This window comes from Pelmatolapia mariae, linkage group LG23 (genome assembly GCF_036321145.2).
Source record: "Pelmatolapia mariae isolate MD_Pm_ZW linkage group LG23, Pm_UMD_F_2, whole genome shotgun sequence".
Classification (NCBI taxonomy): domain Eukaryota; kingdom Metazoa; phylum Chordata; class Actinopteri; order Cichliformes; family Cichlidae; genus Pelmatolapia; species Pelmatolapia mariae.
This window is the reverse complement of record NC_086246.1, coordinates 45,538,596-45,812,500: the sequence shown is the minus strand read 5'-3', so window position 1 is coordinate 45,812,500 and position 273,905 is coordinate 45,538,596. Positions and strand designations below refer to the sequence as shown.

Sequence of the window (273,905 nt, the reverse complement as noted above, 5' to 3'; positions counted from 1 at the left end):
CCCCCGAAAAAAAGAGAAAAAAATCAAGTGTGCGCGTAAATATAACTGTCCAAATGTCAGAATTTAGGAAGATTAAAAAGAATAGGCCAAAGGAAAAGCAGTTATTTATTATTTGGCTGGTTTAAATTATAAATTAAGACAACAGAAAAGTAGAAAAGATTAGCCTAGTAGAACATACAAAGCAAGATTTAAAGTCAAAATTTAAACTCAAGCCAAGGAAACCTAATCATTATCATTGTTAAGTGTGGAGTTATCAGAAGTATAGTGACAGCAGCGAGAGAATTGTTATGACTATAAATCAGACATACGGGTTGACATTAAATGGCATTTTCCCGTTTATAGAAGCAAGCAGACCATACACAAATTTAGAACAGAAACCAGAGTTTATTTATTTTTGTTCTTAATATTTAGTCCTACAGTCATATTAACTTGGGTCACAGCTGCCCGTGGATCATGAGGGCTCTTACAATTAAAGACTATAAATCATATGTCCCTTTATTGTTCTCTAAATATATTAACAATGTCGCGAGGTTCCCCTTAAGCATCCACACATCTCCAAGTGTATAATGGCGGTCAATTAAATCAAAGTGAATCAGTAATCTCATAACTGTGGCCCTTAATAAGGCCTGCACATCCGCACTTCTTTGCCGCGTAGTTCAGATCATTCGAGCCAAACAGCGTCACCTAACGGCACAAACTCAGAGCTGCTGTTCGGGCCTGCATGCTTATTATCTCCGGCCTACGTCCACAGCACATTGCAAACCGCAAAAAAACGACATATTACCCCGTGACATCAATATAACAGGAATAGAGCCATGAATAGAAACGGTAGGATGCATCAAAACTATTGATTTCTGCAGATGTAGTGACTGTGAAATTGCAGGAGTAACTGATAGGCCTGATATTTTGTGTTTATTTGTTCTTACATTACAAAGCACGCACAAAGAATTTGAAGATCGTTAGTGTCACTCTAATGGAGATGCATAATATTAGTTACTTATGGCATCAAAATCCTTGTTGCATAATTGGTGGTACTGAATAATATCCATGCACAGGCCTACATGATGCTGCAGAATTGTCTGCAGGGCATTTCATTCGTTTTGTTCTCTGCAGCATTGGAGAAAAACGTGATTGATCTTCGTGAAAATGCTTTGAAAATTAGAGGCTTCAAACCGAAATAGGAGCGCATGAAACTGCGTAATCTCTTTAGCAGAATGACCCGCAGTCACCATATTTTAGAGCAGCAGTGTCTTCGTTTCCAACGTAAGTAAGCTGTAAAACCATATCTAGAATGCGCAATCAACTAATATCAAAGGACTCTAATATTTTATAGAGACAGGAGAAGAACGGTTGTATCTTGTTACATATTTTTGTGTTTTTTTGTCTGCAGTAGAAAAGCGTTTCCATTAATACGAAGTAATGAAAAACATATGCACGTGTAAATGCCAAATACATCCCTTAGAGGCGATTATACTGAAGGGTTGCAAATGTACGCACAGTTTAACTGAAATTTGTTGAGATTATTTTAGTTTTTTTTTATTTTAAATTACATCGACGAGCAGGACATGTAGGACAACTGGAGAAAAAAAATAATTAAACGTTTGTCCTTTTCTTAGCACAATGTGAGGTTTATTTGTCCTTTTAATGAAGAGTTGATATCTTTGGGCAATAAAAAATGAGTGCTTTAGAAAGTAGAGATTTAAAAATCGTTTTCAAATACAGTAAAATTACACAGGTCAGGCAAATCGAATAGTGGCGCAATCACCGGTAAAAGACAATCGAATTCACCAAGGGAGTAGCAACGTCTAGCTCAACATGTGTTTGTCGTGTCAGTTCCTCTTATTTTAATTTTTGCACAAACCTACATTTGGAAAGAATTGCCTGGATAACATACTAAATATATTTATTGACTAAAAGAAAAAAAATCAATTTATTAATCGGTTAACAATGTCATATTTGTATGGCACGTTTAATGGTGCTCACAAAACTGGAGATTTATTTTCTTCTTTATATGAATCTCATCTGTTTAATTTACAGACTGAAAAGTTTAATGAAATGTTTAATGTCAGTTTTCTTACACTCATAATTCACGATTTCCTAAACTGCATCCAACTTCCCCTTAAAATCATTCATTCCTGTCAAATTTGTATGGCTGTCATCATGCATGACCACACTGAACTCTGTTGGGTTCAATCGTTAATAAGTGACCGATTCAAGTGGCCACTTCTGGGAATTGTAATGGCCGCTCTTCAAAGAGGCCTGACCTGACACTGAAACAGCGGTGTCAAAGGTCACACATGAAGACCAACAGGAAGCCAATGTCCTTCAGTCTGTCATGCCCCTAAATTAGCACCTAAGTACTGCAGTTAATTGTCATGAGTTGTTTTGGGGTTGGTGGAAAGCTCTGATTCTCCAAAAGGGTTTAAAACATTCATATCTAAATTAATAATGAATTTGGCAGTTTTAAAAGTAATGCCTTGTGAGTTTTCCCACAAATTTGAATTGTTCCGATTATAAGTATTGGCATCATTATGTCTGGGGAAAAAGAAATGATGGGCATGAAAAGCTCTGAAATTTCCACTTTGACTTTTGTCCAACTGAAAAAGACAGATAAATAAATAAAAAAGGTTCAGCGCAGTGAGCTCCTCTAGTTTTGAACTGATCACATTATTTGCAACATTGAATAGTTTGTGATATTTTATAATATATTTTTGTTTTCTCAGTTATGGACGTTTGCTGTGGTGATGGGAGAATTATTCACTGATAGTGAAATCCATGCTAGGAAGCGTGTTTGTTTGTTTGTATAGCAGCACATGACAAAAGCAATTATTTTAACACCATGTAATTCTTAATTAGCAATTTGGAGACTGACCCACTTACATCCTGGGTCAGTTGAGATCTGGTGGCCAACCTTTCAGTATCTGTGAGAGGCATTTAGAGGTCCTTGCATTGGGCTGACATACCTACACACAGCCCTGAAGCGATCAACTGACCTAAAGCAAAATCAATTTCATCGCACTGATAAAATCAATCACTCAACTCATGAAACACACTTATAACACAACAGCATAGGCGGTACGTGAGCTTCATCGCTGCAACATCAACAAACCCCACGTTCATGAATGCAACACAGAAGCGATCAGATCATTAAAAAAAGAAAAAGAAAAAAACAGAAAAAGAAAAAAAAAACATACTGTGCAAATGCTAAACTTACACAACGCGACTATGTCAAAGAAACTGATAACCAGAAAAGTAATTCAACTTACATTTCATCACCTGCTTCTGGTTCTTGATCCTTAGGCTGAGGGAGAGATGTTGATGCTTTCTCCACCATGTGAAAACAGAAGAACGGTCTTGCTGCTTTCCTGGTTTAATTGGGAACAGGCTGGAGTTTATGCTAATGAGCGCTGACATCAGTTCTAGTAGCCCCCCACTCCATAAAGGAGGAGAGCAAAAGGGCCAAAGTCGCGCCTCTTTTCCCAGGCAATTCCGTCGGTCAAGTTCAAGCACAGCGGTTGTCATTTAGAAAATGTGACTGCGCAGATAAAAATTAGGGGAGGGGGGTAGAGAGAGAAATGTGAATCTTGGATTGCAACAAAACCCCTTATAATAAAAGAAAACACAACAACAACAACAATAACAAACCCACTAGATTCAGCAACGTGACTTCCTGGTAGATTTATTTAATTTTTTTCCTAAATGAAAAAAACTATACATTTTTGCCTGTTTGACATTTTTCCTAGTGTACCAACAAATTTGAGTGATAATGTTTCACAATGAGCATGTGAGTTTGGACATTTCTTTCCAAGAGTAAGAAGGTGCGTCCAGGTAACTCTTGATATTCTTCGGATTTATGGAATTTATACCGAGTACATGATGTAGTAGTAGAGTAGAGTAGTGGATGAGAAAACTGAGCTGCTGAAGGTTCATCTTTGGTTAATTTAGTGTAACTGTCGTTTCCTCTGGCAAAGAGAGGTTAAAAAATACTTCAAGCACCAGCTTTCTCGTGTTTTTTTTTTTTTTTTGCGTGTACTTGTTCATCACTCATCTGTGCATGCGGGCGAGTGGATGATCCATGGGATCATCTATGCTGCCGGAAACACAAGCACTCGGTGAAACAGAATTAGCGTCGTACATTTGCGTAATTACAATCTAAAGTGTGCAATCATTCATGTCGCCCAAATCCAGAAATTGTGTGAGGAGACGCCAGCGCAACAGCTTAACGCATCGCAGCAGAATCAAGCTGAGCCTATTCTCCCGTGTTTGTCTCTGAATCTGAAAACAGACGGCCATGATAGGTCAGTGAATACGCAGATGTAAGGCCAATACTTATCTCAAAGGCTTCATTTGTGGGTGAGACACAACAGGTGTGGGACTACAGTTTGTTTTTATTATAGCATGTAAGCTTTTACAAAGAGCACTCATTAAATGGTTTTGGTCAGTAATTTCTCTTAGATTTTCTTTTTCTTCCTCCAATCAGCCTCCTTCACAGACACGTTTTGCCAAATAACGGCAGGAAAAAGAGGCACAGGTGTGCATAATAATATTAATGATCTGAGTTATATTTGGTCCTGAGCTGGTGCATGTTGGTAGTCTCGCTGCTGCATTCAAGCACAGAGCCATTTTGAATGCAACATCTGTGCTTCTCCTGTTGCAGCGATACTAAGTTCCTTGAGGCTGGTTCAAAGAAATGCATTTTTTTCTTATTAATGGAGAGTGATCAGAAATGTACATGATAAATAAAAGCTATTTGATCACTCTGAAAGGAAATAACCAACCAGACTGTTATATTTGACACCTATGACAGTGTTTGGCTTGTATACACTGTAGAAACTGATGTGGGATCAGGTTTTTTAAAAAGATAATGCCTCAGCAGTGAATCGCCTTAACAGATGCAGTGTAACCTTCCTTATAATATATGCCTGGTAATTAACAATCATGACTCTCACTACTCTTTTAAATAAATCCATGTGACAAAGCAGATCTGGCCCTCCGTAGCTGGTTCCCACACAGCAGAGGAGGCAGCAGTTAGGAAAAGAGACAAAAAGGAAAAGAGCGGGGAAAATGAAGGGAGACGAGAGAGGTGGTGGGGGGAGTGTTTCCTTTGACGGGGCACCATTGCAACATTTGCATATATTCAAATCAGGTGATGAATGTCATGCATGAGGGTGAACAAAGACAAGCCAATGGGAGGGCTGCGTCTCTGCTGCAGGCTCAGAAGCAGCCGCCGGTATCCCAGCAGCACCCTGGGAGAAACACGGGGAAGTGGTGTGGGAACCAAGAGGCCCCCCGATCTGAGCAGAGGGAGGGGAGCCACTTGTAGTCTGTGGTGAATTTGCATTTTATTTGTGTCCATTTTCCTCAGTAATTTCTGCCCCAGCACTTCAACCACAGATGGCTAACACAGGAAGAAGGATTTGCATTTGTGTCAAAGATGATAATGATGGACGTGTTTTCCACCCAGACAGAGACATTCCTTCTCTTGGTCTGAATTACATTTTAATGTCTCAAAAAATATACAAAATATTTAAGAAATTACTATTTCCTTTTGTTTGTGATCAATGCCAGATGTAGGCATCGGAAAAGTCAGAGTTTGCACAATGTCAGGATGATCTATGAATGTTGTGCTATCCACAAAAGACAAAGCCAGAAATGACTCAGTGTGTATTTCATAACCCAGCAGCATCAAGAGATGGCTTAACAAATACCTCTATGTCTTAAAAGCTGATATGCAAAAGTGAAATTCTAATTAAAACTCTCACTAATCTCACAAACGCATTGCCTGAAGGTGGAGGCTGGAGGTGGATCATAAACATCAGTCACGCATGCAGAGCTTGATATTGAGTTAAACCACTAATTTCACTTGATTTATGTTTGCAGATGCTTGCCTGATGGTTCATACATGCCCACGAGAGATGCTGTTGCTTCACTGCACAAAGCTCCATTTGATCAAATTCACAGCCCCCATTGAAGCGCCATGCTCTCGCACCCAAATTCACAGGGCGAAGGATCAGGCACATCTTCAGTAGAAGGGCTGCCACCAATTAGCAGAAAGTGGAAATTCAATCAGCTTCAGGAGACCAGCCAAATAACATGAACACACATGCTAAACACAGATTTAAATGCTGTGAATGGGTCTCAGAAAAAGATCTTTAGAGGGCATGCTGCTGGAAATACTTGGCACTGTTGGAGGCTTTAGATGGGATGAGCTGACATTATAATGCATGTTCAGGCCACGCGTGGATGTGTTTCTGGGTGTACGATCATTTGGAACTTCAGTGACAAACTATACCACCCATGAAGGATGCACCGAGCTGTTTCCTGCACTGTCTCAGGTCCCAAACAACTCATTGTTTACTGTATTCCGATGCCTGCAGATTGTGTTAAAACACTGTCAAATTGCAAAGACATACAGTTTTTCTTCAGGTTTGAAGATAACTGTGTTGGTATCATAAAGTTTCTTTTACCCATCAAAATGGGAAAATAATACTTTAATATCATGATAGCATCAGAAAGTGTGCTCTCTTCTTCTTTACTCATTCCCTGGTGTTTAGTGTTTTAATACCAAATCAGAGAGTAACAGGAGCATATCTGAGACTTTAAGCTTCACAATCTGCATAATGTTTGTTTTTATCCAATGAAATGCTAAGATGCATGGTGGTAGAAGCATGAAACCTGGAGATTATCATTAGAAGGATCACACAGAGGCATTAAGGGGCACTGAAGAATAACAAGAAAAGATGAAGGGTACAATTTTACATTTAATTAGAGATGAGAAGTAAAAGCAAAACCTCTTTACAAGTTTCCTTATTGCTTGTCATTTTTATACTGCAGAATATGTATTAATTAACAGACATTTTCACACTATTATTTTTTGTATGTTCCAATCGTAAAACTGGGGGAAATGATGCAATCATTTTCAATCATATTTTCAATCATATTTTTACTATCACAGTGGCATTTTTTTTCTCTATCAGGGGACTAAGAGCCAATAAAAGCAATGTTATTCTGATGCCTTCATAAAAATCGGAAATGTTCACGTGAACGAGTATGGCTGTTGTGCTATTTTGATTTCAGTAAAGTTGCGAAAGTGAAATACTGTGCCCAAAGTGCTTATAAACAAAATCCAAAAAATTCATATTTTAATATTTGTAATTGAAAATGTTAAAGAGGTAAAAAGGAAGGGGCAGGAGTACGAGTAGTATAAATTGTATTTTTGTGTACCTATACTGTTCTTCTTTCTCAAGTGTTCTCACCTTTCAGTTCTTATACCGATTGCCCGCAGTAGGTTGAGAAACATATTTAACTACAGTACTTTAATCACACTGATGTGGCTCGGCTGCAACTTGTTTTTTTTTACCTAGGTGTTCAGGCTCAGTGACTCTTTAGATAAAAAGAAAATCTTTCAACATTAGCAATTTGAATGTGTGACTATGAAAACAGTGGTTTATTTTCTCTGAAAGTTAACCAATTAAGAAAAAATAAATAAAAATTAGTAGAAAATACACTTTTACCTCCAGATTGACTTTCACCTCAGAGGCATATGGGGATTCATATTTTAGATTTATGATTCTTTCCCGCAGCACCTGAAGGCATCTCCCGTCTCCACGACTGCATCCGGGACATTTAACAGCTCCACATGTCAGCAGGTTCAGTTCAGATGCCAAAGACTTTCTTGCATGATAAGAAGCTGCTTTAGTTACTCTCGTTTTAACGACGCCGTTTGGAAGAAGAGATGGTAACTCCATTTATAGTCTTATATATAAAAAAGCTTCTTACAGAGTGCTGGGTAGCCCACTGACGAGCTCTTTTTAGGTGTTCCGGAGGCAGTTAGAGCTAGTTTGCTAATGCTAACCAGCTGTACTGACAGGTGGTGGACCTCCAGTTAAATTTAGCACGATAGCCATTTGCTCAGTTTCATTCATTTTGCAGCGGCTTCCATCGTATCGTGTTCTTAGTGCTGTTGAACGTAACCTCTTCCTGCTATTATCTCTTTAATGTCCTACGTGAGTTAGCGTCTGCCACAGACTGTTATATGTAAACAAACCGTGATGTAGCCAGCTCTACAAACTTTGCTGCGGAGTCCTTATTGTTGTAGACAAGGCGCTCTTGCTCTCTACATCATTATATACAAAATGACGTTATGCACTCAAGTGCGTGTGTTTAATTTGACAGGCGCTGATGGGAGTTCAGCTTGTGGTCAGCTTACTGGCCGCCTGCATAATGCAGAGGATGGCTCCACATTGCTCATTTGCACGCTGGCTCCTCTGCAACGGCAGGTACTGTCAGGTATATAATCAGGTTTTACGTTATTCACACAGTGCACTAAACTGCTTTAACACATGTGCTTGTTGTTTGTTCCAGTTTGTTGCGATTCAAACACCCTTCAGAGGGAGAGCTGTGTGCCCTGGCAGGAAAGCAGATGCCCAAACAAAACAGGAGAGACAGGTGGGAAATGGAGGGCTGTGCTTCATGCTGCAGGACCACTGCGTGCTATAGCATGAAGTTATAGTTATAGTGTGCTTCTCATCTATCCTTTTCCGTTTCTTCATGCTTCAGGCTTGCATTGTTATTTTTTTTCCCCATCCTTTATTTGCTCATAGGCGGCAGAATGGGGAGAATAAACCGCTCACTGTGCCCAAAGACATTGACCTTCACCTGGAGAAAGCACCAGTCAACGTCATTGACGCTCTCGGTAAAACAAATACTTCTTCGTCCACATCACAGTAATGTTGTGCAAGAGTAAATATTACTTGAAGCCCAGCTTTGACTGTTAAGTCCCACCGGTGGTTTGCAGCATATTACACTGCATGGAAACTTTATTGAAATTCTCATTTTGATTGTGTTTTTGGTTTTTTTTTTGTTCTTGTTTCTACTTTCAGTGCTGCGCTTTTTCCTGGAGTACCAGTGGCTTGTAGATTTTGCAGTCTATGCAACCGGAGTTTTCCTCTTCACTGAGTGTTACTATAGTGTGGTAGATGCCAGCAAAGAGGTTAATATTGGAGCCATCTGGTGTGTCCTGACTGTTCTCTTCTGTCTGTATCCTTGAAATGTAAAACAGACACACTCTCCAGATTAGAAAGAATATATCTGGACCCAGATTAGTTTGTGATGTTTTCCTGAATCAAGATCCTGATATGTCCACCACATTCTTGGCAGCTGTTATACCATAAAGATGAGTTGGTAAATATCTATAGTACTGAATGAACCTAAAATCATAATAATCTCTTTCTACAGCTAATGTTTAATCTCTAATTAGGAATACAAGCACTACTAGTGTTAAACTAATATAAAAACATTAAAAATGTCTTACAAATTGGAAGTCTTATCCATGTTTAACTAAAGGTAAATATCACTAAAATATATAATATATATATATAGCTCTTTTTTTTCTTTTTTTTTTTCTTTTTTTTTTTTTACACCTCTCATTTGGTTTCCTTTACCATCTGACCCACAGAAAGACCCTTCACACCCTAATGAGCCACTACTTCCGCTCTGAGGAGGGTGGTGAGCGCTCAGTGTGCCTTGCCTTTGGTTTTCTGTGTCTGCTTGTGGCCATGTTAGTGTTGGTTGTCAGAGAGGACTACCTGGAGTTCGGCCTAGAGCCGGGTTTTTCCAGCCTCTTTGACAACTTGGAAATCTTTGTCAAAGAGCAGGGCTACGCTGACTGGTCGTACGTATCTCCATGAAAAGATTACTTCTGGTTGAAATATTGACCTGTTGTCCTTAAAGAAATGCTTGTTGCTGTAAAATTGATTGACTTTAAATCTCATACGAGTTGAGTCATCTTTCAGTTGGCACAGGAATGAGCCAGACTGTATTTGATATCTGTGCTGGAAGTAGCCCTCCTTAAATATTGGTGTCACTTACTGTTAGTGGTTGCTTTAAACTCAGAATCCCAGTGACTAAGCTGACAGTGAAGCTTGGTTTGGCTGCTGTCTGTGCCTACATCGGAGCTCTCTTGGCCTTCCCTGGACTGCGGCTGGCTCAAACTCACCTAGATGCGGTACAGATGAACTCAGACCGTCCTCTCATCCAGTAAGAATTGTTATATGAAAAACAGCATGTGCTTCATGTCTTTTATTGTTACAGCTCTACTCTGCTCTTACAGTTGTGTCCCTAATGTTTCCTGACAGGATTCTGCTGCATATGGGTTTTCTGTCTCCAGTCATTGTGTTGGTTTTGTGGGTGAAACCCATTGCAAGAGACTTCCTGGCCAATGCACCTATGGGAAAGACTTCTGTTACTCTGTGAGTGCTCATTTCTGATTGATTGGCTACGAGAAGCTAGAACTAACAATCAGGAAATAGAAGAATTCTTCTAGGCAGCGCTTAGTGGACACCTGGCTAATCTCTGACAACTTCACTCTTTGCAGAGTATCCAGTGAAGCATTTGACAGCATGCGTCTTTGGATCATCGTGGTGTCGTGTGTGCTGCGGCTGGGTCTCACCCGTTATCACCTCCAGGCCTACCTCAACCTAGCTCAAAAATGGGTAGAGCAGATGAAAAAGGAGGCAGGACGTATTGCTGCAATTGACATCCAACGAAAGGTCAAATGCAGTTTTAAACTTTCTCAGTATTGCATGCTTTTATCGTATAAACAGACAAATTGAGAGTTTTTAATAAAAAAACAACTTTAAAAAAACTGTTTAAATATTTAAGGATAATTCTTAATAAAAACTTAATAAGTGCCTGTGTCGAGTAAAGTTTCTGTGCCCTCTTCCAGGTTACACGTGTGTTTTGCTACCTGACAGTAGTTAGTCTTCAGTATCTGATTCCAATTCTGCTCATCCTATTCTCAACACTGTCACTTAAGGCACTGGGTAAGTAAAATGCTCACTGAAACTCACATCTTGATATTTGAACTTTTTCTCAACCATGCACATGTAGACTTTCACAGGCCTGAAGTTCTCTGGAAATTAGTCAGACATTAATCCATTTTTAAATTGACTGCTCCTTATGTCAGATTGTGCCAATTTGCTAAGAGCACTAGTGAGCGAGGGCCGTGTGTGCTGGATCCTGAAGCTCCATCCAGGCAGTTTTGTCGCATAAACCAAAGTGAATGTTTCTGATAGTTTCAGCATGTCTGAAGTGGATAGTTTGTATCCATAAATACTGGCAGCCAAATATTTTTGATGAACAAGAGGTTCACGGATTTCTCTTAAAGTTAACTTCAAAAATACCAGCAGTCCTGGAGTCATGCTATAGAGTGGAGCATTTTTGCATTCATAGATAATCATTGGCATTGGACAAGAAGGCACTAATGGAATTGGAATTAATTAGCTATTAGCTTTTATGTCACTTGTTATTTTATGTGGTAAAAGTGACGGTGCTTGATATAAATGGAAAGCTGCAAATTTTGCCTCGGTTGTCACATTTGATCTTGTTCCTTATAACGATAAAAATGAGGTTTAATTGGAAATTAGTTCGCATCAGAGTGCAATCAATGAAAAATTAGCCAGCCAAAAACCAGATCCAAAAATAGACTTTTGTAGGTGACAATTCAGCTCACAGCGTGAGCAGGCCACCATACACCACCAGGCTGAATGCGGCGGCTCAGGTTAGACACCGACCTGCAGCCTTTTCCTGTGTGTCTTCCCCCACTATCTTTCCCTCCTGTCTATTATTAATTTTTACCCTAATAAAGTAGAAAAGCCCCCCCCCCCTGAAATAAATTAGACTTTTACTATATTCCGCCCTGGAAATGTACAATTTAATTTGTGTGCTACGAGTAAGTGGACTAATTTTAGCTGGTTCTAGTCAGGAAATGGCAAACCTACTGCTGCCAGTCGCTAGGGATAAGAATTTTAGTATTGGAAGTTTTCTGGTTTCCATCAATCAGGTTTTGGCTGCATGCAGATAACTGTTCCACGTGGAGAGCAAAAAAGAAAAGAATTTGTTGATGAGTTAGGTCATTATTGCCAATCATCTGACAAAGATTACCTTTTCATTAGGTTAGGTTTATTAATCAGGAATTGTAAGCAAGCGACTGATAAAAATGACAGATTTTTTTTTGGCCTGGATATTCCCAAAAACTGTCTGTTGTCCCCAGAAGCAAAATTAGCAAAGTAGCTTGATTCCAAGGCTGTCTGACCAGCAAGCTGGGCATTTATTGGACAGGTTAAGCAGTCTGAATGTTAGTGAAACATAACAACCAGTTATTTGTTGCAGGGGACTTCTCCTGGAGTACAGGTGCCCAGGATACCCCTGGTGTGACACCAGCAATCATCATGCCCACAGCTGCACCTGTCCTGTCTGGAGCTCTAGATGAAGATGAAGAAGGGATGGAGGACATGGAGGAAGACATCCAAGCTACAGTAGCTCGACTGTCAGAGACTTTCACAGCGCTGCGATCTGTCCTCACACCGCTTTTCTACAGAGGGTTTTTTGCCTTTCTCACCTGGTGGGTGGCTGCCTGCCAGGTCATAAGCTCTCTGTTTGGCATCTACTTCCATCAGTACCTTATGCAAAACTAACTAAGGAAAATGGAGTGCCATACTTCTATACATCCAGCAATCAGCTCACATTATGCTGTTGCACAGGATGCCTGCAGACAGCAGAGGGGACATTTCATTAAAATAGAACTACAGCTGGATTGCACCATCTTTCTGGTTGTAACTGATCAAGGTTGGATGCTGTCTGTTGCAATATTTACTACTTTTTGACCTTGTAACTTTTTGAGACCAGCAGGACTCTGGCATTAGTAACACACAAATATACAGAAAGAAACTGAGTGGGGTCTGCATCACAAACCGCCTTAACATGTATCACAATGCTAATTCTAAATTGGCTCAGTAAAATCTGGGTTTAATTGGCCCAGAAGGTGGCACCATATACCGATACTGATGATAGCTGTGATAATTCAAATGAAGAAAATTATATTGCATTAAAAAAATATGTCAGCGCAGGTGTTATTACAGCCTTATAGTGCAGTGTTTCTACACACTGGTTAACGCAAAAGTAGTTGTCAGACATTGGGGCAGTCCCTGCTGGTGGGGTGCAGAGCCACTGCAGGTGGGGCGCATACGACAAAGTGAAAAATATGAAGTGAAACTTAACGCCATTTTTTTTTTTTTTTTTTTTTTTTTTTTGTACTATTTGCGTTAGAAGGGTCAACAGTACAGTCTTTTTAGGTGTGTAGCGTCTATTACGCACACTACTGGTGTTGTGAGATTCTGGTAGCGTTTAGTCTAACTTGATATGCAGTAGTAACCACCTTTCATCCACCTTGTTCACACTGCTGCCAAACCAAACTTTGTTATCCACAAAAATTAAGGATACGTTTGACTGAGTTTATAGTCAGTTGATATCACATTATTCTTACAGTGAATTTAATGCAGGCCGTGATAGTCTTGTGATGAAATATGACAGTGTTCACATTCAGGTTCAAAACATTCATCAGCAAGTTAATTTGGATATTGCATTGATAAAACCTGGAATTCTGCAGGAATTGCCTCTAGATTTTGAAAGATCAACAAAAACAAATCTGATCTATTTATCTGACCAAAATAGTGCATTTGCTTTAACTGTTAATAACTGGTGCCTGTAACCGTATGCTTACTTGACATGCAGCTATAATTGCCTCACCCTGGATGAGAGTAAGACAAACTGGTATACGAATTGTTTATTAAAACTTTTGTTTTAAATGCAAAGTGCTCAGTAATTGTCAGAATACTGAAGAAATACAGAGTCCCAGTTTTTATTTTGTTTTCTCTTTTCCCAGAAAGACTTGTTAAAGTCTGTTTTCCTGAAAGGTAACCCTGCCTGAAGCAGGTTAATCATGCAGTGTTGGTTACCATTGTTATTTACTGAGGCTAAAATTGAACCAGCTTTGTGATGATGTTAAACCAGAGTTAATCCCAAATGCTGCTGGATTACCTACGGAGCTCTCTTTGTGATACAGACCCCAGTGTTATCTCATAACTTCTTTAATAGAACATTTTTCTGCAACTTCTCACATGTATCTATGCCAGTGTTACTGAGTTTTGGTTTTTTTTTTGTTTGTTTATTTTTTTTAAAATTTCAAAGGAACACTGTTAAATGCTGCATTTATGATATTTGGAGGTACCAGGACAAGTATGAATATTTTAATGCCTGAGTAATAAGACATATTTTTGTGAGGGACTCTTTGCAGTCCTTAAAGAACCGATTCACGAGTGCTACGTTTTTTTTGTTTTTGTTTTGTTTTTTTTTTTTGATTTTGAGTTTTATTTTTTGGGGAGGATTTTATTTTGGGTTTTGTGTTGTTTTGATTTTGTGTGTACGTGTGCATCCGTGTCTTTTTCTGCTTTTTCCTGTTTTTCTGTGTGGGCGTAATTTTCAGATCGAGCCTACTGAGTGTAATGCAGCGTGGCTGTGTATTCGTGTTTGAAAGCCAAACACCGAGGAGCTGTTGCTCTTTATCTTGAAGTGCCTGGGAGCTCAGGGATTTTGAGTGTTTTGAAATCTCCTTCCTCCCTGTTCATGTGTATTTAGAACAAGCTGATATTCTGCAGTGAACACTGCAGGTACATTTGTTTTACCCATTAATTTTCAAACACTACCCACGAACAACATGCTAGTTGCAGTGTCTTTATCGCCTCCTTTACTTCGTAGGTTTTGTTGTTGCTGCCAATCAGCCATGTATATGTCGGCCTAATCAAAACCTTCTCTGAATCAGTCTTCATCAGTGTGTTTTATTTATTTTATTTATGATACATTGATTAACTCTGTGGATGGTTTTGATCATTAGTATGTTTCCTTTAGATGGCGTATTTGAATGCTCTGATATCATTATACTGTGAAGTTGATATGAAATGTTCCTTTAGGAGATTTTCTGAATGCATGTTGTGCAACACTTTGGCTGTAACCTGATTTTTTTTTTTTTTTTTCTTCCATGTGTGGTCCTAATAAAATGATTTGCTGTTTTCATGTCATTTTGACTTTCTCCTTTAATTCCTCCTTCCACCACGGAGCGTGGGAGATGTTACAGATAGAACATTTCCTTTTAAAGAACTGGTACTCCATTGACAAAAGACATGGATGACAATGGAGCGTCTAGTCGCTGTGCAGGGTGCTGATCTCTGACCCCAACCTCCTGAGAAGATCGTTCTTTAATCACTGGTAATTATTATGAACCTAATGCCCTCTGGACTCTGGGAAGAAATGTTTGCGGTGGATGAGCTTGGCTGTAGCAACAAAATAATCCAGTTAATGGACATATTTTATGCAGTGAACTGCTTTTATAATCTGTTTGACAGTTCAGTTTAAATCATTCACATGTATTTTGTGACATCAAAACCTTCAAAATCACATGGCAGTCAATTGTCACGTCAGCTTTTTCCAATAATGAGGAGAGAGTGGCTCCTTGTTTAAAAGCTGACATAATTTAAATTCTTCCTCCAGTCAAACGTTGTGAGCATCCTTCAGTAAAAGAAGCGACATGCTCCTCACCTCACTGTCTTTTTATATGGACAACTGAAAGACATTAACAGTCGCAAAGCCACTGAGAAGCAAACAAATTTGAGAGCACACCAGTTAGCAAATCCTACATCTCAGTATGAGTGCAGAAAAATTTCTAGGACAATGTTTTTGTTGCTGTGGAACATCGGTTTAATTTGAGTCATGTAAGCAGTATCTTCATCTACGATGAGCGGTCAAGCTCATCCTTCTCTCTGGTGGGCCTGTAAGAATGCCTGGCCTCATGAACTGAATGGTGATATTACTTTTACGCATCTGTGCTGGAGGCCTCGGGCCCCTTCAGTCTGCTCTATGGACTGCAACAAGGCAAGTCAGACAGCCATGGCCGGCTGTGGTTGCTATAGAGGCTAGAATGTATGTCTGTGTGTGTGTGTATATACATAGGACCCAGACATGCCTTACAGACTGGGCCTGGTCTAGTCTCATCAGATCAGACATGACCCCAGTGAAAGTCTCGTCATTTAAGGTGGAGAGACGACAGCTCAATACTGTGTGTGCGTCTGTGTGTGTGCCCACTGTGGAAAGGCAGGTAAATTCTCCATAGAGGCAGCATAGGAACATTTTGGCATGGTTACTATGAAACAACACTGTAAAATGTAATATTGTGTTTAATTAAAAATATTAAATAGGCTGAGCTCAATTTTTATCAATTTGTTATTAGAACTCAATTTAAATAACTTACCAGTACTTTTTATGCAAAAATGCTGATAAACTCGATTAATTTGAGCTGTCCTAACTTAGAAAAACTAAGTAAGCTGGAAGTTTTGCTTCTCTGGGCGGAAGGATGAAAGATGTGTTTTGAAAATGCCACGTGACTACCGTCCTCCTCCCTCCCGGATCAGTCCGCATGTTCATGGCGCCAGCATTTGTTATGGAATATATTGAGCAAACCTGGAGATATTATTGTTGTCATTGCTGTGGATCTTTACCTGATACACTGACTTGGTGAGTAAATGTTTACTCTTATTCAAACTGATTTTGTGGCTTCTCTTAGTTTAGCACCAGGTTTATAATCTTGCTAGCTAGTTAGTGTTAGCCTAGCGTTGCTGCTGCCGCTGTGCTCATGTTACTTAAAAATTAACACCACAGCCTTAAAAACCTTACATAAAACTATGTCGGTGAATTTTTTTGTTGATTGTTTGAAATAAATAAGTGAGATAAGAGCCCAGACAAAATTCTTTGGGAGGTGCAGCCGTTAGGGGTGGGGTGGGTGTGGGGGGTGGATAACGGAGCTCTCCGAAAACGTGGAAGCACTTTTGCAAATATGTGATATTTTGATAAATCAAGTAGATATTTGAGCATTACTCAGCTACATTCTCGCCTGAAAATATCTTAAAAGGTTATTTTGTGACCCAGAAAGGGTAGTCTGGGGAAAAGGAGGATCGCATTTGTCGGCCATGGTTGTCGGAGCCTGTGCGCACTTGTAAGCGCGGCAATGGCGGAGGAGCGTGGCTAAAAAACTTATTACTTTTTCTGGGTCACAAAATAAACTTTTAAGATATTTTCAGGCGAGAATGTAGCTGTGTGAATTTCAAATATCTGCTCGATTTATCAAGACATCACATATTTGCAAAAATGCTCCGACGTTTTCGGAGACGTCTATTTTTTCATGCTTTGTGGCAGCTTTAGAACATCTGTGGCATCTATTAATGCCAAATCTAGCCTTTATTTAACAAAATAAGCAAACTCTATGTTACAATGATTGCACAACCATTAAGGATCAAATCAGTTTCTGAAAAATGTTCTGTTTTTTCTCCCTCTGCTTGCTTCTTACTGTCTTTGAGGCTCGGGACCAGCACTCCTGTTGTTGGACAGAAAGACATCAACTCAGTGGTAAGTATTTTGGTTTTCCAATATATTAGCAACTGTCAGTGACATTTATATTAATCAGGCTGAACTTTAATCATACTTTAGATCAGCCTGTTTTACTTATTGTTTTGTTTGTGCTTTGGTTTGGGGAAGTTGTTTCTTTACTGATCTTTTCCTGTCTTCTGTTATTAGACTTGAGATATGACTGCACTGTGCTGTTGCTGTGACTCCAGTTAATTCTACAAGACATGCTGTGTAAGTAAACAAACAACAACAGTTTGGTCTGCATTTCTTCAAACTTAGTTTAGAGGGTCTACACTGTATATAGTGAAGTCTGCAAGTTTTCTAACAGCAAAATTTGTTTTGTGCCCAAATCATTTTGCACATCATTAGAATGAAAGTTATTGCCCATGTTTGCATAGCCCTTTTTAAAATGATGCTTTCATGACAATATTGTGTGTTGCGTGGTGGTCACGGCTATCTAGACTGACAATTTGGGACATTGAATGTCACCTCTCCGGCGGGGAGGGAGCCTGAGATTGTCTAAATTGGAGTCTGTTTTATACCAAATGCAGAAAAAAATGTTTTAAGAAAGAAATTAAGTTCATGTTCCAAAAAATATGATTGTTTGCTTGCAGGACACCAGGAGAGATGAGTCCTTCATCACAGATGGTGTGGTCAGTGAAGGTGGTCACCTGCAGGTTCAAGCTCATTGCATCTCCAACCCACATCCACTGCCACTGTACTTAAGGGAAGTTAAAGACTTTCTTCTGCACCTACATTTGGATCACCTCGATCCATGACAGTCATTCAGGCAGTAATACCTGGACTGGAAACAAGCCATCCTTAAAATATTACAACATTCCAGCTCATGTGTTGGAATGAAAAACGAATGTGTTGTTTAAATTAGAGACTGCACTTGTGACAGAACAACAAATATTTTATTTTGATTATATAAGTGAGTACAAAACAAACTTGTGGTAGGCCTAAACTTATTTTCAGAATAATTACATCTGAGACTTTGTTTCATTGTAAGATTATAACAGTGATGGCAACATAATTTTTATTCAGCAGAACAGTGTCCAGTATGTTGGCTGTTGTACTTTGTTGTGTTTGAAAATAAAAGTTGTGCTCATTTTAACATCATTACAAAAAGTGTTGTTAATTATTTTTAGTCATAATCAGGTTACCACAAATTGTTTTTTCATTTAGTTGAACTTGAAATGTTTGTCAGTAGGTAAACAATTAGTATTGTACAGTCAGAAATATCAAGTTATTCTTAATACTGCAGACTTGCAATGTATAAGTTGTCCTAACAGTCATCCTAAGTAAGCTTTACTTAGTTTTTTTGAGGCAACGAGTTTCCATAATTTTTTTGAGTTCTGGGAACTAACACGGCTGTGTACATTTTGAGTACAGTGTACTCAAAATGAGTAAGTTGCCCTAACTTGGTCATCTTACGCAAACTTGATCCAATTTTTTTGAGTTCTAGGAACAAATGAGCTTGTACAGAGTACTCAAAATAAATACGTTGTCCTAACTTAGTCATTTTTAGCTAAGCTTTACTCAATTTTTTTGAGGCAACGAGTTTCCATAATTTTTTTGAGTTCTGGGAACTAATTAGATTTTACAGTGAACCAGCTATGGAAATGACCCTATTTGTGCCCCTTTTTTCTTGTTTGGAAGACATAAAGGTTTCCAGGCTTTTGCGTGGTCTATTTTTGTTCCTCTCGTTTGGTGGGTGCATGGTGAGCTGCCTGACAGGGCCCTGACATGATAATGAGGGAGTGTGTGTGTGTATTCAAAAGATGGAATGTAGGTGAATAAAATGAAATAAATGGACACATGAAAGCTACACAGTGAAAGGCATTTTACCTGCTTTCAGAATTAATGTACATAAAAACAGAGGGAAATGATTCCCTTTTATGCCATTAATTTATTATTTATTAATTAATTAATTATGACATTTTTTCATCTGAGAAAAATGATAAACTGAATGTCCTAAAATAAAATAAAAAACTCAGACTGGGGCAAACACACAAAGTAAACAGTCTTTATTTTAAAATGATTCACAAAAAATGTCAAAAAATGCCTCTGTTTTGTTAGTGAAGCATCCAGCAAATATGTATATATATATGTATTTAAAAAATCAACCAGAAACATCAGAATACTGACAACTTGGCTTTTCATGTTTCATGCTAATATTAACCCACAAAAATCCACATATGAAAAGAGAGATAAATCGACAGTGGAACTTATATTTCAAAACCTCCACAAGCTGCTTAATTTAGGAGCTTAATTTAATGAGCCAATTAACCGATTTATTAGATAAAGAATTACCTGTTAAGGGCTGGTCTTCACTGCTCTGCACTTTAACCAGTCTCAGTCAGATTAAAAGTGTGAAATAAGACGACCCCTTGTGGACAGTGAATGAAAATTATCTCCTTTTTAAAATTTTTTTTTATTTTTTTGTCATTTGAAGATCAGAAACTGAAAACGCAAAACTAAAAGACATAGAGGTATCCAGTGCACAAGATTAAAAAGTAAATGTATACATAAATGAAACCCGGATAATAAACAGACAAATGAATGGATATTTGGACTCATCTAGTACAGCTTGTCTCGTGTTTTAACACATCATAAACGCAGGAATATCTACACTAAACACTTACTACACAAAGCCCTTCAGGAAGAGTAAGCACATGATTGCTGCTTTTTAGAAAAAATCGACCAAATAAAGACAAATACATCATTTTTGGGCTGTTGCAGTATTTGTGTGCAATGCAGAGGGACAATAATTAAACACTTTGGTCTTAGCAGACTGCTGTGAGTGTTTCTGACAACATAAAATAATCACATTACAACAATACTAAAGATTAAAAAAACATTAAAAAAAACCACTTGATAAAGAAAACCATTTTTACATCCCAAAGAGCTCATCGACCTAATCTCTGACACAGACTGATGCCCAGAATCTTAAAAGGGTGGGTTCACATTTTTTCAACTCTTTTTTTTTTAGACGATACTGCTGCAAAATGTCCCTCCAGTTCTGCAAATATCTTCTTTTGTTGTGAATCATTTGTATGAGATGGGGGGCCAAGACACAGGAAGACAATCTGAGGCTACAGCAGTCTGATTTAAGTTGGGATATTTTCAGAGCGAAACTTCCTTTTTCTTTGTTTCTCTACAAAGGATGCTTTTGCTTTAACATGAGAAGGTGCTTTGTAAAGCAACAGCAATAAAACACTGTCTGGACAAAACAAATAATTCAGACAGAAGAAACCTCCTGTTAGCTGAATTTTATGTGTTGTTAAAGAAAAAATAGACAGTGGCTTTCATACCTAGATTTCTCTCATTAAAATTCCATTACGAAGGTATTTCCACATTTGAAAGGAGAAAAAGGAAACTGTGATAACTAAAAAAAACTTTTATTTTAAGAATGTATCCAATTAAATGCCCTGTTGTGTAACCTTATCACATAAAACCCCAGTCAAGCTACTTTTTTAGTACCTCCTAATTTTTTTTTTTTTTTTTTTGGCTTTGAAAGCTGAATATGTATGGACGTTTTTTTTTTTTTTCATATGTGCACTTCAGAGAAATTCAGTTGGTCCCACACTGCTGCTGTAGCCAACTTCAACAAAGTCACAAGAAAACAATCACATTTCCAACTTGTACTTTTGATTCACATTAGCTCCACACAGAAAACTAACCCTAACCAAACAAAAAGCAAAAGTCTGTATGCATCTATCTCCTCATGGGATCAAGCAAGTGATGCAGAGAAGAATTCTCCACTGCCCAGGAGAGACCAGCTCTGTTTGAGGAGACAAAGAGAGGCATACGTCGACCCTTTATGGTTTTGTCTGAAGACAGATGTTGACTGAGAGTGGGTTGTAGAGCGGAGCAGCTGGCTATCTCTGCCAGCCGTCGCTCATCTCTAACTGCCGGAGCGACTGCCCTCCTTCCTCTTGGTCTTGTGGGTAGCTGGTTTTGGCAAACTCTTTTGTGCCATTGGCTGGATGGGTATCTGGAGGGGTATGACGAGCTGAATCGGGGTTGCTCATTGGAGAATGCTGCCTGAGGTGGTGCAGAGGAGGGGAGGTAGGTGAGGCCATGTGCTCAGGAGAGCTACGCTCCGATTTGATGCTGAGGTTGAGGGACGGCAGATGCGGAGAGGTTGGAGTGCAGGACTGAGAGGAGAAAGAGCATCCCCCGCTGGACCCTCTGAAAACAACAAGAGGGAGGAGGAAATGAATTTGGATTGAAACACGTCATCGGTCCTGGAGTTACAGCTAAGGGGCGCTAGAAGTAGCTTGAAGATAATTTAAAGACAGTCAAAACTGCTTGTGAACATGGCATTTAAGAGTCAACTATCACTAATGGTTCAAAATTATATATACAGTGGATTTGCTGTATTATGTCTAGAACAATATATGATATGCTCACACAGGATTTATATGAGGCCCATGAGGCTCCTGAGGTGGCTGCGCCGCTTGCCAGGGGTTTACTGTTCCTCGTTGTAAACTGACTGAGTGATAAAAACCAGGCTGGCTGTACTCTGCAAAGAAAGAATAGATATACATAGATTTGGAGAGGACAGGGGGGGGGAAACAGGAGAAATGATACATTTTAATAAAATGGTTTCATTTTAAGACAAGATACACTTCACAGCAAGGCTGGTTTGACATTGTGGGAAATACCCTTTGTAGTTTTTATCGATGAGCACAAGATAAGAAGACTGTAACCTCCCATCACTCATGTCTGTACACTAGAGATGAAGTTAGAGTCAGAAGATGTTCTGCTTAATTTGGAACAGTGTAAAAAAACCCTAACAAAATTTCCCTTTCTTTTTCTTCTTCTTATTTATTTAATTATTTATTTTTGCCTTCTGTGGAACTATTTCCTGGCTGGGTTTAGCAAGAAAGGCAATGTTTTCTCATGATAAATTCACCAGAAAACCACCTGAAACTCTCCAAGCTCCTGGTCCTGCACAAACTCCAAACCTTTTTTTACACAGATCAGAATGAGAAAAGGTCTGTGCACTAATAATGAGGTTCTAGAGTGAACTGCACCACAGTGAGTCAGTATCCTTGCTTTGCAGTTGTTATCCTAAGCTATGCTGAGAGAGTATATGTGTGGTAGGTTTAGTTTTACCATACAGACATGAGAGTGGCATTAACAATCTGATATAACCTGTTAACATGTCAAGCTATTGCTGTATGACTACTTTGTTAGTTGCCATATATTTTTCATATATTTCTTTTTTCTTTCTTTCTATAGTAACAGAACACAGATGACATACCAGAGGCTCCAGGGGAGGGGAGACCATATCCTCCCAAACTGTGACTCAGCAGCCCTGCCTTCCCCATAGCCACCATGGAGCTGCTGCTGTGCAGGCCCTGGTATAAAAGACCCCTCTGATGATCAGAGAAAGGGAAACAGTCATACTGGAAATCTTGAGTTTGTACTGATGTAGTGAAGTCAGTGTATGAACACTATGAAACTTGTGAACATTATAATTGTGAGAGGTGTGAATGAGTCAAAAAACCTGTGAAGTTTCTTGTCCAAGTTTGCAGAACTATTTATGTGTTTTGGTATTTAATTAAGAACTTTAGTTTTTAGAAGCAGTACGACATCTATTAGAGGCACTGACACCTATTTGTTTTGATCACACTGGATAGCACAGCTACTTACAGCGGAGTTGTGGTTAGCACGTGTGGCCCCCATGGCCTGATTAGCACCATCTGCCCGCAGGTTTTCAGTGCCCACGTTCAGAGGAGGAGGGCTTTTCATGTCCAGAGCTCGATTGAGGTTGCCATGGGAAAACACAGAGTAGCCGATACCTAAACAGTGAAAAAAAGGAGCAGGAAGTGAAAAGCGATCTAAGCCCGTTCCACTACTGTCATTTATTCTTTGTGATACAATCATCACCTCCCTCTGTTGCGGTATACAAGTGTGATTTTGAAAAAAAGAACTTCTTCTTTTCCTTTAACCTTTGAATGAGCATCAAGCCTTCGTGAGACACCAGGCAGGTCTGAATACTTATAATATGTGCAACTGTACTGAATATACTGTAACTCATGTGACAGAATCCATTGCGAACGCAATGTAAACCAACAATCACTGTCAAATCTTAGATAAAACAGAGCATTTCATTTAGAATCACTAAAAATGTCAGTGATCAGTATTTAATGACATCCCAGTGCATCCAAATAGTTAGAGACTGTATGATGGCTGACATGATAGGCAGGTGTGATGCATTCTGAATAGAAACCACAGAGCTGGTTGTAGCTGCAGTTACACTGGTGGAGGGCCAGTTTCACATAACAGACCGACTGCGCACACACACACACACACATACACACACAAACACACACACTTCCTGTGAGTTCACAGCCAGCTGCACAGATGGTTGACAGTACACATGAATTTTACAGAAAGCATTTAACAAGAAGTTAGAAGAGTGGCTCATGGATTTTCATGTGAAAAGCTATGACTCTGTTTAAAGGTAGAATAATACTGGTAGATTATTTGTAGTGGTAGATTACATTTTAAAAAATCATTTAGACTTTGGTTTCATCATGGAAGTGTTAAAAAAACACAAATAACTCACAAATGAGCCTGAATGAGCCTGACAAAGGCCCAAAATTCGTCAAAAGCGATACATAGATGCAATAGAAACTGACTAAATTTTTCAAACACAAGACATACACAAATAGATACTACCCTTAGTAGTTATGATGATTCTGGTATAGGACTTAATGAGACTAACCCGAGTGTGGAGACATGAATGCAGTGTGTGCGTGGGGTGCAGCAGGATTGGCCGAGCTGGATCTGGAGTTTAGAGATTTAAAGCTCGGGGGTCTGTGGGAGGCCATGCTGGATCCGGACGAATTGGGAAAACCATTCTCGCAACCTGCAGACACGAGAAACTGTGCCTCTGGCGAGAGCAGAGAGGGACCCTGAAGAGCGAAACACATAACGTGTAATTTTGACAACAGTATGGATTAAAGATCAGTTAATTAAAGATGATTTTATAAAACAGAATTCTAATTAGAAGTCAGTTTGTCTGTGTTTGGTCTGCGCGTGTTGAATGTAAGTACGGAGTAAGGAGTAAGTATGTGGTCACTAACATAGAAGCGCTGGCGAGCCACAGAGAGATCCATGCCCTCACTTAGAGGATACTTGTCTGTCGCCACCTGCATGCTCTCCTCACTGTCAAGCTCTGAGCCATCAAGTCCGAGTCCTTTCCTACGCAGGGTCTGATGCAGAAGAGAAAGTGCACATGGAAAATTACTGGCAACAATAGCACAATGGTTTCGAACCACAACAATGTCACGAGAAAGGGTTTTCACTCAAAATACAACACCTGTTTTTCCAATTATTTTTTTTTTACAATATTCTTCCAGAGACTTTTTATCTAATAATTGCATGTTCTGTTAAAAATTGGTTTACGTTCCAGATCAGCTGCGTATGAGAAGCTTTCACATACTTCTTTTTAAAAAGCTCCTAAAATAGTACCTCCAGTATGTCCGTGTTGGTGCGACTCTCGTGTGGCTCGCTGTACTCGGTGTATTTTAGCAGAACTTTATCCATGTCTGTGCTGGCGTACTGGAACAGACGGTTCGTGCTGTTGAAGATGATGAGAGCGATCTCGCAGTCACAGAGCACGCTCAGCTCGTAAGCTTTCTTCATCAGGCCAAATTTACGTTTGGTGAAGGTCACCTATGACAGAAGACAAACAGGTTTGCATTTTTAACTCCCTCCAGTTAACTTTGCAAAGTCGTGACAATGACGAATTAAGGAAGTTGGATAATTAAAAATAAAATAAAATAAAATAAAATAAAATAAAATAAAATAAAATAAAATAAAATAAAATAAAATAAAATTAAATTAAATTTAATTAAATTATTTATCCCAGAGAGACTTTACAGTGCAGAACACGTTCAATCACCAGACACTTCATTCAGATACACAAACCTTATCACCACAACACTTTCAGTCGAAAAGATCAGATATGAGAAATAAATTGTGTTTATCAGCATTCTGAAAACAGTTAAATAAGAGCGCTGGCTGTGTACACAAACTCACTATGCATATCATGTGTTTTTCCTAACACAGCTAAAACTTTAAATAATATTTAGGGCGTTTCATGGAATTGTAGTATTTGAACAGATATTAATGCATGAATAGGCTATAAATATGATGCAAGCATTTTTGTTCATGCCGCAGTATTGTACAAATGATAATATCTGTCTGTGGTATTGCAGAGCGGTGTAACTCCTGTGCCATAAGTTGATGTAAGTACTATGTTGTATATGTAATCGGTGCTGTCAGATTGATTTTGCACCAAACCGATAAACAGTTCCTCTTCTGTTTAATGGTGTGTTTTCTTATTAGTTCTTAAACTTTTAATAATATTTCCTCAATCTAGTGTCGACTGTCGGCACGCCCACATCCTTTTTTTTGTTCAGTGTGAAAGATTGTCTTTTTGTCAAATAAAAAAATCTCACTTTAACTGGTGTTAAGGCTTTTGATAAATTCACAGCTTTAGGTTATTGTATCACTTACGTCTAAAATATTTGCTATTACCACCGTTGGGTAGAAAATAATGAATGCTAGTGATGTTGTAAACTGCACGATTTTAATGTTTAATGTTTCACACTAGTATAAATATCATAATTTGATATTTCATTAATAGTCATCCTTGCATGCCTTTGCATTTGCATTTCAATCAGTGAACCTATCGTGATATGTTTTAAATATTTGCAGTGCAATGCTGGACAACAAACAACCACAGCGTCGGCTACAAAATATGCACATTTGCATGAAACATGTACCGCTATTTTTGCAACTCAGTGCTTGCAGCTTAAGTGACGCTTAATTACGGAGTCTAAAACATATCTGGAAGAGGAAAATGTTAAAAATTTGCCTGATACATTTCCTGAGATATCAGCAGGATGTCTTTAAATGTCTTGGATTGATATACAATTTTTACACTAAAGAAAAGGCCCACACGTTCACACTGTAGTAATATTTGACACTTAAAAAACAAGAAAATGTATTCTGATTGTTCAAATAATCTGGATTAAGTTTTTATTCTTCCTGCCGTTAACTATAATTCTAGTAGGACTGGTTAATATTTACTGAGAAATTTTTTTTTAAACACCATATGTATGTGTGTGTGAGTGTGTGTGTGTGTGTGTGTGGAACATGAAACGATGTGTGCTCACCTGTCTATTTCTCTGGTCAAGAATACGAGAAATTTGTATTTTCTTTCTTCCCATTTTCTCTTCTCTTCTTAGTCTGACACCTGTCAAAGAAAGTGAAAATCAGTCATATAGTAGAATAAAACAGCATACTTAAACATTTGCAGTGATGTGTGACCTAAAATGACCTAAAACATTAAAAGAACCTTTACTCTCGAAGGTCACAAAAAAATTTACCTCGATACTTAAGCTTGCATTTGTAAGCAGATGAACTAATTATTAATTACTGTAACGAATTTGAGGTGATATGATCACATATTATAATAAGAATAGAATAAATGTTCAGTCATTAATACAATTCTGATGGGAAAATGTCATCCCTTTACTTTAAGTGACTCAAGTCCTTTCCCCTCAGTAGGGTGAGGGTGTTTATTTTTACCACCATGAAGCGATGCGGTCTAAAGTTAGCGTGGCTCTTGTGGGGCTAGCAGTCCACACAGAATGACACCCTGACAGTCTGGGTTACCCCCGGGCCAACAGCACAGTGCTTGACTGCACCAAGCGGCCCCAAGAGACAGGGTTAAAAATACAGTCCATAGCTCTTTTTAAAGGTTCAGCAGGCAATAGCTGAAACCAAACAGTAGAAGGAAAACGGTGTGTTCTTGAAAGATGGCTAATGCTAAAAGCCACCCACTCTTCTCTCATGCACAGCCAGGTCAGAAAAAAACAAAACAGGATTTTCAGGGGCAGATAGCAAAGATGTGGCTGGCTTGAGAATGTCCATTTTTGAAACTCACACCCGTGGTTTTTCTGTTTTTGTTGGGCTTGAAAACAATGCTCCCATCCCTGCTGTATAGAAACAAAAACAAAGCTGAAAAACGTGGAACTGAATGTTTAATTTCACTGACGCTTTAAGAGATGGCTTTGCTGAAAATACAACATTAAATCAAATGTATCCATAAATTTGCTCCCTGTATGAGCTGTCTCTCCGTTTGATGCTCACTATCAGTAAAACAACTGTGTTAAGTGGTGGTCTGCCTCTTATGACTGGGCCATACAGTATTTCTCCAAAGCCCAGAGGAGTTTTCACTGGTTTTCCCCCCTAATTCTAGACGTCGTGACTTCTCTATATTTAGTTGCTTGCCCCTCCTGATGGTGCCTGAGCGGATATGAAGCCCGTGTTCCCACGACCCCTAAAGTGCCCGCTGTCCTTCAACATAAGCTTGGCACACAGAAATTTCGGGCATGTCTGGAAGAGTCCACCTCGTTGCCCTTACAATTACCTTATAAAGTCTTGCGTTATTTGCTTCGTTGAATATGTTGCAGAGCCAAGACAAACCTCAAAAGTAACAGCTGCAGACAAACTCATCCTTGCCAATGTCTGTATGGTAAAACAAAGTGCACAACAGAAAAATAGAACCACAAAACCAGCATTGGTCTGTCTAACTAAGAACTCAACTACCACAAAGAATTCACACCAGGCCAAGCTGTTCTGGTTTTTTTTGGACCAGAAGTGAGACAATTTCACCTCATATCAAGGCATGTTAATGTAGAGAAGAGAGGGAAGTGGGACATATGTTCTAAAAAAGGCTGAAAGATGTTTATCACAGGGTTTTACCGAAGGTTCCGCTCCTCTCAAATATAACCAAATGTCAACTATTAGAGCTGCTGACAGCTCTGTTAAAACCTATGGCTAGCTGGGTATATATAGCTGCCCCTCCAGCAAACCGGCGTGGAGTTAGCTATAGAAAATCTATGTGGTTTGGTAGGTTTGTCAAAGGCCTAAAGGCCGAGACGGGCAGGAAAAGCCTGGCTGTGCCTCACAGCTAAATCTGGATACTTTCCCATTTGACAACTGCCATTTGAGGTCTGCACATTCACAGAAACAAAAAAACAGCATGCACCTACTGCCTGTGACATTTCATCTCCATGGTCAACTACTGAACATCTCGGAGAAAAGGTGGACATGAAACGGGATGAGCAAATCTTCCTTTTTGTCTCATTTGCCATCAAATGGACATGAATGAAAAACAGAATCGCCGTCTATCCTGTCATCGTCCAATAGTTCAGCACATGCACACCTTCCCCAGAGCCTCAGGCTTCTAGGGAAGGACAGTGCCTTTGGCAGATACCTTCCCAAAGGTGAGACAGTGGAAAACACTGAGCACAGACACATACAAGGGCAGCAGGAGCTTTGCTTTATGACATACCCCGGGATCGTCTGACTAATCACCGGGGAACTACCTGGGACAACAGTGCACATGTACAGAAAACCCTGCGCATCAAGGTAATTTTAATTGGTCTTATTAGCACTGCTGATGTTGCTCATTAACAATATGTATTGCGCGACATGTTTTCTTGCTGCAGTGAACTGTATGCATGAATGAGAAGGGGGAAAAAGTAGGGCATTTGTAGAGTATTGGGGGTTCTGCTTCAATGGTTTCCTTTCCATGAGTCATTCAGAGCATGGTGGCTTCAAATGTTTCAAAAACATGGTAAACACTTGTAAGCATATTAGCCAGGGAGGTTAATGGTTTCTTCTATGGTGAAAAAGCAGATTGCCCTGCTCTCTACGCAGTACTGAATGTTAAATATGACAAGATATATAATGGTAGTGTTAAAATACTGATAGTTAAAGATGGTTTGAGAAAAAGGTTTTGCTTTTGCTCTAAACTATTTTTTTCATGTTTTGCTCTGCGAATGCATTAGTTACACAATTATGGTGATCACAAGAGAAGCAACACCTAGAATGTCTACCGTACTATATGGGTATAATGTGCTTTAACTGTTGCAAGCAGTGTGTGAATCAAATCTAACAGGGTTGTTGTTTTCACTGTTTTAGTCATTTTATCAGCTTGTGAATGTCATATCAAAGGCCAGTGTTATGTGGGCCGATGTCTGTCTTCACCCATTCCCTCTCTGTATGTATTAGAGCATATACATACATCCTTCTGAACTAAAGTTAAAAAAGGTGAAGGCCAAATCTTGAAAAATTTGAAGTCTTAGTGACAGCCTCACTTATTCAAATCAAAACAGAAGCATACTCATAAAATAAAGGCCCCAGGGGAACACTTTGCTTCTTAGTCTTTATAGTTCTCGACAAAGCTTTGCATAGCTAGCATGGTAACCAAAAGAGGTCTTTTTATTATTTTTATCTTGTAGTATACCTAGCTGTATATGTCTCTGTTTGCCACCTTTGGGGTCAAATGGTTCATGTGCTCATCGGGCCTTTGCAGTGCAATAGCGAGGAAATATTTGTCTAATTTTAACTGGGGATAATTGAATTGCCTTGATATTTTTTCATAGAGCCAGAGTAGCAATGTTGCATGCAGGCATGTGCTGAACATTTGATCTTTCCATAAATAGAGAAAAAAGGGTTTTTTTTTAGGTCATCCAAAAGGTTAGAAAGTCTGACATCCTCTCAAACTATCTGTGAAGATGAGCCACACCTCGCACTAAAAGAGGAAAACCTCTTTGAGGGCATTAAAAATGGAAAAAGATAAATGTCCAATACAAAGGAATGTCAGAAGATTAAAGACATCAGAATCAATAATGCTTGCTTTAAATTAGACTAAGGACAACAGGTAAAGGGATGAAAGAGCTATCTATCTGTCTGTCTAGATATCTATCTATAGCTGTTTCTAATAAGAGCAAAGTTAGTCGAAATTCTTCTTAAAAGTTGAACCAGTCTACTTAGAATGGACTCATGGGAGTCATGGGATGTGCTTGTTTTCAAAGGACTCTGATTCATTTTTCACAGTGAGCAAGCCAAGCAAGAATTAAGTAATAATAATAATAATTATTATTATTATAATGATAATAATAATCATGAAAGTTAAAAAGAAGTAGAAATACATTGCTTAAACCCGTTTATGGGCAATTATTCCCAATAACTTGCTGACGTCATTTCAAATAGACAGTTTAAGAATAGCCTGTCTGTCCCCGAGTTGCCAAGCACTCCTGTCTATTATAGCCTCATCTCAATAACACAGCAACAGGTACTTTACTCACAGCTGTGTCATGCAATGCTCTACACAGGAAACCCCAGGAAGCTTCGCTCATTTGCCTTAAAAACCGAAATAAGAAGATAAAAAAGAAACTCAACACGTGCTTAAAAATAAAAATAGAGCATCTGATCTCACCTGTTCCTCGATCTTCTTTTTCTCTGTTTACTTCTTAGTTTCACCCACTCGATCAGGACCAGTCAAACAGGAATAGTTGCTGATAGGAAACATAAATGACTAAATGAGCGTCGAGAGTCTTGTTGTGCGTTCTGGTCTTGTGCAGATGCAGAAATATTCACCTGATGCAGAAGCTGCGGATGATTCGGGAGCGCTGCTTTCCAACAGCTGGCTGCTGCAGCCCGCCTCTCTCTCTGTTTGTGTGTGTCACCGCACACCGCCTCCTCGGCCATGCTATTGGACACACTCTTCCACCTCCCCTCGCGTATAAACGCATTCGTCACTATAAGGTGTCAGCAAAAGTTGCGTAAAGTCCTTTATGGACTTTATGCCTTCAAGATTTGCATTATGAAGCAATTTAGTTCTAATGTTATCTTTTAAAATGTATCTTTGTACAATTTAATTACAGGAAGGGTGGGGGAGGTGACAATGGACAGTGGAAAATGTTGTTTTGTGATTAATAATTTGCATATATATATATATATATATATATATATATATATATATATATATATATATAGTTAAAGGGCATTTTTGCTTGTGATTCATTCACGTACCACAAAATATTACAAGGTTTTTGCAGGACATTACTCAAAAACAAAAATATATTAATTTTTAAATAAAATTTTATAAACTAAATTTAAGGGATGACTTGAATTAATCTCTTTAATGGGATTCTGCAAAACTTAAATTGAGGGGTGAGTCACATGAATTTGATATACTGTGCAAATGGGAGTGCTATGGCTGACTTTAAAGTACATCAACTCTGAAAATGTGACAATGATAAGATTTATTTACTTTTAAACAAAGTTACAAGCATTTGAACGCAAAGCAGAAGGAAGCAGAAGAGCATGGAGCATAGCTGAGGTGTATGGCGGTTCTTCCCCAATTACAATGCAAGGCACAACATTAGGTGTGAGATTCTGTTACTAAATGTACTGCACACAATAGGAATAGGCATATGTTATGTTTCTACAGTAGATATGGTAGGTATTTGTTATGATATTTGCTATTATTTTGTTAAAAAAATCCCCTTAAATGTAAATCCTGCTTTGCCTTAAAAAGTAGAAGATACTTTGTGCTTTTTAAAATCAGCCCCTAGCAGAGTCAGTGAACCTAAAGAATTACAGTCTGATCCAAAAGTCATTCAGCATCAATGAGAATAGAGCAAAACTATTCTGAGGAACACTCTTCTAGAGTTCACGGTCATTTTGATAAAAATAACTAAACATTTTGGCCTCTTTGGTTCGAAGGAATTTCTCGTTTTTTTAGTAATGACATAACAATTTTATTGTGACTGATGAATTAAAGACTTCGTTATTGGAGGTTGACTATGGTGTTTCGCTGCTGTTATGGGAAAAGGAAACATCAGTAAATATTAACTGTTTATCGGGATACACATATCTCTTTGCATTAAAGTCAATTTGCACCGTACCAACTGAAACGCTGCTTTATGCTCAGCAAACCTGAACACTGGCCACAGGCCATTGCTCAATACCAGAGTCTGTGGTGGCCTGTCATTAGTTAAACCTTTACACATTTCTCTGCCATAGAAACAGTGACAACCTAATCACACATTTACACCAATAATAGCCTAAACACAACATAATTGCAATAGCCAATTCTAAAACTACAAAATGAGTTATTTAAGATTAAGAGTCTTTTTAGTGTTTGTGCCTGTTTGTCCGTACATCAAGTAATTTAAAAATCAAGCATTCAGGCAGTAAATATGTATAAATAGGTGTGGAAATAAAAAGTAAATACAAAATACTGGATGAAAAGTCAAAATTTGGAACGACGAGGGCATAGTTAACATTATCAGCGCTCAAAGCAATGTCTGCTTTCAAGTTGAGAGCAGCTCAGAGTGATTTCCTCATTTTAGTCTAGCCTGAATATTTGAGGCACAAGGAGCTATGCAAAAATAAACAAATCACTTAAAAAAGGCAAAGAAAGCGGAAAAGGACAGAAAATAAATGTAACTTACGTTGTTTTATTTCCTGTTTCCTACCCAGATAAAACTCAACACCCTTCTTTATGATGCTGTACATCAAGAGCTTGGAAACTATTGGCCTAAAAACATACAACCGATGTTAAAAATACTTCTTTAATTACAGCAGCACGTCATGATTTAATAGCAATGCTATAAGATTTTTCTTGAGGCTTCATTTGAATTTTGATGCGCTTAACCACAAGATCTAATTACTTAACTCAGCAATATTCTGGAAGCAAATGTCTGTGAATACTGGCTCAAAAACATCAGAAGAGGCCTCATATTGACAGGCATTAACTACACTGATATACCCTTTCGCACATCTCTGAATATTAGTCAATAGTCTCAAATGTTCCCACTTTCTCCATATCATCAGTAAATGATAGATCCCGGTGACACCTAACTGTGACATCTAATACTTATTTATAACTAGCAAACACTGAAACTAACTTTATCCGTGCTGTTATTTTGTAAATGCTTTACTCATAAGTTGTTCATTCCCCTTTGCCAAATCAACCATGGCACATAAAATCGTTCAGTCAGAATTCCATAAGTGCCATGTGCACTGTAGCCCATGCAGAGATGATGTTATTGGATATATGTTCATCAGCTAACCTGGGTAGTATTGATAGAAAGTAAATGGGGTGTAAAAAGGAGAGGAAAATGACAGAGAATGATCAAAGCAAAGAAAAAAACTAACAGAAAGCAGACATGCTGTCAGCTTAATAGGTCTATTTAGAGTTAATAACTGAATCACTGCATGAGCTGCATTATTAACTATTTTGGGGTTGTTACACAATGTACTAAATATAATATGGTGGCAATTTATTAGCACAGATCATCTCTGTAAGTGCGGATAACAACTCTATTTTCTCTCACGCAAAGACAAACACATCAACACAGACATGGAGATGCAGTGACACAAGCACACATGCACAGTCTGAGATCCCAAGAGATAGCTTAAACTGTGCATCTGATGCAATACTCAGTAACATCCCTGCAGGCTACCACAGTCTTCACCTCCAGGATTCATTTGTGTGGGGCCCAATCGTGCTAACGGCGAATACAACAAATCCCCATCTGTAAATAAAGCAAGCTGATCACCTGCAGCAAAGGGGAAATTATATCTTTGCTATGCGCTGTGTTTGTGAAAGTGCATTCTTCTTTTAAACACAGCGAGAGCTTTGCCGTCGGTGTAGGCACTGAAGGTGGAATCTGAACTGTGTTCACATTCACACAGTCAGAATTACTGATAAATGTCTAAGACAAGAGAAGTTGAGAGAAGCAGCAGAAAGATAAAGGTGCCTTTGCCCTTTGAGAACTTTCCGTATCAAGTCCATTTTTTTTCATTTTCCTGAAACTTCTCACTTCTGCTTTCGACAAGATCAGCCGCGACCCTTTTAGAGCATGTGGTGAGGCTGTCGAATTCAGAAATAGCCTTCATGGTCAGTCTACATGTGTGAGAGCAATTGTTCACATTGAGTACCTTTATAGCTACAGTCTTATCTGCATCTCAACAGAATAAGGGTTACACCTTTACCTCCCCACCACTCCCCACCAACCCCCAACCTCTAACAGAACAATAAGGCCTCTGTAACTCAAGTCACGGACTTAAAAGTATGTCAGGGTGCTTGTGGTCCAGCAGCGTGTGAATGAAGTGTGTGAATATTCAATATTAATTCGATCAAATTCTGGAGATGTAATTTATTTTTATACAAGGCAAAAAAAGTGGGCGTAAAAGTGGAAAGGCAGATGAGAGTTTAGGCACATCTCTGTCAAGCTGTGCATACTTCCAAAGCTACTTGTGAAAAGTTAATTAGATTCATCCTCTGCAGAGCTGAACTAAGAGTGGCAAGAATATTTTGCATTAAACAGAGGTTATCTAAGGTGGTTATCCTTTTTCAAATTCCCCCAAACCTGCCATGGTCTCATTTAGCATGCCCAGGAATAACTTTAGACAAGTTTTTTTTTCCTCCTTCATTTGTTTTAATATTATTATTTGTATAATTTATTTTAACTTACTGCATATCTTTTTATTTTATTTCTGTGTCTTGTTTATGACAATCAATTGCCTGTTTAAAAGACATACAGTAATCCTTTAATCACTTTATGAGGACAGGAGGCTTCAGCAGAAGTAGGTTAATCTAAAAAGAGACACAGCCCTGTTATCATCATATCTACACTGCCTACATTTAAATATCAAGAAATAAACTTGATTAGAATATTTATTTATTTATTTTTAAAAAGCATACATTTTTGTGCACACCTTAAGTTTAAAACCTGTTTTAATGGTTAATAATGGGATAACAGGAAATATGTCTTTACTCTCTCGGGGTGTTTTGTCTTTATTTAGTGAGCTCGGCGTCTCCCTTGAGCACGTCGAGGCATTGTTTCTGTTGATCCAAGAGGGAAAAAAAGTCCATTGTTGTTGCGAACTTTTTAATCTGGGGATTTAAAGCCCATCACATGCTCAGACCGGACTGCGGAGCACTCCACGAAACACAACAGGCAAACTATTGCCGAAGTGCAAAGAAAGGCGTTTTTTATCCTCACACCGCAATGCAAGCGCACTTTTCTGGACTTTAGGATCGCTGGGGGATTGTGTTTAAGAGCTAAGAACCGAGAAACCCTTTTCCCCCTTTTCCAGGAGAAATCTGACCACCAACGTTTAAAGATAAACATGACGCAAAAGTACAGCCAGCGGTCTTTAATTGTTCTGTCTTTACTGGGGATTTTATCGGCCATCATGTCGGTTTTATCGGTGATTTTGATTTTCCAGCTGCAGTCACAGCAGACGGCGGTGAAGGAATCACCCCCGTCCACCTCCTCGGTCATACCCGCTCATGTCTGGGCCGTCCTGCTGCCAGTGGCCACAGTGCTCTCCGCTCTGTCCCTCACTCTCAACTTGAGCTCTGTGGTTGTGTGTCTCCTCCACAGCTATTTTTCAACCGAGGTCTGCAGAGGAGAACAGGATACAGAAAGGTATTTGTTCTTGCGCGTTAAGGCATTTCTTTTCGACCACCTGTTAGACAGCACCTGCAGCTGTGGTAGCACTCAAAGACACTGTGCTCATTTCCATTTTTTTTCTTCCTAATCTCGATCCGTTTTTTTCAAACAGGCAGTTCCGGTCAGTTGTGACACACCTTTGACAGTTAAGAAAACCACTATTTACCCAGAAAGGCGACCTCTGAAGCAGCACTGCGCGTTTTTTGCCCCCTCACCCCTAGGCCTTGTTAAAGTAGTCGAGTACTGCTCGCAAAGCAAGGTTCAGAGTTCAAGGTTCTTTATTCGTCACATGCATAGTTATACAAGTATAACACACAGTGAAATGTAACCTGACACGCTCCTCGACTTCGGCAAAAGGGGGGGGGGGGGGAACATTATATATAATATATACATTAGGTGAAAGTTCAGTAGTAGCATGTTTGCAGCAAGCAGGTGAATTCTGTACATTAAGTGAATTAAATAATAGACAATCTCACTATTTTACAAAATACACATTATGAACATATTTAAAATTAAAGGAATTTGAAATGTACATTGTGCCGGTGGGTTTAGAGTGTCTAGAAGAGAGTCCTGTCTCTGATTTGTTACTAAATAAATGGCAATAAGAGTAAAAAACGAAAAACAAAAAAACCCTTAAATGCATGCCAAATAAATCCAATACTATACAACACACCATGACTAAACTTCATTTTCCTCTTTGTTTTTTGCAGGGTGTAAGAGATCTCAGTTTAACTTTGTCCAAGGTTTTGAGGCTGCAGTTTATTTCAGCTTTTACTTTCATTCTCCTTTACACATGCAAAGTGTAAAACTAACATGACGACATATATTTTAATAAGACGCAAAGCACTACACTTACTCTAAGTATGGAATTAAGATCAGCTGCTTCAAAAAGCTTAACATTTCAGGTGCGGTAACTTATTATGAGACTGCTGCTTTGCACAACATCCTATATGGGTTCCTATTTTGAGGATAGTGCACTGTCGAGGTGCTCATGTCACACTTCTCCTTGTGCCCACATGTTTTTCAATTGTTAACCCTGCAAACCACAGTCCTATCTTGAATAGTAAATGTACCAATTAGGTTTCGTGCAAAGAAAACATAGTTTCAAAAGGATAAAATGGGTGTCCTGTGCAAGAGTGCAGAGGCCCACATTGCAGTGCTGTTGGTCCCCCACCCACCCCCACCTCTCTAACCCTTTATGAATCCCAGCTAAACAATGGATTTCCTCTCATTATGTACCCAACACACAGCCTCTAGCTGGCCCTTTCCCACGTCGGTTTACAAATCTAACGGCATACCACAGCACCTCCCTACTGACAATGGAGACATTCCTAGAAATTTTGAATCCATGGCACAAATGACCAAGCATTTATAAAAATAAACAATAAACAAATAGCCCTAAACATGCAAGACAAAAAGTTATTACTTTATTATATAGCAAAGAAAATGAAGATATCAAAAACAAAACAAAATATATTGTTGTTATTTTAAGTAATGCAATGTACTTGTGCACTAAACAGATCTGATTTCTTTCAACAGAGCAGATTGGTTCCTTCTGGACAGCAGAGCTGTACGACATGTGGCTATTGGACTCTTCTGTCTGGGGGTTTCCGTCTATTTAATAGGTAAGCCTGAGCAAAAAAAAAAAAGTATCTGTATTTTTGTATAAGCATATGTTGTACCATCTGGCAAAATGTTAAACAGAACAAACACATAAAAAAAGAACTAATTTTAAAAACATTGGCTGTGCAGTGGACTTTCAACAGCAGTGGCAAAACAGCAGTGCTGCTCTCTCCCTGAACCGACCAGTGAGTCCAAGAGAACAATGCATTCTTTGAGCAGCCATGACTTAAGTGTTTTTAATGCTGGACCTAGCAGCGCTGGTATGCTCTGTTCCACTGAGAGGCTTGTACGGGGGGTGGCGGGGGTGTCAGTGTAGGCAGCCACTCTATTGTGATGAGGAGGTGTTGCCCTTCTGAACCCACTTCAGCCACAGTCAACAGGTAGCAGGGCAAGACTTTAAAGGCAACTCCACCAACTTAGGAAGTCGCATCACATCCCAGAGCTGTGCTTTTCTCCCACCTCCTTCAGCATGCCTGAGTCCATTGTCCTTTTCCTGCAGACAAACATAGGAAACTGTAATATAAACTGTAACACTTATTGTGTTCTGCTTTAAGTTATTTGGCCCAGTAGAGGTGCAACTTGTTAGCTGATTACAGAGAAAAGCACTTGGTGTTTCTGCACATACAAATTCTAATTTTTTTCCCTGCTACTCTCTTTCTTGGCAGCCATGTCCATTTTTATGCTCCTAATATTTGAGATGGAGACTGGAATCGCAAGTGCTTGTGTACTTTCCTCTGGGATCCTGATCCTGCTGGTGGCTGTAATACACGCTCTTGTTAAAGCTTCCCATACTGGGAAGCACTATCACAGCGACCATCTTGACACCCTGTATCGTAACGACCACGGAAGTAGCAGCGCACCAGTTTCTCGGCCCTGCGAGTTGAAAATTGGAGTGGACAAACCGCGGATCCTTCGCAGCCAGTCTCACCTCCAGCATCAGATCGCCTTCACTCAATGTGGCGACCCGAGACAGCGAGAACAATATCTGCAGCAGCAGTACTCCCCTACAGGAGGTTCACAGGGCCACTCTAGTGAAAAAGATGCTTACAGCAGTGGTGGCAGCTATCCCCGAATGCACAGGACACTGTCTACTGAATCTGGTTTGCTACAGGCCCAGGTTAAACCCTGGAATGGGGTCAACAATGAGATGAGGAGTGTCCTTGCACGAAAGTCAGGGATTTGTGCAAAAGACTCTACTCTCGTGTGACATAAAATACGATTAGCAGTTTGTATCAGTGGCTAGAAAAGACTAATGACCTACAAGTACTATATGGGGACAACAGTAAGTGAAATTTCAGTGCAGATGTAAGACTGTCAACATTCGACAAGTTTATCCAGAATGACCGCAGACAAAAGAAGAAAGAAGAAGGAAGAAAAAAAAAAAAAGTATCTTTAGCAACTTTTTTCTCCATTTCTCCAACACAGGTTACAAAAGTATTATTAACCTGGTGGGGAAAAAAAATGTAGTGCTTCACGTTAATGAATTTGATCTAAATTTCTAAATTATGCACACCAATGCCATCCATATATCAAGCTGATGAATTTATTGCTCATATTATAATCATGTAAATATTTTATTCTGCTGTATATAGCTGCTTTTTGCCAAATATGTGCACAATGTGCAGAGGTGTTTTGTTATGTGCTTTGTAAAATTATTTCACATAAATATTAAATAAATTGATTCTAGAAGTATATATAATTCAAATAAGAACTTTTTGAACACACAAGCCTGTTATCTGAAAAGCTAATTTTGCTCATTTCAGATACTAATAATGTAACGTCTGAAGGAACTACTAACCTTGGACACCTCTGTCTGTCATGAGGAAGTGGATGGGGCATGTGGAGCAGTGACAATGGGGCTGGGACAGGGACTCACATCATTTAAGCTGCATGCAGTTGTCAGTGTGGGAGGGAAAAAAGGTGGAAAATAAAATAAAAAACAACACAGACAAATCAAACAGAAAGTATGACGCTTCTAGTAACTACAAAGTATTCAGAAATGTCTGGATTACGATTTTGAAGTTACAGGAGAAACAAACTTTAATGAAAAGCAATATATTAAATGATATATTACATTAGATGAAGGATACAATAAAATAAATAAAAATAAAAAAATAAATAAAAACAAAAACAAATGATGAACGGTATGATGTAGTGCAAAAACATAACGTAAATTGTAAATGGACTGGCACTTGCATAGTACCTTACAGTTCAATTTGAACACTGAAAGTGCTTTCTACTCCAAGTCTCATCACCCAACCACACACATATTCATACAGTGCTTTTATTTTTACTTAAGTGCTTTTAACTAACACACTGTAGGAGCCGTGGATGGATCCACCACCTTTCCATTTTGTAGCTAATCATCTGACACCAGCTCTACCACCAGAGCCATGGTCACCCCAAATACGTAAAAAGAATGATCCTTTAGATATTGAGGGAGTAAAAATGTGAACATATAAAGACCCACAAGTATATTTTTTATAGCCTTAAGGACGTTGGAGAGCTTATCAAAAAAGTAATATTCTATAATTTTTGTGGCTTTACGTATTTACATTAAGTACTGATAACAATAATTGTTCAGTGACTATCTCGCATTTTAAAAAATGTGAGAAGTGCATACTGACATAAGCATAAGACAAAGCAAAAAACTTTGTTATATTACCTAGATATTTGAGTGATAAAGATGATAAAAAGCATATTATACAGATCTGCATTTTAGCAAAGGTGTGTATGATAATGGCTGTCATAACTAGTCAAGCTTTCCTGTCCCTTATAGGCTCTGCATTTGAATAAAAGTTTCTGAATTTGAAACAAAAAAATAGATTGAGTCAGGTTATGTCCATGTAACATGTTTCTAGAGGTAAAGCACAACTAAAAAATGAGAGGGAAAACTGCTACTAACGAGAAGATTAAAGCCACTTTGTAGCATTCAGTGTGATCAAAACAACGTTGTGCTTTTTCACCACCATGTCTCAGTGAACACATTCACTGCCGCCTCCTACCTGCGCCCTTGAGAATTATTAATCTGTTCCTTCATGCTGATGGCTTGACGGAGAAGACTGTCAATGTTTTTGAAATATAAGCTGCTGTTGTTCATGCTCTTCACGGCACTGCAAAAGCCAGCAGATCAATACAAGTGTTAACAGTCAGGGCAGGTGGATGGTGAGCTACTTTTATGAAAGCTTTTAAATATGTGTGATCTCACCTGCATGCGTACTCTACAGTGTAGATGGCTCCTTGACTTTGTTCCTCCCAGCTCTGCATATCTGTCTGTGCGAGAAATGAAACCCATTAAAAATTCAGTAGAAGGAGAGAGAGAGTGAGAGAGAGAGCGAGCGAGTAATGACATTATGATACATGTGAGGTTTGTGTTTCATTACAGTAAACTCCCAGAAAGTTGGTTCTGTCAGCTCTCTGGGATTTTCTTACCTGGGTTATTGAGCATACATCAAAACATTATGGGAAACTGTTCATATCATCAACATGTTTTTCCAGGAAAAAGAGCAGAACAAAGGATATGTTTTACCAACAACACAAAATAAATATTACTCAGTTTTAACTGAAGCAATGCCAGTTACATTTTTTCCATGAATCTAAGTATGTATCCAAGTCATGAACAAAACAAGTCTGAGACACAGTGCTTGTTTTTAAATGCATTTAAAATTAAAAGAAAAATATGTTCTACTGTTATTTCTGATCGCACACAACACAGCAACACCTAGGCCAAGAATTTATATAGGGTATTTTAAAGGTTCACCTAGCTTTAAAATAGTTTATTTGGATTATTATGTTATTATATTAGAATTATATCAATGAAATAACACAGTCTTTTGATGTATAATTTTCTTTTTTTCCCCAGCTTCTCCCTTTAAGGGTTGGCATAGATGATCACCTGCCTCCATTGCACCATATCGCTACCATACTCCTGTCACACCAACCCCCTGCATGTCCTCCTTCACGACATCCACGAACCACCTCTGAGGTCTTCCTCTTTTACTTCTTTCCATATTCAATACCCATTGTTCAGTATATTCACTCTCTATCCGCTACACACATCCATCCATTTCATCCTTGCTTCCTGAATTGCTCAACCTGAGTTGTTTCTCGGATCTACTCATTTCTAATCCTCTCAGTAAAAATCTTAATATCTGCCTTTTTGTCACTGCCACCATATCCAAACCATACAACATAGTAGTACTTAGTACCCTTTCACTTTTGCTGCTATTCTTTGCCACAAATCATCCATGACACTCATCTCAACCCTCTTCTACAACTCTCTTGTGCACTGTCCATTGCTTTGGATAGTTGGCCCGAGGTATTTACACTCAGCCACCTTCACTACCTTTACTCTTTGCAGCTTTACTTTTTACATATATGAAAACATTCTTTAATTTGTTATTTACGGGACAATATATTTTGCAATGCAAGTCACTGTGACAGGCTTTCTTCATTATCAAAGTGGGTGACAGTTTCACAGAAAGGCCTCTGAGGCTTCAGTAAAAAAGGGTAGATAGTAAATTTGGAAATGAATATTTAATTGTGCAGGTGCAAATAAAAGAGGGGTCCAACCTGTAATAACCTGGTATACCTAATAAAGTGTCTGGTGAGGGTATATACCTAAAGAATATCACTTATCCCAAAGAATACGTTTCAAAATCGGGTGTTATTCAGCCTTTAATGACTAAATACAAATGCCATTTTTTTTTCTTCCTGAGAAAAGAACGTAAACACCCCGACATCTGATCTGTTGACGTCGTCAGTTAGGTTTTTCAGTAAAGACTGCCGCTTGTTTCCAAACATAAAGTTTCCTGGCAGAGGTCGTTTCCCCTTCATTCACTTAGATGTGTTACAAGCAGAGTCAATGCGATGTCACCGAGAGGATAAACGATACCTTGTGCTGGACTAGTTCTGGCAACGACCTCCTGACGTGCTCCTGCAGCCTGTAGAGAGCCACCGACGGCTCGTTAGCCAGGACGTACATGCTCTCCGTGAACTTGTCAGTCACTGTAGTGTAAACGAAGTGAAGACAATTGCATAAAACACATGGCATGTGTTTGAAAGCTAAAACAAAATGATGAAAACAGCCAAAATCATAGCACTGCGACTCTATACTGGAAATGCATTAGCTTAGTGGCTAGGTGAAGCTAACAGCTTCGAGGGGGCAGCAGTGGATCAAGGCAACAATGAGCTATGCTGCACGCGAGTTTATTTTTTGCTAATTTATTTATTTTTACCCCTTCTGACTTTCAGTTGCATCTCCTGGTCCTCCATAATGCAGTCTGGTTTTTACTGTCAGAACTACAACTCAGCTGTACGCGAGTGGTGTCACCTGATTCCCACCTCTTCCGTATTATTGTTGTAGTGTGTCACACGACAATATTCCGGATAGAAATATGGGCTGTGAAAAAATAAAGAAAACATTTCTCCCTTGAAATTGTGCCAGATGCGGTGATACGTTACACGGGCTGAATCAAACGTGTTTTCAGTGCCCGTTTTGAAAATAACGGGATTATTAAGTAGCTAATCAGCTGAACGACGGCTAATGTACTATCGGAACACATCGAAGACTAGCAGGATCCATTATGTGATATGAACTTATTTACTTTCAGTTTTCCTTAAAGGAAGTTAGCGCAATTAGACTGGAAGGCTAAATGTGGTGAGTGGCTTTACGAACTGCCTAATTTTTAAAAAACTTTTTCTGCATGGCTAAACCAGATTATTTGTTTTTATTGCAGCGATCATGGAGGGCAGAGGTGATGATGAGGCTGCAGATGGCCAACGTGTTCAGCCATCTAACGCTAATGCATGTCCCTCCCTATCAGGAGATGAAAAAGCCAATGGTACTTTATCCTGCTCTGTGTAACAGCTGAATTCGCCTGATTTCTAGGTTCTTGCTATAATCAGTTGAACAGTAAATGTCTTGCTTCCACTCACATGGCTGTGGTTCATCTGATTATATCTCTAGAGAGCATGGAGGTGGATGATGATTTGTTCAAACACTCCACCACTCTCACCAACAAACAGCGTGGGAATGAGGTTACAGTACGCCCGGCAACATTAGACTGTAAGATCTGATAAAGATACTCAGGTGTTAGGGAAACATTTGTACTTATTTTATTTTTTACCATGTTCATTTATTGAGATTTTTCTACCCCCATCAGCTCTGTCCATACATCAGCTGGCAGCTCAAGGTGAGGTTTCACAAGTAGCTGCACACCTGAGCAAAGGTGAGAAATCTCTAACAAGCTTTTTTTTTTTATTACCAGTATAAAACTAAACAAATATCCTACCTGAGGACTCCAATCCTTTTTTCTTTCTTTCTTTTTGTTTTGTCTCACAGACAGCTCATTGCTTAGCAGTCAGGATGAGCGAGGCTTTACACCCCTCATGTGGGCAGCAGCATTTGGAGAGAAAGCAGTGGTGGACTTTCTCTTGGAAAAGGTTAGAAATAAGGCGTGCGAATAGTTACTTAAGAACACAAAAGTTATAAGTTACTGAAGGGCAGCTGGGCGGCCCAATGGTGTGGTGTTAGTGCTGTTGCTTCACAGCAAGAGGGTCCTGGAGTATTTTTGCAAGGCGTTTGTATATTCTCCATATGTCTGCGTGGGTTTTTTCTGGGTACTCCAGCTTCCCTCCCAGGCCAAAAACATGCATGTTTGGTTAATTAATGACTCTAGATTGGCCATATATAGGATGTATTTCTCGCTGCAACAGACTGATGACATGTGAATAAGAAGATGAATGAGAGGCAGTGGTTTTAAAAAAAAAAACTTTTATTAATTAGAAAGAAAATGAACTTATTCTAAAATGTGTCCGTTAGAAGCCAAATTATCATACTGATGATAAAAAGTGTTAACAAAAATGGTCACTGTTTTCAAATCTCAAAATGAATCATATTGTCTTTCAGCCTTACCTCTCTAACTTTGTTAAAGACAAAATTAGAGGGTGAAGACTTATATAGTTTAGACATGTGCAGAGGAGGGATAGTGGATATATTGGACAACGATGTTGAATATGGAGCTGCCAGGCAGGAAGAAAAGACGACCACCTCAGAGGAGGTTCATGGATGTAGTGAGGGACAACATGCAGAGGGATGGCCGTTAGGGACAGGTTAAGATTTCCTTAAAGGGAACAGCCAAAAGAAGAAATGGTATCGTGCTTTATTGTTAATGCATTTTTTTTCCTTCCAGGGTGCAGACCCCAAAACAATTGCGAGGGAGCGAGAAAGCGCCCTGACACTGGCCAGCTCTGGAGGATATGTGGACATCGTTGAAGCCCTCCTCAGACATGGAGTGGACATTAACACTTATGACTGGGTATAGTTATGAATTTATGTCTTTCCATCATAAAATCCATCATTTTTAAGGAGCAAGAAATCTAAATACAAATGCTCTGACTATATTTTTAACATTTTTATTTTACTGCACACTGTATATTATTCTCAGAATGGTGGAACTCCTCTTCTTTATGCTGTACGAGGGAACCATATCAAATGTGTAGAGGCATTGCTAGGTACAGTGCATGTCTTTAAGTTATTATATATTCTAGAAATTTTTTTTAAATTGCGTCACTAATTTCCTGTCGCTCTTTAATTTAGCCAGAGGAGCAGATATGACCATAGAGTCTGACTCTGGGTACAGTCCAATGGCGCTGGCAGTTGCCCTTGGGCATAAGAAAAGTAGGTATACAATGCACATTTTCTTTTTTGAAAAACTAAGATAAAAATGTATTGCTAAGGTAAGATTTTTACTTCCTTTCTCCTATAGTCCAGAAAGTGTTGGAGGACCACATCTTGAAACTCTACAAGCCATCAACATGACACTTATTAAAATACATTAATGGAGTTGCCAGTGTGACAGTCAGCTGATCTTAAACCTTCGTTAGTTTTCACAAAAATGTCTGTCACAAGCTAAGGTCATAACGGATCATTGCATACACAAACATTTACCAGATAAACAGCGATTTTTAACCTGTTTATTCCATTTATATGCATTGCAATGTTCAAAACGTTTTACAAACAAGGACTGAAATGTGACAGTTGTGCAGCTGAATTATTTTGCTTGGCTGAAGAATGACCAAAAAAAAAAAATTCTAATAAATTATTTTCATACTGGAATGGCGCTTTAATTTTGAAGGCACAGTAAAGGTATAAAAAGCAGATTACAAGTGCACAATCAAAATGTGCAAAGGGTCACTGTATGACAGGTCATCGAAGCTTTCATACCAAAAAAGGCCACATTCACAAGAGTTCATGAGGTGGCAACACAGATGACATGTTTCCCAAGTGCCACCACACCATCCTACATCCTGTACTTTCACTCAGGGGTCACTTCCTCTCTCTCATGAGAGGACTGAAAAATGGTCAGGAGGCTTTTTCCCCCAGGACATCCAAGGAATAAACAATAATTCTCCCAAAAAAGTCAGCACTATTCTCAAACATTATTTTTACTTTGTCCACTACAGGGGCCTCCTGTATGGGAAAGCTGTGGGTGTGGAGTTAAGAACAAGATAAGCGTATTAATGACGAAAAGCATGTCCAGGAAAATATTATCCAATGCTTTTTATGAAGCAGGAAACGCACCATGCTCCTGTAGTGACAGGTACAGCTTTGAGCTGTTGTTGGCATGCACCAAGACTGATGTTTTATAACAGAATTACGTTTAATTAAAGGAACACCATCAACTACTTGATAGATTAAGCTGAGCTTAAATATTTTTAATGGCATACAGTATCAGTGGCTGTGAACAATATTTTTTGCACAAATTAAATAGTTAAATATAACATTTATAGCTACTTCAGCAGTAACTGCTAATTTGGAGTATAGAAAAGAACAATGGCTCCCCACTTTACTGATAATTTAAGGAAAAGATTGGTCTAAGTTGTGCAGCAGAAGCCCCATATGCAATCAAATCTCCTTGTGAAAATTCAGTATAGTGAGAAAAAGGATATCTGAAGAGAGTTGTTATCCTCTGGGTAAAAATGGCTGAGCACTGTGAAGTCTTTATCTTTTAGGCAACCTGCAGAAAGCACAAGTGGAAAAGTAATTTACATTATCTCATTATTCCTGCTTGAATTTGAAGTGAAACATTTTAATCAGGAAGTCTTTTTTTTTTATATTATCTTCAGGATTTACCTTCCAGTCTGCACGTTTTTGCCGAGAATCCTCCCTGGAATTGGACCTTTAACTCTGACACTCTGACAGAGTTGGGGAACTCCAGGGACACCCACTGACATTCACCCTGTCAGAAAAATAATACTCATAATGACACTGAGATGTGTACAGAATAACATCCATTTGCCTGTGAAAAACAGGATGCCGAGAATAACTGTCTCTGTCGCCAAGAGTATGGGAACTTAGTCGTTCTTTAATCAGATCCCCACTAACTGTGGCCACAGCAACAACTATCCTTCCTGGGGTCCACAATGCTGTACGTGTAAGCAGATTATAATTATTAATAACCTTTATTTAACCAGAAAAAAAATAACTTGAGATCTGAATCTTTTTTACAAGAGTGTCTTGGTGTCTTTTTTTTTTTTTTACTATAAATTCAACATGCTTTGGGCTTTTTCCTACACAAAACACAACATGTATTGACAAAGTGGGCATTTAATCATTTTATAGACAAAAGCATTTAAATAAGAAATATAAGAACATAGAAAGTTGGGAAATTCATCAAAAGTCAAGATAAAAATGATCATTTTGTAATTATGTTAAGTGTGCTGAATTGGAAATAATGCTGTGCAACACAAAATTTGGTATCGATCGGTTACCAAGTAAGTATAGGACCAGTACTGCTGATACCAATTACAATACACATAATCTATAAAGACAGGTTATGTAGGGGAGAGCAGTGTGTGTCATAATTTATAAGATGAATCATCATCAAGTTGCCAAATTCTGAACAAGTTTTAATGATCACTAAATCACTGGGATTTTTACTTACCACAATAATGAGTTAACACAATAAAACACAATGTTCATGATTTTGACCAAGAAGCCAGATTGTTTGAAAGAAGTACAAGAGCCCATTTATGTCCACTGTAAACAAACCATCACTGAACAGAGGTGGTGGCTTATGACACCAGCTGTCAGTCATCTGCAATATAGCCTTGAGATCCCTTCTCACATGAAAGGGTGGGGAAAGGTCTCACAGTGGTTTCACCCAAAACTTCTGGCGGTAATGACCCATGCCTTTTTTTTCGCACCTTTGCTCATGTGATGATGCACATGAATAACAGTGGGTCAACGACCACCTCCTAAGGGACAACTACTACTAGGATTTAAATACCAGGGACTCTCCACCCTTTCATTTTAAAACTAAAGAAAGCTCTTGATGAGAGGTGAAATGTCTTCAATAAACTTAAAGTCCGATTGCTTTCTTTTTTAACTCCAAAAACAAATATGATCTGGATGACTGAGAATCTACACACATACTATTAGTTAAAAAATTAGCATATCTCAGCATGGTGTGCAGTGTATCAAAATGTTGGGGAAACTGAACAAGTGGAGGACAAAATAAGAAGCCACAGACCTAAAGAGCCATTTATGGCAGGCCAAAAGTATCTGAAAGTCAAATCTTCAATAGGAAAAAAATCCAGCAAAGACCTCGACCTTCCAGTCTGCATGGACCTGAGAGATCCATTTGCTTTTCGCCTAACCCTTATCAGAAAGAGAAAAAAAATCCTTGGCAACGGGTCTTCTAAGCAATGAATTTAAAATGTATGACAAAAGTCAGGAGAGAGTTACTACAGTGAGTGTCTACACTCATCCATGCTGTGTGCAATCCTCCCAGTGGATTTGGGGTCTTGTTAAACTTGATGGAATTATAAACACAAAAACGTATCGTCAGATCAGATTTTGATCCACCCTGCATTTCTCTGCATGACAATGATCCCCAAAAAACACTACTACACAACTTTGGATATCCTTGAAACCTGGAGAATTCCTGGAAAACTAAAAAACTTCAATCAGAGAGTGCAGGCTGTTTTTGCCTGCATTTGTATTTATGTTTGCACATATTTTAATAAATCCCTGCCCCTTGTCCCCCCATTTTCCAAGCAAAATATAAACAACTGGGGATAGCTTATCAATTTTAACCAGTATCATACCACTGTGCAGATCATGTAGTACAGTTAGTTAGTTGTAGTACAGTTACTAACTGTACTACATGATGAGTACTAGATGACCCGTGCAAGATCTGGTAAAATGTTTTGCCCTCTTTGTTAAATTGGTCTGATCTTGTTCTTCTTCTTATTATTATCATTATCAATAATAATAATAATAATAATAATGTTATTATAATTATAAAACTATAAGGGTAGACAGACATACACTCAGAAACACAAAGGCATAAAACATGAATAAAATGAATGAAAGACCAGAGATAAAACGCATAATAGAATCACTTAAAAGCAAGTCTATAAACATAATTTTCTCAGGCAGGTCATTCTAAAGTCGAAATGGCCCTGATGGCAAAAAACAGTCACCTTTTCAATTTAAATCTTGATTTTCAAAGCAGCCTGTAGGGCCCCACCTGAGGATCACAAGCTGCGAGCAGGCTTATATGGGGTCAATAGCTCTGCTATGTAGCTTGAGGACAGACCCAGGAAAGCTTGGAAAGTAATCAGTAAAATCTTAAAATTCTGAGCATGTTGAAGGTGAGAGTTTAACTTTTCATTAATGCCAGGGGAGAGAATTGCAGAAGTCCAGTCTTGAGAAAATAATCATGTGACATAAACCCATATTTTGAGCTCTGGCTCAGAGAAGATGGCAGTTATGTGGATAGTGTTCACATATGGCTGCTTCTTTGCATGATCAAGCTTTAACCTGTATTTGTGGATTACATGATGAAGTTGTTTGCACAGTGATTTCTGAGCCCATACAGTTATTTCCATGACAGAATCATGTCTGCATTTAATGCAACGCCACCTGAGAGCCCAAAGACCAAGGGCATCCAATAATGATTTTTGGCCTTATACTCCTTGACATTTTCCCTGATTCTCGGAATTTTTCGATGACATTATGTACTGTAGATGATGACCATATATTCACACTAGTCTCTGAAATTAATTGTTCCACAACATATAGATGATTATTTGTCCATCTTTACTTCTGAGAAACGTCCTCTCTAAGATGCTGTTTTTATAGCTAGCCATGTTAGTGACCTGTTGCCAATTAACTAGTTTCATGTTCTTTTTTTTTTTTTTTTTTTTGAAGTACCACTTACATTTGGCCCAGCTTTTTAGAGACATGTTGCTGTCACCAAATTAAAAATGAGCTATTATTCTTAATGAAACAGTAAAATAGGGTTTCGGTTTAAACATCTGGTGTTTTTCTGTTCTATAGAAAATAAGATATAGAACTGTGAACTTTGCAAAGCATTGCATTTTGTTTGTATCTACATCTTACACAGTCTTCCAGCAACTCAAAACTAAAGGGCAGACTAAACTAACCTTTCTTTAGGTTTCTGGTAACAGTTTTAGCAATAAGTTGTGAGGAACGGGTTTATTGCTATATTTATATTTACCTGGTCTGAGTTCCAGCATGTCTCCTCATTGCAGTCAAACATGTACTTCTTTCCATACTGCTTAACATCTCTGTTTAGCACTGAACTCACTCTGAAATGAGAATAGAAACACAACATTCACGACTCAAGGATCGATAACAGACTGCCGTCCAAACACGTACAACAGCCAAGTACATTATCTATGCACTGGTGAGTACATTTCTCTCATTTCATTCTCTGGTTTTGCTTTTTCTCTACCTGCTTTGTGTTTCGCTGCAAAGCAACGAGGAAGCCATGTCAAAACTTCAAATCACAACGTGCCGTAAAGCGCTGGAACCTCGCTGTGTTGTTTTTACGACTGTGACGTTCTGGCATGACCGCTTTTCTTTCCTGCCACCAGGTGGAAGTCTCGCTCCGTCAAAAATATTTAGACGACAGTCTTTCGCTATACGGAGCTGGAGGTTAAGTCTCTTAATCTTCATCTGAGGTCCCGGGAGCTCATAATTAATAATTAAACGCAGAAAAAAATAAAGTTGATCCCGGTCTTCGTGGCCTGTGAGAGGCTGCACTGCTCTTCATCTTCTTTTTTGTCCCCCCAGGTCTCGTTGCTGTCCTCCCAGGCGAGACGCAAAAGGTCAGAGAAATGAGAATCGATTGGGACGGGGGGCATTGATCAGCAAACCGAGTTCAACCTTCAGATGAGGCATAGATGCTAAAAATGGCCTACACTTAAATATAGAGCTGCCGCCAGTATTAACCCGGGGTTGAGATTTTTCTCCCAAGGACGTCAGGAAACGGGCAAAGATGTTACATGTGTGTTAAGATGAAGGTGTGTTTGGGTGATGGGATAATCCTATAAAAGAACCAATATCGGCCTCTCAGTGCTTTTATTAGCGAGCATATCCCCACATCTCAGTTTCATAACCTGGGAACCAATAACACAGGAGAGCAAATCTCCCTCTCCCCCCTCTTTGTGTGTGTGTGTGAGTGTGTGTGTGAGTGAGTGTGAGTGAAGGAGGGAGCCTGTTTTTGGCACATGGTCCATTGCAGATGGAGAACTCCTGCTGAGGTTTTGTCACAGTGCCCCCCCCCCTTCACAGCACATAATCAATAGGTCTAAAATACAAAAACTGATGAAACCCAGCCTCCGTGAAAATTGTGCAGGGGGCTGGGGAGAGGGACTGTATTATAAGGTTTGGACCCCCTCCTCCACCACTACCACCACCCTTACCCTCTGCACAACCAGCAGCATGCTCGCTCACACTTTGACTTTGTGAGCCTTACGTTACAGCCCTGGTTTGTGCTGCAGCTCCTGCAGCACCCTGTCGAGTATTTGAGATTGAGAATAAATTGTGATTTCAAGCTGCAGTAATATATTTCCCATCCATATATGAATGTGCAATATATCTTTGGAGTTTTTGTAAAGCTGTTAATCAGAAACACTGCCTGAATTAATTTGGCAGGTGCTCATATTTTTCCACATCAAAACTAATTTTCTGGCCCGTAGCCATTCTGGAAGCCCACCTGGCCGGCAGTCGCTCGCTGGGTGAGTGATGAGATGGCATTGACCCATAAACTTGTGCCCACGTTGGCTGCTAATAATGCCAAGGTGGACTGCAAGTGGCCAGTCATCCTCAGAACCCGCAGGAGCTCTTTTTGTATCCATTAAAAAGCATAGTTAGAGACTGTGACATTGCCAGGAAGTCAGTGTGCCCAGACAGAATTCTCAAACACCCACAACCTGTCATTTCTACACTTAAGGTATTATACAAATAAGAAAAGTATACCTGTAGGCTTATTTGTTTGTTTAACATTCTCCCCCCTTTTTCTTTTTACTATAAGCTAAACTGAGTGGCTCCTGGTTACAGTCACATTTAACGGATGGACATATGTTAGATCCCTTCATCTAACTATCAACATAAAAGCTTAATGAATATAATGAAAAAGTGCATTTGTTCCCACCTGACAGTGACTGTGGCCTAGAGGTGGGGTGAAAAAGGGGAGACCTGTTATTGTTGTCGCAGCTGTTCTGACTGCTTATCTCTAAAAATATTCATTGATTTTTTTTCCCCCCGCTTGTGGATAATCAGCTTTTGTTCGTGTCTCCGTTCTAACATCTCAGTATTTTTTTTTTCACAGTGAAACATTTCTGGCCCCTGAACTTATAGGATTATCTTCACCTCATGTCACTGATACGACTTAAATCCTTGTGTTCCCTCCCTCAGCCATCCTTGCTTTCTCTTTCACCTCAGCGGCTGATGTTGCTCTCTGACTTTTTGTCGCCTCTGTTTCTGGGTTATGTCCCACGAGGCAGGATTAGTGGCTAGCAAACTAACTTTGGGCTTAACCCTGGCTGGCTTTGTGGTCTCACTGCAGTGACTCACTTTTCACTCTGTGTGTATCACCATGGTAACTTAGGCAGCTCCCATAACCTGCAGGCTATCAGATCCAACTATGTAAAAGTCTGACTCCTCACCCATCAGTGATACTAGAGAATAGCACTGATATTTTTCAAGGTTTCTGGTGACAGAGAAACACAGATTTTAAAAAGGTTCCTTTTGCATTAAAATACCAAAGTATACATCTATTAACAAAACACCTTTATGTTGTTATTATCCCCCCCCCCCGTTTCTCTCCCGTTAATGCTTCTTTGGGTGAACACAAGGTCGTTCACACGAGCAGAAAATCTTCCCTTAGCCTCAATATGACCAGTAAATATTAGTTTTTCAGTTGTGCTTGAAAGCTGAAGCAGAGACATGTTTTTTTCATTGGAAATGATGAACATTTAGGCTACACTATCTGCAGTTCGCCTCCAGCAGTCTTGTCTAGGTTTCGCAATAGAATCGGCTTAAACCTCGATACATATATTGCTCATTTTTTATTCATTATAATAGTTTGATCTTGTTGAGAAAAGATCATCGGCATTTGGGGGGGGGAAAAATCCATTGCTTTACCATATTTACCATGTTTGCCATTTCAGTACAATTTCTTAACTCAACAATGTTAGTGAAAAATAAGATTTTCTTGTAGTGTTCACCTGCCGAAAAACAGTGTGTCACTTGGGTGATTTAACACTAAAGACAAACTAATAAACTTTAGGGTTCATTAAACGACCCACTCACCGGTGCTGCATTTTGCCAGCAGTAAAGCGGACATGATTTTGAATGACTTTTGTGAAATAAGTTTAAACTGTGAATAAGAATGATGGATATCAGACGTCATAACACCCTGTCAAGTGATAGGGTTGAATAGGTGGTCGACCGTTTTGAGGTAAATAAACTGATACTCTAGGAGGTAAAAGAATCACTATGGTCTATTCCAGACTTTATGAGCTGTGGGCACTCGCGCAGATTGTCTTAATGAGTTGGATGATTAATGCTTGTGCTGCTGTCAGCCGAGGGACACAGCATCCGTGCTGGGGCAGAATTTGCAGTGTATGGAGCTCTGCCTGTTTGGTTCAGATGACCGTCTGCACTGATGGACCTTCTGGACTTCTGCTTAGAAAGTTAAAATTTTCTGGGGAGATGGGATAATCAGCTGGTCAGAAAACTCCTTGTGTATACTGAAGATGTTTTAAACGTATCAGGAACTTCAAAAGGATCTACTCAATTTCTCTTTTCAGTTCAGCAGTTGATGACACCTGTAGTTGATGATTTAAGAAGCTCAGCTGCCTAAAAGCTGAAGAAACCAGGCAGAGTATGTTGGAAATTAGAGTGACACGATGGTGCTTAGTGCTCGTAAATCATTTAGTTTAGGGAGACAACATTTGGCATTCTTTGGGGTCCAGCTAATTTTAATAAAGCAGAAAATGGGCAGAAGCGTGAGGCACATCTGTCGACTGCTGCAGCAATTAACAGGATCTTGAGTCATGGTGCTGTTTTCTGGCAGGGCTTCTCACTCATCTCCATGCTGAAATTTTCTGCTCCAGTTTGAGCGAGGTTCTCTAATTAAGTCATTAAAAAGCAGAGCATTTGCACAATATGCTCCGCTGCCTTCATTACAAAGCACAATCAGCTGTGATTTATTCAATCACACTATGAGGCAGTATTGAATTTCATTCGGGGTTGGAGATGAGTTCGTATAAACACATGGAGAGAGCTCACTTTCTTCTTTGTCTTGTGTTACTCTTCCAGGCAGTGTACAGGTGGCCATTCATGTTTTCACAGCTTAAAATTGCTGAGAGATTGCGAGATGGCTGGAGCATAGTTGAGTTCTGGTATCACAAGAGATTTAAAACACTTTACTAGCAGTACTGTAAAGAGAATGTAATGTAATTTCATATTTGAGGACACAAGCAATACAAAGTGACAAGCAAGTAAACACCATACACTTCAGATTACTCAGAAAATGTTTGCTTAAGGCAAGATATAGCAACATAATATTCATACTGCCTGAAGACAAAACACTATAATACAGGTGTATAGCTCGTATATTGTATAGCTGGGCACCACTGTGCTTTCTTCCTCCCAGGCCATCTAACCCGTTTCTAACCCATGATAGGCGGGATTTATGAAGTGTGACTTCTTCTGCTTCACACATCAGCAGTCAGAATCCCTGTTTGCTCGTGATGTGGTTGGAAGACCACGGGACATGCCTTGCTCGTTCCTACTCCGGTCTCACCAAAACCACAACCGCACAATTGGTCTCTTGTATCTGAGCAAGGAGATGGGCCTGTATAATGGCTGGAGCACTATCTGGCAGTGTGAAGAGAGGCAATAGAGTGTATCATTTCATGGTGAGGTCATGGGGATTTGTCCTGAGGAATAGCTGGGGCTCTTATAGTTCAGGGAATTTCACTTGAATGTACAGGTTCACGTTATAGTGTGAAAACAGAACAAGAAAAGTGAAATTAGGTGGATTTGAAAGCTGTGAGACTCTGTTGTTTTTGGAAGGTGCTGGTGTATTTTGCAATTACACACCGTCTACAAAGCACTGACATTTAAGACTGTACAATTGGTGCTTGTTTTCTGTTCTTTGAAGTCAAACACATGGCTGTTTTCACCTCTCCTTGGCTCAAGCTGTCTAGACAAGGAGGAGAACTAATCCTCATACTCTGTATTCCAGCGGGCTTGCCCCACTGCATACAAGACCCAACCTCCCATCCTCTTAATCTCTTTGTCTCACTTTATTCACAGCAACACACCTTGTGAGCATGAGCAGCCAAGCATCAGAGCGGTACTTCACAGTCCTCCTCCCCGTTCTCTCAAGGTAAGAGGAGGCAATGTACTACATCATCAGAGATCACTCTGCACTATTTGTCAGCTGTTGTTGTCATCATTGGAGGTTGGTATGAAGCAATGGTATTTGAGTTCTTAAGTACTTGGTGTCAGATAAAGCTAAAAACTTGCAAGTACAGATCCTTTAGCTTTATTTGCCTACTGGTGCTGACAGTGATGTTCTGCAGCTATAGTAATCTAAGTTTACCACCTTGAGAAGCTTAATCAGTCTCTGTGGATAATGAATAGCAATATACTTGCCTTGGCAACAGCCTGATGTAGATGCCTTTCATTTCTGCCGCAACTGCTTTTTCCTAGAAATTATTTTATAGTGGATGGAAAGTATCAAAAAGAGGTCACAGGGGGAAACATGGAAACAGTGTGTGTGATTAAAAAGAGAGAAACAGAATCACAGTCACAACATCACAACATCACAATAACAAAAAAAAGTAAAGGCTGTTTTACAGCTGCTGCAAATCCCCTGAGGCTGGGTGTTCGAGCAGCGGTATATTCAGCAGTAGCTCACTTCATGACAGGGAGAATCAGTGCTACTTTGCTGTGTTGGTTATACTGTGACAATCCTGAAGTAATGTTGTACACACTGACATCGTCGTATGCAAAATTATTATCTTAAATGTTATGCTAATGTCTTAAAAAAAAGAAAAAAGAGTACACCTACAAAGACTCTCAGGAATTTATTTTGTGAAGTAAGAAGGCCCACACTCTATTGTGCTCACTCCTGTCCTGCAGCTTTAATAACAGGTATTAGTATTACAATCAGATGTGCACGTCGAAAAGCTTTGCTTTACCCAGCTGGGCTGTTCCATTCTGCACTGTGAAATCTTTTGGGTTTTATTGCACATTAAGGGTGGGCGATATAGCCTCAAAATTACATGACAATATTTCAAGGAAATTTGCAATAGTAAGACGGTGAGTAAAAAAAATATTGAAGAGTGTTTTATCAGTGGTTGCAGCTTACAGACAGCAGCATTTATTAGTGCAAATGAAATGAAAGGCATTTTCCATCCCTCTTTTCCAATGAGCTGCTGTCATTGATGACAGACTACCTAATTCAAAGTGTGAATCTATTGCACTGGGTGCCAGCAGCAGCAGCATTATAGTGCAATGGCAGTGACACAGCATAAGTCAAATGTCAGCACAAAAGTAGCCAATGTTTTTTTTTAAAATAAAAGCATGATATAACTGTGTAACACTTTAGCTAACAATGACCAAAGTAACTTCGGCTTGTAGCTCTTCAGGAGCTGCACAATATTGTCTCACAATAAAGCTGAAATGGAATATTTTCTACCTGGGATCTTGTATCATTGATTTCCTTCCACTGTTTGCTCTTCTTGTTATATGAAGCGCATCTAGTGAGTGCTCCAGCAATGTTTGGATAAATTGTTTGCTGGTTTACACATGATCAGCTGGTAGCATCTCATTGCAACTCTTCATACCTGGTTGTACTCAAAGGTGTGTTTTGCCTCAAGTGGTGAAACAAATTTGTTGTTTCTACCTATAGTGCTAACAGGGCTCTATTTCCAGGAATAGAGCCCTTTTAACAAACTCTGAGTTTAAAAATAAACCCTGAGTTGGTTAACTCTAAGATTGGCAATTCTGAGCTTTTGTTTCCAGAACAGCAGAATAAGTTTAATCAGTTCACAGTTTGTTAAGCACGTATGTATAAGAGAAAGGAAGCGGTCATCAGTGGCACTCTGATACCACGATTCACCATGGCAGCAGATATTTAAAGAGCAGAGGCAACATTTTAATCCAGTGGACCCAGGAATATGAACTGAAACAATGAATATGAAGGAGGAAAAGTAATTATAATTAGCTTGGTCCACTCTGTCACCATCATTGACAGAATAAGTTTGATTTAAAAAATACATTCAATTTCTGTTTTTCAGTTTTATTTATATAAAGTAAATCACGACAACAGTTGCCTCAAGATGCTTTATATTGTAAGGTAAAGGGCGCTACTTAACCAGTAATGATAAATATGTTGGGAGACATGTCATAACTTTTATAGGTTTTAAATATTTCAGTATAGTTTCTGGAGAATCATTTTGAATAAATAATACAAACTGCGAGGAAATTTCAACATAAAATGATCAGAACACAGATTGTCTGGAGGCTGCATTTCAAAACTCTCTTTAAATAAACATATAGTTCTTTTTAGAGTCATAAAGTCATTTCAGCTTTATCTTCATTTAAAGAGTCAAAGCTGTGTTAAATTTTTCCATCAGTGCAACTGATTGCAACATATAATTAATTATTGATCAGTGTGTTGTGTGTCAAAAACTTTATATAGAGAAGTTTGATTTAAACAGTGTTTGCTAAAATAATAAATACCCAGAAGCAAGCTAGTATCTAACTGGGATTTAATCTAAGGAGCTTGGAAAGAAAAGCATCTGGACATCTTTAAGTTGCTTGAAGATGTTTCACCTCTCATCCGAGAAGCTTCTTCAGTTCTGAACTGAAGACTACGATGACTACGATGACCTGGATGACTGAGAACCTTCACAGACAACTGGGATTTATGTTTTTGTAAACTGTACATTTCTGAAGATGTATTTGCTTTGCTATGCTTTTTGATAGCAATATTATAAAAGGAAACAGATCACTTTACGGATCCCTTTCTGCCTCCCCAGTCGAGCCCCCATGTCTGTCTGGCTTCCCTGTGCTGTCTGTTTTCTCTTTTTTGTCAAGTTTGTATACGTTAGTCACAGTCTCTTTGTCACTTCCTATTTTATTTTGATAGTCACTCATCTTAGGTGCATTATTTTTAGTTTTTCTTTCCTTGTCTCCTTGGTCAGATTCTGTTCAGCTGTGTTCCCCAGGTGTGCCTAACTTCCCTCTTCTGTGTAAACTGTCTGCATCTCCCTCTGAGTTTTTGTTGTGTGTGTAGCTTCACACTTCATGCTGTGTGTAACTTCTATTTGTCATCACCTGTTTACCAGACAATTCCTACCCAGTTCTGTTATTGTTTTTGTCACCTTTTTGCCAGCCCATAAATGCTGTGATTTTGAGTTCAATCCATCTGTTGAGTCCTGCATCTAGTTCCACTCTCCGCCAGCCACACACCTTAGTTCATGATGTAACCAATGAAAATTATGTTATTGTGGGCGGTATGATATGGAACAGCCACACTGCTTATTACTTAACTCTTTCTTCACTGTTGTCTTCAAACAACCAAGGCAACTATACACTACTAGGGATGGGTATCGTTTAGGTTTTATCCGATACCGGTGCCAAACCGGTACTTTTGAAACGGTGCTGGTGCTTAAAGAGTGCTCAAACCAGTGCTTAAAGAATGGAGAACACAAACTTTGTCCAAAAACCTCTTATGTTTTTATTTTTAGCAGTCTCTTTTATTCTGCAAAATGATAACCAAGTTAGGCTTTTCTGTTGATACAACATACCTCCTTTGGTTGGAACCGGTGCTACACTGGCAGGGCTAGGGCCAGGACTCTCCTTTTCGGGTTCTTGGGGAATGTTGCTAACTCCGGGTCCGATAACAGGCACCACACCCGCAGTAGATGTGCTCGGTGTGAGGTCTTGCAGCAAGCTATCAAATACGGTGCATTTCTCGGCTTTTAGAAAAACGCTATGCGTCGTCAGGTGTTTCATCAGATTCGAGGTGTTACCTCCTTTGCACAGTATCACTTTAAAGCACTTGTTGCAGGCTGCTGAGTTTGCATCTTTTGCTGTGAAGTACAGCCACTCTTTGACCGCTTCGCCTTGGGCATTTTTAACCTGTAGCTCTGCTCTCAAAGAACGTACATACCTGGGCCCGCCTATTATCCTTGGAAAGGTAAAATGATTGGCTAGAATCCAAAGTGTATGACATCTCAGGAAAAAAAAAAGCACCGAAATAAAGCACCGAAACTGCTTTTCGGTCTGGTTACTACCGTTTAAGTCAGAACTACCCAACAGATAAGCATTTATTTTTTAATAGACATCAAATATATTACATTTCATTTTATACCCTTCTAATTTGTCATAATTTGTCCGACAGTTTTTTACTACATTCTTCTGTCCTCTTATTTTTGGTTGAAGCACGAGTTCACTGTTCACATAACAGATGAGTAAATGATAGGAGCACAAAAAAAAGACTTACAGTAAACTGAGAGAATATTAACTAGCCCACTTGAGGACCTTCAATCGAACAAAGGTTAGATACATGAGCTGAAAAAACAAAGCAAAAAACATTCAGGCAGATGTGACTGCACTCCTACACCATCAGGACCACATAGTTTAACCCTGTTAAATTGTTTCCACAACAATTAAGAAAAATTGCACCTTCAATTAGGAGCTCTCCTTGTCATTACAGCTTGTTGTTTCCTCCTGAAGGTGACAGACAACAGCAGCAAAGACATGCTGGGTGCTGTGAGGGAGTTGTGCGTAGGCGTGTGTACAGTTGATAATGTCGAGGTGTTGGGCTGACAGATGTGTGTTTATGTCAGGTAAATTGTTATGCCATGCAGTCAGGGGCTATACAAATGTTTGTGTGAGAGTGTGTGTGTGTGTGTGTGTGAGTTGATGGGGTTATATGTTTTGCTTGCACAGCACTGTTCGCATGTTGGTGTGTTTGCGTATGTTAAAGTGTTTAGCTGCTGTCAGATGGGCTTCGTCTTTAATCTGTGCAGACAGCTTTGTAATTGGAGCACTGCATGAAGAACAGCTCATAGTGTGAAAGATCAAGAAATAATTGAGGGGGAGGATGGGTGCATGTGCAGGGGTGTATGGCAGGGTGGTTGGTTGGGGTTGAGAGCCCAGGGACTGGTGGCAGTATTCCCGGGGCTGAGGGGGTTCTTGGTTTGTCACCGGGGCAACAGCATCATTGTCTGGGTCAATTCACTCGATCCCCACCTGTGTGCCCCCTCAATCTGGTCAAAACCAATTGAGTGCTTGTATGAATGGATTCCAAAGGCAGCAGTAAGAGCCTGCCCAATTTTCATTTCAATGCATTTCAGACACATTACAGTTTCACTTTCAATTCTCCCCCATCACAGGGCCCCAACATAATGCGGTCCTCTCCTCTGGTTCCAGCCTCCTCCCCCAAGTACACCCACTGCACAGGAGCACAGGAGATGAACTCACCAGACAGGTGCCATACTGCTCACCAGAATGACAATTTGCCTTTTGGAAATCAGCCTCTGGCTCCATTGTGTTCCCTGAAATTGAGTTAGCCCATCAGCAGACACTCAACAGCTCCCTCCTGTCCCCTCCCCCTCCCTCCCTCCACCTCCCTTTCTCTCTGTTTCTGTCAGTCCCTTTAATGTTAAAGCTAGCTGAGGAGAGTGCTTTCATCGGAACGTCTTCACAATAGAAGCATATTTTAAATTGGAAAAGTATTGCATATTATGCAACTGCTAGGGAGCTGTCTAGCATAAAAGTTGTAATAAAAAACTGGTCCGTATGCAGGTGAGCGGCAGCAGGTATTCATTTCATCTGCACAAATTGTATCACTGCAGTCATATTGCTTATTTTTATGTGACATAAAATAGGAAGGTAGGCCTAAAAATGCAATACTTCTATCAAGCAAAAAAGAGAAGACACCGTTTTTAAGATAATAAAGTCCCAGCACTCCTGTGTCATGAAAAGAATACCCTATAGTACTTTTTTTTTTTTTTTCGCCTGTCCCGTTTGGTTCTTTTGCCATCAGAATACCCTATAGTACTTTAAAACAAGCACCTAGTTCCTATATTCATTAGAGCCCAATATCAGCAACTCTGGAGACATTATAGATAATCAGGGCAGGCAGTATGTAGAAAGATATTGGCTGACTAACAGGGTCCTTGGTCAAGCCTAATTAGCTGCTGTATCCAAAATCAAATCTGTTATCCATCAGGAGAAATGGTTTAGAGCTTCATCCATCTCTGGTGTTCCTGCAGAACATGCAGTCAGACGTTTTAATTAATCTGTATTGCACAGGTAGCAGAACTAACCTAGTTACTGTTGCAATAAGGCTTAGGTGGTGCGGTAATGGTAGGAAGGCGAAACTGAAAATGCAAAGATGTGCTCCATTCACTTAATTGGATGGTCATATGTAACTGTTGTGAAGCTGAATTATTTGCAACCACTAAGAGCTTTTATATTATTTGTGGTACCTCGTAAAGCACTTGTCTCTTGCCAAACAGTGACAACAAACAACGTGAAGTTAATGTGGCTAATAGATGTCACATTAAAGGCTTTGTAAATTGTTTTATTAAGACAGGTCATTTTTTTAACTGAATTTTTCTGCTGTCATTCATTACCAGGGAGAACAGAGAATTTATTTGGTTGTTTAATCTGTGATCACACTAATGCACACCTCATTTACAGAATATACTGATAAGCCACGGTCTTTGTGACAGTACTGAGACAGTTATTTTTGAGGAAACAGAATGCTTGCTTTGGTTTCGATCACCTTAGGTAATGTATAACTAAAGAGTTGGTTGCTTTAACTGGCTGTACTGCTAGATAGCAGATATTTTTCTCTTCAGCTAATACAAGTGTTTATATATTTGGATTATTTATTTAAATAGTCTGGCAACAGTATCACCTGGCAAGCATTTTATTGTACTATCAGACGATGTAAATTCTTACATCACTACCTGCAACAACTACTTGCCGTAAAGCATATAGAAATTTGCATTATGAGTTAAGTATTGTTATTGTAGGCGCTAAAATAATATATCAGGTGACAAAGAATAATGCAAATTTTATGCAAATGCTTTAACGGCAGTCTGCTAGAGGACAGAAGGGAATTTGGGCTGTAAAGAAAGATTAATTAAACCTACACAGTCTTGACTGGAAAATTGTCAAGGTTGTTTTTTTAGAAAAGATAGAAAACAGGTCATAGTACCAGACCGTTCTTTAGGTTTCTATGAATACAAGCATGCACTATTTAATAATAAAATTCTACTATTGATCTAGTGTTAGGTGGCCATGCAGGATTTTTGATTTTGTGTACTTCTGTTCCTCTTTGTAAGTGATGTGGGGTTTTTTTCTTTTTTTTTAATTAAAGCCAAGTTTCTAAATGATGTTGGAAGAGGATTTATACGTTCTGACCACAAAAAGGTTTGGACTGAAAAGCTGTCTTATAGAAAGTGAGTGTGAGTGCTTGTCTTCTGCTCTTACCATTGTGCCTGTGTGCATGTGTTTGTGTGCGGTGCCTCTGCTTTGTGTTGAGTCCAGATGGCTTTGTGCTTTCCTTAAGGGGGTGGTGTCAAGAGCGCTTGCTTTGTTTCTCAGGAAAAAAAAAAAAATCTGAACATTGACCCTTATTGACAGATCTAACGGACAAAAACATCTGTGAAAACCGTGTGTGCAAATGTTCCTATGTCAGTTTGTTCTTACTCTTACATACACATTTAGAACTGCCTCATGCAGAACATGCATGTGAACAAATGATGAAGACCTGGAAGTAGTCAAAAAAATTACACAGCTTTAAACTCAATACTACTACTAAAAATTATAATACTAATAATAAATGAATACTAAAAATAGTAATAATACTAATACTACTAATACTACTACTATATTATTAGTGGTATTATCAATTTTATTATTATTATTATTATTATTATTATTATTATTATTATTTCTTACTTGTGATTATTTACAGTTTTCCCAAGATAATTTGAATTGAACACATAAGATATTAAATTATATAAAAAGGGCTAACTAGTGTAGACTTTAAACTTTGTAAAACATATTGTTATAGGCATTATTATTATTCCCACAAATGCTGGAGGATCTGGATGTTTATTGTTGCAGTGAGTTTCTTATCTCAAGGTAGTCTCCACCTGTCTTCTCTCTTTTTTATATTGTCAAGGATTTTTGTTTTACTTGAGCCATCATGAGTGCAAAGGATATTCAGAATCCCTGTTGTTTCACTGTTATTTTTTAACCATCTTGACTCCTGTGAAACACTTTTGAAAGGTGCATATTTTCTGGCCTCCTCGGACACTATTGCTTTAGTTTCTTCAGGCTTCATTCTGTCTTTCTCTCTGTGTTTTTCTCTTAGTGATACAGGCTTCTCTCTTACAACACCTCTTTCTCCACTTCACCTAAAGGCAAATATTTTTGCTTGTATAGAGAAATCTGGGTGTGGGCATATGCAGACTGCAGATAGTGAGCATGAGCTGGTTGATATAGAATGATTTTGATTCACTAACATGTGCACAGTAGTACAAACAAAACTGACTGGTACACTGGTGCACATTTCATGATTCTGATTTTGCAGACACACTTACAAACATTTTTGCACACATATTAGTGAGTCAATCCCAATTTTTTGTTTAGATCACACATCTTTACCTGTTTGCTCCTATTCCTAACATAATAAAGCAGTTTTGTTGACGCTTTACGAACTTCATGAGGGTTCTCCATTTCTTTTAAGGCAGCATTTGCCCCCACAAGGGAAACCTTCTGTCATTGGGAGCTTTACCTGTGACACATGTTACTGTCTAAGACATTGTTATAGTATATATATAACCCCTTGGGAGTATTTTCAAATTTGAATACTGCTGATTTGTTTACATTTCAACTTTTTCTTCCAGTATACAGAACCTGGAATCTCAATGCAGTTAATGGGGAATGGTCTTGACCAAAGTAATACATCAATGTCAAGTAGGTCTGAGATCAGTATAAATAAGTTCCCATAACTCCATTAAATGAAAATAAACGGCTGTATTTGCCAGCCAAAGCCCACTTACCTTATGGTGGATGCAGATGGTGGATACATGGAAAAAAAAGGAAATAACTGTATATATATTATTTCTACACGAAATAGCAAAAATATGCTTTGTCCACAAAAAAGGGATGGAAATTACAGATGGATTTTGAACTTCAGAACTCCACATTCTTTACTCATAAATAAGATTATAAAGAGAAATCAGGTTTACAATTTCATTTCTCGAGAGGCTGAGCATCATGCTGTAGTTCAGAGAAAAGCATTATGAAAAAAAGCGGGTTATGAATCTGTTTTCAAATTGAGGCCACCTCACCAACACTTAAACTCTTTTAAGGTGGAAAAAACAGAGTGAATGAAAGAACCATTCAGCTTTCTTGCCATTTCCACTCTTTTTTTCTTATACTGTGCGTCACATTAAACACCTTCAGCAAAATGCTGTAAAATAATAACTGTTACTGCAGGCAATGTAATCTGTTGATGTTCAGTGAACATTGTCAAGTAATAGAAGCTTAAAGGGACGTAATGGCCATTTCTCTTTGCAGCTTTTTGGCTCAGTGTCACCCACCTCTTCTCCATATCACCTTGGCCATAGGCTATTTTCCTCTGTACAGGCTGTAAAAACCTTACAAGGGCTAGCAACCTGAATGACATTCACTTAAATGAGACAGTACAAATCGCTTTTGAGGACAACAGTCTTCATACGAGTGTACTCGTGCTTGTCCTTGTCTGGGTTGATTTCAATTTCCACCTGTCATTATGCTGTTTCATCAAATTTCTTTTTTGTAATGCTGAACAACACCTTGAAAATATGTTATGTCCTTCCAAAAACAGCTATCTATTTTCTGTAATAAACTAAAGATTGAATATTAACAACTCTTTGTGCATGGTAGGCAAAGTGTGATACAAAACCAATGTTGACAGACAAATTATTCAGGGATATTTTTGTTAGATAATATACACAGAAAATGAGAAAATAGAGTTCTATTTTGCTGAAATCAGCCTTGAGCATTTGTCATAAGTCCTAGTCATAGAGTGAATATTACAAATGGATATAGCCATTGTGACATTACCCACTGGTTAATGAAGTCTTTTGTGTGGCTTTGAGCTCAACTTTTCTTGGTTTTTGAAATGACACATCATGAGTGAGGGACACTGAAAAGGATGCTGCATGCCCATATTGAAACTACTTATCAATTGCAAGGTAAGACTAGCCTGATCTTGCCCTCCTTTAGTGTCCTTTTTACTCTAATATATAGTATCATGATATTGTATCACACAGGCCTAGAGTCAGGAACTCCCTAGCAACCTCCAGTCTGTAGAGAAAAATGTGTATTCTCCAATCAGTTGGCAAATAGTCACTAGAGGTTGTTGGCTGCCACTCAGTGAAATCAGTTACTAGCATATTGCTACAGTTACACATAGTTTATGTACGACACCAACTTGTCTACGAACATCAGCTAATGTCAGCTAATTCCACAGTGGAATTTGAAAATCTGTAGAAGAAACATGAAACACACAGTAAAAGTTGGGCCTTACCACTGCAAACAGCATGTTTCAAGAAGTTTCAAACACTTTACTTTGAAGAGAAACAGTTTCCTTTCTTGTTTGCATCATACTTTTCACCCTTTCACTTCTGCTTCTGCAAACTGTAGGTGAATGTGGCAACCTGCAAGTAAGCAAAGCAGTCACAGGGAGGTTTTCAGTGCACCATGTTGTGATCTATTTCCTCTAGGGATTGGCAGGAACTATAAACAGTCAGAAAATACACATTTTTCCTGGCAACTAAAGATTGCAAGGGGATTGCCAACTGGTATTTTGACATGTGTTACTGGAAATTACATTATTAAATAAAAGTAAAGCAAAGAAGAAGAGTCTTACATTTGAGAAGCTAAAACAATTAAATGTTTTTGTATTTGACTTGATGAATAACTTCTACACATTAGTTTTCATTTTCTCTTTTTATCTGGTGTTGGTTGAATTTAGACTTGTCTGTCATACAAAAATTGTTCACTGTACTAGCATGTGTGGAACTTTGTACTGCAGGGCTGTTTCTATAGCAGCAGGGGTTAAAGAGGGCATGGAAAAGCACTCTAAGCTTTCTTTGTTGGTTTTTTCTCTATTTATTTCTCTTCATCTAAGTTGTTCCCTTCCTCACAGAATGTGAGGCTCAGCTTGTTTGTGGCCCTAGAAATAACATATTCTAAGATGAATTGTATCTGTGCATTTGATATTCACAGTACGTCTTATTTAGAATTTTGAAATTATGTTTTATGAATAAAATGTTGAAGAGATACATACAGAACATGTGAATTTGTTCAAATTCTGCTCAGGGTTGTTTCATGAAAAGTAAATTAGATGTAATACTGGCAGTAATAATACTTGTAATGCTAAAGTGATCAAAAAAGAACACTTTGGTTAATGAAATACACCCTGCTAGAGCTTATGTGTCTTTTTGTATTTCTACAAAAAGAAACCTAACCCAACTTATGTAATTATATTTTTTTAAATTATTATAACTTAATGCTGTGATCACATAAAAAATGTGACTCATAGTCACTCAAATGCCCTTATTACCAGCTCTTTGGGTTCTTTTCTGTCCTTTAGTCTGTTATATAATTTTTTATACGCGTAAAAGTCCACTCTAAATTGAGCGTCTCTGTCCTGCATAAAAATGTTGCCAAACTGCCTAAAATGCTATATTTATAGTCCAGACTAGAGCAGGGCGATATGACCAAAAATATTTATCACGATATATATTTGAAAATTTGCGATAACGATATAACTGACAATATAATTGACGCGAGACAAAATACAACTCCACAACTTTACTAGCGCAAAAAAACTCCATCCATTTATTTTACTTAAACAAGCAGCTGTTTTTTATGTGCATTAAAGCTATATAAAAATTTAACAGTGCAAATGCAAATTCCTTGCTGAAAGTTTAACCAAAAGGCATTTCTAGTAGAAATGGGCTGACATATCCTGAGCATAACCATGTATAATATCCACTGAAGTTAAAAAAAGGTGCTTTGCTACATTAAATTGCAGTGTGCCAAATAAAAAAGTCAAACACATATTTTTCGGACCATAAGGTGCACGGGATTATAAGGCACATTAAGCGAAACAAAGCAGTCAGATAAATCAAACTATTCAACTCATACTTCTTGCTTCCTCCACTTCTGTACCATTGATTCATTAATGCTGTATTCTATCACAGCTGCTCTATTCCCGCGTTGTTGCAGTATATTATTGACTAACCTCATATTGTGGATGGATTATCTCAGTTGTTAGGACCAAACTTTACAGGATGCTGTAAAGTTTGGTCCGTTTACAGCATCCTGCCATGCGATTGCATTTGTCTCTAACCATCAGGAACCTTCACGTTAACTTTTATCGAGTGGAAAAGTGTTAGGTTCATCCTCCAGCTTCACTGTTTATGTTATGCTAACATAGCTGTGTCGCTAGCGATCACGTAGCACATCATTATAAGCCAGCTAGCCCAGCTTCAGTAACCTTACAAACGTCACTGCTGTTTAGTTTCCTGTCTTCATTTATTTTGGAAGTGATAGCAGAGCTGTACATTTGAATGTTTTCAGAAATCTCTCAGTCAGAACATGCTATATCATGCTTAGGTAACTTCCTGAGCTAACTTCCTTCTAGCTTCTAACTCCGTTAAGTGTAATAAATTCTGTTCTCATGGATGCCTGGATGTTAAACTTCATAGTTACACCTGGTAAAGCAGCAATGCTGATAGTTTTATTAATGACAGTTTTCATAAAGATGAAAGAATTTAGACCGTTTTTAACTCTCAGTGATGCTGCAGTGTTCGTTTGACTTTGGGACCTGAAGGGGACGGAGTTTAGGACCCAGATTACTCCCAGATTTACGAGCGCCTTAGTCCGGCAAATACGGCAATAACGACAGCCCGCTTGCATGATCTACAACAAAATGTGCTTTGTTGTGTATCTGACGGACAAACACCAAACCAGTTCCACATCACTGAAGTGGCACCATTTTTACAAACTAATTCTGGTTCATCCGTTTCACTCAACGATCCGCTTTCTCTCTTCTCATTCTCCGTTGCTGCTATGCTTTTTCGGCCATGTGCGTATGAAAACAAAGGCACTGCGCATGCGCGTGTTACCCATATTATATCGCGATATTTCATTTTCTTATCGTTGCCTAACATTGTACCGGTATTACCGTGAACGGTATAATATGGCCCAGCCCTAGTCCAGACTTTTCTTGTGTTACTTATTTATGTTCCAATTTAAAACACTGACACAAATGAACAGCCCTTTCAGTTAATCCAGATGGAGCAAACTGACAGTCTTCATGCACTCCCTGCATTTTAAGATTTCACTTATTTTCAACTCAATTTATATACAGCGCCAATCACAGCAACATCGCCTCAAAGTTTTTAATAATGTAAGGTTAAGATCCTACAATAATACAGATAAACCCCAACAATCAGATGACCCCCTTATGAGCAATCCCTTTGGCGACAGTGGGAAGGAAAAACTCCTTTTTAACAGGAAGAAACCTCAGACAGAACCAGGCTCAGGGAGAAGCTCTGGGAAAAACTCCCAGTGAGTAGAGCCTACATTTCTTTTTCCTATTAACAAAGCGCTATATAAGAATCAGTCCATTTACCATTTCCCATGCTCCAGCCAGCACACCTGTTTTTTCTGTTTTGTTTTTATCAGTCTAATCACCTGCCTGCATATAAGGTCCGGCTCTATCAATCTTCACCAGATTGTGTCCTGCGTGGCTGCAATTCTTCCAGACTCACTTACCTGATTCCATCAAACCGATCCATGTCTTCTGGAAATCTCAGGTCAAGAACTCATCTCTTGGATCTACCTATGTAAGACCTACCTGTCTCTACCTTTTCCAAAAACATGACCAGTGGCTTTGCCCGCTGTTTACTTCAAGTGTCTCCAAAGTGAGAATACCTACCTGCATTCAGAAACTGCCTCTGAAATCTCTAGACACCTCAACCCTTGTGTCAGCCAAGTCTAACTCTTGTCTCCTCTCTTTCCCAGGGTTGCTGCTGCAAATTGTCCCACCTACCAACTCTCCCTGTTGCACAATCCATTCGTGAATTTCCTCCTTGTGTTAATAAAACTGCTGACTCCTGGGTGCTGCTTTAGACTGAAACTGGTTTCACCTATTGAGACTACGACATGGCATCTCAGTGTTTATTGCAAATCTAAACATATTGCAATATAAAAACAAACAAAATAATAAATGACCTCTAAATGAAGTTATGCATTTTCTAAATTAATAGAACTCAACACCAATGGTGCATCATGCTGTTAAAGTCACCAATATAGCTTGAGTTTGCCATTTAGCAAATTTTTTGCTGAATTAATAAATTATAGCATTACCTGACATTTTCCATGTTCAATAGTAATGATTTTGTTACTCTGTGGTCTTTTAGTAGAAAAAGCAATGGAAAATGTCATCAGTCAAAATGCACTGAAAATGTGCTTTGTTATCAAATCGAATGAGATACAGTATCCAGACACCGTCATCCTAGCTGTGCTTGTCTTTTATCTTCCTCGAAGGCACAGCATTACTTTAGATGTCTGTTAGAAATTCAGTGTATTAAAGCGCTTGACTTACAAGGGTTTGATCATGAATGTATATATGCAGTTTGATGTGAGTAGTGTATATGGTGCAGTGTCTCTTTTCTTGGTCCAAAGCATGCATATCACATTGTTGAGATCAGCGGTTGTGTTTCCAGCAATGATTAGTCATGACACTGCCTCTGATACTGTCTGCTCACAGACTCATTTATAAATTCTTATATGTTTTGACAGGTACGAAATATGTTTGGACAGCTGAAACACATCAGACTGTATATTCTAGTGTCAAACACCATTTTAGTAACTGTTCTGAAATCTGCAGTGTTAAGACTGGCTGCGTGGTAGGTATATGTGTTTCAACAGAGGATAATGAGCGACAGATACAAAGTGAGAGCGAGGAAATAAAAGACAAGAGAAAGCAGATTTTATACATCCTTAATTGTCTTCCTCTGCCAACATCAAACAGAACAGTATGTGGTGTGTGGCATCTTGAAAGAGACTTCATCCATAATTTTGAATGCAGCTCCACAATGTGCTGTGTACTTGCATAAATAAAAAAAAATACACATAACATGCAGAGGAAACATGATAGGAAGACAGAGAAGGAAAAGTTATGAGGCACTGCTGAAGAGTGGCCTCAACTGCTCACAGCTAGCAGAGCAGAACAAACCGTCACCAAAAGGTAAACTAATGATGAATGGAAGTGGTCGATCTTATTTTCTAACCTTAAACTGTACTCTAAAATTTAGTGAAGGAACATTATGCAGCACTGTATGATGCAATAACTCAGATATGGCATTGCTCCATTCTCACTTACCCAATGGAAATTCTTTTTTCAAAGAAATAATTTGTTTAATTACCCCCAGCGGTGGAGCCAATTAAGAATATAAACTCAATTAAGTCTTAAGTGTGAATTTTTACTTGGAAGTCAGATAATGAAGTGAAACAGACAGGAGCCTCTGTGATAAGTACAGTCATTCATAAAGAGGATTGTTTACGTGTGTAATTACTCTCCATGGCTTTTCTACCATGACAGACTTGCCTTGAACAGACTTTTTCTATGTGTAAACCTTCTGTGAATGTGTTGGTGAGTGAAAGTGACTTTCAGATCCATGTTACTGATGATGGCTGGACCTCTGAACCTGCTGTCATTGAGTTTGAAAAGTCTGCCAAGATCTGCTGAGATTTTATAGATGTATTAAGTAGCTGATTTTCAACAACTCTTTTATTTATAAATTATACAAATCGATGCTACCACATTGCTGCAGCTAGAGACAATATTTCCCTGCCAATAACGGAGAATTTGTTTTTCCGCTTGTGCAAGACTAATGGACGTCTGGCAACTTCCCTCTTGGGTTGCTGCCAGTGTGGTTATATAGATGATAATAATGAGCCTCTTTTAATTTGGTACCATGTCTTTTTTTTTAACTTCTTATTTAGTACTACTGCAATAAAAAAAAGCAGTTGGTGTATTGAACAGAATATTTCATTCTTGGACTATATTGTCCCAAATGTCCATAGTCATTTTAGTTACAGAAAGGTAGTGAGATGTAAATTAATTGCTCCCACTTTTGTAAAAAGACATCTCTTAGCAAGAAAGTGATTCTCTCCATCATAAATATTTCCATCTCTGAGTCCACCCATTGTTTAAGATTTGGAGTTCTTTGTAATTGCTTTGGGGTTTTTTCTTTCCGTTAGCAGTAATGAGTTTTAACAACGTTCTCTTTTTATTACCCCAAGGTACAATATCATGACATCTTGGGAATTTCATTTCATCAACGGTTTTGGTGCACATTGACATGACAGCATCTCACAGTTGCTGCAGATTCGTCAGCTACACAGCCATTGTGCGAATCTCTCATTGCACCACATCCCAAAGGTGCTCTATTTTATTGAGATTTTATGGCTGTAGAGGCCATTTGAATACAGAGAACCAATTGTAAAGTTCAGAAAACCAGTTTGAGATTATTTGAGCTTTGTGATAAAGTGCATTGTCCTGTTGGAAGCAGCCATCAGGAAATGGGTACACTTGTCGTAAAAGGATGAACATTTTCAGAAGCAATCCTCAGCTGGGCTGTGGCATATAAATGATCCTTAGTTTGTACGAATGGGCCTAAAGTGTACCCAGAAAATATTCCTCATACCATTATACCACCAGCAACCTGAACCGTTGAGATGAGGCAAGATGTATCCATTCTTTTATGTTGTTTACACCAAATTCTTACCATACCATCTAAATGTTACAGCACAAATTGGGACTCGTGAGACCAGACAGTGTTTTTCTGGTACTATGTTATTGAGTTTTGGTGAGCCAGTGTAGACTATAGCCTTAGTTTCCTGTTCTTGGCTGTTGCTCCAAATGAGTCTTCTGCTGCTGTAGCCCATCTGCTCCAAAGTTCGATGTGTTGTGCATTCAGAGATGCTCTTCTACATACTTTGGTTATAACAAGTTACTTTTGCCTTCCTATCAGTTTGAAGTAGTCTGGCCATTCTCCTCTGACCTCTGGTATCAACAAGCCATTAATTTTCTGATTGATTCTCTTTAAGCCCTAGAGATAGTTTAGTTGGGAAATGCTAGTAGATTATTCTCAGAGAAGTCTATTTGATCTTTCTTCTCCATTCTGATGCTCGGTTTGAACTTTAATAGGTTTTCTTGACCATGTCTACATGCCTAAATGCACTGAATTTCTCTTATGTGATTGGTTGATTAGATATCTGTGTTACCAGTAGTTGAAAAGGTACATCTAACAAAGTACCCAGTGAGTGTGTCCACACTGTCTCCAGTATGGCTGCTGTGACTAGAATTGTTTAATTTTCATGTAAAAATGTAATTTAAAAATAAAAAAATACAAAAATTTGATAAAAAAAATAAAAAATTCCAGCCAAATTCTCTCCACTTGCATGAGCTAGTACATGTGAGTGTATTACCAACATGGAGTGACAATCTTCTTCAGCTATTTCTTTATTTAGTTCTTTTTCCATTTTCTTTTGACACATCTAGTTTTATTTGCACATGTATCTGTTTCTGTAGATACTGGTGTAATTTAGAGATGGTTTTCATATTAGTGTGTTTATGTGGTTCAATCAAAATGTGTACCATCTTTAATTGACAGCAGTTTATCTACAAGAAAAAATCTAAAAGGCAGTTTATTTAAAAACTAATTTTAATATATTGTATTAGGTAAACATGTCTAAATATAAAGATGAAAGAGAAATCAATTTAAGACTGAAAGCAAGCCAGCCTCCCTTCAACATCTACTACAAGTAGGAAAACAGGAAAATATAACTTCTAAACGATCACATTTTGAAAACCTAAAGTTAACCACTACTACCAGTTTAAAAAAATGTTACATTAAAAACTCATGGTAAGTGCCGTCTGTAAGGATATGTAGAGCTTTTCACCTGGAAAACTCTGAAGTCCTTGTTTTATTACCTGCCACTTTCTATACTGTTTATAACCTGAAGGGTGTAAAAAAATTGGTTATAATATTGGTTGTATTATATTAATTTGGTGTGTTTTTAATTAATATCTGATGTTCAGATAAAAGCCCCGAGACTTAAACTGTGATGTAAAGACATAAAATAATAAAATAATCTTAACCTCATTCTAATTCTCCCTGACAAGCACCTCATGCCAGACGGCTCTCCTGATTACTAGGCGATGCCAAAATGAGGTGTAACACAGTGCGAGGAGAGGGCTCTGCATGCAAGATTAAAGCTATGTTGATTTTGTCAGCAAGCAGAGGTTGTCTGGAGTTTAACAAATCAGGGAAATTCACACTCACACTCACAAGACTGGGGCTTTTTCAGGACAGGGCAATAAAGAATAATTTTGTTTCCCAATGGACCTGCAGTGTGGATTCCCCTCTGCCATTACTGTATCACTTCCTCTTTGCCTTTTACCTCCCTTTCGCCCCCTCTACTTCTCCAAACCAAGTCCCCTGGCACATAGCCTCTTACTCATCTTCTGTCTTGTTTTTTATGCCATTTCTTTTCTCTTCACCTACTATTCTTAGCCAGAGGCATTTTGTTTTTTCTCCTTTTTGCCCTCTCAGCCTCCCTCGAGCCTTCTGTCTCCTTATCTGTCTCTGTCCATCTAGTCTTTTGAGTCACAAATAAAATTTTCTGTCTTCCATAGATGGTAGAGGAAGGAAAAACCAGTCTCAATAAGGTGATGGGCCGACACATGCCACCAGAACACTAATTCATTGTGGCATTGATTCTCCAAGTGGTTCGGACTCTACTGGAAGGATGGAAGACTATTCTCCCAAATATATGCCCTTACTTGGTGTTTTGATGATGGCAATGATTCAGTTCAGTGACTGCACCTGCCTTATGGATGACGTATTGTAATCCCAAAAGAAAGTGACCCTATTAGTTGTCTTTTTATAGGATAAAGGAAGGACTTTGCACTAATTTTGCAGTGATCCTTCCTTCTTATACAGCAGTCACAATGGCAAAGTGCACCCAACTACTTTGTTGCAGAGTTGCCGTGGAAGTGATGGTCTAGTTTTCACCAAACTCTTCTTTTGTGTATATCTACGACCATGAAAGCATAGGATTGGTTAATGCTTTATCATGTCACTGTAGAGCCAAAAAATATATATAATAATGAGATCAGCCTATATAGAAGTAATCCCTGTGATCAACAACCTGAGCTTTCAGTTTGCTTTAACTATGTTGCAGAGAATTTCTACGCTCTGCATGATGTCATAGAGACCAGACCAGTTTGCAAATAGAGAAACCCCACCTACCTTCAGATCTTTTTTTTGCCAGTGGCAGATAGTCATTGTAAAGTTAGCTTGAGGAGGCTTAAAAGAGTCCAAGAATAGAGTGGAAAATGAGCAAAATCCCACACTTTACCACTGTTATTACCTGAAGCAGATTTAAAAGTGTGTTCAAATGTATAGGACATTTGGTCACCCAGGGACAATATAACAATGCTATCAGAATGACATTTATTACTCCAGGCACACAGTAATGATATATATCATCCTCCCTTTCATAATACTCTTGCAACCAGCAGTGTCAGTAACAGAAATGTTATTCCCAACACACTCACACCTTTATATATAAGACACATAGGATCAAGATCAGGAAGTTTCAAAGGCTATTTGTAAGGAAACCGACAGGCGAACAAAAGCCTTGTGAAGATAACGCACAAAAAGGAAAATGTCACTTCTGAGAATGTGGGGGAGCACATGTATGTAAATAGAGTGTATTTACATACTGGGCATGTTTGTACATGTGTGTGAATGCAAGGAAGAAAAAAGACGCCACAGCCTAACTGAAAAGACATTTTAGCCACAGACAAAAAGCACATCTGAAGCGTATTAAGATTTCTCCTTAAAGCAGAGATGTTTTGCAAAGTGAGTTTCTTTAAAAATGTCATCTCCTGCTTAGATAAATGGTTTAGACCTTCTTTGCTGCCTATTGAGCCGTCATAGTTCCATTGTGTTGTAAAAAGAAGAGTATACTCAGCTCTATATAAAAAAAACTTGCTCCCAGCAAATGTCTGCAAATCCTGATATTTATTCTTCAGCAAGATCATTACAGAGGAACTGGAGGCAACCATATGGACACAAATGCTGCTCAGCTCAGTCCATTATTTAAATACAGATCTTGGTAGACACCACCAGTAGGCTTTCTCCATCTGCTGGCACAAACACATACCTAGGATGCAAGGCAGTAACTTGAACAAAATGAGTTATGGAAAATGTCCCTGTTCAGATGGTTTATTTTAAGTTGAGTTTTATTTCAATACTGAAAGTAAAAGTAAGACATCATATTGGGAGCTGATAGACAATGACAGGTAATACTGTTGAAATCCAGAACAGTCAGCTTTATGAGAAATGTCTCGAACAGACAGTTGTATCTGAAAGTCAGCAAAATTGTTGCAAATTTCCCCTGAAACCGTTTTAACACACATCCAAGCAGTTCATAGTCTCATGATTCTGTTTGAATCATTAACCCGTATGAATGCTTAGAAATTACATGATTTGTTTTTGCAAAACAAATGTGAGCAAATGTTTTAGCTTTTAAAATTCAACATTTACACAGATGTATATGATAGCTGACATTATACATTACTGTAGCAACACGATCACAGTTTCTTTTACGACATCACCATAATGAAGGCACTAAACAGCAGCTTGGCTGCTCTTTTGTTTCATTTGACTCCAGAAGACAAGAGAAAGATCAACATGAAAAAGAAGCAAATTCATATTGCCCCCGGCGTGCTTTTCCATGCTAAAATATGCATCAGAGGCTGTGATTATTATGCCTGCCTCTTTCTATGGAAACTAGTGGAGCAAGATTATTTGGTTCTAGATAAAATGCAGCTGAGGATGCCTAATATAAGAGTAGTTCTGCTGCTGTATAAAGTTTTTTATAAGTTAAGGTAGATGAGTATGTGAAATTCTTGATGGTTTATGACATAGTTGATTGTTTATTTTTCACTATTCAAGTAGCCATCACATCACAGATATATAACATTTTGTGGTTGGCAGTGTGGCTATTAGGGAATTTATGTAGTACAATGTAAGGCACTCAACATGCTTAAATTAGCAGCAGGAATTGCAGGAGGTTGGAGAAAAGAAAAAAAGGTGTCATGCAAGAAAAGTGTAAAAAGAGGGCTGGAGTTAAATGATATGCACGAGATAATTAGAGATTGTGAAGTGACGAGATGAAAAGAACCAAGTGCCTCAATATTCCAAATACATGAGGGACCCTGCAGGTGGACACCAGGCCTTTAGGCTGAAATATATACACTCATTTTCTTGCCACCAATTGTACAAATTGTTCTCTGCGCTGGTCTATCTACACATGCTGTCTTTTCAGATAAAGCCAAGCCAAGGGAGCCGGAACGGCATGCTGTGTTTGGAGGCTTGATTATGCAGAGTGGCAGACTGAGAGAGGCGTTTGGAAACGCTTCAGCAGACAGATCACTGCTGGGCCTCTACGCGGTGTGTGTTTGCTGTCCAGTAGCCGAGCTTCACAGATAGTACTGCTTCCCTGTTGACTGGCAACTCTTTAAAGGCCCCCCTGGACTGAATGAGCTCTGTGGGAAGAATGAGAGGAAAATGGGTGAAGAGACCACTCAGGACAAACAAATTTAGAAGAAACAGGGAAAAGTGTACCTTTAGAGAAAGGGATAACTACAAGAACTTATTACAGATGCTGTATGAATTGTATTGTAATGAATTTTGAGAAGCCCAGAAACATGTTTGATTTTACTTCTCATTGGGGTCCGATGTATTACTTTCAGTGTAGTGAGCAATATTAAATACTGCCGACTGTGACTTCCGTACCTCAGCCGTTTATCAGATTGTTTCTGTCATCGCTTTCCTGCCCTCCACCTCATCAGAGACACTGGAGTGTCCGTAGATGAGACTTCTGCAGTGAAAAAACAGTTGGAGGCATCGTCTCTCTGGTTCCCTGCACTGACACTTGCGATTTGTAGAAGTCACACACTACAGTGATTGCAAATAATGATGAGCTGGTGAAGAAAGGCTGAGGGAGAGATGAGGTGGTGATTGCTGTTGCTCTGTGTAAGTCAATAATGGAGAATATATGTCATCTGCCATTATGTATCTTACAGTGCCCCCGTAACCCATATGCTAATTAATGCTGATTTATGCCTCATTATGTTGATTTATAACATGGCTACCAGAGTGCTGTTGACTGACTGCAGGAAAAAACCCCAGTTTGAAACATGTTAGCATCACTCTCGCGTGGTCTTCGGGATGGCTCGGTGAAGCTGTGTCTCGTTGTTTTAAAAAAAAATCTCACTTAGAATAATTTTTTGAGCGATCATGATAAATCTATGTCATAAAAATTTTTTATACTGCACCATTAAAGGGCCAAAACTGTAGCTCTGTGTGATTCAGTCCATTAACTGCAAATCATGTACACTTTGCATTACTGATGGCCATTTTCCAAACCATAACTTTGATTTCCTACGTTCGAGTCACTCATTCATTTGCCTCATTTCAATAAAATACATACATCAACTTGCTGAGACTTGAAGCTTACTCGAAATAGGCAATCCATCATAGCTTTTACTGTATACATGGCAACTCATTTAAAATTTTTAAAATATGGAGTGGCGGTGCTTTTATAGCAGCCTATGACATTCAAGTTTTCATTGTTACCTAGCCAAAGCATTTTGTACTAATTAGCTATGTTAGAAAAAAAAAATCTCCGACCAAAACATGAGATGGAAGGCTGTTATTTTTTCTTTCTACTAAACTCTACACAAAGTAGCAGTACAAAAAGCCAGAAACACAAAACTGATCTACTATCACTTCATAAAAAGTCATAGCAAACAAGTTTTAACCAAAAGTTGCTCATTTTCACATTTGTCAGACATGTAGCAACATTAGCATTATTTTGACTTATAGTTCAGGCCAAGTGATGGAAATAATTCCAGAATTCACTCTCATTTTAGCTTTGTTTATGTCCCGAGGACAAGAGATATATGAAATATGTTAATGACAGAGCTGAGTTTGATCAGAAACAATAAAACTGTGGACCATAAATCAAAACCAGAGGAATGGAAGATGTTTAACAACATTGCAGAGCTGAGAAAAACTGAAGGATACCATTATTTGTATCTTCAACAGAGCATAATATTACACTTTATTATTTGATTGATTATTAATATGTAAATTTAAATCAGAGGAGCTTTAAGGAACTATTTTTTATGACCAAGTTTTATGCAAGTTGGCACGATGGGGTCCATTAATCTATATTGCATGGATGAAAAAATCTAAGGCCTCCAAATATCAAAAAATCAATGGCAATAATGTGAAATACACTGGCCACTTCATTAGATACACCTTACTAGTATTGGGTCCAATGAGTCCACTTGCTTTAATTCTTTGTTTCATAGATTCAACAAGATGCTGGAAACATTCTTTTGAGATTACCGTCGATATTGATGTGATAGCATCATACGGTTCCTACAGATTTGCTACCCATCATGTGAATCTCCCATTCCACCATATCCTAAAGGTGCTCTGTTGGACTGAGCTCTGGTGACTGTGGAGCTCATTTGAGTACAGAGAGCTCATTATCATGTTAAAGAAACCAGTTTTAGGTGATCTGAGCTTATCCTCCTGGAAGCATCCATCACAAGATGACTACAGCATGATCGTCAAGAGATGAACATCATCAGCAACAGTCCTCAAGTAGGTTGTATAAATGATCCTCAGTTGGTACTAAGGGGCCCAAAGTGTACCCAGAATATTTTCCCCCTACCATTACACCACCACCACCAACCTGAACTTTTAATACAAGGCAGGTTGGATCCATAGTTTCATGATGTTTACCCCAGACTCTCACACTACCATCCAAATATTGTAGCAGACCAGAAAACATCTGTGATTATCCAATTTTAATGAACCCATGCAAATGTTATCCTCAGTTTCCTGATTTTAGCAGACAGGAGTGACACCTGGTATGGTCTTCTGCTGCTGTAGCCCATATGCTTCAAGATTTGATGTTTGTGTATTTAGAAATGTACTTCTGCATACCTTGTTTAGAACATATTCTGATCTCTGACATCAACAAGGCATTTCCCCCCCACAGAACTGGTGATCACTGGATGTTTTCTGCTTTGTGGACCATTCTCTGTAAACCCCAGAGATGGTGGTGCAAGAAAATCCCAACAGATCAGCAGTTTCTGAAATACTCGGATCTGCTCGTCTGACACACCAACGATGCCACGTTCATAGCCACTTAAATCATCTCTCTTCCCTATTCTATTCTTGATATGAACTTCAACAGTTCTCTTGGACATTTCTATTGGACATGCTTAAATGCACTGATTTGCTGGTGCGTGATTGGCTGATTGGTGTTTGCACTAACAAGGTGTACCTAATGAAGTGGCTGGTAAGTTTCTAGATAATGGGCTAAAATATGGAAAATTATCAGTAAGTGCTTGTGAACACTTCACTAAATGCTAGAAAATGCTGATTGATTATACATATATTCAATTCTACCTTCTATTTCAGGCAGCAGGTTCAGAGTGGCCAAGTATACTGATATTTGTAAAGAAACTATAAAACTGGCATTTGACCTACCTACTGTTTTTGTGCATGCTCCCTGGATTTAAAGCTTGTGTTTCATCTCAGCCTTCTGGACCATGGCAGACACATTTACTTCAGGCTTTTTCACCAAACAGTCATCTCTACAGTCAGTCAGTCAGTTTTCAAAACCGTACAGCATGTCGGCAGTGCAGAAGTTCTGCTCCCTTTTTGGTTGCTTGCTTGGATGACATGGCACCTTTTCAAGAGGAAGTGATAGCATAGGTTCTAGATGTACAAAGAAATGAAGAAGACTAAAGATATTGTGTTCTCTAGAGAAGAAAAAGTCACTGGTATCAGTGCTGATGGTGCTGTTGAAGCTTAGTGGCTCCCATATAAGTTTGTAATTCGGTCCCAGGATACAGTCTTTGGTCAAATCATGCAGTTGTTTGAAATTGTTTCTGAAGCAGTGTGCCAGAATGTCAGTAAAGAAAACAGAGTTTTGGCCACACTTGACTGAGCCTTTTACTTAGAAGCACTCACATGATGAGGGAAATGCATTCTTGATCATTTTGTTTTAATGGAAATGTTACAATTATGCATCATCAATATGCTGTTAGGCCTCATTGACAAAGGTTTAGAATAATATCAGCTCACCCCACTGTAATGCAAAATATGAAGAAAATCTGTATGGCAGTGTCTCGTGTTTGAGTTAATTTTATTTGTAGTATAATATTTATATACACGATGTGATTTTCTTTGATCACACTCCTTTGATCAGAAGGGGGAGAACTGTCAGCAGATTGGAGAAGGGCTGGCGGTAGAAACACAGCTAAAATATGATTTCACAAATAATGCTGTTCAAATGGAGTTCACATGCCTTACTTTTTGAATTTGACAAAAACAAATCTGGTAAACTGGTTTGCTGATGAAACATCCCAAAACATAACATTTCCATAATTCACAACTGTCAAAAAAAGGTTAGGACGCAAATGGAGGAAGTTAAAGGCTGATTGACTTAAACAAAAAAGCTTTAATGCTGAAGTAAATCCAATTTAAACAAAGTCTAAACATGAAAACAGAACTCTATAAATACTAAAGGCAAAAGAAATTACAGTGCTGAACATAAGGAGAAAAAACAGGAAACGAGACGAAGGTCCAGTCCACAGTTAAAAGTTTAGCCTTACTGCCTGATTCTGGCCTCCAGGCAAAGGCATTTTAACTTAATATCTCATGGTCATGATGTCCTTCTTATAAAAGCCTATTTCATGAACATAACATACAGGAACACACTCAAAGTCGATACATTGCGCAATTGTCATTCGCGACCTCCATGACCATATCTGTGTGACAAGACAATCCCAAGGGCCAAAACTAAAACAGCTATACCAAAAGCTGATATCATGAAACAGACACTAGAAAAGAATATTTCAGTATGTCGTGCACATGGATGGCATGTTGCCTGGGTCCAGACATTTGAATCAGTCCACTCCACTGAGTTGTCTGATTCATATGGGACGGGGAGATAAAAGGTGAATGTAGTCACTGTGACCTCACCCGTTGGTCTGTGTACTTCAGTTTTAAAGCTTAGGTTTCTTTAGATTTAATCTCAGTATCTTGATTTTTTTGAAGAAGAAAAACAGCAAGGAATAGGTCTGATGGGAACCCAGAAACAGATGGAGGACAAAGCATACCCTTCTATATCGTCTATTTTACCCTCAGTGTGACCATTATTTATAGAATAAAAAATATCCTGTAATGAAGAAGGCTTGAAATTACCAACTGAGACCATAAACTCATTAGGAAAATGTTTACTGAGGTAATAAATCAAGAAGTAGAAGAAAAGTAGGGCCTTTGCTCATAGGTTTCTATACAAGTCGACGTATTTTTGCAAGCAGAGGAGTTGGCCCCTGCTGGTTATGATATTTGCAGGTTTAATGCTGAAGGGGCAGTCTTCATGGACCACATGCTGCTATGTTTAATCTGATTTTTTTGGATTTGAGTTGTAAACTGATAGGGCTTATACACTTTGTGTTTACTGTATTTTTACTATAGCCAGCAATGCCAGCTGTTAGTAAAGAGACAAAAGCAGATATTGAACAAACAAAAATTGAGTAATATACAAGGTCAGTAAAAATAAAACCTGTGTAGGATGGCTCAGATATGTTTGTTTTAACCCTGCAGTGAAATTTGAAACTGTACATAATGGTTTTTAATCCCAGTTCTTATTGATTTTAGTATGTTGACACTTTGCCTTTATTATGTCCTCCCTGCCATGACCCTACAAAAACAGATACTGATAAAATACATTAGCAGGAAAATGCTAGATTCTGGCTGCAAAAAAGCACATGCATTCTTTGTGTTATGCCTATACTGGCAACATCATTAAACATCAAACCAAACCTTTCTTGCTCCCTGCCTTCCATCAGGGTCAGTCAGAGAGTCTCTGATTGGCTGTCTGTTTATAATAGGCTAAGCAAAGCCCAGCTAACAGCCTCTTGTCTCCTCCCCTCTCACCTTCATTTATTATAGATCACCTGCCCCCACCTGCATGGCTTCATTACTCCCTCATTTACAGCTTCTCTGGTCTGCTGACTCTTCTTTTTTTCCTCGGTGCCTAACAGCTCTCCTGGTGCTGCTGTTTCAAACCCCGCCAGCATCACCCCTCTCTTTGTCTGTCTTCCCTCTCCTCGTCCTATCCCTTTCTCTCGACCATCCTGAGTTCTCATTTTCATCCATTAGGTAATTTAAACCATCATGCAGGCAGTCGTTCGCAATGATGGCAAATGACTGAGTGCAGTTTGCTGATAGCCTTTTAGTGCTAGTGTCATTCATTTCTGGGTCAGTAAGTTGCAGGACCTGGATTGGCACCAATGGTGACCCTGACATATGACACACACAAATATCCCTCTCTATTTGTCAGACACACATGCACTGTTACTCCCTCCCTCTATTTAGCCGCTTACCGATGAGCCTATCTAGAAAGCTGTCTAATGACTTGACAAAGCCAAATAAACAAAGCAGAACAAAGATTTATTGGCAGCTGGGCCTGGGAACCTTTTGCTGCCTTCTTATTTCTCTATTCTCTAGTATTGATTTGATTGGCATTTACTAACCTTGCTATACCGGATTTTTACCTGCGTGTGCTCCCTTTATTTGTATGTTTAGGCTCGAGTTGCTTTCTCTCTTACCTTGTTTGGCCCTCAGGAGACAAGCTATCCTGAAAAAACAAAACAAACAAGCACAAACGTAAAATAAGCTTAAGGCCAAATCACTATTGCTACCTGTGTACTGTTGCTAGTCTGTGTATGTGTGTGTGTATTTTGAGTTAAAGGAAGAATAAGGTTTTAGAAATCTTGAAATGTTTGAATTTGTTGATGGAAAATTATTTAATGTGGAATGCACTCAGCATCAAGTCTTTTCATGCTCTCTCTTACATATACAGATGCCTTGAAACACAATAAAACCCACTGCTGCCTCCTCCACTTTTCACTTGGTTGTTTACTCAGGCTGGATGTGCATCACTTTCAGCTTTCTTTAAATGAAGGCAGCTGGTGGGAGTTTGTGTATTACAATTCTAAAGATTAACATCAGTTTGTCAGGAAGCTTATGTAACTTATTAAATTTGTTTTCCATCACTATGACCATTTAAATGTGAGGATTTCTCTGAGTAATTGGGAGCAGGAAAATGCCAAGGTTGGCTGCGCAAAACGTTTGTGTTCTGTTAAACAAGTTTAAACTCAATGCAACAAAACCATTGGGGATTAATTGTGATTTGTTACCACGCTAGCTGTGGGACACTAAAATGTTGTTACAGCAGGGAGAACACAACCTGCTGACCTTGGTAATTCCCTAATTTGGTCTGTGCAGTCACCAACTTTACTTGGACACACAGGTGTTAAAACTATGGCCCATAGGCCAAAATCAGCCTCCCAAATGAGTCAATCTAGACCATTTATGCAACAGTATTTTTGCACTTAACACTGTATTTTGTATAGAGAGACGCTGTGTTGCAAGATGCTTAGAATGAATAATGAGAGCAGCTGTCTGACCTAATACATTTATGGTAAGAAATTTACATTCATCATGGGCATTAATGTCTTAGTAATTTGGGGCTTCAAAAGATTTCTTTAAACTTTTCTTTTTCTAGGATGGAATGATTGTACAGCATACATCTTTAGTGACTAGTGACAAGTAGGGGCTTCTTTCTTGGTGAGCACCCTCTCAGTTCATGGTGATAAAAACTGGCTTCACTGTGGACAGTGGTGCTGGTATTCCAGCAGTTTCCAATTTATGACAGGCTTCAACCTTGGGGGTTCCTGGGTTCTTGAACATCAGAACCAAATTTCCCCTCATCTAAAGGTAACAGTTTGGGCCATCTTCCAGACCTTGGCAAAGTGGTAACACACCCAAATAACTTGTACTCATGTATAATTGTTGAAGTTATGATTCTGGAATTATTATTTAGAAATCACTCCAACAGACCCAATTTGTGTAAAATGTAGAATCTCCTTAGAACTTCACTTAGGCCCTTGGACTTGCCTGTCGTTCGTAGTATTGGTCAATCCAATGAGTGCTGTCAAACAAATCCTTTTTATGGTGGCAAAGTGAAATTACCAGTTGCAGTCAATAAGGATCATGAAAAAGAGGTTAACAGGCCTTTGGTCAGATGTGTGCTGTAAAGTCATTCCAACTTGGAAAAAGAACAGTTCAAAGAAATCATTAAAAGCCCAGAATTACCACCACATTCATGCTCCTGATGACTGTATATACATTTTTGATCACAACTGTAGATTATTCTGGCCTAAGTGTATAGTAGACTGAATGTGGAAAATCTGAGACATTGAAACTGCATGATTTTCTTATGACATCTCATTCTTTTCTGAATGTAGTTCTTGACACCAAAATAAAGGACATTTGTTTTATTGTGTTTTACTGGTTTTAATAAAATTATGTTAGTCTGACTCACTTGAAATCACATGTCTATGATCTAAAATGAACACGTTCAGGATGGATTGGCTTATCTTGTACAGATATTTACGATACCCTGATGTGGTCACGGGACCGAACAGACTCAAGCGCAGACCGGGTTTCTTTCAAAATGAAAGTCAACAGTTTATTGGTGTTGTATTGTATGTTGCATTGGTGTCACCCCTAAGAATTGTGCTGTATTGGACATGCCTTTTTCAGACCATAAATTAGTTGTATTCAATGCTAGTTTCCCACTATACAAAAATAAACAAAACTGCTGAATTACTTTTAGAAATATTAGGGGCATTGATCTATCAGCTCTTTCCCATGGCATTAATAATTTACCTACCATTGATGCCTCAGCTTCCATAGACGACCTGGTATCTCACTATAACAATGAACTTATCAACCTCTTAGATACCTTGGCTCCCCAAAAAACTCAAACTGTTTCTTTCTCTCGCTCTGCGCCATGGTACTCATCTGAACTTCGCCAACTTAAAGCTACTGGACGCCTATCTGCATTTTTTGTCCTTCTCAGCTATCATCCTCTCTATCCAATTTTGAACTTCCCACAATAACTCAGCTATCTTCCATAATTACTAACTTAAAGTCATCATCATGTAAACTTGATCCACTGCCGACAAATCTTGTTAAACTCTCATTCCCATCTCTTGCCCCACTGATTGCTAATATCGTACACTCCTCTCTTATATCTGGTTCTGTTCCTTCTTCTCTTAAAACTGCAATAATAACTCCAATACTGAAAAAGAATGGTTCAGATCCCTCCAATATAAATAATTTCAGGCCAATTTCAAATCTCCCTTTCCTAGCAAAAATTCTTGAAAAGATAGTGGCTGCACAGGTTCATCATCATCTCATTGGAAATAACTTGTACGAACAGTTTCAGTCCGGCTTCCGTTCATGTCACAGTACAGAAACAGCCCTAGTAAAAATCACCAATGATCTTTTGCTTGCAGCTGATTCTGGACTTATAGCCATCCTCATTCTCGTTGACCTTACAGCAGCTTTTGATACTATCTCCCACTGCATCCTCCTTCACAGATTAGCATCTATTGCCATTATTGGTACAGTACTCGCCTGGTTTACTTCTTATATCTCTGGCCGCTCACAGTTTGTTCAATTACTCCCTCACAGATCAGTATCTACTCCAGTTAATTCCGGTGTACCCCAAGGCTCTGTCCTGGGTCCTTTACTTTTGAATCATCTATCTCCTACCCCTAGGTAATATTTTTAGGAAGCATAACATCCAGTTTCACTGCTACGCAGATGACACCCAGCTCTACCTATCCTCCAAACCCACAGCTACTCTCCCACCCACATCCATTTCTGACTGTTTAAGTGAAATCAAGGTCTGGTTTACTCACAACTTTCTTAAACTTAATGGCAATAAAACAGAATTCATTTTAATAGGCACCAGATCAAAACTGACTACAGTTCCAACCAGTCTTTCGTTATCAATTGATAACTCTGTTGTCACACCCTCCTCTCACGTTAAGAGTCTTGGTGTCATCCTTGATAGCACTCTTTCCTTCACAGCACATATAAATAATATCACTCGGTCTTCCTACTTTCATCTCCGTAATATTAACCGTCTTCATCCCTCACTCACACCACACAGTACCGCCATACTTGTCAATGCTCTTGTCACATCTCGTCTGGATTACTGTAATTCTCTTCTCTATGGTTTACCTCATAAATCCCTCCATAAACTGCAGTTGGTTCAAAATACAGCTGCTCGTATTATTTCCAGAACTAGATCCACTGAACATATAACACCTGTTCTTAAACAGCTCCATTGGCTCCCAATTCACCTCTGTGTCAATTTCAAGATCCTGCTTCTCACTTTCAAAGTGCTTCATAACCTAGCTCCTCCACATCTATCCGATATTCTCCATACATACTTAACCCTTCGTACACTCCGCTCTTCTTCTGCTTCCCTTCTGTCAGTTCCACCTGACTACCATGGGACTCAGAGCCTTTAATTGTTCTGCCCCGAGACTTTGGAATGCACTTCCACTTGCTCTACGGACCACACACTGTCTCACCACTTTTAAATCACTACTCAAAACTCATCTGTTTAGAATTTCATACACCTGATCTGTCTTAGGCCATTTTTACCTTGCTCAGTTTTTATATTTGCTTTTATACTTTTATGACTGTTTATGTCTAAATTTTATCTACCATGTTTGCTATATATACACATTTCTTATGTTTTTTATGGTATTGTTTACATGTTACTGTAAGGTGACCTTGAGGGTCTGAAAGGCACCTATAAATAAAATGTATTATTATTATTATTATTATTTATTTTTTATATTTTATTATTATTATTATTATTATTTATTTATTTATTTTTTTTTTATGTGCAGGGGTCGGGGCTTCCAGGGATCCGTGGGGAGGAAGGGAAAAGGTCCCCACACACACGCAACACTCATCTTCAGTCACCTCGCCACTCAGCCACTCTCAGTTAATCCAGGGACAGGAAAATGGAACAGGTCCAGAGGAATCTAAATACAGGGGAACATGATCAGAAGCAAGCTAGAGATTCGCACAGGATAAACAGGTTTGCCGGAGCTGTGCTAACACGGGTTACTCAACAATCCAGCAACAAGAGGCACTGAATCACCATCTTAAATAGTGGCCAGGTTATCAGGGAGATCAGCAGCAGGTGAGTAATCAGGCCAGGTGGGTGGGCAAAAGGCGGAGCCCGAGATGAGCTCCGCCCAGGCGGACCGAGGACAGAAGAGAGGACATCTGGCACCATAAAGTTGACTTTTGTGGTTTTTCATGAATTGTTTGGAAAAATATTTGATGTGACCATACTGGCAGTCTAACCAGGGTGCAGGGTTTCTAAAACAACAGTTGATGGGATGAACTAAAGCCTCCCAGCAACCTGCATTTAATAAGTGGTTAAAAAAAAAAAATGAATGGATGGATTTGATGTTCCCATCATGAATTAAAACAACTTTAATGAATCATTAACTTAATGTCCAGTGCCACCTTCAGATGAAGATGTCCTTTTGGATTTGCTTTTATTTTTCTTCAATTTCTTCTGTGTTCAGAGCTGGTTGTTACAATGCTAACACTTTGGCTTCACATGTTGAGCATGGTACACATTATACTAGTTACCATGCAGTATGATTTGTATCCTAATGTCACAATGGCCACAGGCCGATAGCTAAACTGGACTCAAACGCAGATAACCACAACAGAGACGGCTCTTACGTTTTACAGTGTTTATTTATTAGGTCAACAGGTGAATTCGTGGCAAAGTGTTGCTAATGGTGTGGCCGTGGGTCAGTGGGGTGAACGGGGAATTGGCAGGTAGCGACGGGGACGGAGCGGGTGCGTCTGGGAAGAAAGGAGAACGGGGTAAAGAAGGCGGCAGGCGCAGGGTATTTAGCGGAGGTGGTTATGACTGATAATGCTTACGGATAATTAGGGTGAACTTGGCTTTGAGGGAGAGGCGGTGAGAATCCAGGTGAGTAGTTGCAAAGGCTGGCTGACCTGAGTTCCGCTGTGTCCGAGGTGGTGATAGGTGGCCGGAGGGCAGGCAGGTGAGGTCCTTTGTATTGTTCCAGAATGCAAGGATAATCCGGGGCGAGCTGGGGTTGAAGGCAGTGGCAAAGAAGGTCCAGGAAAATTGTAGCACAGGAAATCAGAATAAACGACAAAACCAATAGCAAGCGCGTGGGGAAAAAAAACCTTAGAGCCGAAACCAACGTGAGACCGTTGACGAACTGGCAGCGAAGGAGAGTTTGAGTGGAGCTTAAATCCTCAACCTGATTACCCAGAATCAGCCTCAGGTGTGCAGGACTGCAGGAGAGCTAATGGCTCCGCCCGGGGGGGACGACCAAGGAACTCAGGTGCCTGATGGAACTTTCCAGTCAAACCTCCAGATCCTGACACCTAATGTTAGTTTTTTTGTTTTTAAGCAAAAACTCCTATGTACTTCATTGCAATACTATTAATGTTGATTTGTGAAATTAAGGGCATAGTGAGTAATGACATAAAAGATGGTTTTGGTTGGGGGGGGGGGGTGGGGGTGTTGTGGATTGTTGCCTTTATATATTATATAATATAAATGCTACAGTTTATTTTGTATAGGTAGCATGGCCAGGTTTATCTTATAAAGGGGATTTTAATCTCATTGGGACTTAATGTTAAATATATGTAAAATGGTAGCTGTTAGTGTTAGCTGTAGTAAAGCTGACTGAATGCAAAAAGAGATATAGAGTGTAACAGACCTGTGATTTATAGCCAGATGGAGTCACTGATGCATTCAAGTAACTGTTTTAAAGATGAGGGTAGCTCACTGGGTAATCTTGCACTCTGGGTCAGAGTTTAAACACACATTTGTTGTGTCTGATTGAGACTACAGAGAGGACAGATTATTTAAGATGGGAAAACAACAATGAGCACAAAGCTTCAACAGCAGAAGTCTGTCTGGGCGTCTGCATGTCTGCTGACCTTTTTCCTGATTTCCTCTCCCTCAGTGGCAGAAAAACAAGCTTCAATCAGTTTGTTTTAATTGCTAAACAAATATACGTTCTGTTAATTAAAACTGAAATACGATGGCTTTTCTTTGTGTTGACTTCACTCAAGATACTCACCCACATACAGTACCGTGAGATGTTTTCAACGAGCTTCTGGGGATGGAAAATGCAGTGTTGTTGTCATTAAAACTGATTTGTGCTTCTTGATTGTTACGCCTCTCAGAGTTAAGTCTGTGTGCAAACAAAAGCCCAGTTCCTGTCAAAGACTAGGGGGTAAACTTTATCCCAGAATCCTCTCAGGGACGAACGCATTTCTCTGCTCTGTCTAATTATTCCTTTGGGTTTCAGGGGTGGCTGGACAATGTTTTAAGAAGCCAGTTCTCCAGGGATTAATTTCTCTCATGCTTTGCCTAATTAAGGTATTAACAAAATGTAATAAACTCTTGCCAGAGGATGCTTCAAAGCAGTGCATTGCTCATTGCTTCAGTTGCCCCATCAAATATGTATTTAATCTAAGTATAATGTAGTGGCTACAGAAGATAAACACATTTACCCACAGCTATAAAGCCTAGGGATCGATATAAACCATTTCTTTGTTTACTCTCTTGTTTGTAGTTTGATTGCCTTCAGGGAAAAGAGAAGCAGGAAAAGCAGAGAGGCAAAGATTAAAACAAAAAACAGGGAGTAAGAAAGCACTGTCTCTGTAGTCTTTGTCATCATCTCAATCATCACCACCATCATCAGAACTCTTCAAAGGATCTTGCCCTTTTGAAAAGTCTGGATATGAGGAGATCTGATAAGCATGGGCTCAGGGTGGTGCTGCAGTCCTTTTGGTGTCAAACTCACTGGAGAGTCTGCCTGGCTTCAACCATTCTTTAAAGCTGAGGACAGTCTCAAGCACTTAGCCAGCATTAGCTGAAGAGCAGTGCTTTGAACAGGACAAAGATTTCAGCCATCCCCACAGTACAGCCATTATGCCATCAGCAACCTGTCTGTAAACATCAGATGATTTGCTCTAAGTGATGAGTTGTTTAAGTCTTTTTCTGCCAGTGATCATTAAAGTTGCTTCTCATGTTTTTTCATCAACTCTGAAATCCAATGATATTCCCAATATGCCTGCAAATAAAATCTGCCGTATGCCTGTTTAAATGTAAGTTGAGAGCAAATAAAAATAATTTCAAGAAAAAGAATGATATTGATTGTAAGGCTCATTTTATAGTGAGCAAGCTAACTTTGATGCACAGAAACAAGGCTTATGAAATTCATGAGGTATCTTACAGTTTGTGATCCCTATTTGAATTATGAAAATTACATCATCATAATCAAAAATATTTTTTAATTCTAATTTGAGCATTTCTCTCACAGTCACTTTATAACTTCCTAATTCTTGATTAACTGTCTTTTTCTGGTCTCTCCTTCAAACCTGCAGCATTACAATTGGCCAAAAGAAGATAATACATGATATACTTTCCAAAGTCTCACTCTTGGCTTTTATTTTATAATATATTTTATGATATGCTTTATGATACTGCTCAATTTTTAATTACTCAGGGGGCTAGCTCCCAAATATATAACACTTGTGGTTATTGGATAAGTCTTGTCTGCATCTTTATGTTCTCTGGCCTTTTTGTTGCTCCCTTGGCTAGGACTAACACTTGTGTTGAGGCAAGTTGTAGTTTCATGGCCCTTTCCTCTAAAGCAGCCATCCAAAAGACCTGGAGGCATTTGAACCTGCTGACAGCTCCACAGAATTTCAAGTTATACTTTGTCAACAAAGTATTTACATAATGGCAAACAGCAGCTGGGGTCAGCCTGAAGTATTTTTAAGTACCATCGAAGAATTGCTTTTCTTATTACCTTTACTCTGTCTTCTTATGCTTCTGCTATAATTAATAATTTAATGCCTATTTTTTTTTTCTTTTAAATGTGTGCTGAAAGTACTATGGAGATGGTTTAGACCACATTTAACCATTGACCTTCTGATTTGGGAGATAGCCAACTCTTCCTCCTGAGGCACAGCTACCCAATGATGAAAAATAAAATAACTAAGAAATGGTAAAAGTAATGTGTAATCGTAAAAATAGAATTTAACAATAAATCAAAGATTTCTTTTGCTTATGTTCGTTCACACTTAACATTAACTATAGGAACAGACAGCTGTAATGGTCTGCTGTAAAAGGAAAGACCTTATTTTTGGCTGTGTCTGATGAGATTAAATATAAAGTCTGTTTCATGATTTATTGATCATCGTGTGATGATTTTAAGAGCTGAACTTCAAGGTGTCTTTTTTGGGAGATGTGCGACTAGAATGGGAGAAAAAAAGTGAGCCATGGAGAAACCTTTTAAAGATTTTCTTTTTCTTGTTTTGTTGTAAAAAGATATTGATTTAAGTCTTCCCAACTTAGAAAAACATTTTAAAGCAAAGACGATAGACATCATTTCGCTATGCATTTCATATTTGTGGCATGACAATGATTTATAAGTGCCAGCTCTTTGGCGAGCAGACATGCAATCATGCTTTGGTAATGCCAATGATTTAATATTATGTCATTAAATCTAAGCAGCAGCCTAAACCATACCCCCGCCATGCATCCTTTCCACAGATGCAACCAGCAAACAGTGTATTGATTAGCACGAGGATAGCAGGATAAACAAAATGTAATTTGTGACATTTATATGTATCGTACTTATTACACAAGACAGACTCAAACAGACTCAAACTTTATCTCATTCTTGTGTTTCAGTAAAAGCAACCGTCATTCAATACTTACTACCTTCAGGTCCAACATGAGCTGCTCACGTTCACTTGAGAAGGCAGAGTGAAGGCAGACACAGGGCACAAGTATAAACGGAAACAAAGTCCCTCCAGTTGTGGGGATTTAACGCAGTGCTATTCACACTTTATGCCACTCAAAAGCTTCAGCACCACGGACAGCTCCTTTAGTCTAGAAGCTGTGTGGTCTCCATTAGCGACCCTTTTTACAGTAGCCAAGAATACTGGAGGCATATGGTAAAAACGCACTCTGCCTATAGAAAAAAAATATATATACATGTAAAATCAACAGAAATGCAAGCTGCCCCAGTTATGCGTAAATTATACAACTCTGTTGAGCAATGCCTTAATCTTCCTGCCCGCACGGGTCTCACGGGGGATCATTATTCTTTAACAAAGCAGTGGGTCTTTCAAACTGCCCGTGAATGTATACAAGCGCCACTTTTGCAAACTCTTTCAAATGACCGTTTTTATTTTTATTATTTCACAAGCACCACAGTAATTATGCTAATGTTAAACTCCCACCGCGCAGACTTTATACAGTGCAGGGTAGAAAGCCAGTAAGCCTCGCTATATGTCCATGTCAGATTCGCTCTTATGTGAAAAATGTTGATTCAACGTTTGCCGCTTAGGCCTGCCAACTAAATCCTTGGCAATTTGGGCATTAATCCAATTTGATAGCCTAAGCTCGCTCCATTGCAAGTAAATCTCAGGTTGAGGTCACTGCTACGCTGCCAAACAAGGTAATTCTTTCCCTAAGGTCATTAATTACAGCGCTCAGACAAAGGCCAAACGGGATTGTGGGGGCCTACAGCAGGACAGAGATGCCAAATCACGTCTTAAACTAAACCCTCTCCCTCCCCGCCTGTCATAAATTCCTTGAACAGATAATGACTAATGGATTTGTGATTGTTGTGTGCCTGGGTTTATTACAAGCTACCACACGTCTTGTCAGGCGGTCTACATGCATTACATTAGATGGTTTTCAAGAGATGCTCGAAGTACAAACTTGTGATCTTTATATCAACCTTAACACTAAAGGCTCCCCCTCCTCTGCCCCCCCCCCCCCCCAACACTCTTACACACACTCACACATCATCCTCCTCCCCTTCGTTCCGCACACCCCACCACCAGCACCCCCCAATCTTCGTTCATCCCTCTCTCCTGCTATTTGAATAGAGAGCCTGCGGAGCACTCTTTTGTTCAGTAGCGCTCAGCTGCTGGAGAGGTGAGCACCACTCTGGCTGGCGCTCATCCACTCATCGCGGCTGCTGATTCGACAAGTCCCCGAAAGACGCAAGGACACGTTTCTGCATCCAGGCGCACTGCACACGAAACGACACAGACCCTGTCTCCCTGTCTGACAGAAATTCCTCGGACTCGCGGGGCTTTTACGCGTCTCTTGGATGGTTCAGCTTCCCTGACTGTGGCGCTACCACCTGCACTGTATCACACAGACGCTCCTCTAAAGCTGCGGCATCGCTCTACATTCCTGTAGACGGGACCTGACTTGATCTGAAAGGTGAAGGCGAGTAGTCTTGTGTGTTGTTGTATATCTATTTATTTATGCAACTGGCTGACTGTATTATAAAATTAAGTCAATTTAACATTATTTTAATTCCACGAAACGAAAAGGGTGTTTCACGAATTTTGTTCACTTAAAGTCGATCATCATTTGGAAATGTCCTTGTCGGTACTATTCAAAGACAAAGATATGTGGCCGTTATCAAAAAGAAATGTGCTTTATATCGCAAAAGTGTGTAGTCTTTGCAAGCATGCGATTCACTGCTTGAAGCTAGTTACTGCCTCCATAAGGGTATTTTTCAATAAATCTTTTTAGGTTTTGCTGTGTTGGTGATTTAGTTTGAATAAGACTCCAAAATGCACTTTGACAAAAGTTAAGCGATTTTGCTGTTTTCTGTCTGTTTGAATTATGTCGTAATTGTCCAATTATGCAGCATCTGTTGAAAAGTAATAAATGTAGCAAAGCGTCGTTCCCTCTTGTTTTCTCCTTTGAGGCTGCTTATGTTCAAAAGGATGTTTGACAGCGCCGGTTACTGTACGATTTGGATCTGTATGACCATGAGCTCACTTCTTTGTAGTGAAAATCCCATTTTCTTCTCCTTTGGTAAGCCTTCAGGTGAGGCAGATGGGGACAGAGGGAGCTTTTGGAGTGGGTGTAAGTCGATAGGCAGCGCAGGCAGGGCTGTCAGCGCTGTCAGCGAAGCAAAGGAGGGAAACCTGAGACATTATCTTGGATGGCACTTGTACTCCACCTAAAGGGTCTCTCAATTATTTCTATTGAAGAAAGGCTGGCATCTAGCAGAAGGAGCTCTAGGTCACAAACTCATTGAAAAGGAGGAGGTCCGAGCCTAGCCTGCATGCCACAGTTCAGTCCTGTGTGGCAACATGGCTTTCATTTGACTGTGTAGCAGTGAGGAGTGTTTTTTGTGGATGAAAAAGAAAGTTTTGTTTCATTTTTCATGTTTGTCAGAGAATGGCAATGGAGCTGGAGTGGAGTTGCTCATGACCCCCTGGGAAATTAAGCAGAAATTCAGCCAAACTGTTTGTGAAATGATTACTAGCCTCCCTCTCTCCCTTTTCTCACTCTCCCTGGGTTCCTATTCTGTCTTATAATTGTGTGTCTCAGGTATTTGCATACATGTGCACACATTCACTCAGCCAGCCAACCAAGAATTTGTCTAAGCAGTCTTCAGCCAAACAGATTATGCACCGTTTTTCTCTGATATTCCATCCTTCCAAATCTCCTGCAATTACACAAATCTTTTGAATCTGTGTTTGGGCTTAACATTGGCAATGTGATCCTTGATGCTCCAGGTCTACAAACTGACCAGCCTCATTTTCATTCTGTGACTGATTGTAGATAAAACATTCTCCTCTCACTGGTTGGGCAGCCATGTGTAGGTCTTTGTCTATCTCATATTGTGTGTGTGTGTGTGTGTGTGTGTGTGCGTGGTGTTGGTGGTGGTGGTCTATTGTTTGTACATTTATGGCCACCTATGCTTCAAGTTCCTGAATTTTGTTGTTGGATGATGTGGGCATCATCAGCTCCTGTTGCACTATTAGTATCTGGCTGCACATTAAACTGCTGTTTAAGTCCCTCTGCTTCTTTCTGCCTTGTGCACTCATGCATATTGCAGAAGGTTTCTGTGTTTGTCTTTGTCTCTCTTTCTCTTGCCCTGCACTGTTTGGACTCTCACTCATCACTCTTGCACTGGATCGCAGGCTCTACTGTTAGCGCTATTGTTCTCAGAAGAGGTATTCTTTTTCTGTGGCATTGCCAGTTCACTGCCCCCATTTTCACATTTTCTGTGTGATGAGGCATTACAATGGATGAACAATATTCCTTTAGAGAGTGGTTCATCGCTTCTTAGTGGCTCCTCTCCAACTGTGGTCAAGGCCAAAAGCAGTTCGGAAATGTTGTCATCACATCTCATGAGCATGGACAGAAAAGCAAGACAGAACGAAAGAGGAAAGAAAGAAAGAAAGAAAGAAAGAAAGAAAGAAAGAAAGAAAGAAAGAAAGAAAGAGAATGAAGAAGGGATGTAACAGACTGTGGGAGTTTTACAGCATTATCTGCTCTTTGCATGAGGTTGCGTTGTCACATATTTCAATAATGTGTCTTTTCTGGCTGGCTGCGCTCAGCTTAGTGCAGACACTTGTAGCGGAAGACGTGAATGGGCCAGAATTCAATTTTGCACTTGAGTAGTGTCCAAGCAAGTAAATTGGAAACTGTGAATTTTTACAGAGATTTCGCAAATGTAAGACATTAATATTCCTACAATGAACCTTCTGCTATGCTTAAAACAAACAAAGCCGCCCTGGCACAGGATGAAACAAGGGAAAGCTGCCAAGCAACTGCACAATATCAGTACAGAAGATCTCTGGGCTTGAGTTAGGCTGTTTGACTGGCAAAGGCCTCCAGCTTGAAATCCTGTAGTTGGAAGAGTGTGGTGCTATGAATCAGCTGTGATCCTGCTGTGTGTAATTTTACAGTGGGAAGGAACATTTATTAATATGTTTTTCTTTTGTGTGTTTTCGATAAAGGTTCAGAGCTGTAGGCTCACGACGTATGTTACAAATGGGTGTAGTTTTTTTCCCCCCATGGTGGGAGAAGGGCCAGGAGGGATACTGGAAGACTCCTGCAGTGAGAGACTAATTTACACACTTACAGTAGATAACCTGGATCCAATTAGGCAGTGAAAACACCAACAGCAGCCTACGCACATATTCAATTCTGTTTGTATAAATGATCATGAGAGTGTGCGCTTGCTATTGTCTGTTCAAGTTACACGTGTGTCGCAGCAGAACCCTGAGCACACACGACCATAGATCACATTTTAGGCCAGGATCCACTTGGCACCTCTGTTCCCCCAGCCCCAGGGTCATTTCATTGGTTTAATGAATGCTGTACCTTTGCTCGCTGGACGACGTCAGTCTCCTTGATAGACAGCTCTGGGTCCCTCCATTCCTCCAACCTGACACCACCAAGCAGATGGAGCGGAGCCTAAGTGGGCTGCTGCTAGCTTTGCCTTGGCTAATAATATAATAGCCTGGCATTAACCATGTTGAACTAGCCACTGTGCGTAGCGCCAAGCAAATGAGCAGCGCAGCTGGGCCATCATGGCAAGTGGCAGAGCAGACAAAGCCCAGGAGGCACAGAGGCAGAAAAAAAGGTAGTTTAGCACAATCCCTCCAGACGCAGCTTGTGAATATTCATCAGTCAACCCCTCCATCCCCACCTCCCCAAATCCAGCGCTCTCACCAAATGTATTATTCAAAAGAAGCATTTTCACTATTAAATACTATAAATAAGTAATGACATCTGGTAACAGTTTTTGTCTGCTGAATTAATGACAGGAGCACAGTAGAGTATCTTCCAGTGATTGGAGAAATTATTCCTGAAGATGGATTTCTTTTGAGCTACCTTTCCCCTTTGTCTTTCCAGTTCAGTGTGTTGCCTCCTTTGTTAAACTCATTTGGCACATCAGTAAATCTGAATTGGTCCATATCTCTATCATTCACCTTCTAAAACACCCAAGAGGAGAAGCAAATACTACGAAGCTACTTATTTTACCATTATGTCTGCGTTTCCTTGCCTGAGCTAATCTTCGGAAAATGAAAAGCTCCCTGTTGGCTCTTTATGTGGTTTCAGCACTGGACAGCGCCTGAAGAATTGCCTGTTTTGTCTACCTCATTGTTTTTCTTTCCTGCCTAACAAAAACTCAACAGGGTTCCCACATCTTCACGCACATAGTGTACAACTGAAAGACGTCTTACTGAAGGATATCAGCTATAAAATGCTGGAATTATTGTTGTACAGACTGTATCTCTCAGACTCTGATGAGATGGTAAACAGGGAGTGCTTGGAAAGCCTACAGATGGTCAATGTTTTCCACTCATGTGTGCTCCATTTCCCAAAGGAGAAACACACATTTTTGTTGTATGTGACTAAGTGTTCAATTTTAATCTGTAGCGGTACAGAGGACTCCCCTGGATCTGCTCGTTGATTTCCAGACAGGAAGATCATAACTAAAGCTTGAGAAACACAAGACATAAGTGGGGAGAACAATAAGAAGGAAGTCTTGTTACCAAGAATGATTTCTGTCTGTCTTCCTCTACTTTAGCCTGCCGCCTGGATTCTACACAGCGGGGCTATTTATGACGCCGAGGCACCAGTATGATACTTATAAAGCCCTCCTCGCTAATCACAAATCTAGCTCTGGGGTTCCTGAAACCAATCACAGGGATTTATGGGAGAGAATTGGAAAGTAGTAAAATTAATTTTATTCAGAACCTTTGCACCCAGGTTAAGCTTATCCATGCACACTGCTGCCAGGTGGGGAGCACATTATTTTAGTTCTGCAGCTGTTGATATTGGTTAGCACTTTTGAGCCACAGAAAATAAGACACAATGTGATTTTCCCTGCTTTGTGTTATTCAGGCAAATGTTGAATGGCAAATGTTGAAAAACCATTATGTTCAGTAGTCCTTAATGCATGATTTCTGGAAAATTTTTTGGCTTCAGAAGGTTTCTTGTTGGTTTATTTTGTCATTTTAAACATAATAATAAATCAGTTCCACTTTTTATTCTGTACCCCATCCAGGAAAAAATAGGTTTCTGTAACCCTCCTGTCTGTCTCCCTGGAGGCAAAGAACTGTGAATCATATTTTATTCTTAAAGGTTTTTATTGTTGTGGTAATATTGGCTTTTACTCTTGTTCTCAGTTCTTCTGATGAAGCAGCGCTGCTCATTTTAATGAATCCAGACGCTCTCACAAATTAGATTAAAATAGATTAAAATATAACCGTCTTGGACTATGACAATCACATAAAAGTCACTCTAAAAATATAGTCTAAACTTTAATATGTAAATCTACTCTGACAGAAAGACCAAACCAAGCCTTCTTATGTTGTATTTTATAGGGTGTGATCAAAAATTCAGAGAACAGGTCCATAAAAGTCAAAAGCCTTACCTGATTTAAAGTTGTCCGATTTGAGATTCAAGGTCATCTTTTTCAGGCATGTCCAGGGAGCCTTGAGTGTGGCTGCTATCATTAGCGTCTTACTGGAAGTCCTGTTCTGAGCACTTGCACTGTGCACTCTGCAATTTCTCTACAGACCTCCACAGAGATTAAACGTCATCTTCTGCTTCAAACTAACCCACATTTTGTGTGGAGGATCATGCTGGTAATGAGACCTGGGTTTCCATCCATGAACAAGCAGTTCTAAGTGAAAGACTCTATGCTTTCCAAGCCAGAGGGCATGTGTGTCATGTGTGACATGACAACCTCTCTGTTTTTCAACCGTTGTCATAGTGTTTATCATGAATTATCATGATAACACTGTTAACATGGAGTTCTGATCTAATGTTTTGAGGTGTCTGAGGGAGAATGTTCAACTTAAAAATAAAAAATGTCTCTTTCTAGAGAATGTCCTGGTCCTGCCCTGGTCCCAGATAGTTATTAACCTAATGTGTTTTGCACTTGTGGGGAAAACCAGAGATTAAACCATTTAAGAAAAGCATAAGAAGTGCTCCAAACAGAGAGCACTTTTGCCTCACAGCAAAAAGATCCTTGATTCCAATGTGTTAATCACTGAATTGCTTCAAAAGAAATTTTTGAAGATATGTGAAGGGCTACATTCAAGGTCACATTTAAATCAGGTAATCGCCTTCAAAAAGTATTTTCATTAACTTCATATGTTATGTCATATAAGTAAGATGAGACAGAAAAACCCTGCTGACACAAATATGTTTATAAGATTTGTATGTATATACACACTTGATCTTATCTATGTTTCAAACCAATAACGTTCTTCTCACAAGCTCTGGCCACCAAAGTTAACTTCAGGTTGGTGCGATTAGAGGCTTATCAAAGTCAGTAGGATTGTTTTAAAGGGAACATAAATTTCCACACAATATGTTATAATTCATGTAATAGATGCTGAGATATCTAAGTCTCAACCAAACTGGTGTATGCTAAAATCAGCATTCACCTGCTGAGTGGCTAAAACCTGCAAAGATTTGTGTGCACCAGTTGGCTCGTACTCTTTAAAAACTAAAACTAAAACTATCAAGGAACATTCAGAGAGATATGAGACAGACGGAGATATAGATACAGATAAATGGGGAAACAGGCAGCGTGAGCAGCAGCAGCTGGCCAACTTCCAGCCCTCACCAGGTGGATTTAGTCAATTGTGTCCAAAGTCAGCCTTCAGGTGACTCTTGGATTTGTCGTCCATGACGGTTTACCCACCGACATGAGCAAATCTGCTCCTGGAGAGGTTTGGACCTGTCTGTATTGCAGCTGTATCCAAGCACTTCTATGTGTGTGTGTGTGTGTGTGTGTGTGTGTGTGTGTGTGTGTGTGTGTGTGTGTGCACATAGGTCAGTGGGATCCATGGGTATGCTGAGCTAAACAGAATGTGCCAGAGGATTAGAAAGTAGGTGAAAAGGTCAAACCAAGAGCTACCTTCATGTGGTCAGGGTTCATCTTTGTGGCATTCACCACAACACATCTATTCTGCTAATTTGTTTGTTATCTGTTTTTACAAGTTATCTCATAATCATATATGATAGTAAAATTATTACATCTAAGGTGAGAGGAGGATGTTAGTGAAGCTAATGTCCATTATGGACAGCACCTCTCACTCCCTTGCAGGAGACTGTGGAGGCACCGAGCAGCTCCATCAGCAGTAGGCCGTTACAACCAGAGTGTAGGACAGCACGCCATCGCAGGTCCTTCATCACGACAGCAGTCACACTGTACAGTGCACACAAGTGTACAGAAACCTGCTATAATTTACCTGTATATATTATCATTTTCACTGCACTTTAAGTAAATATGAAAAATTCTCTGTAATTGGATTTACTGCATAAAGCAACAATTTGTAAATAATACTAATGACTCTTTTTTATTTGTACACTATTTTTCAAATCTATTTGTTTTTCTAGTTTTTATTTTTCTAATATATCTCTAATTCACTTCCTCTTGCTGACCCTTGTGCTGCTGTAATATTGTGTGAATTTCCCCAGGGTGGGATTAATAAAGTCTTTGTCTATGTCTAAGTCAGTGTCTGATTCCAGGGTGATATTTCACATCTCCTCTGTTTCTTTCGTTGGTGCTGAACGAAATGCTGGAGACACCAACCTAATATTGAATTTGCAATGCAGATAACGGGTCAGATGTCCTGCCAGTAGAGTTCGTAGTTATTTGGCAGTTCTTAATAAGATTGCCAATGCTCCACCAAAGTGGCTTTTACACTGAGCTATGACGCATGCTGCCTTCAAAGCCCTGAGGTATTAGAGTCGATGGTAGAAGTGATGGTGGGGGTAGCGGCAACTGTGCATGTGCATGTGTGTGGGTAAGGAAGTAAGGGGGTTAAACCTTTGGTCAAGGACTGTGGCTAATAGAAGTGGACAATACAGTGTCAAAATTATATCATGATATTTCAAATAAATATGTAGAAAGAATTACTAAATAAAGTTTTATCAGCAATTGCAGCCCGCAGGATTTAGTAGTGCAAGCAAAATGAATGGCGTTTTCCATCCTATAGTGCAATAGTAGTGACACAGCATAAGTCATATGTAAGTAAAAAGCAGCTTAGGTAGTGCTTTCCCTGGAAATTTTATGTATGCACTATATTGTGACATCATAACATTGAATTTGAAAAATATTTTCTACCTGGGATGCAGCAGTTACTTAAAGCCCTCCTTTTCCCACCATGTAACCCTATTTAGTAATTTTGCATCTACCATTTGCTCTTCTTCTAATATGAAACTCGGTTGAGTCATTCGCTTACTTTTTGGTTGCACATCATCTGCTGCTCATATCTCCTCCTTCACAGCTTGGTTGTAATTGATGATGTTTGGGTTTTTTTTGCCTGTGTGGTGAAACAGATTAGTTTCCACTTTTAACAGTTTCCTTCATATTTTGCAAAGTATCAAACTTTGATGGAGGTCTGACCTCTTGTATCCCAGCCACTTCCTGTTATTGAAGTAGCTCTCTTTTTTAGGTACTTGGATTTTAGGTAATTGGATGCTGAAATGCTGGACTCGCTCTTAGGCATGTTTGGGCTTGTGTTGTTGTTGTGGATATTAGGCAACATAACGCATGGCATTACTATATCACTGAAAGCATAATACTGTTTATACAGTAAGTGTACGGTCTGAGGAGGTGGCATTTAGACTCCTGGTTTAGAGGAACTGATTTAATCAATTTTTTGGGAAGAGAAGAACTCATTTTTCCAGTGTTCATGGGATTGGTAGCAAGATCACAGCTTGTTTAAAGAACAATTTTCAATTCAAATAGCTTTTCCTGTTTATTTTTCCAAAGCACTGATCAAACAAAGAAATAAAATCTCTGTTGTCTGCTCATGACGAAACCAAGTTACTCACCGGGTCATCCAATTTGTCACACTACATGTGGAGGTCCATTTTTGTGGTTGCACATTTTAATGTACAAGGCTGTTAAACAATTACCGTGTTGCGGCTTTGCCCAGACTCTCTGCAGGCCAATTCCCCTCAGTGCTTAGAGTAGCTTTTCAGTTCTGCTCTGGCAAATTCAAAATGAGCTGCTGGGGTGCATACCAGTACTGTTTTGTAATTAACTGTCACACTGCTAAATTAATAGAGAAGAAAATAAAGCATGGAAAATGCAGAAAATGAAGAGCCCTTGCTGCAGTCACTCAATCTTTAGTCAGACAGGAATTACATTAATCAGCCATTTTTCTTTATGTCAAAGTGTAAATCTTCAACCCCAACATCTGGTTTCTCTGTCATTGAGGCTTCCTGCATCCCTACCTCTTGCATCCAACAAAAGGCCACATTTAGTTTGTGCCCCTTATGTTCTCTCCCCAGCCACTCTTTCTGGGATTTTTCCCCACAGCTGTAATTAAAGGGGCTGTCTCTCTGACTTTCTAACTGTCCTAATAATTACACATTGGTGCAGAAGTGCTGGAGCCCTCCGGTTTGCTCCTGGACCTCTTTGATAAATTTGGCAACTGCTCCCAGAGCTGTTGCTGGGGCACCTCTAGTGACTGTGAATGCCCGTGACTTGGTGGATCTGTGTGTGATAGAAAGATTGGTGTGAGATCACTGCCACTGTATCCCCAAGCGTTTGGTTCTCTGCAGAGATTGATTGGGGGTTGCTGTTTGTGATGGACCCTTCTGTGTGCACTCTTGTTTGCACTGCAAAGGGGTTGCTGCAGCTGCACTGAGGACTGTGTGTGATTATGTGCACACATTCATTACCGGATCATCCGCATTTTACTCTGACTCTTCTTATCTGTTTTGACTTGCTCCAGCCGTTACATTAGAGTCCATTGGCTTTGTGGAGAGCAGCCAGGAAAACGGTGCATAATAATTGTAGTAAAATGTCTCTTCTCACTGGTGTCCTCTTTTTGCTTTAATGTGTGTTGGGACATATGGTTTCATAATGCTCGACTATCCAAATGCCTGCTGCTTTTTTTCCCCCCCTGTGGACAGAAGCACACATGCAAACCCTCTAGACAAAGAAAAACACAGAGATTCTCTTTGCTCACTTCAGGTATTTGAGGCCAAGCTCTAATTGGACCTTGTCTTAGTCTGACCTTCATTGTTTTCACAGAGAAAAGATCGCAGAGAGACATTCCTCTCCTCTCCATGTCAAACTATCAGGCTCAACAGTAAGGAGGCATGTTAAAGCAACCTTTAGCTGCCACCCAAAGCTTCTCCAAAAGGGTCAGCGCTGTCTGAAGCTTTGGAGTTTATTTCTTAGCACTCTCCTCGGTAGGTAGTCAGAGTGTGTGTGTGTGTGTGTGTGTGTGTGTGCCTTTTGATTGTTATATGCACATTTTGTGTGTGTCTTGGCTGTGGCTGCAACAAGACAAGCACTCAAGAATTGCAAGTTTCAAATAGTGAGTCGGCTTTAGAGTTCGTGATGTGATTTACCACTGAGCCATTAGCAGTCAAGCTGGGTATGCTTCAGGTGTTCTCAGAGGGAATGGGAAAAGAAATACTCCCCACTGCACTGCACACTGATTTTAAAAGCTCCCTTGTGATTTATTAGGAAAACATTTCTTCAGACCACCCGCAATCCCTTCACTGCCTTAGAACGTATAGATGCAGAGTGTGCACACAATCGCAAGCTCGCATGCTGAAGTAGCAGGAGAGCAATTTGGGGCGGATTTTAAGTGGCCATTGGAGATTCACAGTAAATCACTACATTTTCTCTTCTCTGAGCTCTAAATGTCCTGTCATCGTAGTGCTTTGGTAGGTGCTTTACAGAGCTGCTTGTGCCAATATCTACATGTCTTTGCTGTCTACTCCCACTTGGGGTACAGCAATATATCATTTAACCTTTAATGTGGGCTACTCTTGTTTTCGTTTGTGCTCCCCCGTCGATCCTTTAGCTTTTGCTGTGCTGTGGAGAAGACAGATGTCTTAATGTTCATTAATTTCTTTGCAGTGGTGTGAAACTGAAAAGTCAAAATTGTCCACTGTTTCTGCTTTTCATTCATGCCACAATAATCTTTCTGTTGTTGTTTCTTTTATCTTCTTTGTCTTTATTGTTACTCCTGCTATGATTGTTCCCTTTCCAAGTTTTAGACCAACTGCCATTTCAGCCAGTGGCTAGCATCATCACTGCTGGGTAATACTCCAAGCACATGTCTGTTAAGATGCTACCAGAACCAATTCTTACAATAACTTTTTTCTAAATTTCAGCATTCAGCATTGTTTTTTTAATTACAGTTTTTTTGTACTGTAGGTGACATTAGCAGTGTACGTACCAAGTCTGCAATTCTTCCAGAGCTGTTGGGGGCAGCATATGCTTACAGGTGTTCTTGTCTGACTTTACATCCTGAAGAAGAAGGAAATTTGCAAATCAGGGATAAGCTGGATTGGCTTGTGTTACTGCAAAATTGGGCTGACTGAATACCAAGTAAATACAGGGTCAGTATCATAGATACCCCCCCCCCCCCCCCCCCCCCAAAAAAAAAAACAACTTTTAATTTCTAAAGACAGCCTATGTAAGAGAGAGTGGTGTGTCTGCTGCAAAAATAACAATAACAATAACTAGGTTTAACACAAAAGGGTTATTATATTTGGATATCTTCATACTTCATGTTTATGTATGGTTTTCAGTTCCAATAAAATAATTCATTTAACAAATGTCAGTGCGCTAAATATATTATGTGAATTTCTGAATGTGTTTTATAATCAGTGTGCTGAAGTACCAATTATGATGACTAATAACACTTTGTAAATTACCTTTGATTAATGCAGATCTGACATGAGTCATGACTGAATCATCATTTTCACCACTATATGAGCTACCTGGTTATTCTTTGCTTCTCGGGTCGACCTGGGTTTATCTGAAAGATTTCCTCAGATTTTCTTCGCTCCATCAAAAAAAAAAAAAAAAAGAAAGAAAAAAAAAATTCCAAAGTTTCCACATTTTTTCGTATATTTCTATAAATTGGTTTTGCTGCCTCAGTAGAGAATTTCTTTCTGCATCGTTTGGGAAATTTTCTTGTACAGCTGCAACATATCTCCACGTGATGCTCCTTTTTTTCACTAACTGAAGCTTGCATCTGTCTGCTTTGTGCAACTGAATCACATGGAAATAGCAAAACACAGCCGAGGACTGGAGGACGGGGAAGGGTGCTTGCATAAGGGAAGTTTGCACAGACATGTGTACTGTTTGATGAAATGGGAACAACGTACTGAACGTAGCTGAGAGAAACAAATGAAAGTATTGATCCTATCGTGCTAGCATCAATCTGACACCAGTTCAATGTTGGTATTGAGACTATCAGAAAAACTACACATGGACTATCAGAATAGCTCTGCCTAGATGTCATTCTTATCCCAAAATGCAAGTTACCATTTCATTGGAGGCAGAGGGCATTGCCATTGTGAAATCATGTATGATTCCTAAGTTAAAAAGTTTTTAATGGATAATGTTTTATCAACCAATGGAAACCTATCCAGGAACCATGTAATGTTAACATTTTATGGCTTTCCATCACCGTCTCATAGATTTTGAATGGTTAAACATTTAAAACTTTTTACTAAAGGAGTTTATCAAAGTCAAAGTAAACTTTATTGTCATCTCTGCTATATACAGTACAGTATATAGAGAGACGAGACGACAAGGCTCCGGTTCCATTCAGTGCAAAAAACAACAATAAATATAGGAAGAGTAAGAAATAAATATACTCTTTAAGACTAAGGTAAGGGGAGTAAATATACACTTAAACTAAAAAGGATCAATCACAGTCTAGCTTTACAATTTACAACTGAGATTTAAAGTGACCTTGAAGTGGTTTAAAGAACATGGGATAATATGATTCTTTATATTTCATTCTGGTAAAAAATTGGTTATTGATTAATGTGTAATTCTACTTGTATGAGTATCAGCTTCCAAATTTCTGGTATCATTCCCAGTCTTTGTAGTCTCTACACTGCTAACACTTTATTACAGGCATTGTAAATTAAATAAATAATAAGGCTTTTTTTAAACTGTTGACACATAATGAAATTATAATTAATAATGTTTACTGATTTGCTTATGACATAAGCTTGACTCATGCTTAGTATTTATAATAATTATCATTTGATTGTTTACAAATGAAAGAAGTCTTATATAAACTTATATTTTATTAACTATCAATGAATAATTTATGAACAATAGTTGTTATAAACTGCTACTGATTTCCCATAATCCTTTCCACATAGATGGAGAGCTAATGGATATCGTAAAGAATGTGTCTAACTGATTATGCATAATGTGTGTTGTGTTTAGTACCACTACTACAAACATATTACATCTCTACACAAGGAAATCATTGATTCTTTCTTCCTCCTCCTTTTTTTTGCATCTCGCTGAATCAAGGTCACATTTGAACTTTAGCACGTTTAAGAGGCCAATCCTGCAATCACGCTTCCTGATTGGGGTGTTTATTCTCAATCAAGATCTCAGGAAGGCCAACATCTTCAACAGCCCATCATCACACCTCACAGCAATCACAGCATTTGTCATTTCTTGTCTATTACTACAAACACCCTTAATTGGCTGCTGTATCTCCCTGGACCACGCTGCCGCTGCCGCTGCTGCTGACGAAGTCACTCAGGATTAATAGCACTTTTTCATAATGCAGACTGAAATTAGCTCTGTAAATGAATTCTCAAGATTATGGCTTGGCTGCAGATTTTTTTTTTTTTTTTTAATTATGTTTTTTTAAAAGGTCTTGCTCCAGTTCATTCTGGGTTTTATGTTCCCCCTGACCTGGCTGACCTTAAGCTTTGGCTGAGCCCTGTTTTAAAGTGCTTGCCTGTGTGCTGTCCAACACCAGTGTATGTCCGAGCAGCTTTGCCTTTTCCTAAAGTCAGGAGCTCGGGCTGCTCATCTTGTCACTACCGTGGATCCAACTGCCAGCTCCTCAGGCCCCCAGCGACATCTGCTCTTTGCATTTGGCTGCCAGATAAATGAGGTGTTTGCTTTTCTTTGGCACATCAGTACCTTTTGGAAGGTCAGTGAGGGTGATTTCACTAGGGAAAGTGAACACTGTTGATATTAAAGGACCAGTAGTTCTGAATGTGTTAGCCCATTAAGCACAAATCATATACGCTATAGGTTACTGCCAGCCATTTCCCAAAGGCGACTAAGTATTTACATAAATTTCTTTGCTTTACCTATCCCACAGCAGAGTAAATATTTCTTGACGTTAGTAATCCATCAGGGTGAGCATTAAGTTCATGAAACCTCTTTGTGTCCAACCTCTTTTGGTCTATTTGTTGAAGGTTGCAGGCTGTAGATTTTGTAGCTACTGAAAACTACCAGAAATACAGTATAATTCTCAATCCTCTCAAATTTACCAGAATGATTAATCCCCTACCCCTCTCACAAGTTTGTAGTCCCTCCCACATGCGGTTTAACAGTAAAGTGAAGTTTTCAGGATTGAAAGAGCTTCTCTTGCAGACTTCAGTTAAAAGAGAGGAAATGGAAAGCTTCTTTGATATCTGACCATTACTTTAAGTAACATGAAGTATTCACATTTCTCACCAGGCATCAAGACCCGGCATCAGCAGCAGTTTGTTCATTCTGTCCCATTTAGGAAATGCTTTTACTGGTGAAAAAATTATACCCACAAACAGGAGCAGTCTAGTATTACCATTTTTGTGAATGTGTCAACGTTACACTCAAAACGCAGCTGATGAACAGCCTTGCAGAGCTGCTAGTATTTTAGAAAAGTATGTGCTTTTTGTTGTTTTTATATGACTGGGAAATGCATGATAGCAAGCTCTGACAGTCATACAAGCAAAGCCATGGCAAAGCACAGGGTGTATTTGTTTAGGAAGAAGTTTAATTTTAAGAGTCTTAAAAGAAAAAAAAAATCAGGAAAGGATTCAAGATAGTTACCTTGATGTCTGATGAATGTCTTACAGACCAAAACATTTATTATATTATGTATTATATTATTACAGTTATTACGGATTGTTATAGATAATGTGAATCTGTAATTCACGTAAAAAAAACCTGTGAACTAGTTCAAGCAGAGAACTTGAGCAACCCCAGACAAAGGTAGCATGTCTAAGTCTCCTTATGTACACAAAACATATCAAATTTAAAGCTGCAAATTTCCCATCTCTCCCTTTGACATGCCAGCGCTGCTACCATCCATTGTTGGCTGCTGTTTCAGCTCCTCTACCACCTCAACATCCACTCAGGCTCCACGTGAATAATTACTCATCATTCCCCAATTTTATATGTAACATATTTGCAGTAACACGCTTGGCACCTAGATGCCAAACTCTAATTATGTTCCTCTGCTGTAATCATTTCAACTGTAAGATGTCTGTCTAAACTATGCTTTTTGCTTTCTTTTGCTCATGTACTGCAGTTAGCTGGCATGCAGCATTGGTCTCTGGCTTCAGAAGTCAGATTCAAAGCTCCCAGAAAATTGAAAAGGAAAAGAAATGTGATATACAAAACCACAAACATGTTTAGATGATATCTTTTCTGTTAATGGGTCAGACTGGTCGAAGCCCAGTGTATCCAGCTCACGAATCTGTCTCAAGGAATACACTAAATCTCTTTATTATGCCAGTGCCTTCTGCCTGCACATCTTTCTCAGTAGGCAAATGTTTTATATTCTTTTACTTCTCTCTACCGCACCGATCCTCCACTCATCCATTTATAGACAGCTCTGTATTTGCCCTCCCTCTTCTGATTCTTTCAAGTAAATCCTCCCATGATCATTTACTTAACATAGCTCCTACTCAGACCCCCCATCACTTCACCCAGCCTCTGCATGGAAATGTGCTTTGAATTAGCGCCAAGTGTTTGTTTTTCCTCTTTCAGTAAACATTGTTTGATGAGATAAATTAGCTTTGCCATGCCTTCTTCTTTAGAGCAAAGGTACACCACAGGAACAAGAGTGCGTCACACACACCCATGAAGCTTTAAATTCCCTCATACAGATCACCGTCACCTTTGATTAGCTTTGAATTTTCTCTTGTGTCTCATTTAGGACTGCTCTTTCTTCAGTGCTTTCTGTGGCCACTGTGTAACATGTAAATCTTTCTTCCTTGATCTCAAACCTCGGTTTGCAGCCAGCTTCCAGTATGACTCATTTTGCTGGAGTGCCTACTTTTATGTTCACTGTCATTAATTATACAGTACCTACGTAAGTACCGTGCGTAATTATCTCACAGCCTCAACATGGAAATGTCTTGTTGCTGTTCCTGCTCCATATGGGAGTTATTTGTTAAGATGCAAAACAAAATGTTATAAAGAAAGACACTTGTGTTATTTACCTCTTATATACTATAAATGAATGAAATTACACAAGAAAATGATGTAGTAAAAATAGTTCCTTAACTTCAAAAGACACTTTTCCCAAAATCTAAATATTTTTCATTCTTTTAGACCTTATTTCTCTATAAATATTATTGTTGCAACATATATTGCATCTTTCCACTAGTTTTCACAATCTTTTACCACCGTCTATAATTCAGACAAGTAGTATTTTCATTGCCCGACAGCATGGCACATCCCACCTCTTTGACTTTTTCTGTTGTCAGGTTATAGAGATTCATCTTGTAGCTGTCAGAATGAATGAGGCGAAACACATGTTTGAGGTAGAAAATGTCCAGTCTGTATCTGGACAATCTTTTTCATATAAATATTATATTTAAAAGATGAAAAAAATATTGCTCTGCAAGTTTTACTTAGGGAGTAAGAGAAACATCAAAAGAAATAACTGCCAAAAGAGTCCTGAGTCCAGGGCATCACTACAAATTCACTTAACATGCTTAGTATAGTTAAAGGACTAGGACAAAGTTGTACTAAGTTACTTAACTGAATGTTATTTCACCTCTAATTGCAAGCTTCTAAATTTCATTTAGGACTTCAAGTTCTGTCTAAACAAATGAAGCATGGGGACTTTGAAATGCTAAATTAATTTTTTAGCTCTTACAACCATAGTGGCTTAAACTTGGGTGGCCAAGAGAACTTGGACTGCAAAGGGACTGCATGTGGGAACTGGAAAGCTTCAGGTGTCTCCACATATCTAGTGTAGCCATATGTTTAATCTGTTTATAATGATTAAACTAAATATGATTCAACCCAAGGATACTGATGATTGACATGAGCAGGTGGTAAATACATTAGAGGGTTACCCAGGCAACTGTAGCCTGGAATGCCCACTAGCTATAAGTGGTCAGCAACAAAATAATGGGCATAGAGCAAATCCCACATATATTAAATTTTCTTTAACTCTTCGGATTGAGCCGGAATACGTTTTTATTTCTGTCTCCTGACAAATACAGGTTAGTAGGAAACACCCTCAAAGAGCAGCATGAAATTACATGTATCCAACAATAATGGCTCATATGATGCAATTCGTGCATAATTTACATTTGTACTGTGCTTATTTCATGGTTACAACATCCACCTGCTTCCCAGAGTTACTCTTTTTGAGAGAAATTCATCCACCTATGAAACACGATTTCTGTTCTGACACTACTCTGATGGGATTAGTGCTGTTCAAATGTGCAAAATACACAATTTATCAAGAAGCCAACAACTGGGAATTATGTGAAATTAGATGCTGTCTCTCATATAAACCTGTACCAAATAAAGACTTGGATCTCTTTCTGCAAATAGGGTGCATAAAGACCTAGCCACTATTTGAGCATTTACAGTATTTATGGGGCACATGTAGTATAAGATACATAAACCATGTGAGTGAAATTCTGAAGATGTTATAGTCTTCCTTTTCATTTGTTGCACAAGCCTATTGGCATCACACTTTCTTCTCTTCCTTCCACCTGTGCCTCTCAACATTGCAACACTTTGGCTTTCTCTCTGTCAGCTGTTATGATATGTTGTGACACTTTCTCCTCAAGTAATTGTGTGTGAAGGAGATGGCGCTGAACTTGAACTGCTATCACAGCCATATTACTCCCACCAAAGGCAGAAGAATGCAGTAACTTTGTTTCTTTGTAACTTTACCTCCCCTTTGAGTTCATCTTTTCACCACTTTTCATACACCTGCTATCATTCACCAGGCGGTGGGTCAAAACCATCAACGGAGAAGTAAAAAAAAAAAGAAAAAGAAAAAAGGGAACAAAAAGGAGGGAAATGGTTATTTGCAACGAGATTTTGAGGAACTGCTGAGTTCACCCCACAATCAAATATAAATGTTTTCCCTCTGAGTGGTAGTGCCAGATTTACATTTAGATTGTTTTAGCGTGAATTGTACAGCATTGGAGATATCGTCTTTTTAAATGTTGGTGCTCCCACTGATATGTAGTAGCGCTAACTGGCAGCAATGTCAGTGCACCAAAAGTCATGTTTTGTGTTCCTCAAAAAAAGAAAAAAAATCCACAAATGTTGTTATGTTAGCTTCATGAACTATTTTCTCTATTTTCAAACGACACCCATGAATCGCATTAATACAGAAGAAAGTGTGAAAAGAAGCTCATGCTAACACAAGCGTGACAATGCTAAACTTCTGCAGAGACAGAAGACAATGTTGCTGAGCTTTTAATTTTTGGGTACTCTGAGCAACACAAAGCAAGGGGACTTAGTTTCATTATAATCAAGGCAAGGCAAGAGACCTCTATAGCTGAGAATCCAAAAACTGGGCAATACACATCAATACAGGTGAATAGAAAATACATACATTTCATTTTCAGTTATTGGAAAAAAAATCATGTTAGAGAATAATTATAGAATAATTGAAGATGTGGAGCAGCTATTAAAATCAAATGTGTCCCTAAGCTGCCAGTGCTGTATCCTGAGGAAGACAGGTAATGGGCGGCGGTCGGGGGGATGAGAGGCAACCGCTGCTTGAACAGTTGGCTGCACTGACAGGACAGCATCCATCAGGGCTTCGTGGATGACAGCAAGTTACCAGGTACGAGCCCAGGGAGAGTGAAAGAGCTGGCCGGATTGATAAACACACATTCACAAATCTTATCCCAATATTTACCCACCATTGCTTGTGAAATATGAAATGTGGGTTGTTTATCCTGAAGGTAATAACCAACCATGTCCGTAATTTGCCTCAGTTGGTGTAGAGGGAACTATTATTTGATGCATGACTCCACCTCGGAATTGCAGATCATGCCTATGAAGTCCCACTACAGTGGTAATGCAGGAGGACAGCTGAGAGCCTGTGGCTGTGTGTGGTCATGATGAGATGTGTAATTATCCAAAGCAGCCTGACAAAGTGCTGCAGGTGCATGAGAGATGAAAGGAAATGAGCCAGGAGAGAGGTCAGGCAAAGAGGAGAGGAGAGTAGAAGTTATTGTAGCCTGCAAAATTCAAGGTTGATCCAGTTTGGTGAAGTCATGCAATGATATATTGTTTTTTAGTCTCTATGTCAGTGAATTCAATACTCTCTTGCTACGTGCTCGAGTCAAAGCATTTCTCATTCAGTCTGGAAATACAGTGCTTTGATAACAACTGCTGAGGATGAATATCAAGGCTACAGTATGAATCAGGTACTTTGTTTGCACTGCCAAGAGTCCAGGTGGAAGAGGTGGAGGTTAACATCACCGATCAGGGTAATTAATTGCTCCAATTTAGTCATTAAGTGTTGAGCTGGAACCGATAGCTGACACCTGCAGGGTCTCTGAGAGAGTCACAAAGAGAAATGATAGGGGGAACTGGAACAGTGGGATGGAGAGACAGGAGAAAGCTAGCGACTGTATCGTTTTAAAAATAAAGGGAAGTATATAAGCTAAAAATGAATGCAAATTACCTATTCTTGTAAACTGAGTGATATTACTACAAGAAAACTGTATTGATTTGTTATGTAGCTCATTTTGTCTGCAGTTTAAAATTCAGTGGCAGTTCATAGGTGGTTACTGTATGTGTGCATGTGTGCGTGTGTGTGTGTGCGTGTGTGTGTGTGTGTGTGTGTGTGTGTGTGTGTGTGTGTGTGTGTGTGTGTGTGTGTGTGTGTGTGGGTGGGTGTGTGTGTGTGTGACAGGCCCCTGGAGTGACACCTTCACTGGTTCTGCTTCTGCCAAGACACTCATCAGTGATCCCACGGAGAGGGAGGAACAGAGCAGAAAATTAGAAGGCAAGAGAGATAGAAAAAAGTTAGAGGAGAGACAGAATTGTGTACAAAAGAAAATCTAGGCAAAGAGAACAAATGGCATAAAGTTGAAAAAAAAAAAAGATGGCGTAGCTGTTAATCTGCAGAAAGATTTTTAGAATAGCACAAAAAATACATATAATTTTAGGCTTCTGAAAAAGCGCAATTATAAAATGAGACTTTCCTGATTGGAATCTTGATTTAAATTCAGCTCCTCGAGTAAAGAAAAATACTTAATCTCTGTAAAATCTGCTTCCCAGATAGTTATAAAAATTTCCAGTATAGAAACTGTTATGTTACATAAAGCCACAATAGAGGCCACATAACATTTCCCGTAATTTTAACTAGGTCATTGTGGTTAAACTGTACATAAACAAAAGGTGGCAAAGACTGAAATTCTCACATAAAATCCACTGAACTCTAATAAAGGTTTTGTTGTAAGCACATCTAAACGGAGACGTTTCAATAAGATAACCACACTTTGTGGCTTAAGCTCATTTGGATGTTCTCATTAAATTGTAAGAAACAAAAGCAATAATTTCCCACAAATTCAGACTATTTTTTGAGTCGTTGCGTAAAGCATTTGGGTAAAGAAATACAGATAGAGAAAGAGCAATGGGAATTAAGCACCCAGTGAGTGAGGTGTCATCCAGAAAAAGGCTTTCCATCCCTGTCTGTTCTGTACAAGTAGGTTTTTGTGTAACAGATGGTCCAAGCAAAGCTGGCCAGGTGAAAAAAAAAAAGTTTCTGCTAACTTTTTACCTCAACTTTTAAATAATTTCTCACTCTTACAGTCTTTTCCTCTACTTCCCAAGTTGTCTTGACCTTACTTCATCTCTTTCTTATTCCTCCCTCGCTTTCAAAATGCTCCTAGAGCTCCTTCACCTGCTTTCATTGTCTTCAGCAGTGCCTGCTCTGTAAATCCAGTGTTTCTTCTTGGGTTCCAGTGCTGAGCAATTACAGCACAGGCTGGAGGAGGTTACGTTTGCCACACCAGCACTCTTTTTCTCTGATATTCAAATGAGCTTTTGCGTCCTCATTTGTCATCTGTTCGATGTTGCGTGCACGCGCGCGTGCTTATATGTTTGTGTACGTTGCATCTCATCTCTTATTTAGTGTATCCCACGGGAGCGTCGGTGAGGTGAGAAATTAGAAACGGGGCTGATTAATTCCTGGAAAAAAGGAATTAAAGGGTTCTTCCCTGCCATCCTCTTTGTCGAGGCACTGGGATTTACCTGCAGTGTGATTGAAGGTGGCTGCTCTGCGCTGCCACTGTCATTAATAATCACCAGCCTTCAGAAAGATTCATGCTGCCATGTGCTAGTTGGTTCAAAACACTTAGCCATTACACATGACACTGAGGGCTTGATAAATGACAGGCTAATAGCTCTCCATTCCAGCACCAAAGCTGTGGGACAACAATAAGAACCATTAAGCTTTTATCAAAAAGATTACAAGAACAGGTTACAATTCAACAAAAGTGGCAGCTTGTCAGAAAGCTGAACAAAAATGAGTGACTGTAATGGAAAATTAGTACAGCTTGGTTTATTCACTATTTGTTTGGCTGGTATTGTAATAAATTTAAAAAAAAATCAGAGGCTGTGCATTTCTCGTTTGGGGCCTGTGTGCTTGGAATGAATATTACTGGGGAGAACACAGGCGCTGTTGACTCATAAGCAAGAAGCATCTTTCTGATGGAATGGCTTTGCTTTTGTGATGCTCTCATTTAGTCAGCTCACAGAGTAAAACCTTTAAAACCCCCCTACTCCACCTCTTCTTCTCATGTACAGGGAAAAATATAATAAATGTGATCAAATTTACAGGTTGCTAACAGTGTTCTCTCCTGTAAAGCAGGTTAATTTGTCTCCAATAAAGAAGCAGTCGAAGCAAAATCACTTTATTACTTTAGATTCAGGCTGGAGTGCCTTAGCTTCTTTTCTTTCTTTTTTTTCTTGACTTTTTTCTGAAGGTGTATTCAGCGGAGATGAATAAGCACTTCATGGCTGGCTCTAATTTTCCCTGGTCAAGTGTTAGGCTGCAGGTACTAATCGGTTTCATTACACTAACTCAGGTGATAAGGCCTCTTGGGAAATTGGAAAAGGAGTGTTTAGTGCTGCAGCACAGCCTTTTACCTAGCCTGAAATTCTTCATGCGTTGCATGCAAAATGAAAAAGCAACACAAATGACAGCATGTTACACTTTTAAAAAAATACATATTCTTTGAAGTAACGGCCTCAAGGACATAACTGAAACAACCACCTGTTGTGTAAGAGCAATACAATGGCACTTATATATTGGAGGGCATAAAGTATTTCCATGCTTAAATTTTGCAGGTTGCACGGGAAGCTTTTGGGATCCAAAGTCTGTCAATTACTGACAGAAACGTGATAGAACTGAACTGATCAAAGGCTGTCCTGATGTAGTCTGGCCTCTTTGTTCCTTTCTCAAGGGATGGGGGAAGGGGTTGTATTGATGCTCTGCTGCAACTGGTTCACATTCAAAAGGCTTCTCTCCAGATCAGAAAGCAAACAGAAATTCAATGCACATGGCTGAAGACCAACGCACATGCACAGTCACAGGCATACAGTATTCATACAGATTGACTCACCCGAGCATGAGAATGGCTAGCGACAATTTGTCACATCAGAGCTACGTGCCTGTGCAGGTGCACGGTACGCCTCAAACTGCGTAAGAATGATATCATATGTTTTCCTGTCGCCCTCCCAGAGAGACCTGCCTGACCAGAAAGATGATCACCGCGCCTGAGATTAATTCTGGTTTTTGCTGCTAATTATTTTATGCCTCCGTTTGAACTGTCTGATGAAATCCAATTATCAGGCAGTCTGTGTAGCTTACAAGATTGGGGCGGTGACGAGGGGAGGGGAAAAATTGGAGGGCTGGGAGAGAAACAGGGACAGGGGAAACACTGTCTGCTTGTGAGATATGAAGAACCTCACAGAGAAATCCTTTATATAAGATGCTTTTAAACGCTTGTTTACTTTGAAATGGTGACTGTGTTTCTTTTTGCATTTCAAATTACCAAATAAAGGCAAAAGGCTTCAAGCAATAGTTTGTCTGCCTGGAGCTGGTTAGCTTGGATTAGCTTAGCCTCTGTAATTGGGGTGAAACACTAGCATGGGATCTGTTTAACAACATCAAATATCCATCTACTAACACCTCTAAAGGTCACTAATTAAGACATTGTGTCTTTTTTACACAAAGACTGAGGAATAGCACCAGCAGCCCCACAGATTAAGTAACAAGCTAACAAATTAAGGCTTTGGAGATTTTTGTAGTATAAATTTAGAACTATTTCTTGAGGGAAAAAAGGTACACAAGAGAAAAGATGGAGTCAAATGGTCAGGAAGTCTCCAGATATCTTCATTGTTGAGGAAGAACTTAAATGACGACAGGGTGTAATTTAAGGAGTATCAACTTTGCAGCAGGGAGTGACATGTTGCTCATGTTAAAATCGACTTGTCTGTATACAGGTTAAGTGAGCCTAACAACATTAGAAAAATAGCCTAAAACTAACAATCAAGTGAACCTTAAATTGAACTACACACCTCTGAGAAATGTCAATTTGTGTTGCCTACCTGGTTCTGCTTTATGCAGCTCATGGGTTAAATCTGTGTTCTGCTGCATGCTCAGTGTGCTGCTCTTTCACATCCACTCACATGTTCTGAAATTGGTTGTCATGCCTGGACGTGGAGGGCTGCTGGTAGCCCCAGCAGGTAGCCACTTTATTCCAAGACAGCCAGGAGCAGGGCTAGAGCAGACACCAGATAAATAGGTAAATAAACCTCTGCCTTAGGCAGGTCTCATCAATTTTGATTCTCCCAAATGAGTGTGCCTGAGAATCGATATACCTAGGGGATCCTGGTCCATCTCCATCTCAAACCGAGAACTCGTGCTTGGACTGAGACCGCGCAGTGGCACTTTGCAATAAAGCCTGAAATAAGCCAGACTGCACCATGAAACCCCTGCCATCGCCTCTTGCTCTCTATCACTCTTTTCCATCCTCAGTCGTTCCTGTTATCTACTTTTTTACAGAGTTGCCCAAACTTTCCATTCTTCTCTTCATCTCCCATGGCTTCACTCCCATCAGTGCCTCACACCTTCCTCACCCTGCTTGTTTACACGTTAACAGCACTTTTACTCCTTTGCCACGCTTAAAGAAAGACGGGAAACATCTGTACATTTTTACAACTCATTAACCCTTCTGCATGTGACTTTTTAATGCATTTAAGCGCAGTGAAGCTACTCCTACCATTATGTGCCTACTTTCTTTTCACCTTGCATTTTACACCCCACCCCCCACACAGTATTTCCTTTCTTAGTGCTTTGAGTATTTGATTTTTTTTCCCCTTTCTATTCTCACACTTCGATTCTTCCGCCTCACACAGTTATCACAGCTCAGTGTCTTTCTCCTTCATGCTGTTTCTTTTCTTACACTCTCTGTCTACCCTGTCAAAATCAGGTTCCCTTCATGGCCCGAGTATGCTCCAATTCCAATTTCTGCTCAATTTATTCACTGTACTTTTCATCTTGTCTTGGTCTCTCAGTTTTTTTTTTAAACCTCCATTTTTTTTCCAGTTTCTTTCCATGTTATTTCCTATATATCCGCTATCTGGTACAATTTGTCAGAGCTGATTCATTGTCAGAATCTTATCAGCAATCTCATTGTCACTCTTCTATATTTCAGTTGCCTGTAAGACTTCATACTTGTTTAATCAGCCCTGTTTCTTTCAGTCGCACTTCAATTTTAGACTGCGATTAACACAACTTCACGTTTCTAGTCCTGAACATTTTCAGTCACTCACTGCTCTTATTAACTGTACTCATTTATTATTTGTCTAAAAAATTAAGAATTTTCTTCTAGGGGCTATAGCTTTTAGAACAGAGTTGTAGAATGTGGATGTATTTTTAGTGCAGATTTTACTGCAAACTCTTAAAACTGATGATGAACAAAACCCACTTTATTGCATTTTATTTTAAGAAGCACCACAAAAAGATTAAATTGGATCGTCGGTATGCTGTTTCATTCAGCAGTCACAGACATTACTCATTAATGATTCACAAATGGTGGGTGTATTCTTAAACACACAATCTTTTTTATGTTTTTGCAGCTCATTAGCTTCACGTCCTTGTTTTTGCCTGAATGTAGTGTTTTAATAGTTTCAGTTTGTCGTCAGTCCTGCCATGATATTTTCTGTTTTCCATTTCTCATGTGGCATACTTTCTCAATGCCCGACTTCCTCTAGTGATGCCATAACATCAAAGGTATGGTTTAAATTCAAATTTTCTGTCACAAACACTTAGTGTCCACCTCAGGAAGAAGAATATTTATATTTTAATATTTTACAAAGCCCTTGTATATCTGCTACACTGTCAGACCAAATAATGTTATCTTCTGGATTAGCAAAGAATGATGCTAACGCTCACGCTCTAAAAGTAGAGCTGCACTCTTCAACTGGGCGGGGACCAGAATTGGCCAATTTTCAGTGTTCTTAACCATGACTGGCAAGTCTGCATCATACGTTTTATCCATGTGCAAACCAAGCAAATAGTTGCATATGCAATCACAGCTACGTGGTAAAAGCTCATTAGTGTGGAAGCTTTTCACTGTGGGCAAAGACACAAAGGTAGCCATGAAAACATTCTTAACAAGAAACCTAATCAGACACTTAAATCACATTTTAAAAGGCTTAAAGAGGAGAAATGGCTAAAGCTATAGATATCCAGCTCAGAGCCCACTGTACGCCAGTGTCAAGGTGACGCTGTGTGGCAGGCAGGATGTGGACCCAAACGCAAGACTCAAGACGAAGGAATAAACTCAAAACGGCAGCTTTATTGCTGGAAAAACTTCACGTCAAGTACAAAACTAAACTAGGAACTGGAATCAAGAAACTCAAACACTAGGAAATAAACCAGGATCTGAGAACTAGGAATTAACTAGGAACACGGCAGGGGGAAATACAACATAGTCAGAGTACAACACGACAATGGACAGAGGAAAACACAGGGCTAAAATATACCAGTGAGTAATGAGGGAATGGAAAACAGGAGGAAAGCACAGACATAACGAGACAAAGGAAACAAAGCAGAATACACTAACATAGGACACAGACTGTCAAAGTAAAACAGGAAGCACAAGGCATTCACAAAGATGCAGACTAGACAGAGACATGGAAACATGACAGACTCTGGAACAGAAGGAACACAAAGCAAAGAGACGAAAGTAACAAGACATGGGACACAGTGAAGAGAATAAATAAGCTGGAGAAAAAACAAATGTCAGATACTTACATTATTGTTACTTACACTGTTTTGTTATATAAATCTGTCTAAAAGTGGATGCACAGCAGCTCATTTTCAGTTAATTACGTGTACCTTCTTTCTAATAGCAGAGCAATTTTCAATTATTTAAATGAGAGATGATCTTTAACTTACTACAAAATATTATTGTGAGTTAAAAAAAACATTTATATTTGCTCGTGTAGGATCTTAAAAAAAAGAAAAAGCTCTTAAAAAGTCTGACTAGCTTATCCTAAAAAATCTAATATATAATAACTGCTATTGCTGTTATCCCATAGATTCAGTTCTTTCAGTGATGCGTCTCTCTCTCTCTCTCTTATAACTTCTATGGTTTGACCGTCAGTCAGCCAGAAACTGTGACACCAAAGGTCACAGTCCAATCCAGTTCCCGCTCAGGGGGCTGCAGTGTTAGCTGAGCCATACACACAAACATCCAACCCCTGTGAACATGATACAAACACACCATCTGTCCATCTGCATCCTGGTGACTTCACGGTTAAGTTTGTGTATGTGTGTTTCAGATGGATGTCTGTGTCTGGCAGTTGCAGCAATCGTGATGAGATGTAGACTGATTTAATTGCACATCAAAGCAGCAATTTACCCCTGCCACAGGGCTTGTGCATGCTTCTGTGTGTGTGTGTGTGTGTGTGTGTGTGTGTGTGTGTGTGTGTGTGTGTGTGTGTGTGTGTGTGTGTGAGAGAGAGAGAGAGAGAGAGAGACCACCTATGCATAGTCTTCTCAGTGTGTTAATTGTGATATGGTTTAATGAAAAATATAAAAGTGGATTATATGGATCTCGCGTACACACACACGTACACCGATTTTGTGTCATAGTGGGGTGTTTCTATATAAATATTTCTCTTATTTTGGTCAACCCTCCCAGGATAGCTTCTCAGCTTCCTTTTGAAAATACAAGGGACAATTAGATAAGTCCCTAAACGACAGGCAGCTCTCATCCCTCTGTTAATTAGTCTGCTCTCTCTGTGTGGCTGACTTGCATGATGAGGGAGGTGGAGGAATGAAGGAAGGAGAAGAAGCATGTGTATCACCAAGGGAGGAAGGATGGAGTATTCAAACTCATCCATCATAGACAACTGAAACAACTGTGATGGCAGTACTGGGTTTAGTTCATTAAAATCCTAAACTTTAATAAATGTGTATCACAGGAGTAATTATCAGAGTATTGATATGAATATTGATCAGATGAGAAAATCACATCTAAAATGATCTAATTTGTTCTCAGTACAGCTAATTTTGCTCCACAACTCTTCATATGCATTGCATACTTTTGCAGATTTGATAGCATTACATCATGTCACAATACTAAAAATAGAGGAGAATACACCAGCCACCCTTTTCTGTAACCCATCATGCCTGTGGTGTGGTGGTTGAAAAGCAAAACTCGACTCAACTCATGCTACTGTACAAACTGTATGATCGCACTGATCTGTAGACTGCTGCTCTATTTATTCTAATGGGGGAATCTGGTGCACAGTTGATAGTGCTGGTTTACTGACCAGCTCCTTGGCCTTTGCCTCAGCATGATTTAGTGCCGCTGCTCCACTGACATTGATTAACTGAGGAGTCTTTACAACCTGCAGTCAACATCCTGGATTTACTGTATCCCATTCGTCCCTGGATCCTGAAAACAGACCAAAAAAGGGACAAATTGAGAGAGGAAACACAAAGACATACGAGCTGGAGTCAGATGACAGAGAAGAAACAATGTAGAAAAGAGAGAATAAGAGAGTGAAAGAGGTAAAGAGAGGAAAAATCTTGGCAGCTTTCCCAGAGAAGTATGTCCTTCTCCAAGACCTGCTGTAATAAACTGATAACATCCTTTCAGCACCGCCATGTACAGTGGTATACAAAATATGTTTGAGCCTGTGTTTAGTGGCTATATTGAGAGGATGATGGTTTTTTATATATATATATATATATATATATATAGAGAGAGAGAGAGAGAGAGAGAGAGAGAGAGAGAGAGAGAGAGAGAGAGAGAGAGAATTTAAATAATAGTTTTTTTCGGAGAAAATCCCACATTTCAGTTTTCTGAGGGAAAACCTTCAGTCACAAACATGTCTCCAACACCAACTTTCTCTATTTTAGGTGATTTTACATCAACACATCCACACAAAAACTAAGACAGAGTTTTGTCTAAACGAGCCCTGACGGCAGATGCAACTTTGCCTCTTGTGTTCAAGGTGTTGAAACTATTTCTTTCCTGTACCCTGCCTCAAGCTACATTTACTATTCCAGGCGAAGACAAGCAGGCGGCCAAGGGGACCTTGATGTCACCAGAACAAGTTTAACATTTGCCACCATATAAAGTGGCTTTGCAGGCCGGCCAATGAGAAGCCTCAGACATTTGAAAATTGCCTGGCCACCCTTCCCACACATAAAAAGCTTTCTGTCACCTCATTTTTCAGGAGAATCTCTCACTCTGTTCCTCCCTCTCTCTGTTCGTTACCTTTTTCTTTCTATCGTTCACTCTTGCCCTTTTTTATTCACATGTAGGATGAGCTCGCCTTTTCTGGCCACAGAGAGCAAGGTAATATGTTTTAGAGAAAGTAATGGGAGATATTCCACTTCCAGCTGACTCTTTAACAGGAGCTCAGGTTGTGGTGGCTTGTGTGTGGGTGCGCTGTATGAATAAGGGACACCAGGGTGGCTTTCAGCTGTAAGTAATGGCTTTCTGTATGGTTCTGGGCAGCCCTGAAGCCTATTCCCACTCGGCACCATCAGGGTGCTCAGCAGTGTCAGCCCTGCTTTCTATAGCATAGAAGCTCTTTCTCTTTTTTTTAACCTGTCCTTTGCCACTCAGACCATCGTGTTTATTGAAAATTTGAGGAATCGCAGCAGAAAAGCATCTAAATGCAAACATTCAGACAGACAAATGGACTTGATAAAAACACCTATCTGGGTTTGGATAAGTGTGCGCACGCAGTTTTTGTGCAGTAAAACACAGTAATTGACAGCACTTTTCAGCTCTGAGGCACACAATGGTGGAGGAAGCGCAGTCTCATCCTTGCTTTTTATTCCCTCTTCCTTCATGGCTTTTATCCCTCTGTCCCTCTTGTCCCAACTCCTGATTAACTGCACCTTTTCATGTGAGTACGAGGAGCTCCTCATTCATGTCCTACAGAGCCTATTAAAAAATAATCTGCATTCGTGTGGGACCTTTAAATATAACAATTACAGAGTTCTTTGTAAAATAAAATGCCTCACTTGCAATATCAAAAGAAAAGCGAACAATAAGAAAAACAAAAGCATGAAACTCTTTTTTTTTTTTTTAAAAAAAGGCACAAATTATCTACAAAAAGCATTCAAGCATGTCCTGAGTTGAGATGTATGCACAGGTGTATGCACTAATGAGTTTATATCAAGTGCATGTCTGCATCCGAGTGCGTGCGAGCAAGCATCTGTTCATGCCATCCACACTTCATTCACACTCTTAGCACACAGGTATATCCACATTCCCATAGGTATTTTAAACATTACTTATTCAATGTTCATAATATTCCAGACTTCATTTTAATGCAGATCAGTTCTCCTCCCTCATAAACAGTGTCTTCTTCAGACTCTCAGGTTCTAAGGAAAATGTTATTGCCTGTATTTGCACTGTTGGCATGCATATGTGCATGTGTGTGTGTGAGAGAGAGAGAGAGAGATGGAATAAACCTGTCTCTGAGTTAACCTGTGTGTCTAAGCCCATATGGTGGTTTCTTAATCTCATGGCAACTTTTGCATTTTGGGAGTCTTGCCATATTCCCTCACCCTGGTCTATGAGCTTCTGTTCCCTTCCAAGCATATACAGAGAGTGCAGGCATAGCAAAGCATCAGGGGAAATTTATGACTGCTTAAGATTCAAGTTCCCCTCTCATCCACTCAGGCTTGGCATTTGAGTTGGACTGAAATAAGCCTTGGCTTTCTCTGTACCTTTTTTGTTTCTCTGTGCCTTTTCACACTTTGTTTACCTCACTTCCTTTTGCTTTTATTTCAGCTACCTGCCCCTTTTTCTTCCTCTCTCAATTTGGATGGTAATTGAGGAGTTATCAATGAGTCATCTCAATTGTCAGCTGTACAACTTGTTCTCTTCCAGCACACAGTATGTTCCTTTTTTCTTTCATTCTTTTTTTTGTCTGAACAGCCGTAGGGTCCTGCTGTTTTGCCTCATACAGGTTTTATAAGCTGGAATATAGCCACCCACTCAGCAATTGTTTTTATTTAGGTGTTTCATGCTGTAGCTCGCCAGCAACAAAAGAAACCCACCCAAGGATAACACATGCTTCAAGACAGGTGCAAACACAGAACAGTCCCCTTTTGTGCAGAAAATGTAAAATGCTAAAGCCATTTATGTATGACACAGCGTGACAGGTTGCTTGCTAAAACCTTGGTAATATCCTCCTGGAAGGAAAACAGCCCTTTGTCACTCGAAGGGTAGCCTCATTTTTCACTCTAAGGGACTTATACAGAGACACTGATGGGACTAACTCCCCCTGTGAAACCAGCATTAATGTGTGCGTGAATGTGTGTGCATGTGTGCTGCGGGAACAACAGAAGTGTGTGGCGATGGAGTGACAGGCAGTCTGAGTGATTAATGTGCCTCCTTAATAATGCAGCATGGTGAGGAAAGAGTGTTGCGACAATTTGATAAAAGCAAATAAACGAAGCAAGATCAAACTTGTGTGTGAGAAAAACACACACAAAAAAAGACTTCCTTGAGCCACGGGTACAGATGGTGGCAGACGTAGATTGGCAGCTAATTTTATCCAAATATAGATAGACAGAAAAAGGTAGAAGGTGAGATTAAGATGGAACGACAGATGGATTGAGCAAGTCATCATCCATGAAAGGCTGAGGTTGGACCAAGGTCTTTGGAACTGAAAGGAAAATGCGACAGCTTGGCTCTGGATCTTTCTTTCAGGATGTCTCTGTATTTTTGTCCGTCTGTCTGTAGCCATCTAGCTGTCTGTCTTATCTACAGTATCTGTGACAGGCATGGTAGGGAACAGGGCACATCTCTGACATGCTGAGATCTGGCTGAATCTTTCCGGCTGATATTACCACACAGCAGGAGAGATCATACTGACTTTCAGTTGCGATTAGTCAGCTTCGGTTGGAAGACTTTATAATAGCATTAATAAATCAAGGAATCTCTGTATGTTTTTCTGCCTTTATTTTCTTTGCATATCTCGTTAGCTATTCACCCGATCCGCTTCACACTTATATTATGGGGGACCTAGATAAGTGAAGTGTCAGCTTTGAGGCTGTATAGATGAGGGGCTGGGCGGTTAAGGTAGTATTTGTAGGTTCTTATGCTAGATTTATTACTTCCTGTCTGTGATCTCATATAACATATTCAAGTCACATAGTTCAAAAAATAAACCTTCATTGACTTGTTGTCATTTATTCTCCTTTTTTGCTAGGAAAAAATAATATTAAAAGTAGCTGAACTCTTTTAGTCTTTCAGTTTCTCAGCATCTCTTAACATGTACTCAGCACAAAATGATGTGACACAGCAATTGTAATCTTATTTTTCAGTTGGTGTCAACAAAGTGTCAACAAATTCCTTTATGAATGTTTTGACAATATTTTGGCACATCCTTACAATTTACTGCACAATGGAGCTTAATGTCAGCTGCACAGGATAGTTAACTGATTCTCATTTCTAGTCAGTTAGCAGTGACTTAAATAGAGACTTAAATAAAAGAAGTAGAATAGTAAAGAAGTAGAAGTAGAATAAAAGTAGACTTAAATAAAAATATTTTATTTTTTAAGAATATTTTATATAAACCATATAAGATCTACCAGATCTTATATGGTTTGCCTACTCTGATGTCAGTGGTAAGCATACTGAAGAGTCCATCCACAGCTGATACTTAAAAAGCACGTGCTACTGGTAGGATCAGAAAATTGGTACAAGATAAAAGACCTAAGCTGATCAAAAATCTACATCAACATGTATGGTATGATTCTTGTGAGGCAGAGCCAGTTAAATGGTATATTACGTTGCTGTATTATAGTTCATCAAAAATGAAGAGTGGAGCAGAACGTCTTTAATATTTAACTATCAGACCAGCTAATATTCAGGCTCCATACATAGTGAACTCTGCTGCACCTATTTAGTAATTAAACAGCCCTGATTCTGACTGGAATTTGCCTGAGTTCAGTATATAAATGTGGAGCCAAGAATGGAGCCAAATTCACATGGATCAGAATATTTTTCCTGCATCCTCCAAACTCCTGATGGAGAATTTACGCTGCTGAATTTAGACTCGATGTGGGAGTTTAATGTCAGGTCTGACTCAAGTGAGCTGATGTTTTGAAAGGACAGTCTCAGCATGTTGTCTGGAACATACTTTGTAGAATGCACTTATAATACAGATGTAGAGAACCGCTCTCACTTATACAACATTGCCCTAGAATTCTTGTAACAGCCAGAGTCCTATTGTGGATATACAAGAGATAACCTTGCATCACAAAAGAGGAGAGAGGAGGAGAAAGGAGGGCACAGAGGTTGATAGAGAGGTGTGACGTACCAACGCAAAGCATTACCGTTGTCCTGGAAGAGCTTTAACACACAATTTGCAGAAAAGGGCATACTAAGATAAAATGTTGTACTTTTTATTTACTATAGATTTGTGGAGGCCTTAAATTTAAAATGCAAAGGGGATGAAAAGAAAACACCATGAAAAAAGTGAAGGAACAATGGATAGTAGACTAAATGTAGAGATGATGGTTGGGTAAAATAAAAGGAAGCGATGAAATTGGTTGGTCACAGTAAACAAAACTGTGACCGGAGAGTGCACATGAGTAGCTGCTAATGATTAACAGCTTTGATAAACTGAGGAGGGAAAGACACAAGAAAGAGTCAAACCTAGCAACCAGTGAAGGAAAATAAAGCACAATATCAAACTATGATGAATATGGAGCTGCAAGACAGAAGGAACAGAGGTGGAAAGGAAGATTCATGAATGTACTGGAGGAAGATGTGGCTCAGTATACATGAAGAGGATGCAAGAGATAGGGTGAGATGGAGGCAGATGACCTGCTGTGGCAGAAGCTTAAACTGTGACTGTGTAATTACTTAAGTAATTTTGAAAACAATATGCTTTTATTTTAGAATTAAAAAATTTTCAGAATGTTAGAAAATATAACACCGAGCCAAAATAGCAATTAAGATAGACTTTTAATACATGCTGTTTGGACTTGCAGAGTCTTCTGTGTATATTCTCATGAAAGTTGAAATTAAATACCTGATACTGATCTAGCGTTTCTAAAAAAAAACAAAAAACAAGAAAAAACAGATCAGTTAAATTGAACTTGTATTGTGATGTCATGCCTGTCCTGCACATAATTAAGGCTGCATTACAGGCTTTTAATAATTACTTTCAGAGAGTTTTGTAAAATAGCTGCATTTATTTGCCTTAACCATTTGTTATTAAGCAGGATTTTAAAAAGGTTCAGCTTCAAAAATGTTCTTTTTGCAAACTTGCTGTTTTGACGTGTGCTGCCACCGTGGACATTGAGCTGTTGCAGAGCATATGTATTTGGTATGAGGTCAGTGTTTTTGTCCTTGGCTGTAACATTGAGATTGAGTCAGAGAGACCAGCGCTGCCGTAACTGACACTGGTTATCTATGTCCTGCATCTCTGCGACCAGCCGCTAAATCCTCCTCCATCCCTCCCACCCAGCTCCTCTCCTGCCCTCAGGCCCTGCTCGGCCTGTCATGTCTCCAGAGATGCCATACTCATTATTTACACCCGGGACCCAACAGCAGGAGGCCGACTTACCTCATTTGGTCTCCATCCCCTGGCTTTTGTGACTTAAAGACATTATGTTATAGTCACATATACATAAATAAATGCTCAGATAATAGTGTTACTTCAGCCTTGTTTGTATGGTCGTCCATCTCTTGTTTGCTTGTTGGCTGCTGTAAACTCTCGGACAACTACGATGAAAAATACAAAAGGTTGCAAAGATCTTGGCAAGAAAGAAAAAATATTCAGTCCTGTGATGTACACTGGCATTGGGTAATCATTATCAGCATGTTTTTTTTCCTATACTCCTTGAATTTTAAAGTGAAAGCTAAGCCAGCATCGGTGTAAGTCACAAATATCCCTAGTTATTTAAAAAAATGTTTTCCAGATAAACTTATACAGACATACCATAGACACCTCCTGTCAACCTACCTCTCAAATACATAGCTTTTTTTGTTGAATGTGGCAGACTCGATCCTGCTTTGATTCAGCAGAGTTTTCAGCAGGCAGTGTGCAACAAGCGAACCCAGAGGTCCATCATGTTAGATTTGGCTCTAGTACCCTTATCTATCTATTTTTATTCTTGAAATGCATCAGCATCTCTTCCTCTTCTTCAGCATTTTTCCCAAAAAGTCTCTTTTGCTTTTTTCCCCCTCCATTAAACCTTTGAACAGCTTGCTATATCAAGCAAGCCATTAGACACATTATATAGTTAATATTTTTTACCAGAATTTTCATCTCATCTATTGCCAGTTGGTTGATGGCTTAGTGCGCAAAGATGGTATGGCATGGTTTTTGAGAGCTTGGATATAAGGTGAAAAATTTATGCCATGAAATATTCTGAGAAAGGAGCACATATTGGGATAGATTTAAAGATAAAAGGTAAATCTCAGCCTGTACATTTAATTCTGAGCAATAGCTATTTGTGAAGTGTAAAGATAATCGTCTATTTCTTTATTGTACTTCAAAAGGATTAAGCACAATGGTCACATCAAGTCGAGGTATTTATTACATAGCCTTTAAAAGCCTTTAATCACCATTGTCTGAAAAGGCTTCAGAAGACTTTATCCCACCCACATTACGAAACAGCAAATTAAACTGAAGAATGAACTACTGTATGTGTGTCCTAAGGCCTTCACTGAGCAACAGGGGGGAAAAAAATCCCTTGAAAAGGAATTATTAATGATGACTCATCCAAGCTTGTCTTGTGTATTAGAAGAACTTCACAAGGGCAATGTGTTGATTACAGTTTCCTTTGTGTACTCACATTCCCTCCCTCTCTCTTCATCTCTGTCTCCAGGTGCAGCAGGATGCAGGGCTTACTGCCTGTTTGTGGACTGCAGCTCCTGCTGGCCCTCCTTCTGCTTCAAACTGCGGTCTGGGGTGAGTCCTCATTAAACTGTGGGCAGTCCCCATCGTCTGACCTAGAGTGCATGTAATACAGAACTTTCTGATAACCATCTGCGCACAAAGCCATTAAACCAGTGTCTCTGAAATCTTCCCAGTCAGCTAAAGTTTCTACAAATTTTCTCTTACGTGTATGATTCTACAGTGTGCAGTTATTAGATTAATTATAAACAATTAAATCACAAGATTTAGGTTCTCTGATACACAGACCACAGGCCAATCTTGCCTCACTTTTCTGATCCAGAAGTTATGTCCAAGTTTTATATCTTTTGTTTCTTAGCAGTAGCTGATAATGGCTAACTGTGCCAACTAAGGATAATATAATATGGATAATAGCTATAGTCATTTAGATGTGGCCAATTTGTGAAATATTGCGTGTTGTGAGCGGCAGCCCTCCGCAGCTATCTTCAAGGAGATTAAAAAACCACATCTCTTTACATTTCTCATTAGCTCTTCTCGGTCGTGCTGACATTTTCTTTGTCAGTGTGTCCATTTCCCTCTAATTCCGTAGCTGCGCTCACGATGTGAATGCTTGGCAGACCTTCACCACCAGCCCACTTACTTTCATTTCATCTGCTCGTAATTACCCCAATGGCTCATTCAAGAGGAGCTTGAAAGGATGAGAAGTACAACAGAAATCACATCTGAGATCTCCAAAGCTCGCTTTCACCCTCTCAGCCATTTTAGAGAGACTAAAATGATTTTGATTGAGATTTGATAAGTCTCTGAGATATTTATTTCTAATATAAATTTGCAGAGCTCATTAAACTTTTCTTTGATTGGGCTCAAAAGCTGGACTTTACGATCCTAATCCTCTCATTATGTGTCAGCGAGTTATCCAAACTTTTGAATGTTTGTTTTACTGACTTACTAAACCTTTGATTTGGATGAGAAAAGGACATCGTGACAGAGAAACATGTAATTGGGTGTATGAAAAGAAATCATCCATACAGTTAAGACGAAACTCTAAGTCTTGTCAGCCTGTATGCCTAATCTGGTTAACTGCTATCTTATCTGTCTGTTTAGTAGTGTTATCTGTCCATTACAAGGACACAGTATGCAATACAAGGATCTACAACCCACGGTCCTTCTTTGCCCTCTCTAAACTCTCCTTGTACACTCCTGCTGTGTATCTGTGTGTATCTGCATGTGCTGGTGTGTATGTAGGACAGACTGCACGCCCCCTCACTGCTCTCAGTGGCCTCCCCGACCGTCTGCTCAGTGTATTGCATTGTTTCTGCCTTCTGTGCAAGAAAAAAAAATCTACTGTCCTGGCAGCAGGGCCTTTCTGTGACTCAGGGCTCCGATTCCACAGCAGAGAGATGATGAAAATGCAGCCAACTCTTCTGTCTTTCTCTGTGTGTATTTGTTTGTGTGAAAGCCTCAGGTTACATCTGCCAGGTAGTTGCAGCCAACTTACAGAGAACTGTAGCCCGCACACACACAGAGCATCTCCAAGGAGTCTGATAACACACTCGTGCCAATTCAGAGTGTGTATGTCATGCGAGAAGACACTCCCTGCTTCTGTTTTGGAGTTTTGGAGGAGTTTTTGAGGCCATCAACATCGCCTGTTCTTGCTTTCTTTTTTTCCTCCTTGCATTTTGTGCTTTTTTCCACTTGAGTGGCTCTGGAAATAGTCAATGGTAGGGGACTACTGGGAGAGGTGGCACTAAAGCTCACCCTGTGACACTTTGCTTGACAGCCCTGAAATGGAAAGATGGTGGGGAAGGAACAGATTAGGTGTGAGCTTTTCGCACATGTGTCTGTCTGTGTGTTGGCGATAGTGTGAGCTTGCCTTGCACTCCTGTACAAACGCTGATATACTTGTATATATGGATGTTTATGAATTTTAAAATGTCGGCAGTGTGCCAAGCAAGATAAAGGTATCATTATGCCTCAGAAGGTTCAAAATTAGTCATGGCAGCAGCCTCAGGGAAGTTAGTGTGAAGCCTGACATGGCCTGGTAGGAGTCAGCTCAGGCACAGAGAGCTACAGTGAGAGGGTTAATAACTGTCACCTAGGAAGGCGGAGGAGACAAAGCATGTAGTCAGATTTAAAGAGGATTTGAGGCATGATTTAAGATTACAGTAGGCATGGTAGAATATACCTGAACACAAAATACCCAGGGAGTTGGTAACGAGGGTCATTTACTTTAATCACCCACTTAAATTGATTTGTTTGATTTGATTGTTGCTTGCTGGCATCATGACTTGTGCAATAAGTTGAGCTGTTGCTTTCATGGTAAGGCAAGGCATGGGAGAGAGTATCTGGCACTGTCAAGTCCTGCATTGCATGAGCGCTAGAGGATGGCACTGGTTCAGATGGTAAGAACAATTTGTGGAGTGACACAGTTTGCTGTGTATGATAGTCTTTTTCAATGTTGGACATTAAACAGCCAAAATGCCTCCACATTCCCATATTCCGTCTTTTCTACAGTGCCCTCTTTTGAGACATGTGAGCCTTGAGCTGCGTGAATTGCGGTGCCATGTTTGGTAACATTGTTTTTGTATTTTATCTCGCTCACACTCCTAATGTACTGGTGTACATTAACATTAGTAGAAGTGGTACTCTTGCAGGCTGTGCCTCAAACCTACCCTCACGTGGCTTTAACTGTAGTAAATAGCAGCAGCTCTATAAGCAGTCCAGAATTGCATATGAAGGTTGCCTTGAAGAAGCGATTGACCACATTTAGATCATATATGTTTTTTGCCTTTTATGATTATGCTTCTTGTACTGAAAAAAACTTGCCTGGCTCTAACCAGGTCAATAAGCACTGTGTTAATTTATCAAGGCTTAATTATAACAGACGTGCATTAGATAAATTTCCACCCTGCAAATTTCACAGCACAAAATAAATCCATCTTTAATCCAAACTCTGGCTGTTTGAACACAATTATAGTTTAGAACACAAGTCACGGTTATTCTTTCTCACTTGATCTGATTGTTGCAAACTCTGCTTTCCACTGCAGTGTGATCATTCAGAAGGCTGACTTGCTCAACAAAGCACCGACTGGCTGCTTTTAGTTACAAGCAGATAAAATATCTGTTAAGATTCACGTAGAAAGATTTCTACAGGTGACATTTAGAGGAAGGAATAAATGTCTGAGACGCAACGTCAGTCGGCCATTCATTTCAGCCAGTATATCAAACTGAACATAATCTTAACTTTACTGTATAGCCACATTGTATATTCCTGTTACATAGCACAGCATCACTTCAGTCTAAATATCAGAAATGTTTTCCTGATTTGTCTCATCTGTTCTGTCTTGTTTTCGCTAAGACTGTGGATTCGCTCTATCTTCCGTCTGTAAATCTTTTTTCCTTTGCACAACTGGTAACATTAGCACACATCTCTGGCAGAGACATAAAGCAGCTAAAATGCAAAATGCTGCTCATTAGTGCGACATGTCAAGTGGCAGAAACAGTTTGTGAAAAAGAAATCCTTTCGCAGAGGATACATTTTACAAATCAGGAACATAACAAAATACATGTCTGCATATGGCTGCTGTTAATTAAGTAAGACAGGAAAATTTGTAATTAGTGCATGTGTACATTCTCCTGTCTGTCACATTAGGTTTTGTTTCCAAAGGCTACTTTTCATTAGTTTTAGTCTAGCTTTGAAATAGGATTAGGATTTATATAAAGGAAAGCCAAACTGAGAAAAATGAGGAGGAGGCGTTAAGAGAGAAAGAAGTCGGTTAGACAGAAAAGCATAGGTGGTATATAATAAGAGCACAAAATACACCAATGGATGGAGAAGAAAGACGAGAGCACAATAGGAAAGAAAACATCAAGAAGCTGAGGAGGACTCCTGGAAATAAGTGGGAGTTGAAGGGATGTTTTGGTGGAAGATATCATGAGAGAGAATGTCAGCAAGAAGACATTAATTCCAAACCCTGCATGATGTCCGCCTGGCAGATCTGGTGTGCTTAGAGAGGTGACATGAATGTGCATGGACACAGACACACACACATACACACAGACACAGAAAACTTAGTGTGTCTTTGAATGTCTTTGGTTTAGAAGATCCAACTGTTTGTGTAACTTTGTATCTTTACAGTGTGCGTCTCTGCAGATGAGACTGTCTGCTTCCTGTAGGGGTAGTGCAGCTGCACTGCAGTGAAACACACACCACTGATCAAACACGATGGAAAAATGAGGAAACCAGCCCTTCATTTAATTTACATTATACAGTACATAGCATCAGATCTGTTCTTTGAGGAGGCCACCCACAACGCACACAGTTAAAGTGTGCATGCATGTGTGAGCGCGCGTGTGAGTGTGCTTTTAATCAGAAGCTTCTTCCCGCCTTTTTTTGCACTTGTGGCGCCTCTGTTGCCATGGTTATGGTTTCTTGGCTTGGACAGGGCAGCATCAGCCTCAGCGTCTTTTACTGTGCTCTTCGTAAACGATAACGTGGCAGTGCTTAAGGATCAGCCATTGCCGTTTTCATGTTATTCGTCTTGTTCTCTCCATTTGTCTTTGTGCATCATCCAAGGTCTTTTTCAAAGGATGCATTTCTTCACAACCCACAAAGAAAACCCCAAAACAATAAAGATAGCAAACGAAATGCTCTCAGAAAAACAAAACTAACCCCCACTTACCACCATTGCCCTTGACGTGTCTTATTCACACAGAAGGCAAAACTTATACAGCTTCCACTTGCTCTAAAAAGTTCGACTTTACCCTCTTTCTTTAGTTTTCCCCGTTTACCAAAGAAACTTACCACAGTAAAATACATATAAATATTTCTCCTTGTGTGTTAATTTGACACCGGGTTTTGAATAATTTCTTGTGAAAAAATTTAAATGCAACTATAACCTCATACCAGGGTTTTGGGAAAGCAGCTACATAGGTTGCCCAGTCAGTTTTGAGGTCCACTTTGAGGTCTAACGATTTTTAACTTTAAACAGGAGTACCTGTTTTTTTTTGTTAGTTTGTTTTTTTTAACTTGCAAAGCATATGGTTAATAAATAATATTTAATCTGATTATTATTAATTAAACAACTGAGCAGTATTTGAGTATGCAGAGCGGTAATGTGCATCTAAAGTAAACAGCATCATTAAAACACCTGTCATGTGCATTAAGTGCATTTTATCGGATGTCTTTGAACACAGAACTTTCATTTCTGGCAGATTATTTAACCCAGTTCTGTGTTTTTTAGTGAGGTATTAGAGCACCTCTTCAATTGTCTGCTGGAAAAGACTCATTTGATACTCATCTTAGGAAAAGTTAGAATTCCAGTTTATGTAACAAGTACACATAAGGTCAGTTAAACATACAAAACTGTTACAGTCTACAAATAATTAGAAAATGCAATCTAACTGTATCATAAATAAATACTTGAGTAAAAGTGCAACAGAAAATTTCTTAGGAACTCAACAGTTGCAAATCTGTTTATTTTTACACAATTATTGTTCTGATAATCCTATATGAATTATTAGTAAGGTATTTACCTATTGCAGTTAAATAAATATAAACCGCTTCCTGTGAACTGTCTCTGTATGTGGCACCTCCCAGGTGAAAGCAAAGTCTCAGAAGTACAAAAAGAGTTCAAGCCAAGCCTGCTGCTGTGCAGTTGTATGTGTTGTATCGACTGTCATTTCTTAACACAGTAATCAACAAATAGCGGCGTTACTCTGTCAGACAGCTCGTCTGTCATGATTTATGACCTGCACACACTTGTCCACACACACACACACACACTTACACAAACATATAATCAGCTGGCATGCAGGCAGCAGAAGTGGAGTGGCGACGACTGCAGAGGGATATACTCGATCAGTCCCGGGAGCTCTTGACTGGCAGGTTGGCAGCTGTGATGTTGGCAAATTGAAGACAATGCTGCCTTTATCTTTGGAAAACCCATTGCAAGCCCCATGGAAAGAAAGAAAAGGAGGAAGAATAAGAAAGAGAGGGTGAGAACAAGGAATGATGTTCTCAATTGTGTTCCTATTACAGTGAAAATGCCATTACCGCCCACCCTGTGTCTGTGTGCACCTCCGTGCCAGCTACATAAAGGCTCTCCGACTGTTTAATAATTCGAGAGCACCTCTAATGGAAAGACAGATGGGTCAGTGGTGACGATCACGCAGATGCCTCTGTGAACCAACAGAGAGAAAATGGGAAAATCTAAGCTCTACCTGCAGGCTGCTGGAAGTGGATCTTCCAGGAAAAGTTGCAAGATGTGTCCTGTTACACCTTACCCTTCTCGTACCCATGCAGGCAAAGACACAAGATGCGGTCAGTAAAAGATCACCCGGTGACATTTAGAAGAGTCCTCCATAGCACCTTGGGTTTTGCTATCCAATGTTGCCAGTGGACAAGTTTTACTGAGCACATGCTCCCTTTTTGAGCACTTTTCTGCTTTGTATTGACATTCAGGATTTCCTCTTGTCTTTTTTCACCTCACAGCCAGCCAAGCCTTGTTTAGAAAAAAGAATGACAATGAGAAATATGAAACAAGGATAGATAACCAAACAAAAGAGCCTTGTGTGGGTTATGCCTGTGACAACATTTCCATCTAAATGCAGATTTCAGATAGAGGTGGCACTGGAGCCCTTGCTTGTTTACATTCATTACCATGGAGGAAGAGAGCAATGTTGTTGTTTGTCTTGTTTTTTTTCTTTCAAAATTCCCCCAGTCCCCTTCAAGATGTAATTTGGGCTTTTCAAAAAGTGAATCTGCAATTTATTTTATTTAATTTCTCTGAGCAAATTGCAGCACTGGCCGTGTAACAAAGATAAGCATTTGTCCAAATAAAGTGGACAGAAAGAGTGAAGAGTGGGCGGGAGATTGTGAATGAGATTTTGATTGTGAAGCTTGGTTGGCTACATTTAAAGCTTTGTATCGCTATTGGCAACATTGGGGTTGTTACCCGAATGGCGCTTACGCAGGTGGAACTTGGCAAGAAAATGGCAGGCCAATTAAAAGAATAAATTTGCCTATTTTTGTTCTGTGCACGCTTTAGGCAAGGAAGTTTGTAGGTTGATTGTCTTCTGGGAGTGCGTTTCACTCTATTTGTGTGTGTTCGGGCATGTGTGTTGGGTGGAGGGGCACGTGCATGAGTGTGTGACAATCAAAGACGAGTGCCACATCCTCAAGGGGGATAAAGCAAAGAGCGTGACAGCAGGGAGTGGAATCTGATAGCCTCTCTTCTGAAAGATGTGTTCTTTAAGTGAGCCTCTGTTTGTGTTTGTGTTTGTGTGTATGAGCATGAATGTCTCACTTTGTCAATCTTTACACATCTCCTGCTGAATCATAACAGTGCATGTCTACTTTTTCCATCATCTCCTCTTGACTTTCTTTCCACATCACATCACTTCAATTTTCCTGTTACACATACCCCCTGTTTCTTTTTTCCTTTTCTTTCTGTTCGTTTGGATATTGGGTTTGTTTCTCTCCCATTCCTTACCTCCTTCCAAACTCATCATCCTGGACTCTGTCATGATTGAGTCAGTTGTGTATCTTTTGCATTACTTCTGCCAGTTCTTCTATCAATGCAAAATGATATTGTTGCTGCCATCAAGTAAAACAGAAGTCAGAAGTAAATTATTTCCTGCACGTCTACTCCTATCATACCAGAGAGCTCAAGTATTTTCTGTGCTGTTATTGACAAAATTAATATGAATAATTTATTAGAAATTATAAGCATCCCAATATACAGGACACCTGGTAACCTTGATGCTTTGATAAACTTAAACCTTCCACTGAGTCAACATTCAGCTGATGTGAGCTGCTCATTATATAAAAACATTGCTTAGTAATCAGGACTAGTGAAAGTGCCTGAAGTCATTTCATTATTATTCGCAAAAAGGGACTTTCTCAGTGTCACAGCTTGCCTTGACTGAAGGTGTCTAAAATGTGTGGCACTCTAAAACACTTTGCAAAAACTTAATCAGATGCATTCCCTGTGCAGCTAAGCAGACCAAAAGTGACCACATGAGCTGCCAGGCAGGAGGAAAAGAGGAAGACCACAGAAGAGATTTATGGAAGTAGTGAAGGAAGACATGCAGAGGGGTGGTGTGACAAAGGAGGATGGTAGAGATGGGATGAGCAGAAAGTTAGATGAATAGAAGAGAGAATGACATCACAGTCCAATAAACCCTCAACAAACATGGTCGTGGGAATACGCTTACTGCTGCAAGATAAAAAAATAAAAAAAACCTCCAAGCACAACACAACAATTTCTAAAAATACACACATAAAAAGAAAAACAAGAATGTCATGAACTTTTCTACAAAATCACCTGACATAAACCCCAATGGGAGCATTAAATACTGAGAAAGTCAAGCATTCATTACATGGCAAGAGGCTATTTGGAACAGCCATGCTGGCAAAACAGTGGTATCCATGGTTTACATGGACTTGTGGTGTCTGTGCAGCTGAGGTGTATGGTTACATATATATGTTTTATATTTTGATAATAAAATCAATATTGTTATTGATTGAGCCTAACAACGCAGGAACTCCAGCAACACTTAAAGCTAAAGAGGAACAACTTTTGCTGCTATTTACTGATTGAGCCACCAGAAAATAAATATGAGCATTCATCTAACTAAAAAGACATTTTTTTTAATACATAGGCGAGAAAAAACAGTAATCAGAAAAAGCTGTCTTCTCTAGGTAGCCACTGGTAACAACCCGCACTGCTTTGCTTATTTATTCCTCACCTCCCCTTCTTGTCTTATCATTCTGCTTTCGAAAGCTTCATGCATTTTGTTTCACAGGTCACCTCACTCGACGGGCTGAACGCCTCTCGAGTGCAAAACGAGAGGCCATTTCAGAGCACAAATGCTGTTTGATGTTGCCATGCCAAGCAACACAGATCTGTCGGTGAGGGAGTTAAACAAGTAGCATTTGTCTAAGGCGATGTCACTGGGAGAAGCAGAGAAGTGGGTATTAATGTGTGTTTATGCGTCTGTGGGGAGGTGAAAATGTGATGGGAGGGCTGATGTTAAGCTATCAGGGAAGAGGCACTCATCCTCTTAGCTTGAGCAACTGCAACAGGATAAGGGCTACAGGAATGAGCAATGACAGCTAATCATGCACATTTTTTATGTGTGTTCAAAGGCACATTAACAATCTAGTAAGGGATGAAATGTGGCAGCAAGGTTTGTGTGTTATGTGTGTGTGTCTGTGTGCAGAGCAGAGAGTGTGCACTTGATGTTCCATGAATAGTAAATAAGAGATAAGATTTTTTTTTTTCACTTGCAAGTACACACACACACGCACATCATATTCCCCTGTTGGAAGCATTCAGTGGCTGTCAAAGATAAGGCAACTAATTCAAAGTTGAGTCAGAATGGTGGAATAAGTGAATTTTTACAGAAGGGCTAAGGAGGATCAAGTCCTGAAAACAATAATAAAAAAAAAATAGTATATCTTTACACATAGGTGGAATAAAAATACAATTTCCAGATGAAAAAATAAGAAAACGTGAGTTGAAAAGCTCATCTGAAAGCTGGCAGGTGGTTGTACTGCAGGGGACGAAGAGGGAAAAGAGAATGGCAGGAGATGGGGAGAAAAATGACAAGGATGGGAGAAGGACGGAGGGGTTGAGCAGCTCACGCAGCGATGCGTCTGTGATCACTGGAAAAGCACTGTTCCAGAAATATGCCATTTAATTACAGGCAGGACAGGCTGACCTTATAGCGTGTAGTACTTTGACATGGATTCAGACAAATAGGAATGGAGCACGACAGCAGAAACCGACACTAATAAAAGAAATCGGGTAGGCTCATTTTCTCCACCTCACTGTCTGTTTCACAATCCTTGGCTGTGCTAAATTCTTTATTTGTTTGTTCTCTCTACTTGTCTTTTGTCACTCATTCTTATCAGCAGCTTTACCTGTTTGATATAGATCTTCAACTTCTCTGCAGGTCAAATTGTGTTTCTAATTATTTTCTGACTGACTGACACTACAGGCCAGTTTTAAAACATGTTTTATTCATAAAGTAACTTTCTGTGGACCCTGGTCTGTTCCCAGTTGCTGAAGAGTTTTTGAAGTCTCAGTTTCTTATTTATTTTTAGGTACTCTCTGTTTCTTTGCTTTAAGGTTTCTTTTATTCTTAGTATATTGTTGTTTAGTGCTGAGGTTTTATTTTCAATTATTCCTGACCATTATAATGCTTGTTATCTTTTAGCAATAGATACTGTTTACATTCATGGAATTTATTAATCCCTCTGTGTCTTTCCTCATGTTAAATTAAACTGGTGTTTATATAGTGCTTTGCTATTCCAATAATTTTAGTAGTACAAGCCTTATTAATGCATTCACATTCATACAACCAGTTTTATCTATGCCTAAGGACTTTTAACCTAACATTCACACGCTCACACTCTGATGGATGCATCAGGGGCAACTCAGGCTTCTCTGTCTCACTCGGGAACACTTTAACATGTTTTATTTTTATAGTTACTTATCTCTTCTGTCTTGATTGTCCTCACAAGTGACTCAAGTGACTCACACTTGTGTCTCAGCTGTTTCCACTTCCCTGATTACCCCATCTGTATAAATAGTCCCATCTTCTCCTCAGCCTTTGTCTCACTATCTTTTTAGCACCCCATGTTAAGTTCTCGTGTGGCCTGAAGGATCTTGGATTCTGTATGGGACTTCTGTCAGTTTGCTTTTGGACTGTGCTTTTTGTTTTTTTGGTTTACCAAAGACAGACAGCAGCATTAAAGATTTAAATGCAACTCGTGTGAGATAGTTTTACAGTTTAGGGTTAGAGGGCAGAGCAGGGTGATAGTGAACAGAGTTCAGTCTTCTAACATCCTGGTGAATGAAGCTGTTTATCAGTCTAGCAGAGCGAGCCCGGATGCTCTAGAAATCTCCTTCCCGAAGGCAAGAAGCTGAAAAGGGAGTGTGAAGGGTGGAAGAAATGGGTGTTGAAAATGTCCATGAGGAAGGGCAGGAGGGCACAAATAATCTTGTTGGCTGCACTCACTATGGCTTGCCGGGTCTTCTGGTCAGCCGGTCTTCTGGCAGGAGGTTGTGCAGCCTCGGTTCCACACAGCAGCCAGCGAGGACACTCTCAATGGTGCCCTGGTAGAATGAATACATGATAACAATTGCTAATGACAAAAACCAATTACAAGAGCAGAAAGCTAATCGGGGTATTCCATATGTATTTTTCCAGCAACTAACAAAACTTTAGTGAGCCTAATTGTTTCCTGTTCTTCTTGGGGAATCCAGAGACACTGCTGGGCCAGATAGATATCACCCCTGAAGTTCCAGGTCTACCCTGAGGTCTTCAAGGGAAGTTTCCCTGGAGGAATCCTGATTAGAGACCTGCACCACATCGTATGGCTTCTCTTTGACACAAGGGAGCAGCAGCTCTATATTTCTAAAACTATTCCCTGCCAGCCTACGGAGGAAATTAATTCATCCAAATGTATCTGCAGTCTAATTCTTTTGGTCACTACCCAAAGCTCATGACCATAAGTAATAAATCAAAGGATTTTCTTTCTTGCGCAGCTCTTTCTTCACCATAAGTCTGCTACACAACCCTCATCACTTGTAGCCCTACACTAACCCACCTGTCCATCTCACAGTCATGACTTCAGATTTGGAGGTAACAATTCTCTTCAATTAAACAAACAAAAAATACAATGAACCTTTCATGTAAGAATTGCTTGCCCAAAAGATTGAACCCTCCTGGAGTCATGGAGCTCAGCCAGGCATGGCTGCAAGAAATATCATTAAGCCACCCATCAGCTGCTGCATATACACAACTGTACATTGAAAATGAATGTGTTGCTTGGCTGTTTCTTGTCTTTGGGGCAAATTAGATAAGACAGCAACATTTTTTATCAGCATTCTTAGAAATAAGAGAAAGGAAGTAGTGACTGATAAGCGAACTATAAAAAAGTGAGATGAGGGGAAAGCGTTTACAGGTAAACCTCATTCATACACTGTGCACAAGAGAAACAAAGAAGTGGATAAAGCTCAGAAGTGATAAACTGCATTACTGTGTTGTTTTGTTTCTCTCTACAATGTAAATGAGCTACCTATATCTTTTCTGTGAAGGTGGCACAGGATTAGAGTATAAAGATAATGTATGATGTGTATTAAAAACTCTACCATTGTAAAAAGAGTTTTACACTGGTTGAAAACAAATATCAATAACAGAACTTTGCAGGATTTTGCTCAACACACTACCTTTTCTTAAAGTCATCCATTTTAATAATATCCTGTCCCTGCATTTAGAATAAAATATTTTTATTTTTATGGTGGGGATGGTGGTGACTTAAACTGCAAAAAGAGGTGTGTAATATTGATCCTATAATTCATATCCACATTTGATGTATGGTTCATGAAAGCACTTTTGAAATCTTTTATATATATGCCTCCCAGTGTTAGATATCAAGCTAATGGTCTGTTGGATCAATGACGGATAATCAATAATCATAGAGACACAATGAGCTTGTGTTTTTTCCCTTCTACTCTACTACAAGAAAGATCTGATGGGGTAACGGAACTCAGAGGGAAAGCACATGCTTGACTCTCAAAGAAGCAACTAAGAGAAATCTGTTTAATGAGACAAAACATTTTGTTATTTCATTTACAAATGAAAAGCACTGATTTATTTCTCCTCTCCTCTCCTCTTCTCAGGCTTAACCAGTGCAGATACAGTGGTGAATATGCGGAAGGTTACCCATCAGACCATAAGTGAGGAGCTTTCTAAAACAGTTCTGCTCCCTTGCCTCTTCACCCTCCGCCCCAGTGCTGGTTCATTCCATGAGCCGCCCAGAATCAAGTGGACTAAGGTTTGGGGCCAAAGAGGTTCTGATGGCCTGCAAAAGGAACAGTCGGTCCTGGTGGCCAAAGACAATGTGGTCAAGGTACAGTAAACACATTTACCGCTAGTAAATGCTTGACTCACCTGTAATTTAGCTATTTCTCTCAAACATTTTTTTTTTCACTATTTTTCTCACTCTCTGCTCCTCAGGTGAAGAAGGCCTTCCAGGGTCGTGTCACACTGCCTGGTTATAATAAGAACCGCTACAATGCCAGTCTCGCTCTGACTGGGCTACGCTCTAGCGACTCTGGTCTATATCGGTGTGAGGTAGTGGTGGGCATTAATGATGAGCAGGACACAGTTCCTCTGGAGGTCACAGGTGAATAAAATGTAAACTTTTCTTTCACTGTGATAGTTATTTTAAATTTAAGGTAAAGTTTTCAACATTTCACCTACTTTTAAATTACTGCTGGTAAAATATAGTTAGTGGTCACACTAGCATCACCCGCTCCTCACCCTACCTCTAAGGCAGAAAACCCCAGAAGTGGAAGATTTAGAGCTCGATAACCTCATCCACAAACTAGTAGGAAGAAAACTAGGCGGTCTCCTGGAGCCAAGCATTTGGTGGCCAGATCTGTAACCATGATGCTTGGTCAATTACAGTGGGAAGAAATAACATGAACCCCTGTCTAGCAAAGTCCATGTATCTACCCCATCCTGTGGATGCACCACCTGCAGGGATAGGCATTGATCAGTTCAGTGTGAGCTGGGAGGTAGGCAAAAGTAGGCTCCAGGGTCTTTTTTTAAGCAGTTGCAAAATAAATATATCTGCAGTGCTGAATTACAATACAACAACAGTATAATATTTGTGACTGGATGACTGATTCTACTTTTTTAAAATTGCTCCAGTTTCATTTCAAAATGATCCCAGTCACGGTCCAGTTGATTTGAAAAATTATTTTAAAGCTTATACTTCATTATTTAGTAGTGTGTACAATATCTGTGCAACTGATTCAGGATGTAGTATCTGTTATATAAAGAAACAACTTGGAATACAACGCAATTTAAAATTACTACTAGTTCATCTGGTTAGATGTAGCATCATTAGGAGTGCAGACAGAATTACCAGTAATAAAAAAAATCAAGAACTAAACTAATAAAAAGATATAAAAACTCAAACAGCATATTTGGGGTAATCTTCATTAATTATTTGTGCTATTATTGTAGTGTTCAGTTATACCACTTCCTCCTCTCATCCTAATCAGAGCTTGTACATGTAACAAACTTAGGACGTGACCAGGTTTTATTTTAATTTGATAGCTATAAGACGAATTATTAACACTATTTTCAATGTTTTGTAAGAAAAAGAAAAAAGGTAGAAAGCAGGAAGTATCTTCATAAAAACTGATTATTTCTATTCAGTATGTGTTGATGTACACGATTACATTATGTATGCGTTATGTGTGTTTAACCAACACAAAGAACTGTCTCAGCAAATAACTGCCGCACTGGTTGTGTATAGCTCCATTGTAGCTCTCAAGGTCTGCCACTATGAATAATAATGACCCTGTTTCCGTGTCAGGCTACTACAATCATTACAGCAAGGGTTGTTTACTGTTTATGTAGAATGTATGATGATAGGGAAAAGGTGAAGGAACTCAAACACATTAAACATCATTGACCTGGGCCATTCAGGTGCTTTTCATGCACTGAAAGCCTAATGAAGCCAATAAGGTAGAAACCCAGCAGTGCACAGTGTTGTCAAATAGCATTGCACCGAGAGCTCTGTGTGGCTCTAGGTGGCTTAACTAAATAGGCAAACCATTTGCTCTGTCCAGGAAACCGATATTTGTGGAATACCACGCTACTTGGAGGTATCTCGCTGTAGTGGAACCATTATTACTGTGTCAGGGTGTTTTATCTGTAAAGCTATCATAGGTTTTTGTCGGGTCACTCACTATTTTTAATAATAACCTACTATCATAATGACTGCGGGGGACAGATTGATGCATTAGGCACTGTACACCAAGCCACCACTTACTACGAAGCCATGCTACTGCTAACATAACCAACAGCAGCTGTAAAGGTTCAGAGGACTTTTGGCTCCATTTTCACTCTTCATAGTAATAGAGACAGACTGCACTCAGTTTCTGCATATGGTTCAAATGTGAACATGTGCAAGCGTGTTAATGTCTGTTGGGAAATTTGTGTGTGCCTGTTTGTAAAGACCACTATGCCTAATGCCTAATCTCAGTACTTCAGCAAGGATGCCATCTGGTTTTGTCAAGTATGAGGAACACCTAATAGGTGCTCATAGAATATTACATTTAGTAAGAGAGACCCCTGCCACTATGCTTGGGAGACCCAGTGTCCTCCCATTCTTGGCCAATTGATTAATACACCATGAAAACCACTCCTTCAGAGACAAGCCAATTACGTAGCTGGCGAGGAGTAGCCTTCTCCAGGGCTTAGTCTTAATTGGAAGTCACGGTACATGGCAGACCACAGCCGTCCTCACGCTAATTCTACCAACTGCTCAACATGTTAATTAGCAGGTATTGATACTGCTCAGCTGTATTAATATCATATTAATCCACACCACTCTTCTTATAGAGTAATTTGTGTGTTCCCTGATGTCCTCCTCTTCTGCCATTTGTTTTTTTTATTTCTCCCTTGTTCCCTCTGCCTTTCTTCCTCCTTGTTTTGTCTCCATCGTCTTCCTTTCTCCTGGCACATATTGACTGACCAATTGGCTGTGTCCCACCAATTACAACGCAGTGCTATTGATTGTGTTTGTCAGACTTTCTCTGTGGTGACATATGGCAGCTCACTGCTGTAAGAGCAGTGCATAGTGTATCTGCACTGACTATTGTTAATGTAACCTCTGAATGGAAGGACACTACTTGAATGGCCAGATCATGTCAGCTATAAGACGATCATCTAGAAAAGCTGATATCAACTCTGCAAGTTTCTGAAAGTTTAATGGAGAGATTGAAGTTGCTTTCTTTTTTCCAAAAGTTTGTTTTGTTTTGTTTTTTTCTTATTTTGTGGATGATGATTGTAGTGCGTCGAACAGCAGTGTCTAACACGCTAGTCTAAAATGTCACTGCATTAAAGCGTTTCCTCATATAGCACTTGTGTAACTTACAGGTCAGCACTGCCACTGTTTAATTTTACTTTATGTTCTGTTTTTTCCTTTGTCACCTTTTCTGCGTTGTCACAAATTACAAATTAAAGTGTGGTTTAGAAATCATACTCTGAACTTAAAATACACCGTTTGCAGAAAGATGATACAACCAAGAGGTGGGAGTAAACTATCTTTAGACTTGTAATGCATTGCTCAGTTCGTTAACTTCATTGTGACACATTCATTATTTACATGTTGTGCCTTTAATCCAATTGCTTGCAGTTCAGACATATGTTTAAGTGATATGTAAATATCACTTGGCCCAATGTAGTAGAGTTACTGTTGCTCCTTTCGGAATGGCACAAAATGTTCAAATGCTGTCAGACTAGCTGTTTCTGGATTTGCTGTGTTTATATTGTCAGACTTGAAAGTGGTTCTCTGATCCATGGCCAGAAAGCAAGTAAGTGATTGTATTTTCAAAAAAATTAGCACTTTGAAACAGCTCTTACCGCTCTGTAATTTAAACAAAAAGGTTGATCATTTACTCAAAATTGCCTCATTGTATTTGTTGGGTTAAATAAAGAAAAATAATTGTACATTTTTATACACTAAAGCACATTGCGCCATATAATAATTCAAGTGTCAAGAGACACCAGCTCCTGATTAGTGTAGCAACAAGGGCATCATATGGTGGCTTTCTACTTTTCCCTTAGGAGACTGTGTGGGGATGTACAAAGATGCATCGTGGCAAAAATAGATGAGATGAGGTACTGTGCATTCCCTGTGGAAAGGCACTGGGTTTCCCATGCTGAGAGGAAACCCATTTATCTCTCTGGTGAATGTGTTAGCCAGCAAGCTACAGTAGCATCTATGTTTGGACAAAATCCCGCAGCCTCAAAAGAGAAAGGATGGAAGCTGAGAAATTAGGAGAAGAAAAAAGAAACAAAACATTTCTTCTGCCCATTTCAACAAGAAAAATAAGAACGCAACAGCAGATGCACTGCTGGTGCTGTGGGAACTCTCTCTGTCTACAAATGGCCCTGCTTACTCTCTGCGCTAAAGCCTGGAGTGCTAATGCTCAAATTGTCACAAGGGCCTACGTCTCACATAGGAATATCTGTCACTCTCCCAGACAATGCCAGCGAAGATAAAGGCGATGTATTAGTTGCCAAACAGCCACTAGCTTTCATGTCGCTGGATGCACATCAGGGGCACAGTATTGTGTGAAAGGCAACCAGAGGTGTGAACTGAAGGATAAACACTTGAACTTGGATAGACCTTCTGATGCAGTTCTATTCCAGGTTCGATGGAATATACTGTGCACTGATCAGCTACAGATTTGTGTGTGTGTGTGTGTGTGGGGGGGGGGGGGGTTCATGTCTTTCTACTTCAAAGTTTTTAACCAAAGTTTTCATATTCTCCGCCTATTTTTCTTTTCACTTTGGTTTAATGCACACATGGTTTTCTTTTTCTTTGTCTGTCTTCCTTGTCATTCCATCATGAGTTCAGAGGCAGGCGGCGTGCAGCAGGGTGACACTGTGTTTGTACTGTTAAATCAGTAAAATAAACATCAGCACTGTTTGTCAATCTCTGTATCCAAGGGCAACATCTCTTTTCTCGAATAAGCCAACCGACTATCCGATGCAAATGAGACTCACGTACAGAGGTTCCTGAACCGGAATCCTGTAGTTTCATATCGCACAGATGGAACAATGTCAACACCTGATGAGGATGTCGAGGGGGCTTTGTGCACATATGCCTGCGAGCATGTACATGCTCATGTTTCGATGGTGCAAGGTTATAGTTCATAAATACTTTGGTGAAATGAAGGTTGCATGTTATGTATTCGTGTTTTTTGAGCTTCCTCTTTATTTCTTATCACAATTTCTTTGCTCCAGGTGTGGTATTCCACTACCGGGCCCCTCATGACCGCTATGCCCTGTCCTTTGCTGATGCCAAGAGGGTGTGCATGGAGAACTCAGCGGCCATTGCAACACCTGGTCAGCTGCAGGCTACCTTTGCTGATGGCTATGACAACTGTGATGCTGGCTGGCTTTCTGACCAGACTGTACGGTGAGGCTTTTAAAGCTGGGTACAAGAGCTATTTGGGTTTTGTTGAAATAAAATTCAAGAATACATTATTCAATATGACTAGTTAATATAGTGACACTGGCTGAATTACTACATTCTAGAAACTGTATATAAACAATGTAAATAGCTTCCAGGTCTTAAAAAAATTAATCCAGTTTTGAAGTGCATTAAATCTGCGTTCTTTCTCCTCTGCCATTACTTGCTTATGATGTGATCGGCCAAATCACTGGTTTCAAGTTATTTATTCAATATGTCCGTTTTTTAAAATTCTGGCACAACGTAGAGTGGCCTGGCTAACCGCCCACCTCACGGCTGCTAAATTTAGATGTTTTTTGCTTCTATCATTAATTACCCTTTTATTTACCCCAAATCAGTCAAATCAAGATGGTTATAGACAGTTCACAAACCCAAGTGACTCCTCAGTCTTTTTGTGGAATCTGTGCAACAAACCCCCATTAAATAAAGGGTATCATCAGCAAATTCAGGAGAAAAATTGTGAAAAAAAAAGACATATTTTCCCTCTGGCTAGAAATGGCAACAAATAAGCTGTGTGACTCTGAAGTCTTGTACTGTATGTCTGTAAATTTTCTCCCCAACAAACACAACAATGTCGACGAAACGTCGTCACCTGCAGTTGCCTTTGGTTTCATTCTACGATACTGGACTTATTTTTCTACAAGGTTTGAACTTTGAGAGTGTTTAAACAAGAGAGAAAAGTGTGAAATGTTCATGCCTGTCTGAGAAAAGTGTATAAAGTGTGTAGTGAGGGGTTTTACAGCCTTAAAACATCTATAATAATTGTAAAAAATAAAGTTGGCTAATTCGCAGATTTCACCTATTGCGGGTTATTTTTAGAAGGTAACTCCCGTGAAAAACGAGGGACCTCTGTAATGGGAAATGGCATGGGTTCATACATAGTTTCATAACATGTGTAAGAATTGGTAAACTCAATTTATTTGAATTGTTTTCTGCTAATCCAATTGAGAAAACCTGGGGTAAATTTTAAAAGGTCATTAATGATAGCTGAAAAGAAAAAACAGCGGTGAGCAGTTAGGCAGGACGCTATGGGATAATGATCTAATAGTGCCAAAAATCAAAATCACTTTCCGTAAGCTCTGTCTTTTCACTTTCATAAGACTTTGTCTGAAGTTCATCTATGTCACTTGATTGGTGCCTTTCATTGGCTGTGACTTAAGAACACACATGAGTCATTTAAAAAATCCACAATAACATTTGACTGAAGGCATTTTTGGGGAGGAGGTTTTCAAAAAATCCATTACTTTGGTGATTTTGTATGGTGGAAATTGACCTTGTAACATGCTTTGAACACTTTGCTTGATCCTTTTTGAATCCTTATTTATGTGGTTTAAAAGATATATGCACAAAAATACTTTCAGCAATCCCAACCCCATTGGTTGGGATTGCTATGCTCGAGCAGAGGTGTAGTCATGAGGTTCGGTGAAAAATATCAGTCAGTGTGCCAAATTTCAAGTTTTAGAGAATCTGTGAGGAAACTGTCTTCAGTTACAGGCAACACATTATTTATCCTATAGACACTGACTGACTCGTAGATTGCAGCTGAACTTGACTTTTAAATAAGTTATCTATCTAGTTCTCATACTAACACGGTTTGCTGAAGAGGGTTATTGTATAAAACCTCTTTCAAGCAGTAGATAAGACTAAAATTTCTGATTGCTTTCCTCACTATCAAACATTATAACAAAAGACAATCTCCAAATAATACGTCTACAAAAACACAAGTTAATGAACTATCTATAAGTATAAAGTATCAAAGTTTGAAAGTCATTGTGATATTTTGGGGGTTTTCATAGACGATACTGTGCAACATAATTGGACCTAATAGCTTGTTTGTACACTGGAAAGGCAGTTTAACTACATCAGCCCCCTCTGAGCTGTCTGTCAGCCATGTACTTCAGCTTGCCACTTTCTGTTAAGTCCCTTTTTACATTACCAGTCAGAGCCTGCCTCTCCACATTGTTTTCCATATCAGCATTTTAATTTCAAATTGTCGTTGCTCCACTTGGCAAGCAGACTGACTGTTGTCTGCATGACAGTTTTTCACAGACTTCCTGCGGCACGACTTCCTTGCCTTTTTCTTTCTCGCCTTCCATCCCGCACTCCTGTTGTTTTCACTCGGGAGCTATCTAATTGGTCCAGATCCAGGAGGCTCTGACTGCACATCAGCCAGGAGGAAAGTGTCCAATTAATACTTGGTGAAAAAATATAGACATCAACCGCCATTTCATCAGACACCAAGCAAAAAGAAAGTAGCTGCGGCCTGAGACACTAAAAGATTTTGTTCTCTTCTTATATCGCAAGCATGTCTGTCTTCTCCATGTATATTTGATTGCGCATCTTTTCCAAGTGCTTCATAAAGTCCCTGTATGCCCAGCATAATCTTTTAATCAGCCTCTTTGTTTGCGCTGTGGTGCTGCAGGAAACAATGTTCTTGTGGAATAATTGCTCAGTTGGAGCCCAAATATAGATTGTTGTTGTTGTTTTTTTCTTTTTCTTTTTAGCCCCACAGGCATGCCAAGCCACCACAGAAATTCCTGATTCTTTTAACCTCTTCTTGACTTTCTATCTCTCTTTCTTTCTCTTTCTAAAAGCTTGAGCATTGACAGTCTTATACTGCAAGAGCACTAAATGCATTTTCAAATGATTTAAAATGAAACGATTTGGTTGTGAAACTCACACCAAGGCCAGAACAATTAAAACAAACAAGATAGTGTATCCATTGAAGTGCTTGCCAATTATTTTCCTGCGGTTGTTGTCGCATATTGTGAATGTTACTATATTTCTTGCTTCCAACCAGATTCAAGGGAGGACAGCTCTGTGTTTATTTTTCATTAGTATTTGGGAAATATATTTTGGTCATCTCTGAGAGGAAGATATGTTTAAACTTATTGTATTCAGGGCAGGCAATGATAAAAGTGTACCTTTTATCTTATTTTGTATGCGTGTGAACACAGACTCATCCCAGGGGAGCCAAGTCTCTGGCTGCTTTTTTCATGGCCAGGCTATATTAATCTCACTCTCTTTTCTTCTCTCACTCTCTCTGTCATTGTCCCTATCTCTTGGGTTCCTCTGCAGGTATCCCATCCAGTCACCACGGCCAGGTTGCTATGGTGATCGTGAGGACTCACCTGGAGTTCGTAACTACGGCAATAGGTCCCCTGATGAGCTGTTTGATGTCTACTGTTTTGCTAAGCGTCTTCAAGGTAGGAGTCAGGAGCTTCTACCATAAATTTGAGTTTAGTCATGCATGGGTCCACTAAGCTGAGGGTTCGCAGTGCCAGAAGGCTGTGACCAGGCCTTAATACTCTGTTAGCACAGTCTAGAGAAGAGCAGTGGGAGAGGAAAGGGAGGAGAATTTGTTCAACTGAGGGAAATGCAGAGGCCTGGAGGCAGAAGCTAAGTGGGTCAGTAGTGTTATCATAAAAGTTTGCTCTGATTTGCAGCGCCACAAGAAGAGGTGGCACTGGGCACATCTTATGTGTCCAAAATCTTATTTACCCCATCCCCAATTGCTGCATGTTGTAAACTCAATAGCTTACACAATAAAACCGGGAAATCTATAGATTTGATGTCATGCTTATTCAATTTTTATCATTTTAATCTTTATTGTGAGATTGTTACAAGGATGTAATAAAGATGTCATGGACATGTGTGTCAAAGATCGACTGTGTGGGAGTCGAAGGTGGACTGCAATAGAAAAAGCAAAACAACCTTAATCCTGTCTTGCAAAATGTAAACAATGCCTAAAAACAGGGCCATAAAATACAAATAAAAGACAACAAGGAACAAAGGAACACAAAGCAATGAGGGACGACGTGGCAAACAACAAGGCGACTCAGACGACATATACTCACACGATAACAAGGTGGAGAGGTAACAGGTGAGAACACAGCTGAGGATAACTTAACATAATGACTCAAAAGGAATAAAAAAATAAAAATGGGAACAAAACAGAGAATAAACAAGCCATGAAAACACAAGGGAGGCAGGAACACACAGGAACTCAGTGACTTAAATACCGAATTTGAAGTAAAAGTAAAACCAGAAAATATAAATATAAAGAAACCGACCAGGAAATGCTATTACAAGAAAAATGTCAAAACAAATGATTCTCAAAGCCAATAGAATAATATTTTACAGAAAACTCAGAACCCTGACAGCACACTTATAACTGCAAAAAGGTAGGTGAAAGTTCTCTTTACACATTAGAGACCTAATATAGATTTACTTGCAAGTTAAGGGGCATATCCTGATTTCATAAAGTGTTGCTCCACCTTCAAGTTGTTCTCCATGGATGAGTAACTGCAAGTTGGCTGACTTTTTGCCTATAGCCTAAATCTGTTAGCATCACATCATATAAAATATATAATAATTGAATGCATGTTTGAAGCATTTTTACAGAGTATTCTGTTCAATGCCAGTTAGCTGGAAGCATTGCAAGACAGATGGAGACACAGTTGGTTTTCATACATCAAAATCAGTGGTTGTTGGCTAGAAATTGGAGGCCTGCTTTGGTTTTCTTTCATGCAAAAAAAAGAAAAACACAGTTTCACAAATGTCCATAAATCTTGAATGATAGATCTGATAACTATGTCAGTGTTTACTGCATCACCTCAAAGCCTGACGACTATAGAAAGAGTAGCTGGTAGGCTGCACCTTATAAAGCTGCTACTGTACAAAATGAAAGTCCTCCAAATCTACAAAAACTTCAAACCATTTTTAAGGATTAGAGAAGAAAGATGGCCACATGATCAAGCTATTTAAACGTTATTTAAAGAAAACATTTGTACTTGCATCTTGAAATCAAATATTGCAGTGATGAAATAGTTTCTGTCATTGTCTGACTTTTTCTTTTTGACTGAATGACAGAAAAATCTGACGGCCGTCCATCATTTTTGACAGATTAGAAGAATGATGGTGACCTGCCATTAGATCAAATAATTCATATGCAATAGTGACAATAATTGTGCTCACAGCATTGGCGACTTCTCTTTTTCTAAACATAACATCAAACATTATATAGCAATATCCTCCCTCAAGGTCTTGGGGTGCATCTGTGACCACTGCAGGTCACAGATGGATTCTGTTGCACCCTGATACAGAAGAAACACATGTGGTCTTATGTAAAAACAGTATTGCTGACCTCTGATCGCCTCCCTGGGGGCAGTGTTTCTAGACTCGTCCATCCCATCCCATCCATTCTCTTCAGCTATAATAGAGCAAGAGGCGGGGTGCACCCTGGACAGGTCGCCAATATTCAGTATATGAGGTTACGATGAGGGTTATTATATGATTACTGACAGTGGCCCCATCAGTTATCTTATTTTATCAAGTGAGCATCCTGTTTTCGTCACATTTGGTTGTTTAATAACAATGGCTGGAGTATTTTAGTGTCACTTTGAGTAAAAAATTACGTGCTACTTGTGGTGTTGACATGAGAAGTGATCCCAAGGTCAGTGAAACTGTCTGTCCTTTCCTGACAAATGCATGTTCTCTTCTCTGTATTAAAGAGTGACTGAGTTGTTTCTTTATTATCTTTTTTATTGAATATATTTCTTTATCAGGATAAATTAAAATTAAAATGACTGGTAATAATAGATTATGATGGACATTTTATGACCCTGTCTGTCACAATGACAGATGATGCAACCTCAGCTTGAAAGACATCAAGTCAGCCAGTGACCTTTATGATGCTTATTCCTCTTAAAGACTCTTTGATGTGCTTTGAGATTTGCCTGCTTTCTTCTCAAACATCTCAGTTACATTTTTAGCCCTCTATTCTTTAATCTCAACATTGGATACACAGTATTTGTTGCCATCTTGATGAGGACTGAGCAGCGGCTAAACACCAGGAGGAATTATGGATATAAATCAATTAAACTAGTTGATAAGTTTTTTATTGTTTTTAGGTCAAATTAACAAACATATCTAGCATTTTGCTCCTCCAGTTTGATTTAATTGGTGACTGAAGACTCTCCACTCCTTACAGATATATCTTAGATAGATGACAGCTGTGCAAGTGTGCTCAGGCATCACAAGTTCACTACCGCTCACACTACATGACAAGCTCTAGGAGTGCAATTTACCATACGTCCAGTGTATCCTTTGTGTAACGCAGTATATTTAAGCTGTCAGAGCTCTGATTGCTCTCTTGTTGCCACACTGCTATGAAAGCCATTCTTTCAAGTGTTAGAGCTGTTTTTAGAGAATATTAGATCACCTCCAAAAATCCAACTGTAGATTGTAAGTATGTGTTCCTCAAGGGGGAAAGTGATTATCATCTCTCTCTCCTCCCTGCTGTGCTGAGTGTGGTGTTTCCTCTAGGGGAATGATGGGCTCAGTGCTGAAATGGCAAATATTAACACTGCATATATTCGTCATTCACACCATAATCACATCTATGCCTGACTGAAATTAAGTATTTGTCATACTTTAACCTCGTGCAAATTCCAAAGCGCAATTATAATAACCGGCATCCGTTTTTCTAATAATTTTAACACCGCATTCTGACCTGCAACAGGGGTTACTTTATCTAGGTCTCTCAGTATGAGGTGTGCAACTGTCATTAAGCATCATAGTAGTAAGAAAGCCATTCCACTATTTAAAGACAATATTAACACCTAGTATGGAACTGATGTGCTGAGAAGAGAAAATTGTACGACCATCTCTAGACTTTATATCCTGCAGTTAAGAATGTTGTTCAGTGGAATTAACAACCTGATTGAAGTAATCAGCAAATAATTGTCTGCAGTCAAAGCGAAATTCCTGGGTGATACATAGCTGGTGTTTCATTCATTAATAAGAAAACAACAAAAATAAAAACTAAAAGATGAATTAATAAAGTCATCAACAGACCTTTCTCTACATGACAAAAGCTCAGCTGGGCTTGATTTGCACAAAAAAATGACAGTATATAGGTCTTTCGCTGATTTATCAATCTTTTCTAATTTAATCTGCAATCTATAAAAATTAGCACATTTTCAGCACCTTTTAAATGCCTATTTAAGCGTCTTCTAACTTTAGTTCTGACAAATAACACCTCATATATCCCCTTTCTGGCTCTTTCCCATTTTATTTTGCTTGGATCTTGACCTTTTTAACTGTTCAGAAAAACTGAAGTGACATTCTTCTTTCTTGACAGAAATCTCCTAGATCCTCGTATCAAATGTGCTCTTCTGTTGTCTGCTCCTCATTCTTACTGTCCAACCCTCCAGCTTATATATTTTTCATCACCACACCCTGAGCTGCCAGCGATCATATAAATGCATTTGTGCTATGTTCTTCTTGAGCACTCTCTGTCTTGCCTGTTTTTGAATTTCTTTTTTATCAGCATCAACAGCACCATTCTTCAGCCTCTTTTTTCTTCTTTTCTTTTATTCGCTGTCTGTGTACTTAGATCTTTTTTTTTTAAAATGTCTTTGATTGCAAACAATTTCCTTTAGTCAATACTTTGAATTACTGATTTCCTTTTATTATTGCAGGCAACAATAAATGCCTTCTGCTTCCTCACTTCTAGTCTACACCTCTTATTTTTTTTACAGTTCACAAAGGAGAAAGAGAAAATGTCTAGAACTGATTGCCGTTATAGCACCTTAAAAGAAAATACTAATACGATTCAACCAAGAAGAGACAGACACAAACTCAAATTCACTTAACATCAGTTTGCAATATAAAACGATCCAAGAATCAACCAGCACTCAAAACCCTGCAACTGCCAACCAACTAAACAAAAATTTTCTCAAGGCTGAAGTGCTTTTGCTCTGTAATACAACTCAACTCTTCTTTCTCCACCTTCCAGGTGAGGTTTTTCACTCCACATTGCCAGAGAAGCTGAGCCTTGCCACCGCCTCCACTCACTGCCATTCCCTGGGAGCCCAGCTGGCTACTGTTGGGCAGCTCTTCCTCGCCTGGCAGGCTGGTCTTGACCAGTGTGATCCTGGCTGGCTCGCTGATGGCAGCGTTCGCTATCCCATCAACGTCCCGCGGAAGAACTGCGGCGGAGACGAGCCTGGGGTACGGACTGTCTACAACAACCCGAACCGGACTGGGTTTCCTGACACCGCAGCTCTGTTTGATGCCTACTGCTACCGAGGTACTAAGCCCTCTGCGATAATGAAGGTGATGCAGTTACATTGTGGTAATTGCCATGGTAACGAGCATTGTATCTGGGGAATTGTTTCCCCTTCTGATTTTTAATTAACATGAGATGTTGGTGTCACACATGAAGGAGTTGTGAAGAGACTGTGCGACATTTGCTTCCCCTCAATGGATATCAGGGCTTGTATGTTGTGGGTTGCTGCGCTTGCAAGACAGAATGGAAATATGGATCAAATAAGAGTGAGAGCATGACTAAAGCAAGTCTAGCTGGGGTCTGCAGTGACTGTGTCTGGCCTTGTCCTCTTATCTGCTGACACACGAATAAGTTGGGCTCATCTTCAAACCGAATGAACTATTTTGTTCACTGTTTGTAGCCAACTTCTGCCATCAACACACACACACACACACACACACACACACACACACACACACACACACACACACACACACAGAATAAGAACTGATATTATGAGAAGACTACAAATTAATATTTAGGTAGGAAAAAAAGAAAGAATGACAATTCCATCTTTCACATTGTCAGCCCATGAAAATGTAACTGAAGTGAAACATCTGCATAACCCAGTAATTTTAAAGTAAACAAGAACAGCGTGAGAGCAGAGCAGCAGTGAATCTGTCAAAACAAACAGCTGACAGATGAACCTCTTCATAGCACCAACAATGCTGAATGCAGATTTACATGAATAATGTCTTTCAGATAGCTAAAAGTAGATAAAAATGGTAATGGATTTTGTTTATTAACATAGATATGGTTCGTGTGAATAATATTGTGGATACAGTCACATTTGTATATTTGCTGATTTCAAATGGTTGTATTTTTTTGTAGAAAACAGATCTACTTGTGATATCTGTAACACATGTGTCCTACTCTGGATTTAATCTTCTTAAAAATAAGGAATGTGAGGTTTTTGGCTGTGTTGTAACATAGAAGACAAAACAAGTCAATTGATGTGTGATTGTGTGTTGCAGCCCACCAGCCAGCAGGGGTGCAGGCTGCGGAGCCACAGCCTTTGTATCAGACACCTCACCCAGCAGCAGAGGCCATGTCCTTATTATCTGAAGCCCAGGATAGTGCCTCTATTCCTAAGACTTCCACCTGGACTGGCCTTGTTGACTTAGATGAAGTACGAGTCCCCTCCATTGCTGGAATCAACAACTCATCTGAGATCTCCGAAGAGCATGTGATCATCCACTTAAGGCCTGAGGAGGGTTGGGATGAAACTCAGGATGGACCTGGAACGCCAGAACCCAGCCAGAATGAGTCACACAGCTTAAAGAACAGCAATACTTTGGGCGTTTCTGACTTTGAAACCTTCGAGAAGCATGGAGGCTCTGCCCATGAGGAAGAAGATGGAAGCTACTTTGGATCTGAGACCCCAACATTATCCTCAATTTCTACTTCCACGCCCCAAGTTCAAACCAGTAATAGTATTCTGACTGATTTTGTTAACACTCTTATGAGGCCCTTTAGATACTGGACTCAGAGTGAGGAAGGTGATGATACAGAGAAAACACCCATGGTGCCAGACGAAAAGACAACAAATAACCAAACACAGGGGGAAGCGCCCAGCAGGAACCCAAGTTTTCCAAAATCCAGTGGGAAAAAGGGCAGCATAGATAATGCCATTATGGAGCACAGAAGTGGCACTTTTTCTTTCAGGAGTCCGGCGACTGAGCTGCAGGACTCAGAAGAAGGTCTTTCCAGTGAAGAGAAAGAGGTGATGCCATTGATTCAGTTAGTACCTGCAGTCCAAAGCACAGAGGCAAGTGGTACGAGCAGCCCTGCAGGAGAGAGAACAACGAGCCCCATCGCTGACCACCCTCAAACTGCTGTTAAAGGTATGAGTTCAGCTTTTAATTTGTATGTATATTTCTATCTACAATTCAACTTTACCCTTTAAAACAAATAACTACACGTGAAATTGAAACAGAAATGAGCCTAAATTGAAGCTGTTTTGTTTCAAATGGAGGCGGGGTGCATTTGAATGTCTCTGGTAAATATAGAATCTGTTTGTGTCATGCTTTTTAAATAGTCTCTGCCTCTCCATTCCACTCTATCTTCTTTCCCCTCGAGTATGCTATAATATATTCCTCCGCAGGGCAATTTGAAGTATCGCTGTAAATTTAATTAAACAGTAATTGCAAACAAACAAAGGGGGCACAGCACATACAGTAATGCGGGGTGTTGGAATGTTCTGCCTTCATTCTCATATTTATTGAAAAAGCGCTTTGTTTACATTGCAGGCTGTAAGAGTAACAGCTATGCTTATTTTTTTAAACCTATTTGAATGTGATGAAATGGGTTTTTTGCCTTTTGTATTTTTGTTTAAAAGAGGACAACTTACAGCCTGTTTTTTTAGGAAATGGAGCTATATTAGACTATATTAGTGGGAATAACTGTGGATAATATTATAATATAGAATAATATAGAAACATTTCAAAATCCATCTTTCATAGTGATTAACAAGGATACAAAAAAACCCAAACATACAAGTCATAAAATCCTGAGGTTTAAAGGAAGATATGAGAATCTGGAGTGCAAAGTCTGATATATAATACTGTGCTAAAGTCTTGAGCCCCTCATTTCTTTTTGCTTTGATTCCAAGGAGCCAGATTTTCTTGTGATTGTTTTAAAGTGGCGTTGGGCTATAGTTCTCTCAGCTTTCTGAAGGTCTTTCAAAGTTTCTCTTTGGTCATTGGCCGTTCTTTCACACATTTTCCATCCAGTCCCTGTATGTGGCCATTTTGAATGGAATGCCTCTTCGCTTGTTAAGCCACCTAAGAGTGACCTTCGAATCCTTCAAGCATAAAAAGGGCACCTAACTCAAGGGACGAGCCAGCGTTGTGTCCACACATAACAGACAACTTAGCAAAGGACAAATTTTAAACTGTTTCTTTAGCTAGCCTTATAATAGCAGCCTGTTGTAAAAGCACGTCATTTGTTGCTATTTCTTCTGTTGAATCTACAGAAATGCCAAAAATAACACAGTTTGATTGGCATAAAATAGTGTTTGTGGTAAAATAAAGGAATTTTCAAAGAGTTATTAGCCAAAAACAGGCATTTTTAGCATGGTTTGCTGTGTGTCCTTAAAAGTTTTGAGGAAACAGGACAAACAGAGGACAAAAGAAGAAATGGCAGGTCTAAAAAAAAAAACTATCTGCAGCAGAAGAGCAGTATCCAGCAAAGACCTGACAGAGGACTTGAGAGAAGCAGCTGGCCCTTCAGTTGATTCATCATCCGTTCACTGAAGCCTTGTCGGAAATGGTCTCTATGGAAGTGTAGCTGTCAAGGAGCCATTCTCGGATGGAAAACAGCAAGAAAAGCCTGACAACTGCCAAATTACACAAGAGCTGGGCTGAAAATCAGTGGCAACAGGTCTGATGGAGTGATGGCTCCAAATCTGAAATTTTTGGTTAAAACCGTGATCAACAAGTGTGGAGCAAGTCAGGAGAGAGGCACAACAGTGAGTGTCTACAGCCATCTGTAAGACATGGTGGAGGCTCTGTCATGGTTTGGGGCCACATTTTAGCGAGTGGTGTTGAAAATCTTGTCAAAATTGATGGAATTATGAATGCAGAGAAGTACCATCAGATTTTGATCCACCATACAATACCATCTTTAAAGTATTTGATTAGTAAATTAGTTAATTGATTAGGTCAGTGCAGTACGAGCATACCTGGATGGAAAAACACAATGGAACACTATGAGTCATGGATTGGCTTCCCCAGAGCAACACTCCTGAAGCAACACTGCCTCATCTTGACAAAGAAAAGAACAAAAAGGTAGCCAACATCCAAAGAAGAGCTTTGAATGTCCTTCAGGAAGAATGGAGAACTATTCCTGAAGAATAGTAAAAGGAATTACAAGAAAGCTGTCTAAGAGAGTCCAGGCTGTGTTAAAAAAAAAAATATGGTGTTACCAAATACTGACTTTAAAGCTCATCAAAATTGTACACATCAACTGTTTTGCCTTATATAGTGTATTCTACTATAATACTAAATTAGAGCACATCAGAAAGAGGTAAACAAGCAAGGCTAAAAAGAAAGTGTATTACAACCTTGGGTTGATGGAAGCAGGAAGCTTTTCTTCAATGGCCGCCACAAATAACACATCCATGGCGCCAGCTAAATAGGAAAGATTCAAAGTAAGACAAACATTCACACCAGCAGCCAAAAGAATGATTCAATAAAGGTGCAAGGCTTTTCTCACCTAGCGATTGCTGGCTTTATTAATATAAATACTCACTGCTGTGCTACCTGAAATCCCATAGCAACCCAATCCCAAGGTATTAATGAAAATCCATCCTTTAGTCCGCATGCATTATTCACAACCTTATCCAATTAACATGGAGGCTGGGCTGCAATGCCGTTCACTCTAACCCCCATCCATGTCTCTGCCAATTAGACCCCAGCTCTTTGAAGGTAGGCAGTAATGATCACTACAATGTGGGTGAGCAACACACGAGGAGCGTGAGTATAGGAAGGGAGAAGCAAACAAAGGGAAAGATGGAGGAAGGAGTGTGAGGTGTAGTTTTTTTTTTTTTTCTTTAATGTTGCTGTGATGGAAAGCTGCCCAGCTCAAGTCTAGTAGAACCAATGAGCTAAATTAGCTGTTGTTGTGCATCAAGGGCTCAACACTTGATAGCGATTAACATTGCTGTTTTGTCTCTTTGACTGAGGGGGAGGAAAACATTTGTTAAGATGGGAATTTATATAATGATCACATTTATTTCACATGCTTAAAAATTCTTTGCATCAAGAGCATTCAGTTAAATTATTTGCCAAGAAAATATGAGTAGTTTGAACATTTTAATAAACTGAAACAGCATGTTAACAAATTATATTCAGGTCAAGAATCACAGCTGAGGAAATATTTGCCAGCTTCATACCAGTCTTAGAAGACAGTGAGGTCTTCACACCCTCACTCAGTGTGGATGCTCCTGACATGATTCACCTGGCCATGCAATAACTTTGCCTCAGTCTTTTTTTATTAGATGCCATATCTGTAGATGGAATGAGCTGGCATTAGTACCATCTTCTGTCTCATGCTCCTTCTCTTTCTATTGTTGTCAGTCTCCTCGCTCACAATTTAATATCATGTCTGCCTGACCTGCAGGGATTCTTTCAGCCCGTTTACTCCACTAAAGTGGAGTCAACACAGCAGAACCACTCAGTGGAAGCACACAATTACTGTCTGAATGAGGTTCATTATAAGTTTATTTTGCAGCATTTTTGCTCTGAGTTCTGGCCATTTCCACCAAGCCCTCCACCAGCAGATTTACAGCAGCTGAGCTGAACTCTAACCATGCTCTAAATAGCGCCATGAAATCACCCAAACCTATGCCTAATTGTCTCATTTTATTTATTACATGGGTCATTACATAGATGATCAAACCAGATTAATGTGTTTAATTATTCTCACTTCCATCAGTGTGTGTAGTAAAAGTATGTAATTAGCTATTTGGATTATTAATAGGACAATTACGCCAGGCTACATGGCTCTTATGGAAATGAACCTCAGGCTCGTAAACCTCACTTAGGCATACGGCAACAGCGAACCTTCTGAATAATTTACATACACTTTAATATTTTATGCATAGACATATTTGTGCATGTTGTCCATCTTGAGGTAATTTGTTGTGCTGTATTGCTATACTTTTCTGACATGTTAACTGAACTGAGGGTAGCCAAACTAGGCTGAATGATTATAAAGGTGGGATCACTAACTAGACCTCTCAGTAATGTGACTGCACCACTGTCCTAAAAAAAAAAAATCCCCACGAACATCATCCATGAGTTACACATGCAGACAGAATGAATTATTGATGGTGTAGACAGAGTCTGGTTTAAAGCTGTAAGCTGATAACATACAGTGGAACACTTCATCTAAATAAACAGATCGAGATGGAGCTTGTTGTGGAGCCAGTCATTTGCTTATCGTGCTGCAAGTGCGCCTGCATTTTTCCACATGGCTTCTCTCACTACAGGCAACTGTATACCAGCGGGAACTTGTTTTAGGTAAAAGAATCCACAGGGAGTGGAGAAACAGGGACAGAGAAGTGTGAAATTACATTTGAATACATCCTCCCATCCTTTTGGTGTGAGTTTATTCGTGGGCATGTGTGCATATACTCCAGAAGAGGAGGTTCCCCATTTTTGTCTACAAATTCCAGCAACTTTAATACCCACACTGATCAGCTCCAGTGGTGCAGAAAAATATCCAAAACATCCAGCTTATAGTAAATGGCAGTTAACTGCTTCTTTTAGTTTGCCAAAATTATCATTTGACTACAGCTTCAAGGAACACAGAAGAAAAATTGAACCTACATCTCAGGTACACTGTGTCCGTAGTAAACGTGTAAAAGCACAGTTAAGATTTTAAAGACATTTTAATACACTTTAGGTTGGGGAATTTTGTTGCAGTAGTGCATAAAAATGTAGAAAATATAGTTTTATGGAAATAATAGAAAAACATGGCATGGCTAAACTACAATTGTTCTCTGCAGGTGATTGCGTTACAAACCAAGACTAAGAAGAGTAAATTCTACTCAAGAATGCAGCTTTGAGGGAAAATGGGCTCCATAGGCAATAAACACATCTGAGAGAACTCTAGATTGTTTACTTTGTTTGATCTTGGTTAATATAATTCATTCTGAAATAATGTGTTTAAATTATTAACAAATTTAGTTTATTACATGATAAATATGATGAACAAAAACTGTACTTTCCAAGCTCAATTGGAAAGCGCGGTGTTGGATATTTCTGTGCTCCGGTCAAGCGCGAGGAACATTTTGCTGTTTTTTGGGGGGGGGTTGCATCCTGTGTGAATGAAATCAGTTTGAAACCATAGCCACTCAGCCTGATTGATCAAGCAACCAAGAATTATTGTTTGTTTATTTAACTCCTTATTTAAAAAAAAGAGCAAACAAAAAAACAGGGATATTACTGATGGAGATTATGGAATTGTTGCTTGTGTAATCAGGAATCAAATGATACAGAAAGGCATAAAAGGAATGACTTCATGGCATTCCAACCTGCACTGTTTCATGGTGAACTCCCTCTTCATTATTTACATGCATTTTTACACACTTGATTATTTTTACACATTTGGACCTGATTATTTGAGTGTTTCTCTCACCAAGACTTAACTAGGACTGGCTGGCTGTGCAAGCCCTTTCTGACTTGTGTTTCCCTACTGGCAGGCTGACATCCACTGTATCTAAAATCCTCCATTGGATAGATTCCAACTCCAACTCCACTGTCTTGTGTTGCATCTAATGATGGTATTCTTTGCTTTTAAAGTTCACTGTTGGTCTCTAACCAAATGCTGTGCAGTGCAGAACAAGGACCACTGTTCCTAACTGCTCTCTAAGGGCATGAGGTTGCTCATTGCTCTGTGGTTTATTTGTCGTAAAGTAGGGCAACTTTTATTTGCAGAGTTGCATCGTTTATGTCGTGTTATTTATTCGTTCTTGATCAGTGGGTGGGTGAGTGGTTGCACCAACCGATGAACCTACCTCATTCTTCAATATCCACCCTTTCCATTACCGCAAATTGAATCCAATTCCAATTCGGTTGGGAAAAAAGCAGAATTCTATTATCTCATAACTGCGTAAAATGTGGGTGCGGGAAAAAAGGAAATATGCAAATACTATGAATGAAATCAGATACAGTTAACACACACCATTTCCAGCTCAGAGCACTGGCCACAGCAAATCTGTGTTCTTGCTGTTATCATTCATTTTTTAACTATGTTCCCTGAACAGTCTCCATGGGGTTGATGTAGTCTGTGTTTGGTTTTAAATTGCTAATTCTAGATCCATAACATCCCCTGATGCTGTGCTTAATTAGTCGGTTCTGTCTCTGTATTTTCTATAGAAACCCCTGAATCGGATCCCACTGAGAGCTCACCACCCAGTGAACATGTCAACTTCTCCAGTCTTCAGGGTCTCAGGCGACACCCTACCTTTGTTCCTGCTCCCAGCTCCCAGTTTCAGTGGGCCATCAAATCAATGCGCATTCCCAAACTAGGCCTTCCTAAAAATGTGGGCTATGTGGGTAAAAAACCCACCTGGGAGCCAATGGAAGCTAAAGCAGGACCCATTGAGATGATGACCCTGCCCACCTTCCTTCGACAGGACTACACAGATAATTATTCAGGTGAAGGCAAGGAACAGGATACAGAGAATGTCAATACTCCAACTGCCAGAAGCGCATCAGGAGAAGAGAAAGAGATAGAGGGTAGTGGAGAAGGGAGCAACGCGCAGGCTGGATTTGGAATGAAAGACAACAATTTGGACAGCAGTGGCATCAAAGTGATTACTGAGTCGAAATCTTCACTCAGCCAGAGTGATTTTGCCACTGTGGCTGAGCGCACAACTCTGTCCCACTGGCAGCTGGTGGAACAGCCCACAACCCCACCTCAGGTCTCCCAGGAAACAGAGTCAGCAGAGGAGGCTAGGGGCGAGATCTTCTACATTCACAGGCCTACTGACAAGCTCTCATCTACCTCCTCACACAGCGAGGAAGTTAGTTCAAACTCCGGATTCACCCCAATTTATAGAAAAGACAGTAAAGTTACAAGCACTGATGAGGTGATGATTACCACACATGAGGCTTTGATAGAGATGCTGACAACTTCTGAAATGACGACGGCAGAGCTTCTGGCCAGAGATGCACAGACAGTGGATCCTGCTACCACAGCAGCCACTATAGAAAATAGATCTTATACAGAGGAGCCATCTATTTCCATTTCATGGGCTCAGGAAGACAAGGAGAAAGCTACAAGTTTACCCAACGTGCAGGGCCTCTCATCGACTCCTGCACCCGAGGGAGCATCCACAACCACTTCTGGGGTCATTCACTTGACTACTGCCGTATCAGACATCAAGGTTGCTGCTACAGAAATGGAATCCAGATCTGCCGTTTCTGAGTCTTTTGTTGTGGGAAGCCATTGGACGCCATTCAAGGGCTTAAAGTCAGAGGAACATAAAACCCCGCCAACAACAGAAGATACTGGTACAAAGAATCCTTTTGGCATTCTTGTACCCAGCTGGGAATTTGGGCTCATCCCATCAGGTAGGTTAGCTTCATGTTGTTCCCAGTGAATTAACTGTCATTATTGTCTTCATCATTGTGATTGTCTAATCAGCAGAGATTTATTTAATTATGTATGCAGATTAGTTGAAGACAAAAGCATCAGTACCCTCCACCTTAAAACTAACTCAGATATAAAACATATACTCCCAACTTGGTCTGTCTGTCACTTGTTGTTTCATTCTACATCTTGTTTCTGTCTCCTGCTTTGACATATATCATGCATTCTTAATCCAGCCTCGTTTGCCCTTTGTGCCTTCACATTTACTTTCATTCCTTGTCCCACCCTCCCACACTGGTATGGAGACAACTTTAGACAGAGAAGTAGTGCAGTGAGATGAGACCAGCTAGGTCTTAGTGAAGTAATTAGCGGGTCACAGTGAGTGCAATTAGGTGAGCTGGGAACAGGCAGAGATCCGAGTCCCCAACAAATCAATGTAGACACAAACTACAAGATGGAACTCGTAATAGACTGTGGTCTCTTCTTCTGTCTCATTTTCTTTTGTGTTCATGTGTATTTGACTCGATCTTCCATTTTTGGCTCAACTATGTTTTCTTATACACTCACAATAATTGCAATGTCTGTGCTCTTTGTCTCACCACAATCACATTGATTTCTTTTGATACTTAATGCACCTGCTACTTGTGGCAGAAAACCTCAAAGTAAATGAACACGGCAAATGCTGCATGCTGTATAAGTCTACTCAGGTCTCTGAAATTTGTCTGGTTTTAACAACCAAAATGTGTTTGCTCAATGTTTAATGAATCTATGTGGAAGGATTGCAATATTTATTGCATGATCCTCCTTAACTAATGCCTTATATTCATCCTCAGATCTGTGCTTCTAGGTTTTGAAAATGCATTTTTAAAATCATGATTTGGATTATGAGTCATCCTGCTCAGTAAAGTGCATTTCTAAAAGTTTTATGTCATCACGTGGAGCTGGTGCTGTTGGGAATCACATTGCACGTGGCCCACCTACTGTACAGTTTTTTATATATATATATATGTATATGTAGATAGATAGATAGATAGATAGATAGATAGATAGATTTACACTACCAGTCAAAAGTTTGGACGCACCTTCTTATTTAATGGTTATTCTTTATTTTCATGACTATTTACATTGTAGATTCTCACTGAAGACATCAAAACTATGAATGAACACATATGGAAAAAAGTGTGAAATAACTCAAGACATGTTTTATATTTTAGATTCTTCAAAGTAGCCACCCTTTGCTTTGATTAGTGCTTTGCACACTCTTGGCATCCTCTCAATGAGCTTCATGAGGTTGTCATCTGCAATGGTTTTCCAACAGTCTTGAAGGAGTTCCCACAGATGCTGAGCAGTTGTTGGCTCTTTTGCCTTCCCTCTCATCTCATCTCATCTCATCTCATCCCAAACCATCTCGATTGAGTTTAGGTCTGCTGACTGTGGAGGTCAGGCCATCAGGCACAGCACTCCATGACTCTCCTACTTGGAGAAATAGCCCTTACACAACCTGGAGGTGTGTTTGGGGTCATTGTCCTGTTGGAAAATAAACGATGGTCCAACTAAACACAAACCGGATGGGATGGGATGTCGCTGCAGGATGCTGTGGTTGCCATGTTTGAATAAATCCCCAACAGTGTCACCAGCAAAGCACCCCCACACCATCACACTTCCTCCATGCTTTTCTGCGCCACACAAAGACGCAGCGGGTGGAACCAAAGATCTCAAATCTGAACTCATCAGACCAAAGCACAGATTTCCACTGCTCTAATGTCCACTCCTTGTGTTTCTTGGCCCCAAAAAATCTCTTATGCTTGTTGCTTTTCCTTAGTCATGGTTTCTTAGCAGCTATTTGACCATAAAGGCCTGATTCGCGCAGTCTCCTCTGAACAGTTGATGAAGAGATGTGTCTTTTACTGGAACTCTGTGTGGCATTTATCTGGGCTCTAATCTGAGGTGCAATTTCTGAGGCTGGTGACTTGGATGGATTTATCCTCAGCAGCAGAGGTGACTCTTGGTCTTCCTTTCCTGGGGCGGTCCTCATGTGAACCAGTTTCATCGTAGCACTTGATGGTTTTTGCGACTGCACTTGGGCACACATTCAAAGTTTTAGCAATTTTCTCGACTGACCGACCTTCAGTTCTTAAAGTAATGATGGACCGTTGTTTCTCTTTACTTAGCTGATTGGTTCTTACCACAATATGAATTCTAACAGTTGTCAAATAGGGCTGTCAGCTGTGTACCAAACTGACTTCTGCACAACACAACTGATGGTCCCCACACCATTAAGAGTTCAAGAAATTCCACAAATGAACCCTGACAAGGCCCACCTGTGTAGTAAAAACTATTTCAGGTGATTACATCATGAAGCTCATTGAGAAAAGGCCAAGGGTTTGCAGTGCTGTCAACAAAACAAAGGGTGGCTACTTTGAGGAATCTAAACTATAAGCCAAATTTAGAGTTATTTATCATTTTTGTCTTTGCTACACAATTCCATATATCTTGTTTTAATATATTTGATGTCTTCAGTATGAAGACATTGAGAAGGTGTGTCCAAACTTTTGACTGGTATATGCATTTAAAAATTATTATATATATTACAATAAAAAGTCTGAATATATCGAATGAAGTCATCCCCACAGGAGAAATCAGATTTGGTCGAGTGATGTTTTCTAGTTTACAGGGAGCTGTAAAGCAGGAGATGAGCTTTCATCCATTTAATAACAACAGGAGGAGGAGATAGATTTTGATTTCAGTCGAATGCACCCCAGCAAACCAATAACGTAGGCTCAACTCTGTCTTGTTTGCTTGAGGTGCATGCATTCAATATATTTCACATTTTATGAATGCTTTCCATGGAGCATGACCATGACCCATTATGCAATCATTTAATTTAGTGAACGTGTAAATCCTGCCAAATTATTTTATTCAGAGAAGGAAAAAACTGTTTATATAACTGCAGCTCAGGGGCATTTAAAAAAAATGTAAACACTATATTCTCTGTGTCCAGCTGTTTATTACATCAGAAAAATAAAAGAAAACAGTCAGTAGTAGAGGACATTTTGTCTTTATCATGGTGATATTTGAATGGACTGAGTGGCCCTGCTCTTGTTGAGTGATTAGAAGCATGAGACCACTTCCTCTGTGTGACCTTTTATAGTTGTCAGTTTTTAGTACAGAGGAAATTACAGCAATGGTTGTCTGCCCATTACTTCAGAGAGATAGAGACAGAGAGAAGGGAAAGGGCAGGAGGATGGACAGCCCTGGGAAGTAAGAATAGGGGGCGGGAGGGTTGAGGCAGAGCTGGAGAGAGGTGAGCGTGTCCTCCACAATGCTGTGGGTAGGAGAACATAAAGCTCTTTAATCAATGATCAGAGACTACACTAACCATAGTCCTGTGGGCATCCAGAGAGCACATTGTTCCTCCCCATGTTTTCTTTTTCCTCTCCTCCTTTTTATTTTTTTTATTTTTTTTTACATGTCTGTGCTTCCTTCCGATCTTCATTCATCGCTGTCTGATCAGGCTCAGCCCCTCTGTGTCCTGTTTGGCTATATATCTCTGTGATAAGACAATGGTATATAACGAAACACCCAGCTTTTCCAATCCCTTGTCACTCTGGCCTCCAGCTAAACCCACACAGATGGGTGGACACACACACTCAAACACAAACACATACATAAGGGAAAAAAGATATGTGAAGAAGCACCAGCATGCAGAGCTCACTCTGAGGTAAACCTCTCTAATCCAACCCACATGTCACACCATCATATACAAACACACACACAGGATATGTGCTAATCCCTCTCTGTGAACACTGTGAAAAGTAGAGACATTTATTTTCTTTTTAAAATTTATTTTATCTTAATTTCCATATTGTATAATCCTAAAGACGGCATTTGTTGAAGTTTGCAACTACGAAAAGTTACAAAAATTGATTTCCAATCCAACGTGTCTCAACAAGCATGGAAATTTACCGACTGCTTCAGAGCACTGGCATCCAGCCCTTTGGGGTGATGAAGCAAGGCAGGTGCATACAGTAATATTGGCTGTCTATCCAACCTTTAAATTACCAATGCTAGTCTGATACTCTGGCAAACAGGGAGCAGGATGCCTCTGAGTTATAGCCATTTTGACTGAAGCCTTGTCCCAGGCTCTAGATGGATCAGACCTCTGGCAACATCAATAACATGGCAGCCAGCCCTCTACCAAATTAGAGTGTTAAATTTGGAGGAGAAAAGCCAGTAGGTTGAAGTGTGTGCATGTGTGCGTGCGTGTGTATGTGTTTATGGGAGGGGGAGACGGAGATAAATGGAGACAGGGACAGACTGGGGTGGCATATTATCAGTGTGGGTCTGTGGATAGATGTTCAGTTTGTCTGCTGGCTGTTGGAGTCCTTGGATAGGCTGTCTGGAGCAGCGAGAGGGCACATTCTCAATGCTGCATATAGAAGTGTATTGATTTTCCTGCCTCTCGCTCCCTGTGTCTTCCATCTTTTTTTTTTTCTTGACTATCCTTCTTTCCCTCTGCCTTACTAGCTTTTCTCATCTCCCTCCTTACCCATCTCCCTGACTTTATGTCTTTTATTACTCTGCTGGTCATTGTTATGACTCTCCCTGGCATAATGTTTTGATAGCCTCTTGAACTCCAACATGATACAACACAAGGCAGTCAATTGCTGTCTAACTGTATCTGTCCCCTGTAGGATCCTCTGCCTCAGCAAAATCACTTGCGTTTAAAAAAGAAGTCACCTCACTTTAAATCCATTCATTGCCTAATCAGTCATCCTCCCCTCTACTTTCCATCTCCAAGTTTCTCTTCTTTCTTTTCATGGTGTAATTCCACCATTTTTCCATATCAAACACTCCTGCCGAATCGAATCCAGTGCCACTGGCTGCTGCTTATTAAATGAATGGGCTTTGTTAAAGAGGAGCCTTAAGGGACTTTTGGTTCCATCATGGTGTGGGATGAAATGGTGTTACATACCGCTCTGTGCTGACTGAGCATAGGCCCTTTGTATCCCGTTAACCAGGGAAATAACAGCACTACCAAAGTGTTGAAAATGAGCTCAGATCAACTGTGCTGAGGAATCACACTGAGCCTTTTGTGTACATCATTAACTGTTAATGATATTAATGCAGACCAGTCGTAAATCCACTGAATTTCCATCAAATCCTACTGTCAGTTTCTCTGTAAACAGATGTATAACTTTGAGGATATCTCAGTGATTAGTCTCAGGTGAAGTCTACTAAGGAGAGGATGTCATTCATTGAGGAAATAATCATGCCGGGACCCAAATACAGAAACCACAGAGGCAAAATGGAAATTTACAAAAAAATAACTCCTTTATTGTCAGCACACAGGTATGACTGAACAAAAGTTCATTCAATACAAGTCTATTTTTCAAAAACAAACACTAAAAGTCCTAATCAAAACAACCAAATGTAGTAAATTATCCTGAGATCACAAATGAATTATATGCAGAAACAGGAGGGCTTTGTGACAGCAACCTGACGAATACGGAGGGAGAAAATGCATACTAAATAAATACACCAGGGAGAAGGGTAAGAAGGTGCAGGTGAATTCAATTAAGACAATAATGAGGACGGGAGAAGGAAAAAAAGAGGACAGTAAGATGCAGAAATTAGCATGAAGAACTAACCTACAAAATGATTACTGATTACTACAGCTATAAAAAAAAAAAAAAAGTCAGTTATTTGCCCCTCAGGGATAGGAGAGCAGAGACAAACAGAAACAAACAAATCCATTGCTTTACTGACAAACTAGTCTTTTCTTCATTCTTGCATTCTTGCTACAGTTACTTGTTGTGTTGTCAGTTTGTATTTCCTGAATGTTCAGACACAGTGTTACCACCCTGAGATTAGCCTTTAGGTCTGTATCCTCAGATAAACAAGATGGTCTCAATTTCCAGTCAACTGAAAGATCTCTTACAAGTGTGAATCGATAACCCCTGTTTTACCCCCAAATCACAGTTTACAAGAGGATGTTGGCCAGCAGGACTATCAGTACAGCTGGTTTTAAAACCTTCTTTCATTTGATCTTACAGAACAGAAGAAAACTACATCAGTGCTATCACACTGTTAGTCATAGACTAAACCCATCCATATGGCATTAACTCCAGCAAACTATAGACTGTACATCTATGATGGATGTAGCCCTTTTTTAAACTCTATATTGCTCAGCCAGCTATACGTGCAACTTAGGTGCAGTTTTTTTTTTTTATTAATTATGGTTGGATCTGCCCCTTAATGCATCTCCTCATACTGTGTTTCATTTTTACTCATAGTAAGAATGAAACACTCCATTATGCAAGAGCATAATTCATTAATGTGAACTTGGAAGACTTTTCATTTTTTTTGTCTTGTTCCTTTGAAAATTGATAATATGGAATATACCATAAAGTACAGAGTGAATAACATATACCAAGTACATAAGAAGAAGAGTAAAGACTAAAGAGAGCAATAAATCAAAAGCAGCCTTGATGAAGTACAGAGAGCTCAGTCAAACACGATTAACCTTTAGCAAGTCAAGCTGAGCTTTACTTGCTGAGCAACGTCCAAGAAGTGGGTAAGCACAAGGGCCAGTGATACAAACGTTGTGCCTGGCAAGGTCATCATCTAACATTACACTGAGCAGTGATATAAAAACAAATTCTTGCTCCTTTGCAAAGCACTGTTGGTTTTCAATGAATAAACACAAACCCATCCTGAGTAAATTTCACCAGGGAATTTTTATTTTCATGCTCCTTATGCAATTTTTATTTTACATCAGCCAAAACGCTCCAGCAAAAATATCTGTTATCAGTGTTAACTGTCTTCTGGGAATGGAGAGTATTCTTTAAACATGTAAAAGTCAATGACATGCCACTTAAGTTGGTAAAGCTAATACTCTGTGAAAATTTTGGTTTAATATTCTGCAGCAAGCTTGGAAAAGCATAGAAAAGTCTTGAATAGGCGTTTTTATGGCATCATAAAAATGCTTTATTATGTTTGCTGCCACAACAAAACCTGGTGATTATTCAGCCTCTAGGAGCCCCATCACAGGCAGCTGTATTTTATTTTTTAGATTGTATGACCCAGAGCTCCCATTATGGCAGATGAATGACTGCATCTCTTGACTGTTCCTGGTAGCAAATCCGCAACAGAATTGATAAACAAGTTTTGTTGTTGTTTTTATGAATATTTTCTCATCTCAAAGCCCTCTAAAGATCAGTTGGGAGGCAGACAAAAGTGCAGCGTTAACTCTAGTAATGCAGTAACAATCAATACTAAACTTCAGGTTTTTTGTGTCCCTGGGCACAACATATGCCTTCTAATCATGCATTTCTCTTTTTATTACTCAGCTTTATACTCACATATGCACAAAGCCCCTTTGTGTGACCATTTGTGGTCTTTTCCCCCATTCAGCTCTCAGTAACTTTGCATTTTTGTATTGCAAGTTTACGATAATTGATCCTACTCCCATATCAGCCAAAATATGGCAAACATTTGCTCCTGTTGCCTTTATGAATGAGTCACATTCAAACCAGCTGACTCAATGAGGAGTAAAACAACTAAAAGTAAAATCTCACAGCAGATACAGCCATCAGCTGCTTGGTGGAGCATTCAGGCATCCTCATCTCTGCCTGTTTTATTGTACTCATTTTCATTTTGAAGCTACTCAAAAGAAGATGAATGAAGACCCCTCCCGGGTCATATGTCACCCTATTTAAAAAAAAAAAAAAAAAAAAAAAAAACAAGAACAAAAACCAGAGAGCATTTCACTCAGGGATTTTTTTTTCTGACCCAATGAAAAACTGAGTGTTTGTTGTCAGGCACAGACTTTGGGATCCCGCTGGTTTGTAGAGTTTCAGTGAAGCAAAGAACAACATCACCTCTGTGTGCCACCAATTGTGAGGTGATAGGGGCGATGGATGGAGACAGAGAGCTTGACGTGGTGCTGTCAGACAGAATAAAATCCTTTATGTGGAGTCATTGTGTGACTGTGCAGAGTAGAAAACACTCACCTGGTTGCATGATGTAGGTTACAGTGGAGCATTCAAGTGCCATCAGATTAGATGTCAGGAATCAGCTTCCTTCTGCTGAAAGAGACAAGTATGTAACAGTTCTGTCCTCTCCGAGGTCAGAGAAATGAGACAAAATATCAGCTACTTTTATTACAACCAAATGCGGAGCATCTAGGCATTCATTTTATGGTAACAGGTCACTAGGCAGAGCGTAAAAACAATGGCTGCCAAACATGATTTGAATACCAGCATCCTTGCGTGTTCCTCTCACGTTTTCGCTCTCCATTTGCAGTCAGACACATGCGCGCAAACCTGTCAGGATCTCAGCAAGTGACACATGCGTGCACTTGCCGTCAAAAATGGAGCTGCCTGCCATCAAGGTTAACAGCGAAATGTATGATTTCGAATTGAGGTATTTTCTAGCTACAGAGGAGTGGCAGCAGAGAGGATGAGTGCACCCAGCTGGGGGTTTTGAGTTGCCAGATTGCCTGACTGACTTTGTTCCTTCTCTGTGGTGCTAAAGGCAGAGCAGAGCAGTGGCAGCGGTGTTTGGCTCCCAGCATCAGTCACAACGCATCATGTAGCAGCCAGCCCACAGCGGGTGCAAGGGCTGAGCGGTCTCTTCATGTAGGGCATGTCAGACACACCCACGGATCTGTCCCAGCGAGAAGGATTCAGAGACGAGGAAAAATTACAAGTCACAAGAGGGGGAAGGTCTCTAAATGGGTAGAGGATATGAAGGTGTAAATTATACAATTTTCTGAGTTTCTGCTGGCAAGCAGCACTCTGGGGTCATCTAAAGTAGTTCTTCTTTGTTGAGTTTTAAATATTTCTACAGGCAAACCCTCCTGCCCACAGCTTGCTTGTAGTAATAGTGCTGCAATGCTGTCAGAACAACTTCCTCATGGTAACCACAGTGGGATAGAGACATACACACAAGGGAAGATGAGATTCCTAACCACACACACATGTGTGTGTGTGTGTGTGTGTGTGTGTGTGTGTGTGTGTGTGTGTGTGTGTGTGTGTGTGTACGGGTTCGTACTATCCTGGTGGGGACCAAAATCTGACTTTTACTATCCTGGTGGGGACTTTCTGCACCGTGGGGACCAAAATCCAGGTCCCCTCGGGGTTGAAAGCAATTTTCACACTCAAAATGCAGTTTTACTGTCAGGGTTACAATTAGGTTATGGTTAGGTTTAGGGTAAGGGTTAGGGTTAGGCATTCATTTTTAATGGTTAGGGTTAGGGTAAGGGGCTAGGGAAAGCATTATGTCAATGGGATGTCCCCACGAGGATAGCAAACCAGACGTGTGTGTGTGTGTGTGTGTGTGTGTGTGTGTGTGTGTGTGTGTGTGTGTGTGTGTGTGTGTGTGTGTGTGTGTGTGTACGGGTTCGTACTATCCTGGTGGGGACCAAAATCTGACTTTTACTATCCTGGTGGGGACTTTCTGCACCGTGGGGACCAAAATCCAGGTCCCCTCGGGGTTGAAAGCAATTTTCACACTCAAAATGCAGTTTTACTGTCAGGGTTACAATTAGGTTATGGTTAGGTTTAGGGTAAGGGTTAGGGTTAGGCATTCATTTTTAATGGTTAGGGTTAGGGTAAGGGGCTAGGGAAAGCATTATGTCAATGGGATGTCCCCACGAGGATAGCAAACCAGACATGTGTGTGTGTGTGTGTGTGTGTGTGTGTGTGTGTGTGTGTGTGTGTGTGTGTGTGTGTGTGTGTGTGTGTGTGTGTGTGTGTGTACGGGTTCGTACTATCCTGGTGGGGACCAAAATCTGACTTTTACTATCCTGGTGGGGACTTTCTGCACCGTGGGGACCAAAATCCAGGTCCCCTCGGGGTTGAAAGCAATTTTCACACTCAAAATGCGGTTTTACTGTCAGGGTTACAATTAGGTTATGGTTAGGTTTAGGGTAAGGGTTAGGGTTAGGCATTCATTTTTAATGGTTAGGGTTAGGGTAAGGGGCTAGGGAAAGCATTATGTCAATGGGATGTCCCCACGAGGATAGCAAACCAGACATGTGTGTGTGTGTGTGTGTGTGTGTGTGTGTGTGTGTGTGTGTGTGTGTGTTCCCTTCTATTACCAATTTTCTGACCTAAATCCATTTAGATAGTCACATTGTAGAGACCTGACTAGATTTCAGGGACAAAAAACAAGTCCCTAAAGTTTAACTCATTCAATATAAGGTTAGGCAAGAAGTAGTTATCCTTAGGGTTTAGAACTCTGAAACGGATAAAAGTGTAATGTCCTCTAAAGGAATGGAAATAGAACTCTGTTTCCAAGCATGCTTGGCATATTTGTAGATTTTTGCAGAAAAGATTTGAGAGAAATAGAATAGAAACTGAAGTATTTTGGAGATTAATCATTGCCTTCTCAGCCAGTGTCAGCATTGGCCTCATCTCTTTTAAGCATATGTGTCAATCACAGTGAGGAAATGGCTCGTCATTTTCAAGTAAAGAGTGGAAATAAGCTTCACCAAGCAAGAAAGTATTTTTGTTTTTGATCCAGTTTAACAAGACACAAATGTACACCATCGCACTGTGTTTCCAAGGGAGGTTGTTCCTTTTAAAATTTCATTTACATTCTTGAGTACACTGAAATTCTAGTGTGTCTCAGTGATGTGCACCTAGTGCTTAGTTCCATGATTTCTAACAATCACAGTTAGAAATACAGTGTCTTGTAGGTGTGAAATGTTTCTGATCTATACACCCACCAAGAGTTATATCCAACACATGCCAAGCTGGTTATTGTTTGTTCATTGCATTGCCAAAGTAACCACAATGGTTCATTGTGTAAATTGGTAGTGGGGGCTTTCCTACAGTCTACAAGCAGCATTTGATGACATATAACAGAAACATAAATTATAATTTGTATTACAGCTTATTTGAAACAATGTTTAACAAATCATCAAAAGAATTTTTTCTTGCTGAAACCTCCTTATTATTCTGAAAATGCCAAAACTCACATATTTCACTCATTTTCCAACCTCTCGCTTCTGATTTGCATGGAATTCCTTTGTAAATCTTTTGCACCACATGTGCTGCAAGGGCATAAAAATATCAGAGGAGGACTGTGGATTTCAAGGTCAAAACATACCATCATGTTCCCTGCACTTCATGTGGCACATTTTGCAGTGCAGCTTACTGAATACTGAAAATATGAAACAGCATACTGCACTCATTGCACACTTAATTTGACAGCATATTTTTCATTCATCGTGCATCTTGATGGAATTGTGCAATCACTTCATGTGTAACGCTGCAAATTCTTTAAGTCAAAATATAAATAATTCATGATCATTGGCAGTGTTTAAGCCCCTTTTTAGTTCTGTGGGTATATAAAATGTTATTGGACAGTTAAAAATGGGAGGATGTGGTTGATTCAATATTCTTATTTCACAAAGCTCTGAAAATGAAAGCAAAGACAAATTGAAGAGAAGGGGGAAGAAACCCAAAGTGGATCGAATGTGTTTGTGATGATAAGCCAGGATGGATTATTTTGCTGCCACTCTGACAGTCCAGATAATGCAATTTATTTAGCACGATCGGAGACGCTACAAGTGCTGCTCTTGTAACAATGGACCCTCAATTTGTTCGTCAGTCTCGCTTTACAGGGCTGTGGAATTGGGTTGTGTTGAATCCCTGGTATGTTACTCCTCCCCGGTCCTATCCAGGCTGATTCAGTGTGACGCTCGGCCCACAAGGTGCTCACTAAGAGTGCATCGGCTGCTTTCTGCTGTCTCAGGCTGCTGGTGCTGTAGCTAATCGCAAGTGTCATGCTTTTTCATATTTTGTGTTGTTGTGTGTGCGTGCTTGTGTGTGTGTGTGTGTGTGTGTGTGTGTGTGTGTGTGTGTGTTTGCTTGGAGAAAAAAAATTTAATATAGTTAAAAAGAGATGAAGTTGAAAATGGAAAGTTTATTTAAAATTGCAATGGACCAAAAGCCAGATTGGGCTAAACTAGATTTGTAAACTTTCATCAACTTCAGCTTTTTGTATATATATTTTTTTTTCTTGTATTGTGAAGTGCAAGTTTGTTTGAATTAATTGTTTTTTCTGTAACGCATCTGCGCCTGTTTGCGTCTCTTTTTGTTTTGGGTTTATTTTTGTGTTATATTTTGAAAATTTAAAATAAAATTATCAAAAAAATAAAATTGCAATGGACTCTCGGGCTCTCTTGCTATCTACGCAAAGAAAAATTAATAAATAACTCTAAATATGCTTTATATCTTAGATTTCTGAGAGTAGCCACCCTTTGCTGCTTTATTGACAGCACTGCAAACCCTTGGCCTTTTCTCAATGAGCTTCATGATGTAATCACCTGAAATAGTTTTCACCTCACAGGTGTGCCTTGTCAGGGTTCATTTGTGGAATTTCTTGAACTCTTAATGGTGTGGGGACCATCAGTTGTGTTGTGCAGAAGTCAGTTTGGTACACAGCTGACAGCCCTATTTGACAACTGTTAGAATTCATATTGTGGTAAGAACCAATCAGCTAAGTAAAGAGAAACAACGGTCCATCATTACTTTAAGAACTGAAGGTCGGTCAGTCGAGAAAATTGCTAAAACTTCGAACGTGTGCCCAAGTGCAGTCGCAAAAATCATCAAGTGCTACGATGAAACTGGTTCACATGAGGACCGCCCCAGGAAAGGAAGACCAAGAGTCACCTCTGCTGCTGAGGATAAATCCATCCAAGTCACCAGCCTCAGAAATTGCACCTCAGATTAGAGCCCAGATAAATGCCACACAGAGTTCCAGTAGAAGACACATCTCTTCATCAACTGTTCAGAGGAGACTGCGCGAATCAGGCCTTTATGGTCAAATAGCTGCTAAGAAACCATGACTAAGGAAAAGCAACAAGCACAAGAGATTTTTTTGGGCCAAGAAACACAAGGAGTGGACATTAGAGCAGTGGAAATCTGTGCTTTGGTCTGATGAGTTCAGATTTGAGATCTTTGGTTCCACCTGCTGTGTCTTTGTGTGGCGCAGAAAAGGATGGTCTCTACATGCATGGTTCCCATTGTGAAGCGTGGAGGAGGAGATGTGATGGTGTGGGGGTGCTTTGCTGGTGACACTGATGGGGATCTATTCAAAACTGAAGGCCACAGCATCCTGCAGTGACATCCCATCCGGTTTGTGTTTAGTTGGACCATCGTTTATTTTTCAATAGGATAATGATCCCAAACACACCTCCAGGTTGTGTAAAGGCTATTTGACCAAGTAAGAGAGCCATGGAGTGCTGTGCCTGATGGCCTGTCCTCCACAGTCAGCAGACCTAAACTCAGTCGAGATGGTTTAGGATGAGATGGACCACAGGGGGAAGGCAAAAGAGCCCTCAGTGCTCAGCATCCTCATGAAGCACATCGAGAGAATGCCAAGGGTGTGCAAAGCAGTAATCAAAGCAAAGGGTGGCTTTAAAAACTATTAAATGAGAAGGTGTGTCCAAACTTTTGACTCGTGTATATATATGGTCTTGTTTTTCATTTTTATTTGGTAATACATGTTATTTGGGCTTATTTCCTTTATGCGTCTCCACAGCTCTGTCTGTTTTGTGTCACATACACCAGCAGGGTTAACTTACCCCATTGAAATATGACTGAAATTGATCCGAGCACGATTTAAATAAATAATACTTTGGAACAGTTTAATATATTGGCAAGGTAGTAGGAGTCATTTGAGTAATCCAGTGTTGATTGCAACTTTAAGCAGTCTTATTAATAATTAATGGAGCATTGTTATTGGTTTCATGTGGAATGGCTGAGCAGTGTGTTTGACATCTAGAACTACAGTTTACATCCAGTGTTGCTTTCACCCCTTTTCACCTCTGGACACACTCTCTCTCTCACAGACACACACAGGTGTGTAACTGCAACTAGACAAAGGACATCATATGTAGTCAGATGGACAGAAAAAGCTCCTCCCTCCCCTGCAGTGCTCATAAATCCTATTTTGTCAGACTCAGGCTCGGTACAGTAATCACATCACTACACCTGCTCCATGAACAACCTTGCCTCTAAGATATGAACACATTCCCAAAGGGTGCAGGCTTCTGTCTGCAGCTTTTGAAGTGCATCAGGTGTTCTGATCATCCAATCAGCTCCTGACGAGATCAGTAGTCAGGAGACTGATCAATAGAATTACAAATGACTTCACACTGTTTGTAGTTTTTTGGCCTTTACATTCACCTACCCTAATCAGTTGTACCACTACACTGACAATGTGACTTTGCACAGAGAACTTTGCGGTATTTTATAGATTAACGCTGACAATTGAAACCTTTGACTACACACCCTTTGAGACAAAAAACAGATTTAGATGTACATTTACAAGCCATTCAATAATGACATTAAATCATAGAGAACACACTTCTGAGGCAGCTGCTCCTAGACTTCTTTTTTTTTTTTTTTTTTGCAGAATTTGCCTGATTGCTATCCCTTGGTCTTCCAGTTAAATGCAGACTGTGTAATTTCCACCCCTAGGGGTTTCTCAATAAAACTGATAATAAAAAAGGTAATTTGACAGCGTTGTGAAGGAGGATGAGGTTATAGAAGTTGTTGTCTTACTACCATTGCCGCAAAAGTCTAGTGTGAGTAAAACTTTTTAATATAAAACCTCATGGTATCTTTCAGGGAAACAGGGGTAAGACGATAACATCCGTCAGTGAATATTATTTTAACTTGAAACACGATATCTTGATGTTGGTAAGATGATATTTCAAATAAGCCAACCCTATCCCAAAACGCTATCTCCAGATGAACAGATTCAACCTTTTGGGATTTACTTACCTGGATGATTGAGCATGCATCAAGACAATCTAACCCTATCAATTCATTCTAATGAAATATGTAACTTTAGCTAAGATAATGTTATTTTCTTACCTTCCCACTAAACATTGGCTGTCGGATAGACGTACAGATCATTTTTTTATTGGATCTGTCGGTCCATGACCAATTCTGGACATCTATACTATGTTCAAACTAGGTCTACAATAAAGACATCCAACCATGACCCAACTTGGAGGTCAATATGATGTTCAACAAATTTACATGATAAATAAATAAAATATTTTGTTATTTACAAATATCAACATTGTTGTTTGAAAAATAACACAAAAGAATAGATTATTTATAAAAAAAAAAACCAAAAAAAAAACCCAATTTATTCCGTGTTGGCCAATTTATTTATTCAGCACATGTATTTTTTGTGCTTATTTTACATTTTCTTGTTTTTCCTTAACTGGTTTATTTATTTGAATAAATCAACTTAATTGTTTGTAACCAGGCTAAAACTTTATTAAAATGTGTTGAAAGATTAAAAATGTTGAGATCCATGTTAAAATGTAAAACAATAATAGTATTTAGTATTTAGAAAAACTTTTTGAAATTCCTTTTAGAAGGAGTACAATGTGTTTACTAAGTTTAAAAGAGCTTTTGCATTATATATGGTTATTTTTTATGAGTACCCTGTTTTATTGTGAAGAGCTTTGAAAGAGGAAGTGAATGTTGTTATGATCGGTAGCAGGACTGAGAGAAGTTGCGATGGAGTTTATACAAGTGTATGTATGAACTGGACTATCTGCTCGACGGTCTTTGTCGATGTGCACATTTTGCAAACTGTCTGTGAGAAGCTGGGGACATATCTGGTCGAAATCCACCATGCAGCTGCTCACTTTTGTTTTAGCTTAAGAGCCCACAAAATCTTGGAGATGTCCACTGATCACTGCATTCCTTCACACATAACTTTTTGTGTACAGGAAACATGCCCTCCACTCTTTGGACACATGGGACTACAGAGCCTTCAGAAGCAGTATAAAAACAATCTCTATAATGAGTCGAAGTTTGCCATTGAAAAAACGTCCACAACAACCACATTTTGGCCCGTACCTGGAGGTCATATGGACAACAACACTAGACGTTCAGGAGACATTGAAAAAAGACGTTGCCTGGTGTTACAAAACAAACCCTTCAGTAGCCGAAAATTGCACGTCCATAGTTGCATATGCAACTATCCATAATTAACATTTAGCTGATTGTCCCTTCAAGGTCATTTTTTTGTGTATGTTCAAGCAGCTTACTAAGCAGCTTCTGTTGTTAGGTTTGCCACTGGCAGTCCTGCTATATTGCCTTGCACCAGTTATGGTGTATTACACTGAATCTGTTCTGTACACTGAAATGTCTTCTGTTTATCACCTTTGCCTCTCCGTGTGGGATGCACTGGGGGCATTTGCCTCCCAGGTAGACACTAAGCAGAAGTTGTTGGTATGATCAAAAAATGATGGTATATGCAGCAGGTCAGGTTTTTTCTGCTGAATGTTCCCCATCAAAGGCCACAGGATGTTACACGAGAAGTCAGTTTTGATACTCTCACCGAGGGACAAATTGGAGGTGCACAACATCTTGAAAGTTAAAAAATAGCGAAGAATGGTCCTGGTCCCAGCCCTTGACCTGACACATCACTCTAAGTTTTGAAAAAAGTAGAATTTTGAAGCAAAAGCTGCTGTTTGGTTTCTGAGTCATAGCTGGAGATCCAGCATTTTTTTTACCACCAATGATCCTCCACACAAAAGTCGGGCCATTTTAAAACAAAATTGGTATTTGAGCTTGGGGTCGGTGGTAAAATCACACAAGTACATAGGATCAGAACAGGTCTACCAGGGAATGTTTTGAAAATAGTTGTATGCAATAGCTTGGTAGCTGGCAAGAGTAAAGTGCAAAATTTGCATTGTTCAGTTTTTAGCACAGATGTAACCGACTTTTCGTTAAAACCATGAGATTATATTTTTAAATCCCCACTTGTTTTAATAGAGTAACCAATAGTAAAGTGAAAATATTGCAATTATATAGCATTTCACCAAGAAAGAGGAAGTACAAAGATTATTTTTAAAACCTGAAAACCACAGTTGTGATAGCCTCCAGCTCCCTAATGACCCTTAACTGGATAAATACAAGAGGATGGATGGATGGATGGATGGATGGATGGATGGATGGATGGATGGATGGATGGATGGATTGCATTCAGTTAAACCATATTTCATTTTCTTCTAAAATGCTACCAGTCTTCACACGTATCTTGTGTACCACTGCTTTAGACTGGTAAAGGGAGAGCAGGAAGCAGCTTTGTCCCAGGGAGTTGAGACTGGCTGTTGTGTACATGATCCCTTAACTTGTAGGCCTGAGAAGTTTAGTGTAATGCTCCAGACTGCAGACTGACAGCTCATGGGCGCATTAAATTGACGGTTGGGGCACCGACATCAGTAAGAGGCGAGAGCTGCACTACCCACAAGTAAACTTAACCTCTGTCTCACTCTATCTCTTCTTCTGCCCTTTTCCACCTTCTTCCCTTCCCTTCCCACCTTTGTGTAGCTCACCTCTGTAAATCAATCACTTTGAAGTAATCTAAGACTGCATTGGGGTCTGCATCTCTGTGCTAGAGAGACGTGTTATCTATATTTCAACACAAAGCGGTTTTATATTTCCCCAGTGTGTATTCAGCTTGCAGTGGCAGTAATTGTGGCTGATCTGCACTGAGTGACTTTCCTGCCCAGGGGACACTGATACATGGCTAATGTTCAGACATGTGAGTCTCTATGTCATTCCTGTCAGAGGCGAGATGGAAATTTGAAGTCATATAGGTCATACGGATTATTGACTGAACCGTAGACTGTGGCAGAGCAGACAGTAGAGCCAACTTTTTACAGTGGGTGTATTTTTCATCATGGAAAGTCATGCCGCACCTAATTATCTTAAAGAGCACTTCTAGTTTTATACAATCTGGCCTAGTACTCAATGCTGAGCTGTGCAAACACTAGAAGTATTAAGGAGAAGATAAGAATGATTAGAACTTAGGTGTGAGATCCCTAAAAGTTAAATGGGCTTTCATTGCTTTCTCATTTCCTGTGTGTCTGTATACCATAAAAGGTGTGACTATGAAGTTCAGCAAGTCTGCACCTAAAAATTAAAAACATTGTTTTTAATTTTTTGACGTGCACATCGTTTCTGAAACATCCCCAGAAAGTCACGTTTTGCCCTCTTCTTCTTGTGTGTCCGCAGCATTGTTTCAACATTTCTAGTTTTTTGCGTATTTTACTCTATTTTAAATTTGTCTAGACTCCCCAAGTGTGGGGAATTCTTGGAGTTATACAGCACCAATGTTGCCACTTTCATATACAAAAAATGAACTTGTGATAAAATATATGTTCACGGTGGCCATTGAACAAGTGACTATATAAATATTTCACACTGCGCACACAGATGAGCTGCCACAGTGACGACAACAACTCTAGTGAAGCCCATACTTTGCAGTTTAGCCCTGGCATTCATATGGCTCTAACATTTCTGTGTGCTTCAGTACCTTTTCGGGATGTATTGTAGCATTAAATTTTTACGGGCCAGCTCTTGCTTGGGCCTAGGTGATGGCTTATCACGCTCAGAGAGGGGGAACACTTGAACAGGCTGAGGTATGATCTGTGTCTCAGCAAAGCTATTACAAGGTTCACTGAGTCCAAGCACAGCTAAATGGTGGGTGATAAGCAGGTGTATATACAGTAAATGTAAGTGCATATGTGTGCAGTTTTGCCACGTGTGGGTGTGCGTGTCACACATTTATTCATGCAGACTTCAGTGTTTCTGTCAGCACAACCTTTTCAGCAGGCTTCCATTCAGATGAATTTGCTAACCACTCAGCCTCAGACTTCATAGGACTTGAGACATTTCCCCGAGTGCAATCCTCTTTTATGGTCCATTCTAAATCCTGTGTGTGTACGAGCACACATCGAGGAGTAGCTTCCCAAATATGCCACAACGCTAAGATAATCTCTCTCCTGAGAGGCTTAGAAAAAAACTAAAGATGACCCAATGGAGCAGTAAAATGTCACCCAGCAGAACATATTTCATAAAACTCTGCAGAGGAATGAAGAGATGTTGCAATATCTGCTCATTGTCAGGGATGAAGACTTTACATTATCTGTTTTGTGAGTATGAATTTGTGTCACACCGCAGACCTTAGCCCTGGAAGTTGAAACCCTGCAAGGCTGAAAATGTCTCTCTTTTGCTATATCTGCCTATTTCTGTGTGTCTATGTCAGGGACAAGTTTCTCTATCTTTCCCCTTGTCTTTTTTCGGACTCTAGCCTCCTATCTTTGTTCTTCGGTCTTCGGCACAGAAAGAGAAAGACACACAGAAAGGATAGAAGGAGCGACCTATTTAAAGACCAGTGTGTAATTAATCATAAGCTAGCAGCATTAAGAGAGGAAGAAATGTATGATAGTTCTCTCTGTGGCTTTCTGTCCCTCTCTAGTTGGCATTTTCTCATACTTGTGCTTCTCTTTAATAAATGTGAATTTGTATCATCTCCTCCCATCTGTGTCACGGACCAGGGGCTTTATCTCCTCCCTCTCATACTTTTTAAAAACTGTTTTCCACTTATATAATAACTTGCAGTTAATATACGTGTACAGACATGCCCACAAGTACTAGATGCAATGGGCTGGCTTTGTGTCTTCTTAAACATTCAAGCAGAACCTTGATGTGTACTGAAACTTTCCTGTACTCACACAATCCATACCTATGATTTCAGCACCAAGTCTGCAGGCTATTGTTTGTGGACAGATGGTGAAGAACACGGTCTCATTTGTGTGTAATAAGTCGTTACTAATTGTCTGCAGATTGGATCAATGTTCTATTCTGCTACAGCTCAGCTCCTTGTCTGTGTATTACCATAGATGGCACTGCCACCATTTATCACTGCTGGTAGAGGAAAAGTCCGTTTAAACTCATTATTAAGGCAATTTTGCTAGAACTACTTTAATTATAGCAAGAAATCATATCTTTTGTGGCGAAAATTGAACCAATAGGAATTCATTTATGAGGTTTTTAAGGCATAAATGCATACATTCCCACATACATGAATAAACACAGCTGCCACACACAAGCTTTGCTCTAATTTTTTCTATCAGCTGGCAATGCCATTCACTGATATCTTAAAGAGCTTATGGATTACTTTTGAAGATCTGTCACTCTAATTTTTCACGATTGCAAAGAAGAGCCTTGTGCGACATTAATTCCAACAGCACCACAAGCCAAAGCTATAGTGATACTCTCTGTGGTTTGACTGAATGGGGGTATAGTCATAAGGAGTTTGCCTTTTGGGTTCTGAAGCCTTTTTCACCGATAACCTGGTCCTCAGCTGCCAGTTACTTTGTGTGCATCGCTGCCTTTTCTACAGCACCAGTCAAGACTTGAGACATTTGTGTAACTGATTGAATGCCCAAAACCTGACAGAGATAATCAAATGTCAGACTTACCTTTGGCAGTATGTGGTAACGTTTGAGTAAGTGTGACTCAAGCAGTTTATTAAAGTGGGAAAGAGACCATTGGTTTATTTCATTGCAACTTAAATGTAAACATTTAAAAGATAACATGTAGAGGTTTGTCGAAGAAGCCATATAGATATTTAAAACTCCAACATATTAGACAATGTCTTTTTTTCTTTCAAACATATGAAACATAAACAGATTTCCCTAACATTTGTCTTGCATATTTATTTTTCCATTAATACTCGGCCAATCTCTGCTGGGATCCGCTAGTCGTTGTTTTTTGAGGCGTTCCAAACTGTGTTACCAAAAGGGAAATTGCAGAAAGTCTCTACCTTCAAACTATGGAACATCAGCACTAACAATAGTTTAAGGATGTGTCTTGTCTCTTCTTTACTTTTTCAATTTTTGCTTTATCAGCAATTATAGATGCTGATACTGAAAGGCATTTACTAACAACATATAGCCAATATGGGCCAACCAGTAAATTGTTGGTGCTCTAATATAAAGTTGTATATTTGAAGTCTTGCTTCAGCCAGGTTGATCTCTACCTTAGCATATAAATTTGGTTTTAATATGAGCAGACGATACTTTTTATGGGGAATTAGACAATTATTTTTATTAGCTCTATTATATTTGAAGTGCATACCATAAGGGTATCTCGCTGATACTGATACCTTCAAACACTGCACAACAACATTGCGAAGGACATTTTCTTCACCCCCAATTCCAGTTAATGGTTTTATTTATATTATACAATGTAAAATGTAAAAAAGTACATTTTACAATGAATTACTTTTATTTTTTTAAATTAAATGTGGATTTATAAGATTTGCAAATCATTGCATTCTGTTTAAATTTTACAAAACATCCTAACTTAATTGGAATTGGGTTGAGCTAATATTAGCGTTGAGGCACTATGACTTCTCTCTATTGCTAAACCCTGCCTAGTTGTCCTAGTCTGCATCTGAGTTCAAGAGAATAAAGTTCAATAGAATCTGTGCCGAGCTGAAATAAAAACATTATCGTCACTACTATTCATCACTGATTATTTATCCCTAATTTTCCATTAAAAAGAGTTCTATGCATTTCTCTTTGAAGTATGAAACATTATTGACTTTCAAGTCACTCACTGTGAAGCTAAATGCATGTGTGTTACATGTGCACTGGCATTTACAGTATGGCGGCTAAATAACAACTCAGAAGGTGTCTGTCCTTCACCTCTTTCCTTCATTTCCGCAATTTTTTCTTTACCCGTCATTTTCAAACCCAACCAAGCCTTCAAATTGACCATATCCTAAGTGTGTTTTCACTTTGTCATAAGCTACTAGTACTTAGCGATTTCACCATTTCCATCAGCACGTTATTAACCTTTAAGCAATGTATGTTTTCAAATCACGTACAGTGTTGCTTTTTCCTCCCCACTGCTGAATTAAGAAATGAGCCTGTCTCTAATGGTTTTTCTCATTCGGCGAATCACTTTTATGTATTTTCAAAGCCAGCATTTCCATCATTGCCCCTGCCCGCTGTATCAACAGCAGCCCCTCTGCAACAGCAGGAGTTTATCACCATGTTTCACAGAAAATTGAACATGCGGCCACATTAAATCTCATGTGCATGCAATGAGTCAGGGTCAGAGAAACATCCAGATATTCGCACACATATGCTTTCAGATGTGCACATGTATAAAGACAGTAACGCACCCACCAATGCAAGTGTTCCCACACTTTTAGACCAAGTGTACTCTGTGTTGTGCACAGCATCTCTATGCTCATACATCATTAAGTGAGTCTGGGTGTTATTATGGAGAAGATGCAGTGTATTAGATGCCCTGACAGATTGTGTCAGGGCCTGCAATCCTATCAGGATTGGATAATAAAAAGACACTTAATCTAGGCAGTTCCCTACAGTCCTTCGCACACAGAATAAAAATTCCTGATGATCATTCTGTGCTCTAACTGTCCTTGTCAAATTTTTCTCCTCCCTCTGTCCCATACTAAAATATAAGTTCAATAATTACAAGTTAATCTCAATCTCCACCGTTCATCTGCCAAAACATTTCCCATGAAAAGGCACAGAGTTATAGCCTACCAACGTAAAATGCGTTTATTACCTTCTCTGCAACTCACTAATGGGCCATAGAAATAGGTTCCTGCATCAGTATGGATGACTGGAGTATGATCAGCTAATTTATGAGGACCTTGTCTCATCAGTAAGACCTGAGATGTGGGACAGTCAACTTAGCATGTTGTCCTTCTGGTGTGCCCCTGTTTACTATCAGTCATGATAAATAGGGGCATGACAGACACAACAACAGCCAATCCGTCACCTTGTTGAAAGTCATAGAGTCTGAGACAGCTCTACATACTGTCTGCCTATGCTCTTCTTCTGTCCCTGCCAGAGAGGAGCCAAAAAATGAGCTCTGTAAGGGTAATGACAGAGGCATAATGCGGGCACATTGCCTGTTATAGTTTGTGAAGACACTTTTATAATGCTCTCTATCTATAGAAAGATACCTGATAAATTCAGTTAACTTCTCCCTCGTCTTGTTTTCTTTCCTGACAGTGGAGAGTAATCCATGCCAGACCAATCCTTGCCTCCATGGTGGAAGCTGCCTGCAGGAAGGGGATGGTTACAGTTGCTACTGTCCTCAGGGGTTCTCTGGAGAGAGCTGTGAGATCGGTGAGTCACTGCCAGGTCAGGTATGAGTGAGGGAACCTCAGAGGTCAGCAGCTGCTGTGTCCCTGAAGCATAGGGGGAAATAATGACAGGCATATTCTGACTTAACATTTAACATATGCAGTCTACTGTGAGGTGAATTCATGAGGAAATGGCAGATTGCCTCTGTGGGCCTTGTTTCCATATTATGTGTTTGAATAACTCTGATTACAATCTCAGCGGCTTCACTGTCAGGTCCGGGAGGCCTGGGTCAAGCTCCCTGACTGAAAATGAACATGGAATCTCCATATGCTGCAAGTCGGCCGTTTGTGCCAGAGGCTGTTCAAGATGAAGTATAGAGTATGTGCCTCAACTGTGTGTGTGTGTGTGTGTGTGTGTGTGTGTGTGTGTGTTTTCACCTTCTGCCCTGAGAGCAGTGGGCAGCTCATGTTTCCACTCAGCTATGTGATGTGAGAATGTGTCTGTCAGAAAATGGCAGTGCAGTGATTTAGGTGAATGAGGCTGTGTGTGTGACACAAGGACATATAGGCCACAGAGGAGCTCTGAGCTCACTGAGCAGTGGAGCAGCTGATTAAAGTATTGTCGAAGCAGTGCACGCCGCAGTGGATGAGGGAAAATACAGGAAAGAAAAGGAAGATGTGGCAGTAGTAGAAAATATCAAAGTGACTTTACTACTTTGAATGGCACTTTAAAAACTGAGAAACACTCAGTGGCAGACTTTGACTGAGCTTAAACACATCACCTTTGATGCAAAGTTGTTGACAGCATTCAGTCTGACATTGATTCTGGGTCCTGGCCAAATTTCTGTGGGAAGACTACAGTAAATGTTAGCTTGTGCACAAGAGTTACACTATGTTGCAGTATGTGCATATCAAGCCATGTCCTGTTTTTGTGTTGTTCTTGCTGTAACAGCTCCAACAGATGAATTACAAACATCTCCAGTTGTGGTTCCGTCGTCCATGGTCTGATGTCTATGGTCTGGTGGTCTTTTTCAGTTTTTCACAGTCATCCATACAAAGACATTCGGCCACGCTGTGGTTTTAATGATCAATACTTATGGAAAGGAGTCACAGATCAGGGGTGAATATATTGACCTGGCTCTGATTATTCAATGCCTTTTAATGCTTTGACTCAAAGGTACCTATTATACAACATTTAGGCATGCCTCTGCATGAATGTCATTGAAGATCAATCAACACTCTGTTGGATCAATGAAAATTGATGCCAAATGAATGTATAACATCCACGAATGCACTTTGTAATGATTTTTAGCCATTGGATTTGGTTAAGGCTGCATAAAGCTTGATGGTTTATAGAAGCAGCTAGAATAAATTGTGATATTTTAGCTAAAATTTTTGGGCAGAAAAGCACTAAAAAGTCTATTGGTTATTTACTTATTACTTCTTCATTTCTGTGTCTCTCTTTGGCTTTCTTTTCTTTGAAGTTGTCGTTTCCCAATGTAACTAAATTGCTGTGATGGCAATTAGAACAGCTGCATATCTGATGTGTTTTACTATTACTTACCGCTAAAGGCAAAAAAGGTTAGCTACCTATAACAGAACATGCTTGACTACAATTTAAATATGTACTATTTTGAAGAGGGAGTAGAAAGTCAGCTTTAATAACTGTATTTCATTTCACATGTGTAGCCTCAGTGTCCTTAATCAGTCACTGATGGCCAGCTTATTAAAGAGCTTCCATCTTTTTTCTTCTGGTTCAAATTGATTTTAGACAGCCAATACAATCCTATTATAGCCATAAAATCCAATAAACCAGTATTCCATCCATCGCCCCTGCTCCATACAAGGTGATTATTTAGGCAAAATGATGCAATGTCATCCTTAGGGACTGTCTCTGGAACTTTTGGGAATTCTTTGGGAAAAAGTATTTTAAAGAACTGGTGTCTTCATGCTTTTTGTTTCCTCTGTGAGTTTGTAGTTAGTATTTATGGAGGTGTGACAGTGTAAAAATTATCTTTGGACATTTCATTGTTTACTTTCCAACTCCACTCTAACTTCTATTCAGGGCTCTAACTTTATCTAAACCCACAGAAGGCTGTCAGTAAGACATATGAGCAGTAATAAATCTAAAGATATTAACAATCTTGTTTGAAGTTGTGGTATCCCACTGATCATGAGAACCAATTTTTAGAATGCTGCAATAGAAAAAGTGGTTGATGAGGCACATCAAAGCCTCTAAGTTTGATGGCCATGAGTTGATACACAGTAATTAATTATATTATCCATATCCCACAGCTGGAATGATTTGGAGATACAGCATAATTTAATAAAAATTTACTGCACAAATAAAATAGTTGAAGGACTTGTTGAAAAAGTAACATATCTCTATCATCGTCTGTCATTATCTTTAATCATTCTTGTTGTAACAATGAAGTGTGTGGATTGCAATGTTAAGGTAAGGAGGCAAAGTTGACAGTTAACAGAAAGCTTTTAAATGCTATCCAAACAAATGCAACTTGAGTGGGGACAAACAAGAGCTCGTGGAAGGTAGGACACAACAGGTCCGTTCACAGAAAGCCTGACAAAGAGGGCAGAACTATTTATACACTGGGGGCTAACTGAAAACTAGAAAAAAGAAGCACATTCTGAGATGCATTACAAACCTAATAACTAACACAGTCCACTATACAGCACACTTAACCCTGGAGAACCCATGGGGTCAGATCCGACCCCATTGGTTTTCTAGGGAAACCATGGGGTCAGATTTGACCCCATGGGTTATTATTGAGTGATGACTGATTATTCAGCCCATGGATGGCCTAACAAATATGTAATACTCAAAGACATTACTGTCATAATATTATTTTTTCTTGCAGGTGTTTCATCAAAAAGGCTTGTTGAGAAATGATAGGTATGTGTGGGCGCGAAATGCTGGGTGCTTTTAATTTAAAAAATGAAAGGACTTAAGTTTGTGTGAGCCAAACAACTTTAACAAGAGCACAGCAGCACAACAAGCATCAACGTCGTACATCTACTTTTCAAAACAGAGAATTGCCAGCCTTCTACAGCTGAGGTTAATAAGTCCCATTTACTTTTTTATGAAAAAACACACAAACCAGATGCAGTGCCCCCAGGCATTAGTGTATCCTAAGTAACCATGATAATAAATATTAAATAGTGTTTAAAAATCTTTCTTCTTATTATTAATACTGGAATCTCTAAATTTCACACACACTATGACTTTATCTGCCAGCTGTAAACACCGATTGAATCCTAATGGAACAGACCTGAGGGGTGTACTATGAAGTGAGATTAGTGTCTTAACTATGCTAAGCTTAAAATCAGAGGGGGTTTTTTGTATTATGAAATGGCTCCTTTCTCACCTGGCTAAGTCATAGTGGTAACTTTAACATTTCATTTACAGCATGTTTTACAGTAAGTGCATTATAGATTCTCTGTTGGGCAAATCTGTTTTATATGTGGAAGTTGTTAAGCCATACCTTACTAAAACCACCACCAAATGAAGTGCACACCACATTATCACAGGAAGGTGCATAACATTAATTTAGTGATGCCAAAAATGTATAAATGCCATTATAACTGATCCTAATCTGCTGCTAAGTCTATTTTACACTGCTGGAATTGCAGCTACTAGAAGACAGAACACACACCAATATTACCTGTTCAGTGAATGAAAGTAATTTCACTTTGATCTGTTGACAAACTAAAATTTCCATGTCTCCTTTATTGGGCTATGGGACAGTAACCTTTAATGTTCAAACGTATCCAGTTTAAAGTTTCAGAAGTCTCATGTGCAGCCAACACCGTAGAAACAGACAGCAGTGCTGAGAGCGCACTCAGCAATAAAATGATTAACTCGCATTGAAATTGTTTATTTTACTGCTCTGTGCGCTAAAGCACCAGATTAATGATTTTCTGAAGCATTAATCTCGTCTCTTATTTGCGACAGTTACATTTTATTCATCATCTGATAATGTCTCTGCTTGGAATAAGCAGCACTCACAGATATTATTTTGTGTGGAAGAAATGTCATGTGACCCACCAATGGCCCATTTTTATGTGAGTGTGCACAGAGCCAGAAGCACGAAGCTCTGCTTAAGAAAGTTAACCACGACTGTGATACAAGTCAATGGGGTTTTAAAATTTTGTGAAATCCTTCCTCTACAAAACTAGTATTAGTACACCTCTCTGGTCTGACTTTACTTGACTGGACTCTCATAATCAACTTGAGAGTGTCTCCACTTTACAATGACACTTAAATGCATGGAGTAAACTAGATCATTAACTTTTCTCAGTGTTAATTTTTCAACAATACATGTGTAATACTATTAACCAACAGTTTAAATGCAAAACCTGAAACCAGATGCATATGATAGTCCACAAACCATCCAGTGTCTATAAAAGAATTAGGTAGTAGTGAGAATTTGTGCAAGTCATGGACATACATGACATGCACACGCAGTTTCCTAGATCTCAGTGATAACTATCCTTTCATTTTATCATCAAGTATGAAGTACTTTATGAGATCTTTTAAAGTGCGAGCGCTACAAATGTTTTACATTAATGGTACAGCTTCTATGAATATCCACAGCCATATGTAGCAGTTGTTAGCATAGTGACAAATGCTCTGGTGCTTTTGGAGGGTTTTGCCCATGTGACACAATGTGTTCATTGCCATCCATTCTGTTAAAAGGTCTATTAAGTATTAACTGCACTGCAAACTAATATATTTATGCCCATTTCAATCTAACTGGAGAGGGAAAAACAGCCTTATGCACATAAATTCATACAGCAAAGTCAAGTACATGTTTAGTTTTATCTCATAATATTTTTTTGTCCGTGTATGTTCACAGTGTCACTCGTGGTCTTTTTGTAGTTTTGTGTGGTATCTTTCCTGTACTCCTATGTTTTGTAAAAGGAATGCTCCCACATTCATCACAGAAAACACCACGATTACATTTTAGTTAGAGTGATTTTGTTTGTTCATGACCTTGAAAATGGCAGCAGCCATACACTTCATTCTTCAGTACTTCCTGCCTGTATCGCACATTCTGGCAAATCCAGCAGGTTTATTTTATTCAGTTGTTGTGTTAAATTTAAATCAACATGGATGAGAAGTCAGAGTTCAGGACCCTGTGGCTTCTAATCAAATGTACTCTGCAGTCTGTATACAGTATATTTAAAAAAAACAACAAAAAAAAACAACAACAACTCCTGCCATGCAACACCAACAGGGTTATAATGGTGCAACATTTGTAGTTCTTTTGATTTAGAATCTGCAACCAGAGCAATAAATCACAAATTTAATAGATTCCTCCAAGATCGTTGTTTGTCTTTATTTATAGTATAAAAACAAAATCCAACTCTTTCTGACAGAAGCAGCTTTTTCTGTTTTGTTCAAATGTGGCTTGTCGAGAAGGAAATGCATTAACCTATCTCCATCTATCTCTAAAGACTGGCCAACAAATCACAGTGATTCTAGGCAGACCAGGAATTATGCAAATTATTTCAGGTCAACTGCTATTTGCTTTGCCAGAAGATCTCAATCACTCCATCAGTCCGTCAATCAGGACAAAAAAGGGAGCAGGCAGGTAAGCAATTTCAGGCTGTAAATCACTCATATGCATCTGGATTAACAACAACACACTGTTATTACTGACAACACATAGAAGTCTGAGAGAAAATCAAAGCTAAAAGCTAGTAAATGAACTGTGATTTTTGGATTTCATATTCAGCGTGTGTTTTAGGGTGAAGAAGGTAAATGGTGGTGTTATAAGTGGGAAATTACTCTGGTCATCCTATTCTCACTTCCTGTGTTTCAACGCCTGTCTCACTTCATCTCTGTCCATCTTTCTCATGGCCTGGTGTGGATTCCCCTCCTCCATTTTCTCTGTCATTTGCATGATGAATTGGAGGAGATAATAGTACCTGTGCTGCTTCATAAAGTTCAACAGTTTGGTCAAACTGACATGGTCACGGCTGCCTTGTAAGGACAAGCTTCCATTCTCATAAAGTGCAACTAATAATCTGAGTAACTGCTACACAAATACTGATCATCGAAACTGACGACTATAATTGGCACATACAGTAATAGAATATTGGTAAATAAGACTCACACACTGTGTATTAAAATATATGTATTGTTTGTTTGTTGAATTGTCACATTGTCACAGGCGTGATACAGGGCAGGGTTGTTCCACTTGACTGTAAAACATATTGTGTGATTTATTGTTTGCTAGACGCCAGTTAAATAAAAAAGGCTCATGCTAACATAAGCCAGTAAAGGCTGTATATTTTAATTCATCTACTGAAGAAACTTAACTCCCAGGGTGTTCAGGCAAAATAGTTCTTTGGTCGCAAGAATACCTTTTATTAATTCTGGGAGGACAACATCAAGTGGGTTTTAGGTAGCAGGGTCTTTGGTTTTACTGGTTAGATGTACAATTGGAGTCAAAGCTTTATATATATATTTATTATGGGCATTAATGTCATGGTAAGTCTGGGCTTTTAATGATTTCTTTAAACTGTTCTTTTTCCAGGGTAAAATTATATTACAGCATACATCTTTAATGACTTTAAAAAATTAGAAATGCACAAGTTTGAATTTATTTTGGATTTTCTCTAATCCACACAGGGTCAAAAGAATGCATACACTCCCACTAATATTTGGTTAGCAAGTTGCACCTCAACCAGCCACCTCACCTTTTGATAGTCATCAACACGCGTCTGGTATAGTTCTGAATGGATTCTGAATTCCCTACTGAATTAGTAGGGTTCATTTAAATTGGTTACCTGACGAGGACCAGGCTCTGAAACAAAGTTTCAGTAGGGTTGAGGTTGGGGGTAGGAAGGCCATTCCAGAAGCTTAATGTTAGGCTGCTTTATGCATTCCAAAACCATTTGCAATGTGCTTGGGCTCATCATCCTGTTGGAACACCCAACTCTGTCCAAGTTTTAACCATGCAGCTGTTGATTTCATCAAAAGTGTCTGGTTAAGTTTTCCCTTGCTAAGGGACATTTATCATTAATATCCATGGATTCAGTCGGATGTAAACTTTTAACTACAACTGTATGTATTTATTGATTGCTGTTTATTTGTATTTATTGGGCAATGGTGGTTTGTTAATGTGGATGGAGATTTTAAATAATTTAGGAAAGGGTTTTATGTGTGTATAAGAAGTCTCTTTGAATCTGCTTATAGTACACATCCAGTAGTATTTAAGCAGAGGCCCACTTAGTGTGTCAGTTGTTGTTATTGATGGGATTGACTTGTGTTGTGTTTGAACTGGTGTTGGGATCTGTCTGTGGAGAGTGCTAGCCAGAATTGTTTCTTATGTCGTCTGGTGGAACAAAAAAATGAGTTTCATTTTTCAAAACTCCTCTTGGAGTTGTGATTTCCTCTTTCTGCCTCTTGGGTCACTTGACCAATTTCACATGCCTCATAAACTCATCTTATTTCTTATCCTTAATCAGCCTTGCTCATTTCTTCTCAGCTTTCCAAAAATATCTCAAGTAAATCAGTCAAAAACAACATCACGTCAAATAGGCATAAACATCTATCCAGTTCCTTTTCAATTTAACAGAGCACATTTGCTCAGACTTACAGGTGGTTTAAAGAACTTCCTGGTCAATTTCAGTAAAATAAATTGAAAAGCGACATCTTTTGCGGTATCTTTGCACATAGCAGAGTCCTCAGGTTGGTTTTCTGCTTGACAGGAAACACTCGTTTTTTTATTTGCACCTCACCACACACTCTGCTCTTCCAACTTTCCCAATCATGGTGATTAGATCGGAGTTATTTCCCCCAGTTCCTTCCTCTCTCCCTTGCTTGCTCTTTACTGTTTATCAAATATGTTTTTTCTTTTTCTTACATTTTTCACTTTGACCGCATCTTCATGTCTTCACCTCATTTGCCGCTCTTTCACGCTCCATCTCCTTATTTTCTTTCCTAGTTCCCAATTCCTGTATTTTTCTTCTCCTTCTGTCGTTCTTTTGCACTCGTTTCTTCCCTCTCTTCTGCTCAGACCATCATTTTTCCTTCATCCTTCCTCCCTTCCTTGACCCCTCCAGAACATTGCTCTTTGGCAAAGCCTGCAGTGTAGGGCTGCATTGAAATCGCACTGCAGTGCAGAGATTGGGGTGAACACAAACCCTCCACCCCACACTACCACCTCCATTTCTCCCAAATAACACATTTCATTTCCTGCCACACTTCCTCACTCTCTCGCAACCCCGAACCTCTCCCCCCACTTCTCTCTCTGTGGCTCCATGCCTTTTTTTCTCCTCTCTTGCTCAGTATTTTTCTGTCAAAGGCCAATACAATTATTCATACCGAAATGTCTCTGTACTCATGCATAAAATGAAACTTATTCAAGCTCACACGCTCACTCACCTGCATACTCGAATTGCCAAATATGCTCACAAGGGCGTGTGCAAAATGTATTCTCCTTTTTATGTCCATTTTTTTCTCCACACAGATCTGACCTCCCCCCCACACACTCACCTGTTTGTACCTGTCTTATGTTAAACTAATATGTACTCAAGACTATATGAAGAGCTAATGCACAACTCTTGTTTAAATGCCTCCACTGGTTGATGTATTAACTAATTCATCCTCTAGGGCCAACTCCTTTCACATCAGCTCATATGATTGAGCCTGAAAGATTCATGAGGTTGAGGCTATTAATATCAGCGGCCCATACCCACTTCACCAAAGGTCCATAGATCTAAGCGATGAGGTCAAAGACGATTGTGAAAGTGGAAAGCACAGACTGTAGCTGAACATGGTGGATGTTCTATGGCAGATACACACAGGCTGTTCAGATATTTGTCAGCAGATTCTCTCAAGATTAACAAAGTGTGAAGCTAACGTTGGTATTCTTAGAGCTAGAGGTGATTTATGCAGTAAAGCAAAGAGTTATAATCAGAAGTGTAAAAAAGTAAGAAAGAAATGTGCAGATCGATAGATCCTAGGCGAGTTGTTAGGTTACATATAGGAAGATAGATGGAAGGAGCAGGAGCTGCCGTGCTGCTCCCCTCAGGACATCTCATTCATTCCATCATTAATGATGCAATGGATTTATGTGTTTGGCTCCAAATCCTTCTAGTTCTAGAGGTTAGGCCCATATGTTATAGAGTTTCTAGTGCTTTTTCTTTGCTTCTATTTTTCCTGCAATAGTAGGACAATCACCACCAGGTAGGAAAAGGTGATATTAAGAAAAGGTCATTCATATACCACCAACAACTCTGACAAACTCAACCATGGGAAAATACAGTCCTGGTCTTTAATGATCCTGGATTTTTTTTAATCAGATGTTTTTTAACTCAAACAAGATGCTTTTAAGAGCAATCTTTGCTGAAAAATATGGGGTGGTGATGCATTTTGTGGTTAAAATAAGACTTTTTTTGGTGAATTATTTTGGTTTGAAGGTGGTATAACAACAAATGACTCAGCATTGTGACTCAAAATGAACAATCCATGAACTACCATGTGATGGCAAGTGTGCGAATGGCAGAGAACGTCTCTTTTGTGTGACTGATGACCGGCAGTTTTTCACAGTTTGTCAGCAGCTGACGAGTTCTTAAAGGGCCATGATTGGCTGGCTCAGCCAGTACCCCATGCCTCATTAATTCCTCCACATCGCTGGATTCCTCAATCAGCATTATGATTGGCTGTACCCCCGCTGCCACTACCATGCATACTCTTACCCCAACACCACCAAGAATGCCAAAAAAAAGCCTGTAGTGCTGATTGACGCTGCTGCGCCTGCAGCTGACTCAGTTGGTGGTGCATCCCTTAGACACATTCAAAAAAACGCCACAAAAAAAAAACATTAATAAAAAAAAACCCAAGCATCTGCAGAGGGGTACTGTAGTGTAGGCAAACTCTGTTCACAGAAGACATAAGATAGGTGATGGCATAATTTCTCAGTTTTCAATCACCATGGACACTCCCTCCTCTCCAACCTCCTCAGGACAATGAGAAACAAAGGACACACTGGCTGCAGAGTTGAATAAGAATGAGCTACAGGGCTCATAATGTGCGTGCGTCCATGTGTGAATACATGTGAGTGCAGCACGCCGTATCTCTTTGGTGTGAACACATCTGCAGATTAATGAGCTCCTGGCCAAGTTGCCAGGATTCACCTCTCTCTTTTTATCTCTTTTTCACTCTCTCACCAGCTCACACATACACACCACCTTGAGTTGACTCATCTTTTCTGCCACTCTTTGTAATTCACTTGTCAGCTGGAGTGCCGAATATGCATAGAAATTGAATGAATATGCATGTATGTGGCTGATATGCGTTTGATTTAGCTCAGTGAATATGTGTGTGTTGTGTTGGATGGAGGGAGGCGATGGCGCTGTATACATTGGGTGACAGCTGTGGGAGGAAGTGAAGCATATAAAGGCTGGCCACGTAGAAAGCGGGACAAATTGATTTCCCATGAAGACCGCAAACTGGGTTTTACACGGGAGGGTCTTATCAGTGTTCCAGAAACACTCACACAATGACACTCAAGTACAGACACACAAGCACCTGCAGACTGAGACTCAAACTTATGTCAAGTGTAAATATGAATTAAATACTTCTTCAACACAGTGCGCTCATGCAAGAAAATAAAAAACATAAGGCATGGTTTAGACAGAAACTGTATATATAAGATGGACTTAGCCAGTATGACATCATCGACTGGTTTTGACTTCACAGTTTGAAGCTGTTATCATTTAGCTGCCACCGTGTTGGCATGTTGGCTCTATGGAGACAGTTATTACCATATTTGAATGAAAGTGATTTCATTAATTAAAGAAATTAATTTGTTGGTGGAGCCAACAAATGTAGCAATGCACTTAAAAAGACAAATATGTAGTAGTTAACAGACATAAGACATTTTTACACATGTAGTCTGAACAATGCCCACTTCTGTGCTGTTAATTCACTTACCATTAGTATCCATGGATTCAGACTTTGTTCTATGTGCTAGAATGTAAAGTCCATTTAATGTCTGATTCATGCATCTGCATTCACCACCTGGTAATGACTAGATTAGTTTTGGAGGTGCATGTGTAAGAACAAATATAAGTATAAACACTGTATACTTTGCATATATTTGACATTTTTAATGAGGAATAAAATGCAAGAAACACTGTACTAAAATGTATGAGCAAATGCATTACTGTACACCTTGTGGTGGTCCAACAGTGCAAAGGATTTTTTTTGTTATATCTCCATAGCAGCAACCCAGAGGGGGGAAAATAACCAAAGAGATGAATGAGGCAGAGTGAGATGGAGCAAGAAAGCATGAAAGAGAAAAAGACAGAGCGAAGATGACTGAGGGGATAAAGTCCTTCGCTAGGCTCTTGTCTGAATGACTGTCAGATCTACACTAGCTGAAAAATAGTAAATAATTCCTTCTTAGTATTTACCAGAGGGCAGTTTTTTTTGATTTTCATTCAATTTCCTTACCAGAAATAGATTTAAGAATTCAACATCAGAGCTCTCACCACTCCGGAAAACATCCTTATATAATTTTACTGTCAGTGATTAATTGATTCTGACAGGACAAAGGGAAAAATAGATAATTTTAGTCTACTATTTCCTCTTTAACTATGTCAGAAATAACGACAGGAGGCAAAGAATAGCCTGTCACTCACCCCTCTAGGGAACTGCTCTACTTAAAGTTATTGTATTTTTTAAGTGTGCGCACTCATAGAGGTAAGGACCAAAAGACAAGGAGGTGAGAAAGGATGGAAAAGCGTGCAAGGAAGGAAGCACAAAAATGAAAAAAATATAACAAAGTATGCACGAAAAGGAGGAATACAGATGGAAGATGGAGGACTGGAAAAAGCTTCAAGGAACCAAGTGGAGAAAAGTGATATCACAAGCAATCCATTGTAAGATTTAGACATGTGGCTCCTTTAAGCTGTGATAAGACGTGTTAATGATAACACCTGGCACCCTGGGTGTTACGGGCAGACAGAGCTGTCAGAGAACAGACCTTACACTACACAGCCTTGAGGGACACCACCACTGCTAACACCAGGAACCCTAAAGGGACACCTGTAAACCTTGTAGACTCAAAGGAAATCAGCCTGGTAAGAGCCACAGGGTGAACGAGGATAAACTTGCCATTAAAAGATCTCCAGAGGGAGAGAGAGAAAATAGAAGGTGAAGAGACTCGGAAGTGACTAATATAACAGTAGTAGCGAAGACAACGAGGGAGGAGAAATAGAAAGGAGAGGAAGAGGATTCTTTGGATCTGTTCTGCATGTTCTGTCACTTTACAGTCCTGAATATCTCCAGTTTCCTTCTCTCGACTTCTGTGGCGAGACAAAAATAGCGTGAGGCTGTAAGATACTGGTGGCATTGTGGCAGCTTGCTTGGCTTCTCCTGTCCCTGGCTTCCATTTCTTGGCCATTGGCCCCCTCCCACACAAAATATAAACAGACCCTGAAGATAAAACCAGTGAATACACACAAACACACACACACAGCATTGGGGAGCGGAGTCAGACTGTCAGAAGTGAAGGCTAGCAGAGCGATTTGAGATGTTGTGACACTTTAGCTCATTACATTTTCCCAGGCTGTTATGAATGTTGCAACAGTGCTGTCAACCAAAGCGAAGACCTGTCTGAAACATACTGTGGGCACACACATTCACAGACACGCCACTGACGCAGCCTGCGCATTGCCACATCCACATTGCAGGCCTTGAATTAAGATGAATCTTTTGCTGTTTTTATTCTCAACGTTGCAGATTTTGGACGGGAAATGTCTACAAGGCGGGCTTTAGGCTCACTTTGCTCACTTTCCTTTGACGCACAAGAAAATCTGGTAACCCCTGACGAGCCGGATCCCTGCATGCATGAAGCTCTTAGTACATCATCTGGGCTCCCACATGATGTACTGGTGAAGTAATGTATTCCTGTTCAACTTAAAATCTTAGCCAAATAAAAGGGGTGAAATACTTTTCTCTATTTCTAACCAGAAATGCACAGGAAAAGAGATTGTGTTATCGTCAGATCCTCTGATCAGCTGATCAGCATTGGCCCGAGCACGCCCTCTTGAGAGCAGCACAGAGCCTTGGGCAGTACCAGAGCTGCTGTGTAGTCTCCTCTTCTCCCTGCTGATCCTGATCCGTTTGTAATTCACTGCACCTAAAGACAGCTTAAGGCCCAGGACTCTACTGTGTACTGCTGGTACACACACACATGCACACACAAAATTCGTATCTCACATACAATCATACACGTCCATGAGCTAAACACATTTTTACACTGATTGCAGCTATTTTGTCTCCTGTCTGTCTATATTTCACTGGCCTCCAGGAGACCTACGAGTACTAACCGTCAAATTTGTTTTTGTGTTTTTCCCTTAAGTCAACATGCCGCAACCAAAAATTTTAGCTGTGATATATGACATATGACAGGTATTATTATTATTATTATTATTATTATATTTATGTCTGCCTCACCCTTAAAGGTGCAACCTAAGAACATGGATAGATATTTCTCAACTGTATAAATAGACAATGTCACACTAACAACTGTTTTTACATTTGAGGCTTGAGGTTGCTGTTCCCTCAACATAGTCCGCTGAATGGTTAATGTGGCTGTACTAAATTCAGCCCATGGTGAAATTGGGTTACACTATTATTGTAAGCTACATTTGCAAGAGAAAAACCACTAGGCAGAATTTTGTGACACTTGGTGTAGTGGTGGTTCACAGGCAACAGAAATTGTTACGTTTTGGTGCAGACTGGGACGACTTTGAAATGTTGGAAATAGGGAATTTGCACTTGCATCAGCAGTGGCAGTGACAGTGGTGGAGGACTGTGCTCTGAGATGTCCCCTTTCGTGTTAGCATGGCATACACGTTAGCTAAATTTGTTGCATTTAATGATGTCTGATAAATGTCAATGAATTAGTGTTATTGCTATTTTTAGCTGCTGAAGACACTTCTATGTTCAACAGTTTGTTACCAATTTTGTCTGTTTCTGTTGGACAATGTAGAGCACTGGTGATCTAAAAAAAATCACAATGTCGTGTTGAAGTTATTTTTAGGAAATTAATTCAAAAAGGATCATTTTATTCTCCTTTACCACAAATTACTGCTCCATGTGGCGCGACATGGAGAGAAGCAGCTTGCAGCAGGCTGAGATGTTACTGAAGCCTAGCAGTGTTGGTCAAGTTACTTGAAAAAAGTAATCAGTTCCTAATATTACTAATTAGCAAAAAAAAATCTGCATATTCCAACATATAAAACAAAGTAATGTTTTGTGTTTACACTTACTCTTTCAAATAGATGCAAGTAAAAAAAAAAAAAAAAAAGCAAAAGCTAAATAGAATAGTGCTGTCAGCGTGGGGCTGCATAGCGCTAACCATGCTAACGCGTTGACGTCATGCAGCCCCACGCACGGGGCGATCCGCATTAACTTGCTAACGGAGATTTGCCACGTTAATGCGGTTATGGCGTTAACGTCATTTTAACGAGATTAACGCTGACAGCACTAAAATAAAATCTAAGATTCAGTGGCACTAAGTCCTGTCACGCTTAAATCTATTGTCACCTGTTTAGCAGGAGTGGGGCGGGTGGAGGTTTGCCCAGTGCCGCAGTGGTCTTGTCAGTGGGGCGATCCTGGGGTTTCTCTCTTAATTTCACATTCCCGTGGCGGCTTGCTAGGTGCTTGCTCAGATTTGAATTTCAATTTTTCACTGTGGAAAGAAGTTTTCTTCCCACGCAGAGTGTACAGAGGACGCTAATGTTTTTGTCACTTTTTACGGAATAAAACTTAAAGTAATGTAAGTACGTTCAAGCTTTAAACACTGCATGGTCGTACTCTCTCCTGCACTCCATATTGTCCATTGTTGATCTACACAGGTCTGTCGCTGCCACGTGTGTCGCACGCGCTTACGTCATTGTCATGAGACACTCTCACAAACAAAATCACAACAGTTCAGTTATGCAGTAACGCAGCATGCTTACGGGAAAATAACAGTAATCTAATTACCTTTTTGCAATAGTAATCCCTTACATTACTCGTTACTTTAAAAAAGTAATTGGATTACAAACTGCTCATCTCTGAAGCCCAGATTGCTTTGATAGCAGCCTTCACATTCTCTAGTTTTGCGTTAAGTGTTTCTCATCTTCTTCTTGATAATACGGTCATGTTGACTGGTCAGTCAAGAGCAGTAATAACATGGTCAGTAAATCATTTGATAGTAGCTTTGGCACTGTGCTTCTGGAAAAAGAAATGGTCTCCATTTGTCTGCAGATGGATGCAAGTGCTCTAAAGTCAGTTTCCTAGTAGACAACTGCAGTTTGAATTTGGTAAAACACAGCGTACCAAACAACACCAACACCAGAAGATGGCACAACAAATCATCACCGAGTGCAGAGACTTCATACTGGAGAATAAACACCTTAGATTTTGTGCCTCTCCACTCGTCCTTTCACTTGGAACTTCCAAATGAAATGAAAAACTTCCTTTCATCTGAAAAGAGAATTTTGGAAGTCCAATTCTTTTCCTCTTTAGCACAAGTAAGACACTTGTGATGTTGTTTCTGTTTCAGGAGTGGTTTGATATGAGAAATGTGACAGTGATTTTTGTGTGTCATAGTTCTTCATGCACTGACACCAGCCTCAGTGCACTCCTTGTGATTCTCTCCCAAGTTTTTGAATCGACGTTTCTTGACAGTTCTCTGTAGACTTTGTTCAACCCTGTGGCTTGTGCACCTTTTCCCACCACACTTTTCCCTTGCAGTCATTTTTACACAAACATGCTTGAATACAGCACTCTGTGAACAGTCAGCCTTTTCAACAGTGACCTTATCCTGTCAGTGATATGCACAACTGTCAAGTCAGCAATTTCCCCCACGATTGTTGTGTGCATTTCACTTTACATGAAATAAATACAGAATATATGAACGTTTACATTTTTGTGTGAAATTATGAAAAAAAAATCAAACAAAATGTAACATTATGTATTAGAACAGTGGACGTATCTGAGCTGACTTGTGATGCTGGAAATTATGTTATGATGATTTATGATTTGCAAGTTGAAACTGGATTAAATGATAAAAGCAGTATGCAAAAAATTAATAAATAAAACAAAAAAATGAACCAAAATAGTTAGCTGAATGACACTAAAACCCTTTCTGTTCAGTGAAACTGAAGAGCCGGGTGATAGTTCTCTTATATTCACATATAATAAGGAAGACATCTTTTTATCCATTTTTAAATATAAAAATGGTAATTAGTGCTGCCAAAAATGCAAGAGAAAAGGGCTCTTGCTCAAAACAAAAGCGGGAGAATAGAGATCCATTTAGGCATCTTGGCACTAACACATACTGAAACACAAGTACATCGGGGCTCTGGCTGCAGCTGCAGATATGCAGTCTATAAACACACAAAACCATATAATTGTTTTCTCCTACACATTCATACACAGCCGTTAAACACACATTCACAAAAACATAACAAAATTCATTTTATGCTCATTAATGTCGCTGTACACACACACACACAGCACTCACCTACATTATGGTTATTGACACAAAGCAACATGGTCCATTGTGTGCTGTTTGGACGAACGGGCGTTCAATAGAAAGGTATCCTTCTTTGTAGAAGGGCATGGAAATGTCAATGCCCCTCAGCAAGCTAAAGGAAGCCAGTCTCCTAGGGTCTATTAATATGAAAGACGACAAACACAAAAAAAACCTTTTAGCAAAAAACCCTTTTTGTCATAAACATTTCAATGTCAAAGCCTCCATTTTGCAGGATCGCATGTCAGTTTATTTTTGGATAATGTCAGTTGTCGTTCTTAGGCAATTAGAAGAATGTGTTTGTATATAGGTGTCTGAGAGCGATAGCGTCATTAGGAGTGTGTTATGGTTAATGTGCATTAAGTGTATTTTTCTGCATGTTACCCTCCCTCTGTGGTAATAATACTGTCCCTTCATCCCTTCTATGCCACACTGTCAGGTTTAGAAGTCCTCGGATGGCATTTAGTGGTTCAAAGGTTCGCTGTGTAATTGATCAGACTGCTACTTGATCTGTACAGCTGGCATTTAGTCCACACAGAAAAATGTCCTTTTCCAGCTCTGTTAGGATAAACTTGCTTTCAAATGTCAGTGCCTGCCACCGACAGAAGTTTGACATGGATGAATTGTATACAGAGCATAATGAGATTTCAGTTTCTCACCTTCCATCGCTTGCTTTTGTGGGCATACAGGTATTTACATAATGAGTCAACACAATTATAATAGATGCGCCATATGGCAAATATATGCTCACTAATGGCTTTATTTTGTTATCTGAATGTTTCAAATTTTCTCTGTTGCTTTATTCTTTGTTTGTTTCTTCTTCTTTTTTATCATGTTCATTTAACAAAGCTCTTTTTGGAAGGGCTATTTATTTTTGACCAAAGCAGTTACACCATTTTGCAAAAACGGCACTGTTTCTTTGTCAGAATTTTCCCTTAAATGTTAAATAGGTTTAAAAAGAAGTCAGCTGCAGCACTAAATTTCACAGCTCCTACTGCTCTTTCAAACAGTCATTATGTTGACAGGTAAATGGCTGCAATCTTGACCCTCTCAATAGGTGTTTGTAGTGGTTTTGGGCAATCAGAATGGGCACCCAGCAGCTTTACTCCCTTCTCACTCCTCTCAAGCTACAAAGCAAACCCCAGATGCAGGATCATTAAAATCATTTCTGAGTGAAATTTTTAGAAGTTGATCAGAGGGAATTGTTACTATTTTTATATCAAAGCCCACAAAAAGTTTTAAAAAAGTCTTAAATGCTTCTCTTTTTGACGTTTGCTATCATTTGATGTGGTAGGTGAATATTTATGAGCGTTTGAAGTAGAGATCGGGACATTTGCAAAAAATCAGACCATGCAATCAAAAAAGATGACCAAAAAGGACACAGTCACCCTTCAGTTAATTTTAATGAGAGGGGACAGATAAGAATATACACATTTCAAGCACTGTCTTTCATCTGTGGAATGAAAAGGGCTTCCTCTGTGCAAGTAAATGCTTTTATAAGTAACATCATGTTCCTTGCATCTAGAACGTTCTGAGGAATGGACCTGTAACTGAATTTTCAAATGTTTTTTTAAAAATTCATGAAAAAAGAGGAAATATATGTAGACAAAATAATTTGGAATATTCAAATAACAAAAATGGGGCTAATTTCATGCAATAAATATAAGACCTAGTATTTATTTCCAAATTGGTTTTATGTCTTCAAACAGTCTTTAAACACAAAGTCCTGTACCAGGAAGCAGGATTTGGGCTTATTCAGGTAACTTCAGGGTAATCCTGTACAACACAGGTGGATTACTTCTTACTGTGGTGCATTGCCACACTAATGGTAGACCTAAGTTGCTCCAGAGCAGGTTATGTTCCAGATTAGAGATCAACAGGTTAAAAAACAAAATCACCTTTCTCACCTAGCAATTCTCCAGAAGTATAAAGTTTTAAACATCATTTGAAGGCTTCGTCTTTCGCTGATGGGCCTCAGCAAATACTGATGTTAAGATATAGCTCTATTACTGTAAAGAATTTTACAACTGCATTAATGTATGTATAAAATATGACACCTAATTGTTCTTGCTGACCTTATCAAATGCATATACACTAAGCCTATGTTTAAACTAATTTATTATTTACACAGAACCATTAAAAACCACTGGACCTGCAGCTGGAAGAATTAATATTAAAACTGTTTTTTGGATATGAATTTAATGAAGTACTTGATTATAATCTGTCAGTAATGATAATCAAAGCTGTGATATTGATAAGTCTGATAATTCGCACATTTACTGTCATTGTCTTTGTCATGTGTGTTCAGTCTGATCTTATAAGTTATGTAATAATCTCTGGATTGTCTTATACTCCTGGTATATGATTTGATATGAAGCCATTAAAATCTTCAGCTGCTCTTTGTTCAGATCTTACCTAATTATTATCAGAGCCTATCCTCATTATAATTAAATTATAAAAACAGACTTTATTTAATGTCATTTCTCGTGTTAGACTAAAGAGTTTAATAGAAGGATAGTTCCAATCTTATAACCGTGGTATATATTTTATAGCATAGTTACTAGACCGCTAAAATAATATACTATGTTTTAATGCATAGTCCTTTGCTGAAATATTGATTTCTTTCTCAAAGCCTTTATTGCCCCCTAAGTGGACTGCCTCTTTGCTGTACTCTTCCTATTTTATCCCGATTCATAGCCATTAAATAATGATTGTTTTTCAAGTCTTGTTTCTATAAAAATAAATAAAAGAAAAAGAGCTTTATACTTTGTATTTGGCCTCAGTATTCTTAAACACCCAGGCTGGGGCAAGTGTTAAAAGTGTAATTCTCTCTGCTTGAAAGTAGAAAAAGACCCTCTGGAAGCACAAGCATGTCAGATAGGTCGACCGAGTGATGGAGTTGAACTTTAGCGTCACAATGCTCTGGATGAGTAAGCAGCTAATAGGAATTTAATCTGATCTATTGAACTGAGAGATAATCCAGAAAAGGAAATGGGGGAAAGGCTGGACCACGTTATTCTCCCACCCATTTTCTGTTGACTCCCACTCTTATTCTCTCTCTGTATCTCTCTGTTTCTTTCTCTGTCCCTTTTCAATTATTCATACTATGGTTTTGACACATGCCTGCAGTAAGCCTCCAGATATTCTGTCAAGTGACACCACCCCCAGTTTGTCTGGCTGCTCTCTCACTATCCTCCCCCATATTCCTCTCTCTATTTCCCCTTCCTCCATCCTCATAACTCACCAGCTCTCCTCAGCTACACACAGGAAGATGAGGATAAACAACAAGAGGAGGTCAAATTTTCATCTTGCAATCAGAAACAGCCCCATTCAAATTATGTAGTTAAACCTCAATTTGATATTTTTCATCACAGTAACTTATCAAGTTTTTGCATTCATTTGCTTCCTCCCGATTCAATTTAAAATACTGGCTCAAATAAAAGCTAGTAGGGTCACGAGTTTGTAAGCAACACACAGAAATTACCACAGTGGCTGGCACCTGTTTATTCCTCCATCCATTTCTCTGCCAGTAGATAAGTGGAGCACTGCTCTCCTCAACTCCCTGGAGACTGTACTAGTGCCCAGGCCTGATTTGGTTGTGCTGGGGAATGAGCCAGAGAGTGTGGACACACATACAAATTCTCAAATCCAGTCTCACACACACACTGCCACCTGCTTAAGTTGGATGGTCCTCTCATTAAGTCAGCCGGGAAGAGTGGACATCGAGTGGATAGTCCTACCGCACTTTGGCCCTCATCACACTGTTTAAGGAGAGGAACAGTGTTTTCATGGCTCTATAGAGCACAATGGTAATATTATATTTTTTCAGCAGTTTTAGATTTAGCATCAAAAGTTAACCTGAATGTTTGACCTTTACTGTGCTGAATGATGTATATAGTTCGGACTGCTGCAGGTACAAGGTTTAGCATTGTTTTGTGACAAGACAAGCAGCTTGGAAACCAGTGATGGGCAAGTAGGCAATTCCCACAAGTATACTGTGCAAACCTAGCCTCCAGCTTTCATTCACTGTGAATGGACTAGGAGGTAAAGGGCAGCCACTTAAACTTGCTAAATAACCACTGCACATTCATACAGCCCTTCTTTTGAATAAGTAAGAAGATAAAGTAACACCTACTCAATATAGTTTAAAAAATGAACTATGTAATTAAACTTTTATACCAATGAAAATGTAGTTAGCAAACCATTTTAGTTGGACTTATTCTTTGGGTTTTTACTGAAGTCCTGTGATACCCACACAGTGATTATTATACTTTTAAGGAGCACATTAACATTTTTACAAATGATCCCTCATTTTTTAATGACTAATAGGTGTATGTGGGAAATTTTACTCTTACTCGGTGGACAAGGTGATAGCAAATGCATTTTAGGTGGGGTTTTTTTCTTTATGCTTTTAATGTAGCGTTTCTCAAATGCCTGATTTCCCAAAATGTTTGATTGATAACCGTTTTATTTAAATAAAGGCTGTGCAAAGTCTTACTTGGTTATTTTCCCTATAGATATATATATTACTTTAGTTTCACTTCATATTTGTCAATTCGTTTTCCATGCCTCCAGGGGCTCTGCACTTGAGAAATACTCGCTTAATCCAAAGTGACAGCAAATTTGAGTGAAGCCTACATGTATACCTGCTCTATTAGGTCTTCAGCTGCTGCTCCAAAGCTCTGTGTCATCAAGGTCACAGAAGTCTGAGAAAAATCTAGTCAAAAGACTAGTGTGCTTTTCCCCAAGGCTATTAAATTGGTTAAAAGAAGATGAAATTACCTCTTCAGAAACTACACAGGTTGTTAACTCATGTTTATAGTGGAATTTTGTCATTTCTTTTACAGTGCTTCAAATATTACCTCAGCATTACCCGAGTTAAGCACATATTCACAGACAGACAGGTTGGTCAAAGTATGAAGCTACAGATGAGGATTTACTTATCCTTTTTCAGTCATCATTCACAAGTGTGAATCCATCTAGTCTATCGTTTTCACAAAAGAGCTAGGACTTCATTAAAGACTAGATACTCAGGTATGAAGTAAGAAATATATATATATTTTTAAGTATTTTCTTCCATATTTTTAGGCCAAAATTAATTCATGTGTGTGCACTTTTCTCTACTGTGAAAAAGGAAAGGAAAGGAAAAGGAAACCCACTTTCTACATAATTTTTTGTTTCTTTTATTTGGTCTGACTGAGATCCACTCTTGGTAATTGTACAGTGATAGTCCACTGCTAATACAGAATACGCTGTCTCTCTCTCTCTCTCGCTCTCTCTCTCTCTCTCTCTCTCCCTTTGTGTGTGGGTGTGTGTGTGTCCCTCAAAAAAGAAAAGAGGTTAATCAGAATACTGCCATATCCATAAATCCCATTAGAAATGCAGAGACACTTGCACTTTCAATTTAATTCCCTAAAAGTGTAGCTTTTTAATTAATACTTGACTCTTTCTGGTCAATAGGTGCATATATTTTTGTGAACATGTCATCAGAGGAAACCGTATCTACAGTGGTGGTTTTGTAAAAATAATAAAACAATTAAACAGGGTGATACAGAAAAATACCTATACTGAATGACTTGTACCAGTGGATTACAAACACTTTATTATTATGTTTCTTTACTTGAACATCAAGTTTGTCTGCTTATTTAGTTAGACACTTTGTTAGGTGCACCCATTCAGCTGCTTGTTAACTTGAATCTCTAATCAGCCAGTCATTTGACAGCAACTCAGTGTTTTAAGTGCATTAATCTGAAGTTCAAACTGAACATCAGAGTGTGGAAGAAAGGTGATTTGAGTGACTTTGAGCATGGCATGCTTTGTTGGTGCCATATGGACTATTCTGAGCATTTCAGAGGCTGGTATTCTACTGGGATGCATTGTCTCAAAACTGGACACATCAAAGGTGAAGTTAGTATGTGAAGAGATCTGTGAAAAGATCATCAGTGGATTAAATATCAGGATATTATATGCATATTTCATAGATGATTATCCAAAGTCAAGGATATTGTCAGTATCTGTGACAAATACACAGATACCAATTCACTGCCTAGATAGTACCATAGTTTAGTGCTTTTATTCCAATGATGTTAGCCATCTCTATAGTTTATCATTTTCGGAGAAAATATGCAGTGAGTAGCAGTTCTCTGGTTGAAAATGGCTTGTTGGTGACAGAGGTCAGAGGAAAATAGCCAGATTGTTTGTAGCTGGCCTCAGCACCATAAATCAACGCTTGAAGCAGATGGACTGCAGCAGCAGAAGACCACACTGCGTACCACTCAGATGCGACCAGAACCTGAGGATATAATTCAGCTCACCAAAACTGGACAACAGAAAATTGGAAAAAAAATTGCCTGGTCTTATGATCTTTGTTGCAACATTTAGGTTTTATGGTTTAGAATTTGGTGTAAGCGACATGAAAACACAGATCCATCCTGCCGTGCATCAACAGTTCAGGCTGGTGGTGTAATGATACGGCATATCCTACCTGAATATAGTTGCTGGCAGTCCAACCCATTATGACCACAGTGTACTCATTTTCCCGCATTTCCAACAGGAAAACCAGAGGTGGGGAGCAATGAAGTTCAAGTATTTTACTTGAGTATTTATTTTTCTGACAACTTTTTATTGTACTCCCTACATTTTTAAACAAATATCTGTACTTTGTACTCTTTGGATTTTCAAAACAGGCTTGTTACTTTAGGTTAATTTACGTCTTTTATACCCAATTGGCCGGAGGGAGTGCAGGTGCCCGCCGTATGTTGTGTTCGTGCTACTTCAGCATCTAGCTAGCACTACTGAGGAGGACAAAGCATGAAGCGAGTGCCATTTTTTAAGTGGCATGTAATTTCAAATTCAACGTTTTTATCAGCTGAACAAACATCAGAAAACACACAAACTGTTTGTGTGGAGTTTGCCGCACAGTTTGCTGCTAGCTAAAGGTCCAGCTGCTGGATTCACAGGGAGAGAAGAGAATGAGAGCTAACTTCGCTCTGAGGTGGAGAAAGATGTAGGAAGACAGACAGAGAGGAAGAAGAGTGGTGAGATTTAAAGGTAAAGACTGCTCACTGATAAACTGCAGATTTAAAGCTTATATGTCATTTTAATCACATATTGAATTTGTGTATTTATGAATTATGTTTTTTTCATTTTGTGAAACTTCCTGCTAAACAAAGAAAGCTATACTAGTTGTGTGTTATTCAAATGTTTGAATGAAAATTCTGGGTAGTTATGTGAAGGATAAACAGGTTAGTTTGCAGTACTGTGGTGAATTCACAATAAAGCATGTTGGACTGGCGAACAGTGGGTTGCATTAAGTGCAGCAGATATGAATTTGTATTTAAGATGATGATGCTTAGATTCATTCACTGAATTCCAACTTCATACCAACTGTATAGGTCTAGTATAAAGATAGTATAAAGGGTATAGTGTCAGTATAGGGGGTGGACATCGGACTTTGATACTAGCTTTAAAACATCTGATGACATCTTGTTGGATAAATCCACAAAGAGCAGAAGGTTAGCTGATCACAGCCAGTACACTACAAAAACCTACTGAGGCTCACATTAGAAACTGTGAGATGTTATTCTTTTCCGTGCACTGAGCCACTAAACAGATATTAGTATTCCCCACCTGCTGAATCCCACTGTAACCTTTGACTAGACTAATTTTACTGTTTAGGTGTATGTGTTTGCCACCTCTGAGGATAACACAGTATATCTCAGACTTTTTTCTTGTCCATGATTGTTAGTTCACTCTAGTCAAATGAGCTCCACAGTCAGCATTTTGTTGAATTCATGCCAGAAGAATTAAGGCAGTTCTGAAGGCAAAATGGGGACCAACCAGGTACTGGCAAGATGTACCTAATGAATCGTCCAGTGAGTGTATATACAGTAAAAGCATTTTGTCCTTAAATTTCTTCAGATTTCTGTGAACCTGACAACATGAAGCTATTAATATCCACTGTGCTCTTGGCTCTCAACTGAGAAAATATCTGCCGTCTACTGTGGCCCCACTAATAGCTCATGTTCAGAGCTGTACTTTATTGACCCTGTTGCTCCTAAAATCCAAGGGGTGCCTTGAGTCTTCGGCTTAGCTCTCTTCTGCAGTGCTTAATGAGACCAGATGCTGGCTCATATTAGGGTTCTGTTTTTTTTCTTTGAACAGCTGTACTGGCAACCTGCTCATCTGTTGGTTCAGCGTGGCTGTGGAAGGAGAGAAATTTTCTGGAGTTTCTGAGAGATTCGTTCAGATGATCATTTTTTGGTGCAAATACATTTTATGTTTGCATTCAGCTACACTGAAGATACTTAAACTCACGTTTTTCAATTAAACAGTTTTCAGTTCTGTGTAACCATATTTAGCCTTAGACATGTTTCGGTGTTTATGATACCAGTCTCCAGCTGGTAAAGTCAGACTAGGTATCAAAATATTCAGTGCTGCTTTAGAGATCATATGTGTACTATATCTTATAGGTTAACTTTTAACTGTCTCACTCTTTTCTCTCGATGTCTCACTTAGATACAAGCTAAATTTCACCTGCTAATCTTGGTAGCGTATTACTAACCTTTACTTTTGGGCGTTATATTGTAGTGATGAAGGAAAAGGCACAGAGATACTGCTGTATCATTTCTTTCATTCTGCCTGTATTTTCTCTTATGATACAGAAAATGATACAGCTTTTGAATTTCTGTTGCACTGAAATATCTTGATGCATGCTCAATCATCCAGGTAATGAAATCCAAGGAAGCTTATTCTGTTCATCTGGATGTAGCGTTGGAAGAAACGTTTGTCACTCATCCAGGTGACTTAAATGAGTGATCCAGTGTTGATCGTGTTCATCTAGATGAACAGAATCAACTTTCTGAGTGTTACACTGAGAGTTGGCCCTGTCTACTTTATGACTGATTTCACTAACTTAATCACCACTGTGCCGTTCACAATGCCTGAGGCCTTGTGCGTATTGCTATCTCATACAGCGAAAGCAAAGAGAGAGCTGCTGACTTTTTGTTTGTCTGTTTAACTCACATTTACAATAATGTGCAAAAGTCTTGAATCACCCCTCATTTATTAATATTTTGGCTTCTAAGGAGACAGCGTTAATTTTTAAAATGTGGTTTTGAACAATAGTTCTCTGGGCTTTTCCAAGCATTCCTTTGGACTTTGGTCACTTTTTCACTCATCTTCAGTCCAGTCCTTCACTTTAGTCCAGGGGCAAACCAAATGTCAGCGAGAACACAGTTTTACAGACATACTGTTAAATTGTAAGATAATTCCCAAAGAGCTAATAGCTTTAAAACTTACCATATCTCAGTACACTGTGCAGTGTGTTCTTAAAAAATCAGAGGAAACTGGACACTTGGAAACTGGAGGACAAAAAAGAAAAAAGATGTGGCAAGCCTAAAAAAAGAAAAATCTGCAACAGATAAACAGTATTTGAAAGCCCAAAAAATCCAATTGAGACCTGACACAGGCTGAAGATATAAATCTGGTGCTTTAGTTGATCCAGCTAGTGTTCAATGAAGCCTCATCAGAAATGGTCTCAGTGGAAGGGTGGCTGTCAAGAAGCCATTCTTCAGATTTTGATCCACCATGAATTCAACAGCTTTATTTTTCAGCAGTCATCCCAAACACACTGCCAATGCAGTAAAAGCAAGCCAGATATAAATAAACTTTTTTTTTTAGTAGAGGACTATACAGTAATATTTTATCATTGTACTTTGAGGCTTTCATTATAGTATCTTATTGTATATCATCATTTCTCTGAAGCATATGTGGCTGTGGGTACTTGCTGTTAATTTTAACTTTATTGATTTCACATTAGGTTATTTGACAGCTAATAACTTACATAGGTTGCATTGCTAGTCCAGTACTTCACATGACATTCGGGTTATTAGTATTGATCCGCCCTATCCTGTTTAGCAGTTTATAAAGCATTTAACAGTCCTGCTGCAGTCTCCAGCTGTTTAGTGTTGCACTTTCTAAAGACTGTGAGAGTCATAAAAGACAGATTCAAACCAAAAACGGTGAAGATGAGCGATAATAGTATAGTTTGATTACTGGCACAGTAAAATCAATTGTATAATAACTAACTCTGATAACTCTTTGCAATACTTCACCAGGAATCATGTGATGTCATTGTATGTCTCCATATCCCATAGATGTCTTTTTTTAGTTGTGTAGCTACCCCGTTGGTTTTCGCTTTCCCATATATGGAACTATAATCCAGTGACACTGGTGTGTTTTTTGTTTGTTTGTTTGTTTTAAAAGATCAAACCTCCAATTTGAATGAAATTTGAGCAAAAAAGTTGAGCCAAGACAACTCTGTTGACATCACTGTGACATCAGTTTTTTATTTCAATGAAATTTGCCCTCATATGCACTTATAATAACCTTTTACATATCACACTTCTTGATAAGTTCCTGAGCTTTAGGATAAAAAAATAAATAAACGATGTGCTGCTTTAAAGCCAAAGAATGATAAAGCCTTTCCATTCACTGCCCCTTAAAATTAGGACCAGCCACCCACTTATAATGTCAGATTATCTGTGCCAGACCTAAAGCTCATTTTAATGGTGTGGGAAGTGTTTACTCTCTGCGTATCTCTGCTTTGTTATTTTGTTTCTTCGTGTACTTTCTTTTTCCACCCTGTCGTGACTCAGACAGACAGAGGCAGTTGTACACGGATTTCCAGTGATACACTAAACCAAGCATCTCATTCCGGCTCCTCTGGCTGGGTCTCTACCTCCTGCATCAAATTCAGCTTTTGATATCAGCCAGCCCAAAGCGGGGCACCAGCAATGAAGCTGTCATGCTGTTTTATCCAAACAGACTCTTCCGCCCCAAACAGTGTCTGCCTGCAAAGCCGCTGTAATCCAACCCTGAAACTTGCCAACTTCCCAGACTCACAGAATCGTATCACCTCTCCCATGGCTTTCTCCACCCATCCTTGTTTTCATCACCTCTCCTTCCTAACTCTGCTCCTCTCCATGTTTGTCAGTATTTCTTTATCCTCTCATCTTCCCTCAGTCTTCTGTCTTTCCACTGCCTCCATCCTCTCCCTTCACCTTTCCTCCCCTCCTGTGACCTCTTGCCAAAGCTCCAGGGATTCACTCAGTTGTTGTGATGGCAGAGGATTGTGGGATACCAGCTGCAGTTTTAATGATTTTGCCCCCAGGCACAGATCAGCCAGAGAAATACAGCTACCATTTTTCAACAGAATGGGAACTCTCACCCGGGCAACGCCTCTGTGAAATATGTGTGCATTTGGATATGCGTGTGCACAAACATCTAAACTTGTTTTAATATCACATCTAAGCGATCGCTTCGGCATTTTGTTTCTGGTCACTTTAAGAAATTTTAAATTGCATTATTATACATGTTTTCATAGCTGCTAGCGAGATAGCTTTTGAGTGGGAGCAGTGTTGTTGCTGAAGTTGGAAGTTCATTTTAACAGTTTTTCTCCGTTTTCCTCCATGCCGCTTTGTCTCTCTTCATAGCTTCCACCGTACTCTCCCTCTCTCTCTTGGCTCAAGTTTGACAGCAGAACTGCAGCACGTCCTGCAAACACATTGCAATTAGCATCATGCGCTTCAGTGCATCCCAAACCGCTCGCTGATGAAGTTCAATCAATTCGCTTTAATTATAACTTTCTCAGAAACACCTCTAATCTCTGCAAAAGTTTGATCTCTCAGGGGTTTTTTTCAATAACAAGCTGTGGCAGGTAGTTTAGAAAAGTAGCCATTTGGAAAGTGTTGTTTGTACGTCTATGTTTCTGTCTAACCTCACTCACCTCCTCATGTTCTCTCTCTCCCTGCAGACATTGATGACTGCCAGTCGAATCCATGTCAGAACGGAGGAACCTGCATCGATGAGATCAACTCTTTTGTGTGTCTTTGTCTGCCCAGCTATGGTGGCGCTACTTGCGAAAAAGGTAAAGTGGCAAATGGGACTGCTTCCCCTTTTACTCATTAGTTCATTTTAGTAAACGCTGCATGTGTTGAGCAGTGGCAGAGACTGGAGAAGGAAAGACCTAGTCTGTATATTTTTAAAATTAAATGTACTTTTGGGATAATATGGGAGCCTGATGTCTTTCAGACATGGTGCGGCCTGATCATTCCGGACTTTGTACTTCAGGCAAAGAATTTTAAACTTAATTCTGCCTTTAACAGGGATGAAATACATTCCCTCTTTCTAATTTCTGTTAGTTCTTAGCTTACCTTAATTTTTGGATCAACCGGAAACTTTAAAAGGGGCTTCTGGGACAACCTGATTATAAAAAATTACAGTAGTAAAAATGATAAAGGGAGTTTTTCAGCATTATTTCAAGACAGCATATTCCTAATGTTAGTAATATTGTGCTGTTGAAAGTAGCTACTCCAGGATGAGGATAATGCAAAATAAATACAGAAGAAAAACAGGGCTGTGAAGGACCAAAAGGAAGAGATGATGAAGGTGGAGAAGCAAGTTAACAAGTGAGGATAATAAAAAAAAGAAGACTGGGTATTCCTCTGTGTATGTGCAAAAGAGAATAAGAAGATGGTTTAAGACCAATATGTGGAGACAAAGGTAGATTTAGGAAGATGGAGTTAATGAGTTATGTGTCAGTGAAGACAGAGGAGATAGAGGAAATGGAGAAGGAGGGCGTGAATATAGACAAAGAAGCCGAGGAGGGGGAGACAGGGAAGCCCTGTGGCATAATGTATTGGGTTTATAGAGAACACCTGCGTCCAGCTGGTTTTGTTTCTCATTATGGGAATTCCCATGTGAGAAAAGGGGCATTTCATGGAAACATGGCCTACATGTCACTGCAGAATACCACTGAGGGGTACTTACAGCTACTGTTTGCATTAGGGTTTGCTTTGAACAGATTTTTACCCAGATTCTATGACAGACGTATTATTGGATATTTTCTAATGTAAGAACCGTCCAATCAATGCAGTCTAAAGAAAAGAAGGTCACATAACGCTGACAGTTGAGATTGAAAATGAAACCAAAATTGAAGATAAAAATGGAGAAGAAATGTGTACGACCCTCACCATGTCTCAGGTTAAAAACAAAGTACAGTTATTGCATAAGTACCTTTGTAGTCTCTCAGGCAGATGCTTGGCTAAATAAACAAATGCTGATTTTCTTAGAAATCATTAGAAAGACATCCCAATTAACTTTCCTGAGAATCATGATAAATTTCATGGTTTCTTAAGCATCAAAATAACCCAGTATTAGTTGTCTCTGTATACTCCATAGAGTGCAACCAGGGATTTCTCATAGGTAAGTTGGTTCATTTGTGATGATGTAATAACTTGGGATGTCAATTTGCCACGAGTATTAACAAACATTGGCAAAGAAAACACATTTGAGATATTGAGGGGGGCAATAACTGCGTAATGCAAACTGTGAATCTCCTAAAATATGAGCCTTAAGATAGCACAATTACATTTAAAAAGTGAATACCAAGGAAGACAGCTGAGCTGAAGAGTTTTAGGTAGAGGGACAGTTAGAAATTTGTGCCTAATTAAAAGCAATCAAGCTAAGTTCCTTCCCATTCAGGCTGACCTTTGACCTTATCTCAGAATAAGAGTTGTGTCTCTGAAGATGTGTCTTTTCTTTTAATGCAAGTTTGGCTTCTGGTCTCTTTTGCTTTTTACTACTCTTTTCTGATCTGGGACTTTGAGGGAACAACAATCGATGCTGCGCATAGAGTGGGAAGAGAATGAAGCACAATGGACATTTTAAATGTTGAAAACTTCAGTTTTGGTTTTGGCAGGTTGCAAAAAGAAAAGTAATGACATGTAAGCAGAACAAAAACACAAAGCTCCAAATTAGCTCTGCTCTTTGACAGCGTGCAGGTTCGTTTCCACAGCAGTTTGACACACTAGTCCTCACTGACAGATATTGACTACTGTATACTGACTTATACTGTAACATTTCTGCTCATGAATTAGCTCTTTCTTTTCTTATGTAGGTGCTTTTCTGTACATCAAAAGTAAGACTTAAAGTCTACACTGGTGTTTATCTATTAAACTCTTAGTCCCTTTTCTTTTCTGCACTGAGATAATTATTAAAAGAAAACAAATGCATTACATTACTTAATTACTCCCGAGAGACAGTAATTTGTTACGCTTCATGTGACATTATTTGTGCGTCACTCTTTAACATAACCTAAAGCGCACTATCATATTATTACAAGTTAACAATGTAAGCCTACAGCCACATGCCGAATCAAATGCCTATCCCAATGAGAACATGCTTACAATCTTTCTTTTAGTGTTTAAGTTTGAATATAAAAGAAAGTTGAAAACCAGCCCAAAGAGATTTCAATTTAACTTTCAATTCAATTTCAATTTATTTATTTATACAGCGCCAAATCACAAAAACAGTCACCTCAAGGCGCTTTATATTGTAAGGTAGACCCTACAGTAATACATACACAGAAAAACCCAACAATCATATGACCCCCTATGAGCAAATGGGTGTGGGAATTTTGATGTGGCAAAGTTGTTGCCACAGCAATTCTACAGTTGAACTATGTAAAGGTAAAAATGGAGGCTGCAATGTGGTGGCTGTGTCAAAATCACTCACCACCAGTGTTGGGTAAGTTACTTTGAAAAAGTAATTCAATTATAGTTACTAGTTACTTCTTCAAAAAAGTAACTGAGTTAGTAACTGAGTTACAATATTCTAAAAGTAATTAATTACTTGGAAAAGTAACTATTGCGTTACTTACAACAAAAAAAACCAAAGAACGTTTAACCCTCTGGGGTCCAGGGTATAATTGGCCATTTTTTTACTGCTCTTGATTTTCCCTCTACATTTTACCTTTAAAAACTATTTACTTTGCCTTGTTTGGTATCATTCTTTTTAGCACAACCTCGCATGCCTGAATTTACAGTTATGTTCTCATTTTGTCATACTGTATAACCAGAATTGATCTAAAATCAGACAAAAACCATAAAATCAGAGTAGAAAAAGTTATTTTTTTACTGTAACAACCATAAACATGTTTAATGAATCATATTTCATAACTTCAAATGCAAATATTAATTGTCAATTTTAAAATCCTCTGCACAAGTTTTGCAAACAACAAATTTATTTGCATCCATTTACCTTGATTTTTTAAATAACCATTTCAAACTATTTACAGAACAATCAGCTGTGATGCCACACAAATTATTTGTGCCACTCCAAAAAAATATTTTGTGTCCACTACAAAGGAGAACATCACAGCCTGATACCTGCAGATCTGACAGCAGCAGGTGTATCACTGCTGTTTCTACCTGGAGACAGCAGTCGCCTCATTGTTCTAACACACAACACAAAACTATCCACAACACTACACACTAACTACACAAGACAATACATTAACTACACACTCCAAACACGCTAAACGTCACAAATCTCACATCTCAAAAACTCGCTCTCTCTCTTTTTCTGCTCTCTCTCTCCCTCTCTCTCTCTCTCTCTCTCCCTCTCTCTCTCTTTCTTTCTGCTCTCTCTCTCTCTCTCTCTCTCTCTTTTTCTGCTCTCTCTCTCCCTCTCTCTCTCTCTCTCTCTCTCTCCCTCTCTCTCTCTTTCTTTCTGCTCTCTCTCTCTCTCTCTCTCTCTCTTTTTCTGCTCTCTCTCTCCCTCTCTCTCTCTCTCTCTCTCTCTCTCTCTTTCTCTTTCTGCTCTCTCTCTCTCTCGCCGTCACTCCTAAAACTTCCCGTTTTGTTTTGGTTTTTTGCTCATAAGCAGAGCGTACTTGCTAGCGCTAACGTGGCGAAACTATTGAGGAAAAAACGCCGCGTATATCTTGTTTATCATGACTCTGGTTTTACGTGGCCTATCGACACAATTTAAAAACTGGTATATGTCACCTTGTTGCTTTGTCTTTAAGTGGTCATGTGATTGACTTACCACGACTACTTTATTCTTCCTCAGTCAAACAGCAGCACTCATGTGATTGTTTTGCCCCCTGAGCTCCAGGTGTTGTGCTAGACAGTGATCGTGATTGCCGTCCGCAGGAGCGCGCGCAGCTGCTTAAAGCTGTAGCACCCAGATTACTTACAGCTACTTCCGTGCAACTGATATAAGATGCGGTAAGCTGAACACAGCTTCAACCGTCTGTTTGTTGAAAAATAGTAACGGACCGCGTTTCCTTGTTAGTAACTGTAACGGCGTTGTAACGATAGGAATAGTAATTAGTTAGATTACTCGTTACTGAAAAAAGTAACGCCGTTAGTAACGCCGTTACTTGTAACGCCGTTATTCCCATCACTGCTCACCACTGACTTTGTTACCTGTTGAAAATCGGGCTGTGGCCGCTGTGCTCGGGTCTGCATACAGACAGACTAAACATCACTCTGGGTTCTTCACCTACTGTAATAGTATTCTGTCTGTGCAGATGTTTGCAATGAGTCCATTTTGTGTTAGTATAATGCAGCTGTTTACAATAACACTCGTCCTTTTGTGGAATAAAAATAAATGTACTTTCCATATCTGTGCTCCTGAGAAGTCATAGACTGTTCTACCATGTTCCTTCTTCTTTCACACAAACTGAAACCAGCTGATTTTAGTGTAATTGTGCAGAGAGAAAAAGGCACCTTTGACATTTTTATTTTTTATTTTTTGCTATCCACCTATCATGCAGACAACTGAAGATCATTTGTAATGAATATTGGCATAATTGTAACAGAAATGTGATTAATGAATTTAGTACAGTAACACGTTACTTTGTAAAGCAGTCCACCCAGGATTTAAAATCTTATTATAGTTTTTATCTTTTTGAAAAAGCACACACAACATAATTGAAAGCAATGCAACACACACTACAGAACATTATTGAGCTTAGCATTATCTCAGAGCAACACAGATGTAAACAATAATGGAGACTTTGGTGCCACAGCTTGCTGCAGTAAGAAACAGTGAAATCACAAGGCTGAAGTTTGGATGAAAGTGGTTGGAAGGATGCAGCTTTAGTGAGAAGTGATGCTGTGACTTTGTGGAGTTATACAGGTCATTCTCAAAAAATTAGCATATTGTGATAAAGTTCATTATTTCCTGTAATGTACTGATAAACATTAGACTTTCATATATTTTAGATTCATTACACACAACTGAAGTAGTTCAAGCCTTTCATTGTTTTAATATTGATGATTTTGCCATACATAACTCATGAAAATCCAAAATTCCTGTCTCAAAAAATTAGCATATCATGAAAAGGTTCTCTAAACGAGCTATTAACCTAACCATCTGAATCAATGAATTAACTCTAAACACCTGCAAAAGATTCCTGAGGCTTTTAAAAACTCCCAGCCTGGTTCATTACTCAAAACCGCAATCATGGGTAAGACTGCCGACCTGACTGCTGTCCAGAAGGCCATCATTGACACCCTCAAGCAAGAGGGTAAGACAGAGAAAGAAATTTCTGAATGAATAGGCTGTTCCCAGAGTTCTGTATCAAGGCACCTCAGTGGGAAGTCAGTGGGAAGTCTGTGGGAAGGAAAAAGTGTGGCAGAAAACGCTGCACAACGAGAAGAGGTGACTGTACCCTGAGGAAGATTGTGGAGAAGAACCGATTCCAGACCCTGGGGACCTGCGGAAGAAGTGGACTGAGTCTGGAGTAGAAACATCCAGAGCCACCGTGTACAGGCGTGTGCAGGAAATGGGCTACAGGTGCCGCATTCCCCAGGTCAAGCCACTTTTGAACCAGAAACAGCGGCAGAAGCGCCTGACCTGGGCTACAGAGAAGCAGCACTGGACTGTTGCTCAGTGATCCAAAGTACTTTTTTCGGATGAAAGCAACTTTTGCATGTCATTCGGAAATCAAGGTGCCAGAGTCTGGAGGAAGACTGGGGAGAGGGAAATGCCAAAATGCCTGAAGTCCAGTGTCAAGTACCCACAGTCAGTGATGGTCTGGGGTGCCATGTCAGCTGCCGGTGTTGGTCCACTGTGTTTTATCAAGGGCAGGGTCAATGCAGCTAGCTATCAGGAGATTTTGGAGCACTTCATGCTTCCATCTGAAGAGCTTTATGGAGATGAAGATTTCATTTTTCAGCACGACCTGGCACCTGCTCACAGTGCCAAAACCACTGGTAAATGGTTTACTGACCATGGTATTACTGTGCTCAATTGGCCTGCCAACTCTCCTGACCTGAACCCCATAGAGAATCTGTGGGATATTGTGGAGAGAAAGTTGAGAGACGCAAGACCCAACACTCTGGATGAGCTTAAGGCCGCTATTGAAGCATCCTGGGCCTCCATAACACCTCAGCAGTGCCACAGGCTGATTGCCTCCATGCCACGCCGCATTGAAGCAGTCATTTCTGCAAAAGGATTCCCGACCAAGTATTGAGTGCATAACTGAACATAATTATTTGAAGGTTGACTTTTTTTGTATTAAAAACACTGTTCTTTTATTGGTCGGATGAAATATGCTAATTTTTTGAGACATGAATTTTGGGTTTTCATGAGTTATGTATGCCAAAATCATCAATATTAAAACAATGAAAGGCTTGAACTACTTCAGTTGTGTGTAATGAATCTAAAATATATGAAAGTCTAATGTTTATCAGTACATTACAGGAAATAATGAACTTTGTCACAATATGCTAATTTTTTGAGAAGGACCTGTAGTTGTCAAAAATAAGTATGTTAGCTAACACTAGTCTAAGCATCAGCTGTTCCAGGACTGGCATTGTACATAAAGTCATATTTGTTGTGTACTAAAAAGCTTTTACTCCATTTCAGCTGTCCAGTGCACCCGTACAGTAGCTTGTTGTTTTACAGTCACTATTTCAAGTGCTTTCTCATTCACTTCTGTCTGCTTTTAGACTGAAAGTGCTGATTTAACTATTACCATGCTGTCATATTGCAGATTTTAATAAATGTCACAGATGTTTGATGTTATTGAGATGGCCCTGTTCAGTCCTTGATTATTTTGGAAGGTTTCAAATGAGTTTTGTAAACCCTTTACAATACCATATTAGGGCATTTTGACTTGAATATATTTCTTGAAAGTCCAGCAATGTTATTCACAGGCAGTGTTAAATCTTCTAAATGCTGCCTTTAATCTCACTGGTCCCTGTATTTTCATTAGTTCTCATCTGCCTCTTTTTGATTTTTAACCAGAGCAAATGTTACTTTGGTCACAGCATTTTGTAATTTTCCCTGAGCTTATGATTGTCTCTTTAATATTCATTCACTTCCTGTGGTGCACATCATGAATAAACAAACAAAAGAAAAACATTTAGGCATCGTTTAAAAGTCCCATAAAAATGCAGAGCTTCTTCAAATCAGGGTTGGTTATTAAATGCTTGATTGATCTCACGAATTAGACTTCGATATCCTTCAATATTGCATCTACAAGACATATAAGAAAAAGTGTAGTTTTTTCTTTGCATTTTCTCTTTGCCAAACAGAATACCTGAGTGCGCCTGTCGTTTGACATGCACAGGAACTCTGCGTACGTTTCCTCTCCTGCTGCGTTGCTGCCTTCATGGCTGATTGGGAGCAGCAGGTCTGATTGTGTAAATCTAAAGTCTCTGTTTTCCTGTCGCTTTTATCTCTCGCTGCTCTGCACTCGCAGAAATGTGGGATTCAGCTGTGAAAAGTGCGATTCGCAACAGGCGTCGCTCTGCCATTTCAGCGTGATCTCAGTTTGATATCCAGAGGGAGGTCTGAACTGCGACAGAAACGGCAGAAATGAACTCATTTGTTCCGCCGAAGCTTCCATCCATTTAAATGTCATCCAATTGGTCCCCGTCTCACTAAAGTGGTCCACTATTTTTTTCTGTCTCATTGGTTGTGTGTACTTGAGTGCAAGTGTGCGTACGTGTGTATCTGTGCTTCTACACGTTCAGGTCTATGTGTTGTGAGCTCACAGCCTTGGATGCAGGGTAGATCCAGTCAGCTGCTGGCTTCCTCCGGCCTGTTACCATGGTGATCCGATCTGAGAGTCAATAATAGTAAGTTGACAGGGCTGAAATCCTCCAGTGAATGTGCCGAGAGAGAAGGAGAAGGCTTGTTACCGTGCAATTTTAGCAATTATATTTACATTTGACATTTTATTTCTTTTTCTTGAAACAAATTGTAGAGCTTTAGATTTCAGAGACATTGTTGATAATCTTGTCATTCGTAAAGCCTCTAGCAGTATTTGCTGTGTATTAACTTAACAATCCATACTTATGTAGATTTTTTGTTGTTGCCAGCAATGAAAGGAGATTTGATAAAAAGAATAGGAGGTTTGCGCTTAGCTTAACAAAGACACCAGTCAGTTGTTTCACTTGCGTTGCGCTGTTGAGTCTGTCCCGCTGTAATTTGGCTCACTGCCTAATCAGCGGAGGCAGAAACCACATCTTGCTTGGCCTGACTGAAGTGAAAAGTGACGGGCAGAGAATTAACTCCCATCAGCTTCTTTCCTGCTGTCTGCTTTTTTATTCACTCCACAGTTCTTTTCCCTACATCTTTCTAGGGAGAAAAACGACATAATGTGTACAGCTGAGAGTGTGGATTTGTTTCTTTACTATTCCACTACAGTACACACCTGTGTTTCATGTCAGCTTCATTTTTGTTCTTTCCTCTCCCTACCTTTCTGCTGTCACTCCCTGCGATTCTGGCATCCTTTTGCGCCTCTCATCTCCGGTGCACCACAGGAGTCTTTGTTACACTCTGCGAGTGTGTGTTTGTGTTTTTGCCTGTGTGAGCGCATCTTTGTCAGTGTGTCTGTTTGGGTGCATCTGCTGTTTTGTGTATGTGTGTGTGAAGTTTCACAGAGCTGTGAAGTTACAGATCTTTCAGCTAAACTACCTTTACTCAGCCACCAAACACTCACATGTGCTAGCGTTTCTTCTTGTGAGGATCCTCGTTGACATTATCCAGAATTCACACTCCCTTAACATGAGCCAGAACTTCAGAATCAGAATACTTTATTGATCCCTAGGGGAAATTCCTTTTCATTACAGTGCTCCATTATAAACAACCATTAACAAAGACAGACAATACACTAACTAAGAATAGCACAATATATACAGGCATATATATACATAAAGGTCACTTATTAATAAATAGCTGAAAAAGGAAGAACATGTGCAAAAAGGGTGTAGCTGTTGCCGTAAACAGTGTGTTAAGTGGATATGTTGTACAGGGAGATGGCCACAGGCAGGAATGATTTCCTGTGTCGTTCAGTGGTGCTTTTCGGTAATCTCAGTCTCTCACTGAACGTGCTCCTGTGACTGACCAGTATGTCATGGAGTGGCCACCAACAGGCCTCTGAAGAGAATGAGGACCAAAAATGGTCATCTCTTTGCATATCAAAAAAACAAATTACATCAATCCTCAAAAAGAAAAAAGGCACAAAAGTATAAATGACCTCAGATTCACTCTTTTTTTCTGTTTGTTGCTTTCATTGTTGACATGCTGACCAAGACTGAGGCTGCAAAATGAAGCCAAAGTGCTAAAAAAAACACTGCAATTTCACACATAGCCACTTGAAACTGTTCCCTAATTGAGTGTATATAAAAGACTGGTGTAGCCACAGTGATGGCACCCACTAGTTAGTGGGGTTCTGTTTTGAAGCCATCCATTCCCAAAGCAACTCAATCATTACTGACTCCCAGCTTTGAAGCTGAAAAAAATATCTGAACAATGGATGATATTTTCATAACTCACCAATTAAAACTTTATGAAGGACTGAAATTACGCAATATTACTGGCAGGTCACTTAGTGTGACATATGGGTGCCAATTACAGTCTACTAGGTTTCACGTGATAGATCATTGGACTCAATTAAGCATGCTAGCATTACATGTAGCTGCTCTCTTACTCCAGACAAAATACAAATGGCAAATGGCTTCCTACACTTGAAGCCTTAAAAATGAAGTCCACAAACCGATGGGTGCTATCACACTGTTATTTTTTTTTTGCCATATTTTTACATTTTCCAGGCCCAGGGAGCAGACACAGACCACAGCTAGGAGGATTAAAAGATTTATTGACAGAACTGAAGGAGTTAACTATGGACAGGTGGACTGTTGAACTAAGAACAGTGTTGTCAGGAAATGTTGGAGGTTTCTGTAGGCAGGGAAACAGGCAGTTAGCGAGGACCAGGGGACTATAACAGTTACTGAAGACTAAAAGTGATTAGTCCTGTGACCTTTTGTGAAGATGTAAGCAGGTGGTGTTGGGAGGCTTATAAGCAAGCAGTCAAGTTTTCAAGTGACTGAAGGTGAATTTGCTGGAGAGTGGACAGGTAGTTGACAAAAAGTTTGATTCCACTGTGGAACGAATTCCAGCATGGATGGAGGTACGTAACCTGCTGCATTGTATTCTGCACTTCTTACTGGAATGTGGGAAACAACTCCATTGAACCTGCATACACATTTCAGGTAACTGGAAAACAGGCATGGAGAAAGCGTTACATGCTAGAAAAATGCAAGTGCAAAGACTAAACTAAGAGAACCAATATCCCACCACTGTGGAGAGGACAATCTTGAGGAGTAGCTACAGTCAGTGCTTAAAAACACGAAGTTTGATTAGGGAATGCGTTGCAAGTGAGCGACCGGATTGCTCCACCTGTAGGCAGAGCACAGATGGACCCACCTCTCCACTTGAGAACACAGAGTCAGAAAAAGGTAAAGAGAGGAAAGAGGAAGGAAAATGAAAAAAAAAAACAAAAACAGTGCATACCTGGATCCTGACAACAGTCTATGAACGTGTACATACATCCCAAAACAGCCAAAACACTTTACCTATCCATGAATCCATCTAAATGCAATGTTTTCCTGCATGTCTATTTATTAAATGGCTGCTTAGATTGCAGCTGAACACTTTCATTCAGGCAGTGAAGTCAGTGTGACACATAACAAAGTTACAAAACCAACAGCTTAATAAGTTTAAAATCCAATCCACCGGAAATAAGTTCTGACTCCCCCTCTCAGTGTTCCTTTATAGAACAATAATCTACAAATTAGAAATAAAAGCCTGTCTTAAAAGGATTGTGTTGCTAATTAATCCCAAGATGTCTGGTTGCTGCTTGGTTATCTTTGAGAAATGTGTTTGCTGCCACCCTAAACACACAGAGTGCCGGCAAGGAGTGGCTCACATGTCATCCATCTTCTCTGACACCCCTTTCTGTTCCTCGTACGCCAAATCATTAATATTTATTGTGTTGTTTTTGGAAGGACGTGCTACAACTTAGTAGGCTGCACAGCTGTTAGCGGAAAGCGTGACCAGTAACTGCTGGTTGAGCACAGAAACGAGCATGCCAGAAGTTTCTCCCAGAGGTGTGTTGGTGATGATTGCAGCCACCAGAAAGTGCAGCAAAAACATCACATGCCACAACCATTCATTGAAATCCAATATAAATTCAGTGGAAGTCAAATTGTTCCAGACAGGCTGGCTCACCTTTTCGACTGACATACACATTGTCAAACACACACAAGCATACATTACATATACGAGCATAGACCTGAAATACTAAGTTGCTTCTGACAGGAAAACAAAAACTCAGAGCATTATAGGGAAGGGGAAGCAAAGTAGAGCACAACCCTCCCAAAGAGGATGCCAGGTGAATCTGGGACAGAGAGCTATGAAGACTTTTGAATATGTCAATTCCAACAGCAACACCAGTGCTGTAGATTGGAAGCAGACAATCTAGTGAAGCCTACACACTGTGGCTAATGAGGAGCAGAGCAGTCTGAGTCGACTAATAGTAGGAAGTGTCTCAGAACGCACCAGATGCAGTCCTCCTGTCAATCTGTCACTGCTGAAGTTTTTAAATCACTTCCTCACGCTAACTAATTTCCTCTTATACCAGTTTACCTTTTTCTCTTGCTTACACTGAAACAGATTTTCTTGTAATTTTGAGTTAGGAGAGATAATTATTTGTGCACTTTTTTACAAGGATTGTGGGGGGAATATTTTTCCTCTGTCGTCCCAAAAAAACCTACCCACATTCTGCACCTAATGATTTAGGTCCACTGTCACCGCACCACCTCACTAACCTCAGTGGCCTAACCCATTCTCTTGTTAATTTGCCTTAAGCACAATCTATTCATAATTTCATGCAACTTCATACATTAGTCTGTCTATGGGTTTTTGGAGAGTATTACTACAAGAAAGTATTTTTTTTAGAAGTATAGAAAACAAAATTGGGCTAAATTGAAAATGACTAATATTCTGATGGTCTCGAGATAACAGAGGAGAACTTTGCTCCTCATCTTGGTTGCTGCATTAGTTATTACCCAGTTTTTACACTTGTACTGCATCCCTAAACTAAAAATCTGAATTTCCCAGTGGAGCTGTATGTGAGTGCGTAAAATGTGTAATCTGAATCTGGGAGACTGATGATTAAACTGTCTTTTATCCAGTGAATTCCTAGGGAGCGAGTGGCCTGCTTTATGCACACTGTGACCAAGCAGCAATTTCACATAAAAAGTAGTTCCAGTAGTGATAAAGTATCAGATGCAGAAAACCTCTTTCTGTGTGTTACATGTACAAAAGGTCAACAACTGTACAAACATTATCCTAAGTTTATGGCGGGGGGGGGATCAGAATATTTGTCAGAAATATTTAAATCAGTGTAGAAAACTGGTATACAAAACTCAGTTTTCAAGGTCTTTCTTTCAGATTTATTGTATGAAAAGTGTAATCAAAAACAGGATTTTAATGTATTTCTCAATAGCTTGTTCTGCATAATAATAAGTAAAGCTTTAAAATAAATAACATAAAGTACAAAGTGCAGTAACTGTGTTTTACTGTGTGGAGTAAAAGCAGGAGCAGCATAAGATGGAAATAAAGTAAAAGTATGTTAAACTTAAATAAAGTACTTGAGTGAATGTATTCAGTTACATTCCTATTGGTCTAATAGCTTTGATGCTTCCCATATCTCCACCCCAAACACCTTCCTGCATTTAAATTGAATTATGTAGGTGCAAATTGTTGAGAAGACCAATGAATGCATGGAACTTAAAAGCCAGTATCTCAGATTTTATTTTATTTTTCTTTAATAGTGCTCCCTGAAATATATAGAATTTTCTAAGTTGAAAATCAAGGAGGCTGCTTTGTATGATGAAGAGGTCAGACATGGTTGCAAAAGTCAATCAAACAAATAATCACAGGGAAGTGACAGTTTGGTTCAGTGGCTAGCAAGCAGCAGGCCTGGGTTCAAGGCTCGAATCTTAACTTGGGGAAGGAAAAAAATGAGGCACTTATAGATTTTTTTTCTCTTTTAAGGAGATGTACTACAATAATACAAAATCTATAAATGTATTCACGCATTCAGATTTCTACTGAGTCAGATTCGGCCAGTTCGTCCTCACCACGTCATCGCTTCTTGGCAAGATGATTCCGTTCCGGAAATTCTGTAGGTCAATTTAGATGTTTTCTATACTATTATAACACTAAAGTGCAGTGTTGCTGTGTATTTTTACAGCGTCTGAGACAAACAAATAGAGACAATGACTAAATGTACTCTACAGTGTCTTGGTGTAATTCGTGGTGGAGCTGCAGCCTTTCTTCTCTGACTGAGACAGGCAGAGTGTACTGAAAGTTTACAGCTACACTTGTTACTGTAAGTGCAATCATCACAACCTTTGAGAGTGAAAACCCAGATCCAAATGTTCATCCAGATGGTGATGAACTGTATTTTTAATACACAAATGAACTACTTTGCCATCCACTCCACTTCATTTATGTGACAGGCATAAATGTAATGGACTTTATGCAAATAATAACTTTATTTACCCTTCTAAACAAGTACTTAATGTCTTCTTTTTATTGTATGAGCTTACATTGTTTGCCTAACAGACTGGTCTGTGTGAACAAGTTCAAGCTGGCCAGTAGCAACAGCATCTCCTCCAGTCCCATAATGGTCACAAAACATTGCCTTGCACTTACGTGTTTCAAAAAGATCACAAGGTTAAAGCAAACTGTTAAAATACGATCTAAAATGAAAGCTGCCTGTGTGTGACTAAACTGCCAGCTCAGTTTGTCACTTATCTTCAAATTTTCTAAATTGTTTTAAACTTAGCTCCAGGCTAAAACAGCAGCCACCCCCTCTCATTCTTCAGCTGCATTAGGCGGGTGCTTGCTACATGAGCTGCAGAGGGAGGGGGAAGAAATGAGTGATAGTGACTGATGTCTGTCTTCATCATTCCTTCTAAACTTCAGTGAACTTCATGTCAGAAATATGATTTAGTTTTCTGACATTTTGCATTTGTTTCTGGTGAGTTATTTTGTGACTTTGAGGGTTGCCCTAAACTGCTCTGGAAACTTTTACTGGTTCTTTTCGTTATTCAGAGTATTAAAAAAAAAAAAAAGACAAATTTAGGGGGATCACTAAAGTAAAGATAATATTATATTTGTACTTACACCTGGTTAATAGTGTATCCTTGACTATATTAAAGCAGAGAACCACTGCCATCTTCAACCTGCATTTTCAGAGCCTAAGCCCTCCAGAAACTCGGAGAATATTTGTCTCTACAGTCTTGGTCTGCCACTGTACCCTCAGTACTTTGGCTAGACGTGTGGTAAACAAGCCCTGGTTTGCTGTTTAAGGTCAGCCTCTTCTTGTTTAGGTGAGAAAGGATAAGTCTGAATGGACACAGCGTTGTTTTGATTCTGACAATACTGCTGCTGTCTAAACTGGCGAAAAGCTTGACTCATAATTAAATTTTGTGCATCCTGTGGGTCTTTAGAGGCTGTTACCGCTAATGAAGATCCAAGCGTTCAAATAACATGTCGACCAAGACATGTGCAAGACTGAGAAGTGAGGGAGCTGAAGCTTCTTGGATTACCTCGCCCACAGCAATCTCCTGAAGGAAAATGCGCGCACAGCGAGAAAGTCAGGTGAACGCACACAGAGGCAGGTATTCACATAGAATATCCCTGAGGTTTTGCCTAAGCCTGGCAGAGACTTTTCAAATTGAGCAATAGCAAGGCTTGCTCTCACTCCATATGCTAGTGTGTTCAACACTTGCCAGTTCTCTCTCCAAGCAGTAAACCTTGAGAGATGAGAGGTAATTTTTTTCTCATTCAGGGTGCTTAATTAAACAATGTTCCTGAAGCAACTGTCATCCTCCTCCCCAAATGAAAGAAAGTTCAGGCTGAAGAGAAAGAAAATGTGGAGAAGAGAGCAGAAACAGAAAGGAAGCATCTGTACAGGTGCTAAGAAAAGATGAAAAGAGAGGAAGTATGTTCCAGTGGTGTGCATTAATGAACATTTCGGATGGAAGGTTGTAAAAAGTAATACTTTGAGGTGCGCTGGAGGTTTACCACGATTCTCTTCTTCTTCTTTCTGATATTCCCAAGAAAATTGTACTCTGATATTGAAGTTCTGAAGCCTGCCTTGCAGTATTACAATCCTTTTTGTCTTTCATTTGTTGTTATCTCAGAGTTCATTTTCAGCACAGAAAGTTTTCCACAGGAATTTACCCTGAATTTCAACCACAGGTGCAGGTTCCAGGTTTGTTCCTGCGACAAGGTACCTCTTCACGCAGCATTACCTTTGAGTAATAACACAGAACCAGTCACTTGGTGGTATTACTTTCAAGTAATATGCATTTTATTAACTAATTTGGTTTTAATGGGGAAATAATTATTTGATCCCCTGCTGAATTTGTAAGTTTTCTCTCTTATAATGTAATTAACAATCATATTTTATCATAGTTACATTTTAATTAAAAGAGAATTCATCTCTGTGCTTCACTGTGTTCTCTGGGTCAAACTCAGCATTTTTCTTCCTCCAAACACGATGAGTCGAGTTGATGCTAAAGAGTTAGATTATAGTTTTATCTTTTCCCCAAGCCTCTCTGAACCAATTCGATGTTCACTGGCAAACTTAACACAGACAGGAGGACCTTGCGGATGTTGCAAGATTTCCATTACGGTGTAGTGTGCTACCAATGGTGTTCTTGGTAACTGTGATGCCAAATGCCTACAGATCTTTTACAAGCTCCTCCCATGTAGTTCTGGGCTTGTCCACCACCTTTCTCATGCTCATTCTTACCCTATGGTCATTTATGCTTCTTCCACTTACAAATAATTGACAGCTGTCACCTTCTCACCCAACCTTCCTGCTGATTGTCTTGTAGCCCATTCCATCTTTGAGCAAGTCTTCAATCGCATCCTTTCACAGCTCTTTGGTCTTGCCCATGTTGCTGGAGAAATTGGAATGGGAGAAACTGATATTATGGACAGGTGTGTTTTTAGAAACATAGGCTGAGATCAGCTGTATTTGTAATCAATGGATTTATTGATTTCTGGCTGGGTTGTAGGGGATAAAATACTTATGTGCACTCCTTGATGTGCAAATAATGTTATCACTTTTATCTAATGTGGGTTTTTTCCTAGATTTTTAGTTGATATTCTTGTAAGTGAGCAAGCTTAAAAATTCAGCAGGAAATCAATTATTTCCCCGCACTGTAAAAGCAATCATCAGATCTTTGTTTTGATAGAGCCAGGTGGGTGCTTTTCAGTGTGAACATAATGGCAAGTCTCTTCCCCTACTTCAGTGCAAACATCTGACAGTCACTGTGTTCCTGTGTGGTACGCAATAATAACCAATCTGTTGTTTGTTTAGTTTTTTTATTGGTCTAATTTCCCAAAATGTTTTTTGTGGTTTTTCAGATGGTAGTTGAAACACAAATGTGCTGAAGTCATAATTCAGTTGTTGAGTTTTATTTTTCTGGCTGTGTGATTCCTGGCAATTCTCTTAAACTCTTTTTTGTTCATTTGAGGCTGATTAACAAATGATTAGCAAACAGATGCCTGTTTATACATCCAGCTGACACGGCTAATGGTTTTGGGACACTTCATTAAAAATACCCAGTGGCCACTGTACAGGCTCTCCACGGTTTCCAATATCTGTCTCTTTAGGAGAGATTCTCCGGTACTAATTTTCCAGTGCTAATTTTCTCTGTCTAAGACAAAGGGCAACTTCAAGAGCTAATTTTAAAAAAGTTGCAAAAACTGCAGTTCCTCCAAGTGCCACTGGAGGTTCACTCCAAACAGTAGCCGCTTAAGTTAAAATGTTCTGCTTTGCAGCACTGAAAAAAACATATTTACACTCTGGTACAAGAAAGGCTTTGGGTTCTATTAAACAAAATTATAACTCATTCACCTGGATACTAGAGGCCGCGTCGATTGGCACATCTTATCTTCACTAATTGGAGTCACTGAAGTGGACGTAACTATTTTGACTGTAGAGTTATATGTATATCTGTACTTTGTACCTAAACAGTTTATGAATGCAGCTGGCTAATCAAACTTGTTAGTAATGTCTGATGAACTAATTCTAGCTTTTTATAAGATAACTTCTGGCTCTAGAAAAAGAAGCCTTGAAGCTTTAAAAAGGCAGAGTCCAAAACCAGTCAATGACATCACGTTGGCTACGTCAATGTTTTATTCTTTCTCTAGTCTAAACACTGGGTTTGGATGAGCTTTTTGCTTCCTACTACTGGAAATACTGCTGACTAGAATATTGAATTTCAACTACAAGTCTAAGCACAGCTGATCTGCCAGTGGTAAGTTGACCAGCAGCTTTTAGAAGTCTCTGACATTCTGAAGTGATCCTCTCCTCAAGATGAGGTCATCTACCTTAATAATAGTACTCAGATCTTGATTAAAACATACCATTTCTAATTAATATCCTAAACTTTTAAGATTATCTTTGTGTGTACAATTTGAATCACTGTTAGTTATTCAGGTTTTCCCAGTGGATTACTTTTTTTTAATTTTTTATTCTTTTAAGCTGTGTCTTTAACATTTTCGTTTTGCTAATATGTTTAATCAGTGATTTAGTTTGGAGTGCTTAAAAAGGACTTTTCCATTGGAACCTACTCGGATTGAGTCACCACCACTCAACTCGAATCGACTGGTTTTCCATTACAGTTTAGTATTTCCTAATGGTCATTGTCATAGCAACACGGATGAGCATCCCGCAACGTAATTAATATACAACTCAAACACTACAACAAAGGTGGACGTAAAAGCAAGAATATAATTTCCCTCATTGCCGGATTTCAGAAATGGCAGTTTTGATTTTCATGAACAAGACACTCATGACTCATCTAGTGACTCTACTGACTAACCAATCAGTGGCATGCAGTCTGTCACATTTTAGTACCTGTTTGGATCACTTGAAGCCCCGGCCAAGCAGGTACTAAAAAAGTACCTGCTACCAGGTACTATGACCTAATTTAAAAACCCTGAAAACTGTAGCGAACTGTGCTGAGTCGATTCGAATCGGTAGTAATGGAAAAGAAGCTATACTGTGAAGCACTGTTGTTGACATTTGCTATAGAGGTAACTAACTGACATGATTTAACAACTAGTCAGGTAGCAATTTTCATAACTTAAACAACTAGAAAAACCTTAGATCGGGGTGGTAATTCTCTAGTGATTTAGTTGCAAATAACTTCTTTCATTTAAACATTGACATGTGTCCATTGTTTATTTGAATACTAACGTCTGATTTAGACTTCTGAGGTAAATCTCTCTGTATAACATAACCTACATAAGTGGTTGATATTGTTGCCAACAGTAGAAACACAGAGGGAACTTAAGCTGCTACTAAAAGTAACAAAAACATTAACTAAAACAGGATGCAAAAGTGAAACTCCTGACCATTTTAAACATAAGGTAAAAGAGGAGTCAGTGACTCAAACGTTTTACAGAGAATTAAGCTTACAGTCTAGCAGAATAAAGAAATCAAAACCCAACAAACACAGAATTGAAACGCTTGGAATAACTATATAACCTCAACAGAAGCCCAAACTCACTTATATTCTCAAGGAATTCAAAACCCCAAAACGATACACTTTGTTAATTAATGCATGCGGGTGCCAGTTTAATTCACTGGTTAACCCTCTCAGGTTCAAATTAAGTTTTTGTTGCTAATGCACAACCAAGTTCTGCAGTGGTACTTCTGAGTAAAGAAAACTCATAAAATATGTATGTGGGGTAATCAGGTTGTTAGTTTTTAACTGTTGCAAATCGGCAACGCCTGCCTCGAGAGGGTTAAGCAGGCAACCAGTTGCGATGCAGCAGCCTGGGCAGGCAAAAATGTAAAAATCAAGTACATACTTTTTTTTTAAGTGTATTATACAGTAATAAAATGTGACCTGTCACCTGCTGTAGGTGTGTTTACCTTCCTTAAGCTTTACATTAGCTGCAAACCTTTAAAGCCATTATCAGCCTACTCCTCTTAGAATAACACTGGCAAAGATGCAGACAATGGATGTACACCAATATATTAACATCATATGCTAAGTACACACGGTGCCCACCCGTATAAAACGGACCAGCTGTGTGCCTGCTGTGTGAATTGTTGCCTTTTCCGTCTAAAGGCTCCTGCTGCCCTCTCTTTTACCTCAGCCTCCTACATCAGCATCAATCTGCAAAGACACATCTATGGGATAATTATGCAGAATGAGCGCTCAGACTGGCATCAGTCATTCATGTTGCACTCTGAAGCTTTTTTTACGGTAACATCCATTACTGCTAATTGTGAGAATCACACTATTAGAATGTTCCATTAATCAATGCAGGACTCATAATAACCATTATTAATTCCTCAGCCAGTGGCACATTCTTGTCACATTCTCACCTTTATCAGCAGATTCTCGCTGTCTCTCTCACTCATTTCCTCTCTCTCTGGACTTCTGTCATCTGCCCTCTTGCAAATGGCAACACTGGCCTGTCAGCCTTCAAAGTCTCAAACGGGGAGAACACAAAATGGCAGCACACGCAAACACGCACAAACGTGAGCACATGGCGTTTCATCATTCAGGAGATCTAAAAAAGGCGAGGAGCAGCAGAAATATCACTTGGTGATGTGGATAAACGACCCAATCAGTCAACTGGAAGTGTATGGCCTTTTATTTCCTAACTGCTGTTCACTAAAGTCTGTGGGAATATTAATCGCTGAAATGTACCCCCTACGTCTCCCTCCTCCTGACAGAGGGAAAACGGGAAAAAGAAGACGACTTGAATAATGTCTAAATATTTGAAGAGGTTGATGTGATGTCTGGCTTTGAGCCTCACTGTCAGCGAGTGGGAGAAGAAATCAGCAGAGACTAGGTTGAAGATCTGAGGGGGAGAAAACATGCCTGTTTATTTTTGATCTCTCCTTTTTCTTTCTCTCTGTCTTGCTTTACTTTCACTTTCTTTTTCTGTCTCTCTCTTCTCTGCCCTCCCACACTGTAGCTCACTGCTTTCTTAGCTCCCGTTTTTTGTTTTCCTCAGACTCCACTTTTTTCTCAAGCCTATGTAGAAGCCTATGAAAAGCCCCTGTTTACAGTTCACAGCCCCTGTTCTAAAATGACTGGTTAATGCCTAATTGGGAGCAACGGTATCCTTAAATACTCACTGACTCCCACTGTGGACCCCATAGCAGAATGTGTGTGAGTCAGTCAGTCAGTGTGTGCGTGTGTGTGTGTGTGTGTGTGTGTGTGTGTGTGTGTGTGTGTGTGTGTGTGTGTTTCGTCTCTCTCTTTGTGACACCTACCCTGATTCTCCTGTCCCTGTTCCTGTAGATAACAACCCTTTCTCCACTTCCATGAGCCAAACTGGACTCACTCCCGATTGTAATACAATGTACCAGCTGCCATGTGGGTAAACACTTTGTGCAGGTAGCTAGCGGATGTGATGACAGAGTGAAAGAGTGTGTTTGCAGTCAGCAGAGGAAATGACAGCAGCAGTGACTGATTTTTGGTCCCAGAAGACCAAAGATAACACTGTGCCTGCAAATGCTAATCAACTTTGTGTGTTCAGAAGTGTACTATCTACACGAAGGACGGCTGGAAAACTCAGCACGTCCCCTGCGAAGCATCCCTAATTCATCCCTTTCCTTCCTTAGGGCTCATCATAGACTGTATATAAAATACTGCATCAAACATTCATATAGTAAGCTTTATGCCACCAAAATACTGCATAGTCAGTCATGTGAAAGCTCTGTGACAGCATTTTGCAACTTTTTGGAACTTTTTTATCTTTTGGTCCCACCCACGTGGTAAGAAATATAGATACAGTTACAAAGTAATGCACCAGGGATGTGCGCCTGCATGGATTTGGCTGATTATAGATGATACTGGGTTGCACTGCAGAAAAAGTTGAGCCAGGTTCAACTTATTCAACTGTGTTGTTTGGCTGGAGCCCAAGGGTGCTGCATCAACAGAATAGCCATATCCAAACAAATGAAAAAGCTGTTTTTTTCCACACAGGCCTTCTGTTGGTTGAGCAGTCTGTTCTTTTTCTTTTGAAGATTATTTAAGCAAGCATTAAGGGGGGAAAAAGGCTATTGGCGTCCTATCACTAATAAACATGCAGGCTTAGGGAACCAAGAATTAAAGACAAATTTTTTGTTTGTCTGGGGTATTTTGCTGTTTCTTTTTTTCTTTTTCTGTTTTTACTGTATGATCTTGCTGGAGTTCAGTGAGCTTCATAATACTTAATGAAACTTTTTATGAGTCATGAAAAAAATAAAAACTACCACATTAGTCATCCTTATTTTGAATGAAAGTAAAAGACACAGAGATAGCTTTATATTTTATATACAGACAGATTTATGAACACTTTCAACTGGTCTGTGCAAATCAACAAGTTATTTTTGCCTCTACCAGCCAATGCTTTTTCATGCTCTGTAACAAGAAGAGTGCTGTTAATGGACTTCAGTTCTCTCACCTTTATCTCCTTGCCTTTGCTCTCTGTTGCAGTCATTAGTGATTGTTAATATTTCTGTTCTCGAGAGCTTTAAAATGGATTTAACTCAAAGATGCCTCAAAAACCATTAGATTCTTATTTTTTCATCAGTGATAGCCAGGAAGTTATATTTTTAGGTTAAGTAGTGTTTCTTAGAGTGTCAGCTGAGCTTACATGTGAGGGTTTTCACTTGTTAAGACAAAACCATTTTTACCATCTTTTTTATTTAAAATTTGAATCATAAAACACATATTCTTCAAATTCAAACTGTAAAGGAAAAGAACCAGCAGCACTAAGTCCCCATAATGTGAAAGCAACTTCATTCTAAAATGAGCAACAACCTCCACATAAATCCAAACGTGATGTTAAAGCCAGGCTCATCTTGTTCTGAAGCAGCGGGGCGGACCAGAGAGCCAGTGAGCTGCCCAGAGGAGGCTGAAACTGTTAAAATGGCTAATTGGGTTTCATGTCATTAGCGCGTTTTGAGGTCATCAGATTAATTCCCCAGACTACCAAGAGACATTTGAGCAGGAAAAGAAATGAAGTGATACTCCACATTTACATCATTTACAATACAGTAGTAGCCAAATGTGTGCTCATCTTACACCACTGCCCAGAAGACAGTGTTATATCAAACAAAACCAGGGTAATCTGGAAAGCAGTCCTCTTGATGATTTTAATAAACTGGCCATGCTTTATGAGTAAGTCATCACAAGACGATAAACCTGATCAGACATTTGATGGAAGCTTTTGGGCTCTGACGCATCCAGAGATACTATAGACCAGCGGTCCCCAACCTTTTTTGTACCACGGGGGGCGGTTGATGTCCGAAAATATTTTTACAGACCGGCCTTTAAGGTGTCACGAATAAAAACAACAAAATAAAACCAGTACCGGAACCAGAAAAAAAGAAGATGTATTCATGACACACAGGAAAAGACCCAGTGAAACTGAGTTAACGATAAAAAAAAATAATGATAACAACCGATAAAAACCCTGAAAACCATAAATTTAACACCCGAGCCTCAACTCTCATGGCCCGTTACCAAACGACTCACGGACCGGTACCAGTCTGTGGCCCGGGGATTGGGGACCGCTGCTATAGATCCGCGTCTTGTGTGTGTGTGGGGGGGAGGTTGTGCTTTTGCAGCTGTGAATATATCTTTCTGTGGACAGATTTAATCAATGCTTTGCCAACAAAACAGTCACAATACTTTAAAGTTGTACATTTGAAAAAAAATGGAACAAGTGGTTGAGTTTGAAGATGGTAATGCTAAAACCCATAAATAGTAAAAAGAAGCTGCAAAAATGTGACAAGGAGGCCATTTTTATCTCAAATATAGGATAAATCATCAAGTATCTAAATTATACTCTCCCAGCAAGTACTCAAGTAAAACAGTGGTTTGAAGATTCACTGCTGTACTTTTTGTGACTAAACTGTATTTACATATAGATGTTTTGTATGTTAATGATTCACATCAAACAGCTGACATTTTAAACCTCATTTCATATGTAAGGAAGTGCTAAATCTTCTCATTTTAAAAAATATCAGTTGATCCATGTCTTGTGGATGCACAAATCTCTCTTCCTTTAGTCAGTCTTCCTTAAAGATAATCTGCTGCGGGTTAGGCATTAGTCATCCTGCCCAGTGTTTAAACCCATGTGTGCTTTGCTGTGACAAGATTTTGAATGGTTTTTTTATTTTTTTCGTAATTGCCTTAACCAACATATTAGACTTTGAAATAAGAACAAAGTGGGTCGGCTTTTTCAAATGATGAATATTTAAAAACATCAGCCTTGCCCATATGAAATCCTTTAAAAAACCGACCATGTTTTATTAGTAAGTCAACACAACACGATAAACCTGATCAGACATTTGATGGAAGCTTTTGGGCTCTGACGCCATTTTATACTCAGCCCAGTAAAAACATATTGTTAGCAGCCCAGATGTATGTCTGACCTTCGTGTGACTACAGCTCATTTTAGAGAATGGACTTCTTGTTTATGTAGGAACCGATTTTCTTCAGGCCTCCTGTAAGGGGTTGAATGAATGCATGTCAAAGAGGTCAGTGGATGTATGTTGAATTTCAAATAGTGGAGAGTGCCACCAGGGCTTTAACGAGTGAGATAATTGGACAGGCACTTGCCATGACAAATTTCACTGACATACTGTGTGCAAACATTATTGTCATTAATCATTTCCCACATCCTCTTTCTGGCCCCACGTGCACATGCATTCAGCCAACATGATCATCTGTCTAATTTTTAAATGACATAGCAATGCTCTATGTTTATTGTTTGAGACACGATAAAGAAATGATCTTCTAAGCCTAAAGTTCAAATATCCAGTAATCTGCTGTTGCATAGTGAGTAGACTGTAGGAGTTTGCAGATTGTGCAGCCGTTTTATACTTTGCTCATTATTGTGGCTGACTGACAATAAGTTTGTCACTCTAACACTCAAAAGAGATACTTGTCATCTTCTGAGTCAGCTAATGCATTAAGCAGCAAAAAAGAAACAATGGTTCTGTATTTCATGAGTTTGGACTTTTATATTAATTCAAGGAGAGTTTTTCCAAACTTCACTTTCAGACAAAAAATGTAGCTCTACCTGAGGAGGCGGTGTTACGGTGACCCAGTGCAGTGCATTTTGTGAACTTGCGTCATTGCACTTCACAGCAGAGTACCTCAATGTCCCTGAACACTCTGAAAGGAGGAGAGCTTAACAGTATAAAAGGCAAAGGTTTGGAAGCCCTTCTTTAATATTCCTGTAAAGAAAAGCTTTCATTATGGACTCCTTTCCTCTTGTCTTCTCTCTTCTCCTCTGCTCTCCCTCTTCTTTCCATGGCCAAGACAGCATCTCTCTGCATACTAAGCAGGGCCCCATACGGCCCAATTTGCACTGCCCAATTTACTGGTGTCGCTTCACATTTGTTGGGGGAGAAGCTGAGGCCATTTCCCTGATCCCCACAAAGAGGGAGGGGGCGCGAGAGATGGTGAGGATGAGGGAAACCTGGAGGTGGCTCAACTGACAGATCAAGCCTGAACCACATCAACTATGACATTTAAACTTATACACGTATATTCACAGACACACATGCTCACAGACACTTACATCTGTGCACACATACACAGTCCAAAGCATAAAATGAGAAGCCAAACACACACCGCATTACAACTCACAGTTGCACAGCTAACCCCCAGAGAGATGAGGAGAGAATAGATGGGAAAGATGAAGGGAAAGAAGGAGGAAGGGTTTGGGGGGTGGGGATAAGAGGGAGGGACAGACACTGTGCTGACAGGACTGTGACAGGGCTTAATTACCAAGCGAGCACTGCACACTGGAAGCAATTTCTAAGGATTGTTGTCATTTGAATAGATTAAAACGCCCTTTCACTGGACTAAGCTGTCTCACCAGTGACTTGCCTCTGCTGTAGATGAAAAGTCCGAGGCAAATCAAAGAGGAGAAGACACCAGCAGAGCCAGAAATGGAGGGAAGGAGGCAGAGAGGGGTGTCACAGAGGGCACTAACAGCAACATCATGTAGGGTTTTTTTGTTTGTTTGTTTTTTGCTGCAGAACAGGAACATGTTGTGTGTGGATGCAAACATAAACACTAAATTAATGATGGTCTCCCTCTCTTAATGCCCAAATCCTCCTACCTCTTTCCCATGCAGCACCATGTGGGTGTTTTAACAATTAAAAAAATCTCACTTGTCTTCCCATGTGGATTTAAATTGACTAATAACTGTCTTTTTCAATTATCTTCCCCTTCTCTTTCACTACCCTCCTACATACCCGCAGACACCGAAGGCTGTGAGCACACATGGAGGAAGTTTCATGGCCACTGCTACAGATATTTCACACGCAGACACACCTGGGAGGACGCTGAGAAAGACTGCAGGGAGCACAATGGCCACCTGGCCAGTATCCACAGTGTGGCTGAGCAGAACTTCATCAGAGGTGAGTAAGGAGAAACGGGACAATAGCAGATTTGGCACAGAGCGCAGCTCTTTCTGATGTTGTTACTCTGCAGAAAAACTAAAGTTACGATGGCGAATTTGGACATTCACGGGCCAGTAAGTCTTGCTATTTTTCTGCAATGTTAGATGACAGCTCACTTGTGCATGCCCGAGGTTAGGTGGACATAAAATCTCCAAGTTGAAACCTCAGTTAATGAGACTCTAGCAACTTTGACACAGCCATTCTAGGAGCTAAATGCTAACAACAGCATAGTAACAGCAGCACCATGCTGATGCCACCTCCCTAGTGTTTCCGCCTCATGTTTACCATGTTCATTGTCAGGAGCTGAGGCCTATGTGCAGTTCTGTTTGCAGCATAGCCGTCCACTTAGTTTATGATTGTTTATGATACCCACATCCATTCATCCATCCATTTTCTGCCACACTCTGGGTCACAGGGACAGAGATGCCAAGACCTACTTCTCCCTAGGCATCCCCTCCAAGGGGACAGTGAGGTGTTTCCAAGCCAGCCAAAACATATAATTTCTTCAGTTTATCCTCTGTATGCCTCCTTATAGTAGAACATGCAGGAAGCATTTTAGCTAAGGGGCATCCAGGAGGTGCCCAGGAAGTACATCCTATTCAGATGTCCAAACCAACTGAACTAATGCAGAGGAGTCGTAGCTCTCTGCTGATTTCCTCCCAAATAACCAAGCTCTTCATCGTATCTCTAAGGCTGAGCCCAGACACCCTTTGGCCGAAGCTCATTTCCACTGTTTGTATCTGCAATCTTGTTCTTTTGGTCACTAACCAGAGCTCATGGCCATAGAGGAAGGTAGGAATATAAATCGATAGCTCGCTTTCTGTCTTCACCACAATCAACAGTTTTTGAGTCACTGCCACACCAGTCCGTCTGTCAATCATCCACTCTACACCTTCCGCATTTGTGAACAAGATGCTGAGATACTTAAACTCGTCCACTTGTGGTAACATCAACATAATATGCTTACATTTTTCAACTGAAGATTCTTATGTTTCAGTGTTGAGGACATCTGAAGATTTAGATAGAATAGAATAGAATAGCTTTTTATTGTCACTGTTACAAGAACAGTGAAAGGCAGTTTGGCATCTCTCCATGTGTGTGGAGTACACAATAGCGTAAGTATTTACACAATAACAGACAAATTTACATTTACACAACAAAGATATGTACCTCATATAGGCATAGGCATCCTCAGATAGATATTCACGCTTTCTATTTTACGTCGCTATATGTCAGAAATGTCTGGTGACACTTGTAATCACCAGTCACGTTTAAAGAAGACATTGCTCCGTTTAAATGATAGTACTGATTTAGTAATAATAGCCTAACCTGCTGTCACTTGGATGGCTGCCTTTGCCTCCTGCACAAAGCTTTTAGAGGCCAATGAGTGATATCTACTCTCTATAATTCAGCTGTGGACGGACCTTAAAGGACTTGATTTTGCTGCCATTGAAAACAGCCTTAAGGAGCAAAGTCTGAGCTAAATAAATCTATATCACCATTTGTTGCAGTGAGATGACCCTGCAGGCCCTGATATAAGTGTCTGTACAGTAAGTGATATTGATAGTGCTATATTCTTTCTGCAAATGTTATTTTTTTCAACTTTTGTGGTAGCTTCACCAAAGCAAATGAATCCATAACCTGAAACTTAATAGGAAAAAACTGGATAAAAATTGATTTAATTACAATTATTAGGACTTCTGAGTTTTACGTATGTGAAACAGGCACATGCCTTGGAAAGGTTTATGACTACTTGAGTATGATCCATATCTTTTAACATAAAGATTTGAATTTTAGGTGGTAGGGGGCATTAAGTTACATGAATGGCATACAAAAAAGGTGTGTGACATCACCAAAATATCATCATACATCTCTTTTCATGGGCACTTATCTATTCAAGGTCATCTCCTCATGCACCTCCAGTTAGCTTCCAGCATAGCTGCTATTTTTAGAACACTTAAACAAGGTCCATTCTGACTAATCAGGTATATAGATCTGAGTTTTCATCAACCTACTGGGACAGCAAACATAACCTTGTGTGACGGAGTGACTTTTGTGTTAAGGATCATCCCTGTTGATTAGCTCTGTATCTCAGTGTACAATCCAGAGGCCAAGCAACAGCTTTTTGGGTTAGAATCTGCAGCGTCCAAAATAGACATTCACAGTTTTGTCCACTGAAGACTGCGAAGGCTGAGGTCGTAATGGAGGATGTGTGTATTGAGGTGCATGCCATTACTTCCCAGAATTGGCTTCTAGTCATGTGTCAGTCGCGAACGAAATGACTCTTAGAGCCGACTCTTTGAAGTGAACGACGCGAGCCGGCTCCTTATTGGGAGCTGTGGTTTGTTTGTTTGTTTTCTTTCTCTCACCCTCTCTCTCGCACTTTTTTTCCGCTTCACTCCGCACGCGAGCCTTGTGCTTGTGCTGGGCAGAGGGGGGAGGGGCGGTAGTTACACTCGCTGTAGCACAGGAACAGAGCGGGAGGGAAAGAGAGAGAAAGAGAGCCAGGGACAACAACGTCACATTAGAAAGGTATAGTAATCATCCACAACCATTTTCAGAAAATTTATGCATGCAGGCCTATATGACAGAGAATGTGCATCTTCTTTTTGTTTTCCATATTTTAATTTATATTTAATTGTGTTGTGGTTTGCATTGTTTTGTGTTGTTTCACTTTAAATTTGTTTAATAGGAAAAAGCTGAAAATTTAAATTGTTAAAAGTTGAAATGTAAATAGTTGGTTTTTGTATTATATGATTTATTTATTACATTTTATGTGGAGTGAATAAATAAAAGTATATTTATGGTGGCCCCTAGAGACAAAACATGTACAAATTCTGAAGCACGTACAAACTGCAAAACACGTACAAACTCCAAAACACGTACAAACTCCAAAACACGTACAAAACACAACGGAAGTGCTCCAGGATGCTAGGGGCAGTGTTGAGCTTTTGTTACCTAGTGGCTACACAAGCCACGAAGTACCAACGGCCAGATTTGGTGTGTGGTAGTAACAGGTAAATCCATCCCATTATCCAGTGCACATGACAGACCCACACGTGCAGGTGGTCAGCTGAGAAGTTAATGATCATGCTCTTTATTTGTAATATGAACAGAGAACCCGAGTGCTGTGGTTGTTTTAGTATGTAATTATGGTGTTTGGTGTCCTTTCCTGTTGTCCTGAATTGTTTGCAAATCCTATTTTAAATTAAGCCAAACAGTTGAAGAGCTAAATACTGTTATGCTTGTGGTTTAATGTGAGCTCCTTGGCTCTTCCACTCATGTTCATTGTGGACTTAAATATTTGGCCACAGAGAGCAGTTTAATTAGTGCCAGTCAGCATTACCATGCTATTATCCATTCAGTTTTTCTTTGGTGCCCCATAAAGCTTCATCTCTTCATTCTTAAGTTTTTGCCCTCTGGCAAGCTCCACAGCCACTTGTGTTGTAATAAGACCTGATCAGCAGCAGCAAGCTATTCTGGATCAGCCGTCTGTCCCGAGCAGATGCCAAGAAAGGACAGTACCATCCACCTAGAACTGATCTTTCTCCTATTTGCTCACCGTTACCAAAAAGTGTGTTTAATTGCCTCGAAAATGGACGTCTCCACCCCTGCAATAAGAGGATCACAGCCATTAGGAAGATTAATGGGCCTGGTAATGATGTTAATCAGATACACCATGATTGAAATTCCATTACATACAGTATGTGCAAGCACATGCACATGGCTGGCCTACTGCGCACAGAGACACCCCCACACACACAAATGAGATTAACCCAAAACACCATTAGGGAAATATCCTTTCACACAAACAAAAATCTCATCACACGTATACCGCAGACAGAACTAATATATCTCTATTAATGGTCATCATTCATCTGAGGTCAGCCAGCTCCAGGACTGTCAAGCTTGAGTTAAGCTCATGTGTGAAACCTGCACTAAGAAGAATAAGAGTACCCTGAGTTATACTACAAAGCCCTCCACTGTTTTACACCAAGGGCAGGGCTGGACTGGGACAAAAAATCGGCCCGGGCATTTTGACTAGAGACCAGCCCACCAGGTATTATCAGAAAAGCCATAAAGCCTTTGAATGAAAACAAACACTGTTGTGACAGTGACGTACACTGCCTTGTTGGTATATGTATGATTTCTATAGATTTTACATCAGATACAAACTTGGGTTGTAAGATTCAGATAATTATTTATTAAAAACTAGATATTTTAAATGAGAATAAGAAAGAAAAGTATTTCTTTGTGCCCCGCTTTCCCTGTTAATGCCCTACCTGGCCCCCTGGCAAAACTTTGCTAGTCCCGCCCCTGCACAGTTACCAGCTGTCAGCTACACAGAAAAGGATCCTGGTGTTATTTGTCTCTCAGAAACAGTTCATAACTTCCCTTCAACTCATTCATGTCACCTAAAAGGTAAACCTGTTTCTCCATCACCTGTTCAGCTCTGATGATTCAGTAAGGACATCTCCTGGTTTCATCTGCATGTTTCCCTCTCACCACATATCCAAACCGATATCATGACCCGCAGCTTTTACAGCTGTAGCTCCAGCAAACAGCAGCTGATAATAGAAATTAATATTAAATAAATTCTAACAACAGCTGATCAAGCTTAAACATGCTGCTGTTGTTTAACGCGACCTCCGCTGGTTTCCTCTTTCTGGCGCAAAGTGAGCGATAAACAAACAAGAGAGACGGGACATGCGTCAGAAAAGCTGATCAGCTGATCATTGATCAGTTTCATGATTGAAGTTGCAACAGGAGAGGGAGGGGGAGGGAATGAGAAAAAAGAGGCAGCTGTGCAGCGTAATAATGCAGAATAACTCCAGCTTTGTGTCTTTTTCCATTCTAGCTGAAGCCCGGGACAAACTGTTCCTTTTCAGTTCAATACGAAACGCGTAATATTTTCTCTGAATACGGGACGATTCCGTTTTTTATGGGACGGTTGGCAACTCTACTAACTAACCTTATGAATAAAATAAAGTTCACTATCATTAACATCATAGCACCCACCTAGCTGTATAGAAACTCCGTCATGCTAGCTAGTATGCAGTATGAGTAATTGTGACTGACTATAACAATTTAGCACATCGAAAATAAACTACACCTAAACTTGGTTTATATCTGACCCAGATAGACTGCAGGTCATAACTTCTTACCTGAAGTTCAGTTCACCTGACACTCGGACCGGCGGCCGCCTCGGGTCTCTGCTCCTCCTGCCTCCCCTTTCCCTCATCCACCTGCTGGCCTCTGTGGAAGCTCCGCCATAGCCACCACCAAACAACTAAGTTATTTTTACACATTGACCAGCATCTGGCCAATCCAACAGCTTTCAAAACAAAAACAAAAAAAAACACCCATCAGCCCATAAAAACGAAAAATCACCATCGGCCCACGGGGCAAATGCCCGGTATGCCCGATGGCCAGTCCAGCTCTGACCAAGGGTCAGTTTACGGGCCAGAGTGTAGCACTGCCAAACTCACGAAACAGTTGTTTTGATCCTTACTCTGGAGGAGCTTTGTGAAGTTTTTGAGGGTCAACATGAACTATTCATGATGAGATGTATTTTTTTTTGGTGGGGGGGAGTGTTTGGAAACTGTTAAACTGTGAAACTGTTACCGGCTGGGAGTGTGGAAAGGAGAAGCAGCAGCCACATTTGGATCCTGACCTATACTACAGCATGATCTCATAATCATTTAAACTAAGGCCCCGGTGAGGCATATTTCTAATGCAATAAACACAGTCTATTCAGTACAGTTCAGTTTTATTTATATAGCGTCAACTCATGACAGCAGTTGCTCCACTGTCCTTAATAATTTAAGTTAGAAACCCTACAAAAATCCACAGCTCAATATTGCAAAAACTTTATATAGCTGTAGTTTTCATCTCTTTTAGCGTGATACCTCTGACCAGTGGTTTTAAAACTCTTTATGCCCAAGGCACAGCAGAGGGAGAGCCAGATTTTCAAGGAACACCTGTATTTATATCAGCACAAAATACCCTCTGTGCTATCCACTTGTATTGTCAGATTAAGGCACTTTTGGCTTCCCGTTTGCAACATCTGGACCAAACCTAGCACGTTTTTTTTGGTTGTGTGTTTGTTTTGTTTTTGAAAGAGTGTTGCAACACCAAAAGCATATGGCTTCCCTCACCAGACACTTTCACACTATCCAATGAACAGTCTGCCTTTATATAAGATCCAGCTTATTTGGTACAAACTTTCTCCAGCAGGTAATGTCCTCAGAATGAGGCCAGTGCAGATAAAGTCATATGACGAGTAGTTGGCAATAGTCTCTCTTCTTTAGGTGCTGGATTTTCAGCACTGGTGATTAGGTGTTTTGTTGCTCCACACAACAAAGTGATCAGTTTCCCACCTGAATCAGGGTTTGTGATGTGTCACAGCCTCATGACAAATGTTTTTAAAGGATTTTTTGGGAGAAATGAGTGTGTATCATGTACTCATACAGTAAACTATAGAACAACAATTCATTCCTAACAATTTCTTTGTACTATGTTGTAATAATTATCTATAGATGTCAAGAAATACATTGAATTGCCCCATATATGTCTTTATTGTTTATTTGTAGGTGTGGATACTGTATGTAGTGCTCTACTGTTTTCTGTATTCATTTTTTTTGTTTGCAATTTCTTACTCAGGTCTAAGCCATGACAACACCTGGATTGGACTAAATGATCGGACAGTAGAAGATGATTTTCAGTGGACTGACAAGATGGACCTGGTGAGGATCCAGCTGTTATTGTTTTGTTTTGTAGTCAGCTGCTGATCCCAGCGTACTTAAAGCTCCTGGAGTTGCAGAGTAAATTTTGATGTGCTCATTGTAGCAGCAGTCGTGATTCCCAACAAAATGTGTTCTCCACTGCCTGTAGAAAAAGTAGCACTTTTTGCTCAGGTTTGTTTCTTTAACCTTCCCTGCTTGTGTATGTGTGCAGCAATATGAGAACTGGCGTGAAAACCAGCCAGACAACTTCTTTGCTGGAGGAGAAGACTGCGTGGTGATGATTGCTCATGAGAATGGCAAATGGAATGACGTGCCCTGCAACTACAATCTGCCCTACGTCTGCAAGAAGGGAACAGGTGAGAACAACACAGGGGGAAGAAGAGGAGAGGAGAGTTTTCTGCAACTGAAACAGTTGATAAAGATGACTGAGAAAAGAGCAAGCAAAGAGCAGCAAGATGTAAATTGGAAAAAGAGGAAGAGGTTGCAAAGAGTGAGAGATGTCAGATCTGAAGTGCGAGGCAGCAAGGGATCGGACTGAAGAAGGCAGAGACAGATTGAGGATGTACAGCTCACCGCGCTTTGCTGTCAGCTCTTTAGTTTCAAATCCTGTACAGCCTTTAAAATAGAATCACAAAATAGAAAGGTGATGAAAAGTTCTTGAGACTGTGTTTTTTTATGTAAAGTAGCTCGAAAATGCTGCACACGGTCTCTATCAAAGCACAGAGACTGACAGCGCACGTACCTTCAGGTGATTCTGAATATCCTGACTGTGTCATACTTTACATTACACACATCTTTGTGCGGTGCAAGAGATTAAGACCAAGCCTCTTCAGTCACTCTGCATACCTTAGAGTCACACTGCTTGCGTCTTACAAGCCCTCTCTTTCTGATGTCCTGTCATCCTCCAGCATCAACTTTAACAAGTTTTCCACACACGGCTCATGTCCTGACTCGATTTTTTCTTTACCCATGTGCTGTTTTAGTTATCATTGTATACGCTGCTACCTCTTTTTTATGTCTCCTGTTTCAGCTGTCCCATCTAGGGGTGGGTTTTTATAATCGATTTATCGATTAAAATCGATTCTGGCTTGGATAACGTGAAATCAATTCATTAAAATCCTGAATCGATTTTTTAATATATATTTATTTTTCCCGAAATGCCAGAATCTCAGGTGAAACGTCAGAAAATTTCAACAACCACCAAATAGTTAAGACAGTAAATGAGAGCAGGAACACGGATTCTGCACAAAGACGTAAACACACAGCGCGGACCCGTGGATCAGAATCAGTGAGATGTCGCCTTTCTCACCTGACGGCACGGACACGGTCGGGGCTGAAAGCCGACAGCTCGCTGATTCTGATCTGTCGGCGGGTCCGCGCTTTGTGTTCACGCCCTTTTTGCGCTGATTCTAAAGCTGTTAGTTTTATCTCTCTCCAAACAATATTGACCGAACCAGCAGCAAAAGAAGATCCAAACTACGCTTCACATAAACATCGTCATGAATTTCCTCTGACTTTTACTGTTTTGCTTCCACCACGATAAAATCACACTTCATGCACAGCTCTCTCTCTCTCTCTCTCTCTCTCTCTCTCTCTCTCTCTCTCTCTCTCTGTACTTCAAGAACAGTTTCCCGTCTAAAAATCTGTTTTCTGCATTATTCGCTTGCTTGTTACGCACAAGTCTACTGTTGTTTACAGCGCTGTCGGCCGCTTTTTTTTTCGTTTTACATACTTCCGAAAAGAAAGCCTCATTTCTGCCGTTCAATACTGAACAAATTTTAATTTTTTAAAATTATGCAAAATGCAAAACGCTTAGCCGTGTCTCTAATAAAACTGCTGTAACGTCAGAGGTAATGTTCATATGTTGATTAATGGTTTTCTTTCGTTTTTGATGTACTGCAGAATATTTTTATAAAATCCCAGGCCAGGAAAAATCACCTTCATGTTTTTCTGTGTTTTATCTTCAGCTACTTTGACACAAAGGCATCTGCTGTGACGCTTACACCTTTGATAAAGTCTTGCGTGTGTCAGCTTCCTTTTTATAGATACAAAAATATGTAAATGTACTGATCTGAATTATAATATTTCTGACTGTCAAAATTTCCCAGATTCAAATCGAATTGAATCGAATCGAATGGAATCGAATTGAATCGAATCGTGGATCAAATCGATTTGGGACCTTGTGAATCGGAAACGAATCGATTCTAGAAATCAACCCAGCCCTAGTCCCATCTAAGTGTAGGCTTCTACGTGTTCCTCTGAGAGCATATTAGAGCTTATTTTTTCATACAGGTCAAACTTATGATCAAAGGCGGGAGGCTTGACATATAAATAGGTAAGCTAGGCTGGTTTTGAGCAATACTGGGGCACAAGAAGACACTGGCGGCTGCATTTGAAAAAAAAATTATCCTGGAGGTTTTTGCAAATGGTCTGCATTTACCGAACATTTATGTGACTTGAAGATTTAAAATGTAAATAGAGCTCTTTTTTACCTTTTTCACATTGACTATTAAAGTTACATCATGGGTTAAAGATGACTGCAGTACTGAGACAGTAGTAAACACCGAGGTGGTTCTGCAAAATTTTATAAATCATGATAGGCGATAGTCTTTTTTTTTTATTAAACACTTTAGAGTTAAGAGTTTCTCCTTTCCCTTTCAGATAGTGTTAATAGACTGATAATATTAGTACTTCTTATATGTTTGCAAATCATTGATATGTTGGCTTGCTCTTTATTTCAGGTGTTAATTGCCTCTCAATCTCAGGCAATGCTTACGCTTTGCTTTAAGAAAGCATAAAGGTGTCTTGTTGATTGTGCTTTTTTTAATCACACTTGATTTACTTCTAAGTTGCATTGTTACAACATTTAAAGCATTCTGGTCTTCTCTGTTAGAAGCGCAGGTATCGTATGGTTTTTATCATGTCCCTGCGTTTCTTTTGGAGTTTTACACCTGGATTCTCTGGCCAATTTTTTTTCTTTCCCTGCTTGCCTCTGTTAGATCCTGTCACCTGCTCTTCCTACAGGCTGACTTTAAACTGAAAAACCTAACATGAAAACCTCGTTGATGGTCATCATATCAAATTAACCTAACTATTTGTGCTTATTTGTACCAGGTATAGAGAATTTAATATTTGTAGCCTTGTGAAGAGTGTCATCATTTATCTTACAAATACTAAATGCAAAACCAGTGTGTGAAAAGTCTTCCTGATTCAACAGCTAGTAGAACCAATTCAATAGCTGGTAAGGACCAGATTGTTCTATTATTTCCTCATAGAATTGAAAGCAGGTGTACTTTCTTTTTCTCTTGATTATATGTGTTTTTTGATGGATAGACAGTTCTTTGGTTAATCTGTTCCCCGGTACATGATGTGCTGCTATCTGATTGAAATGTTAAGGAATAAATGAAAAAGTGCAAAAGTGATAATTACAAAGTTGTGGCACTTCAAAAGAAAACATTTTTGTCACATTTAATTGCTTTTGGTTGAAACTTCATGTCTGTGACTGATCCTCATACTCAACAGTCTTTTTCTGTATTGTCCTTTACTCTGAGGCCTATGCAAAGGCTCTCTTACCTCTCTTACCTTAGATTTAGTTTATTTTTGTTCTTGGTTTAACTGCTGGCTTTGCTGTAGTAGAAAAAGGCATTCTGAAAACAACATTCATTTCCGTAAGAGCACTATTACTTCAAAGGTTTTATGTCTCAACCACTGTTTGCCACCTGCCCTTTTTTCTGCTCTGTGATTTCAATTTTGTGCAAATCATCCGTCTCACTGTCCCCCCTGTCATCTTTTTTCCCATCATGGAGTTGAGTATTATAAGTTTGAGTATTCATATATGACCGTGGGAGTCTGCGGTCTTCTCAGGAGTTGGATTGAGTTGCTCTTTTCAAGTCTTTATGTGTGTTTTTGGAAAATAGGATCAGCAGATGTTGGATCAGCCAGTTGATCGTGGAGGCGCGTACAGAAAACGGGCCACTGCTATATTGGTGTATCAAAGGAGAGCTGTTTCCCTTGTGAGCAAGGTGTTGCAGCACCTCTGCTGCACACTGTCACAAGTCCCAGGCATACAGCCCACCTCTGACCTTAATCAGTCACTTACAATCACCAGCATCTTTTCATCTTTTCCCTGCTTCCCTGTCATCCTCTTTTTCACTCACTCAAGTAACCCCCATGTACTGTCTGATCGTATCAGTGGAGTTCTCAGCTCCATGCTGAGACTCATTTCTAATTACCCCAGCTCATGTGATCTGATTGTCTTCTCATCACACGAGCCAATCGGGCATCTTGATCAGCTGCTTGGGGGGTCAGTTAGGGTGGCGTGTTTTACAGATGGTGATGATTTCTTTTATTTAAGCAAAAAGACCTGATGCAGTCATCTCATAAGACAGTACAGTATTAGTGCTTTGACTCTACTCATTTTACTGTACTCTATTTTTGAATTTGGGTTGGAATAATATTTCTCATGTACTAATATTTTTTACATTTTTATAGAGGAACGTTCAGTTACCTTTTTGTCCTTCAAGGACTACTTTTTACTTTCTTACTTTGGGGGCATTTCAGAGCCTGTACTTTCCCACTTTTACTTGAGTAAAGAAGTTGCTTGAGTATTTTTAACACACTTACCTTACTACTTAGCTACTTAACTAAAGAAAGTCTGTACTTTTGCCACCTCTGTAGAAGGATATATATATCTATATCTATATAGCTCTGGCCTTTTTTACTAAAAGTGATGCTCTTTGTAGGATTGATTAAACTTGTTTCAACATTCAGATGTAATATTTGATTGCTGGATCAACGTTATCCAAGTAAGGGATAAAGAAAAAATGGAAAAAAGCAAAACTGATTGAGTTCAACATTTACATTTGGATTACGGTGACAAGAATGTGACACAGTCATCTGCCTCTGAGCTCTTCTAGCAAGGATGAGAAGAAATTTACCTACAACAAGACATGTAAGTATTATAAAATTATTCAGTTTTTTTATGGCTTATTACAGAGGGGGGAAATCTAATTTTGCATGACATACAGACACTGTGAGCGCTTTGGGAAATAATAGGTTGATGTCAGTGCCTTCAGCAGTTCATGTGTCCACTGGGGTGTAATATAGCCACTGTGTAATACACACAAACCTGCTATTTCTGAATTCTATTTTGTATTTGCAAGAGAAGCTTTACCAGCTTCTACCTTAGTGTGAGACCTACAAGCCTTTCAAATAATTCAAAGGAACAGATATTTATGAATTTTGCTGGAAAATAGTGCACATATTTCCAGTGTAATAATATTTATTTCATTTGTTTGGTCTGATGATGACTCTAGCCATTCAGAGAGAAAATAGAAGGTAAGAAGAAGATAGCTCTCCTCGCCAACCCTTCCTGACCAGGCACAAACTTCCCTCAAGCTCCCCACATATTCTCCACAGGGACATGCCTGTAGGAACACAGCAGAAGGTCAAGGCCTGCAAGCGGCCCTCCAAGGAAACGCTGTCTGACCAAGCCAGACTGCTTACCAGCTCAAAGCTATAAGCTACTTTTTTCAAATAGTCTCCTTTTAATTTAAATCAAAATGGAGAAAAAAAAATCCTACTTGCAGTTTTGTGTTATTTGCTTCTTAATATCTGTATGTTTGGGATGCACAGACTCGATTAAAACACACATTATCTGCAGCTTTTTCTCCTACACAACACTAATGAACCCTCTGCTTACACTTTTATTCTCTTTTGTGTGCTTTTGCAGCTTTTTTCTATTTCCTGGTGTTTTCTTAAGTTGCAGTGCATTTGACCTCTCAGAGTTGGGCATGCTCGAAACATCTCACTTAGGAGAAATTAACCTCCTAAGACCCGAACTCTTTCATGGCATGCATTTTTAATTTCTCTATTCTATTCTATTTGGGCTGATTGGGACCTGATGAATGTAAAAACAAAGAATTGTCTGATTTTTCTTTCTGAGAAAAATGAGATCCACATATGAGGACATTCGTTTTAAATTTCGATAGAACAGTGGAAATATAATGTCCTCGTAAGTGGATATCAGGCCCTTGTAGAGCAACATTTAGTATTTTGGTCTAGACAACCCAAAATGTGATGTCTACATATGTGGACGCCAGGAGGTTAAGGATGCATCCTAGTCAGAGGTCACTCCCAAAGCTTGCAGCCATAGGTGAGGGGAGGAATCGACACATAGATCGACTGGTAAAAGATAATTTTCGCTCAGCTTTGTCTTTGCCACAGCAGACTAGATACTGCATCCATATTATTGCACACATTGCATCAGTCAATCTCCAATCTACTTCCTTTACTCATGAAGATCCCAAGATACTTGAATTTTCCATTAGAGGCAACAACTCTTTCCCAACCCAAAACAGTCACCCTTTTCCAACAGAGGCTGACTGCAAAAAGCAAGGAGAAGATCCTGCAACCACCAAACCTGACATTCTTCACTCCTTGGCTGTGTGTGCCTAGAAATTCTAAACATAATCTGTGGCAAAGCGTAGTCCTCGTAAAGTCCAGCCATCACTTATTGCCATTGTGGTTCTACAGGTATTGAATAGCCTGTACCACTGGGCCTAATACTCCCAAAAGGCCCCCCCACACAGGACACCCTGAAGGACGCAGTCAAATGCCTTCTCCGAGGCCACAGGTTATAAATCTAAGTGGACTTTGACTGAGATTTGTTACCTGTGGTGTATTTCTGTTTAGTGAACAACAAAACAAAACCATTATCTCAGTTGATCTGAGCAGCTGTCAGTGTTCACACAAACAGACTTTCTTAATAAACAAAACTGAGTTTGAACATAACTCTGTGTGAGACGTGCTCCCATAGTGTTGTGCAGAGAATACACACACACATTTGCACATCTCTCTGATTTGTTTTCACATGATTGCCAGTAGGTGTGCGGATGTTTTGAGGCCATAAAGGAACCAACTAGAGGAACCCAGCAGCTGTCTGCAGCTTTCCGCATGACTCACACTGACTACCCCCCTGCAACACAAGAAAAACGGCAAAGAAAATAACTCTAGATATTTTCACAACACACATGCAGATATACTGCATAACTTCTTAACTTCCAGTGTTGACTTAGAACAGGGATCTCGAACCTGTGGCTCTGGAAACATCCGGCTCTTTTATTGATAAATATGAATATGAATAATGGTGATTTTACATATAGTTTTATTCATGCTGATAAGGGGAAAATAGAGAATGTAACGCTTATTGAAAAGATTTGTTTGCTTTGATTGGAAATGCTGTTAAAAACATGATCAACACAGGTCAGAGATCTGTTTATTTGATATATTATAGTTTATTTCTATTTGAACTGTTTTAAAGCTATTAGGCTTCTTTATGTTCTATTTATAATCAAAGTAGCCTCCTCTAAATTTGATATACTTGCACGAACAGCACTCAAAGAATGCACAGCGGTCTCTACATAAAAGATTTTTTTCCCCTTCATCTCACAGCTGTTCTGTTTTATCTGTAATAAGAATCATTTAAAAAGTAAATAATTTTCATTCTGTTTTATCTGTAATTTCAAAAATACAGCAAAAACATGGCATTATTTTAATGGAAATGCAAAGTTAAAGAGCCAAAATCACTGCAGCTTTTAATTATTTACACCCATGAGTAATGTTGTTAGGCTAATTAATAATTAATAGGCTTCCGCAGTGATATTATTTGGGAGAAAACCTGCGTTTGATAATAAAAGGTTACTCATCCTAACCTTGAATTAGTGCTATGTAGTTGTATGAGCCGTCAGACCAACCAGTCAGGTGGCAGTTTTTACATCTATCCATATTTAGTGAAGACACTGAGCAAAGTGTATTTTAGATGTTGCAATGACAAACAATGCTTCAAATATGATTCATTGTCATGCAAGCAACGATGAGTCTTTTACCAATCACACGTCCTAAAAGACTGAAGAGGTGCTTTTGGTGTTTTTTATAGGTTTTTTTGATGGGCTTTTCTAAGACCCAGCTTCCTTTCATTTGCAGCCCTCTACTCTTCACTATAAAAAAAAACCCACCTTTTCCAGCTCCATTTCCCTTTTCTGAGTTTTTTGACGTTTTATTTTATACCTACTTCAGTGCAATCTCACTTAGCTTGTCTGCACTTTGAGAAATCTTTCAACAGCGTACATAGGTGACGACTAATGGAAAGCTACCTTTTAGCCTTTCATTTGTGTCAAGACAGTAATAGTCTCAAGTGAGGGGGAAGTGCTTATTGCCCCTTCCATCCACAGTGTATTAAACTGTAAATGTGACGTTAAACCCTTCATCAGAGTTAATGGCATTGCTTTCCCTTATTAAGAATTTAAGAGGTATTAGGACACAGACAAGGGAATTAAGGACTGTAAACATTTTCTGATTGCTGATTAAGTCCTCTCCTGACTGGTTTGTTGCTGAACTGTGCAAATGGCATACAAGGATGAAGTCAGGGGCCATCAAAGCTGACTTTAAGTTTCCTGTCTGAAAGGACCTCAAGCTGGGTTTCAACTCCGGGACGAAGGCAGGTTGACATAGTGGGGACTGATAGTACCAGTAATATCAGTTGGGGGTTCGAAATGGTGCTGCACTTTAGTTTATATTTAACGTTTTTTTTTTCATTAGTTATCATAGAAATTATTAAATTTCCCCAGTGGTAAATGGAAAAGTTTAAAACTACAGCCTGTCTATATTTTATCTAGTTCATTTAATAATTTACATAATGGATCAGATGGAGTTAATGACTAAAACCTAACCATAGTTTTTCCATTATTTTGTTGCGCATTGTGTTGAAAGATAGGACTGAAGTCAGCCCCGACCACTGCAGACTGACACCCCGACGGGAGAGCTAAAAAAAAAAAAATGGTGAAGTTGTTTGAGTGCCTCCCTGAGGCTTGTCCATCCTGTCAGTCTCTGACCAGAGTGTCAGTTCTCTGTCTGTCTCAGCTTGAGTAAACAATTTTCTGATTCTGCCTCCTCTCTTTTATGTGTCTAAAATGCTGTGTTACTTTGAATCCCACCCACTCACTCGCTGACAGACTTGGACAGACACCCTGTCCTACAGACGCTAAATCCACAGATTGAAGCGGTTTTCAAAAAAATGTTTTAGCCAAGTCATAGTCCCGCCGTGTGTGGAATGTGTCCTTAAAATCTAAATGTAAACACCATTTGGAACCCTGAAATGTTTAAGTGAAGCACACTAATGGGGTGAATCCAGGTTAAAGTCATTACTGTTTAAAGACGAGTTATTATGGTCAGTTCCAGATCCATGTTCTTCGTCTCTACTGCTTCACAGTTCCGAATAAACAAATAAAATAAAATGTTTTAACTTCTTTTCCCTCCATTTGAGGCAACTTTCTTTTGATTGAACTTCCTCTTAAAAATAAGGATTGAATCGCAGGTAGGGGGTTTCTGTGATCCCACTCAGAGCTGTGTGCCTAAGAGGAACGTATTAAGGATATCTCTTCTCACTGGTGTCATACAGAGCCAAGGGAATAAAAATAGCCTGAAACCGAACATTCGGAGGACTCTGAAACCTGAGATTGTTGCTCGTAGGGATCACTTGAGCTGATCACATCAGGGAATAACAAGGAAAACAATGATAAGAACCTTTTAAGAATCTTATTTGATTAATAAATACTAATGACACAGCAAGAATTGTAAGTAATTACAGTAAAACTAACTAACCTCATTAATATTCTGTATTTCTCTGTCTCTACAGTGCTTTGCGGGGCCCCTCCAACTGTGGATAATGCCTTCCTGATTGGTCGGAAGCGTACCCACTATGACATCCACTCAGTAGTGCGTTACCAGTGCGCCGATGGCTTCCTGCAGCGGCACGTGCCCACTGCTAAGTGTCGTGCTAACGGCAAGTGGGACCGACCTAAAATCATCTGCATAAAATGTGAGTGTTAACAGAGAGAATATGGCTGCTTGGTAAACAGCAAGAATTTTTTAGGTCATTTTCACATTTCTGTTTTGTTTTTTTAATCATTATTAATATTTTTAGCATACACACCAAAAAAGACTGAACCCCAAACATCAACAGCCCCCAGGAGCTGCTGTCACTTTGTGTATTCTCGGGCTTTCCATCCCCACTCTCATTATTGATAATTGCAGTTTTTAGTCCCTTGGGCTTGCTTAGAAGTCGCAGGGTGTCCTTTGAAGTGTTTTGTGCTCGAGGTGTTTTTTTCCACTTTTCCTTTGTAGGCTTTTTCAAAACTAATTCTAACAACAGGTTGAAGCTTCATGTAATACAACACACGTGCAAGAAAGAAAGAAAGGTCCAGTGATTTACTGAAAGATCTGCAAACAAATACAGGAAACGCAGTATATGATGCAAAAATAGCGGTTATGCAGTTTTAATGTGTTTGAGTCAATATTTGGTGTAACCACCTTTATTCTTCAACACAGCCTGAACTCTATTAGCCAGCTTTCTTGTAATTTCTTTAAATAGCAATAACTGTCCAGGATTCTTGAAGGACATTTAAAGCTCCTTTTTGGATGTTGGCTGCTTTTTGTTCCGTTCTCTGTCGAGTTGATCCCACACTGCTTCACTAATAATCTGGGGAAGCCAATTCAAGGCCGATAGGTTTCCATTGTTTTTCGGCCCACATATATTTTTACTGCATTGGCAGTGTGTTTGGGAACTCAGGGTACTTTTCCTGTTCATAATTCCATCAATTTTGACAAGATCTCCAACACAACTGGCTGAAATACCAGTGTGTCGTTTCCTTAAGAAAGACTTCTTATTCTTCCTATTTCTTAAGGACCTGGCCTTCATATACTGTTGTTTCACAATTTTTAGACGTGAGACTTTTTCTTTGTATTCCACTTGTTTAATTTCCTCAACTTTTTAAGAACATACTGACAGGTTTCCAGCTAAAACTCTTCGAAAGTCACTTTGTTGGTCCAACAAAACTTGAATTTTTATTTTTGGCATTTTATGTAGATTAAACTAAAGAAATAGGGACAGGTTACATGCCGCTTGTAACAAAGTGTGTCTGAAGATGTAATTTAAAATTGGATCTTTGTTAAATTGCCTGTTGTGTGCAGACACATCACTGATTCATCCCTTGAATTAAGTGTCTTTTTCTGCTTAAATGATTAATAGGTCAGTGTTAAGTGGTTTGATAAACAAAAGCACAGTCCTCTAAAAATGGTCAGGTACAAGACAATACTGAAAATGAAAGAAAATACAGTCAGTATCTAAAGAAAATTTTTCGTAGACGTTCATTAAGCGCTGAAAATTACAGCTACAACTTTAAAACGGCTCAACTGGCTCAAAACTTTTCCACAGTACTGTTGTTTTGCACATGTAAAACATCTGCACAAAATAATCCTGCACAGATGGTGATAGTGATGACATTGTGGTGATATCGCACTTGCTGCCGGGTATTTCTAAAACAGCACAGAAAATCAGTTTCTTTCACTGAATACCTTATCTTCTTTAAAATAAACTTTACTTTTATCGATTTTTAAACTGCTCACACTAACTGCGACAGAGTATACCGAATTGATGTCATAACTTTTCACCATAATTTTCTCTTCCTCATAGGCCGGTTGATCTATATGAAATATTCAACAAACTGAGCCTTGTATTTCACTTCACTTTGCTCACAGTGTGACAGTAATGATGAAATACTGAAATAATGTAGCTTCTGTTCAAAGCGATAAAGATTCCTTTGCTTATGACTCTTTATCTTTGGACAGAGTTGTTTTTATGGCCCAGAGTTATAATGTTGTTATCATTCATTGCAGACGACATTTCTTTGTTGGCAAACCCAGAAAGGGACGGAGCAATCTAATTTGGCAGTACACACCAGGAACAAGCTTATACCGAGGCAGTGAGTGGGTGGCTAGCTCATTGTGCCCTTGCTAAAGGCGCCCAGTCTACTCAATGAGAGATAAAACAGATTCCCTCAGTGTGGTGGAAACAGTTAAACCATCTGCACATTTTGACCTTCCTGCGTTTTGATCCGTTCTCTTGCATCTTACCTGGTTTCGAAACTTCTGATGCTTGCCAGTGATTCATCTCCCGCTTGCATCAGTTTTCTACCCTTCACTTTCATCTCATTACATACTGAAATACTCCTTTAATACTTACTTCTCTCTTCCGCTTTGGTTGCTCCTCCAGCCCGGCGAGCTCACCGTTACCGGCGCCACCACCACAAGACCAGGAGAGAGCGCAGAAAGCACAAGAGGCACAGCCACAGAGAGGGAGGCCACCACGGCGGAGAGGGAGGCCAGGGTCACAACCACGCCCGCTTCTGAACCAAAAAAAAACCCATCATCCCCTCCCCTTTTCTCCTCTGCTGCCAGCTGCAGTTTGCCTGTCTCCCTGTCGTCCCCATTTCCCCAAACAGTTCTTCACAATAACAGCCCAAAACTCTCTGACCAAGCCACCTCCCTCCGGCCTCGTCCCGCACTGCATTGTCCTGCCCTTCACTCTCCAAGTCAGCCTGTATCATAGTCAACTGCAAGGCCTGGCAAAGTGTTGCCAGGCCTCATCAACAGGACAATAATAAATCCCTTTGTACTCTTTTTACTTTCCTTTCTCGGTCCGACGTTCTGGTCATACCCTTGCTGTCTTTTACCTACCTTCTTTCTTGACCCACTTACTCTCCCCTCGAGCTCAACGATGACCTGAAACATGGGGCTACGCTGACCTGTTTTTCAAAAAAAAAAAAAAAACCCTTTGAGAGCCACACTGAACATTCTTCAGAGAGAAGTTCCTAAATAGGGATTACATCATTGAATTTGCTGTATCAAAATCAGAGGAGTCAAGGAAGACATTGTGTTGTTGACTTGAGCCTTTTGTCTGTTGAACACATAGTTATTTTTTACAAATACTCAGTGTTTATTTCTTGACTCTGCTGCTTTTGATTCGCTCTTTGTAAGGCATTGTACTTGACTTAATGCGACGCTGAGTTGTTCCGAAACAGATTTAATTGATTTTCTTTCATTCAGAAGCAGTTGTAATTGAATTATTTTAATTGTTAGCGTTGTATCTTCTTGTCAGTGTAAGACCATTACTTTAGATCAGATGCTTAACCCCAGAGGAAAATGGAAATCACATCCCTTCCCATTGCAGTTTCAGCACATCACATCACACATCAGTCACTTTTCAGAAGTGTTGAACAATATCAAACACCTCCTGCTGCGTCATACATCCACACCTGTCATTGTAGAGGGGTAATCTGAACGTTTGATGTCAGTTTGTCTCAACTCAGTTCAACAGTCCCGCATTTGCTTCGTCTTTTTTCACAATTTGAGCTGCTGTGGGAATGTGTGCTGTGAATTAATCAAGGTGATGCAGCAGGGTGAAGAGCCTCTCACATATCTGCTTCGCCTTTATTTTGAAGGTTTACTGCTGCTTTTACTACATTGTGTATTCAACAAGAGTATGGGTACATTCATATTGGGGTGTGTCAGGCCAAGGACTGCATTAGCTAGGTGCATAAGTATTATTCAGTCCCTCTCCAAGCAATATTGTTCTATTATTCAATTTTGCTAACAATTCATTTTATGTAGACTTGCAAATGATTAGCAAACATGGCAGTGAGATCACACTTTTATATATCACAAAAACACGGTGCACAGAAGATCAGAGTGGACTGATTCATTTCCCACCTCTGAAAACTGATTCATTTTCACCATCAATCTGTTTTTGACTAACATTTATTTATTTAAATCTTCTTCGTAAATCTGCCAATGTGCATCCTGATCAAGCTCATCAGGACAACAGGTCAAGAAAAGTAAAACGCTGATTTGGACTACACTTACAAATAACCAGTTTTGCCATTAATACATGGGTAGTTTATAACACATGATTTAAAACCATCCACTTTTTTAACTGTTTGTCCAGCTTATGCTACAGTCACACTGGGGAAAACAGGGTCAACAAAATTATTGCGACAGTTTACAATTAACTTGCAACCTCGTTGCCTTTGAAACGGTTGTTTCGAAGACTGAAATCTGGCCCGTGACCATTTGCACTCAGTTGCCATCTTCAAAGCAACTTTCGTTTGACAAGACAGAGATAAACTGGAAATAAGCTTATCCCAGGTGTTATATGGGTAGAGCCGGGGTACTCCAAGCACATGTCCCATCAAAGGGCTAACACAGAGACACAGACAACCACACCCTCTCCCATCCACACCAGTTTGGAAAACCCTCAGAGGCACAGGGAGAACATCCAAACTGCACGTAGACACCCCCGCTCACCATGAGGTTCAAATCAAGAGCCATATTGCAGTGAGACAACAGTGTAACCACTGTGCCACAACTTTTTCATGGCAAGTCCATTGGTAACAGTTCAGGATTTGTTTGTCTCAATTTTTAAACATCCAGCCTTTGTAGGGCATCATTAGCAGTGAGTAGTTAAAAGTTACGTGTCAAGCAAAACAACATGTCTGTCTGCCTGCTAGATTTGTATCATTTCATTAGTTTTTTTATTTTTTTAATTATTATTATTTTACTGAAAACAGCCAGTTGCTGCTTGTGGAAAGAGTGCCGATGAGACTGAACCAAAAAGTAAAGTTAGGGGCTACAAAGATTCAATCTCTCAGATGCTCTGAAAATATTAGTGATTTTTGTCTGTGTTTGTCACTGAAATCATCATTTGATCCGTTGTCATAACACCGACATTCAGAACAAGGTTTAAAAGATTAAAGGACTGAAGATGTATATTTTTGTAGTGTAGTCTTCAGCCTTAACCAGCCCTCTGAAGCAGGAAGAATTGAGCAAGTAGTGGGAAACAAGCACGACAACAAGCTGAGATTGTTGTGTCATGAATCAGAGCTTTGTGCAGGGTATGAGGATGAATATGATGCAGAGGAGACAGAGACAACAAGCTCTTGCTCATCTCGTGTCTGTGTATGTGGATGCCGCATGTGTGCGTTATGGCTGAAGACGCCGACAATGGCTGAGGTCCCAGTGGATGACGATATAAAGGATCAGCAGAGATTAAGGCTTGCCATTTCTGGAGTCTCGCAGCTGTTCACACCTGAGCTCGCCCCTGTCGTGTCTCCTCTTTTAAAGAGGGGATTGAGATGGATAGAACAAGCACTTTGCTCCCTTTTTCTTCCCCTTTACTGCCGGGTTAAATTGCTGTTTTTTAAAGCCAGCACTTGGGGTTAGAGCTTCTGGGATTACACCCCAGCACTTTTATCCCTCGTTTCTCCATCTCGTTATACTTTTATCATCACCACCTATACACTTTAGTACCTTTCATCTTTGTCGGGAAGTGGACAATAAGCACACCTAAATTCAGTTTAACTTGTTTTTTTAGTGGAGAAAGCGTACACTCAGGGTTTTCAGCAGCCTCTCACGCATCTTATGAAAACACTAAACCAGGATTGGGTTATATAAAGTCACTTGAGGTAAGAAAATCTATCCTGCGCACATAAATCCCCCCCCCCCCGCCTTTGTTTATCTCCCCTCACCTTGGCAATGACAACGCTCCTCCACATGGAGAAGAATAGTGATCGTAGATCCCTGTATCAGTTTAATTAATCTGCTGCATGCCTAATTAACAAGTTGCATTATCTGCAAAACCACAGAGCAGCCATGACAAGGGGAGGGTTTTGTTGACGGACAGCGAGTGGAAAGTAAAGAGTGACAGACAGGAAGCCCAAAGAACTGTCATAGCTGTCAAACAGCTGTCACTCGACGATGTCAGGCTGACACAAACTTCTTTTTTTCTGTCTTTCCTATAAAATAGACTGATAAAAGAAAGCGGATGAATAAAAGGGCAGACCGAAGACCTAATTCAAATCAGAGTTGACACACTGGGACGGTTTAATTACAGCTGCGTAAAGGTTGAGCTGTGTGACAGGACTAAATTTTAATGTGATAAAGTGATAAGGAAATGAATACAAGCTAGCTTCTAGTGGTTGATAAGACTAGACGTTTGTGTTTAAGGAGAGTCTGACGTCTGTCAATTTTTCATTGCCTCTGCAGAGATTTTTAGGCCTTCCAAACAAGATGCAGAAAATATATTTAAATCTTCTATCCCACATGAGTTGATAGGTTGATATGTGTGGAATTTCTACTGATAATGTTCCATTTTTTATTTAAAAAAAGAGAGAAGTCAAAAGTATAATAGACAGCACATAAAAGATCCGTTTGAATTTAACGGAGAGCTTCGCCCTCTGGACTGAGGGTAATGAACAATTTAGCTTTTGCACATCCGCTGGGACTGAGCTGGTCTTTTAAAGGTGGTTAACCTTTCTCACCGGCAGAGAGGAGAAAAAAAATCTTTCAATGAATTCAAACAGCCACACTTTTCCTCTTGAAATTTCAAACAGTGTCAGTCTCTCTTTGCTTTTGACTCCTCCTTTTAATCTCCTCCACTCACACTCCTCTCCTCTTCCCTCTTCGGGCTTTCTAGTCAGAGCCCCGAGGGCAGGCAAACAGAAAGCGACAAACTCTTATAATTGTGAGTGTTAATTATGAAGATGAATGAGTTAACAGCGGTCTCTGCCAGCTGTCTCTTGGCTCAGCACCACGCCTCGGGGGGGAAAGCAGCGGGCAAACCGCTGAATGTCTTCGCAGCCAGAAGGCGTCTTCTCAGGCGTAGCCACCTATCATAATTGTTACCCACTTACTGAGTTCCGCATACATGAGATAAGAATTGGATTGATGGGAGTGCATTGGCATCTTCTTGTGCTTGTAGCTGTGACTGTCTGATTGCCCCCTGTCTGAATGTTGACAGCGGGAGCGCAGCTCGGTTAAATTTGTTGTACATGTTTTTGACGAAGCACGTGCCTAGTTGGAAGAGTGTGACCGAGGCGGGTGCAGCAGCCTTCATAAACACCAATGTAATTTCCAGTGTACGTGGAGGGAAAAAAAATCTAATATCCAAGCATGAAATTGCAGATAATAAAACAACGTTACAAGAGAAAAGCTTTCTAGGATGACGACTTGAAGGCATAGTTCACCCCATTATCAAATATACATGTTTTTCCACTATCCTTCTCAGATTGCATATGGTGAGACTTACCCAGTTCTGTCGTTATCTGCAATTGAGAGATGGCTGCCTTCTCTCTCTAGAATTAAATGGAACTTGTAATGACAAACTATGCATTTGAGGCAGCAATGTATTTTGTTTGCAGAAGTCACCACCTATTAATTACTTAAAAGAAACACATCCTGTATCAGTTTGTCTGCCAAACTATACCTCTAAATTAAAGGAAGCTGCATTAGTATTCAGCTGAAGGATCATTAATGTTTACATCCTGTCACAGTGTCATGGGTACAACCTCTTGTCACAGATATATGTGTGCTTCTTTTTGCACAGTGATACTGCTGGCAAGGCTATCTTGGTTATAGAAAACAAATTTCTGAGGAAAAGACATTGAAGCTTAGTTTTTCAAGGTGCTTCAAGTGCTACAAAACCAACGCCATCGTAGTTCTGTTATAGTCGAGAAAACAAAAACAACTGTTTAAGAGTTTAACATCTGTAAAATTGGGCAACTCATACCAAAAGAGTGTAAATGGAAAGTATCAGTCACTTTGCACATACCTCGAGGATTGATCAGTTAAATGCCTAATAGTACTGTGATGCCTGTTAATGTTTTAAAAGAATTTTCTGAGGAATGATCAGAGCTATTAATGCAGTAATCATATTGCAGCGATTTTCACTTAAAGCGCTTTGTGCAACAGGCTGCTTTCACCCATTCAAACACACATTTATAAAGTGCTTATTCCATACATAAAGCATTCACACATCTGCACTCACACACTAGCGAGACTACGGCTAGGACACCCTGACCTGCAGACTAGAGCAGCCAGAGGTCAAAGTCAAGTCTACTGCCTGTTTGCAATGACAAAGAGCATATGTTTGTGGGGATGAAGGAAACCAAGAACTCTTCTTTCCCGCATGTATTGTAACATCTTTCTGTGACTCTGGACCTGATGCATTTGAACAGGACACTCATCAGTCATGACGGCCTGATAAGAGCATTAGAGGCTGTTGTCCTTCCTCAATCACACGCAGACAGACTATTGATTTCGTGATTAGGCTGTCTGTCCTGGGTTCTTATTAAGTCCGTCGATGGCATCGGCGGTACAATTGCATTGACTGACTGCTGAGCGTTTTTTAAATGACAGGAAAACAGACTGGTGTAGCTTATAGCACTCCTATGTGTCCATAAGACACTCCAGGTAGTATCCTGTCCCATATGCATACTACTACTCTCATAACTCAATCTCATAACCATCTCATGAGGATTTTTTTTTTAAACTTTCGCCTCCCTCCTGAGGACTGCTGCATCACTTAGCTAACATAGTGGAAACCACACTGCTGGTATTTGTATAACATCGCAGCTCTGTCTGATGCTGAGTTGAGACAATTTATCACTGTAAAGAAAATGGTTGGGATGGATGGATGAATGGAGATATGTTACAGTGGGATTATGACAAATGTGAGTGACAAACGCAAAGCAGGAAGCAGTGAAAATGCTCCCTTTTCTCCTCTGTGATATAAATACTCAAAGTTTTTTGTTAGAACAATCCATTTAAACTCTGGGTGTGTTTGTTGCTTAGCCTCTCTGGGCCATATTCACACAGCCTCTGTGGATGAAAAACCCATCGCCTGCTTTCTGTTCCTCTCGTCGGCTCACACGCTGCTGGTTTATACCGCTGCAACAGAAAAACAAGAGGCGCTCGGTCAACAGGAGAGATGGAAGCGAAGTAATAGTTTGCCAAACTGACAAACATCACTTCTTTGGCTCCGTTCCCTGCAACACTTCAGTCTGTGTGTGTTCGTGTCGACTGTGAGCACAGACACAATATCGCTGACGCTGGACTCATCTACAGCTGTGTGAATGTGGTCCACAAGTATTTATCCATATTTATTGATGTATGTTCTTATGAATTCCAGTCCTGTCCCTGTATTATATTCTTTACAAGACAAATGATCATTAAAGGAAACCCTTGTTTGGATCCGTTAACTTCTTGCTCAGAGTGGTTATTTGTGTTTGAATTACTTAAAAACAGTATGCACCTTATTTTGCATTGAATTAAGCTTTTCTTTATTATCATTATTATTATTATTAGCATGTTGTCAATTATTTGCAGTACACTGTTCATCACTGCAAGTTACTAAAGTCGAATCTTTCCAAGCCACCTTGGTGTGCTGAAAGAGGATTTAATACAAATTATATTAATCACTTTGTTTGTATAATCATTACTAATCAAAATAAAAAGTAAAACATAAGGTGATAAATAAGATTTTTTTAAAAACTGTAAATCCATTTTTAAAAACTAAGAAATATTAAAGGAAAAAGCCTTTGAAGGCAGATGTGGCAGATGAGCCATCCAGCCCTAAAACATATATGTTTATTAAAAAATAGTTTGTCGTTTGGTGAATGAAGCAGCTATAAACTGGCTGGCTTAGGTAAGCATAAATACTGGAAAAAGGGGAGAGAGCTAAATGGCTATATATAAATGTAAAAAGCCAGAATCTTGTTTTGGTGGGCTTGTTTTTATCCATGATGACACATATACCTACCAGTTAAAGCTTGAAAAAGCTTGTAGTTAGGGCTAGATCAGGTGACCCTGAATCATCCCTTGGCGATGATCCCAGGAGCAAAAAGCTCAGACTGCTGCAGAACTTGAGGTGATATACGGCGATACGACAAGCATGTCTTGTCCACTCACCTCTTTTGACTCTCCAGGTGTTCGCATACCACTGCAGCATGTCAAATTTTGTCTTTTCTCTCCAGTTGTTTGTGCTTTTCTCCTGTCTCTCTGTGCTTTCCTTTTTCTTTTCTCTTCTCTCTCCCTTCACCGTCCAACCAGTCGCAGCAGATGGCGCTCATCCCTGAACGTGGTTCTGATGGAGACGTCTTCCTGTTGAAAGGGAGTTTTTCCTTCCCACTGTCGCATTCATGTGCAGTAATGTGCAAAAGTCTTGAGTAACCCTTTATTTCTTTGTTATTTTGCTAGGAAAATAAGGAGTACGTGAGGTAAGTTATTGAAATATCTGCTAACGTAAATGGAAATGCAGTTTATATAAGACAGAGTTTGTGAAGTTCTGAGGAGCTCAACAGAACTCCTCTTTTAATGTTCACTGCCTTTTGTTACGTTCTCTCTCAACATGATCTCAAACTGCTTCACTGGGGAGGTCAATCCATGACTGATAGTATTCAATTGGTTTTTTTTTCTATATCCATGTATACTTTTACTGTACTGGGTGTTTGACATTATTGCCAAGACTAACAAGTAGAACCAAAATGTTCCACACCATGCTGAGATGTGCCAAGGTTTTACTATTAGCTCTTTGGAAATCACATTGTTGATACAAAAATACTATTTTATTTCTGTCAAACTATGCTATCTTTGTCTATTTTCTTTTCTTTGTAGAGTCAGCTAATGTTTCAAAAGATGAACGTCATTTGTGTTAGGTGCTTTTTTATGATTGAATGATTCAGTTTTAAGTGCTTTACCAAGAAAACTAAAACAAAACAAAAAAAACATTGCTCTGAAATTTTGAGGTATAAAGATCCACTGAAAACAAATGGAAAAAATAGCCAATGTCCAAAGAAGACATTTGAAAATCCTCCAACAAGCCTGGAGAACTGTGGCTCAAGACCACTTTAAATAATTGCAAATACTAATAAAGAAATGAGGGGTGGCTCCTGATTTTTCCAGAATTTCATTTACAAAAATTGGACCATAGATTTTCTGGATAGGCCATTAAGTAAATTATGGTATCTCTCATATAATTATTCTCTCATATAATTATTCATTCTCCAAAAGGCAGCTCCTTGACACACAAGGATGGTTTCAGTTGTTCAGTCAGGCTTGCAATAGGTTGTGCTTGTTAACAATCGGAGACTGCATGATATGAGATGAGGTTTTACTTCGTTACTGAGTCACAGGTCAACAGCAGAGAAGGTGAATGCTTAGTAGATGATGCTGTCCTTTAAAAATAGAAATGTGAGTGTTTTTAAGCTTTTTCAGTCCAAAACCTGTGCTGATGTAAAAGCCTTCTGTAAGAAATAATTAAGTGCTGAAAAACTAATGTAACCAATGGCTGTAACCTCGGTTTTTTGTCGAATGATTTTATAGACCACAGTCTCAACAATGTCCCGCTCATTCCTGGAAAAACCAAATGGACCATTTTTGCCTGTGTGTCATCAGAGTGTGTCCTCTCCAGTTACCATTGTGTTCTTTTATATGTGAGAGATTCAGTTTTGCTCTAAGCTCCATCTGCTCCTCGCTGACCACAATGTGCTCAGGACATCCTTTCCAAATATCTTTAGATGAGACGAAATATTTTCCTCACATCCAAGACACAAATAAAACTAATACAATTTTGGCCTCATTTTTTTTTCTTAATATTCCAACTCAGTTCTGGCTGAGGCAACAGAGTAGGCTGCCAAGGGCGAATCCCTCAGTGGCACAAGTGAAAAAGCGTAGGAGGAAAAGACGAAAAGAAGGAGGAGACAGACAAGTGAGGAGGATCAAAGGTAGGAGGAAGGAAGGAAGAAGGTGAAAGGGGAATTCGAATGAGTGGGAGGGATTTTGTTTTGGAAGCAGTTTGTGAATACTTCTACTGTTGCACCATCTAACCTCGGAGACCTTCACTTCACCTGAACTTCCTCTGATGAGTGCTCTCCTATCAATGCATGGTTTCATTGCCTCACAACACTGTTTTGTGTAAGAAGCCAATCTCATCTTCACTCCCTCGCTCTCTTTCTCTGTATTTCTTCCTGCATTGCTCTTCTCATTTTTCTCAACTCTTTTGATATGTGACTCACTCATTTCATTATTATTCCGAAACACCGGAAGAATCCACACTGCTGGGTTCAGTTTCCCGACGACAATCAGTCACTTTGAATGTAGCGTCTCTTTTACGCTCCCTGCTCAGGCGTGTTCGCTGATGTTTTTCACTCAGCTCGAGTTCCAAGGACAGTGCTCATTAAGAGTGCTTACCGGGAATTTCTCTTAAATTCAAAGCTGAAAATGACCTTCAGCTCTCCTCTGTTGCTGTGCAGTAGTGAGAGATTTGTTACAGGCACTTGGAGCAGCGCTCCAAAAAAATCGCTTAAATTTCATCCAAAGCCCTCATTTGATTGGCTCCGAGGAACAGTATGCACCTACACACTCTGAGCCGAGTGTCCATAAGGCTTATAAAAGCATACAGAGGGTCCTACAAGCAGATTTTTTCTCTGAAAAGACATTAAAATGCATTATTTTTAGGTCAGATTTGTGCTATTTCTTGCAATACAACTTGGTTTTGAGATGAACAGATAAATTAGAGGCATGAAAAGACTTCTCATCCTAACCTTGTTCTTGGGTCGATATTGGCCTCATCTGGCAGGCATGGCGAATCGATGAGGATCTCTGGCATTATCTTGCATTATCGCTTAATGACACTGCCAAAGTTCAAGAAGATTATGAAAAGCAACAAGGGGTTTAGCATCATCTCAGGCCTGACAGTCTCTTACTCCGTCTCCACTCCGCCTCTCCCATAATTACTGTCTGTTTTTATCTTACACATTAACATAAAAGGCTCCAGGCAAGAACACACATATACATGAACACCGAACTGCTTATCCAAATCAAAAAAAGATTAATGTGCATCTTAACCCTGTTTATCTTCCTCATCTTTATTGCGGCCAGGTTGTTGAATAGCTTTGCTCATGAATCTGCGTTCAGGCCCGTCTTAATGATGGCGCGCCGCAGATGGCGGCCTGTCAGCTCTCTAACAGCTTCTTTTACAGTTGTGTGTGTGCAATTGTGTGTTTGTGTGTGTACGTAAGTCAGGGCGGAGGAGCAATGCCAGCAAAATCATCAGTCTGAGCCAGGTCTTTCATACACCGGCGACCACGCATTCTGCTCTACCAGCTGTGTATACGCTGTGCGGTGTTTTGTTATATGACCCCATCTGATGATCAGGAAATCTGGCTTGATTAAGCTTGTTTTAGCACATCTCAACTCTCATCAAACATGGGAAGCAACTAAGTGCGTGTTCTCTAATGTAATGTTGCTCATTATATTTCTCTGACAGCTATTAGCTGCAAATTAAGACCATGGAAAAGTATAATAGATAGGCATAGCTACTGTGACATCACCCGCTGGGTCTGTAGCCTCGAGACGAGCCTTTTCACTGTCACTTTCAAAGTCTTGTTGTTTTGACTGTAAACCACACCACTCATGCACTCATCACCTCTCAGTCTTGAATCATTGACCAGTGAGCATATCCTGGATAATCCTCCTTTCTGACACCTAGAAAAGCCCATAAAGTCAGCAGGAAAGAGTTCTGGGCAGAGGGCTGTTTGTCCCCTGCATTTCTGCAGGACTTCGATTGTTTTTGCAGCCACAGTTATCACCTCCTGGTGGCTTTTGAAAAAACTGCAGGTTTAGTGCACTTCCAGTTGGCTTTATTTTTCAGACCCAGAAGCTATATCCATATTTTATATTGTCTATGATTCAGAGTGAATATTCAAAACTTAATCTCTCTACGCATAATATAAGAGTGATCTGATACCTTCTCTTTATGGTTAATATTCAGCAAGTTAGTTTGGTATTTGTAGTTATAGTACTTTTAAAAAAATACTCCATTACAAGTGAAAGTCCTGCAGTAATGCTCTAGTCAATGTACTTGTGTACGGAAATGTGTGCCAAAAACGGCAACATTATAACAGTCCATAATATTTAATTATCACTACAAAGCAAAGTTTATGTATTTTCCTCTCTAATTTTCTAATTAACGAAATGTCTATTCCACTGTCGGGTTGGTTAATCTGTAACTTTGCACATGTTTTGTTTGGTCTTACAGTCCTCATTTGTAAAGAAGCCTATAACTAATAAGCAGAAAAATGCAGTGACAGTTGCAAAAGCAGTGTCTGGTGGACTGTAGACATGTAAACAGTGAAAGCCAATTTTCAGCACAAGTGTTTTAATGGGTATTAATGGGTTGAGCTCTCATTAACATTCACTTACTGCATTACTGTTTAAAATCAATATTGTATGACTGTATAATTGTGTAACTCAAAGAAGCCAGAACCTATAATAAAATCCATGAAAATGAATCAAATCACAAAATAGTTAAACATCAACTTAAATATGCTCTATGACCGAGTGCTGGCCGCAACCCTCTGTTAGCAGGATGCATAAATGGATGGATGACCTGAAATGCTCATAACTAATTTCTGTTGCTCAGTTCTGATCAATATAGTAAAGTTTGCTTTCTGTTGCTAACCATTTTCTCCCTAGAGCTTGTTGTGTTGGTTGCAGGCTATATTTGTTATAAAAGCGCATCTGGTGCCTTCATTTGTATTCTTTTTCTTTCTTTCTTTCTTTTTTGATAAGCATGACACATTCACTGAAGGGGCCACCTACTACTAGCATGACTAACGTGTGTAGGTTTTGTTATGCTTCATCTCTGTAACATTCGAGTTGGTAAAGTTGCAGTTGAGACTCTTTAGAACAGGTTTAATAACATCTGCGTCAGTCTTTATTGTTGATGTTAAATCTTTACAACTGATGGAAGCGCACCCACTTCACACATTAGGGTGTTTTAAAGTTTTTTGTAAGCTGTACTCTCACGGTTACTTCTCAAACTTTGATAAACTGCCTCATGGGATGCCACTTGGCACAGCTGGTTGAATAAAAGAGAGTTTACCAGACTTTACTGACCTCTGCTTAAGGTGTTGTGGAGATAAATTGAAGGGCACACAGCTAGTTTGTCTTTGCAAGGAGTTCAAACAACAGTACAGAGTACAACAGAAGTGTGCATGGTTTTTGACCATGTAAACCTGGAATATTTGAAGAGACTTGTGATCTGCCATGGTCACAGAATTCCATTATAACACTATAACTCGTACATCAGCATGCGGTATATCTGAAAGATTACATGTAGACAAAGTAAGACAGTATGAAGCCTTTCATTCAGTAAGGTCAGCTTGACAGAAAAGTAGCAGTCTTACAATTTTTCATTACAAAGGCTAGCCAAGGCCTGCAGTTACAGCTACTGCCATAAGCAGTACTATAAGGTGTTAAACAAAAAAGACAACCCAACCTTTGAAGTCTGACATGATTAGCCATTTCTGGGTCCAAAATCCTCTTCAGTTCCCAAATTGAAACAAACACTGCGGCATCACTGAGAGTTAAAAACTCTTTCATCTTTAATAAAATGATCAGTGTGGCTGCTCTACCAGGTGTAACAATTAAGTTTAACATCCGAGCATTCATGAAAAGCAGGATTTATGAAGTTTAACACGAGTAGAAGTTAGCAGGGAGTTAGCTTGCTAGTTTTATCTAAAGATGATACACCATATTCTGACTGAGGGATTTCTGAAACATTAACACGTACATCTCTGCTGTCACTTCGGACATAAATGAAGACAAAAAGCTAAACAGCAGCGACAGCTTTAAAATGTGCTGCAGATGAATAGCGATAATAAAAACCCAGAGAGACCAGCAGTGCTCACCGACTATTTTTCAGGGCTTGTTCATTAAAACTCGCTAAAAACCAAGAGCCTTAATAAACGCAGTGTAGTTTGGACCCGGAGCAGGGTTCATATGTCATTGCTTCATATTTCTGGTTGCCAGCCTGTCACAGGCCTAACACAGCGAAACAGACAGCCATTCACATCTATAGACACTTTAGAATCAGCAGTTAACCTAACCCCACTAACTGCACCTATGCCAAACGATATTTAACAAAACTTAAGTTTTAGTCATGTCTCTCCAGCTTTTAGCTCAGAAGTTTGGGTTCTTTGTGCCTCTTTAGGAAAGTCACTTAAAGTTTCTGTGAAAGATCAAAGTGCACGCAGGCCTTCGGGTGAATACTAGGTGTCATCATGACTAAGGCTGAGCAGTTTGTGTACTTCTGGATCCATTCAATTCCTTCTCTCTCAGGCAGGACCACAATAGCTCACTGGCTAGCCAATTTCTGCATGCCACTGCAAGGCCAGATACCCGAATCTTCCTGCATTCCCCATCACTCTGCATTCCAAACGTTTTTCAGCCTCTCCTTCCTTTTCCTCTTATCTGTCTTTTTTCTTTCTTTCATTTCATTCCCAACAAACTTTTTTTTTCTCCCACCTATCTCTCTTCCACACCTCTTATTCTCTCTGTTGCCATTCACGCTGTCATTTCTTCTGACTTTGTGTTTCTGCTGAGGCTGTCTCCTTTCTGTCATCTCTTCCAAACAGACCCACAAACTAACACCACGCCTCTGTCCATCTATACACACACACAAACAGAAACACACACACAAACACACACACACACACATTCACTGTGTCTGTTTCATTACCCTCCTGCTATTTTCTTTCGACCCAATCCTGGATAGCTGAAAGGACCCAGCAAGTAAATCAGCATGACTCTCGCTTCTTGATGACTAAGCCTGACAGCTCACTACCACAGAGAACAGCCAATGTAAAGTTGAAGGCTGGACTGTGGTAAAACTAAAATCCACTAGCTTTAGTAGCATCTATAGATGTCAGGGTAAACTCTCCCTTTCATTAGCCGCAGTGCACTCCATTAGATGGTTAACACTTTCATTAAACTGAACACTGCTGCCTGTTAAAAATGCCCCTCACTCTCGAGGAAAAGCACTCACAATTTAGCCAA

The 273,905-nt window shown here is 39.5% G+C and overlaps 7 protein-coding genes and 1 long non-coding RNA gene across 14 annotated transcripts; 4 read left to right on the top strand and 4 right to left on the bottom strand.

Moving 5' to 3' along the window:
- Positions 1-7,635: 7,635 nt before the first annotated feature.
- tmem161a (transmembrane protein 161A) lies at positions 7,636-13,068 on the top strand. Its single transcript, XM_063466255.1, has 11 exons — positions 7,636-7,738; positions 8,176-8,279; positions 8,365-8,448; positions 8,604-8,695; positions 8,883-9,039; positions 9,458-9,673; positions 9,895-10,038; positions 10,137-10,250; positions 10,376-10,550; positions 10,727-10,823; positions 12,172-13,068. Exons 1-11 carry the CDS (start codon positions 7,736-7,738, stop codon positions 12,474-12,476), a joined length of 1,491 nt encoding a protein of 496 aa, XP_063322325.1. The 5' UTR covers positions 7,636-7,735; the 3' UTR covers positions 12,477-13,068.
- A 7,555-nt stretch (positions 13,069-20,623) lies between these two features.
- Positions 20,624-30,873, bottom strand: mef2b (myocyte enhancer factor 2b). The gene is made up of 10 exons (XM_063465919.1): positions 30,778-30,873; positions 30,617-30,695; positions 26,499-26,578; positions 24,787-24,990; positions 24,399-24,527; positions 24,038-24,227; positions 22,960-23,108; positions 22,568-22,682; positions 21,712-21,823; positions 20,624-21,489 (listed from the first exon to the last, which is right to left on the bottom strand). Exons 3-10 carry the CDS (start codon positions 26,550-26,552, stop codon positions 21,177-21,179), a joined length of 1,266 nt encoding a protein of 421 aa, XP_063321989.1. The 5' UTR covers positions 26,553-26,578; positions 30,617-30,695; positions 30,778-30,873; the 3' UTR covers positions 20,624-21,176.
- Positions 30,874-35,211: 4,338 nt separating this feature from the next.
- On the top strand, positions 35,212-38,997 carry tmem221 (transmembrane protein 221). The gene is made up of 3 exons (XM_063465921.1): positions 35,212-35,627; positions 37,191-37,276; positions 37,940-38,997. The coding sequence occupies exons 1-3, from the start codon at positions 35,326-35,328 to the stop codon at positions 38,479-38,481; spliced, it is 930 nt and encodes a 309-aa protein (XP_063321991.1). The 5' UTR covers positions 35,212-35,325; the 3' UTR covers positions 38,482-38,997.
- borcs8 (BLOC-1 related complex subunit 8) lies at positions 37,321-42,646 on the bottom strand. 2 transcript variants are annotated; one of them, XM_063465925.2, is made up of 6 exons: positions 42,512-42,646; positions 42,169-42,281; positions 40,483-40,547; positions 40,280-40,387; positions 39,073-39,160; positions 37,321-37,767 (listed from the first exon to the last, which is right to left on the bottom strand). In XM_063465925.2, exons 1-5 carry the CDS (start codon positions 42,546-42,548, stop codon positions 39,091-39,093), a joined length of 393 nt encoding a protein of 130 aa, XP_063321995.1. In that variant the 5' UTR covers positions 42,549-42,646; the 3' UTR covers positions 37,321-37,767; positions 39,073-39,090. The 2 variants fall into 2 exon arrangements, with proteins under 2 accessions (XP_063321995.1, XP_063321996.1); XM_063465926.2 differs by lacking the exon at positions 39,073-39,160.
- Positions 41,101-45,153, top strand: rfxank (regulatory factor X-associated ankyrin-containing protein). Of its 2 annotated transcripts, none has more exons than XM_063465923.1 (9): positions 41,101-41,259; positions 43,013-43,117; positions 43,243-43,341; positions 43,439-43,504; positions 43,618-43,718; positions 44,468-44,593; positions 44,723-44,789; positions 44,875-44,955; positions 45,044-45,153. In XM_063465923.1, exons 2-9 carry the CDS (start codon positions 43,018-43,020, stop codon positions 45,094-45,096), a joined length of 693 nt encoding a protein of 230 aa, XP_063321993.1. In that variant the 5' UTR covers positions 41,101-41,259; positions 43,013-43,017; the 3' UTR covers positions 45,097-45,153. The 2 variants fall into 2 exon arrangements, with proteins under 2 accessions (XP_063321993.1, XP_063321992.1); XM_063465922.1 differs by lacking the exon at positions 41,101-41,259 and adding an exon at positions 42,695-42,933.
- Positions 45,154-45,627: 474 nt separating this feature from the next.
- Positions 45,628-50,114, bottom strand: nr2c2ap (nuclear receptor 2C2-associated protein). The gene is made up of 5 exons (XM_063465924.1): positions 50,042-50,114; positions 49,805-49,895; positions 46,411-46,516; positions 46,227-46,294; positions 45,628-45,762 (listed from the first exon to the last, which is right to left on the bottom strand). The coding sequence occupies exons 1-5, from the start codon at positions 50,077-50,079 to the stop codon at positions 45,640-45,642; spliced, it is 426 nt and encodes a 141-aa protein (XP_063321994.1). The 5' UTR covers positions 50,080-50,114; the 3' UTR covers positions 45,628-45,639.
- Positions 50,115-74,788: 24,674 nt separating this feature from the next.
- LOC134620220 (uncharacterized) lies at positions 74,789-88,104 on the bottom strand. 5 transcript variants are annotated; one of them, XR_010092095.1, is made up of 5 exons: positions 88,002-88,102; positions 87,729-87,901; positions 79,362-82,524; positions 76,587-76,788; positions 74,789-76,336 (listed from the first exon to the last, which is right to left on the bottom strand). It is a non-coding gene; the product is annotated as an uncharacterized LOC134620220 (long non-coding RNA). The 5 variants fall into 5 exon arrangements; XR_010092091.1 differs by having other exon boundaries at positions 87,729-88,104; XR_010092092.1 differs by having other exon boundaries at positions 76,587-76,748; positions 87,729-88,104.
- Positions 88,105-92,748: 4,644 nt separating this feature from the next.
- Positions 92,749-266,266, top strand: ncanb (neurocan b). The gene is made up of 16 exons (XM_063465887.1): positions 92,749-93,087; positions 128,064-128,146; positions 140,788-141,017; positions 141,125-141,293; positions 145,940-146,114; positions 149,247-149,374; positions 153,970-154,263; positions 155,256-156,125; positions 162,165-163,364; positions 186,278-186,394; positions 214,732-214,845; positions 240,391-240,549; positions 247,255-247,337; positions 247,549-247,693; positions 257,032-257,214; positions 259,447-266,266. The coding sequence occupies exons 2-16, from the start codon at positions 128,074-128,076 to the stop codon at positions 259,581-259,583; spliced, it is 4,077 nt and encodes a 1,358-aa protein (XP_063321957.1). The 5' UTR covers positions 92,749-93,087; positions 128,064-128,073; the 3' UTR covers positions 259,584-266,266.
- Positions 266,267-273,905: the final 7,639 nt, after the last annotated feature.

Excerpts from the sequence above, each read along its gene's own strand:
- tmem161a (XM_063466255.1), top strand. Across the intron at positions 8,280-8,364 it reads TGGCTCCTCTGCAACGGCAG|TTTGTTGCGATTCAAACACC; the intron begins GTACTGTCAGGT and ends TGTTTGTTCCAG. Across the intron at positions 10,251-10,375 it reads GGAAAGACTTCTGTTACTCT|AGTATCCAGTGAAGCATTTG; the intron begins GTGAGTGCTCAT and ends CACTCTTTGCAG.
- mef2b (XM_063465919.1), bottom strand. The coding sequence starts at position 26,552 with ATGGGAAGAAAGAAAATACAAATTTCTCGTATTCTTGACCAGAGAAAT. Across the intron at positions 24,991-26,498 it reads TTGACCAGAGAAATAGACAG|GTGACCTTCACCAAACGTAA; the intron begins GTGAGCACACAT and ends CTTCTGTCATAG. Across the intron at positions 21,490-21,711 it reads GGGCCTCATATAAATCCTGT|AGGGTCCAGCGGGGGATGCT; the intron begins GTGAGCATATCA and ends TGTTGTTTTCAG.
- tmem221 (XM_063465921.1), top strand. The coding sequence starts at position 35,326 with ATGACGCAAAAGTACAGCCAGCGGTCTTTAATTGTTCTGTCTTTACTG. Across the intron at positions 35,628-37,190 it reads GGAGAACAGGATACAGAAAG|AGCAGATTGGTTCCTTCTGG; the intron begins GTATTTGTTCTT and ends TTCTTTCAACAG. Across the intron at positions 37,277-37,939 it reads GGTTTCCGTCTATTTAATAG|CCATGTCCATTTTTATGCTC; the intron begins GTAAGCCTGAGC and ends CTTTCTTGGCAG.
- borcs8 (XM_063465925.2), bottom strand. The coding sequence starts at position 42,548 with ATGGAGGACCAGGAGATGCAACTGAAAGTCAGAAGGG. Across the intron at positions 42,282-42,511 it reads GCAACTGAAAGTCAGAAGGG|TGACTGACAAGTTCACGGAG; the intron begins GTAAAAATAAAT and ends TTTACACTACAG. Across the intron at positions 39,161-40,279 it reads AATAATTCTCAAGGGCGCAG|CTTAAATGATGTGAGTCCCT; the intron begins GTAGGAGGCGGC and ends AACTGCATGCAG.
- rfxank (XM_063465923.1), top strand. The coding sequence starts at position 43,018 with ATGGAGGGCAGAGGTGATGATGAGGCTGCAGATGGCCAACGTGTTCAG. Across the intron at positions 43,342-43,438 it reads ACGCCCGGCAACATTAGACT|CTCTGTCCATACATCAGCTG; the intron begins GTAAGATCTGAT and ends TACCCCCATCAG. Across the intron at positions 43,719-44,467 it reads TGGACTTTCTCTTGGAAAAG|GGTGCAGACCCCAAAACAAT; the intron begins GTTAGAAATAAG and ends TTTTCCTTCCAG.
- nr2c2ap (XM_063465924.1), bottom strand. The coding sequence starts at position 50,079 with ATGGCTTCCTCGTTGCTTTGCAGCGAAACACAAAGCAG. Across the intron at positions 46,295-46,410 it reads AAAAACGTGCAGACTGGAAG|GTTGCCTAAAAGATAAAGAC; the intron begins GTAAATCCTGAA and ends TGCTTTCTGCAG. Across the intron at positions 45,763-46,226 it reads AGGATAACAACTCTCTTCAG|AGCTTTCCCATACAGGAGGC; the intron begins ATATCCTTTTTC and ends CTCCACACCCAC.
- ncanb (XM_063465887.1), top strand. The coding sequence starts at position 128,074 with ATGCAGGGCTTACTGCCTGTTTGTGGACTGCAGCTCCTGCTGGCCCTC. Across the intron at positions 149,375-153,969 it reads TTTTGCTAAGCGTCTTCAAG|GTGAGGTTTTTCACTCCACA; the intron begins GTAGGAGTCAGG and ends TCCACCTTCCAG. Across the intron at positions 156,126-162,164 it reads CCCTCAAACTGCTGTTAAAG|AAACCCCTGAATCGGATCCC; the intron begins GTATGAGTTCAG and ends TATTTTCTATAG.